General features: G+C 45.3%; 1 protein-coding gene across 1 annotated transcript; it reads right to left on the bottom strand.

Moving 5' to 3' along the window:
• Nucleotides 1-53,969: 53,969 nt before the first annotated feature.
• LOC147726106 (uncharacterized) lies at nt 53,970-218,182 on the bottom strand. The gene is made up of 4 exons (XM_086960211.1): nt 218,106-218,182; nt 134,074-134,160; nt 56,907-57,416; nt 53,970-55,702 (listed from the first exon to the last, which is right to left on the bottom strand). The coding sequence occupies exons 2-4, from the start codon at nt 134,117-134,119 to the stop codon at nt 55,182-55,184; spliced, it is 1,077 nt and encodes a 358-aa protein (XP_086816337.1). The 5' UTR covers nt 134,120-134,160; nt 218,106-218,182; the 3' UTR covers nt 53,970-55,181.
• Between the last annotated feature and the right edge of the window lie 70,176 nt (nt 218,183-288,358).

A 288,358-nucleotide genomic window follows, 5' to 3' on the forward strand; every position in this document is an offset into this window, starting at 1 on the left:
AAGTATCTAGAGTCCTGAAGAAGATGAAACTTCTTATCATTGACGAAGTAAGCATGGTTTCCAATGTCATGCTTGCCTTTGTGCATTTGAGAATGCAGAAAGTTCTTAAAACAGAGTATGATGTGTTATTTGGTGGCAAACACATCATTGTTTTCGGTGATCTTCTGCAGCTGACACCAGTGAAAGGACAACCAGTGTTTAAACTGCTTACGCATGAAGATACCAGGAAGTGCCTAGGGAGCATTGGCAACGTTAACATATGGTTAAACTTCAGTTATACTAAGCTTCGTAAAAATATGCGTCAGGCGAAGGATGAAGATTACAGGAATATTCTACAAGATGTTAGAATCGGGAAAGTGACTGAGCTTGGGAAAGAAGCTTTACATGCACGATTACTGTCAAATTTGTTTCCAGAAGAAGACGTTCTGCCAGAGAATATTTTTCATAAAATTACTGAGAAGAAATCTGGAATATGTTTGATGCCAACTCTTGCAGAATGTTCCATCTTCAACAACAAAATGTTGAATTTATAGAACCAAGAGATTGTGAAACTGGAAGCTATTGAGAGAATAGAGCATATGGGTGCAACAATTGTTTTGTCTGAGAATTTGAAATCTAAATTGGATTCATTAGAGAAGACTATATCTAAAACTGCTGGTTTTGAAAAGACTCTGAATGTGTGCTTAAATTGCTGTATCATTTTGAGAAGAAATTTACATGTTTAAAGAGGTCTGGTAAATGGATCAATGGGTAATGTTGTTGATTTTGAAAAATACAGAAATAGGGATGGAATTGAATTTTTAAAAATTAAATTTGATGGCATTGAGGAAGTACAGCTAATTGGTCGTTGCACAGCTAGGTTTCTGCTTGTAAAAGACTTATATGTTCGCCGTTAGCAATTTCCTGTTTGCTTGGCATATGCGGTGACAATCCATAAATCACAAGGTTTAAGTGTAGACAGTGCTTTGGTGAATATTGGCAGTTCTGTGTTCAAGGAGGGTATGGCTTATGTAGCATTGTCACGAGTCAGAACTTTATCGGGTTTGTACTTGATTGAGTGCGATGTCACAAACATTTGTGCGGATCTAGATTGTGTTATGGAATACAATTTGTTAAGAAGAGAGTATGCGCCACATTTGCCTCAATATCCTTTGTTTGAGAAACGTGTGGTAGGCCGGAAACGAAGAAATGTCACTAATAGTAGGGAGGTTGTAGCAAAAAGACCAAAAGTCGATGAACCCAAAATTGTAAGCAGAAAGAAAATGAATTCTGTTGAAGATGTTGTTGGTTTTCAATTTGAAAATAGTTCTGGTGTGAATTGCTATGCTAATGTAGTGGTTAATGTTGTCTTTTCTCTAGAAACATTAAAAGAACAGATTGTGATCAATTCGGATCAAAGTTTTTGCTGTTTGTTGAATTCTGTGTTAGAGAAATGTAGTGCTGATAGAACAAGAGTAGAAAGTGTGTCTGAAATTTGAAATCTGTTAGACGAATGTTCAGGTCAAACACAATTCTCTCAAAATATTCAGCAAGATTAATGTATATGCTTAATGTATTGCAAGATGAAGGTGTAGATGTAGATCATCTGTTTGGCCTTTCTTATCAATGGCAGCATGACTGCGAGAATTGTACGTTATCAAGTATTACTAGTGTAGACTCAGAAAGATTTATATATTTAACTTTGCCAGACACTAAATCAGTATCCTTTAATAAGCTAGTAAAAGCAGCCGATCAAAACATGGAGTGTAGCCAATGTAAGTCTGCAATGCTGTCCACATTATTTATACGAAGATATGGCCAGTATGTCATTTTAATGTTCCAACGATATAGGCCTGATGAAACAAAATTGACAACTTTAATTAAAAATTTTGTGGCTTCTCAGTTGTCAATATCAGGAAGGACTTTTCTAACTGCAGCAATTATATATCATGAGGGTCCTTCAACAACATCAGGACATTACACAACTTATTTGAAGTCTGGAAATGGCTGGTCATTCTGCAATGATTCTGTTTTAACTTTCAAAAAAAGATTGCCTTTTCACCTTCAGAATTCTTACCTGGTGTTCTTACAACCAAAATTTTAGGAAAGGAATCTCGGGATTTGTTCTGAGGAATTTCAAGAGGTTCTAATAGCTCCTACACTATATAGCCGTGTGGATAAGTGTAGCACAGAGCGAATTTTTTTTTTTTAATTAGCTAATTCAAGCAGCAGATCAAAAGAAGGAGTAGAGGTGATGTAAGTCTGTAATGCTGTCTACATTATTTATCGAAACTTATCGGTGAAATGTCATTTTACAATTCCAACTATATAAACCGGATGTAAATAAGTCTAATTAAAAATGTTTTGGCTGCACAGTCGTCGATTTCAGGAAGAACATTTGTAAGTGCAGCTATTATATGAAATGATGGTCCTTTAACAACTTCAAGATATTACACAGCTTATTCGAAATTTAAAAAAGGCTGGTCTTTCGGTAATGATTAGAATTTGACTATGAAGCAATGTCGCCTTTTGACTTGTTTTCAGAAGTGAGAATTTAGGGTAGGTAACTGGATTATAATGATTCTAGGTGTTGCTGTAATTTAGTGTGCTGTTTTAAATTGCTTTGTATGTCTCATTTTTCTTAAAACGATAGAGCTTATCTTTCAGAAAGTGGCGGGCAGAAAATAATAACAGCACAACAGAGTATAAGCTGTTCATAGGACATCCTTTGACGTCATGGAAAGTAAGTTACTTTTGAGGAGTTTTGATTTCTGATTGATTATATTATATGGGTTTTTTAAACACAATCATTTTGATTGTGTTTTTTTCCCCGCTGTTATATGATGAATACCTTCAACTCACTGTTTTCAGTGAAATTTGATATATTCTGGAAACAGCAAAAATAAACCCTTTAATATGAATAATTAATTCTGTACTTTGAATTGTGATTTTTAATATGTACTCATATTGTCTCATGCTCACTCATATTTTACTACTTTCTATCAATTTTAAAATTTTTGTTCTCTCATTCACAGATTGAAAGTATAATAATAACACGTGACTAAGTTAACGATAATTATAAGGTAAGTGTTTAGTACTCATTCTGTTACATCTCTTTTACATTTAACTTTTATTAGTTCCACTGCTTCATTTCTTTAACCCTCAGTTTCCTGCCTTTGCTACTTCCCTCATTCCTTTTTCTATTACTTTTTTTACTCTACTCTTTCAACTCCTGTTCTCAGTCCCTCTTTAAACAGTATCTCTGTGTTACTCCCTCTAACTGTCTTTCTTTTAACATTACTCTCAGTTTACTTACTCTTCTTTTTTTTAAAAAAATGTTTTTTTTAGTTCGCTGCCGGTTCGCGTACCGGCGCGCGAACCGGGAAGCGATCCAAAAGAAATAGAGGTTGTCAGAGTGCTAAACATTCTAGCAATTTCTTATAAAGGGGAGGTAGTTCTGAAAAGAACTTTTTTTTTCTTCATTTTGTTGTTTTATATTTTTTTATTATTTTTCTGAACATTTTTTTTTTTTGTATTTTTTGAACGGTTTTATATTTTTTTTGTTTTTTTGATGGGTGGGAGAAACGAAAATGATTCATTATGAAGGGCTCAACAGGAGCAAAAAAAAAAAAGATAATTTATTTTCTGGGGCGTTTTGAACATTTGTGATTGTCAATTGCTTTATTAATTAAATGTATGCTGCTCTCCTGGAAGCAAATCAGTTGGCCACAAAAAATGCATACGTGCTTCACATTGCCAAATTTCATTTGAATATTTGGGACCATCTACCTCGCCTCTGGTCCCGTCACTGCCTCTTCATTGGATGTACTGGCCACAGGTCGGGGGTTATCAACCAGATCACGTACTTGTGCAGCACTGTAATTTATAGGGTGCCACCTTTCCATATGCCGAAGCATGGTATAATTGCTATAACTGTATTTTTTTCTGTTCCTCTGGACAGTTCATATTTACAGATCAGACAGGTAACATACCGGGCATTTACCTTTTTTTGTCCGTGGGGAAATAAAAAAAATTGCCATATATAACTTTCTTTAACATGGGACCTCCTTGGCTGTTCAGGTAAAAACCTCCCTGTCCCTTGCTCCTCTTCCTCTTCTTCCTCTTCTTCCTCCTCTTGTTGTAGGATAACCTGAGGAGGTGGTCCTCTCTTCCTAGGAGGTTATGGTGGTGGTGGGGGTCCACCAGCTGCAGCTACAATTGAAGCCATCTTCCAATAATCAAAATAGGTCTTCCTCTCAGAAAGTTGAAAGTCAGAGTGAGAAAAATAGGAGGGGGCTTTCATCATTTGGGAAAAAAACATTTTCTAAACCAATGAAAAGTGTTATTTTTAGGTCACATGACCTAGCCTTACATCATTCAGAAACCAAAAGTGAAATCAACCAATAAAAAGTGTTATTTTCAAGTCACATGACCTGTTACCCTTTCGTTACGCGTCCCGCTACGCTCCCCGGATCGCTTCCGGGTAGCTGCGCTTCGCGCCTCGGTTCGCGTTCCAGAACGCTTATGGAAAGGGGCGACCACTCGGTCCCCCCGAACGTATGGCAGAGTACCACGATCCCCCCGGGAAGCCATCTTGGGCGGGAGGCGAGTCTCGGCTGGTATGCCCGAAGCGGCGTAGCCGGGGCGCGCCTTTTCCCGCCCTAGAGTGGGTTGGCCTAGACACTGACGCGGCTGGCCACGCCCTAGGGGCAGGCAGGGGCGGGTTTACGCCCGCCCTGAAGACGGATAAAAGGAGAAGCAAGATCCGAAGGCATCCTCTTGTTCCTGTGCTCTGAAGCTGCACCTCCTCGCTGCACGTGAGCTCGAGACGGAACGAAGAGCCAATTTTTGAACGTTGTAATCGTTCTTGTTTGTTTTGCAGATACTCTGTTGGAGAATGCCGAAGAAGGCGGGAAAGCGCATGACTACTGAACAGATGCTGCGCGTTCTCATGAAGGAGATGACCGAACTAAAGAGGCGAATGGATAAGAACGAGGAAGGGGGACCGAAACATCCTTTGGCGGGAGCAGCCCCGGGAGGGAAAAACAAGAGGCCCAGGAGGGGAGCAGCGGGAGAAGACATCCCGGGTCCCAGTGCCCCGCTCGAGGCACCAACTCCCGTGCCGAAGGAAGGGAATCCGATTCCCGTTGTGGTCACCCCCGTGTCCGAGGAAGATATGCCGCCCGAGCTGGCAGCACAATTGGCAGCGTGGTTGGGAAAAGGTAGCGAGGGCGCCACGGCTGTCGACGCGCAGGAGCTAATGAAGCAACTGCGTGAGTCACGGGAAGCAGCGAGGGTGTCCACGCCGGCTGCAGCAGTAGAGAAGCCACAGGGGACGGGTTCAGTAGCAGAGACAACGTCCGGTGCAGGTAAGCGGCCATTGCCGATTGCGAGGGATGAGTCGGCACCCTCTCGTAGAGAAAAATTGGGTCAGCATGTTCCTTTGGCTATTAAGGAAAGGATATGGGCAGGGGAGTACGTAAACATATTCTCGTTGCTTACTGATCACTATGAGATGGAGCATGTCAAGGGCCAGAAGGAGCTTATGCATCCGAGTGTTTGGCGCGCAAAAATGGCCGCCTTTAAGGTAAATGAAAACATTGGCAATTGGGGCCAAGCGTGGGGGGTTTTTACATCCATCTTGGGGGAGCGAAGGCCCGATCTGTTACCCGAATTGCCGATTTATCAGTCACGAATCATGGGGTACTCGGTATCACACGAGGGTAATCATTGGTTCTGCTATGATAACCTGTTTAGAAAAGCTAAAGAACATGATAAAAACTTAACATGGGATTGTTATGATTCTGTGTCATGGTCCAAAATGAAGGAGACTGGTATGTTAAAATTGCCATTAGTGGGGAGTATTGTTGGCGAATCTTCCCGCCAGTATGCGGGGGCGCCCTTTCGGTCAGGTGCGGGTACAGACAATTACTCGAAGCCTGCCGGTAACACAGGAAAAAGGGGGGTTTGTTGGAACTTCAACAGGGGTAAATGTACTAGGCCCCAGGGATCGTGCAAATTTAGACACGAATGTAGTGGGTGTGGGCAATCATCCCATCCTGAGTCCACGTGCAGAGCCAAAACGGGTGATAACGGGGGTAGAGGAGGCGCCAAACAGGTCTAACATAGTCCGAGGGGCGCCTTTACCTACCCCGATTGATATCTTGGCAATGATTCCTTGGCTCAGTGAATACCCGGATCGTGCTTCTGCTGGGGTGCTGCGGAACGGGTTTTCTTATGGTTTCCGCATCCCAGTGGGGGACTTTCAAGGTGCAACGAAATGTAAAAATCAGCTATCGGTCTTTCAGCATACAACTGTGGTACAGGATAAGATCAGGAAGGAGGTTACTCGAGGTCGAGTCGCCGGTCCGTTTAGTGTACCACCGGTTCCTAACTTTGTTTGTTCCCCTTTAGGTGTGGTCCCAAAGAAGGACCCGGGTGAGTTTCGGCTGATCCATAATTTATCAGCCCCACGTGGTCTTTCCGTAAACGAAGCGATAGACCCGGAAGTGTGTTCGGTGCGGTACGCATCCTTCGATGAGGCCGTAGCCATTTTGAATCGCCTGGGGCCCGGGGCGCTGATGGCAAAATCTGATATCGAGTCAGCGTTCCGGTTGCTCCCGGTACATCCAGACGATCAGCATCTCTTAGGTTTCATGTTTCAGGGTCATTATTACATGGATAGGTGTATGCCGATGGGGTGCTCTATATCTTGTGCCTATTTCGGAAAAGTCAGTAGTTTTCTACAATGGGTCTTCACAAGGAAGACGGGTTTCCGAAATGTGATGCATTACCTTGATGATTTTTTGTTCCTGGGGGCAGCCGGGGACCCTGAATGTGGGCAAGCTTTGGCACAGTTTTGTGTCTTGATGAATCAGTTTGGCGTGCCATTGGCACCAGGTAAGACTGTGGGGCCTTCCACTTGCCTCGAGTTTCTGGGGATCGAGTTAGACTCCGTAGAAGGTTGTTTTCGTTTACCAGCTGACAAAGTGTCAAAGTTCAGGACATCTCTGCAGATGTGTATAAGGGGACCTAAGGTTAAGCTGCATCAATTACAGCAGTTAGTTGGCCAGTTGAATTTTGCCCTGAGGGTTATACCAATGGCCCGCCCCTTTTCCCGTTCGATAGCTCAAGCCATGGTCGGCCTGAAGGAGTGCCATCATCACACAAGGCTCTCGGCAGAGGTCCGCCAGGACATGCGCATTTGGTTGGCATTTCTGGTGGATTTCAATGGTCGAGTCGTCTGGAACAAACCAGCCGTGTCTTCTGAGGAGCTGGGGCTGTGGACAGATTCGGCAGGGAGCATAGGTTTCGGTGCCATATTCGGCACAAGATGGTCTGCACAAAAATGGCCGGCATGGTGGCATGACAGTGGACTGACAAGTAACATTGCTTTCCTGGAACTTTTCCCCATTTTAGTGGCCCTGAGAACGTGGCCCGAGGGGTTCAAGGATCACTCGGTGGTATTTTGGTCTGACAATATGACCGTGGTCGAGTGTATCAATAGTCAGGCAGCACGATGCAAATGAATTTTGAGACTGCTCAAGGAAATTGTTTTACTTTGTATGCAATTGAACGTGCTATTCAGAGCAAGACATGTCCCAGGGGTAATGAACCAGGCGGCTGATGCACTGTCTCGTTTTCGTATGCAGGCTTTCTGGGGTTTCCTTCCCACAGCGGACCCGGAGCCGGCACCCTTTCCCGAACCTCTCTGGTCTCTCGGTGCCCCGAACTTCGTAACCTCGTGGGAGAGAGTTTAGCACCCAGGACGAGGAAGGCATATGAAGGGGCGTTCCGGTCCTATTTGGCCTTTTTGGGGACTGATAGGGAGGAGCTTTGGGGCCAGGAAGAGTGGGTGGTGGATTTTCTGATGTCCTTACATCGGGTCGGGAAATCGGTGGCCACGGCTCAGAGGCATCGGGCTGCCATTTCCTTTGTGGCTAGGGCTCACGGGATCCATGACCCGACAGCGTCTTTCGTTGTACAGAAAGCGCCGCGGGGGTGGCAACGCCTTGAGGGTCGCAGGGTAGATGAGAGGCGCCCGATAGGTTTGGATAGGCTGGCCCAGTTATTATCCAGACTCCCTGCTACGTGTTCATCTCAGTTTGAGTCAGTGTTATTCCGAGCCGCTTTTACGCTGGCATTCCATGGGGCTATGCGGGTAAGCGAATTAGTGGCGAGGAACAAGCAGGATGTGACAGGAGGATTGTGCCAGGAACACGTCCAGATCAGAGGGGAGACGATGACGGTCTCATTTGTCAGGTCCAAGACCGATCAAAGTGGGATGGGTGACTGCGTAATCATACGCAGGATTCCCGGGTCCTCCATGTGCCCGGTAAGGTGTCTAGAAGATTATTTAGCACGAAGGGTGGCATCATGGGGGGGGACCTTGTTGAGACACGCTGACGCCACCCCACTGACAAGGTTTCAGTTTCAGCGGGTGCTTGCGATGTCGATTGCCGCTGCGGGCTTGAACCCGGGCGAGTTTGGGACCCATTCCTTTCGGATAGGGGCTGCTACAGAAGCTACAGCCAGGGGTCTGGATGTTGAACAAGTTAAACGGGTGGGGCGTTGGTCCTCCAATTGTTATAAAAGGTATGTGCGGTTGCACATGTTGTGAAGCTGTAGCAATGTACTCACGCTTCTTGTTTTTGTTTGGTTTTCAGTTGCGCAAGCCTACGAGGCGGGGCGGACTTTGCAGTCGACCCTACACCGGGCCAGCGGTCAGACATCACCGGCTGTGAAAAAGGAGGTGTGGGTTGTGGGCCACTCATACGTGAGACGTGCCGCAGACGTATTCAAGGCAGGTGATATGATTCACGTAGCTGGGGAATACGGGTACAGTGTGTCCTTCTACGGAAGAGGCGGTCTCTGTATTGACCAGTTTCAATCATTTTTTGAGGGTTTGCTAGGGCGGACGAGGTCACCGCCGTCTGTAGTGATAGTACATCTTGGGGGTAATGATTTGGTCACCACTGGTAGACGACTTCTTCTTGAGGCGATGCTGTCCACTGTAAGTTGGTTAGCGAGGAGAGTTCCAGGGTGCACAATTGCGTGGTCCCATATGATCCCACGAAAAGTGTGGCGGGGGGCTATTTCGGTTCCTGCTTTAAATCATTCTGTTAGGAAGCTTAATAACAAAGTGAGTAGGTTGTTCCGTTCCAAGACACTGCATGCTATTTCACATGGGTGTATTAATGATGACAGTATGTATTTGGGGGATGGAGTGCATTTGTCTCGGGTGGGGAATGAGTTACTCATAGGAGACTTCTTAGCATGGCTAAAAACGTTACACCATGACCTTTAGGTAGGAGTGTTGTGGGGGGTCCGGATAGCCGGTCAACTATCCGGCCTGTGGCGGTAAGGTCATGATCGGTGAGCACTAATTGGAAGATCCCTATGAGTGGGCGTCACCCAGCACGGATGGGAGCGCTCGGGGGAGGTGGCCATTGGCCCCTCAACGGGGAGGCGGTCCCTTCTAAGGATGGGTCGCCGGAAGAAGAGGAAAGGCGGTCAAGGCCCCTTCCTGGGTAGGAGGGGTTACAGCCCCCTCCTGGGGAATTTCCCGGGGCCAGGACGTCTGCGACGGCAGATATGGTAAGTTGTGTGGGGTTTGGGGGGGGGTCTACGCTACCTTCTAGATACCTCACACGAGTCCTCGTACGACCTCTAAGTGGCGTCGAGTTTTATTGGGGCCCCCGTCAAGTCAAGGGAAATTGGTAATTGCACTTGAGGTACGCCTCTGGGCCGCCCCTCACAAGTGAGGGCGATATTTCTGGGTTAGGGATCTTGACACCGGTTACGACCTTGCCGTTGGCCCTTAAACGTTAGGATGTACAATTTCAAAAGTTCAAGTAAATGTTTTGCAGGATGTTAGTTCGGCTAGGAGAACCTTTGTATTAGAGAATCTGTTAAGGTTAGCCAAACATCGCAATGTGGTAATGAAATTGTACATAATATGAAACTGTTTATTTAATGTTTTAATTTTGTTTCATATTTTAATAAATACGGCCGGGGGGGTTACTCCCTCCCGTCTTCCAAAGACTTCAGAACTGTTTCCGGTTTCCCATCCTTGGGGATTGTGTTGAGAGGGGGTGGCGGGTATCTCAGCCATATGGAAAGGGGCGACCACTCGGTCCCTCCGAACGTATGGCAGAGTACCACGATCCCCCCGGGAAGCCATCTTGGGCGGGAGGCGAGTCTCGGCTGGTATGCCCGAAGCGGCGTAGCCGGGGCGCGCCTTTTCCCGCCCTAGAGTGGGTTGGCCTAGACACTGACGCGGCTGGCCACGCCCTAGGGGCAGGCAGGGGCGGGTTTACGCCCGCCCTGAAGACGGATAAAAGGAGAAGCAAGATCCGAAGGCATCCTCTTGTTCCTGTGCTCTGAAGCTGCACCTCCTCGCTGCACGTGAGCTCAAGACGGAACGAAGAGCCAATTTTTTAACCCACCCACCAGCCCCTGATGACAGCAAGTGGTTTTGAATAAAGTTGATGGATAACTCTGATTTTCGTTTACAGGTTGTGGTATTATCGTGATGATTTTGAGTATGTAATAAAGAATGTCGATTTGTGTTACGTTTGCAAATAAAGAAATTCTGCTTTAGTGTTCATTGGTAAGCATGCTTTTAATAAAAGTATAGTTGCTACTGTTTTTTTTTAGTTTAGTCATTTAGTTAGCATTGTCGTATTTATTTTGGTCGGGCGGTAAGGTCATGATCGGTGAGCACTAATTGGAAGATCCCTATGAGTGGGCGTCACCCAGCACGGATGGGAGCGCTCGGGGGAGGTGGCCATTGGCCCCTCAACGGGGAGGCGGTCCCTTCTAAGGATGGGTCGCCGGAAGAAGAGGAAAGGCGGTCAAGGCCCCTTCCTGGGTAGGAGGGGTTACAGCCCCCTCCTGGGGAATTTCCCGGGGCCAGGACGTCTGCGACGGCAGATATGGTAAGTTGTGTGGGGTTGGGGGGGGGTCTACGCTACCTTCTAGATACCTCACACGAGTCCTCGTACGACCTCTAAGTGGCGTCGAGTTTTATTGGGGCCCCCGTCAAGTCAAGGGAAATTGGTAATTGCACTTGAGGTACGCCTCTGGGCCGCCCCTCACAAGTGAGGGCGATATTTCTGGGTTAGGGATCTTGACACCGGTTACGACCTTGCCGTTGGCCCTTAAACGTTAGGATGTACAATTTCAAAAGTTCAAGTAAATGTTTTGCAGGATGTTAGTTCGGCTAGGAGAACCTTTGTATTAGAGAATCTGTTAAGGTTAGCCAAACATCGCAATGTGGTAATGAAATTGTACATAATATGAAACTGTTTATTTAATGTTTTAATTTTGTTTCATATTTTAATAAATACGGCCAGGGGGGTTACTCCCTCCCGTCTTCCAAAGACTTCAGAACTGTTTCCGGTTTCCCATCCTTGGGGATTGTGTTGAGAGGGGGTGGCGGGTATCTCAGCCATAATAAACGCGGCGCGTCATAAGACGCATTACGCGGCAACGCGATACGTCGCGCTTTCGCGACGCGTCACGATGTTGTTTTCTAACGCGGTAGTTGCGCTAACAGAACGTTTACCGGTTCGCGGACCAGGTCGCAGAACAAAATGAAGCTAACGGGAAGCTGCCCGGTTCGCGGACCGGCAGCGAAACAAAAAAAATAAATAAAAAAAATATAAATAAATAAAAAAATTATATTACAAAAATATAAAATATATTTTTGAATTAGAATAAGAATACATTTTACAGCTTTTGATATTTGCTATTAAAAAACCATTGAAATTCACTGAAAAAACCATAGATTATAGACCATATATAGTTAGAAATTAGCATTTACAAAACCTTAAAAATTCACTGAAAAAACCATAGGTTATAGACCATATATAGTTAGGGATTAGCATTTACAAAACCTTATTTTACTCGCACAAAACCATTGAAATTCGCATATATAGTTAATTGCAATAACTATATATCGCGCACCCGCAATCCACTGCTGATGATGTCACATATTACATCATTCATGACATGGTCAGTGACATCACTGATGACATCACTGATGACTAATAACTCATATACTAATAACTCATATACATACACATGTAGTTACTCACCAACCCATGCATCTACTTATACACAAGCTGAAACACTAATGGATATATTTACATATTTAAACAATACTCACTAATATTTATTTTTCAGAAAGACACACATTCACTGGATGGTGTCATCAGTGATGTCATGAGTGATGTCACTGACCATGTCATGAGTGATGTAATATGTGACGTCATCAGCAGTGCATTGCACGCGCAAGTTATAGTGAGTCCAACTAACTATAACGTGGGAATTTCAATGGTTTTATGTGAGTAAAATTTCCAGATAACTATAACTGGTGTGAAACCTATGGTTTTTTCAGTGAATATATATATATATATATATATATATATATTCACTGAAAAAAACATAGGTTTCACACCAGTTATAGTTAGGAATTAGCATTTAAAAAACCTATCAAATTCACTGAAAAAACCATAGGTTTCACACCAGTTATAGTTAGCTGGAAATTTTACTGACATAAAACCATTGAAATTCCCACGTTATAGTTAGTTGGACTCACTATAACTTGCACGTGTAATGCACTGATGACACCATCCAGTGAATGTGTGTCTTTCAGATAAATAAATATGTTTTATATATGTATGTTAAAGTCGATGGAAGAATATTTGTTTAAATTATTCTCTTAATGGATGTTGTTTTTTAAAAAAATGATTGGATATCTGCCTTATTAAGTGTATCTTAGTGAATACATATATTAGCGAGTGAAAGTAGGTCAGTCTCTCTGTCATCAGTGATGTCATGAGTGATGTCACTGACCATGTCATGAGTGATGTAATATGTGATGTCATCAGCAGTGCATTACACGTGCAAGTTATGGTGAGTCCAACTAACTATAACGTGGGAATTTCAATGGTTTTATGTCAGTAAAATTTCCAGCTAACTATAACTGGTGTGAAACCTATGGTTTTTTCAGTGAATTTGATAGGTTTTTTAAATGCTAATTCCTAACTATAACTGGTGTGAAACCTATGGTTTTTTCAGTGAATTTCATAGGTTTTTTAAATGCTAATTCCTTTCTATATCGAGTTTCTAACCTTTTTTTTTTTTTACAATTTGCTGTTTTTTTGTAAGTATTCATTTTTTTTTTTAATATTATTTTTTTCTTTTGCGCTCCGGGAAGCTTTCAGCTAAGCTCTCCGGTAAGCTTTCCGGTGAGCTCACCTGAAAGCGCACCCAAAGCGCTACTGTCGTTCGTGAAAAAAAATATGAATGAAAAGTTAATAATAATGCAAAACATTTCGTACCATACAAATAAAATCTGTTTTTTTTATAAGGAAAATGATTATGCATTTCTGTAAAAGTTTGATGACGTTACTTCGGCGCGCAACGTAAGTGCCCTCGGAAGCGCCTACGTTCTCGCTGCGTAAAAGCACCCAGAAGCGCCTACGATCGCGCCACGTTTGCGCCCCGGAAGCGCCTACGATCGCGCTGCGTAAACGCACCCGGAAGTGCTCCGGAGCGCGCAGCGTAAACGCGTCGGGTCATGTGACCCTAAAATAACACTTTTCATTGGTTGCTAACAGTTTTTTTTACAAAGAATGAAATCCCCACCCATTTCCTTCACTTCTTTCACTTTTGTGACTGAAAGACCTGTTTTTTGCTCCTGGATCTTTCTTGATTTACCATGGCTGCCAGAGAATCCAGCAGTGAGGATGAACCTGATTTCATCAATGAAGAGCCTCCTACCCCAAAGGTGAAGGAACATTTTATATGGAAATTTTTTAAGATTCCAGCTGACCAGAAGAAAGTGAATGCTCCAAAAGTGGAGTGCAGGATCTGCAAACAGGTCCTGTCACGGGGTGACCCCCCAAAAAAAATACTCATTTGGGAACTTTACGATGATCCGGCATGTGGAGAGGAGGCACCCCCAGAATTATGCCCGGGAAAGTGTCAGGGCTCTGGCACAAGAGGTTCCCAGTGATAGGGCCTCTACATCAACCGGAGGAGCAACTTCTTCTGGGAGAGGGCAATCGCAGGAGCAGGAGCAGGTGCCAAACATTCAACCTGCTTTTAACCATGGTGTCCTCAGATGCAGATACTGCAATCAACTGCTTACCTTTGGAGAACAAAGTGTCCAGCTCATGGTTCGAGCATTAGAAAACCATCGCTGCCCTTTCCACCCCTAATTTTTTTTGTTCTTTTTGCTCCTGTTGAGCAGTTTCCATTCCCTGTTTTTGTTCCTGTTCAGTTAAAAGAAGAAAACCAAAAGTTATTTTCAGAACTACCTCCAATTCTCATCAAAGAGCTATATTCTTAAAAAAATGAAGAGTAAGTGAAATATAGTGCATTGATAATTGAAAAGAGAATGAGTAAGAAAGAACAGAAAGGATTGAGAGGAAAAAAGAAGTGAAGTAGGAGGACTGAAAGAAGGTGAGTGTTAGAAAAGAAAGTTATGAGAAGAAGAGTGAATATGGGGAATGTTGATATTCAAAGAAAATGTTGAAAAGGAGGGGTGTGGAAGGGTAAGAAAAGATGCATTGCTGGAGTTGAAGGTAGAAGGCCTCATTTATGAAGCCATGCGTCACTTTAACGCCACCAAAGCATCACTTTTTGTGACACAACATTCCAATAAAAAATGCACCTTATGTATTCATATTTACAAAGTGGTGTTTCTTGGTAAATACATCACTTTGTAAACCCCTGTGCCACATTATTCCTACGTCAGGTGTAATGTATGCAAAAGGGACGTATTGACGCAAGAAAGGGTCGTAGAGGTGACACAGTGAATAAACTGGAGGCCTCATTTCTGAAAAGTGACGCATCGCTACGTGAAAACAGCGATGCGTCACTTTTCTGGACGCACTCCTTATGACATTCCAGATATGTCATATTTAATTTATGACTAATCAATTCGCAAGGAGTTACAGATATGTCAGTATTTCTGACGTATCTGTAAACACAAAAGTAAAGCATTGCTGGAGTGCGTCACAAAAGTGACACAACTCCAGTAATGTGTCCTTTCACATGGAAAAAGCACCATGTGAAAGGTCTGCTGTGAAGCAGGCGCAAGATTTTGACGCAACAGCATCCTAAAAGTGACGCAGTGAAATCTCAAAGATTTCACTGCGTCGCTATTACAAAGCTTTTTGCGGTAAATACGTCACTTTGTAAACCCCTGTGCCACATTATTCCTATGTCAGGTGTAATGTATGCAAAAGGGACGTATTGACGCATGAAAGGGTCGTAGAGGTGACACAGTGAATAAACTGGAGGCTTCATTTCTGAAAAGTGACGCATCGCCACATGAAAACAGCGATGCGTCACTTTTCTGGGCGCACTCCTTATGACATTCCAGATATGTCATATTTAATTTATGACTAATCAATTCGCAAGGAGTTACAGATACGTCAGTATTTCTGACGTATCTGTAAACACAAAATTGACACATTACTGGAGTGCGTCACAAAAGTGACGCAACTCCAGTAATGTGTCCTTTCACATGGAAAAAGCACCATGTGAAAGGTCTGCTGTGAAGCAGGCGCAAGATTTTGACGCAAAAGCATCCTAAAAGTGATGCAGTGAAATCTCAAAGATTTCACTGCGTCGCTATTACAAAGCTTTTTGCGGGGGAACACCCCCTCTGCATGCATTATACCTGACGCAGATATAATGTGGCGCAGGATTTTAAAAAGTGACCCATCTACCTAGATGCGTCACTTTTTAAATATAGCGCAACGAGGCGCATTTTTTTACACCACTGGTGCGATGCGTCACTTTTCTGGGCGCACTCCTTATGACATTCCAGATATGTCATATTTAATGTATGAGGAATCATGTTGCAAGGAGTTACAGATATGTCAGTATTTCTGACGTATCTGTAAACACAAAAGTAACGCATTGCTGGACTGCGTCACAAAAGTGACGCAACTCCAGTAATGTGTCCTTTCACATGGAAAAAGCACCATGTGAAAGGTCTGCTGTGAAGCAGGCGCAAGATTTTGACGCAACAGCATCCTAAAAGTGACGCAGTGAAATCTCAAAGATTTCACTGCGTCGCTATTACAAAGCTTTTTGCGGGGGAACACCCCCTCTGCATGCATTATACCTGACGCAGATATAATGTGGCGCAGGATTTTAAAAAGTGACCCATCTACCTAGATGCGTCACTTTTTAAATATAGCGCAACGAGGTGCATTTTTTTACACCACTGGTGCGATGCGTCACTTTTCTGTGCGCACTCCTTATGACATTACAGATATGTCATATTTAATGTATGAGGAATCATTTCGCAAGGAGTTACAGATATGTCAGTATTTCTGACGTATCTGTAAACACAAAAGTAACGCATTGCTGGAGTGCGTCATAAAAGTGACGCAACTCCAGTAATGTGTCCTTTCACATGGAAAAAGCACCATGTGAAAGGTCTGCTGTGAAGCAGGCGCAAGATTTTGACGCAACAGCATCCTAAAAGTGACGCAGTGAAATCTCAAAGATTTCACTGCGTCGCTATTACAAAGCTTTTTGCGGGGGAACACCCCCTCTGCATGCATTATACCTGACGCAGATATAATGTGGCGCAGGATTTTAAAAAGTGACCCATCTACCTAGATGCGTCACTTTTTAAATATAGCGCAACGAGGCGCATTTTTTTACACCACTGGTGCGATGCGTCACTTTTCTGTGCGCACTCCTTATGACATTCCAGATATGTCATATTTAATGTATGAGGAATCATGTCGCAAGGAGTTACAGATATGTCAGTATTTCTGACGTATCTGTAAACACAAAAGTAACGCATTGCTGGAGTGCGTCACAAAAGTGACACAACTCCAGTAATGTGTCCTTTCACATGGAAAAAGCACCATGTGAAAGGTCTTGCGTCAGTCTAACACCTGCTGTGAAGCAGGCGCAAGATTTCGACGCAACAGCATCCTAAAAGTGACGCAGTGAAATCTCATAGACGCAGATAATCTACCTAGATGCGTCACTTTTTAAATATAGCGCAGTGAGGCGCATTTTTTTCTCATCGCTGGTGCGATGGTGCTTTCCCCTTGTGAAAGGACGCATTACTGGAGTTGCGTCACTTTTGTGACGCACTCCAGCAATGCGTCACTTTTATGTTTACTTTTAGTTCAAAAATACTGACGTATCTGTAACTCCTTGCGACATGTTTCGTCTTACATTAAATATGTCACATCTAGAATGTCGTAAGGAGTGCGCACAGAAAAGTGACGCATCGCACCAGCGGTGTAAAAAAATGCACCTCGTTGCGCTATTTTTAAAAAGTGACGCATCTAGGTACATGGGTCACTTTTTAAAACTCTGCGCCACATTATATCTGCGTCAGGTATAATGTATGCAGAGGGGGCATTCCCCCGCAAAAAGCTTGGTAATAACGACGTACTGAAATCTATGAAATTTCACTGCGTCACTTTTAGGATGCTGTTGCGTCAAAATCTTGCGCCTGCCTCGCGTCACTTTTATGTTTACAGATATGTCAGAAATACTGACGTATCTGTAACTCCTTGCAACATGATTCGTCATACATTAAATATGACACATCTGGAATGTCATAAGGAGTGCGCACAGAAAAGTGACGCATCGCACCAGCAGTGTAAAAAAATGTGCCTCGTTGCGCTATATTTAAAAAGTGACGCATCTAGATAGATGCGTCACTTTTTAAATATAGCGTAACAAGGCGCATTTTTTTACACCGCTGGTGCGTCACAAAAAGTGACGCACAGGCGGCGCAAAACTGGCAGCACAAGGCCTTCATAAATATGGTCCTGGATTTTCCCTGTGCTTCGCTCCCCGGTGCGCGTACCATGCGCTTCCCCCGCGCAAATCGAAAAAAAAAAAAAATGTAATGCCCCGCAGGACCCTATTTTAGCCCCCACATCAAACCTAGGGGGTCAGAGGGGGTCTACTCTTCCCCCTTATGGTCATTTGCCCCTTTTTTTTCGAACCCCTTGTGTCTCGATTTTACCGAGACACAAGATGGCGGCCGCTCCAGACTGTTTAGAATGTTTACAGACACCCAAGAGCCAATCAGCTTTCTGCGCGCAAGTCGCGTGTCGCGCCTGGAGCGCTCTCCGGTGCGCGCACCGGAGAGCGCCTATAGATATATATTTTTTGGAACCTAAATTACTCAAAATCCACTGGAGCAAATATCTTGAGACATAGCAAAGGCACATCGGGCTACCAGTCCCTACAATTTTGCCAAGTTTGGTGTATATCCATTCAGCCGTTCGAGCTAAAAGTGAAATCGACCGCCCTATGGAAATTAACATGGGGAAAACGTGTTTTGGGACCCCCCTTTTATCTCGGCCCCCGCTTTACGTATCCCCCCCAAACTTTCAGGGAAGAACCGGAGCTCAACGAGGCCATTTTCAGGAAATTTTCAGGCAGATTCGTCAACCGGTGCCAAAGTTATTCCAAATAGAATTTTGAGATTTAACATTGAAAAAAATCCTAACTATAACTACCTACTGGCGACCGCCAGTGGGTAATATATATATATATATATATATATATATATATATATATATATATATATATATATATATATATATATATATATATATATATATATATATATATATATATATATATATATATATATATATACATATATATATATATATATATACATATATATATATATATATATATATATATATATATATATATATATATATATACATATATATATATATATATATATATATATATATATATATATATATATATATATATATATATATATATATATATATATATATATATATTATTCCAGAGACTTTCTTTGCAGAAAGAACCAGGTCCACACAGGTCCACAGGAAAAACTTCATTTATTCACAGCAGCTCAGGATCGGCAGACCGGTTTCGGCTAGTGTGCCTTTTTCAATGCCTTTCTCCCTCGCATTAACCTGCTGTCCACTTTTAAAAGCACAGTGCCCTGCTACGATTGGTGTAGGTACTGCGAAGGTAGGGAAAGTCTCCTGAACTCGGTGCTCCCAGCCTCGATGCTCCAAGTTCTCTCGCTGCAGGTACATGCACGTAAGTACTGCCCCCAGTGGGTCGTGCCTGCAGCTACACTTTTCCTTCCCTGATGTTTTCGTGTTGAAAATGTTAGCTTTTCTGTGTCCTTCATCCAGCCAACAAGTCCCACAACAATATATATAACATATATATATTTATTCTAAACACATCCTTTTAGTCTCTTTATGAGGGTAGAGGCAAAGTACACAATGAAAACTTAATAGCAAACTGAAAATTAGCACAATATATGTTGAGCCCTAGGGGCATAGCAAATCAGTTATTAATAAAGTGGTATAAGAACCACGACTTGCATAGATACAGGCCTAGGGTCTGTAGAACCACTGGGGCCACCAGGAACCACCCAAGGTAGTGACACAGAAAGAGAAAAAACAAGAAGAAATAAAGATATTTATCATCATTATGACTCACCTGGGGAGGTTTAAGATGCTGGCGCATTCCAAGGTATACAAGTCCTTGTAAATCCTGGAATGTGTTAAAAGCCATGGGAGTCACGTGGGAACACCCACTGCAATGGCCAAGGAATGCCTACCCAGGGCATAGTAAGGCAACGCAGTGATTTGGCCTTGTTGCCTTATTCCAAATTAAGAAGCCACTCAGATCCATGAAAAGTTGCTTTGCATGCCTTCATAAATCTGTTGTAGAGGTTTGCATCATGCATGTACCACTTTGAGTGGTGCAAGCATGATGCAAACCTCTCATAAAAATGCACTGAATCTTAATGGAACTGTCGCAATGCACCTTCGTAAAACAGGGTGTACCTAGAACACAGTCAGTTGTACGGATGCCTTTGGAACTGGGAAAAACTACAAAGCCCATGAGGCAATGGGAATCAGTGTCAAACATGGATATGTGAGGCAACACCAGAATAAAAGAACTTCCGGGGCACCTGTCGGGTGCCGTTTATTCCGTCCTGGAGCCGCATCGCCAGTGAGGAGGGTCCAGTAAGGGTGCCTAGTGCACCACTCTTTGATTTTTCTGGTCTTGGGTTGTTTAGGTAGTTAACGTTGAATCCGGCCCATGCAGCATACCACATCTTCCTTTTGTTTCCCCTGTTGGCCGAGTCGGGCTCCGAATCGTGCAAGGAGAACTCTCTGTGATAGCTTGTTCTACGTTTGAACTGAAATCCTTCTCGACAAACACTATGCAGGATAATTATTTGTCCCGCTCTCCCGTAGTCTCCTGTGTTGGCGAGTTGATGCCTCAACTCATGTAGGGAGATTGAGCGGGTGTTTACATAGCTAATATGCAATGTTATCATGTGTGTTTGAAGCATGGCAGTATTTTTCTAAAGAGCGACTGGGAAGCCATCACATGGTTATTGCTAAGGTCACAAAGTCCAGTGGGTATTCTAAGTGGCAAATTGTATTTTGACATACTCTTTGCTTCCTCTGCGCAATTATTAATTGTTTGTGACATCAGAAACCTACCCCTTAGTGTGTGTACAGAAAGGGATCCATGTTTTTCTATATTTTCATAACAGGGGAAGAATGAGCATTCCTGGAAGGCAGGCTCTCCCCCCTTTCCCTGTTTAGGCTCGTTGGAGTACATTCCTGGTATGTGTTTGTTTGGGATCTATATTGCCTAAACAGTAGATATTGTGTATGAATACAAAATTACATGATATTGAATGGTGTATTCCATTACATAGATGCTAAGGAGGATTACTACTACTAGGGCTCCTATTCAGTAATGCACTGTATTTTGTTTTACGGGTATTCATAAATGACGATATAACAAGTGGGGGGGGGGGTGCTACTATAGCTTATAGGGAAGACTATCTTCTCAACGATATATTATGTGTATTACAGGTCTTCCTCTCCACAGTTCCCATACTTTCCTTCCCCCACTTGATCACCCCATCAAGTCTATATGTTTCACTCAGACATTGGGGCTATCAGGAGGGTGACCATTTAGAGCAAAGCACGATCCTGAGAATACAAGATTCAGCTGACAGAATAAACGGCACAATGATTACTATATTCCCAGTTGTGCATTGAGTATGGCTACCTTAGACAACCGGACTACTTTTAGTGCAAACAGAACTAACCGCTTCTAGGGCAGGAACGGCGGCACTACAGGCCAGGGTAGAGAGGCTACAAAGAAACCCATTTGACACAGGGCTAGGACTTACACCTCAGGCTGCATCTCTGGTGGTAGAAATACCTACACCTATTCATTTGGCGATGCCAGAAAGGTTCCATGGGTAGAGTAGCAAAGTGCAGATTTTCCTTACACGATTAATGCTACATTTCATATGCAAAGGTGTGGGTGTCTTTCTTGATCTCATACTTGGCATGGAATGCAGCGCAATTGGCGGTACCCTTAGTAAGGAGGGACGACCTGTTGATAAACGATTGGGATTCCTTCATTCGAGAAAACCTTCAAACAAGATCAGCCAGGCTTTCAGCAGATAGATATCTCCTGGAATTATGGCAAGGGAACAAAGACTTGCTATCATATCTGAATGACTTTGGCAGGCTGATCACAGAAATGTAATGGCCCAAGGCCAAACAAGTGTCTATATTTCATCAGGGGTGAAAGAGGAGATGAAAGATGTGCTGGCCCAGATCGATCCTCAACCCTCTTCGTGTGAGGAATTAATAAGTCTGGTCTTACGGTTGGATCACCGCATTAACAAGAGGAAAGCCAAACATAAATGGACTGAAAGGTTCTATGCCAAATATGAGCACTATCGTGCTTCAGACAACAGCCACGCCTCCAAGAAGTAGCCTATGGAAATAGGTATGGTACATTCCTCACTCACAGCGGAAGAAAGAGACTACCAACAAAAGAAAGGGCTGTGTATTTACTGTGGGAAGAAGGGGCACTTCATTAAGGAGTGCACATTAGGACCGATGTATCCTAGAAAAGAGTAGAAGAAGTTCTCCCTCATCACTTCAGGACCCCAGAAGGGAAACGAATAAGCTTGGAGAAGGAGGAAGGGACCTCTTCAAGCCAGAAATATATCCCTTCGCTCGAAGGCGATAGAGCCAGTAGTAAGGATCATTTCTACTTGGAAATACGCCTTTTTATACATGGTGAAAGGCATATGGTGCAAACTATGTTGAATTAAAGTGCTACCGGGTGTTTCATGGACTGTTGCGGGGATTCTGCTCATACACAGAACTGTGCACAGAGACCCAGGACCTCAATGAATTGTGGTGTTCCCAAAAACTCACCTCAGTACCTAGAACCCCATACTGACTAGCATCAGTGTCTCATTAGCTCTTCATCCTACAGCAAAGGTACCAATGATTAGACAACCTAGAACATGTGACTTAGGATACTCTCAGGATTGGTGGGAATTAAGAACACTCTTTCATTATATTCTCATATCAGTCCACAACGTGAGTAAATAGAGACACAGAAAAGTTGAAAAGGTTTTTTTTAACAACTAGCTCTAAGATGCAGTATTTTTGATAACATAAGCAGGCAGATGATTAAAAATAATACGATCTCCAATGGTACAATTCCATAAAACACAAAGGGAGAAAGCATATTATAATGCTAGTGGAAACAGGACCTATAGTGCCTAATGTACACCCTCCCTAGCTAGGAGCTATGTACTATTATAATAAAAAAATCTCTTAGGCTTGAATGGGGAACCCCATACCTCCAAGATCAGCAGGAGTGAATCACATCAGGATCAGCAGCTCTCTCTATCAGGAAACAGATTTTCTCCAAGTCTTCTAATCATGCATGCTGTGCAATAATAAAGGCGCTAGAATTTCAATCAGCTGCAGCTGTGTGCATATTGTGTCTAGAGCGTGAACCTATCAGCCCGAATACCAGCTTACATTATTTTGTTAACCTTGGAGTGTTCTGCACACACTGTACAGACAGAGATCATGGTGTAAGTCTAGGAATGTCGAAAACAACGCTATCTCCTGTGAAGAAAAGTCAAGCAGACTAACTTACAATAACAGATACATACAGTGTTGTGTGCAAAAAGCGGCAAAGCTGCAAAATGGTGTTTAAACGACTAACAGACTAAGCTAACATAGCAATGTGTGCACGCAAGGCCCTGCCTATACTACAGAACCAACAACAAGCACAAGAATTGGGTATTGCATTACAAGAGAAAGAAACTCCCGAAGCTGTGTTTGCAGTGGATGGAAGATGCTTCAACTCTGGACCCATTTGCTTTCACACAAGTGCACTGGAGGCATGCAGGGAGAAGACCATTTGGAAAGTTTGGTTTTTAATATCATTCAAGCACCTCAAAATGGAGTGATATTAGGATTGCCATGGGTTAAGGCTGGACAACCCGATGGTGAATTTGATAGAGAAAAAAACTTCTGTTTACCTCCGAGTATTGTCTGAACCATTGCATTCACTCTCATACCAGCCCCGCCACCATATTGGCACTTTGTCACCACATCGCCAACGCAGCTGAACATACAGTGGAGTTACCAGAAGATTACTGGGATTACACTGGCGTATTCAATGAATCAAAGTCTGAAATCCTCCCACCACATAGGCAATATGAGACTGATGCGTTGACCGAAACATAAAACACTCATTTACAGGCCTATCTGGACAAATATTTGGCGTTGGGATTCATTTGTCATTCTAAATCCCATGCAGCTTCCCCTTTGTGTTTCACACCGAATGCAAATGGGGAGTTGCAGGCTTTCTTCAACTTCCGCGCATTGAATGCAGTCACGGTGAAAAACAGGTACCCGTTGCCTCTAATCAACGTCCTGTTGGAACAAGTAAAGAAGATGGTAATAAACACCTATTTGGACTTAAAGGGCGCATGCCATCTGGTGCACATGCTCGAGGGGGGCGAGTGGAAAACAGCTTTCAAGAGTACTTGGTTATGCAGTTCGACTTGTGCAAATGGTAGGAGAGTAGGATCTGCTTACAGAATTTCACATTATGGGCTATAAAACATTTTTCACCCCAGCTACCCCCAGCCAAAGTGGCAGACATAAGGGCGGTTTGTGCACTTACATTTCAACCACTATGGGACTCCCAAATGTCAAGTTCCCCACTGATGAATATTATCAAATCATAGTCACATCTTGGGGACATTTTAAATATATGGTGCTGGTGAACTTTTATAATAATATTCCTCCTGCATTAATAGAACACGCCATTAATAACCTATTGACTGATCTTACTAGAATCGAGGATCATATTCCAGGAGATATGGCTTTGTTATGGGTAGGGGATTTTAATTGCCCTCTAAGTCCCCGAGGAGCGTCGGGTGTGTGCAGGATGGGGGATGATAACGAAGAGGTCCTGAGTCATTTCTCCCACTAAAAACTAGGGGAGCTGTTCAACTCTATATCAGCTCATTTTTCTTTGTCATTCATCAATGAACTATGCAACCCCGCCAAATTATTCAGACCAACTTTTAACGGGAGGGGATGCAATTCGATCATTGATTTTACACTTTTATCATCCAGATACCCAGGGGTTGTGCTCAACTGGGATTCCATCGACATTGCCCTCAGCGATCATTATCCCATTTCTGTGACCTTGAAGACTATGGATTGTGATAATCCAATTCCAACATTAGCAAGTAGAAATGGGTTTCGCATTAAATGGGACAAGGTGGTGCCTACGAATTTTATTCAGACACTCGTAAGGAACACCTATGAGGATTTTATAATCTGCCTGCCCAATGAAGGCGATGCTCAAAATATTGTTGGTTCACTTGTAAAAATCTGCTCAGGAATAAAACACTCATTGACCAGAGTACCACGTAAACCCCCAAAGGATACTAAGGGATGGTATAAAGAAATCACTTTATTCTTCCCCAAGGTCTTGGGAAAATATTCAGACAGCCAGGCGTACCTATCGGGCTGCCATAATAAATAGGAAAAAAGAGCTAAAAAAGCTGTCATGGTCAGCCCTCCACGAAGCTTCTGAATTGAAGGACAATACTGCCTTCTGGACGGCAGTTAATGCTCCGTTCCTGCAAGGTCTCCAGGGTCCCCAAATAGTTCAGGCCATCTCAGTAGAATCATGGGTTATACATTTTAAAGGCCTGTACAACAAAATAGACCTCACAGGAATAACGCCCAAAGATCTGGAGGAACTGGTGTCCCAGAATCTGAGAAGTTCCTTCCCACTGGGCATCCAGTTCTATCTTGATGAAGTGAATAAGGCACTCATAGAAAGCCCGGCGGGGAAGGCGCCAGGGCCGGACTGCGTCCCAATAGACGTTTTAAAGAACATGCCTGACCTTTGGGCACCCCTGCTGACCAATGTGCTCAACTGTGCAAATAAAGTAGGGTTCATTACAACCTGGCCGGAGGCCATGGTAGTCCCAATTTTTAAAAAAGGGGATAGGAATGATCCCGCATGCTACCGACCAATCTCATTACTTGATGGTCTAATGAAGGTTGCAGGCAGGATCATTCTAAACCGAATGCAGGATTGACTGGAAGAGCAAGAGATAGTCTCCAATTTGCAATATGGGTTCAGGGCCGGCAAAGGAACCATTGAACATGACTCAACCTAGCAATAATAACAGCTAAGTATATCCATGCCAAAAAAAGGAATCTTTATGTAACCTATGTGGACCTAAGTTCTGGAAAGGGGCGACCACTCGGTCCCCCCGAACGTATGGCGGAGTGCCTCGATCCCCCCGGGAAGCCATTTTTGGGCGGGAGGCGCGTCTCGGCTGGTATGCCCGAAGCGGCGTAGCCGGGGCGCGTCTTTTCCCGCCCTAGAGTGGGCTGGCCTAGACACCGACGTAGCCAGCCCCGCCCCAGGGGCAGGCAGGGGCGGGTTTACGCCCGCCCTGAAGACGGATAAAAAGAGACGCAAGACCAGAAGACGTCCTCTTGTTCTTGTGCTCCGAAGTTGCACCTCCTCGCTACACGTGAGCTCGGGACAGAACGAAGAGCCAATTTTGAGCGTTTTGATCTTTTTCTTTGTCTTCTAGATACTTCGTCGGAGAGATGCCCAAGAAAGGCGCAAAGAGAATGACGACTGAGCAGATGGTTCGGGCCCTCTTTAAGGATATGTCCGACATAAAGAAGCGGCTGGCGGAGCGAGACGGGGAGGAGGGATCGGGCCAACCACCGGCTGGAGGGAGACCTAAGAGGCCGAGAAGGGTTCCAGCCGGGGGAAGTGTCCCGGCTCCCTCTGCCCCGCTCGAGGTGCCGACCCCGCTACCGATGGAGGGGAATCCAATCCCCGTTGTCATCACTCCGACATCCAACGAGGATATGCCCCCCGAGCTGGCAGCACAGCTAGCAGCGTGGTTGGGCGATAGTACTGAGGGCGCCACGGCTGCCGAGGCACAGGCGCTGATAAAAAAGCTGCGTAAAGAAAAGGAAGCAGCCAAGGTGGCCGCACCGGTGGCGGTGATAGAAAAGCCGCAAGTGGTAGACGCAGCATCCGGTTCAGGTAAGCGGCCATTGCCGATCGCAAGGGACGAGTCAGCACCCTCTCGTAGAGAAAGATTGGGGCAGCATGTTCCCTTAGCAATAAAAGAAAAGATTTGGGCGGGGGAATACGTGAATATATTCTCCTTGCTTGTCGATCATTATGAGTTAGAGCATGTCAAGAGTCAGAAGGACCTAATGCATCCAAGTGTTTGGCGCGCAAAAATGGCCGCATTTAAGGTAAATGAGAATGTTGGCAACTGGGGCAACGCGTGGGGTATTTTTACATCGATTTTGGGGGAACGTAGGCCCGAGTTGCTTCCTGAGTTTCCCATTTATCAATCACGAATTATGGGTTACTCGACAGCGTATCAAGGTAACCATTGGTTCTGTTATGACAATCTGTTCAGGAAAGAAAAGGAGCATAACAAGAGTTTGACTTGGGATTGTTACGATTCTGTGACATGGGATAAAATGAAAGAATCAGGAATGTTAAAAATGCCATTGGTTGGGAGCAATGTTGTTGATTACTCCCGCCAAAATGTGGGGACGCCCTTTCGACCAAGTACGAGCACCGACGATTATTCGAGACCCGCAGGCAATACAGGGAAAAAGGGTTTCTGCTTTAATTTCAACAAGGGGAAATGTACCAGGCCTCCGGGATCGTGTAAATTCAAACATGAATGTAGTACTTGTGGGTCGTCCCATCCTGAGTCATCGTGCAGAGCCAGAACGAGTGAGAATGGGGGTAAGGGAGGCGCCAAACAGGTCTAAGATAGTCCGAGGGGCGCCTTTACCAACCCCGATTGATACCTTGGCAATGATTCCCTGGCTCAGCGAATACCCGGATCGTACTTCTGCTGGGGTGCTGCGGAACGGTTTTACACATGGTTTCCGCATCCCGGTGGGGGACTTTCAGGGTGTAGGGACGTGCAAGAATCAACTTTCCGTTTTACAACATACATCTGTAGTGCAAGAGAAAATTCAGAAAGAGGTTAGCCGGGGACGGGTCGCCGGCCCGTTTAGTGTACCCCCGGTACCGCATTTTGTCTGTTCTCCGTTAGGGGTGGTCCCCAAGAAGGACCCAGGTGAGTTTCGTTTGATCCATAATCTGTCTGCTCCACATGGTCTTTCGGTGAACGATGCAATTGATCCAGAGCTTTGTTCGGTGCGATACGCATTGTTTGATGAGGCAGTAGCCATCTTGAATCGCCTGGGGCCCGGGACGTTGATGGCGAAATCAGATATCGAGTCAGCGTTCCGGTTGCTCCCGGTACACCCAGACGACCAGCGCCTTCTGGGATTCGGGTTTCAGGGGTCATTTTACATGGATAGGTGTATGCCAATGGGATGCTCTATATCATGTGCTTATTTTGAGAAATTCGGTACTTTCCTGCAATGGGTGTTCACTATGAAAACGGGTTTCCGAAATGTAATGCACTACCTTGACGACTTTCTGTTCCTTGGCCCCGCCGGAAATCCCGAATGTGCCCAGGCCTTAGCTGAATTCTGTGTGTTGATGGGTCATTTTGGCGTGCCATTGGCACCAGGTAAAACTATGGGTCCCACGACTTGCCTCGAGTTTTTGGGGATCGAGTTGGACTCTAGGGAGGGGTGTTTCCGTTTACCAGCTAGCAAAGTGTTGAAGTTCAGGGCAGCCCTCCAAGTATGTTTAACTGCATCTAAGGTTACACTGCATCAGTTGCAACAATTGGTGGGGAAGTTGAACTTTGCCCTGAGAGTGATCCCAATGGCCCGCCCCTTTTCCCGCTCAATCGCCCAAGCAATGGTTGGCCTAAAGGAGGGTCATCATCGCACGAGGTTATCGGCCGAGGTCCGCCAGGACATGCGTATTTGGTTAGCATTTTTGGCGGACTTCAATGGTCGAGTCGTCTGGAACAAGCCAGCCGTATCCTCCGAAGAGCTTGGGCTATGGACAGATTCAGCGGGAAGCATAGGCTTTGGCGCCATCTTCGGCACAAAATGGTCTGCACAAAGGTGGCCCCTATGGTGGCACGAGAAGGGGCTGACGAGTAATATTGCTTTCCTTGAACTGTTTCCCATTCTGGTGGCCCTGAGAACCTGGCCTGAAGGGTTCAGAGATCATTCTGTCGTGTTCTGGTCTGACAATATGACCGTTGTAGAATGCATCAATAGTCAGGCAGCCCGTTGTAAACTGATTTTGAGGCTGCTCAAAGAAATTGTCCTACTGTGTATGCAACTGAACGTGATATTCAGAGCAAAACATGTCCCGGGGGTGATGAATCAGGCGGCTGATGCACTGTCTCGTTTTCACATGCAGGCTTTCTCGGGTTTCCTTCCTTCAGCGGACCCAGAGCCGGCACCCTTCCCCGAAGCTCTCTGGTCTCTCGGTGCCCCGAACTTCGTCACCTCGTGGGAGAGAGTCTAGCACCCAGGACAAGGAAGGCATATCAAGGGGCGTTTCAGGCCTATTTAGCCTTTTTGGGGACTGAGAGAGGGGGACTTTGGGGTCAGGAAGAGTGGGTTGTACATTTTCTGATGTCCTTACGTAGGGCTGGGAAATCGGTGGCTACGGCCCAAAGGCATCGTGCCGCCATTTCCTTTGTTGCCAGGGCCCATAATATCCAGGACCCGACAGCGTCTTTTGCAGTACAAAAGGCGCTGCGTGGGTGGCAACGCCTTGAGGGTCGCAGAGTAGATGTGAGACGACCGATAGGTCTGGATAGGTTGTCCCAGTTGCTGGCCACACTCCCTACCACATGCTCGTCTCCTTTCGAGACGTGTTTGTTCCGGACTGCATTTACGCTGGCATTTCACGGGGCTATGAGGATAAGTGAGCTGGTTGCAAGAAACAAACAGGATGTGGTGGGGGGGTTGTGCCGGGAACACGTTCAGATCAGGGGCGATGCGATGATTGTCTCCTTTCTCAGGTCCAAGACCGACCAAGATGGGAGGGGGGACTGCACGATCATTCGCAGGACCCCCGGGTCCTCCATGTGTCCGGTACAGTGTTTAGAAGATTACCTAGCACGAAGGGTGGCATCATGGGGGGGGACTTTGTTGAGGCATGCAGACGCCACCCCGCTGACGAGGTTTCAATTTCAGCGGGTGCTTGCAATGGCCATTGCCGCAGCGGGATTGGACCCGGGCGAATTCGGGACCCATTCCTTTCGAATAGGGGCTGCCACTGAAGCTACAGCCAGGGGTCTTAATGTAGAGCAAGTGAAACGAGTGGGGCGTTGGTCCTCCAATTGTTATAAGAGATATGTGCGATTGCACATGTTGTGAAGCTGTAATCATATACTCACGCTTCTTGTCTTTTGTTTGTTTTCAGTTGCGCAAGCCTACGCGGCAGGGCGGACTTTGCAGTCGACCCAACACCAGGCCAGCGGTCAGACATCACCGGCTGTGAGAAAGGAGGTGTGGGTCGTGGGCCACTCATACGTGAGACGGGCCGCAGACGTATTCAAAGCAGGTGACATGATTCACGTACCTGGGGAATACGGGTACAGAGTGTCCTTCTACGGAAGAGGCGGTCTCTGTATTGACCAGTTTCAAGCATTCTTTGAGGGTCTGTTAGGGCGGATGAGGTCACCGCCGTCCATAGTCATAGTGCATTTAGGGGGCAATGATTTGGTCACCACCGGTAGACGACTTCTCCTGGAGGCTATGCTTTCCACGGTAAGTTGGTTAGCGAGGAGAGTTCCGGGGTGCATAATTGCGTGGTCTCATATGATCCCACGAAAAGTGTGGCGGGGGGCTATCTCGATCCCTGCTTTGAATCATTCTGTTAAAAAATTGAATAACAAAGTGAGTAGGTTGTTCCGTTCCAAGACATTGCATTCGATCTCGCATAGTTGTATTAATGATGACAGTATGTATTTGGGGGATGGTGTGCATTTGTCAAGGGTGGGGAATGAGTTACTCATAGGAGACTTCTTAGCTTGGTTAAAAACGTTAAAACATGACCTTTAGGTAGGAGTCTTGTGGGGGGTCCGGATAGCCGGTCAACTATCCGGACCTGTGGCGGTAAGGTCATGATCGGTGAGCACTAATTAGAAGATCCCTATGAGTGGGCGTCACCCAACACGGATGGGAGCGCTCGGGAGAGGTGGCCATTGGCCCCTCAGTGGGGAGGCGGTCCCGTCTAAGGGTGGGTCGCCGGAAGTAAAGGAAAGGCGGTCAAGGCCCCTTCCTTTGTAGGAGGGGTTACAGCCCCCTCCTGGGGAATTTCCCGGGGCCAGTGTCATCTGCGACGGCAGATGCGGTAAGTTGTGTGGGGTGGGGGGAGGTCCACGATACCTTCTAGATACCTCACACGAGTCTTCGAACGACCTTTAAATGGCGTCGAGTCTTAAGTGCCCCCGTCAAGTCAAGGGAAATTGTTAGTAGTTGCACTTGAGGTAAGCCTCTGTGCTGTCGCCCCTCCCAAGTGGGAGGGGTAAGTCTGGTTAGGGATCTTGACACCGGTTATGACCTTGCCGTTGGCCCTTAAACGTTAGGATGTACAATTTCAGTATGTCTAGAGAATGTTTTGTAGGATGCTAGTTCGGCTAGGAGAACCTCTGTATTAGAGAATATGTTAAGGTTAGCCAAACATCGCAATGTGTTAATGAAATTGTACATAACATGAAACGTTTAATGTTTTTAATTTGTTTTAATAAATACGGCCGGGAGGGTCACTCCCTCCCACTTCCAAAAACTTTAAGAACTGTTTCCGGTTTCCCTCCTTTTGGGGATTGTGTTGAGAGGGGGTGGCGGGTATCTCAGCCATATGGAAAGGGGCGACCACTCGGTCCCCCCGAACGTATGGCGGAGTGCCTCGATCCCCCCGGGAAGCCATTTTTGGGCGGGAGGCGCGTCTCGGCTGGTATGCCCGAAGCGGCGTAGCCGGGGCGCGTCTTTTCCCGCCCTAGAGTGGGCTGGCCTAGACACCGACGTAGCCAGCCCCGCCCCAGGGGCAGGCAGGGGCGGGTTTACGCCCGCCCTGAAGACGGATAAAAAGAGACGCAAGACCAGAAGACGTCCTCTTGTTCTTGTGCTCCGAAGTTGCACCTCCTCGCTACACGTGAGCTCGGGACAGAACGAAGAGCCAATTTTGACCCACCCACCAGCCCCTGAGGACAGCCAGTTGTTTTGTAATAAAGTGAATTTATAAATATGTTTTCCGTTTCGTTTACAGGCTGTGAAGGTATCAGTTTGATGTTGAGCCTAATAAAGAATGGTGAATGTCGTGTAGGTTTTTACGATTAAAATGATTTGATATAGTGTTGTATCTTTAAGCATGCTCTTTCGGTCGTAGCGACCAATGTTTACATAGGTTTGTGTAAGAATTGTCGTATTTATTTTTTGGTAGGCGGTAAGGTCATGATCGGTGAGCACTAATTAGAAGATCCCTATGAGTGGGCGTCACCCAACACGGATGGGAGCGCTCGGGAGAGGTGGCCATTGGCCCCTCAGTGGGGAGGCGGTCCCGTCTAAGGGTGGGTCGCCGGAAGTAAAGGAAAGGCGGTCAAGGCCCCTTCCTTTGTAGGAGGGGTTACAGCCCCCTCCTGGGGAATTTCCCGGGGCCAGTGTCATCTGCGACGGCAGATGCGGTAAGTTGTGTGGGGTGGGGGGAGGTCCACGATACCTTCTAGATACCTCACACGAGTCTTCGAACGACCTTTAAATGGCGTCGAGTCTTAAGTGCCCCCGTCAAGTCAAGGGAAATTGTTAGTAGTTGCACTTGAGGTAAGCCTCTGTGCTGTCGCCCCTCCCAAGTGGGAGGGGTAAGTCTGGTTAGGGATCTTGACACCGGTTATGACCTTGCCGTTGGCCCTTAAACGTTAGGATGTACAATTTCAGTATGTCTAGAGAATGTTTTGTAGGATGCTAGTTCGGCTAGGAGAACCTCTGTATTAGAGAATATGTTAAGGTTAGCCAAACATCGCAATGTGTTAATGAAATTGTACATAACATGAAACGTTTAATGTTTTTAATTTGTTTTAATAAATACGGCCGGGAGGGTCACTCCCTCCCACTTCCAAAAACTTTAAGAACTGTTTCCGGTTTCCCTCCTTTTGGGGATTGTGTTGAGAGGGGGTGGCGGGTATCTCAGCCATATGCATTTGATTGTGTTGACCATGAGATGCTTTTTGCAAACACTATCTGATATTGGTCTAGACAATCAAATACTTACGTTTATTAAAGAACTCTATAACGGGGCAGGCGCACGTGGCAGATTTGGCAGGATGGGTGAGTGTTCTGACATGTTTCCGCTCCACAGAGGAGTAATACAGGGGTGCATTCTAGCACCCCTGCTCTTTACTCTGTACATTAATAAGGTAGGATCCGTTCTGTCTGAACTTTACCACGACTACCCCACAGTAAATGGGACACCCATTCCAATACTCCTTTACGCGGATGACGCGGCAATAATGTCCCAGACTAGGGTTGGTCTACAAAAGGTGGTGTCAAAATTTCCAGAGTTTATCAAAATTAGAGGCCTTTGCGTGAATGTCTCTAAAACGTACACTATTCCATGCGGAACTAAGAACAGAAGGCCACCCTGCCCAATTTCTCTGGATGGCAAACAGGTAGAGCTCATGGATAGATTCTGCTATCTTGGCATAAACTTTGAAAGAAAGGGCTCCTGGAAACCTGCTGTAACCGCTAGGGGCACTGCGTTTACGAGAGCCACTGGCGCCTTGGTTATCTTTGCTAAAAAGCTAGGCGGATGACCAGTCAGAGAACTTCTCCAGATTTTTAAGGCCAAATGCATCTCTACAGGTACACATGGTGCTGGCCTCTGGTGCATTGCGTCGGTGGACACTATCCAACGTGTTGAAAATCGCATTTACGCTATCTACTGGCCATCCCAAAGAGCACCGCAACATATGTGGCTCACATGGAAGTAGCTTTGCCATACATCACATACATTATTAAATCCTCCCCAGTCTTGTTATGGCATAATGTGTGGGTAAATCCAGAAACCTCCCTGAATAGAGATGTAATAAAGGATTGTCTGGCATTAGATGGAGTTGACAACATTAAATGGTTTAACTACGTTAAAGACCTATTGAAGGAAATCGGGCACCCTGAATACTTTGCCAACCCTGACAGCATGGTGAATGTCACTAAAAGCGCCCGTAACCACTTCGATGCTGATGACGAGCTCAGCTCATCATCAAGCTTACCTGCCGTGTGCTGATGACGAGCTGAGCTCGTCATGTAAGGCGGTAATCTTAAAAATGCCGCACACAGCGGGAAAAGCTGCTGCAGCGATGCGGTTAAAAAACTCCTCTTACAGCATCTGGCTAGAAAAAGATGGTGGGTGGAAAATCGCAAGAGGACGGTCATGGATCATCACCTGATTACTGTTACTGAGGGGGTTCAGCTCTATCTCTTGATTGAACAGCCCCCTTTTAACCATATGCTCCTGACTCGCATCCGCTTAGATTCCTTTTACAGTTTAACAAGCTTCCCTCAGTGCAATGACTGGTCGAGAGAAAACAGATTCTGCCCTTGTGACGATATTTCCTACCAGTCTAACCTCCATTGTATATTTTTCTGCACTTTTTATAGTCATCGGAGGAAAAAAACTGTTAAAACCCTTACTTGCATCATGGGGCCTGCGCACTTGTAGAGGAGCATATGACAGATTAAAATCCTTAGAAAACGAACGCACCATCGGAATTGTATCTTCCTTTTTGAAGGCAATCGTAAGATTTAGGAATACGATGAAATCAAATATGGATTGGATTGTCCCTAGCTCGCGGAATGTGCAACAACCAAAATTAATTTTCCCACTGATTTGTTACCTTATATTATGATATCCCTTTGTTTTTAACGTTAAGTCTTAAACATTTTTAACAATGTTTTGTAATTGTAGTCAATCAACATGCATTGGTATTAATTATCTCTTTTAATTGTGTAATTTCTTGTATGCTTTTATGAATCTGTTTTTACAATTTGAATAAAGCTTATTGATCGATTGATCTGCTTACTATGGTTACCCCCACTTTTTGCTGGTGTTTCACTGTTTTTCTACTCCTAACAAGGAACCCAGCCTAGCAGCTTCCTCTCTAAATTTAATGCATGTACATTAGCTACACTCCAGATTGGTTACTGGGTTACCCTTGTGAGTCTCTAGTATATTGTACCTTAGGTACCAAGGGCATAGGTACCCCAGAGGCTTACCAGGGGCTGAAACATGTATTATGCCACCCCTGGGAAGCCTTCCAAAATGGCACCACAAGTCTGCTACTGCAGCCTGGGTAAGGTAGTGCATGCACCCCTTACTAAGATATAGGCTACCTATATCTACCTTATATCACTGACACAAATAAACCTATAAGTTACTCCTATGGCAGTCCTTATGAATCCTGAAGGCAGAGTGCTTGGTTTTGTGTGAGAGGGTGCCCAAGCATGAGCAGGACCCCTCTGCAGCTTTCAGAATCTATTCTCTGTAGCTGTTCTGTGATGCAGCCAGACCACATACTCTTAAGTGCATTACAACCTTGAGGTTAATGCTAACTTTGGAATGGCTACATGGAAACATGTTGTATTTGGTGTCAAACACTTTGGAATCCTACCCCCCACCAGTCCCGGTGGGGGGGGGAGGGTAAAATTCCACCCTTCTAGAGGAAGAGACATGTACACACTGGTCTAAACGGTAATAGTTTTAAAGAGCCCCATCATCACAAAATGGATGCCACAGACACGGGTCTGACCTTCTGCTGCTGGTCAAATCTCCAGCAGAGGAGGCTAGGACAATAGGTTTCCTGTCACAGGATGGTGTAACCACTTCCCAGACAGGCTTTAGTGTATTGGGGATGGGTGGGTACATTCAGAGAATGCTTTTCAGACAGTGCTGGGGGCACATTTGGTGTTCCTGTGCATATCCCAGTTCAAACCGGTTGCTGGAGCACTCAGCCCCTGCTCTGGTATGAAACTAGACAAAGGGGAAGGGGTGTAACCACCCCCTCCCCAGGTCCTCCCATTGGTGAGACCTTAGAGTTAGTCCAACCCCTAAACTTAGTATAAGTATAGGAACCGTGTCCTTAGGACTTTAGATTACCCTGGACGAAACTCTGCAACATATATTCTGTAACTTTGACATTCTATTCTGACTAGAAGATGGAAGAATCTCCCTTGGTGTCACGGAGTGACTCCCCTGTTCAAACAGGCACCAAAGAAGCATCTTGCCAGTCTGCAATTCCAAGGCTCCTGTTGGATTTGCCACACAGCACCCAGACTTCCTAACATTTCCGAGGCCGACACGAGATCCCAGCAAAGTTGAGACCCGCAGCCCTCACGAGTGACGTGGAACCGGAATCCCTTGACACTGTGAACATTTGCTAGTGCACCTATTTCCCAAGCTTTCCTGAAGTTGTGCATTGGGCTACTTGTAGTCCAAGCTCTGAGCACTATCTGTACCAATGATTGTGGGCCTTTACTCCACAAATGTTCTGTGGGCCCACTTTTAGCATTTCAGCTTGATGCTCCTTCGCGATCATTGGTCGGTTGATTGGTGGGTCCCCACGAAGGTAACTCTTCTACTTCTTGGGCTTTCTTGGTTGCTTCAGACGTGCCCTGACTCCCCTCCAAAGGGTGAGTCCCTGGGACCTTGTTGCTCTGCACTGAAGCCAATCTTTGCTTTCTGCGTGGGTTGCTGTTAGGGGTGGGTGGAATTTGCGTAAAGCGTTACGCAAATCTCTGCGAAACGGTAAAAAATCTCAGCGAAATTCTGAGAACACGCAGAATTGCTTGTTCGCAATGCTTTTTTACTGTTCGCAAACGCTGTTCTCGTGCTTGGGGGGAAATATCTTGCGAACACGCATTTTGAGAACGCAACAAGCAAGCATTCTCCGCAAACTGTGAAATTACCCAAATATTGTAAATTCCGCGAGCGGAACGGAATTTACCGCCCAGGCCTAGTTGCTGTTACCAGGGCTTGTTGGGTCCAAATCAGAAACCGACACTGCAGCACTCAACACCCTTTGTGGGACAGCTCAAATCCAGATCCTGTTTGTCGTTGACACCTCCTGGTCCTCATGGCTGAAGAGTCAAGCTTCACCTTCTTCACCTGAAATCACCCAACATCGGATGGCATCTTCTCCTTGCCTTCCTGGTCACTGGCTAGTAATTTTCCAACTGCGACATTCCCCATAGAAGTTAATGGTGATTTGCAACTGTGTTTAGACACTGCACGCATCCCCTGTGGGTCCCCTGTGTCACTGCCTTGGGTAGTTCCTGGTGGCAGCAGAGGTTCTACAGGTTCTAGGCCTTTCTATCTCTGTCAGTCGTGGTTCTTATATCACTTTCTTAGTATATGGTTTGTGAGGTCCCTAGGGCAAAACGTATACTATGCAAATTTACTGTGTCCTAAATAAGTTTACTTGATGTTCTTTTGCCTCTAGCCTCATAAAGAGACTAGAGGAGTGTGTTTAGAATAAATACATATATTTTATATATATAGCTGGTGGGGTTCTCCTTTCATTTGGTCATTCATGAGATTATGGACTGGTAAAACAAGCTGCTTTACAATCCTTCAAGACTTAGCCAGAAGGCTGCTCTCCACAGCTACCAATAGGACAGCTTTCTATATAGGTTGTCTTTAAACCTACCATCAATGAGGGTCATTTGGACTGGTGCAAGGTGCCCACTCTAATAGTGGACAGCATTTTCCATGCCAACTTCTCACACAATATGGGTTGCCGTTGCACTCAAGACAGTGTATATAGTGTTAAGTAACACACAAAGAAAAAACAACATGTATACAACAAAATGGCAGAATTATCCAAACAAAAGAACTCTCAAAAAGTAGATCTTGGAGTCTTTAATGTGATGAACAGCCAGCCGACACGTGTTTCATCGCACTCGCGATTCCTCAGGGCTAAGTGGCTGCAATCCAGTCAGAAGGTCGCTCAGCTGGTGATATTTCCAACCCAGCTGGGCCCTTGACCATGTATACTCCAATCGCGTATCCGAAAGAGAAAAGTCTTTATTATTCGAAGTGTATCAAAGAGTATCCGCTTGACTAATTTCAAAGTTATAAGATATTTCTATTCAATCTGCCCACGGCGAGTTGGATAGTACTCCAATGGTATAGGGTATGTTATCAAGCCGTGGCGTCTGTCAAAAGTATCTTGTGCTCCCAGCTCTATCAAGCGGAGAAACGGCTCGTGAAGCGTCTGGATCCGACGGTCGTGTTCCTGTTTGGGTCCAAAACAGGAACACGACCGTCGGATCCAGACGCTTCACGAGCCGTTTCTCCGCTTGATAGAGCTGGGAGCACAAGATACTTTTGACAGACACCACGGCTTGATAACATACCCTATACCATTGGAGTACTATCCAACTCGCCGTGGGCAGATTGAATAGAAATATCTTATAACTTTGAAATTAGTCAAGCGGATACTCTTTGATACACTTCGAATAATAAAGACTTTTCTCTTTCGGATACGCGATTGGAGTATACATGGTCAAGGGCCCAGCTGGGTTGGAAATATCACCAGCTGAGCGACCTTCTGACTGGATTGCAGCCACTTAGCCCTGAGGAATCGCGAGTGCGATGAAACACGTGTCGGCTGGCTGTTCATCACATTAAAGACTCCAAGATCTACTTTTTGAGAGTTCTTTTGTTTGGATAATTCTGCCATTTTGTTGTATATATGTTGTTTTTTCTTTGTGTGTTACTTAACACTATATACACTGTCTTGAGTGCAACGGCAACCCATTTTGTCCATTTAGGGGTAGTGTTTCTCTACTCTATTGAGTGGTTTAAGGTTTCTCCACTCGCCGTCCTGCACCTGAATAGTTAATTAGTTCTACACTGATGTGCGTATAAACGGGCTGTGCACCCGGTCTAACTGATCAAAAGCCTTTCCTTTCTGATAAACTTCTCACACAATGCTCCCCCGGCATTCCAGTTCTTTCTCAATAATGTTTTGAGGGAACATTTGGATCATTTTGTGGTGGTATACATAGATGACATATTGATCTATTTGTAGAATAATCAGATCCACAAACAACATGTGCGTCCAGTATTGCAATCCTTAAGAGACCAACATTTGTACTGTAAAATCAGTAAGTGCGAGTTTGGAGTAACCGTCATTGAATTCCTGGGAGTTATGCTGACCCCTTGGGGACAACAAATGTCAGAACGCAAGATAGCTGCTGCCAAGAATTGGCCTACTCCACAGAACCTCAGAGACATCCAGTGTTTCTTGGGGTGTGCTAATTTTTTCTTTTGGTTTATTGATCACTTTTCTAACCTGGCTGCCCCTCTCACATATTTGTTACAGAAGAAGATTATCTTTCATTGAACTGAGCTGGTGCAGAAGGGATTCAATGCTTTAAAACATGCTTTTGTATCCGCTCCTGTGTTGGTGCATGCCGATCCGGATTGCCCATACATTAGTAGAAGCAGATCCTTCTGATTCAGCCATAGGAGCGACTTTGTCCCAGCATCATGAGAAAACAGGTCAACTACATCCAGTAGCATGTATGTCGCATGAACTCAATTCAGCTGAACGCAATGACACAATTGCATAGAAGGAACTGCTGGCCATTAAAGATGCCTTCTTGGATTGGAGACATTTCCTGATGGGGGCCAAGCATGTCATCACTGACTTCACAGATCACCGCAATCTCCAATTCATGATTGCTGCTTGACATCTCATGCTTCGTTAGTTGTGGTGGATGATGTTCTTTGCGGAATTCAACTTCCTAGTGACTTATCGGTTTGGAAGCGAGAATAAAAAGGCTGATGCTCAAGCACGCCAAACCACACCAGTGTACCTGAAGAAGGGTCAGTACACGCTATAGTAAAATCACAACACATGGTATGTGCTACCTACACTGAAACCTTTCTTAGAAGTGTTGCTAACAATATCCAGTCTCTACATTGGAGGACGTGGTTGGGGGAAATAAGGATTGAAAGGTAAGGAAAGGACTTCCCATAAGAGAAAATCAGCTGTTGATATGAGAGAATCAGCAGTTGATACCAATCCGCTCACCATGAAAATGTGTGTTCACCTGCTATCATACCTTACCTAGTGCAGGACACAACCGCACAGAAAAAAACTCTTGATAGTTTTGGTGGCCCACCGTCAAAAACAACATACGTGCTTGGGTGAAAGAATGCGTGACTTGTAGCCAAATGAAAACAACTCACGCTCTGCAAGCTGGATTGCCACAACCACTCCTCACTCCTGAACAACCATGGGAGAACATATCATTGAATTTCGTGGTCGGAATGCCTGCTGATCGCGGACATACCGTTATTTTAGTGGTAGTGGATTCGCTAACCAACATGTCCCACTTCATTATCTGCAAGCGATTACCCACAGCGGGTCAGTTAGCACATTTACTTCTAGTACACATAGTAAGGTTACATGGGCTACCAAGGGTCATTGTTTCCGACTGTGATACTCAGGTCACCGCTAACTTTTGGAAAGAATATCCAGTAATTTCTTCTAATACATCCACCAGCTTTCACCCACAAACAGATGGTCAAACAGAAAGGGTAAACCAGACCCTTAAACAGTACCTTAGGTGTTATGTTGACATCACAACAGAGGAGTGGGTTGACAACTTATGGTTAGCAGAGATAGCATATAAAAACACCTCCCATAGGTCCAAAAAACCCTCTCTGTACTACAGCACATATGGCTTTCACCCTAGGTGTCTTCCATTTCAGTTCCCTTTACATTCAGGATACATTGAAAGGAAAAGTCTGAGAGAATCCAAGACCTGATATAAGGCATACGCTGACAAACATTGACGTTCAGGCCCTGTTTACAAAGTAGGAGATTACGTGTGGTTGTCTACAAAGAACATTGGATTTAAAAAGTATAATGTATTCAATCCCAAATACATCGGACCTTATAAGGTAATCAGACTTATAAACCCTGTGGTAGTGAAACTCGCCCTGCCCTCTAACTTAAGAATACACCCTGCATTTCATGTCTCGTTACTCAAACCCTCTCATGTTCAGGTCAAGAAAGGTCCAGTGCCGGTCTTGGTGAATGGTGACATAGCACATGAAGTGAGAGGGATCTATAGAAAAAGTTGTGGTATCTCATATCATGGAAAGGGTATGGGCATGAGGAGAACTCTTGGGAACAAGCTGTGGGGGTGCATGCTCCCAGAATCACTGCCAAGTTCCACAAACGATTCCATTTGAAACCATGCGTCTGTCAGTGTTCTTTGGGAGAGAGATGTACTGTTGCAGGGCACCTTTGTAGAACAGGATGCACCTAGTACAAAGTCAGTTGCACGGATGCCTATGAAATCCACAAAGACTACAAATCCCATGAGGCCATGGGAATCGGCATTGTACGTGGATATGTGAGGCAGTGCCAGAATAAAAGAACTTCCGGGGGACCAGTCGGGTGCCATTTATTCTGTCCTGGAACCACATCGCCAGGGTGGTCCGGTAAGGGTGCCTAGTGCAAACTGTTTGTTTTTTCTGGTCTCGGGTTGTTGTGTAGCTGGTTAACGTTGAGTCTGGCCCATGCAGCATTCTGCATCTTCCTTTCATTTCCCCTGTTGGCTGAGTCGGGGCTCTGCCTCCTGCAGGGAGAAGCTCTCTGTGATAGCTTGCTCTACTTTTAGTTTGAACTGAAATTATTCTCGACAAACACTAAAAAGGATAACTATTTGTTCCGCTCTCCCGTAGCCACCTGTGTTGGTGAGTTGATGTCTCAACTCATGTTTAAGTAGCCTATGTGCAATGTTATTATGTGTGTCTGAAGCATGACAGTATTTTCCGAAGGACCAATTGGGAAGCCATCACATGGTTATTTCTAAGATCACAAAGTCCACTGGTTATTTTAAGGGGCAAATTGTATTTTGTCATAGTGCTTCGCGTCCTCTGTGGTTGCTCAATTATTAATTGTTTGTGGCATCAGAAACCTACCCCCTAGTGTGTGTTCAGAAATGGATCCGTGTTTTTCTATATTTTAAGGCTTGTAAGAGTACACTCCTGGTATGTGTTCATTCGGGATCTTTATTGCCTAAACAGTAGACATTGTGAATGAGTACGAAATGACATTATACTGTGTATTCCATTCCATAGACACTGAGGAGGAACACAATGTATTTTTTTTACAGGTATTCATAACTGACGATAATACAAGTGGGGAGGGGGAATTCTACTATAGCTCATAGGGGAGACTGTTTTCTCAACAATATATTTTGTGTATTACAGGTCTCCCTCCTCGCAGTTCCCATCCTTTCTTTCCCCCGCTTGATCACCCCATCAAGTCTATATCTTTCGCTCATACATTGGGGCTATCAGGAGGTGGACCATATAGAGCAAAGCATGATCCTGAGGATGCAAGATTCAGCTGATAGGAAATTGGAATTTCTGACCTAAGTTTAGGCATGTCTAACATAGATTATGTACATCAAGGTGTGAATCCCAGATGTTTCCTTCAGAACATATAGGTTAAAAGGATGTCAATTCAGACTACATTATTTTGGGTATATGTCTGCATGTCTTCCTATTTAGCTTAAACATGGTGAAATTTAGACAATTAACCCAGACAAATATTGCATCAATTGTATCTATGTGATTAATAGAATAGCTTGATGCTTCCACAGCTCTTAAAAAGATGGACAACATCTGAATTTAATGGCAAACATTACACTGATTCTGCATAATTCCGGAACGAATGGTGACTTCCATTGTTTAAGAGTTAGAAGACGGCGACCTCCATTATCCAAAATGGAGTCGGGGACTACGTAAGAAGGAGTCGGACCTATGTGGCTTTACATCAGTTTTTGTGCAGGATGGTGTCATTTCCAGCACAAAAAACATCCTGCCACCAGTGGAGGAACCCTTGGGTTCCTGAATTAGCGCCAGGCAGCAGATTGTGCATGATCACAGGTAAAAAGGAGGAATGAGCCATATATTGATAGATATGGCACATTCCTGCCCTGTACTGTTCATGCGGCACAGTGCAGCACAGCAAGCTGTCTTGCTGCATTGTGTTGTGTAAAATAACGATAAATATGGCTGCTAATTATCTCATTACAGTTGAGTTGTGATGTCAAAATACCTGCAGCCTAGGTTAGGGCAGGTCACAGAACATCAGAGGAGGTGCAGTTTAAACACTTAAAATTAAAACTGAATTTTTGTTTTATTCTAAGCTCCAAGGGGGACCCGGGGAGAGTCGTGCGCGAGTCGGTCTCTCCCCGGGTATGTTTCTGCGGGTCAGTGGCCACGGCAGGTGGGGTGCTGATTGCTGAGGGCCAGGTGGGGGAATTAGGGCCAGCGCAGGGCAACGGAGCATTGCGCACTAGGGAGGTGGGCGGCGAGGTTCGTTTTTGTGCGTGCCCCTGTTTGTCTTTTCTTCCCTGATGGCAGACTCTGAGGAAGTGCGGAGGGCGGTCCGGGTCCTTTACCAGGCGGCGCGCGAAGAATTGTTGTGCCCTGGAGTGCATGGTGCGGCCTGGGGGGGGCTTGCCGGCCCCGTTCGTAAGGCGGCTGGGGGAGTTGCGAGGGCCGTGTCTGCCTGCCTTTCCACTCAGGCTGAGAGCAAGGATGACGGCGAGGCAGCAATGCCGGAGGCAGAGCCTTCTGGCGAGGCGGTTTTCACGGAGCAGGGGACAGCCCCCTCCGGAGTGTTGGGCCCCCTGCAGCAGGTATGTACTGCCCCTCATGGGGCTGCTGGCTTGCGTGGGGTGTCCAGTTGGAGGGGGGGGCGCTCCGGGGGGAGGTCACTGACAACGGGGGGAGGGAGTTTTTTCTCTGTCAAGGCCATTATGGCTGCCTCGCATGTTAGAGGTAGGCGGGGTCGGAGTTTGATGCCCAGAGGCTCGCCCTGTGAAGCCCGTGTGCGGTCTTCTTCTGTGCCTGCCCCCATTGCATTTTTGGAGTCCCCCAAGCCTGGTTTAGAGCCCTTCTTAGTGTTGAATGGGCAGCGCTATCTTCTTTCACCTGCACCATGTGCTGCCACTGGGGTTCCTGCGATTCCTGCTGTGTTCCTTGGTCCCGCTGAGGATGTGGTGGGGCAGGTGGCCTGTTTGCCCAAAGTTTCTTCGACCTTTGCCCAGGGTTGTCATGTTGACAGTGCGGAGCTCACCCCACGTGAGTGGGGTTGTGCAAGGGCCCCCAGGGGGGCTGTTGGTTCTCCTTTGCTTCCCGTGTTTTCCCCAGCCTTCCGGGGGTGTGCACCTCGTTGGGGATGCCTCGGCTGCCCCATGTGTCCTTCCCCGAGCCTAGGGGGGCGCCCCTTGATTTTTCTGACCGGAGGCATGGGGCTTTGGGCGGCGGCCGTTGGGTGTGGTTGGGCATTGGTGGGGATTCGGCAGTGGCTCCTCTGGGTGCGGATGGGGGGGTTAGGTGCTTCGGTGACGGCGTGGTCCAGTCTGAGCGGTCTTAGGCGTAAGGCTCCTGCTACAGCATGTCATTCTGTTTCAATACCAAGTGGTTGGCGGGCTGCCCCAACGGCGGTTTCTGGGGAGGGGAGAGCGGAAGGGGTTTCTGGAGCGGATTCCTCTTTTCAGCGGCAGGGTGGGGAGGTTGGTAATGTTGCACCGGTTTGGACACACCTTTTTTCCCCTGTAACACACAGTATGCTTGCTCTCACATTTTGTTTGCTTTTGATACTTGCACGGGTGCCCACATTGCCTACGTTGCGTTTGTGCTGATGCCTGGTTGTCTAGCTTATATTGCAGTATTATACCTCTACTTGTTCTTGGTTTTCCTTTGTACCCCGCACATTTGTCACTTTTTCCTCCTGGCGCTTATGCTACCCATGTATTTTGTTTTCTCACAATTTGTTGCTTTTGCCTCATGTTACTTAACGTCTGCTTTTGTAATCTGTTCACGTGTAGTGTTCTCCTCATGTATCAGTCTGTTCTTTTTGGGGAGTGCTCTGGCGCCTTCGGGTGGGGTTTGCGCTTTCTGGAAGTGTGTGTCTGGCTGACTAACTACATATATATATATAACTTTACATTTTACATGAGTTGCAGGGGGGATGCACAGAGGGAACTTGTGAGTGTGCAGGCTGTAGGGTCGCACAATGAGGAGGCTCGTTTATAGGTATCTCTGTATACATGGGATGGGATACGCATGGGTATACTCTACGTGTTACTTAGGAATTGTAGAGTACAGAGGGCTAATGCATATACTAGTGCTTAGAGTTATCTCTATATACATAGGGAGGGGATACAAATGGATCTACTCTAAGCGTCACTTCGGCATGGTTCTGGGTACAATGTCCCCTCCTCGTGCCCTGTTTCTCCGGTGTGGTTGGGCTGGCCATTTTTTCGTTACGTCTCTCCAATTAATTGGCAGGGCTTATGTGCTGTCCCCCTCTTCCAGCAGGTTCAGCCTGGGGCCCTTGGTTCACTTGTTTCCGCTGATGGCTTGTTTGTGGGGCATGGGGGTGTGTTGCCTCTGAGCTACGCTCCTTTTCTTTTGGGAAGCAAGGTGGTTGGGCCTGACTCTATGCATGCTGCGGTGTCCTTGTCCGGGAGCCTGCTCCAGGTGGCGATTCATGCGCGGTTGTTTCCACTGCTGCGGCGGGGGTTTGTGGGTATATCAGTACGGTGCAGTCTGGCTTGAGCGGCTACAACGGCAAGGCTACAGCTACAGTGAGTAGGTCCTCGGCTGACAGGACACAGTTACGGGCTGAGCAGGAGGCGTTTCAGTCTGGGGCGGAGGGCTCTGAAAGGGGATCTGGAGCGGATTTCTCTTCTGGATTGTGAGGCGCAGTGTGCAGCGAAGTTACCCAAGGGCTTTCAAACGTTGGTGGACTTGGTGCTGGCAAGTTGCCTAAGGGCTGTGGGGGTTTATGTGGACATGATGATGACCTTATTTTGCATGTCTCTAATGATAACATGGAGGGGGTGAATTACGAATTCAGGATGTTGCACATGTTTACGTCCCAAATGAGAGGGGTGGTTTGGGGCAATCTGTTTCTCACAGTATTTTGCAGGAGTCATGTGCGGACCATGCAAAGTTCAAGTCTCATTGTCAATCGAGTCGCATCAAGGGGACCCTGAGTTGTTTCAACAGAGACTGTTGTGGTGTCGAAAGGTAAGTAAGGCTGGTGGTCTGTTTGGCACAAAGGGGAGAGTCTCCCAGTTTCGTACTAGATCTATTGGTATTGGGGATGAGGTTGTTGGGGAGCAAGTTGCTCTTCAAACGCTGCTTGTGCGGCAAGCTGATGTGAATAATGAGTTTGGAGGGGACGATGCCGCCATTTCACGTGAGCGGACAGGGGACTCTGTTGCGGACTGCCCCAAAGGCGGTTTTTTGGGGAGGGGAGAGCGGAAGAGGTTTCTGGAGTGGATTCCTCTTTTATGAGGTTGTTGGGGAGCAAGTTGCTCTTCAAACGCTGCTTGTGCGGCAAGCTGATGTGAATAATGAGTTTGGAGGGGACGATGCCGCCATTTCACGTGAGCGGACAGGGGACTCTGTTGCGGGCTGCCCCAACGGCGGTTTTTGGGGAGGGGAGAGCGGAAGAGGTTTCTGGAGCGGATTCCTCTTTTACAGAACAGGGCGCAGTGCGCAGTGATGATATCCCATTGGAGTATTACAATGGAGGTGTGGGAGATGGGGAGATTCCTGGTGGAAGAGCACATTATGTTGAGGATAATGTCTTGCATTGGGATATTGACGATGAAGATTTGGAAAAAGGAGAAGTACGTGCTGAGAAGGTTAGAAATGTTGCCACAAGGGTTTGGCAAGGGGGTGTGGAGCAATCCCATGTTGTTAGTTTTTGCAGGAGTCTGGTGTGGCCCACGCACAAGTGAGAGTTCTGTCTTCAACAAAACTACGCCAAGGGGATTTCTGCGGTGTTTCGACAAAAGTTGGCGCAGTTGCCTAAAGGTCAGGAAGGGTGGTGGTCTGTGTGGCAACAAGGGGAGAGTCTCCCCGTCAACCGTACTCGTTCTCTTGGTGTTGGGGATGGGGATGTTGGTGAGCAAGTTGCTCTTCCCAAGCTGTCTGAGCAGCATGCTGCTGTGAATTAAGTCACACGGGGATGATACCGCCGTTCGAGCGCGGCGGACAGGGGATGCTGCTCGCACGATGACTTCAAGTGAAGGGGACCAGTCTGTTCACAAAAAGTTGCCTTACTCTGGAATTGTATGCCGTTTTGGTTCACACTTATCGGAGAAACCCAAGTCTAGGATTTCGAGTAACGAGTTTGTTGATGTTTTTAAGTTGCCATCTCTGGCTACTTGGCGGGGGTCTCTTTTTATGGGCTGCTGCGGTGGGGAAGGGATCCAGTGGGGGGGTGTTGGTCAAGGTTTTGAAGGGCCTGGGTAGGTTGCAGTCTGTTTCCAGGTGTTTGCGTCGGCCGGTCACTTTGGATTGCCCCAACAAATGTTGTTTCAATTAAGGGGTTGCTGTTATGATGAGTTTGAGTATTTCAAATTTAGGTTGTGTTTTGTGTGGTTGTTTTTCGGGGGGGGGGGGGGCTTTCGGGCCTCTGAGCTTTTGGGCTTGCGCACCAGGGTGGGCATGACCAGTGAGGAAGTGGTTTTTGAACCAGATAGGTTGCGCATCTGTTTGCGCGCTTCCACAACTGACCAGCTGGGTAGGGGTAAGTGGGGTTTTCTTGGTAGGAGTGGTGTTGTGGGTTGTCACCCGGTGTGTGAGTGGGAGTGTTTTTGAAATCTTGTGTTTTTCGTCTGCTACTATATTTTGTCACGCTGATGGCAGTCCCGTTACAGTTGTCCAGTTATTGGCTGTGTTACGGCAGGTATTGTTAGCTCTGGGATTGGAGCCTTCACCATTTGGTGCACCTTCCTTTAGGATTGGGGCGGCGACGGAGGCTGCCCGGCAGGGGTCGGACTGGTCTCAGATCCGGAGCATTGGGAGGTGGAGGTCGGGGTGTTGCGAGCAATATGTGAGACTGTGGCACATCTTTGCTTCGTTAGCATTTCTTTTTCTACTAGGTCCCTGGCTCAGGATGGCTGGCTTACACCGGAGGGTGTGGATTATTAGACACTTCTTCTTGTCGTGGGCCGCATTGGCTGCAGAAGGACAACTTTGTGGGCGATCTTTGGGTCTTAACGGTTTGACACATGAGGTTATTTGGCATGGTATTGGAGGAATGCGTGGGAGGGGGTTGTTTCTTTTGCTGGCTACTCTTGGTATTACGGGTGGGGGCCCGCCTGACCTGCTAGTCGTTCTTCTGGGCGACAACGACCTGGTCTCTTTATGTGGCTTACCTTTGAATAAAAAAACGCCAAATAGATCTGGAGGTACTCAGAGACACATGGGCGTGCACCATGGTGATCTGGACAGAATTCGTGCCTCGACTTCACTGGACTGGTGCACGGACTGCTTCTGCGATGGACAAAGCACGGAAGACGCTGAACCGTTCTATGAGACTGTTTTGTAATGCCTTCTGTATTTATGCTTTGGATCACCCTCATTTGCAGGTTTCGGAATGGCACCTATTTCGTGCGGATGGTGTCCACCTTTCTCGCATGGGTCCCTCATTTCATCTTTTAGCGTTACGCGATTTAATTGCACAAGTTCTTGATTTTCAATTGTGGTGCTCTCAGAGTTCGGTTTAACTGTTTGGGTGGGGCAGGTAAACTCTAAAGGTTTTCCTAGGTGGCGGTTTTTAGTGGGGGGTGGGCAGCCTGGAGCGGGTTGGTCCATCCTCAATAGGCAGTTGTAGGAAAGGAAGGGGTATACATAAGAGTTAGGGGCTTCTGGTTTGGTTAGGGTTAACTTGGTGGGGGGTTTTAGTGGGTAGAAATGATCTGTTAGGCTGAAAGCAGTTTGAATTAGTAAATAAATAAATAAATATCAAAGTGGTTTGATGTATTGTTTATAACTTGTCTTAATAAAGTGGCCTTTCTTGCTGACAAAGAAGTTGTGGACAGTGACTTTAGTGCGCGAGGGGGGACCCGGGGAGAGCCGTGCGCGAGCCGGTCTCTCCCCGGGTATGTTCACGCGGGTAAGTGGCCACGGCAGGTGGGGTGCTGATTGCTGAGGGCCAGGTGGGGGAATTAGGGCCAGCATAGGGCAATGGAGCATTGCGCACTAGGGAGGTGGGCGGCGAGGTTCGTTTTTGTCCCACCCACCCTCCCCCTTTTTTCTTTAGGCCTTTTTGTTTTCCAGTGCTTACGTGCTGGTTTAGTTGGGTTTTTTATTTTGCCACTTTAAGACCGGTTGTTTTTCTTTTTAGGCGGTTTTTAGTGGGGGGTGGGCAGCCTGGAGCGGGTTGGTCCATCCTCAATAGGCAGTTGTAGGAAAGGAAGGGGTATACATAAGAGTTAGGGGCTTCTGGTTTGGTTAGGGTTAACTTGGTGGGGGGTTTATTAGTGGGTAGAAATGATCTGTTAGGCTGAGAGCAGTTTGAATTAGTAAATAAATAAATAAATAACGAAGTGGTTTGATGTATTGTTTATAACCTGTCTTAATAAAGTGGCTTTTCTTGCTGACAAAGAAGTTGTGGACAGTGACTTTATTGCGCGACAGTTATGTAATCTGATTTATATTAACGTGATTCTAACACACTTTTGCAAAAAGATCACTAACTGCTATTTGTGGTTTTTAATTTCACAGTACAGATTCCGCTTCTACTTGTCAAGTCTGCGACCATACTTTCTCTTTCACACAAATGGCCATGAATTCGAGGAAATAAAATACCTTCTGCCATTGTTAAAGGATATTGTATGTCTGCCTTCTTCAAACCTTCCATTACCATCCAGTAATCAGGGTTGTTATATTGTTGCTGGGACAGGTCTGGAGTGAGGTGAAAATTATTTATTTAGAGCACATTTTTCAGTGAAAGAGATTAATGTGATGGTATTGAATTATTCTTTGCATCTCGCCTTTGACATATGTTGCAGCTGTCTGCCATCTCAGCCTTCAGAGTTACCAAAGAGGAATTGGCCAGTTTTTTATTTGGCAAAAGTAGAAGCATGTGCATTATGTTAAATGTCCGATTTTACCCCATGGCAGGCATTTAATATACAGTCTATTTCTTAATGAAATGTATAGATTGGACAGATAAAAAATGAATAACTGTGACATGAATGTGTCTCATTTGGACTTGAAAAATAATATATTGTATTTTGTATTTTGTTACTTGTCTTTTTCTCTTTTATTTCTTAAGGTTGTCTCGTCAGTTCTGTAACTGTCAGTGATTGGGTTTGGAGTTTGAAGCTTGTCTTGTTTCATTTTTGTAAAGCATTACTATTATTCATTGTCTGAATGCTGTGAGTCTGAATTGTTTTTGTTTTTATCTTTTTATTGACACAGTCTTTTAACCCTCCAAAGTTCCCATACTTTTTTGCATAATTCATAATTTTAGACAGTTTTCTAAAAGTATAATTCTTTGAATTGTATCAACCTGAGAAGAATAAAAGGCGGAGCAAGATCTGCATCAATTACGACCTATGTGAATTATGCCATATGAGTCAAGGCACACTGCGGGTTAATATGCAACTTTTATTCGCAAGCATAACAGTGAAAATCAGTTATGTAAGAAACATTAGTTAAGTATACATTCAATCATAATAAAGTAGTGCGCTAACCACATTGAGTGCGGATATTCTGTGAAGAAACTCAGTCACTTCATTACCAAAGGCATAAAATACATGGCAAGAGAAAACCATGTCACATCTTTAATTTGCATATATTAGGTCTAAAAATACGGTAAATGTCCATGAGTTTATTTTCAGGTAGTGTCCTTCTGCAATGCATCCTACTGCTAAGCTCAGATTTTATTAGACGGGAAAATTTCAAATTATGTGTGAAAACATTTGAAGTGCTTCAGAGTATAAATGATAGAATTTCAATGCTTACCCTGTTCTGAATCAAGGTTATTAGATGTCTTTAAGGTTGGACATATTGCAGTATTTTTTCTATGCTGCCCTGTTCCACTAAACTCTTAAATATGGAGCAATCACTCCTAAGAGAGCCTAACAAGGAGTATTGTATTCATTGAGTGTGTTCGAGTGGATAACAATACCAAATAATAATAATGATGGGGCAAGAGCTGCGAGGACTACAGCACAGGTAAGAACTGAACACCTCATGTGCTAGTCGCAATCTTGTCTGCAGTCTGCTCTTGGTTGTATTCGGTTGTATGATTGATTGATTGATTGAAAAAGCTTTATTCGAGTTATAGACTCATAAAAGCACAAACATACATTTTAAAATACATTGCAATTAAAATTCATATTTCATACATAAAAATACATTTTAAGCAGTTGTGCAAGCTTTAACAAGAAGAATATTTAAAATTACTGTAAAATTTCAATTCATATTAGGAGATAAAGCCCTACGCCTAATGGATCATGCCCACCCTAAGTACTTTGCTGTTCCCAGCACAATGGGCATGTCAGTGGAGGTACAAATAATTCTCAACCCCTCAACACCACTGGATACCCCAAGGTTTCTACAGACTGGAGTCAACCTTGGGTTTGCATAGGCCTCACACAGAAATAAGAAGTGAGCTATGGTTTCGTTGGGGGCACCACACACCGGGCAACATGAGGTGTTAGTACTCCGTCACCTACCCGTCAATGACCTCAGGGGGAGAGAACCTGACCTTAGCTGGAAAAATAACTTCCTGTCTATCGGGACAGTAATACTGTCCCAATACTGTTCTAATACAGGTCTCGTTTTAATTTCCAGAAATCTACCCCCCATTGTTTCTGATTGTGTACTCCTCCAGAGCCTTTCTTCTACATGATCCCAATAGATGGCCTTGATGGTATTTTTACTTGGGAATACTTCCCCGGAGGGATTTTCCCAAAGGTAAGGGAGACCAAGCTCACCAAGAACAACCCTGAGTGTCTTCAACCATGATATTTTGTGAAAAGTGTCTGATTTGATTAAGGCTAAAAACCCATCAGCATAGTGTCGGATCTCTGGGGTCGTTCAAAGCCGTCTCCAATAAAGGATAGGCCTTAATCGAGCACGGTCACTAACCGATCTCCTCCCTAGATCAAGGCCAAGCGGGATTAATGGCGCACTCTGGGGGAGACCCGTAGTTCCCCTCAGAAACCTATTCTCAGATATTTGTAGAGTAGGGAGCCTCTCAAAACCCCATACTTTTGCCCCATACAGGGCTGCCCCTAAAGCTTTGGCATCATAAACCATGAGAACCGGTTTTATAGGCCTAGTTTTTTATTTAGCTTGCTCTTCCCGAAGTGCCCCTGCAATCTACTGGTGCCTCAGTACCGCCTTTTCTATATGGCGTGACCAACCTGGCTTGCTCGATATCTCTACCCCAAGATAGGTAAAAACATTTACTACCTCGAGCTCAATGTTATTCAGAGATACCCTCGGTTGGGGTCAGCGACTGTGGGAGAAAACCATCAGCTTTGTTTTGCCAGCATTAACTTCAAGGCCATGCTCCCTACAAAAAGTGTCAAATATATTTAGGGCACGCTGCAGTCCAGCTGGGCTTTTGGACACAATTAGGGTGTCGTCAGCGAACATCAGGATCGGGACCCTGATGCCCGCTAGCGAAGGTGCATCCACGGTTGCGTCCAACATCCTATTCACAATACCATTAATGAATAAGGAGAAGAGCAGGGGTGCCATTGCACATCCCTGCCGTACACCCCGCTCGACAGGAAAGTTAACAGTAGATTCCCCGTTCCTCCCCCATTGGACTTTGGCAAAGTTACACTCATGGAGTCACTTTATTAGGGTGAGCAACTCGGGTGGGACCCCTATCCCTTTCAAAACTGCCCAAAGCTTGCTCCTTGGGACCAGTTCGAAGGCAGCCCTCAAGTCTACAAAGGCGACATATAGGCTGCCTTCGCCAAGGAGTACCGTCCCCCACCGCAACATGGTAAATCGAAATATTTGATCTACTGTGCTGGTCGCCCGTCTAAAGCCTGCCTGGTAGGGGGAAAGGGCATTGTTCTCTTCTACCCAGTCCATAAGTTTATTAACCACCATCTTCCCCACCACTTTTTGGACAGTAGCAATCAAACTTATCGGCCTGTAATTGTCCGGGAGTGACCGATCACCTTTCTTATAGATGGGTATGATTATTTCCCCCTTCCATATTTCTGGGATTACAGCCCCTTTAGCTAAGGCGTTTCCCAGTAAGGTCACATACCTAGCCCACCGTACCTTGTCATTCTTAAATATATCAGAGGGTATCCCATCTAAACCCGGTGCCTTTCCCCCTTGTAAAGATGAGATTACCAATTCTACTTCTTTGTTTGAAAACAAGTTTTCCTTGCAAAATACAACTGGAATTGGTTCTATGGCCGCAATCTCCCTGTTCTCTGCGTACTGGGGTTTAAAATACTCAACCCATGATGCCTCATTGACATTGTTATCTGGGTTGTTAGGGGTGCCACCTCGGCCCCACTTCACGATTTTCCAGAAAAGTCTGGAGTCCCTTGCCCCGGAGGCTTCCAGCAACTCATCCCAATATTCTTCATCCCACTTTTTCTTGGCCTGGCGAATACTAACATTGTAGTGTTTCCTGGCTGCACTAATCAAAACCTTGTCCCTAATTCTGATTGCCCTACCCAGTTCCAATCTAGCTAACCTATTCAGTTGTATTCGGTTACAGTTCTCATGGTTACGGAGGAATGAAGTCATTACAGCATTGTATTTTTAGGCAAGTGCTAAACTCACCTTCGGAATGGTATTTTGAATACTATGTAGATCAGGTACTGCATAGATCAGGTTGTCTTACTGTATGAAACACTGAGAAACTGGATACTGTTTTATTTACCTGAAAGCCAAATAAAAAATGTATTAAATGAAAGAACGTAGCTTTACCAAGTGAAATTAAGGCTTGGTGTATTTCCTTCGTCACATTCCAGTAAAGTTCCTTCTGACATTCCTGCAGTAGCCTCCACTCCTCTTGGGATAAACAAGCAGAAGGATCGAGGAATGCAACCGATAGTGGGTGTATCCTTCTCCAGTGATCTCTGTCTGTGAGTAGGTACAGCAGGTACAGTTCAGAGGTGATCCAATGCAGAGACCAGGGGCCTCATTTATGAGGCCCCTTGCGCCATCGGAACTTCACTTTTCATGAAGTTCCGTGGCGCAGAAGCCTGCGTGGTATTTATCAGGCAGCAGTACGCCAGTTTTTGTGGCGTACTGCTGCCTGATAAATATCAGTCCCTTTAACGCAGTGTTCTGCGTTAAAGGGGCGTGCAATGGGTGTTGCTGGGGGCGTTCCCAGCAACATCCATGGCCTTTTGACACTGCCCCAGATTTACGAGAAATCGTAACTCTGAAGCAGTGCCGAAAGCTTACGCCTCCCCAGGGGAGGCGTAAGGGAGGCGCAACAGGAATAAATGTCTTTATTTCTTCTCGTATTTCCTTTTTCTATGTGTGCTGCATTCTACAGCACACATAGAAAGAGGAAAAGCCTCTTGTGATTATTTTTGTACAGAAAGGTTTCCCTTCCTGTACAAAAATAATCTTCCCCGCAACGCAGGCTCCCCTGCACCATTGTGCAAGGGTGCCTGCGCTGGCGCAGGCAGCCCATTGTGCGCCGGCGCAGGGAAAAAGGACAGGAATGCGCCGTATCTTATAGATACGGCGCATTTCTGCCCTTTTCTTTTGCCGTAGGGAAGCGCAGCAGGAAGGCCTGCTGCGCTTCCCTACGGCAAAAAGTCATAAATGAGGCCCCAGGTACTCTGCAGGTATGATGTATGGTGGTGACCAGATACAGGCGAGGTGTGATCTCTGGCAGGGAGGCAATGCTGAGTACTCTCCTTTGAGAGAGCTTTGAGGAAGGGTGAGGCTAAGAAAGTATTGGGCATATTCATGCAGATGTTGTGTCGCCCTTGTGCATGCCAGGGGCCGCATGGGAAATGCAAAATCTATGTAGGATTTATCAACCCATGCAAGGTCAATTTGTGTGGCCGCGAGTGGCTTGATACCACAGGAGTAATGAAATGCAGAACAAGTTGCTGTGTTGCACTACTCTGCACCAGAGAGGCATTACATGGGTGGACTGTGGGTGTTCCGGCAAATCTACCCATAGATTTTGAGGAATTCCCAGATATACTATTAGTGCAGATCTGGGAATGTGTCCATAGGCTATGCCTCCCCAAGTGAAGCATAACAAGGAGAAATATATTTATTTCTATATATATATCTTTATTTCTTTATATCTTAATTCGCTTTATTACTTCCTCTTTCTTTGTGAGCTGCATTCTGCAGCACACATAGAAAGAGGAATATGCCTTAAGAGATTGTTTTTGTGCAGGAAGGTGACCCTTGCTGCACAAAAACAACCCTGCTTACAATGCAGGCACTCTTGCACAATGGTGCAAGAGTGCGTTTGTTGGCGCTAGGCAGCACATTGTGCGTCATCACTGGGAACTGACAGGAATGCACCAAATATCTTTAAGAATGGCGCATTCCTACACATTTACTTATCACGCAGCACAGGACTACAAGTTCACTTGCTGCGTGATATCTACATAAATATGCCCTTATATTCATAAGAAATGGCTTTGAGCAAGTTGAGTATGATGGAGATATCTGAGAGATAAGGCTTTGAAAGTTTGGGTGTTCGAGATGAGGCAGGGTTGGTGTTGTCAATGTGCTGTTCGATCTTCTGTATTCTTGGTCTGAGAAGAGGTTGGTAGAATGTACTTTTCTGTGTAGTGATAGTGGGTGGGTCTTGCGGGGGAGGCGATGAAGTCCTTGATTTTATGACATATCTAGGCTAAAGGGCCAGGTCGGCTAAGGGAACATTCACAATTAAGGAGGGATGAGAGCTCCACTCAAAGGTATAGCACAGTGAAATGTTAGAAAAAAAGCAGATTACATAGTGTGCCACACTGCAGAAAAAGTTATATGAAATCCAGAAACGCGCTGTTTTCGGAATCTACAGCTAACTTAATCCTACGGTTAGCCTCTTCCAGCTTGCCTATGATGGTCGGTAAACTAGCAGTGATAAGCAGCTGGTAATCCCTACTACTTTCAATCAGGGGACGGATAGCCACTACAATGTCATTCAAGACTGGCAGCAGGTTATCGAGCGTCTCAGCGAGCTCCATCAACATGTTGGCCGCACTGGCCTTCCCAGCCAAGCTGCTCAGGAAAGTAGTGCATCTTCTCAACGGGATGAGGAAATTCATGACCTTTTGTCGCAGATCTACTTCCTGACGTATGTCCCGCTGATAGTTTTGAATGCGTACAATGTTAGTCCAAATAACGTCTTCCGTGGAAGAGATTTCCTCTCTGGTGGACCGATGCTGCCGATCATACTGGTCCACAGCGTACTCCAGATTGTGAACACTTCGTCTAGCTTCATTAACTGCATGTTGAGCGTGTTGCGTAGCTTTTACTGCATCAACTATCATTTGAACACCTAACAAAAATAGAAAGAAGACTTTTATTGCGACACTGTAACACTGAAGTGTGTAAATACATGTAAAATTATGAGATTATTCAGAATATGCATTGCTAGTGGAAAAAGCATAAACAAGTATATGGTTTGGTAGAAGGATCACATGCTAACTTGTGTTATTTAGAAAAAAAAGTATCCATATCTTCAAAACAATTAAAACAACACAGCAGCTTTGGTTCAATCAAACCCAGTGCAATAGTTTAGGGGACTCAGAGGACATGAGTGAGGGTGTTTTTGTGTGTGCCGCATGCGAATGTCACATGCACTTTTGATTTTAGTCCATAGTTGACATGCCTCAGCTGATATTTCAATATATGTCGAACGTCCAGCTTGCATGGATTAACAGTAGACGAAACATAGCTTTTGGGAGAATTGGTGTCTTTCTGTAGTCATATCTGGAGATTTGGTATTCATGTTTTGTGTTCGTGTTTTCGTATTGGGTTTGTGAATGAGTGTGTGTTGCAGCCATGCCTTCTTTTGTATATGTATCTATGTATGTGAGCCTGGCGAGCTTCAGCGAATCCGACGTGCCTGCCTATGTGGTTGTGTGTTTGATAGAGACCAAGGGCAAGATTTACAATGATGTTATGTGTGGTCTGTGTTACTGTTTTAACGCAGACATGGCACAAAACTCTACTTGTCCTTAATAAAGTGACGCAAATGTCAATTTGTGCTGGTTTCTGATCAAAAGTAACGCAGTGCAACGCAATGCGCTGCCTTGAGTTCCTTTGCATCAAGGGACTGTTCCCTGGATGGTGCGCGTGCATTCCCGTGCATCCACCTGTGGATTTTAAAGCAACTCTATATCTGGTAAGACTTGAGCAGGAGGAAACTCCTCCTTGCACAAAAACGATGTTGACCATGATGCGCTTACTCTTGCACTATGTCACAAGGGTGTCTACGTTGGCTTATGGCTGCAGAAAGTGTACCAGCAGATGGGGAGAGAATTACCACACCAATTCTTTATCGAAACAATACACTTCTGTATTCCCAGCTGACACACCGCAGCACAGTGCAGCAACTTTACTTGCTGGCCTGTGTTGTGTAAAACTTTGTAAATCTGAGTCTACGTGATTATCTGGGTCTTGCATATGGATATGTGATATGAATGTGGGTGTGTTGTTTCTTTTGTCAAGATTCAAAAAGATGAAAGAACAATATATACCTATAAATGGCCCAGCAAAAGGTATAAACAGATGGCCCACTGCCTTGCCAATTGAGTCCTTTGCCTCTTGCTCTTTATGATATGCTCTGTTCAGATCATCGTTTGCATTGTCGAGAGCGCGCTCGGCCGCGTACAGCTGTTGTCTGGCGAGGGACGCCTGCTCGTTCAGTCCGGAGAGCTGCACGTTAAGACGTTGTTGCCGATCTTCTAGATCCCTCTGTGCATCATGCAGACGGTTTAACATGTCTAAGCGCTCTTCCGCATTTTCGCTCAGTGCTTTCACTTGTGCCAGGGATGACTCCTCTGCCTTCGACAGACTTTTCTCGGATGCCTTTAGGAGTTGGCGGACATTTTGAAAGCCCTGCTGAAGGTCGGTGCTGGCCAGCAAGGTATCAGCAATAGACGCCAAGGAATTTAAGCCATCCACAAAGGGCGGCAGAACTGCCTGTTTATAACTCTCTTCTGTGACAGGAATGACAGCAAGAGTGTGACCTGGAAATAGAACTGGACCTTAAAGGGGAAGGAGAGAAGAATGAAGGTTAGAGACCTCTTCAGGAGGAGGCAGGTGTGTTTTACAATACATGTAGATGTGAGGATACAAAATACAAGCACACATATTGTATACAACTTGACAATATTTTACGAGAAACAGTAAAGCCCATTTCAAATGGATATCAGTGCAACACTAAATCAGGCCCAAGACTTCTCTAGTTTCTAATCAGTATTGGAAATGCAGAGAATGCATCAGGATCACGGGTCTGGCAGCCATTACTAAGCTGGGTCGGTCAGCCCCGGTGAAATATAGGGACTTTATCCTGGTGACAACACCAGGACACATTCAGCGGAGCAGCACTTTATGTGCTTTGCATTCAGCGCATCAACATGTAGGGCGGGGGTGGGGGGGGGCAGGGGTGGACTCTTGATTTCAGTTCCACTCCAAAGGGACAAATCCTTTCTATGGCGGCTTCCTCCTGGCTGAAGGCTAGCTGGAGCCCTACCATCTTGATGCCAGCAAGCAAACACAACCCCCTATCAACTTTACAGGTGTGCAAGAGGAAAATTGTGAATTGGAAGAACGTTTTCTAAGCTTTTCTTGAGCTATGTATGCACTCTAAGACTGTCACATAAAACTATGAATTTGGGGGAAGTTTGGGATTTTCTAGGCTCGATGTGGAAGTCATGGATGCACTGCAAGAATGCCATTAAGCATTTATATGGCGATTAATAATATTTATTTATAACTCTCAAAATAAATAATTTTTTGCAACATTGCAATAACAAAACACCCATTATATTTTTTCCAGTTCAAAACCATTAAATAGCATAATCACTGCATGAATGCAAATGACATCACATGATCTTTACCCTAATGAAAACTTCACGGTAAATCACATGACAAGACACGCAACCCTAATCAGAGCAAAAACGCCTTATGGTTTCCAACTCCAAGGACATCTTGTGATCCACATACAGGACCTTTCAGCACTCAACCATCCTTTACTCACAAACACACATCTTCATCATCACCACACCTTAGTAATGTATTACATTCAGTGAGTAACTCCAGGAAAACTTATTATTATTATAAGACTTCCATTTCAGAAGACGGTGAAGCTTTTGTAGACGTTATGGTCATTTTGTTTTCCTACCCAGAGACTTATTTTATCCCCTTAATTATCTCACTATATGAATTCCTCAAAAGCAGTAGGATAAATGAATTATTTGGTAGGGTTTAGTATGTAGTAATGGCTGTAGCCTGTGTCCCAAATCAATAAATTGGGCAGGTACTTGGGAGTGAAAGTGGGAAACTAGCAGTGCAGCCTTATTCTCACATTCTAAGCCAAACCCTGTTTTAATTAACATAAAATACATTCAATATACTTGTGTAGCACTCTCCATATGGTGGATTGTAAGAAGATCTTTGTTCTAGGTCTTATTATGGCCTAACATCTAATTACTTCAACCCATGAAGCATTTGGGAAAGCATACTCTCCCTGGAACTAATATTTGTGATGTCTGACTACAAGTTGAGGTGTTATTTATCACCCCTGATAAATAATGACACGCTGGGGTATATTATTTTTTGGGTGGAATGAATACCTATTATTAGTTTATGGGAAATAACATGCAGATGTTGGTGTTTAACATATAAAATCTGCATGATATGGTAAATACCATATATTTGCCACTGTTGAATTTCAGCAGGTTTGACCAGTTGACATTTAACAAATGTTGGGTTATTTAACGCATTCAATAATGATCGCATCTGTTATATAAAACCAAACTTGTTCTTCTGACCCGTGCATAAACAGGGGTGTATTCACAGAACATAATTAGCTACTCAACTAGTAATCAGTCCAATAGTCTTGGAATGCTTACTGCTTCATTTTCTGTTTTGCAATTCCTGATTTCCAGTCTCACTCAGGCCTAACTCTAGTTTTGCAGTCATTTCTAGAGACTGGGGGGTGGGGGGTATCACACGAGGGGGCAATGGCAGTGCTAATTTAAGAGATGGTATCTGCAACACAGTTTGACACAGTCTCCCAACCCAACCCATCCTCAGCCAACATCTACATGACATATGAATCCAAAGACATGCACTCCCATGAACCTGCAACTTCCTGACTTGAAGAGCTCAGTCAGTGAGCATGGCACCGTGCACTTCAGTAGCCCGCAACCTTTCATGGGAGGTCTGCAAGGATCCTTCCTGAGCCTGCCCCCTCTTCAATGCATACATGATGCCTCGAGCCAGCATCATCATCTGCTCGCATGACATCAATGTCCTCTCCTAGGCCGTTAACATGCAACTCATTCTTCTCAAGGACAAGACCCTCCTGGTGGTCACCAGAGCTACAATGACACCCTCCAACCATGCCAAGAACCACGGGATCGTCATCAACAACAAACTCAACATGACTGCCCAAGTCAAGGATTGAGGTGGGGATTCAGAATACAAGAGATCTATACCAGTAGGGTCTCTAATCCCATATGACACACTAGTAGAAGAAGACGGGTTACACCCAAGTCAGTTCTTACTACATTGCTCGCTATTGGCTGCCTTTCCTTCCAAATGGTGAATTTAACCAACGGGCTCCAACCCATCTCACCATACAGTATTTGCAGATAATTGGTCAAGGAGGATACCTCACGTGATGGTTTGCTGCCTTGCTGAGACAACAAACTGCATTCAAATTGGCACTGCATCGGGTCCACTGGATCCCGAATGGGCCTCAGTGCTGAAGAACCCTGTGCACATCTTAGGAATGTACGCCTATGCCAAGTACAGTATTACAACACACAAAGAGCATATCTCACACCCGCTTGTCCCTGTTGCTGCCTCATTGATGCAGATCTACTGCACATGTTATGGGTATGCACCAACCTGCATAGGTACTGGATTGAGGTAGCAGAAACTCTTAGCCAATGCATAGACGATTCTCTTCCATTTAAATGGAAAATCTACATATTGCATATTTATCATAGAAGCCTGAAACATAAAGTGACTTCTAGGTTTTTCGATCTGGGATTCGCGGTAGCTAAGAGATTCATCACCAGGAGATGGAAGGCTCCTGATCCCCCTCATATACTAGCATGGAGCTGCTCCTTGCTGGCGTGTGCTAAGGCTGAGAGTTTTGCACCCTGGGTATCCTCGAGACCCCACTTCCTGCAAGTTGGGACACAGTTTTACCCGAGCTGCAAAACATACACAATACAAACACAGAGGCTTTACCCTCAGCTAATGCCACTGCGTAGGGGCACAACAGGTGAGTGAACCAAGGAACACTCCGGTTTTTTATAACACAATCAACTGTTATGTTTTAAGTTGTCCCTGTTATATTATTACCCACCTCCCCAGTTCACAGACCACTACACAGAGAGAGCTAACAGAACAGACATGTATCAGGCATTCAGGCACAGCAGAGCCTCCATGAGCACCAGCGATTAATGTTCAAGACTCAAATACACACTGCAGTCAGAAATCTGATTAAATCTGTGTTGATGTATATTCAATATCAATGTACCTACTAAATAGTCACTATCAAAAGGAATGTATACTGTGTATGTCTGTCCTGATTAAGAAAACCTAATAAAACAGATAAAAAAAAATGTCTGCCTAAGTCAATGCCATCACCACCTCACGCTTGCATATCCTGAAGGTGCTGAAGAAGGTTTTCAAATCCGCCATCTGCCCAGGATGAGGCATCGCCATCGCCCACAAAAGCACCCTCCGCATGATGACCACCAGCCCGGATAACACTATGACGCTCATGGAGCACCTCCACTTCCAGATCCAATTCAAACCTCAAACGACTCTCCGTGGAGCCCTCATCGACAGGCCGCCCAGTTCCCGTGCTCCTTTCACTGACACCACCACTGACATCATCACACCCCACCCTCTCACCTCCACAGATTGCATCCTACTCGGAGACCTACATTTCCACCTAGGCAATCACAATGACCCCAGCACCACCTCCCTCTTACAGAACCTCGCCAACATAGGACTAAAGCAGCTAGTCAATGCCCAAATGCACACAGTGGGACACAATCTCTACCCCGTTTTCACAGAAGGAAACAGTGCCTTCTACAGCCACACCACAGAACTCTACTGGACAGACCACCACTTCAGCGACTTCTCCTTCAAAAAACCCACAGTACACAAGCACGCCCACTGCCTCCCCCTTAGAAGCTGGAACAAAGCTCACCTCTGCGCTCATCAGCACCCCACCACTGACTATGCCAGACACTAATGCTGCAACATGCAACCTCGACCGCTGGATCACAAACTGCACCAACACACCTGCCCACTCAAGAAAGCACAGGGCAACACAGCAAGAAACCAAGCGGGTTCACCCCTGCCCTCCAAGAATCCAATTGCTCCTGCCAACGACTCAACAACAAAAAAACCTCAGAAACATGCGCCACCTACAGAGCAGCCTCCGCAGCATGCAACCAACTCATCAAATCCACAAAGAAGAAATACCTCCAAGACAGAATCCTCACCAAAGCTGAATAACACCAAATAGGTCTTCTCCATCATCAAGGAATAGGCCAAGCCCTGCAGCAAAACAACAGGCGTCCCACCCTGCCAAGACCTTTGCAACAGATTCAGCACCTTATTTCACCTCAAGATTAAGATGATTTATGACAACTTCGATAACCAAGACCTCTGCAACACTCCAGCTCCCCCTAGTAATGCCACCCAACAGGTCCTGCTCAATTGGACCCCACTCATGACAGAAGACACCTTAAAGATAAGGAAGGACATCCTCTCCAGAGCACCCTCAGACCACTGCCCTTCCCACTACTTCCACAGTGCCGCCATGGCCATCATGCCCGAACTACGCCGGACGATCAACTGCTCCCTCGAGACTGCCACATTCCCTGACAAATGGACACATGCCAAAGTCAACCCACTCCTGAAGAAACCCTCCGCAGATGAGACAGACCTTGAAAACTTCAGCCCGATCTCCCTGCTTTCATTTACAGCCAAGGTCATAGAAACAGCCATCAACACCCAACCAGCAAACTTCATCAAAGCTAACAATGTCCTGGTCATCTCCCAATCCAGATTTCATATCAACCACAGCACAGAGACTGCCCTACTTGCCGCCACCACGACATTCACTCCCTCCTCAACCAGAGCCAAACTGCAGCCCGATGCCCAATGCCCGCTAGGGCCAGTCCGGCTCTGGCCCTCATCCTCCTGAACCTCTCAGCTGCCTTCGAAACCGTATCCCACCGCACACTAGCCACCAGACTCCCCGATGCTTGCATCCGCAGAAAGGCCCTCAAATGAATATGCTAACTTTTCACCAGCAGAACTCAGCGAGTCAGACTCCCACCTACCTCCCAGAACCAACAGAGACCAACTGTGGAGTGCCCCAGGGATCCTCCCTCAGCCTCTCCTTCTTCAACATCTACATGGCCCCACTTGCAACCACTGTTAGAAATCATGGGCTCAATATTGTCTCCTACGTCAACGACACCCAGCTTATCCTCTCCCTCACCAACGAACCCAACATCACCAGACACAACTTCCAAGAACGGATGAAAGCTGTTGCCACCTGGATGAAGAATAACTTCCTGAAATTCATTTCAGAGAAAACAGAAGTCCTCATACTTGGCTCCACCCCCTCTGCATGGGACAACTCATGGTTGCCCCCTGACCTCGGAAACACCCCACCCCAATGGAGCACGCTTGAAACCTCTTCATAATACTAGATGCATCGCTCACAATGAACCGCCAGATTAATGCTGTATCCACGGCCTGCTTCAACATCCTCCGCATATTTCGAAAAACGTTCAGATGAACCCCATCCGAATCCCAAAAAACTGTCATGCACACTCTCATCAGTAGCGGACTGGTCTATGGCAACGCTCTCTTCACCAGAATCATCAAGAAACTACTTTGCAAACTCCAGAACGCCCAGAATACCACAGCCAGGCTGATCCTAGACATCCCCTGTCACAGCCACATCACCCAACACCTCTGTGATCTCCACTGGCTCCTTATCGAAAGAAGAATAACATTCAAACTCCTCTCTCAAGCATACAAGGCCATCCACAACACAGGAGCAACATACCTGAACAACCGCCTCTCCTTCCATGTACCCAAAAAACATCTCAGATCAGCTGACCTCTCTCTGGCCACCAGTCCACGCATCTACAAGACCAGAACAGCAGGAAAGTCCTTCTCCTACCTAGCGGCTAAGGCCTGGAATGACCTCCCCCTCCACCTCCGGCAAGCTCACACACTGATCTAGTTCAGGAAGGACCTCAAGACCTGGCTCTTCGGATGACCCCAGCACACAACGGAGCTGACTCCCCTACCCCTAGTGCCTTGAGACCCTTGATGGTGAGTAGTTGCACTTTACCAACCTCCGCTTGATTAATTGATTGTAATGGCTCCAAAGCGGCAGATAGAAAAACGTCACACATGCCCTGGTCATAAGTAAGTTGTATTAAGGGAACACCCTCTTTGCAAGGATCATCATAAAACTCACCAGAAAACTAGAGGTCAATTAGAACGTGGCAGCCAGAGAACTTGGAAGCCAGACTTACTCCCAACCTCACATGCCACACTCACATCACACCACACTTGAATATACAAACAAGAATAATTCAAACTCCTCACCCACAGTTTCAAGGTACTACATAATACTAGTCCACATACCTCAACAATTGTGACTGCTTGCACAAACCTTCATTCATTCGGGTTCCTACTTGCACACATCCCACGCTTATGGGAAACCAAACGTGCCTGTCGAATCTTCTCCTCCATCACTCCTAAGGCATGGAGCCATCTGCAGCTACACATATGTGCCTCCTCTTCTCTTCTTGACATTTTGCAAACCATCCAACTAGACCCTGGGATAAGGTAGACTCATACCTGCTCACCGCCAAGATACCCTTTTGGGTGATGGTAGCTTCAAAATTCGCATAACAAAGCATAATATAACCTATAGGTTTGGCCTGATTGATGTTTAAATATTTAAAGACCTGGAGCAGGGCTGCTTTACCACTAGTGGTGGTTGCTTGTCATGAGAACTTTAAAGGCAGGTGCACTAAGCTGGAAATGTCACATCATTTCTTTTCTTATCTAAAATGAGCAGCAAGACATAACACTAGACGGTAGACAAAACAACACAATTAAAGCATAACAGAGTGAAATGCAGTCAAAGCACAATCCAACTCAACAACAACAGTACAGCAACTGCACAAAATCGCCTTGTTATAATGCAGCATACAGCAGCATCACAAAAATAATAGAACACAATACAACAACTGATGTATACCGAAGCGTTCCTGTCACACATTACCATCAACAGAACCAGGTAAAATGTGTTTGTACCAAGCACTGGATTAACTTTCCAAGAATCGTTCAAAAGGCCTATGAGGTCATCACTGTCTTCTAGATCCCCAGGGGAGCCAGAAAAGGGTGACATGTGTGCACTCACAAAGTCCTTTCAAAAGATATGTGCATACATCCAATATTGGCAAAGAGAAGTGTGTCTGTGAGAATCATGAACCTCCAGCTTGATGTGATAGGGTGAGGACCAGACAGAGGGGGAAGCTTATATGAGGTTTCTGTTTTGGAGGGCAGTTTGAGTGGGCACAATGTCCCTGTAGGTTCTTTGCAAAGTCACATTATGAATGAGAAGTTGTTTAGGGTGTTGAAGCCGAAACCTTTAGCCCAATATATCTGATAAGCCCTTTTTAGGTAAAAAACAAGGAACTAAGGGGCATATTTATAAGTGGCTTGCTCTGGCCTTAAGTCACGTGGTTGGATGCAAGACGGGAGCAAGTACTTAAATCATATGTAAAAAAGGATGCATCTGCACAAATGTGTAGTTTTTACAGTTTGCATGCAGCATAAGTTGTGCTCAATCCATCCGCTTCACCCAGGAAATAATAGGTCACATACTGATGATGGAAAATTATCACAGCGTAATTAGCACAAACAAATCTTATGGTCAAGAAATGGTGTAAAAAGCAAGGTACGGATTCATCAACATTGAAATTACACATACATACATTTTCTGACTTGAATTTTACTGTACAGGTCTGTTGGACCAAGTTAGTCTTCCAAGCATAATTTTTGTCTCATACAGAAAAGGAGGACACATTTCTATTCCTGTGTTAATCTAAGTTCATCCAAATAACCTGCCATACTGAAAATAATACTGAAGGATGATCATTCCAAACTGAAATAATCATGACACGTGTCAAACAAGAGAACCTTTTAATAAGCAATTTCACATGAAATTTTATAACAAACAATGTAAATATAAGGCTCTGGCATACCATGTAGGCAACCAAGCACATCACTGTTGAAATGATGCCAGATTTATTTGTGAGTGCCAAACTTAGGGCCTCATTATGATGGAGGATTTTCCGCCTCCTCCGGGCCGGGGGAAGCCACCTCCGGCCCGGAGGAGGCAGAAAATCCTCTGCGGACTCACCAAAGACCCACCTCCGCATTACGATGGCTGGTGGTTCTTGGTTACTGTCCGCTGCTTTTCCGCCGCGGTCAAATTACATCCGCGGCGGAAAAGCTCTCATTTGGCTGGCAGTGTCTATCAGACACCGCCAACCAAATTAGGAAGCATTTGTAAACATGCTTTTCTGCGGCGGTTTTTCCGCCGTGGAAAAGCATGTGTACTTTTGGTTTTGGGGGCCCGTTGCGGGCCCCCAGGGTGTTGGCGGGTAGGGGTGCACATGGGGGGTACCTATGGTACCCCCCAGCATTTACTTGCACAAAGCGGCAGGCACCGCGCGGTGCCTGCCGCTTTGTGCATGTAAATGTTAAACATGCACTTTTAACATTGCGGCGGGTGCTGCTTGAAGCAGCACCCGCCGCAATGTTAAATATCCAGGATGTGACCACCAGGGTGGCGATCACATCCTAATCGCACATGAGGGAACGCCGCAGCCCATGTGGACGTTCCCTCATCCTCTGGGGTCGCGGATGGACGCAAGTCCGTCCGCGATCCTAATGAGGCCCTTACTGTCACTTGTCCAACCCAACGATCTCAATATGACTGCAAGAGACTCCCATCGACATTTGGACATATTTTACACACATAGGGGCATATTACCAACAAGTAGCGGTATTTATTGCTAAATAGGCTTAGCGACAATTTTGTTATCGCTGCCTATCGCTGGATATGTTAGCGGAGAAAACAGGCTATTAGCAGCATTTTTCTCAATTGTGCTAAAATATCCAGCGATAGCAGCAAAATGCATGAATATCGCTGAGAATACAGCAATATTCACGCATTAGTGACGAAATGCTCTTAGCCATGTTATCAACCTCCCGTTGGATAACATGGCTAAGAACTGGTCTGGGCAGGTGTTAGTATTTGGAGATATTCGCGCTTAGCGCAAATATTTCCAACGCTACGCCTGCCTTGCTAATAGGCGATAGCGACGTTAGAGACTGCTTTCAGTCGCTAACTGGTTGGGTACGCCCACTTTGCATGTCATTAGCGATAAACATCGCTGACATGCAAAGCGGGCCCCAAACCGCTCGCTATCGCCTTAAAGCTGTCGCTAACATCAATTAGCGACAGCTTGCTAATAGGGCAATAGAATTATTGCCGCTTATCGGCCGAAAACCACCGCTAAATCGGCGATAATTGCCTATTGCCCCCCTTGGTAATATGCCCCATATTCCCCAATTTACACTTAGCAGAAAAAATAGACAAATTTTCTTATATTGCCAAACGTCTGTCTAAACACATTAACTCTCATGTTGATGTGTTGTATCCCTTAAATGCTGTACAATATATAAAACAAATAAAAAAACATATCAGTGTCAATTAAATCAAAATGTGTTTCATACTGCCTGCATACAAATGATACATAGGTATTTATGTTGAAGATACAAAGAATACACTCATTGCCTTATGATGTTGTCTATTTCCAGGTGACCAGGGAAATGGTTTGCAGCCATGGCTGACGACCCCAGACACTAATCCACAGACAGAGGGGCAGAAGAAGTACAACACAGCTCTTTCCAAAACCTGCAATGTGGTGGAGTACATGTTTGGGGTACTCAAGTCCCTCTTTAGGTGCCTCAACATGTCAGGTGGCACACTGCTCTATACAACTGCCATGGTATGCAAAATAACATTAGTTTGTGCAGTTTTGCACAATATATGTGAAAGGACCCATGTCCCATGGGACTATGAGGGGGCAATTTCACATGAGCATGAAGAGGCAAGAGACTCTGAGGGGGAGATATCCATAATATGGAAGGTCACCAGAGACGGACCAAATTGTTGGTGATTTTTTTAACCAGTAAAATGGAAATGAGGTCAATAATGACAGAAACTATGTCAACTTCTCATCTAATAAAATATTTCTTTGGAACTCATCAATTGTTCTGTGTATGTGTGAATGTCAGGGTGTCTATATAGTCACTCAAATTTTGTCAACTAGTTGTAGGCGTCAACATGTACACTTTGTCTTACTTAGCTATTGATTAATATAGGGCATATCTCCAACTCGGAACAAATCAACGCAGCAAGTCAACTGCCTTGCTGTATTTTGCTGCATCAAAGTGTGTTAAATGTGGCACTCAGTGTATTATGGTTCACAAATCTCCCAATAAGTCATTCCCTGAGGTAATCCTCAAAATTAATGTCCGTTTCATATACGGACTAGCAGGCAGAGGGACAGCACTTTACTAGTACATATGTTGCAGCAGATACCATCACAGATCATGGGAGACATATGCCATGGCCAAAGGCATAGCCTCAGATGTAGATGTCAAAATGTCATTTGTAAAAAATCATTCATGCAGGTTTAGGGATCCACAAAACAGCACACATGTAACACTTTTCCAGGGCTAATTGATGTGGATACTACATTTGCCCCCACTTGATATAATACACATTTAACATGAATTGCACAGCAATGCAAGGAGGCTCAAAGGCACGTAGCAAAACATCTTAAACTGCTGAATTAGAAATGCATGGGATCTTTAGGAAACAAAAGACAAGGGAGATGTTTGCCAACCATCACATCACATTAGGAAGATAGAGATGGGTAATGTATGAAGCATGTATGTCAAAATGCAATCACAAATTGTTGTGGATGTACACAATTTAACTGATTATATAGTGCAATGGTGGTGTTAGGAAATGCCTTTCCCTTGCATGGTAGGATTTGTGTACCCGTCACATGTCCTGAATGCCTTTAGAGGACAATAAATATGCATGTGTGCCATGACATAGGCCTGTGTCATGGATTGCTGGAGGAACACGCAAAGACCTACCCTCTTGGTTTTTGTACTCTACTGCCTTTGCCAGGGTCAAAACAGAGCAAATATGGGGGTGGCAGCCTACTATGTAATGATCAGTAGTAGTGAACATGACCATTCAACCCTGAGTCACTGCAGTGAGGCCTACAGGCTCACTCAACCCCTTTTAAAGTTCTGCTACTGTGTGTTTAACTCACCCCTGGCCAACATCAGGTTGATCTGGAAGTGTGTGTGTGGGACAAAATCATGGGCAAAATTCATGAGCCTGTGCAAGACATACATAACATATAGTTTGAAGTTTGCAAAAGTATGCACATGGTGAATGTGTATGTCCCGGTAGCATGTGTTCAAAGTAGCATACACTAGTACAGTACGACTGCAGTACTAAATAGTGTGCACAGACTGAGTGTGTGTGCTGCATGTAAGTAAGCTGGTGGTAGCATAATAAAGGTGGATTGCAGTACTGGTCACTGAGGACCTCATTTATGAAAAGTGTTGCATCGCTGTGGTAAAACACATTGTACCCTCCTTGCGCCACCATGGATGCGCGGTATTTACTGTATGGCGCTCCATGTCGCAAGGATTGACAGATACGTCAGGAATTGTGAAATATATGCTGGCACAAAAAAGGTGCATTGCTGGAGTGTGTCTGGAAACAGATACTACTCCAGCAATGTGTCATTTCACATGGGGCAAGCCCCATGTGAAAAGACCTGAGGATTTCATGCAGTGAGGCCGTAGAAATGGCACGGTGAAATCTCATAGATTTCACTGCAACACTTCTACGAGGTTTTTCTGCGTTGGAATGCCCACCCTGCATACATTATACCTAATGCAGATATAATGTCGCCAAGGGTTTGCAAAGTGACACATCTGACTAAAAATCTGTAAATATGGTACAGTGTGGTACATTTTTTTACGTCACCGCTGCGTCACAAAAAGTGAGGCAAAGCTGATCTAAGGGCCTCATAAATAAGGCCCTGAATGTGCTGTGACTGTACCATAGGTACAGATGTGCCTACCCTGCTACATAACATGGAGGACCTTGCTTTCATTTGTGGGTAAGACATGACTGCTTGAGGGAAACATGAGGATTAGATGAATTCCATCAGATGGAGTTCGATAGCCCAGCAAAGCTGGAAGCTGGATGGACCCTACATTGGAGTCTGGGAGAGCCAGCCTGTCAATGTGCTTCCCTAAGTGAGTGACGAATCCTAGATACATCACAAGGAAGGGGCCTGGATACTTCACAGGAAAAGAGAGATTGGGCTGAACAGCGAATCTTAAAAAATGGGACAGAGGGCCCAGGATCAACCTTTTAATACACATATGACTGTGGCAGACATCCAGGTGCACCCTGTGAATTAGGGACTTCCTCTTTAGGAAAGTAGGATCTGCTTTTCATGGTTACCGCCACTTTTTGCTGGATGTTATACTGTTTTTGAATAGTCTGAATGGGATCTGCTAATCAGGACCACAGTCTATCTGCTTTCTCCCTAAACTGTTGTGGTAAGTACCTAGATACATCCCAGATTGGATACTAGGGTATCCTTGTCAGTCCCTTGAATATGGCGCACATGTACCCAGGGCCAGAGGTCCCCCATGGGCTGAAGCATGTATTATGCTGCCCATGGGAGACAAGCCAAATTAAATCTTCCGGCCTGCCATTGCAGCATATGTAATGTGGTGCTATCACCCCTTTTCTAAAGATATAGAGTTCCTGGGGCATATGTACAAGCCCCTATCGGCACAGGAACGTTACTTTTTGTGATGTTCCCATGGCGATAGGGGCCTTGCCTTATGTACATGGCAGTGTTAAGCCACTTTGCATGGCTCAACGCTGCCTTGTACATAAGGTACCCTTTCACGCTATGTTTAGAGTGAAAGGGGCATGCAGTGGGTGTTGCAGTGGGTGTTCCACCACAGCACCCATTGTATTTGACGCTGTCCCCATGTACAAGGGTGCCGTACATAGGAGGCAGCACCAAAATTAGGACCAGGAAAATCCTGGTCTTAAGTTGGCGAAACGAGGAGAAATGCATTATTTCTCATCGTTTTTGCTTTTTCCATGTGTACTGCCTTGTGCAGCACACATTGAAAAAACAAAATGTCATGATTTGTTTATGTACAGGAAGGTGTACCTTCCTGTACATAAAGAAACCTTTAAAAAATGCCGTTTTGTAACTTTCTCGTGTGCTGCATGAAGCAGCACACATGAAAGTTACAAAATGGCATTTCAGGATGATTTATGTGCAGGAATGGACACCTTCCTACACAAAAACAAACCTCCCCTGCACGCAGACATCCTTGCACTCTGGTGCAAGGGTGCCTGTGTTGGCACTAAGTTGGTAAACTTAGCGCCATCGCATAGGGAAACGTAAGGCTGCACCACAGTCTTGTAAATATGGTGCAGCACTGTGTTTCTGAAGTGGTGGAGCATGTCGTTAAGCCCAGGAGGCTAACAAAACACTCTGCCACTTCATTGCACATATCCCCCTCACATCGAAAAGATCACTGCACATAAAACCTATCAGACACCCCTACAGTAGGCCTTAGGCAGTCCCAAAGGCAGGGTGCATGGTTTTACATGAGAGTGTGCCCCTTCATGAGCAAGACACCCCTGAAGACTACAGAGCATATTCTCCTGAGTTGTCAGTGATACACCATAGAAGACAGTAGAGTGGTAGCCATGTCATAACGCAGTGACTATCTTAAAGGTGGCTAAAATGATTCCCATCATGTTTGTTATCATACCCCCACACTGTGGCTGGCATGGGAAGTATGATTCCAAGCACTGGAAATGGCCCAGTGTGGTTCTTAGTGCTCCCGGTACCAGCCTGCTCGACCCGGGCAGCACAACTCGGTTGTCCGCCACTAGAGACACGATTCTGCCCTCCTGCTGATGAGCGATTCTCACGCAGAGAAAGGCAAAACAATAGGTATCCTATCACAGGGAGGTGGGACCACCTCCCAGACAGGACATTGTGTATTGGGGCTGGGTTGGAACGCTTGCCAGCACCGGAAGGTCTGCATGCAGGGCACATTTGGTGTCCCTGTGCATAGTCCTGTTCAAACCTGTCCCGGGAGGCGCTGGCTCCTGCTCTTGCTTGAAACCAGACAAAGGACATAGGAGTAACCTCCCCTCTATCTGACCCCTCCCTTATTAGGAACCATGGAATCATCCCAACCCTGAGCCAGGGGACTTAAGGGCTAACCTGAATGTAGATCCCCAGATTCAACGTGGGATTCGATTCCGATACAAAGACAGCGTCTTCTTCAACCGCTTGGACGAAACAACCACATCGTCCTGATCACGTTGAACTTCGACTCCCCTAAGCTGTGGCGAGTCACCTGGACCTTGAGGGTCCTGAGTTTGCATTCTTGTTGACTTTGCATTCTTGTTACCTCTGCATGTCATGTTGTATCTACCATGGCTTGTTGGTGCTCCCAACAGACACCGACCCCTCCAGACTTGACATCCGGTGTGGGACACCTCTTGGACGACTCCTTAGCTTTGACATTGTCGCCTGGACTACTTAGCTGCATATACAAGACAATCATTTTCTTCCCGACGCGCTCTACGACCTTGGGCATTCTCTTGCCTGCCTCCTGGTCAGCCCTGCGTGACCCAGACTTTGTCCCCTCTGCTTTCAGGTACTCTTCTCCAGAACCCATGAGTTAGTTCCTACGAACAATTTACTCTTCCTCTAGCAGCGGCTCCTTTCTGAGGTCCTCCATTGGGTTTGACTACAGTTTCCCACAACTCTTCAGTCCAGTGCACCCGGCTTCCCTGGGGCAGGTAACGTGGGTATCAGGATATCCACAGGTGTGGTGACTTACAAACTTGCTGTCTTCCATGGGTTGGCTTCAGAATCCGTTGAGAAGGGCTCTTAACTTGTAATCTTCCTACTGCGACTTGCTTGTAGAACTGTACGGAGTCCACAGTAATGTTCTCACACTGCACGTGTCCTCTGTGGGGCATCTAGTTACTTACTTTGGATGGTTCTTGGGGGTCCCAGCGATTCTACGTCATCTTGACATAGTCCTGACTGCAGTTGTGGTTCTTATTCTACTTCCTTGATATATGGTTTGGTCCTCCCTGTTGCCCACTGTTTATTTGTGCTATTTACTGACATTTCTTGCTTAAGTGTTTATGTATATTGTGTTATCTCCTTGGGGGAGATACTAGTAAGGGGCTAGTTGGTGTACTATAGTAAATACATATTTTTATACATACTGGTTCTCTTTTCATTTAACCAATACTATAAGATACTGGTAAAACAAGCTGATTTACACTCCTTCAAGACTAAGCCTGAAGGCTGCTGTTCTCCACAGCTACCACTTGGACAGCTTTCTAAGGTTATCTTGGACCTCTTATATCACCATAAGGTTTGTTTGGACTGTTCCAAGGTGCCCACTTTAATTAGTGGACAGCATATACCAGGCCAAATTCTCACATCCTTGAATTGATAGTGTATCTGGAGTAGATAGAAAATAGGGTAAGTATGCAAATGATTCTATTAAGTTTGAATGTTGGGTCTGAAACATAGAGAAGGATGTCATCCGCATAAAGGCAGATTCTATCCTCCCAATCATCTTTCCACCAGTGTTCAAACCAGGGGATCCTGACTCATCCAGGCTGTCAGGGGCTCCAAGATGATCGCAAATATTAGGGGCAAAGTGGACATCCCTGTTGGGTGCCATGATAGAGCCAGAAGGGAGGAGACACACCACCATTAACTGTCATTTGGGCCTATGTGTCTGAGTAAAGAAACCTTAACCAAACCAAATACTGAGGGCCAAAGCCCATTCTATGTAGAACCCCAAACATATCTGGCACTCAACCGTGTCAAAGGCCATCCTCGCATCAAGTGACAGGACTAGAGCACATTCCCGCAGATCTACAATGTGGCCCAACATGCCATGAGGATGGCTGGAGATTACAAGCGGTATTTCGAACTGGCATGAAGCTGGATTGATCAGGGTGAAAAAGTGTTCTAATAACATTAACTAGGGGAGAGGCCAGGATTTTTCTTTGGCATTAAGTAGTGAAATCAGCCTGGAGAAAGAAAAGTCTTCAGGTGGTCTGTCATCTTTGTGGATGACAACTGTATTGGTCAGTCTCTGTTCATAGGGACGTATACCATTATCGCAACTTTCTTTGAATGTACAAAGCAGGTAGGGAGCTTGTAGGAAGGTGTAATCTGACTACATAGTTACCCCCAATTGTTTAGGGCTGTTTTGCTGGTTTTTGACTTTAGTCTGGCTGGGACCCAGCCATTCAGTGCCCCAGCCTACCTGCTTTTTCTCTAAGTTGATTGCCTGTAGTGTAGGTACACTCCAGATTGGATTCTGTGGTACCCTTGTGAGTCCCTAGTATATGGTACACTAGGTACCCAAGGCACGGGTACCCCAGAGGCCTGCCAGGGGCTGCAGCATTTATTATGGCACCCCTGGGAAGCATTCCAAAATGACCCCGCAGGTCTGCTACAGCAGCCTGTGTAAGGTGGTGTATGCACCCCTTACCCAGATATAGGTTTCCTATATTTGCCATACACTACACATAGAAACCTATCAGTCACCCCTATGGCAGGCCTTATCGATCCTGAATGCAGGGTGCATGGGTTTATGTGAGAGGGCCGCCATGCATGAGCAGAGTACCCCTACAACCTTTGGAATCATTCCTCTGGGGTTGTTAGTGGTGCAGCCTGACCATATACTTTTAAATGCATTATATCCTTGTGGTAAAATGCAAGTATGGAATGGCTGCACAGAAACATGTTGTATTTGGTGTCAAACACCTTGGAGTCATGCCTCCACCCCAGGACTCGGTGGGAGGCATGATTCCTCCCTTCCACTGAGACATGCATGGGCACCTGGGTCACCTGGGTCACCTGGTACCAGCTTTCTTTAGCCCTGGCATCAGAAAATACATGCTTCTGCCAAAGACACAAGTCTGGCCTCCTGCTGCTGACCAAAACTCTGGCAGGGTAGGCCTGGACAATAGGTTTCCTGTCAGAGGGAGGTGTTAACACATCCCATACAGGCTTTAGTGTATTGTTGCTGGGTGTGGGCACTGTCATAGCGCCTGAAAGTCTGCACTGGGGGCACACTTGGTGTCCCTGTGCATATTCCAGTTAAAACCGGTTGCAGGGGCTGCCTGCCCCTGCTCTGGCATGAAACTAAGTGGTACAAAAGGGGGTGGTGATGGACGAAGCATCTGAACCAGTCAAACACTCACACCCAGTCAAAAGATCTGTGCTTAATCCATCACTGTTCTATAGCCCACTCTACCACCCCAGTTCAGACATGGCAGTATGCAAATCAGTCTGACCCTGTGCCTCATGGCATGAAACTAGGCAAAGGGAAAGGGTGTACCACCCCTCTTCCCCAACTCTCCCGTAGGTGGGTCCCCAGAGTAAGTCCAACCCCTTCCTTGGCTATAAGTATGGAACCCCTTGCAACAGGAATTCAGATTACACCTGGATGAAACTCTGCTATGAAATCCTAGAACGTTGACTTTGAGGACAGAAGAATCTCCCTTTGGGTCAAGGAGTGACTCCCCTGCTTGGCAGGCACCACAGAAGCAATCGTGGGTCTGCATCTTCAAAGCTCCCGCTGGACTCCGAAGTACCTACAAACCAGGAGGTGGATTTTCAGATGACTCAGAGGCCGTCACAAATCCCCAGCAAAGCTGAGACCGACAGCCATCGTGAGTGATGTGGAACCAGAACTCCTGGAGACCATGGGTGTTTGCAGTAGCAACAGCTACACAGCTTTCTGCGAGGCTGTGCTTTGTGTTACTTATTGCCCTGACCCGAGCAGCTCTTACACCGAAGATTGTCCTCACCGAAGCCGCTTTTCTTCTAAATGCGTGAGTTGTGGTAGGCAAGGCTTGTTTTCTCCGATCCGTTAGGTTTTACCTCAGCACTCGACCTTTCTGCATGAGACTGCTCGCCTGCACATCTTGACCATCCCTGACGCTCGTGGCAGTGGAGTGAAGCACCACTTCTCTTTACCTGATGCACCCGACATCGGTGGGCATATGCCTATTGTGCCCCTGGTCACTGGCTAGTAGTGACCCAGACTCTGTCCCCTCTGCTTTCAGGTTCTTCACATCCTAGATCTAGGCTTGGATCTCTTCAGATACTTCTTCCTTCCACAGCATCAGAACTTTTCCACAGAATGCCATTGAAAACAACAACGCGACCCAACACCACTCGGCTTCCCTGGGTGAGGTAACTCGGGGGTATCCAGTCCTCCCATGGATGTGGGTACTAGAACCCCTTAAGTCTGAAAGGGTTTGCTCAAAGAACTCTGCTAAGTGTCCTTAATCTGTAATTTTCCAGCCACAACTTTCCCCATTGAAGTTAACAGTGATTCACAGCCGTGTTCCCACACTTCGCGCATCCCCCGTGGGTCCCCTGTGTCACTACCTGGGGTGGTTCCTTGTGGTCCAAGCACTTCTGCAGGCTCTAGGCCTTGTGTCTAGTTAAGTTGTGGTTCTTATACCACTAATTTGATATATGGTTTGGTACGCCCCTAGGGCTCAACATATATATGCTAATTTATTGTGATTTCTTTTGATTGTAATTGTGTACTTTTAACTTCTAATCTCATAAAGAGATTAGTACAGAGTGTTTAGCAATAAATACATATATTTTATATATATACCTTGTGTGGTCTCCTTTCATTTAGTCACTCAGAGCTTATAGACTGGTAAAACAAGCTGCTTTACATTCCTTCAAGACTTAGCCTTAAAGCTGCTCTCCATAGCTACCACTAGTATAGCTTTCAATAAAGGTTGTATTTAACCTATCATCAATAAGAGTTGAATTGTACTGGTGCAAGGTGCCCACTTTAACTAGTGGTCAGCATATACCAGGCCAATATACCAGGCCAATTTCTCACAGAGCTTTTTCATAGCCATTAGTTTATGGAGTTCTATGGGAATCTCATCCCGGATTGCTCGCACTATCTCCTCTGTCATTATTTTATCTTCTAGGAGGTTCCTATCAGTAGTTGACAGGCTAGGGAGAGGAATATTAGCCAGCATGTTGTGGTGAGCTTCTGCCGTGGCGGCAGCCACCGGGGACTATAAGTAGGCAGAGTACTCCAAGAAAGCCCTTGTTACCTCCTGTTTCCCACTTACTGCTCACCGCTGCTGGTCTATATTTTCAGGACCCACCTGTTAGCCTTCTCATGGCCTTCAAGCCACGCAATTAGCTTCCCTACTTTGTCTCCAATCTCGTAGAGACGGTGATCAGTCGCCCAGTGACCATTCCTGGCAGCATCGGATACCATTTTGCAGTATTCTCTATGTTTTACGTGTATCATGTGTTGTATGGCATCATGTAGCGGGGCGACCAGTTTGGGCCACAATTCAGTGATTTCACATTCTAGTGTCTCAATTCTGTGCCCTTTTTTCTTTCTTGTGCCCTGAGATGAGTGAGAGGGCTTGTCCCTTTATGAATGTTTAAAAGACCTCCCAGAGGGTTTGCACTGCGTCCACTGATTGCTCATTTTCAGCAAAATAATTGTCAGTAGTGACTTGGAAATTCTCCCAAATGCGGAGTACCACAATAAAACAGAGATTGAGTGTGATTTCACAGCAAGTTTGTTGGGGAGGCATGCCATACACTGCCCATATTGTCAAGTGGTCAGACATGTCTCTTGCTAAGTGTGGATTTCATGGATATGGGGATGGGGGGTATTGCACCAATATGCAGATGTAATCAATCCATTGATTGACTCCTGTGTGCCGCTGAGTAGAATGTGTATGGCTGTGCAGGTTGTGGGAGCGCCACACATCCATGAGGCCACACACTACAAGGAAGACAGCCAGTGGGTGATGAGTAGTGGGCTTCAGTCTGGGTAGCAAACAGTCCAGCTCCTCACTAAGGGCGAAGTTAAAGTTGCCTCCCATCAACAAAAGGCCATCTTGCAGACAGAGAATAAAATATATTGGAGGCCTGAAGGGGTGGAGGTGTATAGACTGATATTATGTTGACCTACTTGTTTTCCCACAACCCCAAGATCACTACGTTTCGGCCCTGAGTATCTTGCCGTGTGTGCTGAGTACTCAGTGGTAATGTTTTGCGCACTAGGATACCCACCCCTCTCAATCCAGTGGTGGAAAACAAGTGTGCGACCATCCTGTATCCCCAACAGTCCAAAGCCCAACAGGAGTTTCCCTTAATATGCGTCACTTGAAAAAGGACTATATCCGGGGAATGTGTCTTGATGTATTGCAAAATGACCCCATGTTTAATACTATCTCCCAGCCCGTTAACGTTCCAGGAGAGCAACCTAAGAAGTGAGTCTGACATTGGGCTAGACATGGTCAAGGGGCAGAAGTTTAGTACCACTTCCAACAGCTGTGGGGGTGGTGAATGCAGGAGGTCCTGAGGAAGGTGGCCTTGTGCCGCCGAAACGCGCGTCGACCAAGTGCGAAGTCTCAGACTGTGTCTTGAGATTTACTGATTGGCAGGGTGCCTCTGCCAATTGGATCCGGTCCCTTTTTTCAGATGTTGTAGTTATGAGTGTGCTGAGAGTATGATTGTGTGAGAATGTTTGTGATAGATTGTTGGTTACAGGGGTCTAATTATTTTGGTGTTTTGTACCTTTTGTATATAGATTTGTGTCTTATATTATGTACATAATGTTGTGTTTTCTCTTTTCTCTTTTTGAATGAAATACTAATGTGTTTGGATATTTAAGATTTATGCATCCATTATGAAATCAGTTATAAATCAAAAAACAAAAAACTCTTTTTAAAAAAAAGGAACTTTTTCTTGAATGAAAAAGGATTATCATTGAAAGAAATAATGAGTTGGAAATAATGAATAAAACGTTATACTTTTTTAAAGAAAGTAAATAAGTCTGCTTTGCATTTTGTCACCCATACCTAATTGATTGCTTAGCATTGAATAGAAAAGTATATACTTGTACTAAAACATTGTTGCCATTGAGGGAAAATTGTTCTTCTTATAACATAGGTTACTGTAGGAGCACTGCGAGCCTCCTGCAAGATGACATCATGGTCCCGATAGTTGAATTTTCATGCTATCAGAGGACAGGGAAGTGCACCGGGTTTGGGCAGTGTGCCCAGAATTCAACTGAGAAATATTTTGAAAGGCCCCTAGATTGCAGCAACTTCAGTATTAGAGCCTGCTGCTGGTCTCTACGGGATGCTAATACCATGAAGACTGCTGTGACTCAAACAGCCTTCAAAGTTGTGGTAAATATTTGATTTACCGTCCTAATTTCTATGCAGGTAAGTACTTAATCAATAATAACTCAATCGGAAAGAAAGAGGCAGAGTCCGTGGTGTTAGAGTTCTTAGGGGTTTTATTCCTTAAAAAGGAATGGTTCTAGAACTGGATATCATGTTCCTGCAACCACAGGGGTTCAGGAAGGGATAGAGCAATATTTTATTGACAATACATAGCTTATATACTTAAGTTACATTATAGAAACCAATACAGTAGGCGTAACAGCTGAGAGAAACAAGATAACAGCATCCACGTGGTAGTGATACGTAATTAGAAGGCGTGAACTAGGCGTGAACTAGGCGTGAACATAGAGGTGTGTGCTAGAAACGTCACAGATAGGTGTCACAAGTGGGTGGCAACAAAGCAGAATCTTGTAATGTCAGCAGAAATCTGAGGCCTGGATGCGCGCGCAGCTGCATGACGTGTGATTGACGTGAAAACTGGAGGGTGCAGGGGACTTGACATTTACACTTGACGGAAAGAGACAGAAGTCTGGCATGTCAGATCAACTCGTACTTCTATCATATCTGATATCTGATGTTTGGGAACCATATTATCTAAACGGAAAAGGTCTCTGGGGCAGAAGCTATTCTATACTGACTGTGAGTGCGTGTATAAGCGCCTAAGTGTCTACATGAGAATGCGAGGGGCATGGGCCTACCATGGTAACAGAGGCTATGAATTACTTGCATGGAGACAGTGAGGCCGGGCCCTTTGCTCTGCAGCTGGGGGGATGTTTACTTAAACTAGTAGGCAGGAATGTATTTTCGAGGAGCGGAACAGATAATTCGAAGGTTGAAGTCAGTCTTGGCAGGCAGCAGGCTGAGCTAAGCGCCATGAGCCGCACAGGGAGTAAGGCAGAGGTCACGGGTACAGAGACAGCCTGGGCTGAGGCTTTCAGAGTCGGACAGCAGAAAAAAGGCTCGATGGCAGAATTCAGGGCCTACTTCGCCAGAGCTGAAAAACGTGTAAAGTACACTACAAAAAGACGTTGGCATAGCATACTTAAGAACGGAGCATTCAACCCATTCAGGGTGGGTCTGAAAGAAGACATGTTAACGTTGGACGCAAATGTATTTGCGTCTTCATAGCTGGTACAGGAGGGATGTTACATGCACTTTAAGCTGGTACATGGAGACGGTGGGGTACACGGTAGGGAACATTACTTGACCATAAAATTTATATTTCCTCATTCCCTCCTTGTTCCCTACTGACCCTTCATGATATATCGATCCTCATGAATCGATCAGTCTGTTCTTGTAACATCATTTGTTCTTCTTTCTTCCTTTGACGTTTTGAGAAAAAACTGGAATGTTCAATGCACGATGTGGCACACAGTCCACAAATCGCTGACCCACACTGCAGGCACAGGCAGCAACTGAATACTATGACAAGGGCAATGCCCAGGAAGGATAGGATCTTCCATCCCCAAGCGGTTAACGTTGTCCAGAACCAACCGGACCAAGTCCAGGTGCCTGGATTCTGATGTATCTGATTTGCAATTTTATGAAGACGTGTAATAGCTTGATATACCGTTGGCACGTTTTCCGGGATGAAAACACAGCAACTTGACCCGATGACCTTACAAGCTCCGCCTCTATCTGCCAAGATGACGTCAATAACAAGACGATTCTGAAGAACAACAACCCGCATGGCGGACTGCTCCTCTGTTAAGTTACCTAGGGCGGAGGCAGTTTCATTCACTACTGCTTCAAGTGTTCTAGTTAATCTGCGTATTAGTTTACTATTTTGGACGGGGCCTGTGAAGAAAAAGAATCCTTTATTGAAATCTGTATATTGCTCCCATGCCGTTTCTGTGTAGTCGACAATCGGGAGATCTCTTCGGAGTCTATTCTTTACTAGATTTGTATTTCTGTGATAATCAGGAGGGGCTAGAAAAACAGGGGGCAGAAGGAATGCAATGTAACAGGTACCATCTAAGCATGAGCGAATTTTGCGGATCTCGCGTTCGCGAATTTTGCGGATTTGCGGATTCGCAATCCGCAAAATCCGCGAATTCCCGCGAATTTGCGGATTTTTTTTTTTTGTGTTCGCCCGTGTTTCTGCCAGTTCGCGAGGGTTTTGTACACTTTCGCAAATTGCGAACTTACCTGTCGGGTCGCAAGTTTCGCGAACTTGTTGTTTCTACGTGTCCAGCCTGTTTGGGACACTCTTCTTCATCACTGCCACTCTCTGTCACCACTGCCACTCTCTGACTACTCATGCCACCCTCTGGCCCACCCATGCCACCCTCTGTTTCATCACCACACCCTCTGGTTGTCCAGTGTACATTATTTTCGGCAAAGCAAAGCACACCTTCCCTGCCTCAAGTGACCTGAATTAATTTGGGGCTGATTAATGTGTCACAGAATATTTTTTTAGCTGGCACCTGCTTCCTTAGTGCGCCCTGATTAGTGATCTTTTGCACTTGCTAAGTGCTTTCATTGTTGCAAAATTAGTTACAACACCTGCCCTGCCCCAACTGACAATAATGAATTAGGGGCTGATTAATGGATTTTAACTTCCAGCCTGGCTCCTGCTTGTCTCCCTTAGCTGTAATTCAGGACCTTTGTGGCATATGTGTAACTATTCTGAGGTTCAGAGCAGGGTCACATAATAGTTTCAACTGGCAACTGAACTCTGGAGGGGCCCCTCAGGAAGCACTACAGGAAATGGCTACTAATGATGAGCCTGAACTTTTGAACCTGGTAAGTAGTTACTTTCAGTTTTGCTAAGATCGTATTTCTGCAATTTTGCACTTATTCGCGGGGCGCGAACTCACGCGAACTCACGCGAACTCACGCGAACAGTGCGAGCAAAATCCGCTGCTCGCGGATTTGCGGATTTTGCGGGAGATTCGCGAATCTCGCGGATTGCGGATTTCCCGAAAATCCGCAAAATCCGCGAGCGGAACGGATTTTTCGCCCATGCCTAGTACCATCCCAATCTGGAGGCAAGCGTATGTATGCGGTATGGCCACAAACAAAATAGGAATGACGGGTAGCTCTAAAGGAAGATTTGCCTTGGTCACTGAATTCGACCACAGTAGTACATTTACTATGACCTAAGTGTACTGAACCTTTCTTACTGACACATAAATCACCAGTGACTGGTAATACTGACATAGCAGGGAGAACTGGTGCGGCTTCCGATTCAACAGTAAGAATCATAAGGTTAATTGTATAATTACCTAATCCATATACTTCATTTTCTAGATCAGTTCCTATTCTAGTGGGGAGTCCCTTCTTGTCAGGGTAACAGACATTAAGCAGAACTAAGTTCAAGTTTCCCCAAACCCAGCTCCCTTTGAAAACAGCGACATCAGGATCTAAGGAATTAATTATTCTAAACCATGCACCACAGGAGCCATTGTGAGTGAACGGATACGGAAAGAGGGGCAGAACTCCCTTGTATTTCTGGTAGGGAGGGAGTCGGCCACATATCCAGCAGTTTGTAGCATTGTTAGTCTGATGGGAATGATGTAACATACTAATGAATGTGTTGTTGCGCAGCGTGAGTCTGTAAGAAAGTTCGTGGGGAGGTAATTCACTAAAAGAATGTTCAGCAGAAACATTATAGGCAGATTGTTCACGCTTGAAAATAGGGTAGTATATGGGAAGCAATATACTCGCAACAATAATCAGAAGACTTAGAAAAAACATAATCAATAATGTCACTATACAGTGACTGCGGAGTGATTTGCAATATGTACGTTTCTTGAGTTGTCTCTCTCTCTCTCTATCTCGATCTAGGGGATACATGTCAGAAACTATTTAACCGATTCACCTAGGGGGGGACTTAAACAATTAAACTGTCTGACTTGCTAGATCGGAGTTTCATGCGGTACTCTTCTTGGGGAGTTTTCTCTTGTTTCGGAACTTTAAAGTCACTAGGTTCGATACAGTCTTTGGAGGGGGTGGACAAGTCTTTTTCTGGCATCAGTTCGTTACACTTTTTTATATGGCTTGTATGGATCCACCCCTTTCTGCCTTCCACTTTGATGGCGGTCCTCGTTGTAAGAAGGACGGTCTTCGGCTCTTTCCAGCGGGGCTCCAGCGGACTTTTCCTGTCGAAGTTCCTAATTAGGACCAGATCTCCTGGACGGACATCATGCGGCTTTACATCAGTGTTGTCAGGGAAGGCTGCGGCAACCTGTGAACGACATGATTGGAGTGCAGACATCAAGGAGGCAAGGTAATCTGTCAGCATATTACAATCAACATCGGTAATTTTCTTAGGAATGGGCGTCCCCCACATATTCGGTGGTCTGCCAAAGACCACTTCATACGGGGATAGTCCTAATCTCGAGTGGGCAACCATTCTCATGTAGAACAATGCAACTGGCAGGGTGACTATCCAGTCGACCCCTTTCTCTTTACAAACTTTAGCAAGGCGGGTCTTTAGTGTCTGGTTATGCCTCTCTACAAGGCCAGCGGCTTCGGGATGTCGGACACAATGGAATCTCCACTGATATCCTAGCAACAAGGAAACTTGTTTCATAAGTTCGGATGAGAATGGCTGTCCGTTATCTGAGTACACGACACGAGGCAAGCCGTATCGTGGGAAAAATTCTCGAACCAGCTGCCTGGCAGTGGTCGGAGCAGTGTAATCTGGGACTGGATATGCTTCGGTCCAACGGGAAAGTGCACAAACAATTACGAGGACATATTTGAATCCTCGACAACGGTGCATCTGGATATAATCCATCTGGAGGACTTCAAAAGGGTGATCGGGAGGATGAAATCCACCTTGCTCTACAGGGACGCTTTTACCTGGATTGAACTGACAACAGATCATGCAAGTACGCACTTTCTGTTTTGCTGCTGCTCGTAAGTGTTTGTTATACCAGAGATTCTGTAAACTGTCTAACATCGCTTTCTCTCCTAGATGTGCTGGACTATGTGCTGTATTGATTATGACTTGAACCATAGAGTCGGGGAGAAACCATGTAGATTTTCCCTTCGTCATCCAACCTTGATCTGTCTGGATCCCTCCTAGTTCGGTCCATTTCTTTATTTCATCTGTAGTAGCATGTGTCTGAATATCGATTACATCTAGTGTGGGATCCCTGACTGCCATACAATGTGTCGGTACTATTGTCTTTGTCACGTCAGTTGTCTGAGTGTGAGTCAATGCTGTATGTTTTGCTGTCTGGTCTGCCAGGTTGTTACCCTGGGAAACAGAATCTGTAACTTTAGTATGTGCTTTACACACGCAGGGAGTGCTTGGGCTACTGAGTCCAATGTACTTGAAAAATAAGTGCAAGGCTTATGTGAACCTGCTTGATCTTGAGTGAGGACAGACAACGCTGTACCATCACGTTCTGTAACAAAAAGTGTAAAAGGTTTGCTGTAACATGGTGTCGCTAAAACTGGTGCTTGGCATAAGGCTTTCTTTAATTCTTCAAAAGCTTGTGTATGTTCCTGAGTCCAAGGAAGGGCAGTCGAAGTTGCTGCCTCCTGTGTTGTCAACTGAATGAGTGGTTTTGCTAGAAATGCATACTGAGGGATCCATTGTCTGCAGTACGAGGTGAGGCCTATAAAGGCCCGCACTTCCTTTTGTGTCTGGGGTTGTGACATATTTACAATTAACTGAATGCGATCAGGAGTGAGCTGTCTCCCCACTTTGGACAGCAAGTGACCCAAGTACACAACTTGCTGAACACAGAATTGTAGCTTCGAAGGAGACACCTTGTGTCCCTTGTCGGCCAGGAAATGTAAAACTGTCAGTGATGCTTGTTCACATTCGGGCTCACTTCGTGCGGTGATCAACAGATCATCGACGTATTGCAGTAAAGCGGTGTTAACTGGCATTTTAATACAATCGAGTTGTCTTTTCAGTGCTTGACTATAGATGCTGGGGCTTTCTGTGAATCCTTGAGGTGCGCGTGAAAATTTGAAGCTTCGTCCATTTAAACTGAATCCGAAGAGGTATTGGCTCTCTGGGTCAATAGGTACACTGAAGAAGGCGTTCTTGAGGTCAATTACAGTAAAGAACGTTGCTTCTGAATCAATAGCAGTCAATAGGGAAGAGATGTCGGGGACCACAGGGTACTGTGGTACAATGCATTTATACAGTTCTCGTAAATCAATCACCAGCCGATATACTGGCGGTGCATTGGGATCAGTAGGTTTAAGAATCGGAATGATAGGGGAATTACAGATATTGGAGTCGGTCTCCACGACCACTCCTTGGGCAATGAGCTCTTCAATGATTTCCAGTAAAGCCACTACAGCATCGGGTGGTAACTTGTATTGTCTGATTCGTGGTAAAACAACACCTGATTTCAGTGTAACACGGTATGGTGTAATGTGCATGCAGCCTGCATCGGTTGGGCCTTGTGCCCACAGGTGATCCGGTAAATTTTTCAATCTGACTTCAAACTCTCTTAATACATAGTGACCCTTGAAATCTCGCAGAAAGAGTCTAACTCCCTCCGGGGAACAACATATCACTGCTCCTAGAGCCTTCAATGTTTTGATACCTAACAGATTTTCTGGACATGATTTTGTAAGTAACAAGTCTGTAACACTTGATAACGGACCCACAGCCAGGGGGACGGGTTTCGATACCTCATTTACAATAGGTTGTCCTGAAAAACTAAGGGAAACATTCTGTGAGCCTGAGAGGGGTGCACCTGGGACTTCATCATGGCTGATTGTAGTGCGACTTGCCCCTGTGTCAATTAAAAACTTTCTGTCTTTTCCCAATACTTGACTGTGTACATAAGGACCCTCTTGATCTACAGGAATTTCAATAAGAGGCAAGCCAACCTCCCTCTCTAGGCTGTTTCATGTGTATCGTGGATAATCGGGGTAAGCAGATTGGGCATACTGGTACATCTGTTGGGAAACTTGCTGAACGTCTGTCTAAACACATTAACTCTCATGTTGATGTGTTGTATCCCTTACATGCTGTACAATATATAAAACAAATAAAAAAACATATCAGTGTCAATTAAATCAAAATGTGATTCATACTGCCTGCATACAAATGATACATAGGTATTTATGTTGAAGATACAAAGAATACACTCATTGCCTTATGATGTTGTCTATTTCCAGGTGACCAGGGAAATGGTTTGCAGCCATGGCTGACGACCCCAGACACTAATCCACAGACAGAGGGGCAGAAGAAGTACAACACAGCTCTTTCCAAAACCTGCAATGTGGTGGAGTACATGTTTGGGGTACTCAAGTCCCTCTTTAGGTGCCTCAACATGTCAGGTGGCACACTGCTCTATACAACTGCCATGGTATGCAAAATAACATTAGTTTGTGCAGTTTTGCACAATATATGTGAAAGGACCCATGTCCCATGGGACTATGAGGGGGCAATTTCACATGAGCATGAAGAGGCAAGAGACTCTGAGGGGGAGATATCCATAATATGGAAGGTCACCAGAGACGGACCAAATTGTTGGTGATTTTTTTAACCAGTAAAATGGAAATGAGGTCAATAATGACAGAAACTATGTCAACTTCTCATCTAATAAAATATTTCTTTGGAACTCATCAATTGTTCTGTGTATGTGTGAATGTCAGGGTGTCTATATAGTCACTCAAATTTTGTCAACTAGTTGTAGGCGTCAACATGTACACTTTGTCTTACTTAGCTATTGATTAATATAGGGCATATCTCCAACTCGGAACAAATCAACGCAGCAAGTCAACTGCCTTGCTGTATTTTGCTGCATCAAAGTGTGTTAAATGTGGCACTCAGTGTATTATGGTTCACAAATCTCCCAATAAGTCATTCCCTGAGGTAATCCTCAAAATTAATGTCCGTTTCATATACGGACTAGCAGGCAGAGGGACAGCACTTTACTAGTACATATGTTGCAGCAGATACCATCACAGATCATGGGAGACATATGCCATGGCCAAAGGCATAGCCTCAGATGTAGATGTCAAAATGTCATTTGTAAAAAATCATTCATGCAGGTTTAGGGATCCACAAAACAGCACACATGTAACACTTTTCCAGGGCTAATTGATGTGGATACTACATTTGCCCCCACTTGATATAATACACATTTAACATGAATTGCACAGCAATGCAAGGAGGCTCAAAGGCACGTAGCAAAACATCTTAAACTGCTGAATTAGAAATGCATGGGATCTTTAGGAAACAAAAGACAAGGGAGATGTTTGCCAACCATCACATCACATTAGGAAGACAGAGATGGGTAATGTATGAAGCATGTATGTCAAAATGCAATCACAAATTGTTGTGGATGTACACAATTTAACTGATTATATAGTGCAATGGTGGTGTTAGGAAATGCCTTTCCCTTGCATGGTAGGATTTGTGTACCCGTCACATGTCCTGAATGCCTTTAGAGGACAATAAATATGCATGTGTGCCATGACATAGGCCTGTGTCATGGATTGCTGGAGGAACACGCAAAGACCTACCCTCTTGGTTTTTGTACTCTACTGCCTTTGCCAGGGTCAAAACAGAGCAAATATGGGGGTGGCAGCCTACTATGTAATGATCAGTAGTAGTGAACATGACCATTCAACCCTGAGTCACTGCAGTGAGGCCTACAGGCTCACTCAACCCCTTTTAAAGTTCTGCTACTGTGTGTTTAACTCACCCCTGGCCAACATCAGGTTGATCTGGAAGTGTGTGTGTGGGACAAAATCATGGGCAAAATTCATGAGCCTGTGCAAGACATACATAACATATAGTTTGAAGTTTGCAAAAGTATGCACATGGTGAATGTGTATGTCCCGGTAGCATGTGTTCAAAGTAGCATACACTAGTACAGTACGACTGCAGTACTAAATAGTGTGCACAGACTGAGTGTGTGTGCTGCATGTAAGTAAGCTGGTGGTAGCATAATAAAGGTGGATTGCAGTACTGGTCACTGAGGACCTCATTTATGAAAAGTGTTGCATCGCTGTGGTAAAACACATTGTACCCTCCTTGCTCCACCATGGATGCGCGGTATTTACTGTATGGCGCTCCATGTCGCAAGGATTGACAGATACGTCAGGAATTGTGAAATATATGTTGGCACAAAAAAGGTGCATTGCTGGAGTGTGTCTGGAAACAGATACTACTCCAGCAATGTGTCATTTCACATGGGGCAAGCCCCATGTGAAAAGACCTGAGGATTTCATGCAGTGAGGCCGTAGAAATGGCACGGTGAAATCTCATAGATTTCACTGCAACACTTCTACGAGGTTTTTCTGCGTTGGAATGCCCACCCTGCATACATTATACCTAATGCAGATATAATGTCGCCAAGGGTTTGCAAAGTGACACATCTGACTAAAAATCTGTAAATATGGTACAGTGTGGTGCATTTTTTTACGTCACCGCTGCGTCACAAAAAGTGAGGCAAAGCTGATCTAAGGGCCTCATAAATAAGGCCCTGAATGTGCTGTGACTGCACCATAGGTACAGATGTGCCTACCCTGCTACATAACATGGAGGACCTTGCTTTCATTTGTGGGTAAGACATGACTGCTTGAGGGAAACATGAGGATTAGATGAATTCCATCAGATGGAGTTCGATAGCCCAGCAAAGCTGGAAGCTGGATGGACCCTACATTGGAGTCTGGGAGAGCCAGCCTGTCAATGTGCTTCCCTAAGTGAGTGACGAATCCTAGATACATCACAAGGAAGGGGCCTGGATACTTCACAGGAAAAGAGAGATTGGGCTGAACAGCGAATCTTAAAAAATGGGACAGAGGGCCCAGGATCAACCTTTTAATACACATATGACTGTGGCAGACATCCAGGTGCACCCTGTGAATTAGGGACTTCCTCTTTAGGAAAGTAGGATCTGCTTTTCATGGTTACCGCCACTTTTTGCTGGATGTTATACTGTTTTTGAATAGTCTGAATGGGATCTGCTAATCAGGACCACAGTCTATCTGCTTTCTCCCTAAACTGTTGTGGTAAGTACCTAGGTACATCCCAGATTGGATACTGGGGTATCCTTGTCAGTCCCTTGAATATGGCGCACATGTACCCAGGGCCAGAGGTCCCCCATGGGCTGAAGCATGTATTATGCTGCCCATGGGAGACAAGCCAAATTAAATCTTCCGGCCTGCCATTGCAGCATATGTAATGTGGTGCTATCACCCCTTTTCTAAAGATATAGAGTTCCTGGGGCATATGTACAAGCCCCTATCGGCACAGGAACGTTACTTTTTGTGATGTTCCCATGGCGATAGGGGCCTTGCCTTATGTACATGGCAGTGTTAAGCCACTTTGCATGGCTCAACGCTGCCTTGTACATAAGGTACCCTTTCACGCTATGTTTAGAGTGAAAGGGGCATGCAGTGGGTGTTGCAGTGGGTGTTCCACCACAGCACCCATTGTATTTGACGCTGTCCCCATGTACAAGGGTGGCGTACATAGGAGGCAGCACCAAAATTAGGACCAGGAAAATCCTGGTCTTAAGTTGGCGAAACGAGGAGAAATGCATTATTTCTCATCGTTTTTGCTTTTTCCATGTGTACTGCCTTGTGCAGCACACATTGAAAAAACAAAATGTCATGATTTGTTTATGTACAGGAAGGTGTACCTTCCTGTACATAAAGAAACCTTTAAAAAATGCCGTTTTGTAACTTTCTCGTGTGCTGCATGAAGCAGCACACATGAAAGTTACAAAATGGCATTTCAGGATGATTTATGTGCAGGAATGGACACCTTCCTACACAAAAACAAACCTCCCCTGCACGCAGACATCCTTGCACTCTGGTGCAAGGGTGCCTGTGTTGGCACTAAATTGGTAAACTTAGCGCCATCGCATAGGGAAACGTAAGGCTGCACCACAGTCTTGTAAATATGGTGCAGCACTGTGTTTCTGAAGTGGTGGAGCATGTCGTTAAGCCCAGGAGGCTAACAAAACACTCTGCCACTTCATTGCACATATCCCCCTCACATCGAAAAGATCACTGCACATAAAACCTATCAGACACCCCTACAGTAGGCCTTAGGCAGTCCCAAAGGCAGGGTGCATGGTTTTACATGAGAGTGTGCCCCTTCATGAGCAAGACACCCCTGAAGACTAAAGAGCATATTCTCCTGAGTTGTCAGTGATACACCATAGAAGACAGTAGAGTGGTAGCCATGTCATAACGCAGTGACTATCTTAAAGGTGGCTAAAATGATTCCCATCATGTTTGTTATCATACCCCCACACTGTAGCTGGCATGGGAAGTATGATTCCAAGCACTGGAAAGGGCCCAGTGTGGTTCTTAGTGCTCCCGGTACCAGCCTGCTCGACCCGGGCAGCACAACTCGGTTGTCCGCCACTAGAGACACGATTCTGCCCTCCTGCTGATGAGCGATTCTCACGCAGAGAAAGGCAAAACAATAGGTATCCTATCACAGGGAGGTGGGACCACCTCCCAGACAGGACATTGTGTATTGGGGCTGGGTTGGAACGCTTGCCAGCACCGGAAGGTCTGCATGCAGGGCACATTTGGTGTCCCTGTGCATAGTCCTGTTCAAACCTGTCCCGGGAGGCGCTGGCTCCGGCTCTTGCTTGAAACCAGACAAAGGACATAGGAGTAACCTCCCCTCTATCTGACCCCTCCCTTATTAGGAACCATGGAATCATCCCAACCCTGAGCCAGGGGACTTAAGGGCTAACCTGAATGTAGATCCCCAGATTCAACGTGGGATTCGATTCCGATACAAAGACAGCGTCTTCTTCAACCGCTTGGACGAAACAACCACATCGTCCTGATCACGTTGAACTTCGACTCCCCTAAGCTGTGGCGAGTCACCTGGACCTTGAGGGTCCTGAGTTTGCATTCTTGTTGACTTTGCATTCTTGTTACCTCTGCATGTCATGTTGTATCTACCATGGCTTGTTGGTGCTCCCAACAGACACCGACCCTTCCAGACTTGACATCCGGTGTGGGACACCTCTTGGACGACTCCTTAGCTTTGACATTGTCGCCTGGACTACTTAGCTGCATATACAAGGCAATCATTTTCTTCCCGACGCGCTCTACGACCTTGGGCATTCTCTTGCCTGCCTCCTGGTCAGCCCTGCGTGACCCAGACTTTGTCCCCTCTGCTTTCAGGTACTCTTCTCCAGAACCCATGAGTTAGTTCCTACGAACAATTTACTCTTCCTCTAGCAGCGGCTCCTTTCTGAGGTCCTCCATTGGGTTTGACTACAGTTTCCCACAACTCTTCAGTCCAGTGCACCCGGCTTCCCTGGGGCAGGTAACGTGGGTATCAGGATATCCACAGGTGTGGTGACTTACAAACTTGCTGTCTTCCATGGGTTGGCTTCAGAATCCGTTGAGAAGGGCTCTTAACTTGTAATCTTCCTACTGCGACTTGCTTGTAGAACTGTACGGAGTCCACAGTAATGTTCTCACACTGCACGTGTCCTCTGTGGGGCATCTAGTTACTTACTTTGGATGGTTCTTGGGGGTCCCAGCGATTCTACGTCATCTTGACATAGTCCTGACTGCAGTTGTGGTTCTTATTCTACTTCCTTGATATATGGTTTGGTCCTCCCTGTTGCCCACTGTTTATTTGTGCTATTTACTGACATTTCTTGCTTAAGTGTTTATGTATATTGTGTTATCTCCTTGGGGGAGATACTAGTAAGGGGCTAGTTGGTGTACTATAGTAAATACATATTTTTATACATACTGGTTCTCTTTTCATTTAACCAATACTATAAGATACTGGTAAAACAAGCTGATTTACACTCCTTCAAGACTAAGCCTGAAGGCTGCTGTTCTCCACAGCTACCACTTGGACAGCTTTCTAAGGTTATCTTGGACCTCTTATATCACCATAAGGTTTGTTTGGACTGTTCCAAGGTGCCCACTTTAATTAGTGGACAGCATATACCAGGCCAAATTCTCACATCCTTGAATTGATAGTGTATCTGGAGTAGATAGAAAATAGGGTAAGTATGCAAATGATTCTATTAAGTTTGAATGTTGGGTCTGAAACATAGAGAAGGATGTCATCCGCATAAAGGCAGATTCTATCCTCCCAATCATCTTTCCACCAGTGTTCAAACCAGGGGATCCTGACTCATCCAGGCTGTCAGGGGCTCCAAGATGATCGCAAATATTAGGGGCAAAGTGGACATCCCTGTTGGGTGCCATGATAGAGCCAGAAGGGAGGAGACACACCACCATTAACTGTCATTTGGGCCTATGTGTCTGAGTAAAGAAACCTTAACCAAACCAAATACTGAGGGCCAAAGCCCATTCTATGTAGAACCCCAAACATATCTGGCACTCAACCGTGTCAAAGGCCATCCTCGCATCAAGTGACAGGACTAGAGCACATTCCCGCAGATCTACAATGTGGCCCAACATGCCATGAGGATGGCTGGAGATTACAAGCGGTATTTCGAACTGGCATGAAGCTGGATTGATCAGGGTGAAAAAGTGTTCTAATAACATTAACTAGGGGAGAGGCCAGGATTTTTCTTTGGCATTCAGTAGTGAAATCAGCCTGGAGAAAGAACAGTCTTCAGGTGGTCTGTCATCTTTGTGGATGACAACTGTATTGGTCAGTCTCTGTTCATAGGGACGTATACCATTATCGCAACTTTCTTTGAATGTACAAAGCAGGTAGGGAGCTTGTAGGAAGGTGTAATCTGACTACATAGTTACCCCCAATTGTTTAGGGCTGTTTTGCTGGTTTTTGACTTTAGTCTGGCTGGGACCCAGCCATTCAGTGCCCCAGCCTACCTGCTTTCTCTCTAAGTTGATTGCCTGTAGTGTAGGTACACTCCAGATTGGATTCTGTGGTACCCTTGTGAGTCCCTAGTATATGGTACACTAGGTACCCAAGGCACGGGTACCCCAGAGGCCTGCCAGGGGCTGCAGCATTTATTATGGCACCCCTGGGAAGCATTCCAAAATGACCCCACAGGTCTGCTACAGCAGCCTGTGTAAGGTGGTGTATGCACCCTTTACCCAGATATAGGTTTCCTATATTTGCCATACACTACACATAGAAACCTATCAGTCACCCCTATGGCAGGCCTTATCGATCCTGAATGCAGGGTGCATGGGTTTATGTGAGAGGGCCGCCATGCATGAGCAGAGTACCCCTACAACCTTTGGAATCATTCCTCTGGGGTTGTTAGTGGTGCAGCCTGACCATATACTTTTAAATGCATTATATCCTTGTGGTAAAATGCAAGTATGGAATGGCTGCACAGAAACATGTTGTATTTGGTGTCAAACACCTTGGAGTCATGCCTCCACCCCAGGACTCGGTGGGAGGCATGATTCCTCCCTTCCACTGAGACATGCATGGGCACCTGGGTCACCTGGGTCACCTGGTACCAGCTTTCTTTAGCCCTGGCATCAGAAAATACATGCTTCTGCCAAAGACACAAGTCTGGCCTCCTGCTGCTGACCAAAACTCTGGCAGGGGAGGCCTGGACAATAGGTTTCCTGTCAGAGGGAGGTGTTAACACATCCCATACAGGCTTTAGTGTATTGTTGCTGGGTGTGGGCACTGTCATAGCGCCTGAAAAGTCTGCACTGGGGGCACACTTGGTGTCCCTGTGCATATTCCAGTTAAAACCGGTTGCAGGGGCTGCCTGCCCCTGCTCTGGCATGAAACTAAGTGGTACAAAAGGGGGTGGTGATGGACGAAGCATCTGAACCAGTCAAACACTCACACCCAGTCAAAAGATCTGTGCTTAATCCATCACTGTTCTATAGCCCACTCTGCCACCCCAGTTCAGACATGGCAGTATGCAAATCAGTCTGACCCTGTGCCTCATGGCATGAAACTAGGCAAAGGGAAAGGGTGTAGCCACCCCTCTTCCCCAACTCTCCCGTAGGTGGGTCCCCAGAGTAAGTCCAACCCCTTCCTTGGCTATAAGTATGGAACCCCTTGCAACAGGAATTCAGATTACACCTGGACGAAACTCTGCTATGAAATCCTAGAACGTTGACTTTGAGGACAGAAGAATCTCCCTTTGGGTCAAGGAGTGACTCCCCTGCTTGGCAGGCACCACAGAAGCAATCGTGGGTCTGCATCTTCAAAGCTCCCGCTGGACTCCGAAGTACCTACAAACCAGGAGGTGGATTTTCAGATGACTCAGAGGCCGTCACAAATCCCCAGCAAAGCTGAGACCGACAGCCATCGTGAGTGATGTGGAACCAGAACTCCTGGACACCATGGGTGTTTGCAGTAGCAACAGCTACACAGCTTTCTGCGAGGCTGTGCTTTGTGTTACTTATTGCCCTGACCCGAGCAGCTCTTACACCGAAGATTGTCCTCACCGAAGCCGCTTTTCTTCTAAATGCGTGAGTTGTGGTAGGCAAGGCTTGTTTTCTCCGATCCGTTAGGTTTTACCTCAGCACTCGACCTTTCTGCATGAGACTGCTCGCCTGCACATCTTGACCATCCCTGACGCTCGTGGCAGTGGAGTGAAGCACCACTTCTCTTTACCTGATGCACCCGACATCGGTGGGCATATGCCTATTGTGCCCCTGGTCACTGGCTAGTAGTGACCCAGACTCTGTCCCCTCTGCTTTCAGGTTCTTCACATCCTAGATCTAGGCTGGATCTCTTCAGATACTTCTTCCTTCCACAGCATCAGAACTTTTCCACAGAATGTCATTGAAAACAACAACGAGACCCAACACCACTCGGCTTCCCTGGGTGAGGTAACTCGGGGGTATCCAGTCCTCCCATGGATGTGGGTACTAGAACCCCTTAAGTCTGAAAGGGTTTGCTCAAAGAACTCTGCTAAGTGTCCTTAATCTGTAATTTTCCAGCCACAACTTTCCCCATTGAAGTTAACAGTGATTCACAGCCGTGTTCCCACACTTCGCGCATCCCCCGTGGGTCCCCTGTGTCACTACCTGGGGTGGTTCCTTTTGGTCCAAGCACTTCTGCAGGCTCTAGGCCTTGTGTCTAGTTAAGTTGTGGTTCTTATACCACTATTTTGATATATGGTTTGGTACGCCCCTAGGGCTCAACATATATATGCTAATTGATTGTGATTTCTTTTGATTGTAATTGTGTACTTTTAACTTCTAATCTCATAAAGAGATTAGTACAGAGTGTTTAGCAATAAATACATATATTTTATATATATACCTTGTGTGGTCTCCTTTCATTTAGTCACTCAGAGCTTATAGACTGGTAAAACAAGCTGCTTTACATTCCTTCAAGACTTAGCCTTAAAGCTGCTCTCCATAGCTACCACTAGTATAGCTTTCAATAAAGGTTGTATTTAACCTATCATCAATAAGAGTTGAATTGTACTGGTGCAAGGTGCCCACTTTAACTAGTGGTCAGCATATACCAGGCCAATATGCCAGGCCAATTTCTCACAGAGCTTTTTCATAGCCATTAGTTTATGGAGTTCTATGGGAATCTCATCCCGGATTGCTCGCACTATCTCCTCTGTCATTATTTTATCTTCTAGGAGGTTCCTATCAGTAGTTGACAGGCTAGGGAGAGGAATATTAGCCAGCATGTTGTGGTGAGCTTCTGCCGTGGCGGCAGCCACCGGGGACTATAAGTAGGCAGAGTACTCCAAGAAAGCCCTTGTTACCTCCTGTTTCCCACTTACTGCTCACCGCTGCTGGTCTATATTTTCAGGACCCACCTGTTAGCCTTCTCATGGCCTTCAAGCCACGCAATTAGCTTCCCTACTTTGTCTCCAATCTCGTAGAGACGGTGATCAGTCGCCCAGTGACCATTCCTGGCAGCATCGGATACCATTTTGCAGTATTCTCTATGTTTTACGTGTATCATGTGTTGTATGGCATCATGTAGCGGGGCGACCAGTTTGGGCCACAATTCAGTGATTTCACATTCTAGTGTCTCAATTCTGTGCCCTTTTTTCTTTCTTGTGCCCTGAGATGAGTGAGAGGGCTTGTCCCTTTATGAATGTTTAAAAGACCTCCCAGAGGGTTTGCACTGCGTCCACTGATTGCTCATTTTCAGCAAAATAATTGTCAGTAGTGACTTGGAAATTCTCCCAAATGCAGAGTACCACAATAAAACAGAGATTGAGTGTGATTTCACAGCAAGTTTGTTGGGGAGGCATGCCATACACTGCCCATATTGTCAAGTGGTCAGACATGTCTCTTGCTAAGTGTGGATTTCATGGATATGGGGATGGGGGGTATTGCACCAATATGCAGATGTAATCAATCCATTGATTGACTTCTGTGTGCCGCTGAGTAGAATGTGTATGGCTGTGCAGGTTGTCGGAGCGCCACACATCCATGAGTCCACACACTACAAGGAAGACAGCCAGTGGGTGATGAGTAGTGGGCTTCAGTCTGGGTAGCAAACAGTCCAGCTCCTCACTAAGGGCGAAGTTAAAGTTGCCTCCCATCAACAAAAGGCCATCTTGCAGACAGAGAATAAAATATATTGGAGGCCTGAAGGGGTGGAGGTGTATAGACTGATATTATGTTGACCTACTTGTTTTCCCACAACCCCAAGATCACTACGTATCGGCCCTGAGTATCTTGCCGTGTGTGCTGAGTACTCAGTGGTAATGTTTTGCGCACTAGGATACCCACCCCTCTCAATCCAGTGGTGGAAAACAAGTGTGCGACCATCCTGTATCCCCAACAGTCCAAAGCCCAACAGGAGTTTCCCTTAATATGCGTCACTTGAAAAAGGACTATATCCGGGGAATGTGTCTTGATGTATTGCAAAATGACCCCATGTTTAATACTATCTCCCAGCCCGTTAACGTTCCAGGAGAGCAACCTAAGAAGTGAGTCTGACATTGGGCTAGACATGGTCAAGGGGCAGAAGTATAGTACCACTTCCAACAGCTGTGGGGGTGGTGAATGCAGGAGGTCCTGAGGAAGGTGGCCTTGTGCCGCCGAAACGCGCGTCAACCAAGTGCGAAGTCTCAGACTGTGTCTTGAGATTTACTGATTGGTTGTAGTTATGAGTGTGGTGAGAGTATGATTGTGTGAGAATGTTTGTGATAGATTGTTGGTTACAGGGGTCTAATTATTTTGGTGTTTTGTACCTTTTGTATATAGATTTGTGTCTTATATTATGTACATAATGTTGTGTTTTCTCTTTTCTCTTTTTGAATGAAATACTAATGTGTTTGGATATTTAAGATTTATGCATCCATTATTAAATCAGTTATAAATCAAAAAACAAAAAACTCTTTTTAAAAAAAGGAACTTTTTCTTGAATGAAAAAGGATTATCATTGAAAGAAATAATGAGTTGGAAATAATGAATAAAACGTTATACTTTTTTAAAGAAAGTAAATAAGTCTGCTTTGCATTTTGTCACCCATACCTAATTGATTGCTTAGCATTGAATAGAAAAGTATATACTTGTACTAAAACATTGTTGCCATTGAGGGAAAATTGTTCTTCTTATAACATAGGTTACTGTAGGAGCACTGCGAGCCTCCTGCAAGATGACATCATGGTCCCGATAGTTGAATTTTCATGCTATCAGAGGACAGGGAAGTGCACCGGGTTTGGGCAGTGTGCCCAGAATTCAACTGAGAAATATTTTGAAAGGCCCCTAGATTGCAGCAACTTCAGTATTAGAGCCTGCTGCTGGTCTCTACGGGATGCTAATACCATGAAGACTGCTGTGACTCAAACAGCCTTCAAAGTTGTGGTAAATATTTGATTTACCGTCCTAATTTCTATGCAGGTAAGTACTTAATCAATAATAACTCAATCGGAAAGAAAGAGGCAGAGTCCGTGGTGTTAGAGTTCTTAGGGGTTTTATTCCTTAAAAAGGAATGGTTCTAGAACTGGATATCATGTTCCTGCAACCACAGGGGTTCAGGAAGGGATAGAGCAATATTTTATTGACAATACATAGCTTATATACTTAAGTTACATTATAGAAACCAATACAGTAGGCGTAACAGCTGAGAGAAACAAGATAACAGCATCCACGTGGTAGTGATACGTAATTAGAAGGCGTGAACTAGGCGTGAACTAGGCGTGAACATAGAGGTGTGTGCTAGAAACGTCACAGATAGGTGTCACAAGTGGGTGGCAACAAAGCAGAATCTTGTAATGTCAGCAGAAATCTGAGGCCTGGATGCGCGCGCAGCTGCATGACGTGTGATTGACGTGAAAACTGGAGGGTGCAGGGGACTTGACATTTACACTTGACGGAAAGAGACAGAAGTCTGGCATGTCAGATCAACTCGTACTTCTATCATATCTGATATCTGATGTTTGGGAACCATATTATCTAAACGGAAAAGGTCTCTGGGGCAGAAGCTATTCTATACTGACTGTGAGTGCGTGTATAAGCGCCTAAGTGTCTACATGAGAATGCGAGGGGCATGGGCCTACCATGGTAACAGAGGCTATGAATTACTTGCATGGAGACAGTGAGGCCGGGCCCTTTGCTCTGCAGCTGGGGGGATGTTTACTTAAACTAGTAGGCAGGAATGTATTTTCGAGGAGCGGAACAGATAATTCGAAGGTTGAAGTCAGTCTTGGCAGGCAGCAGGCTGAGCTAAGCGCCATGAGCCGCACAGGGAGTAAGGCAGAGGTCACGGGTACAGAGACAGCCTGGGCTGAGGCTTTCAGAGTCGGACAGCAGAAAAAAGGCTCGATGGCAGAATTCAGGGCCTACTTCGCCAGAGCTGAAAAACGTGTAAAGTACACTACAAAAAGACGTTGGCATAGCATACTTAAGAACGGAGCATTCAACCCATTCAGGGTGGGTCTGAAAGAGGACATGTTAACGTTGGACGCAAATGTATTTGCGTCTTCATAGCTGGTACAGGAGGGATGTTACATGCACTTTAAGCTGGTACATGGAGACGGTGGGGTACACGGTAGGGAACATTACTTGACCATAAAATTTATATTTCCTCATTCCCTCCTTGTTCCCTACTGACCCTTCATGATATATCGATCCTCATGAATCGATCAGTCTGTTCTTGTAACATCATTTGTTCTTCTTTCTTCCTTTGACGTTTTGAGAGAAAACTGGAATGTTCAATGCACGATGTGGCACACAGTCCACAAATCGCTGGCCCACACTGCAGGCACAGGCAGCAACTGAATACTATGACAAGGGCAATGCCCAGGAAGGATAGGATCTTCCATCCCCAAGCGGTTAACGTTGTCCAGAACCAACCGGACCAAGTCCAGGTGCCTGGATTCTGATGTATCTGATTTGCAATTTTATGAAGACGTGTAATAGCTTGATATACCGTTGGCACGTTTTCTGGGATGAAAACACAGCAACTTGACCCGATGACCTTACAAGCTCCGCCTCTATCTGCCAAGATGACGTCAATAACAAGACGATTCTGAAGAACAACAACCCGCATGGCGGACTGCTCCTCTGTTAAGTTACCTAGGGCGGAGGCAGTTTCATTCACTACTGCTTCAAGTGTTCTAGTTAATCTGCGTATTAGTTTACTATTTTGGACGGGGCCTGTGAAGAAAAAGAATCCTTTATTGAAATCTGTATATTGCTCCCATGCCGTTTCTGTGTAGTCGACAATCGGGAGATCTCTTCGGAGTCTATTCTTTACTAGATTTGTATTTCTGTGATAATCAGGAGGGGCTAGAAAAACAGGGGGCAGAAGGAATGCAATGTAACAGGTACCATCCCAATCTGGAGGCAAGCGTATGTATGCGGTATGGCCACAAACAAAATAGGAATGACGGGTAGCTCTAAAGGAAGATTTGCCTTGGTCACTGAATTCGACCACAGTAGTACATTTACTATGACCTAAGTGTACTGAACCTTTCTTACTGACACATAAATCACCAGTGACTGGTAATACTGACATAGCAGGGAGAACTGGTGCGGCTTCCGATTCAACAGTAAGAATCATAAGGTTAATTGTATAATTACCTAATCCATATACTTCATTTTCTAGATCAGTTCCTATTCTAGTGGGGAGTCCCTTCTTGTCAGGGTAACAGACATTAAGCAGAACTAAGTTCAAGTTTCCCCAAACCCAGCTCCCTTTGAAAACAGCGACATCAGGATCTAAGGAATTAATTATTCTAAACCATGCACCACAGAAGCCATTGTGAGTGAACGGATACGGAAAGAGGGGCAGAACTCCCTTGTATTTCTGGTAGGGAGGGAGTCGGCCACATATCCAGCAGTTTGTAGCATTGTTAGTCTGATGGGAATGATGTAACATACTAATGAATGTGTTGTTGCGCAGTGTGAGTCTGTAAGAAAGTTCGTGGGGAGGTAATTCACTAAAAGAATGTTCAGCAGAAACATTATAGGCAGATTGTTCACGCTTGAAAATAGGGTAGTATATGGGAAGCAATATACTCGCAACAATAATCAGAAGACTTAGAAAAAACATAATCAATATTGTCACTATACAGTGACTGCGGAGTGATTTGCAATATGTACGTTTCTTGAGTTGTCTCTCTCTCTCTCTATCTCAATCTAGGGGATACATGTCAGAAACTATTTAACCGATTCACCTAGGGGGGGACTTAAACAATTAAACTGTCTGACTTGCTAGATCGGAGTTTCATGCGGTACTCTTCTTGGGGAGTTTTCTCTTGTTTCAGAACTTTAAAGTCACTAGGTTCGATACAGTCTTTGGAGGGGGTGGACGAGTCTTTTTCTGGCATCAGTTTGTTACACTTTTTTATATGGCTTGTATGGATCCACCCCTTTCTGCCTTCCACTTTGATGGCGGTCCTCGTTGTAAGAAGGACGGTCTTCGGCTCTTTCCAGCGGGGCTCCAGCGGACTTTTCCTGTCGAAGTTCCTAATTAGGACCAGATCTCCTGGACGGACATCATGCGGCTTTACATCAGTGTTGTCAGGGAAGGCTGCGGCAACCTGTGAACGACATGATTGGAGTGCAGACATCAAGGAGGCAAGGTAATCTGTCAGCATATTACAATCAACATCGGTAATTTTCTGAGGAATGGGCGTCCCCCACATATTCGGTGGTCTGCCAAAGACCACTTCATACGGGGATAGTCCTAATCTCGAGTGGGCAACCATTCTCATGTAGAACAATGCAACTGGCAGGGTGACTATCCAGTCGACCCCTTTCTCTTTACAAACTTTAGCAAGGCGGGTCTTTAGTGTCTGGTTATGCCTCTCTACAAGGCCAGCGGCTTCGGGATGTCGGACACAATGGAATCTCCACTGATATCCTAGCAACAAGGAAACTTGTTTCATAAGTTCGGATGAGAATGGCTGTCCATTATCTGAGTACACGACACGAGGCAAGCCGTATCGTGGGAAAAATTCTCGAACCAGCTGCCTGGCAGTGGTCGGAGCAGTGTAATCTGGGACCTGATATGCTTCGGTCCAACGGGAAAGTGCACAAACAATTACGAGGACATATTTGAATCCTCGACAACGGTGCATCTGGATATAATCCATCTGGAGGACTTCAAAAGGGTGATCGGGAGGATGAAATCCACCTTGCTCTACAGGGACGCTTTTACCTGGATTGAACTGACAACAGATCATGCAAGTACGCACTTTCTGTTTTGCTGCTGCTCGTAAGTGTTTGTTATACCAGAGATTCTGTAAACTGTCTAACATCGCTTTCTCTCCTAAATGTGCTGGACTATGTGCTGTATTGATTATGACTTGAACCATAGAGTCGGGGAGAAACCATGTAGATTTTCTCTTCGTCATCCAACCTTGATCTGTCTGGATCCCTCCTAGTTCGGTCCATTTCTTTATTTCATCTGTAGTAGCATGTGTCTGAATATCGATTACATCTAGTGTGGGATCCCTGACTGCCATACAATGTGTCGGTACTATTGTCTTTGTCACGTCAGTTGTCTGAGTGTGAGTCAATGCTGTATGTTTTGCTGTCTGGTCTGCCAGGTCGTTACCCTGGGAAACAGAATCTGTAACTTTAGTATGTGCTTTACACACGCAGGGAGTGCTTGGGCTACTGAGTCCAATGTACTTGAAAAATAAGCGCAAGGCTTATGTGAACCTGCTTGATCTTGAGTGAGGACAGACAACGCTGTACCATCACGTTCTGTAACAAAAAGTGTAAAAGGTTTGCTGTAACATGGTGTCGCTAAAACTGGTGCTTGGCATAAGGCTTTCTTTAATTCTTCAAAAGCTTGTGTATGTTCCTGAGTCCAAGGAAGGGCAGTCGAAGTTGCTGCCTCCTGTGTTGTCAACTGAATGAGTGGTTTTGCTAGAAATGCATACTGAGGGATCCATTGTCTGCAGTACGAGGTGAGGCCTATAAAGGCCCGCACTTCCTTTTGTGTCTGGGGTTGTGACATATTTACAATTAACTGAATGCGATCAGGAGTGAGCTGTCTCCCCACTTTGGACAGCAAGTGACCCAAGTACACAACTTGCTGAACACAGAATTGTAGCTTCGAAGGAGACACCTTGTGTCCCTTGTCGGCCAGGAAATGTAAAACTGTCAGTGATGCTTGTTCACATTCGGGCTCACTTCGTGCGGTGATCAACAGATCATCGACCTATTGCAGTAAAGCGGTGTTAACTGGCATTTTAATACAATCGAGTTGTCTTTTCAGTGCTTGACTATAGATGCTGGGGCTTTCTGTGAATCCTTGAGGTGCGCGTGAAAATTTGAAGCTTCGTCCATTTAAACTGAATCCGAAGAGGTATTGGCTCTCTGGGTCAATAGGTACACTGAAGAAGGCGTTCTTGAGGTCAATTACAGTAAAGAACGTTGCTTCTGAATCAATAGCAGTCAATAGGGAAGAGATGTCGGGGACCACAGGGTACTGTGGTACAATGCATTTATACAGTTCTCGTAAATCAATCACCAGCCGATATACTGGCGGTGCATTGGGATCAGTACGTTTAAGAATCGGAATGATAGGGGAATTACAGATATTGGAGTCGGTCTCCACGACCACTCCTTGGGCAATGAGCTCTTCAATGATTTCCAGTAAAGCCACTACAGCATCGGGTGGTAACTTGTATTGTCTGATTCGTGGTAAAACAACACCTGATTTCAGTGTAACACGGTATGGTGTAATGTGCATGCAGCCTGCATCGGTTGGGCCTTGTGCCCACAGGTGATCCGGTACATTTTTCAATCTGACATCAAACTCTCGTAATACATAGTGACCCTTGAAATCTCGCAGAAAGAGTCTAACTCCCTCCGGGGAACAACATATCACTGCTCCTAGAGCCTTCAATGTTTTGATACCTAACAGATTTTCTGGACATGATTTTGTAAGTAACAAGTCTGTAACACGTGATAACGGACCCACAGCCAGAGGGACGGGTTTCGATACCTCATTTACAATAGGTTGTCCTGAAAAACTAAGGGAAACATTCTGTGAGCCTGAGAGGGGTGCACCTGGGACTTCATCATGGCTGATTGTAGTGCGACTTGCCCCTGTGTCAATTAAAAATGTTCTGTCTTTTCCCAATACTTGACTGTGTACATAAGGACCCTCTTGATCTACAGGAATTTCAATAAGAGGCAAGCCAACCTCCCTCTCTAGGCTGTTTCATGTGTATCGTGGATAATCGGGGTAAGCAGATTGGGCATACTGGTACATCTGTTGGGAAACTTGCTGAGTCGCGGCAATGGGCTGTGGCTGTGGTACCGCTACCGTCTGTGCTGTATGAGATGAAGCATGCATAGGCTGTGTATTCTGCATGGGCTGTACATTCTGTGAAGTCTGTTGCTGGGCCTGGTCTTGTCTTGGTGGATGCGGTCTTTCTTTAGTTTTACCTGTTGCTATGTTATGTTTCAGAACTGGACATTCATGTACGTAGTGACCTGGCTGCTTGCAATAGTTGCATGTCCCTTTAACGGGAGCTGCTGAATTCTGGGTCTGGGTCGTACCCTTTCTCTGGCCGTCGGCTGGAACCGACTGGGCCACTAACATTTTCATTTTCGTGTCTTTCATGCGTTTCTGTTCATGATCCTGTTCTTCTCTAATTCTTTTCTGATGGTATTGTAACATCTGTAACATCTGTGATGGCGTATTTGCTTGCCATGTACTCTCAACCTTGTATACACGGTTTTTAACTGCTAACAGGGAATTCTCCACTAACTTCGATACAAAAAGATGCGGGTATGACTCGCTACTTGGTTTAAGACCACTATTAATAATGAAACATTTCTCGAATCTTGAATAGAAGTCACTAGTATCTTCATCTTGCTTTTGTTTACAGGCCGAAATTGCGTCCCAATCTTCCTTTCTAGTTGTCAGTAATCTTGGCAGAACCTGTACTATCAAACCTGGTAATACTTTAGTTTTCTCCCCAAGGCCTAGCCCTGGGGTACGTTTTTCCTCCTCGTCTTCTATTTCTGCCCATACAATCTTTTTGTCTCCCACCTCCCATTCTTTTTCCTTGAGTTTCTCGTAGATGCCCGTGGGCAGCAGTACCTTTAACATTTTCATGATATCTTCATATGTGTAATCCCCCATCAGTAACATGTCTTTAAGTTCTCTGTGAAAACCTGCAGGGTCCTTATCATTACAGGGTACTAGTTTCTTCATTTCCAATAGTTCTAACTTGGTCAGGGGTGCGTGTACATACACACGTTTCAAGTTATTATCGGTACCCATAACTGGATGTACTTCTCGTAAGGGGTTCTGACTTTCAATGCCATGCAGACGCTCCATATGATACATTTTTCTTTCTGGGGGCGGAGCGGGAACATATTCGGCACTTAAGAAAGTGTTGTATCTATGTCGTTGTTCTAGAATTATTTGTATTAACTTGGTACTTAGGCCTTTCCATCTATCCATGAGTAGTGCTTCTAATGTATCGTGTAAGGGACCTGGATCAGAACGTTGGTTTCTGTATAACGTGAGGAGGTGCTGAATCATGTATACACCTGCTAATTTCTGCTCGTCTGGGGAAAGGTTCAGAAATGTCTGCGCTACTGTGTCATCATTGTATATGTTCGGATTGTCAGCCCATAATACTGCTGACCGGGCTAGTTCTTGTTCATCCATAGAATTGAGTACATGGTACCCCATTCGTTCTCGGAGCCTTTTATCAGTCTCTTAGAACTGATGTTCAGGAGAATTCGGTTTTGTTATGCCAGAGAGAAAAACTCTCTTGCTTTCCGGACGAATGCCTTTCCTAAGGTAAGTTCCCTTACCTACATACGCTATCGTGTCTGTAGTCTTTTCTTGTTCTTCAGGTTCTTCCTCCTCGGAGGAGGAAGCTTTTTCTTTCTCTTTTTCGTGTATTTCTATTACTGCTTTTCGTATTTTCTTGTACATACTGGCTATGCAACCCCCTTTATCATGTTTTCCTTCGGATATATTTTGACCCCACTTGTTGAGTCCATCTAATTCCTCCTGTTCTGTCTCAGGCCTGTCTCGTTCTCTTATTAGGCAATTTATAAAAAAGCGTAGTATATATGCTTGAGTGTCAACTTTCTGATATCCCATGGCCTCCTTAATACTGTCAGGGTCTTCCCCAGTCTGGACAAAAGGATATATTCTATCTAGGTGCTCTTTCATTCCTGAGAAAAACAGTAGATAATCTGTAGCATGTCGTAAGCGTAGTGATGCTATCATCATTCTATCGTCTTTGCCTGGTACTGGATCATATCTGCAAACTGAAAGCGGTTCTTTGAGTATGTCGAGGCGGGGTGATTGGAGTGTAAAAGGGTTCTGCATATCCCTAAGGTGTAATCTGTGTGTTGGTGGCGGGGTCCGGTAACCCCCGGTCGCACCTCCTGAGGCGGAAGCTTGGACATTATCTCTCTGTGGAGTCTGTATCTGTACTTGAACTTGTCTTTTAGTAGGATCAGGTAGAAGCGGTTTTGGTATATCAATTTTAGGTGCGGGAAGTGGTGGAGGTGGAGGAACGATGGGCTGTCGAACGGGGAAACCTGGTTGCGGTAATGGCGGGATATGGTCTGGAGGCGGGTTGCCACCCCCGTCACCGTCAGTAGGCGGGACGCTGACAGGCAGATTGGTGTAAGCGGGTGCTACATCCTCTAGATAGGAATTCAGAAATATGTCTTTAGTAGTTCTGTGATTTACTTTAGTTGGAACCAATGGTGGCGGCAGATTTTTCGGTATTTCTGAAGTGGCCTCAGGCGAACCCTCGGCCACAAGATACATACCATTTACGAGATTGTTTCGTGCGCGGTCTACTTGTTCCGATTTTACTCGGATCCCTTCAGTAACTAATTCGTTTTCTCGAACTTTATCCGGTGCTTCTCTAAGTCTGTCTTCTCTACGGAGTGCTTTTTCAGCACGCTTATGTTATTCCTTACGCCAAAATTCTATGGCGTCCTTCTGAGATTGTCTGGCTTTCTTTTTCCATAGTGCTTCCTCTACCTTCATGATGCACTCAGCATCCCATGTTCCGGTAACAGGCCATCTATGTCTTTCGTCTAGATGCTTAGTATAATCGGCCCATAAATCTAGATACAATATGGCATCTAAGCCATGCTTGTGGTACATAAAATTTCCAGGAGTGTCCCTAGGGGGGATAGGAATTTCTTCCTCTAGTATCCCTTTCCTAGTTCCTATCTGCTTTAACTTGTTGAAAAACGGCATCTTGTTTACTTAGTACTGAATGCTCAATCCTTGCTACTTAATTCTGAACACAAACTAGTTATACAAGAACACGATAATGCACATTAAAAACAGTCACTCATACCACGACATTAATCACATGAAAGACATTTGAGACATATATGACTACCCCCCTATACTGGATGTACTGCTAAACAGCACAGATACACTGCTAAGAACAGTGCAAGAACTTGAAATAACTGATATACTGCTAAACAGTACAGATACACTGTTGGAGACAATGCAAGAACTTGAATAACTGATGTACTGCTAAACAGTACAGATACACTGTCTAAAACAGTGCAGACCGAATTTGTGTACCCAAACCCGTCTTGATACGTCCCAGCAATGGTACTCACCGGGAAGCACGGAAACAGAAGGCCTCGGAAAAACTCGACTGGACCGGACTGGACTGGACTCGACTCGACACGTGGATACTTCGGAAACTGGTGGGCCTCTTGACACCTCGGACCTTGCTTCTTTCGGCTAGGCTCTGGTCGGGATCCTCCGCACTCCTCACCGCCTCGTCTGGGTGCTGATCGCAGTCTTCGTCACCTCCGTGGGCCAGAGGGAGATACAGGAAATCCTGCCAGTACGCGTAGTTTCCGTCTAACTGATGGCAGGGGACAGAGCTTGCAACGCACCAACCGGCGCGTGGGGTGGGGCAGGGGTCCCTATTCGGGCGCCAAAATAATGTGGTAAATATTTGATTTACCGTCCTAATTTCTATGCAGGTAAGTACTTAATCAATAATAACTCAATCGGAAAGAAAGAGGCAGAGTCCGTGGTGTTAGAGTTCTTAGGGGTTTTATTCCTTAAAAAGGAATGGTTCTAGAACTGGATATCATGTTCCTGCAACCACAGGGGTTCAGGAAGGGATAGAGCAATATTTTATTGACAATACAATAGCTTATATACTTAAGTTACACTATAGAAACCAATACAGTAGGCGTAACAGCTGAGAGAAACAAGATAACAGCATCCACGTGGTAGTGATACGTAATTAGAAGGCGTGAACTAGGCGTGAACTAGGCGTGAACATAGAGGTGTGTGCTAGAAACGTCACAGATAGGTGTCACAAGTGGGTGGCAACAAAGCAGAATCTTGTAATGTCAGCAGAAATCTGAGGCCTGGATGCGCGCGCAGCTGCATGACGTGTGATTGACGTGAAAACTGGAGGGTGCAGGGGACTTGACATTTACACTTGACGGAAAGAGACAGAAGTCTGGCATGTCAGATCAACTCGTACTTCTATCATATCTGATATCTGATGTTTGGGAACCATATTATCTAAACGGAAAAGGTCTCTGGGGCAGAAGCTATTCTATACTGACTGTGAGTGCGTGTATAAGCGCCTAAGTGTCTACATGAGAATGCGAGGGGCATGGGCCTACCATGGTAACAGAGGCTATGAATTACTTGCATGGAGACAGTGAGGCCGGGCCCTTTGCTCTGCAGCTGGGGGGATGTTTACTTAAACTAGTAGGCAGGAATGTATTTTCGAGGAGCGGAACAGATAATTCGAAGGTTGAAGTCAGTCTTGGCAGGCAGCAGGCTGAGCTAAGCGCCATGAGCCGCACAGGGAGTAAGGCAGAGGTCACGGGTACAGAGACAGCCTGGGCTGAGGCTTTCGGAGTTGGACAGCAGAAAAAAGGCTCGATGGCAGAATTCAGGGCCTACTTCGCCAGAGCTGAAAAACGTGTAAAGTACACTACAAAAAGACGTTGGCATAGCATACTTAGGAACGGAGCATTCAACCCATTCAGGGTGGGTCTGAAAGAAGACATGTTAACGTTGGACGCAAATGTATTTGCGTCTTCATAGCTGGTACAGGAGGGATGTTACATGCACTTTAAGCTGGTACATGGAGACGGTGGGGTACACGGTAGGGAACATTACTTGACCATAAAATTTATATTTCCTCAAAGTCCTCCCCTCGATCCTCCAAGGTCTGTGTCCTCATGTGTACATTTTTGACTTGGGATTTCAGGGTTGAGTTTTCTGTCTGCAGCGCAGCAAGCAAGTCCTCCACTTCTGACATCCTGGCCAACATTTTTTAGAGATCTGGTCTAACCTGCATAATCTCTGTACCCACTATATCAATTTGATACTCAAAAGAGATGCAGACCTCCTGTATTGCTTTCATAATGTCATGTAGTGTCAGCGATTCTCTCTCTGGGGATGTTGGATCAGTCTGAGGTTGAGTCTTTTGGGGCTCTGTTGAGAAGGCAATTTTTTTAGGCACAGCATATTTGTAAAGTTTGATTGGGTGTGTAAAGTGGTTACCTTTACCAACAGTCTTGGTTGTGTGAGGTAAGGTAGCTGTGGATAGATACAGTGCAGTCTGGTGGTTACAGCAAGGGTAAGGGGGCATTTGTTATGGTACACACCATCGCCTACCAGGGGGTAGCTAGTGGTGCCCTGCTGAATGTCAGATTTCCATACTTGACCCCTTTCGGTCCACAAGACTGGCAATCGCAGCAGGTTAGGGGGTCTACCACACTGTGAGTGGCAGCAAAATAGGTAGTTACAGTTGAAGGTCACTTCTAAGGCTCCCCAGCTTTGGAGGGTAGATGGTTGTCCAGTGTCAAACAAGTTGCTTGGTGAGTCAGGGGCAGTGGATGATGGTGATGGGGTGGCCAGCCGGGGTCTAGGCAGTCATTGGGACTCAGGCACTGTATCTGGCTGGCAACAATGACTTTCTAGTTCAATATGTCCACCACAAGGCCCTCAACTTTACTGGTACTTCTCTCTGTTTGGTCTAAATGTTTATGCAGCACTATGACGCTGCATATTGAAGTTTGGGGAAGTGTTCAATAGTCCAGAGGAGCACCTCTCTTCACAGTGCATAAGTATCTGTCAGTTAATCCCACACCTGGAAATGCCGTTAATGGCTGTTAGGAGAAGCCAGATCTCACTGAACTGGGCCTGGAATTTACCACTGGACACAGCGTAGGTGGCTAGCTCGCAGTTGTCAGGGAGAAGTGGGCAGCCTCTGGATAATGCATGCAATGGCCAACCCAGGATCTGAGAGAGGCCTGCTCACCCAGCGTCTCTGTGAGTATCACAGCTAGAGATCCAAGCACCATAGTCACAGCTCTTGCCAAGCTGATGGCCGGAGGAAAGACGAAGGTAGCATCACTTGTAGCGGGAGCGTTGGCCAGCCACTAGAGAATAGGATCGGTGAACACCTCAGGGATTGAATAAAGGTTTGACCACTCTGCGCATCTGCAGGCATTGTGGCCTTGATCACAAACAGTGCAGCGGCATCTGTGGCTGAGCTGGGGGTGGAGGGAAATGGACAAATTATCACTTGCAGCAGGTGTGTGCAGCTGGCTTTAATGCGATCGGACACACGGTGTTGGAACACTGCAGTCGCCCGGGCACGACAACTGGCCAAGCTGGGTTTGCCGGCCTTCACTCATCTCCCTCCATCACTATTAATCAACAATCACAACTCCTCACCAGTACTCTGCAGAGCAGGTATATCACTGCATGCTATTGCCAGTTACTCCGGTAGTAGGAAAGACGGGAATTCACTCTGATGTTGCCCCGACTCTCACTCAATCGACACTGCCAGTCACACACTAGAGGCCATGGCTGCATCTCACCTCATAGACCTCATGTTGATGTGCTGTACAGAAGAGTCACAGGACAGTTAAAACAGCTCTCCAGGTTTGTTTTGCGGCATGGTCTCTGATTATGCGTGTATGCATTCCTGGGTATGGATAAATCATACACACACTTGCTCACATTTAAAATGGTGGGATTTTACATTTTAATATATATATATACACCAGTAGTGGTATTTGTGAGTAATCCATGGAATGGATTTGTACCAACGTAGGTGAGCACAAGCAAATTCAATTTGGTTGGTATTAACAGACATGTGACAAGGACATTTCCACCCTCAATATACCTGACATACATCTTTACCCTGAATGAATTAAGTGTGCACATTTCCACACTGGATGTGGTTAGAATTTTACTCCTGATAAAGGCAGGAACACATTGAACTATGGTTAGGAATGTATGGTGAATATTTTCAACATTGGTAGGGTCTCAGGGGAAACAGATCCTCTATTGAAAATAATGGATGCAAATGCACATATAGGTCATATGTGAAGTACATTTTGTTATTGTTGTTTCCCAGGGTAGGCTCAGAAAATGTCTTAAGCATGTTGCTTAATTTTATTTTTTAATCTGTTTATAAATTATGCAAAATGTTTGCAGATGAAAGCAACACAGAGCATTACACTGTTTTGCACGGATATGAATATAACTGCAAAAACATGAAAAGACAAGAGGTGTTTGGCAAAACAGGATCAAGTTGGTTTAATTAAACGCAGCAGCCAGGAGAGCATCAACAGAGTTGTGTCTTAAGACAGCCTCAATGAATAGCAGTTTTGGCCGGTAATATATACAGTTGATGAGGTAAAATTAATCATTACACATTCTTGTAAATACGGGCCTAGTCAATCAATCAATCAGAACATTTGTAAAGCGCAATACTCACCCATGAGGGTCTCATGGTGCTGGGGAGGGGGAGGGGGAGGGGGAAGGGAGCTGCTACTCCTCGAATAGCCAGGTCTTGAGTAGTCTCCTGAAGCTTAGCAGGTCATGGATCTGCCGTTGGAGGATGGGGAGGGTGTTCCAGGGTTTGGCGGCGAGGTGGGAGAACAATCTACCGCCGGTGGTTGCTCTTCGAATGCGGGGGATGGTGGTGAAGGCGAGGTCACAGGAGCCGAGCTGGTGGTTCGGGGTGTAGAAGGTGAGTTGTCTGTTGAGGTATGCTGGTCCAGTGTTGTGGAGTGCCTTTTGAGCGTGGTTGAGGAACTTGAAGGTGATCCTCTTGTTGACGGGAAGACAATGCAGGCCTCCCAGGTGGGGTGTGATGTGGCTGTGGCGAGGGATGTCGGGGATAAATCGTGCGAAGGCGTTCTGTATGCGTTGGAGTCGTTTCAGGAGTTTGGCCGAAACTCCTGCGTAGTGCGTGTTTCTGTAGTCCAGCCTGCTGCTGATGAGGGCCTGGGTGACCGTTCTTCTTGTTTTGGAGGGGATACACCTGTAGATTTTGCAGAGCATGCAGAGGGTGTTGAAGCAGGAGAACGAGACTGTGTTGACTTGTTTGATCATGGAGAGTGATGAGTTGAGGATGAACCCCAGGTTGCGTGCGTGATCGGTGGGTGTTGGTGCTGCTCCCAATGTGGTCGGCCACCATGAGTCATACCAGGCCGAGGGGGCGGAGCCGAGGATGAGGACCTCCGTCTTGTCCAAGTTTAGCTTCAGATGGCTGTTCTTCATCCACTCAGCAATTGCTTTCATTCCTTTGCGAAGGTTGGTTTTGGCAGTGAGGGGGTCCTTGGTGAGGGAGAGCATCAGCTGGGTGTCGTCGGCGTAGAAGAGGATATTGAGGTTGTGCAGGCGGGTGACGTTGGAGAGCGGGGCCATGTAGATTTTGAACAATGTCGGGCTGAGGGATGATCCTTGGGGTATGCCGCAGATGATCTTGGTGGCTTCGGATCAGAAAGGGGGAGGCAGACGCTCTGGGTTCTGCCGGAGAGGAAGGAGGTGGTCCATTCCAGAGCCTTGTCTTGGATCCCTGCATTGTGGAGGCATGTGCATAGGGTGCAGTGGCAGACAGTGTAGAAGGTGGCTGATAGGTCCTGGAGGATGAGGGCTGCGGTTTTGCTGTTGTCCAGCAGGGCCCTGATGTCATCTTGGCGGCGATGAGGGCAGTTTTGGTACTGTGGTTGCTGCAGAACCTGGACTGGGAGGGTCTAGGATGCTGTTCTCCTTGAGGTAGCGCGTCAGTTGTCCATTGACGTTCTTCTCGATGACCTTCGACGGGAACAGGAGTAGGGAGATGGGTCGGAAGTTCCTGAGGTACTTCAGATCGGGCTTGGGATTTCTGAGTAAGGCATTGATCTTGGTCTGCTTCCAACTATCCGGGAAGGTTGCAGTCTTAAAGGAGATGTTGATGGCCTTGCGGAGATGGGGTGTCATGGTGTCGCTGGGTTTGTTAAAGATGTGGTGTGGGCATGGGTCTGACGGAGAGCCGGAGTGGATGGAGTTCATGATTTTGATGGTGTCGTCATAGTTTATGTTGGACCAGGTGAGCAGGGGACCGATGTGGGTGGTGGTCTTGCGGTCAGAGGTCTCAGTGGCTGTCAGGTCGGTCCGGTTGTTCAAGCTATCGTGGATGTCTGCGATCTTGCAGTGGATGAAAGGTAGCAAGGGAGTCACACAAGTCTTGCTATGGTGGGATGTCGTTGGTGATGGAGCTGGGGTTGGAGAGTTCCTTCACGATGTTGAAGAGCTCTTTACTGTTGTGCGCGTTGTTGACTAGGCAGTCCTTGAAGGAGGCCCTTTTTGCAGATCTGATGAGATAATGGTGTCTGCAGGTGAGGTTCTTGTGTGCTGCGTATCTGCCCGGTGTCTGTTTGTGGTGCCATCTCTTCTCTAATTTTCGGCAGGTTTGCTTGGAGGCCTGGAGGTCTGCGGTAAACCAGCTGGTTTTCTTGCTGGTGTGTCTGTTGGAGGGTTTCTTGATTGAGGTGAGAGTGTTGGTGCAGTAGTCGATCCACTGTCTGAGGTTGTAGGCGGCGGTGTCGGCGTTGGTGGCATTGGTGGGGTCGAAGGTTGGGATTTGGGTGAGGGTGATGTTTGCTCCAGCTGCGGCGGGGGGGATCTGCTGAGTGCGGTGATCTGTGGTGGGTTTCCAGGAGGTGAAGTGGGTTTTATCGATGGTCGGTCCAGTTGAGTTCGTGGTGTGGCAGAAGGTGACGTGGGACCTTGTAGAGAAGATGGGGTCAATCATGTTGCCGGCAGAGTGGGTGGGTGTTGTGATGAGCTGTCTGAGTCTGAGGTTGGCAAGGTTGTCAATCAGAGCGGTGGAGTTGGTGTAGTTGGTGTTCTCGAGGTAGAAGTTCAGGGTCCCGAGGAGGATGTAGTCTGTGGAGGCAAGGGCGTGCGTACTGATTAAGTCGGCGATGGCGTCGTTGAACTGTGGCCAGCGGCTGGGGGGTCTGTAGATGAGGATTCCTCTAAAGGTGGTGTTGGGATTGGTGGGTATCTGGAAGTGCAGGTTTTTGGCAGTGCTGAGGGTGTCATCGATGATGGACGAGACTCTGATGGTGTTCCTGTGGACGAAGGCGATTCCTCATCATGTTCCGTTGGTGTTGTCAGGAATGGCTATGGCGATGTCGAGTGCAGAGGAGGGGTTCATCCAGGTCTCCATCAGGAAGGCGACGTCTGGGGAGGTTGAGTTGAGTAGATCGCAGAGTTCGATGGAGTGTTTGCGGGTGGAGCGGGTGTTGAGTAGAATGCATCTGAGGTGGTTGTGTCCTTTCTCGGTGGGCAGTTTGGGGGGCTCGAAGGCCAGTGAAGCTGCAGCTCTGCAGGAGAAGTGTTCTTGGGTGTGCTTCGGGCGGCCGGGAAGCAGATGTGTGTGATTGTCCGGTGTTGAGTGCGTGAAGGGTGCTGGCATCGCAGCAGAGTCTGGCATTATGGTGTTCGTGGGGGACAGGGAGTTTATGGGTGCCAGGGGGTTTGGCGCTGGGCACGGTCCAGGAGCAGACGGGCACAGACGGGCTTGCCTTAGGCGCGCCTGCTGCGCGTGGCCACACAGAGGCCGCTATATAAGGGGAGGTGGGAGGGAGGAGCAGCTGGGAGGGGGGAGCGGGGAGGCCGATGGGCGAGCATGGGGCAGGGCCGCAGGGGACGCAGCAGTGGAAGAAAAAGGAGAATCAGAGAGGGCGGAGGGTACAGAAGGCAAAAGGGCACCAAACAATACAACAGTGGAAAACAGAAATAAAAGGAAGGGTACAGAAACAAAAAGGGGACAATACAATACAACAGTGGAAAACAGAAATAAAAGGGAAAAATACAACTAGACACAATGCAGGAGCAGAAGCAAAATACAAAAGAGCTTACGGCCTACCACTGGCCACCAGGTGGTAGCCTGTGGGTGGAGGTGGAACTTGAACTTCCAGCAGCGGCATTGGCGGGTTAGGGTGCACGGACACACAGGTGGTGCTGTGAGGTGTGAGGAGCGACCTGCCTGAAGCAAGGTCAAGGGTCATAAACCATAAATGCAACCATCCAATCAGGGGGGCACTGGTGGCACTCGACCTCGGGTAGAGCAAGTGTGTGCCACTGTGTAAGTGTCCAGATGTCAGGCATGGTGAGCGTGTGATCACTGTGTGTGGTATGCATGCTAACTCCTGATTGGCAGAGTGTTTCCAACTACATGTGGCATCTAACTTTGTGGTATCTTGAGAATGCGTGCCTTTGGCCGAATGTGTTTGGGGCCAAATTTCCTTGGACCTGTTTGTGGTGCAACTGCCTATCTGTGGGATCGATCAGGGTGTTCCCTGTTCACATGTTTGTCTTTGGAATAAGTGTAACCCACCAGTGATCTATCAATCGGTAGACTTGGGTTTGGGTTGCAGGTCCTGTCTGGCCACGAATCTCTGGCTCATGATTGATGGGGAGTTCATCTCGGATGAATGTGACAGCAATGACACAATCTCGTTATTGCATGTACATATAACATGGAGGCCATCGATTTAATATTTTCTGAAATTCTCATTATTATGTGTACATTTGTCATACCATACCACAACATAATTTTTACTGGTATTGACATTTCTATGTGTGCATAGATTATGGTGTACATTGGCATTGTATTTACTGGTATTGACACTGTTATGCATGTATATATCATGGCGTACATTGAAATCGTATTCTATATTAACAGCTTCCGTGCAGTACCTTGCATCAATTAGGCGTTACATGGGTACGGCATGTACTTTGAAGTAAACTCATATGTACATAGATATGTAAACATAGTTTGTACCAAAATGGTGCGCCTATCTGAGGCTGGCTTAATGAGGAGCAATAATATTTTTGTCCTTGGTTTTTTCTCTTTACATTCTGCAGCACATAAAAAGTGGAAATATCCTAAAGGTTAGTATTTTGCTGGAAAGTACCCCTTTCTGCCCAAGATCTATCCTGACCACTAGGTGTCACCTGGTGCGAGAAGCAGTTTTGGCATACCCCAAGTGACCTCCTTCTCGATTCCTTCACTACCACCCTCACTATTACCCTCCAACAGGTGCCCTCATCTCCCCATAACACCTCTCTCACATACATTTAGTATTATAATGCTACCCATGCCAGTGTAGGGTGTCAGAGTGCTTTACATAGCACACACATTATACAGAGACAATGAATCATACATGTGTAAATCAGTCTATAGAAAATATTACATACAACAAGGAGGATTACAAGGTGTAATAATCACATGTCATCCACTAGTAGGCAGTATATTTTGTGTTTGATCTGGAGAAGCTCAAACTCAGATTTAAAATGTACCCTAGTGGTTGTGGTTGGCTTTGCTAATAAGTATATATTTACCATTCTTATCTCCATCAGTATAATGAAAGACATAGTGTTCTAATGCATACCATACAGTTTGCACGCAGCTGTTTAATGACATCTCATATGTCACTGTGCTGTATTAGGATCGTAATTTATGAACTGCAAGTAACAAAAGTATCACTGGGACAAAAGCAGTAACCCACACAAAATATAGTTCTTTGCAGCAGGCATATGAATCCTATGTGGAACTTTATGATGAGTCAAATCTGCTACTAGACAAAACTCCTGTCTCTTATATCTTGACATTTTCATTGTAGTCTGGCAACTGCTGGACACACTATAACTCTGCAGCAGGTGATTCTAAACTTATAATTTATTTCTGAACACACTGCCATTGCCCCAAACTCAGGACCAGGTGCAGCTTTACCAGTTGTATGGCCTTAAAGTCGGTCCAGCTGACTGCAATGCAGGCCCCATTGTACCATGGCTTAAGAGTGCTTGAAAAGGTGTTAGCCAGCTCACTGAGAAAGAAGAACTATGACTTACCTACAAAGACTGTCTGCTCTCTCGAGTTGCCCCAATGCAGTGCAGCAACATTCCTTGCTGAGTTGCTTTGTGTCAATTCTTTGTAACAACATCCAGGACCTCTGCCAATCGGGATTCAGAAGGAACCACAGCCCCAAGACCGCTGTTCTCGCTGCTACAGATGACATCCGCACCCTCCTGGACTAAGGCAAGACTGCTGCCCTCATCCTCCTGGACCTCTCAGCCACCTTCAACACCGTCTCCCACCACCCCCTCTGCACAGGACTCCACAGGACTCCACAACGCCAGCAAACGATTCAAAGTACTAAAATGGATCCTCTCCTTCCTCACCAGCCGAACGCAAGTCAGACTTCCACCATTCAAATCGGAACTCACAGAGATAGGCTGCGGTGTGCCTCAGGGATACACTGGAGCCCCACCCTTTTCAACATCGACATGGCCCGCATGCAGCCATCATCAGAAGCCACAGACTCAACATCGTCTCCTAGGGTACTGGGGTCAGACAGTAAACCAAATAAGCCTATCATGGAATCCAATCAATATACACATTTTATACAGGGAGCACTTGCACTGTGGCACTGATTGGCAGTGGCACAGTGCTCAGAGCAGCTAACACCAACAAAACAATAACAATAAGTGGAAGGGAGACCCACGCCAAGATGCCATGTCTAACATCAAGTATCACCACATTTTTTTCTGTTGAAGTGTTGAGGTTGTTTTTTCTCTTCAGACCTTGTTGAGGTTGTTTTTTCTCTTCAGACCTTTAGCTTGACTCACCTGATTGTTCGTTTTTTGTTCAGTGGCCTGTAAGAGATCCTCTTTCATTGAGAGGGTAATTGATCTCAACCAGGAATTTCCCAGTTCGTCCTGAAGTACCTGTGCTGTACATTTTATCCCCTGGGTTATTTCCTGTTTTGAGGTAACTCTAGGTGTGGAATGTGAAAGTTTTACCTCATCCATATGTGTGTTCATTTTTGCTAAGTTTGATTTTGTCAGGTGATTATCCATTTGAAGATCTTACCAAGGAGGCAGAGCGTGTGGAAGCAGGAGGATAAAACTGCTTTGATTTGGCAGTTCATTGAGAGTGAGGAGTACAGGATGATGCCGAGGTTTTGTCCACGGTCCATGGCCATGGGTGGGATTCCAAGCGGTGCGGGCCATCAAGAGTTGGCTCAGGTGGAGGGGAGGAGCCCAGGAGTAGGATTTCGGTCTTGTCTGACTTAAGTTTGTGGCAGCTGCCCTTCATCCAGGTGGCGACTGCCTTCATCCCATTGTGGAAGTTGCTCTTTCAGGGAGAGTGTTGTTTGCCTTTGAGACGGTGTTGAGTCTGTGGCTTCTGATGATGGCTGCATGCAGTGGCATGTAGATGTTGAAGAGGGTGGGGCTCCAGTGGATCCCTGCTGCACACCACAGCTGATCTCTGTGGGTTCTGATTTGAATGGTGGAAGTTTGACTTGCGTTCGGACGGTGAGGAAGGAGAGGATCCATTCTAGGACTTTGAAGTGGATGCTGGAGTTGTGGAGTCCTGTGCAGAGGGTGTGGTGGGAGACGGTGTTGAAGGTGGCTGAGAGGTCCAGGAAGATGAGGGCAGCAGTCTTTCCTCAGTCGAGGAGGGTGCGAATGTCATCTGTAGCAGTGAGAACAGCAGTCTTGGGGCTGTGGTTGCTTCTGAATCCCAATTGGCAGAGGTCCTGGATGTTGTTACAAAGAATTGACACAAAGCAACTCAGCAAGGAATGTTGCTGCACTGCATTGGGGCAACTTGAGAGATCAGACAGTCTTTGTAGGTAAGTCGTAGTTCTGCTTTCTCAGTGTGCTGGTGGGCTTTGAGCTAGCTAGCACCTTTTCAAGCACTCTTAAGCCATGGTGCAATGGTGCCTGCATTGCAGAGTACCAGAGAATGAGAGTGATAAATGGCAGAACGACGAAAGACATTCCCCAAGGTTCACCTATCATGGAGCAAATGCAGAATCCTTATTAGACTTCACATTTGTCTCACTTTCATTAATGCCGTTCTTATCACAGTTCTCAATTGAATTTACCACCCTGAGTGATCACTCATATCAACATGCATATAATAGTCTAAACTCTCCAAAGCACGGTTTCACCCCAAAAATGGTCAGGAGCATACATTCAATCAGCGTAAATCGATTACAGTGGACAAACAACACCCTCCAGGACCTGCACAGAACAATAAAGGAACCAGCAATGACCAGTTGAAACGAGAAAAACAACCTAATTGACACCTGAACCGAATTCACGCCAAAACCGACTTCATTAATGCTGGGTGACCACAGGCATAAGCCAAGAAAGGCCCATAACACATCACGTAAAATGCAAGAAATGGAAAGAGAATTAGGGAAAGCAGTCAGGAAAATAAGAACAACTGACATTGATCAAACTGTATGGGAGTAAGTACGTGACCTGAGGAAGGAATGCAAAAAAAATCATGGGAAGAAAAAAGTAATGGAAAATAGATATTCTGGACAATACTGCTGTTCAATGCAAAGCAAACCAACTCAAGTACCTTGTGGGAAACAGTAAACAACCTGAACAAGCTAGCAAATGTAATGAACTTGAATGTCCAGGAGTAAGATTGGGCAGAATTCCAAACCAGGAGGTTCAATGGGGACACAACACTGGAATCATTCAATATCGCCACAACCAGGGAGTACTAACCAGTGACAACATGGGGTGGGGAACGAAATAATAGTATATCCCAGCACAATCAATGAAAGATACCAATGCTTTGCATGCAAATAAAACAAACTTGTTGAACTACTCAGCAGAAGAAGTAACCAACATAATACACAAAGGCAGAAGGAACGGTGCACCGGGACCAAACGGTATTCCCCAGGCCATTTTAGAATGAGACCTGTTTTTTTGGAAGGAACCATTTATCCATCGTATTCAAAGAAGTAGAACTATTAAGTTGCATGACACACAGTTGGCAGGGCTCAAATATCATGCCTGATCAGGCACATCCAACCCCCAAACTATAGACTCATAGCATTACTGGATGTAGAAGCAAAGTGCTACGCATCACTGATTCTAGCAGACCTCATTTACTGGTCCGACAAGCCCAACCTGATTCTGGCCAATCAGACAAGTTTCAGACAATGGACAGGAATTATCGCACATTCTTTTACACTTGCACTAATGTGGACAATTGTAAGCAAAAACTACACCTCTGCTTCATTGACTTAAAAGTAGACTTTGATAGTGTTGGTCTTCACATCCTGTGGGCAAACTAAGAAATTGGAACATTACTAATAGAATGCTGTGAGGAGTAATGTTATTTTATACCAATACTTGGATAAGAGTGAAGTTGGGTGGGGGGAGGAGCCAAGATGGCGGCGGGAACGGACGTGTAGTCGCCCGGCTCCCCGATCCTTTGTTCCCTGCAGCACCATCCTGCCCCGGATCCTGACACAGAATGTACGCGGGAGGTAGCTGACGTCGCGCTGGTACCGGAGGTGTTCCCCCGGTGTCTCTAGCCGTCTGCAATCCGGAGATGGGGCACGCTTCTCTGCGAATCAGGACTGCGCCCTGGACCTAGCACCCCGGGTCCCTGAGCAACGCTGGAGGGGGACGCGACTCGAAGGGCTGACGGAGCGGTGCACTGTCGAACGCTCCCAGGCGGACTGTGGGCAGTGAGAGTGCTAATCTCTGCCCTTGCTGGGGAGCGCGTGTCGCCTGCTGATGGTTCTACTCTGCCTCACAGCTCCCATGCGACACAGAGGTGAGAAGCGCTGCTCCTTTCTGCCATCCATGCATCGGGCGGCCATGGCTAGCCGCTTCACTTGCTCCTGCCAGTAAATACGTGAAGGGGTTTCTTCTTAACTCTGGCACAGGCGGAGACGGACCCAGCTGTCCGGTGGTACCGTCTAGTCTGCGTATTGCTTGATTGCCTCCTCGATCGGAGAAACCCCTAGCAGCACGATATGGCGGACTTTTCCTCTGTGCTCGTAATGGGCTCCACCTCGGCTTTGGCATCGGCTGCATTGCCGGCATGTTGGCGGAGTGGTGAACGTGGTGCTACACTCCATACTGTGGACGCGCATGGCTCCCCGCCTGAATACACCTACGCCTCTATTATGAGCGCTCTCACTGCCCTGACGGTGGATATGTCTGAGTGCTCCCGAGTACTGGGACAGAAACTGGATGGAGCTGCACTCGTACTTCAGGACATCATGTCTGCCTGCTTGCATCTTCCATCCGGCCTACCCCTGCATGATGGTGTGCTGGCTACGTTGTCGCAGCGCGCCTGTGACCTTGTGCACACCTCTTACTCTACTGTCTCAGAAATCATGCCGCCTGCCGGTCCCGGCGTCGCTACAAAGTTACCTATCCTGCCCAAGAACTCCATTCGGGCTACTGTATCATCATCCTCCCGTGTGACCCGGCAGGCACGGCTCTTAGCTCTATGTAATACCTGCACGCCTCGCTACGCTGCTTTAAACCCCAGCGCTCCACCACTACAGATGGTCATTGGACTGGTGCCCTTCTGGTCTGCTAAAACTATGTCTGCTTGGAAGTGGCCATTTTGTTTTGGGGGATCGTCTCTTCACCGACTGCGGCCATCTTCTCTCTTTGTTCCACCTGAGGCGGGGCTTTCATCGGAGCTCCGTTTGCGACAGCGTCTGCGATCTGGCCAGGGTTAGACGTGCCCTTGTCGAGCGAACTGTGTTTATGGATGGTTGAGACCCGGACTGGAGTGCTTCCTCAGCGAGAAGATGTGTTATTTGATATTCTTCCCTTTTCAATTGTTGTTTGATTCTTCTTGCTTGCTTAAGTTGATTGCGAGGAAGTGAGGGTTGCGATCGGGGTTCTCAGGGTGACTTGTGAATTGCTCCTCCTCTTATAATTTTGTGGGAGTTCAAGGATATATTCTGTTCTTACTCCCTATATCACTGGATTACATTTCTTTAACCTTTTTTCTTCTCCTTCCTCAATTTTTCTTTCCTTCCTCTTTCTTTTCCTTTCTTTACTTCTCCTTCTTCTAAATTTCGGGTTTATTGGGGCGACAGACACTCTGCTAGGGGAGGGGGGGGGCAGGCCGTAGCCTCTGCATGTGTGTAGGGTGGGGGGTTATATTTAGTTTTAGTTAGTTTCTATGGTGCCTATGTATGATCTTCTCCTATGATTTTTCTTTTTTCTGGTTTGGGTCTGTGTTAAGGATTAGTGGGGGGTGAGTAGCGATGTGGGTGGTATATACATGCGAACTGACTCTCCTGCTGCTCTACACTGTACCGCCGATTTGATGGGGGGTTCCTCCTTATTGATGCTACTTCTTGATGCTGCCTGCCCATATGCTGTAGTTAATATACGGACTCGAATCTCCTTGGTTTATTCTTCATTGTTTTATCTTTCGACTAAACTTTAAAAAATCTAAACCTTCAATGCTCCTCCTCCCTAGCGCCACTATTCCGTTCAGTGTAACTGCTGTTAATTATTGCTATATTGCCTGATGTCGCTGGGGGAACGTAACGCTTACTTATGTGCTAAACAGTATTGTGGCCGGCCCGAGGGTTGTAGGCCCGTATTTGTACCACTCTTCATGCACAATAAAGGTTTTCAAAAATTAAAAAAAAAAAAAAGAGTGAAGTTGGGTGACCGCTCCAGGATTTCAAGAACATTCACCACAACCGAGGGCCTGAAGCAGGGGTTAGTGCTGGCCCCACACCTGTTCAACCTGTTCATGTCCGATCTAACATCGCAGCTTGATCAGACCAACTCCCATCCACCACGCTTGGGTAAGCTAATCTTATCCCACCTTTCACATGCAGATGACGTAGTACTAATGAGTCTAACCTAAGTTGGCCTCCAGAGGTTACTGGCGGAAATGAATGAGTAGGTCACTACTAACAAGTTGGAATTTAACATATCAAAAACAAAAATCAAGCTGATTAGCAACCGCCAAAGCCCTTCCCGGAAAATCTGGTTAGAAAGAAAGCTAATTGAAGAAGCAACTAGTTACAAGTATTTGGGAGCCTACATTGACAGCAGAGTCAATCATAATGAACAGAAGGACTATATGTCAAAAAGAGCCAATGCACTTGCTTTCACTTTCAGCACACTGGCCCAAAAATTGGAGGGTCCATCTTACAAACCACTGCTATCTGTAATTGCAGCAAAAATGCTCCTAACGTTATGCTATGCTAGCACCGTCTTTCACGGAAAATACTCTGCATTCGTGAACAAGCGGCAGACCACAATATAGAAACACGTCTTTCGACTGTCCCAGAATGTGGCAAAAGCTCAGGTGCGCTTGGAATTTTGGTTGAAAATGAAACAATCGAGAGAATGTACACCACAATAAAATGGTGGTACAAAATAAAACAAAATTCAGAACATTTCCCACTTACCAAAGCTCTATGGTCAAAAGTTGAAAATGCCAAAAAATCTATATAATAAATTTCTTGAAGGCCTTAGGTTTAAGCAGCACATTTGAGTTGTGGAATAAGAACTTTTCTTTTACAACTTTTAAACACATTTTAAATAAAGCAGCAAAATGTCACTCCCTGCTGTTAGATAAAAAAACATTGGACAAAGATCACGTGCCTGGATGGTGATCAAAAATGATAAGAACTTAAAACTGACAACTTAAAAAAGTCTTACATTCCCAGCACTCCTAAAGAAACAATTAATGGCACTTTGTTTCGGCCAGCTACTGTCAACAGTGGAGCAACCGAGGCGGAAGTAAAAAGGATCAACAGAAAGCAGACTCTGCAGCAGCAAAAAAATTGATTTTATTCACCTGATTGGCATATGCCTCTATTTACACATTGCACGCATCACTTTTATAAAAAAAAAGAATTCATAACCAGAGGCAACAGGACTTGCAGGGCAGCCATTATACAAGGTCTTGACCCGTCAGACCCCCAAATGAACCGTAAACTCCTAAAATACCTCCTGGGGCCATGATTACTAACATTTGGCTCAACATAACTATAGGAAGGTGGAGTATTATGTGGTGATTCTGGTTAGGCTCACCATGCAATCATCTCACAAACCGCAAAGTTGGTCTTTGGGTTCACACTATTAAATCCTTAGCTCAGTCCTAGTAGAGTGGCAAAGAGCAGTCAGGCTTTACTAAATGAACATGTGTTAAGCATTTCAGAGTACCACCATGAACGATAAGTAATTTACACAACTCAGTAGAAATCCAACACCAATTTATCAAAATAATGTGTATTTTTCAACTTTATTTAGGCACCAGAACCAAACAAGATAACATTCATACAACCAGAGTTATGGATTTTAGAAGCAATATATATTCAGTGCACAATAATACATTTAAATGTTACAATTGCGGTCAATGCAAAAAACCACTAGTGACAATCAGTCACTTGCAGGTTGAGTTGCATGGAATCCTTACAGGGTAAAGATGATGTGGGCCCCAGGGCCAGGCTACCACAGTCGGTTCAAATTTACCAGGACTGTAGAGACAGGGTGAGGAGATGTCCTGGCTGGCCCAATTGCTGAATGGGAGTCATAGGAGAGCTGCTTATACTGCTTACATGGTGTTGCTGAAAACAAGATGCAAAAACAGTACAGCGGGGCTGCTGCAGAAGTTAGACGAACATTGGATATATTTCCCTCTGGTTGCAGTGTCGAGTGAAGGAGTCAGTTACCAGACTAGCGACCAAAAATCCTTAGCAGAGTTAAAGAGAGCAGAAGGCTACTTCGACGTCTGGTGGTTCCCGGGGAACACAATACCTGCCTGAAATTTCGTGGAAGGCAGAACTACAGTTGCCACAATGCATTAGACCACCTGATCCCTCAGAGGGCCTGATGGGTATTTATTCTTCAGATCCAAATCGTTGTTTAACCTGCAGTTTTCATTTATTTAATGCATTTTTATAAAGTGCAGACTTTACCTGAAGGTGTCAGAGTGCTGTAAAATAGAACCAGTTACGTTACATAAGAGGTCTGTTGCAGGAATGGAACAAAGAAAAGTTGCATGCCATAGAATCACAGCGACGCAGGCAAAAGGCACACCATCTCAAGCACAGACTGTACAAGCAAAAATAGGAATAAATGTGACAAATTTTACAATGACTGAAGAACTTCCTGGCGAAAAATAGCAGGCCATAGAATCAAAACGATGCAGGCAAAAGGACCACAATTCAAACGCAGCAAGCACAGGATGTACAAACAAAATATATAAATATATGTGACAAATTAACAATGACTAAAGAACTTCCTGGCGGGGTCTGAGAAGGAGGGAATTAGTTCTTAAAGTGACTTTGGAATAAAAGAGATTTGAGGTCCACTCTGCATAGTGTTGGCACGGTTCGAAGGAGGTAGCGAGATCCAGATTCTCACTGCAATACCTGAGACCAATTTTGCCTACAATTTTTCCCTTTTGAAGGAGGGGGGTTCAAGAAGGAACTTTTCCGCATTCCGAGAAGGTCTTGAGCCTCCAGATAATTTCAGTTTCTTCGCCAGATAGCGAGGGGAGGAAGAGTGCAAAGCTTTGTGGGTGATGCACACTGTTTTTTAGATAGCTCTAGCCTCGATGGGAAGCCATCGGAGAGAAGACAGGATAGGAGTGATGTGGTCATTTCGTTTGGATCCTGAAATGAAGCAATCTGCTGAATGGAGGGTGTATTTGAGGGGGGAGAGGTGAGATTTGGAAGGCCAGTCAGAAGAAAATTACAATAATCCAGTCTAGAGAGAACTAACGATTGGACCAAGGTTTTTAGGTCATTCTCCGGGAAGGACAGACGAATCCCCCATAAAAGGCGCAGCTGATAGCATGAGCTCTTGGCCATGGAATTGATGTGTGAGATTAGGTTGAGTCTTTTGTCAAGTTGGATACCTAAGGATTTAGCGCAGTCCACAATGATGGGTTTACTGTTGAGTAGATTCGATTGATCCATCCAGGATTGAACAAGAAGTGGAGAGAGAGAGCTAGATAAGAGGAGGAATTCCGTTTTGGAGGGATTGAGAATGAGTTGGTGAGCTAACATCCAGTTGTGAATAGCGTTGAGAGTAGAGCTGAGTAATGAGAGATCATGAGGGGAAGTCACCTTGAGGTAGATTTGGGTGTCATCCGCATGGAGATGGTAGAGCATTCCAGATTTGCTTAAAAGGTTCCCTAATAGTTCCAGATAGAGATTGAACAGAGTGGGAGCAAGGATAGAACCTTGAGGGACTCCTTGACCAACCACCAGTGGAGACGAGAGACTGTTCGTAATCTTGATCATTTGGTATCTGTCTGAAAGGAAAGAGGCAAACCATTTGTGTACTGTGCCTTCCACGCCCATTCTCTGTTGGAGAATGTTAAGGAGGGTGTTGTGATTAACAGTGTCAAAAGCTGCAGAGAGGTCAAGAAGAATCAGAAGGCACAATTCCCCCAAATCGAGAATATGCAGCACATCATCGATCACTTGCAGCAGGGTTGTTTCAGTGCTGCAGTTTTTAATAAAGCCTGACTGGAACATGTTGAGGAGATTATTGTCCATAATGTGTTGGGAGAGTTGTTTTGCAACACATTTTTCTGTGATCTTTGAAAGGTAAGGGAGATTGGTGATGGGGCAGAAGTTATTGAGGTCGTTTGCATCTGTAGAGGTTTTTTTTAGAAGGGGGGGTAACCTGTCCTGTTTTGAGGACAATTGGGAGGGATCCTTGACTGAGGAAGAGATTGACTAGCCTGGTCCAGTAGGAGAGAGTGTTAATATAGAAATCAATGGCGATGCCACTGGGCATGGGGTCGGAAGAATGGTTGGAGGGTTTGGTTTCGCGGATGCATTTGAGGAGATCAACCTCTGAGATGGCGGCAAAGTTCTGCCAAGTGACTAAGGATTTTCGCTCCTTGATGGGGGTGGTGTGGGTGACCTGTTTCACCAGACATTTGACCTTTTGATTGAAGAATATAGAGAACTCAGTTGCTTTCTTTGATGCATCCTCAGGCTTGATGGTTTGGGGAGAACAATTTGGGTTTTTGATGAGGTCGAAAAGTTTTTAGCAGAATCGAGGAGGGATCTGAAATGTGATGTTTTTTCATGGAAGATGTGCCTGTGGTATATGGATCGTGCTGAACGTAAAAAAGAGAGGTTGAGGGTAGATGGAGATTGTCTCCAGGGCTTCTCTAAGATTCTAAGGTTTTTCCTTTCATCATAGAGAGCTTTGTTGAACCAAGGAGCTGATGGGGTGGTTATTTTCCTTTTGCTTTGGAGTGGAGCAACCTTGTTGATTTCAGCTGAAAGGATTGAGAGGCAAAGGAGAGTGAGATCGTTGACATCCGTATTGGGGTCTAGACTAGGAAGTGACTGCATAGCAGAATCACATAGAGTCTCAAGATCAATGTTTTTTGTGTTATGGAACCAAGTAGAGGCTCTTTTAGGTTGGCCGAGAGATAAAATGTGAGGGAGGTGAAAACAGAAGGGAATGAGGAAATGGTCAGACCAGTCAACACAGATGGGTGAAGCAGTGGTAATCTGGTCTGATTTGGATATCAAAAGTTCCAGAATTGAGCCCTTGGCATGTGTAATTTCTGAGCAGTGTTGGGCAAGATCGTTAGCTGAGAGAAAGGTTGCAAGCTTGTTGGCAGACGAGTCTTCCACAGAGCCCCAGGAGAGATTGAAATCACCTAGGAAGATCTGCTTTTCCCTCTGTGAATATTGGTCACTAATGAAGTCAATTAATTCCTCCATGAAGGAAGAGCAATTACCAGGCTGGTGGTAGATGGTATAGAACCTGAAGGGTGAGCCATGATGAACTTGGAATTCTAGAGAAAGGCATTCAAAGGTGAGCGCCAAGAAACCGTCTCGGTGTACGTGCGCGGTACAAATTGTTTTACATAACATAACACATAACATAACAAAGGTGCCAAAGAGGGTGGTGGGAAAGGCTTTGATTTGGAGGGTGTTTCTGAAGATAGTCGCAACTCCTCCCCCAATCTTGCCTGGTCTGTCATTTCTGAGGGTAGAGTAGTCAGTGGGTAACAAAAGATCAAATGAGGTGTGAGAGGAGTCATTAAACCAGGTCTCAGTGAGAAAGAGCATGTCAAAATTGTGGTGAGTGATGGTGTCGGAGATTTCCAGTTTGTGTTTGGTTGCGTGTCTGCAATTATGGAGCATACAGTGTAGCTCTGACGTAACTGTTTTGGTGATGTGAGTGTCTGGACTGATGAGGGGGATAGGGATTAGATTCTTCAATGAGGGTGCCCCTTGAAGGGAGGCTGGTAAGTTCTAATGGAAGAGATGGTCTGAATGGCATATTGAGTAGAGTTGTTAGGAGAGGCAAGTGTAGGGGAATTGACATTGATGGTCTTGTAGGTAGCCAATAAGTTGGTAATGTCTGTGGAGGACAGATTGTGATTCGCTCAATTGGGGCACTGGAGCAAAGAACTCCTCCGGAGGATATTCGGGGAAGGGGATATCTTAGCACAAAGGAGTTAAATGGACGCTTCAAGCTGGGAAATGGACAAGATGAGAGAATCAAGTGGGGGACTGGGGGGAGATATGTGATGTAAGGGTCTGAGGGGGGTAAAGAAGGTGGTAGAAAGGAGTAAATGGAGTTACTAAGATATTTTTACTGGTGTTGAGCAGAGGTGAATAAAAGAGATCTTACCTAGGAGGAGAAAGTTGAGAAGTAGAAATTGATGGCTGGAGGAGGAGGGGGGAAGGAGGGGGGTTATGGGAAGGCCATGGATACAGTGAGATGAGAGGAGAAGAACTGAACAGGTAGAGGAGGGAGGGAGGTCAAAGGGAGGCCTCACAAGTGGGGAGAAGAGAGAGGGTGCAGGACAGGTACCATGGGTAATGAAAGGTGAATGTAGGGGTAAAGGCACCAGGCAGAGTGGGGGGTCGGGCAAAATGAAAGTTGTGGGAGGAGTGAGGGATTAAGCAGTCAAAGGGAGGGAAGAGGGAGGAATTACCAAGAGGTGAAACAGGGTTGTGAAGCATAGGGGGGAATGTAAGATGCGGAGAGATGGGGGTGTGAGATCAGTGAGAGAGAAGATGATGGGATTACCAATAGGAGAGGCAGGGATGTGAGGCATGGGAGGGGGGAGAGAAGGTTGTAGAGAGATGGGGATGTAAGAACAGAAATTGAGGGTACGAGGAAAGGAGTAGAGCGGCGAGGGGTGGGGAGAAGAGGGGAGGGAGGGGAGAGGGTAAGGCGAGTTGATCGGTAGTTCAGATTGTAATAAAGGTTCATTAAAAAGGGGGAAATGGGAAGGAATCGGTGAGTTAGGGAGTTAGGGAAGGCAGTGGAATAATGGGGAGATGCAGGATGTAGAGGTGAAGTGGGGTGTAAAGCAGATGAGGTATGGGGGAGGTCCAGTTGGGAAGGTGGCAGAAATGGAGGGGAGGGAACGAGGAAAGGGGGAAAAAGGGCCGACCTGTGACTCCCGGGAAAGCGAACTGAAGGAATGTGTGGGGGTCAAGGGGGGAGAAAGGGAGAAAGAAGACAATCTAGAGGAAGAAGAAGAGGAAGGATCTAGAGAGATAGTAGTTGCAGGGGTGAGAAGAAGGGAGTGGAAGATGTGGTCGAACAGAGAGAGACATGAGTCAGAAGCTTTCATTATGACAGTGCCATTGTTATAAAGTGTAATGGTGAAAAAGCCATTAAAGCGAGCAGAGGGAGACATGTGTAACCGCTTCCCATGTGGGAAAGAAGAGGAGGAGGATACGTTGAGGGAATTGGAGAAGCTGGAGGACCAGGAACGGATGCCATTAGTGAAGAAAAGGAAGTCATTTTTAATCTTCCCCAGGAGACCATTATGGAATTGGTTAACAAAGAGGGAATCTGGAAATTGTTCAATGATGTTATGTTTGAACCGTTTAGCTACTGCTTTGGACATATGAGGGGGACAGGTTACTTTGAAGCAGATGATTCCATACTTAATTCCACTGGAAGCCATGATAAGGAGATGAGGTGAAGACGTGGTGTGGTGGACAGAAAAAGGGGGGTCACTAGGGTAGTAATGGCGCAAAGAGGTAAAATAAGAGGGGGTGCGCAAATTCCGGAAGTCAGTGAGAATAAAATCAATAGGAGTGAGGTCAAAACAAGACCTAAGGTTGATACAGGTACAAAGGTACAGGGGAGAAGCAGCATTGAATCATGGGTGCATACCTCTTCAGTTTCTAAAAGAGGAAGAGGAAGCACCAATCCAAGATGGCCATCAAAAATTTGAAAGAGCATTCTTTCTGTTCTATGCACTGACTGGTGGCAAAGGCCGCCATCTTAGGGACAGGCATCCAGGTTCTGGGCATGGGTGGCCTGGGTGGTGGGGAAATTACATGGATGACTGGGGTGTGGAAGCAACACAGCCTGGATCAGACCGCTTTCGCTTGCTGAGAATGGGGCAAGTGAGCTTTTAGTGCAGTAAGGGAGTTGGAAAGGCGGTTGCGCAAATGCCCATGCCAAGATGGCCACTGTGGAGGTCCTCGTTCTATTACTGTAGGTAGTTCAGGCTCAGTCCGTTTTCTATTTTTGTGGAATCACGGACCAGTCCTATGTCACTTGCTATGAAGGGGCAAGTGAGGAAAAGTCGACTTTCGCTTGCTATGACTAGGGCAAATGAGGACAACTTCTATTGTGCATACAAGCAGCCTCAAAATAGCTGCACCAATACAAAAAAGACAAGGAGGTCATCACAAACGGCCTCAGTCCAAGTATGGACATACAGCACGAGTCCCATAAGTGTCTGACTCGGCACATGCAACCACTCTCCCCATAAGGGCATAGTCACACCACAAAGTTCACTGGGTGATAGGACTCAAATGGCAGTGAAATAAAAATGAAAATGTCATGCAGGGCACTCCCTGGTCGGATTGAGTGAAGCAGAGAGTGCTCCTCGGCCCCTTACATATATGAAGAAGGGCTCTCCCTGTGAGTAGATCAGGCTGCAGCATACACAGCAGTGGATGGAGAATGATGTTCTCTGCCGATATTGTACCTGATTGGAGCTGTAATGAGGCCGTTTGTGTCCCCAGTCGGTCCCAGCAGCTCCGGTGTTCTGATATGCAGATTCTGCCCTCAATGCAGAAACTGGATCGTGCAGCGGTATGTCTCCGGCCACATTCAGTTTGTGTGCTGCGCATGAAGGGGGTCGGAGCTACTAACACATCCGCGCTGCTCTTCTTCACGCACTAGTCCAGGGGAGTCGGAGGGTGCTTCAAGCTCTCTACAGAATCCCTCTGTCTGGGGGAGCCAAGAGATTGTTGAGTCTGAGTCTTAGTCAAGAAGTTCCAGGAGCATTGCAACAGGGACAGAGTATCCCTCTTTTGCTTTTGCGCAAAGTCTTGTTGCTCTTAATACTGGTCTCTTCTGGTGTCCTCTTCAATGCAGTTGAGTCAGATCCGAGATGCTGGTATCGGGGGTCCCTTAAATCCTAGATTTAGGGGAGTTTATGGGTATAGGAGCCGGTGGCCAATGGGCTGCTGGTCCCTGCAGCCAATCTGCACTTGAGATGACTTGGGCGGTAGAAGTATTCCTCAGGTCAACAGACCAGGTGGCTTAATCTAGAGGTGCGGCTAATCTACTGGGGGTGTTCACCTCCTGGAAACGTAATTTTGCCTCCTGCCTGGGTAAAAATGTGCCTGGGTCATAGGGAGGGCTGTTTACTCCTCTCAAAGACAGCCTGGATGCATTTCAGAGGCGGTGCAGCTTTTAAAGTTCACCATTTTGATGCCTGGCAGGAGGTCAGAACCTGTCTTGGTGGCACAGAGCAGGTGGGGCAACCAGGTGGGCAACCTCTAAGGTGTCCATCTGGGTGCATGCCACATCGCCTTGGTGCGAGAATCATTTCATGGGGGAGAAGGCACTTTGTTTTCTACCAAACTGAACATATTTAGGCAGTACCATAAGACGATACCAACCCCGGGTCTACCGGATGCAAGTCCATGTTATCCTATGGACCGCCAATCACTTATAGTGTAATTTAAAGGTAAAGGCCACAATGGGGCACTTGCATGTCCACACCTTGAATATAAGTCACCCTGCCTCCTGGGCTCAGGATGCCTTTCTTATGGGTGACTAACATACATTAAAAGCAGTTCATTGACTTTGCCAATATAGTGAGGGCAAAGTAAAAAAGGAGCAGTTTACACTGTCCCTGCTGCCTGAAATGGCAGGCCTGCTGTTATTAGTTTACTTGGGTCACTCAGGGGGCACAAACAGTGTTGCAACCCCTTGAGACCCTTTTGCCAACCATGTCCTCGGTATCACTAGTACCATATACCAGGGACTTATAAGGGGGGGTAAAGTCCTTATAATTTGGAAATGCTAATTCACACATAACAATTTGGGGAGAGAGCACTGGCACTGGGGCCTGGGCAGAAGGCTCCAATGTACTTCCAGAGTCATAACTATCAGTATTGGAGCAAAAGGTGGGGGTGGGCATCCAAAAAGGGCGCTTTGCTTCAAGACAACTTGCTATGCAGTACTAAATCAAACAGAGACAGCAGGATTGCACCATATTTGCTAAAATATGGTACATTCCTGCACTGTTTGTGCACACTGCATCACAATGTGTGCTGCCTAGAGCCAACATAGGCATGCTTGCACCATGGGGCAAGGATGGGCACCTACATTACAGGCAGGATTGTTTTTGTACAGGAAAGGAGACATTCCTGCACAAAAATACCTGTGGACATATTTTCCTCTTTCTATGTGTGCTGCTAAATGCAGCACTTGTAGAAAGAGGAAAAAAATAAGGAGAAATTAACATATTTCTTCTAGTTATGCCTCTGTTCGTCTGATGCACCATTTTGACGCATTCCTAAGTTTACTATTCTTAGTGAATATAGGAATTAACTAAAATCCACCCATGGAATTCCTTCCCAATCCAGAAAAATGCAAGGCAGCATCTTGCACTGCCTTGTGTAACTCTATATTTACTTAGCCATGCTGAGCCACGCAAGGTGGCCTTGCGTGGCTTAGGAAATCTGACTTAAGGGTTTGGAGTCATGGGGGATGATGTTCATGCTTCTCTGCAAAGGGCTGCACTTACTCCTGTTCCAGAGTAGGAAAGAGAAGAGATGACTTTCAAACTTGGAGAAGATGGCATTTTGTTGTAGACGAATCTAGGGCTCTAGTGTACTTTTCCCGATTCATGCCCTTATATAGGTATAGCTCATCATATCCTTATATAGGCATCAGAATCATAACCATATTTAGACACAGCCAATGTAGTGGCATGGCTATTTCCACAGATTCCTAGAAATCACAACGAGTTCTTGGAGAGACCAAACCTCCAGCAGTCCGGGACTTTCCCCTGCTTCTGTATTGATTTGTCCTAGAACTCCTGGAGTACTAAAAGAACTGCAAGTTCTTAGTGACGTATTATGTCTAATCTTACGTCAAACTCTGCACCTTCCAGGTATAAATATACCAGCATCTGCCCCAGCAAAACACACAGTGGTTTAGAGCAGATCGACAAACTACTAGCCCGACGCCCTGCTGTAGCGAGTGCCAAAGGAAGCCGACCCTCCAGCTGACGCACTGAGAGAGACGCTGTCTTTTCTCTTGCCGAGAAATCCAGCTCCGGTGTTTCCAGGCTACCCTTGTGGGTTATTGGGAGATCGAGTCCTTAGAGAGAGATACAAGACCTCCTACATTCTATAAACAACGTACGGAGCTGATTAGACCCTTAGAGAATTCTTGGATAGATTCTTGGCAGAAACTATTTAACTCAAACTAAATCTCACTTACTCCTTCCCATGTACTAGGCTTAGGTTAGGTATACCGGGGTAGGCGTATCTTAGAAGCACCAGTTGAGTACGTTTTAGTCATCTTTTATCATTGTACGTATTTTATCCATTTTAAGTATCTTATGGCTTAGAAACGATATAAATGCTTTCACAGTATTATTTCATAATACTCTTTTTACTGTACGCACTTTACTTTATGACAAGTATTGCAATTGTAGCAAATTCACTTCTCTTGCATGAGAAAGAAGACTGCTCAATAAATAACCTTTTTATTGAAAACACCCGTCTCTCTATTTCTCTGCACTTCTGGTGAAACTAAGCATGCATGATTGACTGAGTGAAATAGCCATCTATTGTTTCTGCGACTCTGGAGATATGTTCCTTATTCTTGGGGAACAAAGTTGTCATGTTATATGGTTGTCAGAAAATAATCCCTTCTTGTGTATTCGAGAAAGTTTCTAGTGACCTCTGAGCTAGCTGGCATTCACATATAAAGTCTAACATATTCAATAGAGACCTAGTCGACTTCAGTATTACGTCTAAACTATCGTTTATGTTATTCCAATGCGCAGAGCCTATTGGGAAAATAGGAACTACACTACAGTTTTAGAATGGAGAAAACAAACAAATGGGAAAATATGCATTTGCGTATCAGGTTGGATTTCTCCAGTGTATAAATCAACACTGTGCACACATGCTTGGAAAATGCCAGCCTAGGGAGTATGTCATATGAAGTACACAATAAGAAACGCGGACATGCCTGTCTGATGCAGCATTCCAGTTGTGCTGCTAGACATAATGGTGCAATGGAAAATAAGTCTGAAAGTCTGTACAAGTGGAGCAATGCATTTCTAAATATACTTTTTTTTTATTTACCCAGTTTATTCACCACTGATCATTCAAACTCTCTATAATCAACGAAATTCTTTTAAATCATTAAAACTTCTTTTTATAAGGTTGTTTAAATGATAAAGTACCTGCTGTTTAATTCCCCTTGGTGAGTCCTCATTGTGTACCTATGCACATTTGTGTAACACCTGACATGGGAAGTCACTGACCTGTGATCGCCGTTAGAAGAAAAGAGCAGAGCCATGTGGAATCCATGCCTTTGCTTTGTTTCACTCAGCTCCAGGGAATCCTGACTCCTGAAAAACATTAAAAAATGATTGCAGTCGACGATGTCTCAAGCAATGGAATCTAGGAGGAAGTTTGAACTGCTTGGAAACTATAGTACAGCACTATGAATATTTTTATTTTAGTGCAGTGTGCCAAAATTCAGTGACTAGATCAGCTGATTTTGAATGTGATAAAAACTAGAGGAGAGTTTCTACTTCCTTTCTGCTAAAATGCAAATGTTTCGTGCTCATATACTGCTATAATGCATCAACGCATGCACACATATTCAATCTGGAATATTTCATAATGATAGTATATTTATAATATATTATTATTTATATATATTTCTGTAAGCCTCTATATTTACAAATGTGTTCACTAAAAAAACAAATGTAAAAGAGATGTTATAGTTAAGTGAAAATATTAGTTTAAACGTAACATTTTACACTAAACAACACTGAAATACATCAGGTATAGGTTACTGAAGTAAATATAACTTGCACCCTCCCCATGCACACTGTCTTCATCATTTCAAATGTTATCAGAGATGTGATCTATGATGTCATAGAACATATCATGAGTGATAAATATTCCAGATCATAAGTAGAGCCCAGTGAAGGCATGGTAAAGCCCTGCGTCCAAACCCCATGCAGGCAGCCAACCCCTCCCCATCTGCCATGCATGGCTGTGTCTGTTAATGGGGGCCACAACATTTCCCTTAATTTCTCTGCAGGTCAATCAGGGATCAAGAGCCTGTGGGACTTACAGAAGCTTCTTGCTACTGTGAGAGTGAGGAAACTAACTGGAAAATAAGCCCTCTCAGCCAATCAGATAGTTCTTTTGTTTGAAATTGCGTACCCCCACATGAGTTGTGCGAACATACTTGTTTAGAAAATTATCTATGCATTTTTAGCCTTAATTTTGCAAAAACTATGGAATGGATTTGCAACAAATCATGCTTTCTGGGTAAAATGATCTAGCTTTCTGCCAATTGTGATGTAATCCTGTACAGACATTTTAGTTGTAGCAGAATCAAAAATTCTCAATGGAAATTGTATTAGGAAAGTGTGTTTTGGGACCCCAATTGGCTGGATTTCTGCTTGAAAGATCACTCCGGAACTTTCAAGGAAGGAGCTGAGGTGGATTAATCTCTTTAGGAAAGTTTCATCAAGATTTGCCAAATGGTGTCAAAATCATTAGCAAAACTAAAAACTAATTTCCGATAGTATCCCAGTCATTAATATAATTACACAGTCATCACTGTGGAAAATACATAAATATAAATATACCAGTTGAATGGATGTGAAGCATGGCAAGGGAATGCACAGGGACACTGTTTCCTTTGCGACGGGATTTGGAAAGAATACAGGCGCTGCAGGAGATTAATCAGTGCATGGAAAGCATGGAAAATGAAATGGAAAGTCTGCAGTGTCTACACAAAAAATACATTAACATGGAAAACAGAATTGTACACTTTAACGAAATAAAATAAAATACAACTGTACTACTTTCCTAATGCATTCTGGACATTGAAGTATATCAAGACTACGTAGTGACGCTGTGGTCTTGAAATCAAAAGACAAACAATTGATGGATGGAATGCAGAACAAATCAAAACATTCACCCCCAGTCAAGAGATCTGGGTTAAATCCATCATTCTTTTGCTCACCATGGCACCACAGTTTAGTCCTGGCCATATGCAAATCAGTCTTGACACTATGCCTCATGGGAACAGCCCAGCCTGAACTGCCAAACCAGGTCCTCCCTGGAATGTTAACAAGAATCCAAGGACGAGTTTCGGGGTTTCACCCCTCTTCAGCCAGGATAACTTGATTCCAGTGGCACAGTGAGCAAGGACCCACGTCTGGGCATACCTGGCGCACTTAGGGCGAGAAAGCAAAAGACACAAAATTGATGGACGGGGGTGAATGTATGACATTGTTCTGCATTCTGTCCATCAATTGTTCTTTTTGCATTTGTCACCCAAGTGCTACAGGTATGCTCAGACGCGCGTTTTGTGATCTCCATGCCACTGGAGTCAACCTATCCTGGCTGATGAGGGCTGAAAGCACGAAACCGGTCCTAGGATGCTTGTTTCCAGTCCAGAGAGGACCTGGCCTGGCAGTTTGGGCTGGACTGTTCCCATTGGGCGCAGGGTCAAGACTTATCCCCGTATGGCTGGGTCCAAACCGGAATGGCATGGTGAGCAAAAAAACAATGGATTTAGGCCCAGATCTCTGTACTGGAGTGAATGTATGACATTGTTCTGAATTCTGTCCATCCATTGTTCTTTTTGCATTTGTCACCCCGAGTGGGACTGATAGGCTCAGAAGTGAGTCCCGTGCTCTCCATGCCACTGGAGTCAAGCTATCCTGGCTGATGAGGGCTAAAAGCCCAATACCGGTACAATGATACTTGTTTCCAGTCCAGGTAGGACCTGGACTGGCAGTTCGGGCTGGACTGTTCTATTGGGGGCAGGGTCAAGACTGATTTGCATATGGCTGGGTCCAAACTGGAATGGCATGGTGAGCAAAAAAACGAAGGATTTAGGCCCTGATATCTGCACAGGGGTGAATGTATGACATTGTTCTGCATTCTGTCCATCAATTGTTCTTTTTGCATGTGTCACCCCGAGTGGGACGGGTATGCTCAGATGTGAGTCCAGTGCTCTCCATGCCACTGGAGTCAAGCTATCCTGGCTGATGAGGGCTGCTTGTTTACAATCCAGGGAGGACCTGACCTGGCAGTTCAAGCTGGACTGTTCCCATTGGGCGCAGGGTCAAGCCTGATTTTCATATGGCCGGGTCCAAACTGGAATGGCATGGTGAGCAAAAAAACCATGGATTTAGGCCCAGATCTCTGTACTGGGGTAAATGTATGACATTGTTCTGTATTCTGTCCATCAATGGTTACTTTTGCATTTGTTATTCCGAGTGGGACGGGTATGCTCAGGCACGAGTCCAGTGGTCGCCATGCCACTGGAGTCAATCTATCCTGGCAGATGAGGGCTGAAAGCCCGAAACAAGTCCTAGGATGCTTGTTTCCAGTCCATGGAGGACCTGGCCTGGCAGTTCGGGCTGGATTGTTGACATTGGGTGCATGGTCAATACTGATTTGCATATGGCTGGGTCCAAACTGGAATGGCATGGTGAGCAAAAAAAGATGGATTTAAGCCCAGATCTCTGTACTGGGTTGAATGTATGACATTGTTCTGCATTCTGTCCATCAATTTTTCTTTTCAGTTTCCAGTTGTTTTGAAAGGGCAGGGCAGATAACAATCCTTTGGTTAGGTCCTAATGGTCAAGATGGCTCACCTGTGAACAAGGCTCAACTAGAGCCGAAGAGTGCCAGGACGGAACAGCTCAAAAGAAAGCTGCCATTCTGGTACTACATCATAAATCTATAAGGCGTTTACCTATAGTATAAGGTAGTACCTCCAAAGCACTTGAATGTAACATAAGCATATAAATATGTAACAAGTCTATGCTTCAATTTGCACTGCTGGTTAAACTGCCTGGGTGAATTTGTATGTGTTAGGGGTGAATTTACAACCCCCTTGTGCCTCTTTTACACATCTGTTGCGTCACTTTTGTGATGCAGCGGTGGTGCAAAAGATGTGCCATGTTGTGTGGTATTTACAATGTGATGCATATGGAAGGTGCATCACATTGTAAAGCCCTGCACCAGAAGGAGGCTTTCCTGGGCAGGGAGGGGAGTGGGAGTGTTCTGGCACAGGAAAGCCTCCTAAAAGTGACTGAGTGAAAGCTTTAAGATTTCATTCAATCACTTTTAGGATTATGCTGCATCAAAACCCTGCATCTGCTTGAAACAGGTGTAAGGATTGATACAGCATTGTAAGCATAGGGCCCCAAGAGCATTGCTGGAGCTGCTTTGTGCTTGCAACGCAAATCAAGCAATGCGCCACCTTCACAACACAAATACATCACATATCTGTGCCGTTTTTGCCCCATAATACACCACATTGTAAATACGGTGCATCCATTGCGGTGATGTCACAGTGCACAATAACTGGCAAATCTCTGGGGATGTACCACTTATTGTACATCTGCTGATTACTGTTTGAATGTAGTGAATGTATTACTACACACTGATCAATGAGTCACAAGAAAACGATACCAGGAAAGATAGAGTGTTTAGTGGAACTTTAAGGATAATGACTGGGAATTGAACATATAAAAGGTACATTTGCAGGTGCATAGAATAGTGCATGCATAGTCTATAAGAGTTTGAAGCAGTTCATGCCCTAAGGCCCACTTTGGCCCACTTTGGATAATGGGTACTAGCTGAATGATTACAATTCTGCAAGGAGAGTGTGTGGCTGAATGTATAGCAGCTTTACTTTTACAACAGTGTATAGATAAGCACATAGTGCTGTATGGTTCACTACAATACTGAAACAGTAGTGTAACAGTGTTTGGTGAAAGTGTAGTGATACAGACTGGGCAATTGAAGGTATGCAAGGCAAGTTTTCCAGTGTATAGAACAGTGAATGCATAGTCTATAGGGATTTGAAGCAGTCCATGCCGCAAGGCCTACTTTGGTGCATGACTCCTTGGAAACCGACTGAAAGCTTACACTTCTACAAAGAGATTGTCTACCTGAATATATAGCTCCCTCACTTTTAAAACAGTTCATACATAAGAACATACTGATGTATAACTCACTACAATACTAAAATAGCAGTAGCAAAATGTTTGGAGGAAGTGTCAGGATACAGACTGGGCATGTCAAACTTTAAAAGCCAGGGACCTCATTTATGAGGATGTGCGTCACTTTTACGCCACTGGTGCGTCACTTTTTGTGACGCATCAGTGGCGTAAAAAATGCAACTTGTTGAGCCATATTTACAAAGTGACACATCTAGGTAGATGCGTCACTTTGTAAACCCCTGCGCCACATTATACTTGCGCCAGGTATAATGTATGCAAGGGGGGCGTATTGACGCAAGGAAGGGTCGTAGAAGTGACGCAGTGAAATCTATGAGATTTCACTGCGTCACTTTTAGGACGCCGTTGCGTCAAAATCTTGCGCCTGCCTCACAGCAGGTGTAAGACTGACGCAGGCTCTTTCACATGGGGCTTGCCCCATGTGAAAGTACGCATTGTTGGAGTTGCTTCACTTTTGTGACACACTCCAGCAATGCGTCACTTTTGCACCCATGGCCTAAGGCCTATCTTGCTCCATAATTACTTGGGTACTGACTGCATGATTACAGTTCTGCAAAGAGACTGCATGACTGAATTTATAAGAGCTTCATTTTTAGCACAGTGCATAGATAAGGACATTCTGCTGAATACCTCAGTACAATACTGAATCAGCAATCACAGAGTGTTTGTTGGAATTGTAAGGATACAGACTGGGGAATTGAAGGTATAAAAGACAAGTCTACCGGTGCATAAAAGACTGCATGCAAAGTGTATAGCAGTTTGAAGCAGTCTATGACCTAAACCCTATTTTAATGCATGAGTACTTAGATACTGAGTGGATGATTACAGTTCTGCAAAGAAAGTGCCTGACTGAATTTATAACAGCTTCAGTTTTACCACAGTACATATATAAGGAAATACTGCTGAATGGCTCACTACAATATTGAAACAGTAGAGTGAGAGTGATTGGTGAAAGTCTAAGGATACAGACTGGGGAATTGAAGGTATAAAAAACAAGTTTGCAGGTACATACAAGACTGCATGCATAGTCTATATCGCACCCCATCTCCGAGACGTCATCAACTGCTCCCTCAACTCCGCCACATTCCCAGAAAGATGGAAACACGCCAAACTCAGCGCCCTTCTGAAGAAACCCACAGCTGACCCAACCAAACTCAAAAACTACCGCCCCATCTCGCTCCTCCCATTCCCTGCCAAAGTCATTGAGAAAGCCATCAACAATCAGCTCGCCGCCTTCCTCGAAACCAACAAATCACTCCTCACAGTCTGGCTTCTGAGCCAAACACAGCACCGAGACCGCCCTCATTGCAGCAACAGACGACATTCGAACACTACTGGACAACGGAGACACAGTCGCCCTCATCCTCCTTGAACTCTCTGCAGCCTTCGACACAGTCTGCCATAGCACCCTGATACAACGACTCAGAAACATCGGAATTCAAGGAAAAGCATTGGACTGGATCATCTCGTTCCTCGCTGGAAGGACTCAGAGAGTCCACCTCCCCCCTTTTAAGTCAGAGGCCACCTAAGTCATCTGCGGCATCCCGCAAGGATCATCACTCAGCCCCACCCTCTTCAACGTCTACATGAGCCCCCTCGCAACCATCGCACGTCAACACAACCTCAACATCATCTCCTACGCTGAAGACACTCAGCTGATCCTCTCACTCACCAAAGACCCAATCACCACCAAAACCAACCTACATGAAGGGATGAAAGAAGTAGCCGAGTGGATGAAGCGCAGCCGTCTGAAACTGAACTCGGACAAAACGGAAGTCCTCATCTTAGGTGCATCCCCTTCCGCCTGGGAGGAATCTTGGTGGCCAACGGCCCTAGGAAAAGCCTCCATACCGACGGACCACGCACGGAACCTGGGCATCATCCTGGACTCCTCACTCTCGATGACCAGACAAGTCAACGCAGTCTCATCATCATGCTTCAACATCCTACGCATGCTCAAAAAAAATTTCGCTGGATCCCCACCGAAACAAGAAAAACGGTCTTCCACGCACTGGTTACAAGCCGTCTGGACTACGGAAACACCCTTTACGCAGGTACCACCGCAAAACTGCAGAAAAAAACTCCAACGCATCCAAAATGCTTCAGCCAGACTCATACTGGACATCCCCCGCACAGACCACATTTTCGTTCACCTGAAAGACCTTCACTGGCTCCCCGTCAACAAGAGGATAACGTTCCGTCTCCTCACCCACTCACACAAAGCTCTATACGAACTTGGACCTGATTGTCTCAACACGCGCCTTTCCTTTTACACCCCCGCCCGCCAGCTGCGTTCGTCCAACGAAGCCCTCGCCGCTGTTCCGTGCATCCACAAAGCCACCATGGGGGGATGATCCTTCTCCTACTTAGCGGCCAAAACCTGGAATTCCCTTCCCATCCACCTCCGCCTTACTCAAAACCACCTAGCCTTCAGAAAACAGCTGAAAACCTGGGTATTCGATAAGTAAACCCCCCCCTTCTTCAAGCGCCTTGAGACCCTCTGGGTATGTAGTGCGCTATATAAATTCTGACTTGACTTGACTTGACATGGCCTAAGGCCTACTTTGCTTCATGATTACTTGGGTACTGACTGGATAATTACAGTTCTGCGAGGAGCGTGTCTGACTGAATTTAAAAGAGTTTCACTTTATGCATAGTGCATAGATAAGGATATTCTGCTTAAAAGCTCAATACAATACTGAATCAGCAATCACAGAGAGTTTGCTCGAAGTGTAAGGATATAGACTGGGAAATAGAAGCTATAACAGACAAGTTTGCCGGTGCATTGAAGAGTGCAGGCATAGTCTATAAGGGTATGAAGCAGTCCATTCTCTAAGTCCCACTTTGCACCATGAGTACTTGAGTACTAGCTGAATGATTACAATTCTGCAAGGAGAGTTTCTGTTTCCCTATTGTATTATTGATTTTCCATACTGAATTTCTTTTGTTGTAGATCCTTGTACAAAAACATAAACACTTAATTTTATCATTTTTCCTAATACAGAACAGAAAACTAGCTTCATCAACTTTTTTGCCCTTTAAAAAATATTATACAAATACCATTCTCAACTACTTTATAAGATTATATAAATATAATTATTTATATGAATGTTCAGTTTTTAAAGTTTATTACATTTTCGAACCAGTCACTCCTTATCACTATAGGAAAAAACCCAGGCTGTTGCAATAAAATGCAGTACTATAAAAAGTAAAATATGTCTATTCAATCAATCAATGAATCAGTCAGATTTATATAGCGCGCTACTCACCCGCTAGGGTCTCAAGGCGCTGGGGGGAGGGGTCCGTTACTGCTCGAAAAGCCAGGTCTTGGGTTGCTTCCTGAAGGAAAGATGGTCCTGGGTCAGCCATAGGTGGATGGGGGGGGAGTTTCATGTCTTGGCCGCCAGGTAGGAGAAGGATCTTCCTCCGGCGGTGGCTCTGCGAATGCTTGGTACGGTGGCGAGGGCGAGGCTGGTCGATCGCAGCTGGTGAGTGGTCGTGTAGAAAGTGAGGCGGTTGTTGAGGTATTTGGGGCCCATGTCGTGGAGAGCCTTGTGTGCGTGGGTGAGGAGCCTGAACGTGATCCTCTTGCTGATGGGGAGCCAGTGCAGGTCTCTCAGATGGGCGGAGATGTGGTTGTGGCGGGGGATGTCCAGGACGAGTCTTGCGGAGGCGTTCTGTATGCGCTGGAGTTTTTTCTGTAGGTTGGCTGTGGTTCCAGCGTAGAGGGTGATCACCTTACCTGTTCCAAACTAGTAGATGTGTTGTAGTAAAATGCAAAGAATACTGGTACACTCAGTATATCTATATTACCTTTTTCAAATGTATATAAAAGATACAAACCATCATTGCACACTTATGTACTCCATCCATGTTTTGTTATTTCAGCTCTGTAGAAGCACATTCCATCGACCATTTTTAACCGTTATTTATACTTACCTTACACATACTAAATAAAAAAAAATATATATATATATATATTATAAAATTAGCATCTGTGGAAGACAAAAAAAATACAGTTACAATATATCTTTTACAGCACAAACTAATTTGTAAAGCATTTCATTTGCCTTTTTTGTTATTCTCAGAAAATATTGAATTTCACTATAAGCAGTGCGTTCAATAATACTCATCACATAACAGCGGGCAAAAAAAAGACAATCAATAAGATTATCTTAAAAAAAACATTCAATATTCTCAATAAAAATCTAAAAAATAGAAATAAAACATATGTTAAATGTTTTTTTCCAACAGCAATTTCTTACGTAACTATGAGATATGTCAAACAATCTTAAATTAACAAAACACTATCATTAATTTTCATACACTGCAAATATATGCTGACAAAATATACCACAAATAGTCCTTAATGGTTTTACATACTTTTCCTCATGGCCAAATATTATATCTAAATTTCATAGCTTGGAAGTTCTTCAATACTTATCCTCAGCATCCGTCTCCCACCTTTCTGATCCAAAACCAGCGACATCATTTTCAACGTCCCCCACGGCTCATCCCTCAACTTGACGCTATTCAACATCTACATAGCACCCTCACACAAGTGGCCCACCATCACAACCTAAACATTATCTGCTAAGACAACAACACCCAACTCATCTTCTCCCTCAGCAAGGAGCCACATAACACTGAAAGACGTCACCAACTGTATAAGGATCAACTCTCCAAAACTCAACTCGGACAAACACCTACAACGACTACAACGCGTCCAAAACACTTCTGCCCGACTGATCATCAATGTCCCCTGCTGCAGCCACATCACCCACCACCTGCGAGATCTAGACTGGCTTCACGTAAACAAGAGAATCACCATCAAGCTCCTCGCCCTCACTTACAAATTAGGCTACAACATCAGACCAACCTACCTTAATAGCAGTATTCCTGAAAGGCGAAATTTTGTTCCTAAAATTTTGGCTTTAAAAATATTAGGTAAGACTTTGGTAACTCTTTAGGCAAACATTGCTTAAAAACCAATTGACTATCATTACAATGTATCCAACCTTTCAGACATTTTAAATGAACAGTGTAATGTCCAGATGTTGTAGAAGGTCCATCATAAAAAATAATTTCAACAGCTACAGAAGTTCTTCCTGATATTGATACTTGAGTAGCTACAACATTTGTAATTAAAGTTTCCAATTTCCTTCCATCAGCTCTACAACGTTGCAGCATTAAAATGACATACTGTCCATATCTTTGTATAAATAATGTTGATGACATTTCTTATTTACATTGGCTACACTCAATGTTTTGACTTGCTCCCCTAACTAGATTGTTAAAAGACACTGATTCACAGTCAGTTAAAGTCAAATATATGAATCTTTCAGTGTCTATCTTAGTGGTACATGTAAACAAACAATTTTTACAGTCATGTTGCCATTTATAAGAAAGGCCAAAAAGGTGTTCAATATCTATACCTTCATCTTCCAATACAACAAGCATAAACAATAAAAATTCCTGACAATCTTGCTGAATATTCTGCATAAATTGAGTAGAACCAGAACACATGTCCAAAACATTTCGAATATAAGAAACACTTTGTATTTTACTTTTATCACTACTACATTTCTCATGAACAGAATACAACAACAAACAGAATCTTTCTTCACGATTTTCAACAATTTGCTGTTGCAAACTTTCAGGAAAAAAACAACATTAACAACTACATTAGCATAGCAGTTGACACGGGAACTATTTTCAAACTGATAACCAAAATTCTCTTCAACACTGTCCTTTTTCTTTTTGCTTGCAATTACAACTTCATCTTGTTTTTTTTCTTTCTCTACAGCTTCACTACAGATATTCTCAAATATTATTTTTCTACCTACCACATGCTTTTCAGATATTTGATATTGACCTAAATTGGGTGCATATTCTCTTCTTAACCTATTATACTCTTTCACACAATTTGCATCCGCACTAACCTTTGTCTCATCAAAATCAATCAAGTACAATCCAGATAAAGTTCTCACTCGAGAAAAAGCAACATATGCCACACCCTCTTTAAACACTTCCAATATTCACGAAACACTATCTACACTTAAACTTTGAGATTTATGAATGGTCACCGCATACGCCAAAGAAATAGGAAACTGTTTTCTGCATACATACAAATCTTCTACAAGCAAAAACCGAGCTGAACAACAACTAAATTGTTGTACTTCTGCAATTTCATCAAATTTGATTTTCAAAAATTCAATACCATCTCTATTTACATAATTAACAAAACAACAATTTTGCCCATTTCTCCATTACTAAACCTTTTATGTCATAAAATTACCCAACAGTGTACACATGCTTATAAATTCTTTTCTAAAGCAGCAGTTTTACTTATCGATTTCTCTAAAGAATCCAATTTCCTCTTCAACTTTTCAAACAAAATAATAGTGATTCCTTCATGTTATATTTTTATCAATAGCTTCCAATTTCACAATTTCCTCCTTTTCCAACTTTAAAATGTCTTCATTAAATATAGAACATTCATGCAGTGTTGGCATTAAGCAGATTACAGATTTGTTTTCTGCAAATCTCATATATATTTTCTCAGGAACAATATTTTCATTTGGAAACAAATTGGAAAGTAATCGTCTCTGTAAAGCTTCTTTGCCATGTTTAGTCACTTTTCCAAATCTTATATCTTGAAGAATAGTTCCATAATCAGCATCATTTGCCTGTCGCATATTTGTAATAAGTTCCTTATACTCAAAATATGACCAAATGTTACCATTTCCAATGCTCCCCAAAGACTTTCTGGTATCTTCATGCACCAATGTTTTAAACACTGGTTGTCCTTTTACAGGAGAAAGTTGTAGTAGATCGACAAAAAGAATGACGTGTTTTCCTCCAAACAACACGTCACACTCTGTTTTATGAATTTGCTGCATTCTTAAATGCACAAAGGCAAGTATTAAGTTTTATAACATGCTTACCTCATCAATAATGAGAAGTTTCATTTTCTTCAAGACTCTTGAAACTTGACAACAAGCTTCTCCAGATAGCGTGTGGTATTCCAATTTGTTGTCATGCTCTACTGGTAGCATTAATAAATGATGTATAGTAATTCCTTTAATATTGTGTGCTGCCAATCCAGTTGGAGCAGTGACAACTTTTGCCTGTTCCAGCTTGTCCACTCACGTACATTCGGATAGGTTGAAATGATGAGCAAGAGCACTCTTTCTTCTCATGAAGTAATCCATGGTCAATCTGTTCTCTCACTTGCTCATATATTTGTTTCTGCTCAACATTTAGTTGTTTTTCCAAGTTTCCTAAGTTTGGTACATCTTCTTGAGCTTGATATATTACTGTTTCCTCCTCTGCCATAGCAGTTGCTGCTTCATTTTGAACAATTGGTTGTCCTAGTGGATCCTGACTCAATGGAGCAGAAGTTTGACTGTCTTGAGAACTGTCTCTAGCAATCTCAGCTGCAATTGTAGCTTCTTGCTCAATTTCGTCGTTCAACATTTTCACATAATTAGCAGAAACAGGACACTCTATAGTATCTTTACTTGTGTTGAACGAATCTTCATAGCTCTCAAAATCTCCAAGTAATTCCAATTCTGAACGGGACGGCTTGAAAAGTTGCAAAGTTGAAAAGTTGCAAAAGAGCTCAAAAGTAAAATTGCCTTTCGTCAGGAGTTTCGCAACTCAGTTTACGGTGTTTAATCAAATGTCCTTTTCTTTGTTTCACCAAACATCCTTCAGAACCAATCACGGCATATAAACCATTATTGATGCTTTCGGTAATATTCCGTTTAAAAATATAGTTTTGCCGCACTTCATAGAGACACATGTTCTCAAGATGATGACTTCTATTTGGATAATATGTATCCAACATATTTGTTTTCACAATATCTGTACTTTCTGGCTCTTTTTCAGCTAAATATTCAATTTCTTGTACAGATTTAAGTACTCGATTTCGGGTTGCAGCAAGACCCAAATGATTCTTCTAGATTTTGGAATATAGACTTGCAGATGATAAGCGATTGGAACATTCATACGCTTCAATTTCTCGATGAGAAACTGTAACTATATAATTTCTTACTTAGATTCTTCTCGTGGAAAATCTCTTCCCACATTTCCTTCAATTCCGTCTTTTCTGATTTGGTTATGTAGGATGTTACATATCGAGCAACAGCAATGGAATTGTCCGCAACATATTGAATACCCATGTTAGCATTCCACATGGACAAAACAACTGGGTTGTAGTCATTTATGTATTTTGACTCTTCATTTCTTCTTAAGTTGTAGGTTCTTTTTGGAGACTTTCTTGTTATAGTATGTTGCAAAGATGACATAAAACTGTTCACTCTTCCTTTCGATATTACAGGACATGGAAATCCAAAACGACATTTGGTGTAGAATTTGTCCTTAGATTTGTACTTTCGACAACAGTATTTCCCACAATGATGGCTTTGGAATCGTTAGACTTGTTGTCTTAAGTCCTTATCTAATGTAGGTTTGGGTATATCACATGTAGCATATTCTTCAATAAAAGACAACACAGTATCATCTGAGTCGGTTCAAAATTTGGGAGCATCTTTTATCCATATTAGCATATGTATGTGAGGAGCACCTCTTGCTTGATACTCCTTTCTCCAAAAGAAATCCAGAAACTCTCCAATAGGAGGATTTTTTTTATTGGTGATAAAAGACATAGCTTCAAATCTATAATTGAAAAACCTGCATACATTAACTGGATCCAAAGAGAGCAATTCTCCAGGTGTCTTGTATTCAATATTTAGTATATTTGGATCTGCCTCTCAAAGATTCCTTAGCATGCATTTAAGTTCTCCATTACGACAGTACCAGTACTCATTAGTACCACGCTGACATGCCATGAGATTAATCAGCTGAGATTCCAAAACATTATCTTTCTGCTGTACTTCATCCATAAATTCCTTTGCCAAAACATTTTGCAGATGTACACCTGTTTTGAATATATGGTGTACTGCATAAGAAAGTCCAGACAAATCACTCTCAAACAAAAGATGAAACAAATACGGAATACATTGTCGAAATCTTGGATCTTCTGCATACAATCTTGATGTCCAGTATTCAGGTGCAGGAATCTGCACAAGTCGGTCATCATATCGTCCTCCTTTTCCTGTGGGAAACAACTGAGGGAAAGAATGAGCTTCCACAATTTTTTCCCATACACTAATGGAACTTCCCTTTGCGTCTTTCATTTGAAACAACTCTATAGTATTCCCCATCACTTCTTTAGAATGAAGTGGATGAACACTGTAATGTTCATAGATTTCTTCAGTTCTGGACACATCCACTTTTTCAATTTGTCAAGATGCCAGTCACTATCTTCTTATACAGTTATTTCTTCTTCTCTCACATACACATTTTCATAATGTTGATTATTTTTCACCAGATACAACGTTGCCTTTTTCACTTTCCTAACATCCAATAATTCTTGCCAGATTTTTCTACTCTTAGTAGGAACGCCATTAAAAAGAATACCTAAAGGTTCATCTTCTACATTTTCTACACCAATTAATTCAATATTTTTCTTTAAATCTAGAGGCAAATATACAACTCTTCCTTTGTAAATCTGAAGGAGGCATTTTCCATGTCTTAGGCTCCATATGAACAATAACCTGAAATGGATGCACACATTGAATAAGAATAGACTCATACGTATTTAAATCCATCAGTTCAGAAGGAATATTTACCAACTCAAGATTATTATGCACAGCTCTAGCAGGCATTTTGTTCTCATTTAATTTGTTATAACAATATTTACAAATTCGCTGATCAAAACTCAAATCAAAACAATTCTCTACCAACAAATAAGTTGCAAATTCCATCCACTCATTATTATTTTCCTATTCACGTTTTAAATACAGATCAACAGTCCTGGTCTGATTTTTATAATGAGTTCGTCGACAACAAATACAAGAATAATTTGGCCTTTCACCTGAAATCACCTTAAACTTTGTCATTTCTTGCTCAAAAATTTCTGTACTACAATGTTGTACATTTTCGTCTACATTTCCTTCTATTAATATATCAATTTCTGCACTGTCTTCCTCAGGACCAAAGTAACTAACCTGAACTTCATCACAAAGGTTCATTACATCTGATACAGATCCATGCAAAAGAGCACTGTTCAACTTTTTTATCAATAATGCTGGACTTTTTACATAATACAATTTTTTGACTAATTTCCTCATTTCAGTGTGATGTACTACTAACATCTTGAAATGATGAAAAACACTTCGACATAGTTTTTTAGAAAGACAAGACTGGGAATGACCTTGCAAACCAGTATTTTCTCTCACTCTGCACGGGTCTAGTCCTTGCAACATCTTAATCTTTTGGTTAACACTTTTCTTAGTATAGTTACGTAAGAAATTGTGTAAAAAATCAATAGATTCCTGCCGTACACTACAAATACTACTACAATTCCAAGTGTACACTGGAGCTTTAGGACGTCTCCCTAAAACTTCATCAGCTAACACCTCTTCTGCATTTCTAAGAACAATTTTCTCTTCCTCAATAGGACAACCATTTGTAACCTCATAAGCACGTCCAATGGTGTCAACTGCATGAAACAAAGCATTACTCTGAAGAAAACTCTCTTCATTAAAAAAGGCTCAGAACTTGAACTATGTCTCCATTCACCCCAAAAAACATCGGAAAAATTACTTCTATTAATTCCTCTTCTACATTTACTTTTGGCCTTTATTAAATGGTTTGACCTATCTATTGATCGAATTCTATTGATTACTAAAACAAATCATTTCTTTTTCAATTCCAAAGCTTTCTCAACTACATTTTCTATACGTTTCTCATTCTTATAAAATCCATTTTTTTTTACATTTCTTAACTTCCTTAATCAATTGTGACAAAACTTTATTATAAAACATTCTCTTTCTAATTTCCTCAAATTAATACTAGCAAAACAAAATTGATGACACTATCCCCATCTAAACGCTTCAGGGACGGCATTACACTCAATGGCACTCCCTTAGACACTGTATAGTCCTTTGATTATTTGGGTATTCGGGTCAATAACTTGATGAAGTGGAACACCCATTTGGCCAAAATGCTCCTTAACCATAAGCGGGTGTCAGGGGCAATCCTAAGAGAGCAGCATCTTTCCATCAGTAGATCAGTAGCTCCGGCCCTCATGGTCTATGATGGTAAAGCACTACCTCAGCCCTCCATGGGTCGAAACTATGGTGTTTTGAGAACATCAGTGACAAAGAGAAATCAGAAAATAAGTTCTACAGAGGTCTGGTTTCTCTTCCACCTTCTACCCCACTGATACCACTTTGCAAGGACTTTGGGAAGCATTCTATCAAAGACATTGCAAGACTATGCCCATTACTTTTCCTGGTGCATCTAAGAAGTACCCATGAGCTGGCCATCTATGCCGCTGCACTGAGTTAGATCATCAATTTAGATACAGGTAACAAGATCAAATGGATCTGTAAATTAAAACAGTTGTTAATAGAAGTTGGTTTTGGAGAAGCATGGGCCAGCAAGACTCCACCAGCCAAGAAAATTATTAAGAAAGCATATTGGGAAAGGGTGAAAGGGGAAGAGGTCCGCAAACCCAACCAGGGGATCCTTACTGAACAGTTCTTAGATCACAAGTTTGATGGTAAATTAGAACAGTATCTCGACTTTATACAATCTCCACGAGATAGAATGCTCTACCTGAAGTTCAGGTTAGGAACCCTCCTGTTCCACGACCTGGTAGCAGGCTGTAAAAAACACAGCTTAACATTTTTTTGTTGCCCTGGTTACCAGGCCCCCACTGAATCCATTTCCCATTTCCTCTTTGCTTGTCCAACTTATAGGTTTGCAAGGAGGAAATGGCTTAAACCTATTTGTAAAAATGTGGGTTTTAAGGATTACAGGGTGGCGTTATGTACCTTTAAAACCAATGCCTCCTCCCTGACCATGGTTTGTGGGGTAGCCAAATATTTGGGATGTGCCTAGTTGAAGCGTACCAAACTGATAAGGCATAATACGTGTTAGGTTGTCAAGGATCGAATGCTGTATCTTTACTGCCTTTTAAGGAGATGTGTTTTATACTGTTCATATTGTAAATACTTTTTAAATGCATATTTTTAGATAAGTGTACATTGTCACTAGCTGTATGTAATGATGTTTTTTTTTTAATGATTAATTAGGTTTGTACATCTTTTATGATATTTTCATATCGAATAAAGTACATACAATTTCCTTAAATTGATTCTTCCTCCTTTTACTATACACAGTTTTTTCACCAGACGAATTCCCACGGTTGTTCTCTTTTCTCTTAGTTGCAGATACACTAATAATATTTTACTGTGTGCACACTACTCTTACGGCCACATGCATCAAGGTATTTAGGAGTCGCAGACGGTGCGATTCGGTAAAATCGGCCGTTTGCGATTCCTAAATATCTTTTTAGTATGCATCAATCATTTTTGGCAAAATCGCTATTTTTAGCGATTTCCAAAAATGCGATTGCTTTTAAGGAATCGCAAATTTGCGATTCCTTAAAAGCAATGCATGATTGTTTTTAAAATTGCGAATTCGCAATTAGGGGGTGCAAATTACCACGAGGGTGAACCTCCTGGTAATTTGCGAAAAATAATTAAAATGCTCAAATTAGCATTTTAAACACTGTCATGTTACATACACACATGTCCTAAGGACATGTGTGTGTGAAACATCCACTTTAAAATACATTTCATGGGTGCAGGGGGGGTCCTTTGGACCCCCCCTGCACCCATGGAATGCATTAACATTTTGCGAATTCTAATTTGCGAATTCGCAATTCCCATTGATTCCAATGGGCCTTTTGGCCCATAGGAATCAATGGGAAATGCAAAATCGCAAATTAGAATTCGCATAATATTTGCGATTCGGTAAAAATTGCGATTTTTACCGAATCGCAAATATTATGCGAAAATATACATGTATCCCATTTTGCAAATTCCAAATTGCGATTCCCTATTTTTCGTAATTTGGAATTCGCAAACGGCCGTGATGATGCATGTGGCCGCTAGTGTTTAATAATTTCCTCAGAAAAGTCTTTGTTCTCTTACCAGGACTTTTTTTGTTTTTGTTAACAAATTGTTCTTCAGGTAAATCTTGTGGATGACTTCTCTTTAAATAAACAGCTTTCTTTTGTTTTTTCCTCTTTTCAGTTTTTGTAGGCATGATGAATTTTTTTCACTGTTGATAAATAGAATCTATTAAAAAAAATATATATAACATTACAAAAAAAATATATGAAATATACTATTATATTACTTATAAGAAGAGAGGAGGGATTATGAGGACAAACATGGGAGTATGAAAATAGAAGGAGTTACAACAAGAGAAGAAGGAGTATAAGACAAGGGAAAATATGAGGAGAAAGGGGAGTATAAGCAGACACTGCAGTATAAGGAAATAAAGGGAATATGAAAAGACTGGAAAGTATGAACAGATAAGGGGGAGAATGAGGAGAAAGGTGGGAGTATAAGGAGAGAAGGGAGAGTATAAGAAGAAAGAGAGAGTGTGAGGAGCGAGGGGGCAGTATGAGAAGGGAGAGAAGGACTATAAGAGAAAAAAAGGAATATGTGTAAAGAGGCACTAGTATAAGGACAATAAAGGAATATAAGGGAAGAGGGGTGTGTATAATGAGAGAGAGGAGAGTACCAGAAGAGAGCAGGGATAATGTGAGGAAAAGTGGAGGATATAGTATGAGGAGAAAGGAAGGAGTATAAACGGATGGGGGATTATGAAGAGTGAAAGAAGTATGAGGAAAGAGGGAGGAGTATGACAAGAGAAAAAAATATAAAGAGAGAGGTCAATATGAAAAAACAGGTAGTATGAGGAAAGTGCTGCACAGTGTACGCGGGGAGTCAAGGAGGAGTAAGAAAAGAGAACAGGCAGTATGAACAGAAAGGGGAAGTATAAAAAGAGAGAAGAGTAAATGAAAAGAGAAAAGGAATATGAAAAGAGACAGGAGAAGATGAACACAGAGAGAAAGGAATATAAGAAAAAGGGAGTAGTATGAGGAGACAGGGAGAAGTAAGAGGAAAGGGAGGAGAATATGAAAACAGGGGGAGTATAAGGACAGGGGGTAGAATGGTGAGAGGAAGGTGACAATAAGAAAAGAGGGGAATATCAGGACAGAGTGGGGACTATAAGAAAAGAGAGGAGAAGTGTGAGCAGAGAGAGGGGAGTATGAAAAGAGAAAGAAAAGTATGAGAAAAGGATAGAGAGTATGTGCAAAAGGTAGAGTGAGAATATGACAAAAGGGAGAATATAAGGAGAGAAGAGTATGTATGAGGAAAGAGGAAGGAATATAAAGAGAGAGAGAGAAAAAAATGTGGAGAAAAGACAAATATAAGAGAAGACTGACTGTATAAGGACAGAGGGAGTACTATGAGGAGACAGTAAGAACTATGGGGACAGAATGAATATGAAGACAGGAGAGAATATGAAGAGTAGGCAAAGTATGCAAAAAGAGGGGCAAGTATAAAGAGAAAAGAGAAGTATAAGGAGAATATAAGAAAAAGGAGGTAGTAATACATTATTTCTGCCAACATTACATCAAAAAAAGTGACACAATAAAACAACAAAGACGCACAAGGGGCTTGTAAATCTGCCCAGAGTGTATGCAGAGAGAGAGAAAGGAGAAAGAGAAGAGAACAGGGAGTATGAAGAGAAAGATGAAGTATAAAGAGAAAGGGAAGAAAATGAGGAGACAGCAGGACCATGAGGAGAGACAGGGAAATATAAACACAAAGAAGGGCAGTATGAGGACAGAGGAGAATATAAGAAAAAGATGGTAGTATTAGGAGAGAGGAAGAAGTAAGAGGAGACAGGAGAAAGTATGACAAGAGAGGATGGAAAATATGGAAAAAAGGGCGAATATAATTCCTTAATGTACAAAGACACACAGTGTGATATTAGACACAAAAAATGACACAATGCATTATACCAAAACACTTTTACTACTGTAAAACATTTAAGTAACTGTACACATTACATGTACATAACTACTACATTTCAGTGAACATCCCTGACTCTTTATGCAAATACATTTGCAATTTACTACAATATTTCTGCCAACATTACAACAAAAAAGTGTCACAATAAAACAGCAAAGACACACAAGGGGCTTGTAAATCTGCCCTGGGTCTACACAGAGAGAGAGAAAGGAGAAAGAGAAGAGAACAGGGAGTATGAAGAGAAAGATGAAGTATGAAGAGAGAGGGAAGAAAATGAGGAGACAGCAGGAATATGAGTAGAGACAGGGAAATATAAACACAAAGAAGGGCAGTATGAGGACAGAGGACAATATAAGAAAAAGAGGATAGTATCAGGAGAGAGGAAGGAGTAAGAAGAGAGAGGAGGGAGTATGACAAGAGAGGGTGGAACATATGGAAAAAGGGGCGAACATAATTCCTTAACGTGCACATTTAGCAACACTATTAACTACTCTACAACTGAAAAAGTGACTGCACACATTATACTTTTTTTGGTACTGCACTTTATTGCACACTTTATTGCACGAAGGTGACTCACTAAACAAATTAACTTACCAAATAATTTTATCACAATAGTTATCCAAATTCAGATGCAGTCAGAATATAATTCTACACTCTTCAGAAGAATGAACACATTACTCTTACTAAAAACAAAATGTACCACATAAATTCCCTTACAATTTATCAACTCACCTTTGAAATTGATTTCTAGATTAAGAAGAATGCCACTCACACAGCAGATATTCTTATACAGAATCGCTCTACTTCAGTGTTTGCAGCAGAACCAAGAAATGGCACATTTTCCCTCTCAATTTACACATATATACATGTAAATAACAAATCAAAATCCTTCACCCATTAATTCAAAACCAAATACAAATTTCTATTAGTTCAACATTTCAAACCGTTCCAACTGACATAACTTTCCACCCTACGCCCAACAGATCATGCAAAAGTCAACTGTCAACAAAGGTCGAAACACTGCTCCTCAACAAGTTTAGACTATGCATAAGTACTTACTTATAAGTACCAATAAAAAAAGGTCTCATTAGAACCAACCAACATATAAACATATAAACTTGATAGATATCTGTAAAATATATTTTTTAATTGATTTTTTCTTGCTTTGGTACGTTTGCGGGCGAACTTACAAACTTTGCACCGTACGTCGTACGTATGTGCATGGAACGCGTACCGTAAATCTACAGTTAAAGACAAATAGACTCTATCACAAATTTGTTATAATCCCCGGGGACCCCGTGCCCAGCTTGATATTCTTTGCGGTGTGTAGTATAACTGCATGATGGTTCTATACGATTGTAGTCTTAAATTAGATGAATGGACTATTGTGTTTATATGAGATAAAGAAGCTGCAATTGTGTGGGAGTGATATTCATACCCAATCTGCAAGTCCATTTAGCCGCAATTTTAATGCTGTCATCTGTTTTACCCCTGATTAAGAGTCCATAGCCCAAACTAATAAGTGATTTTACTTTGTCGGAGTATAGACATATTAATAGATCTGATTGGGCCACTTTGAATATTTTCATCTTTCGGTGCAGATATTCTCTTAATTGAATACATTTGAAATGCATTTCATCATTTAGATTAAATATTAGTTTTAATTTGTCAAAGTCCATAAGACCATTTTGGTCATATAGATCCCCCAATGTATTACCGCCATGTCTAGCCCAAATATTTCCTGCCCCGTCTGAGAAAATATCCGGTAAGCCTGGGTTGCCCCATAGTCTAAGTTCCGCATTAAAAAAAGAGATGTTATCTAAGATCATGATTTGGTCCCAAATTTTTTTGATATGTTTAGCTGTCTTAAATTTAACTCATTTAAAGTAATTAGGATCGTGTAAACGAAATAGGAACTGGTTGCTATCTGGTCCCAGCATGTATTGGTGATAAAATAATGAACTATCATCTTTCAATAAACTTCTTATGACGAAGAAATGTCGCAAGGAAATATAACTTAAAGTTGGGGAAAGATAGTCCCCCTTTTTCTATTGGTAATTCTAAAAATTTTATAGCCCTACATGCTTTTTTGTATCCCCCTAGGAAACTGCTGCAGATGACTTCTAGTTTTTTAAAAAGGAGTCTATTAGGTAGTAGGGGTATAGCCCTAAACAAGTATAGTAATTTGGGTAGAATTTTCATTTTTATGAGATTGATGCTCCCCACTAAATTAAATGGAATCTTGTGTCATTTTTTAAAAATTGGGGCAATTTCTTTTAATAAGGGGTCATAATTTATAGTTATTATCTTGTCTATATTTGCTGTTAGTTTAATTCCTAAGTAAGTCGCACTTTGACATATGCCATGTATAGTCTCTGCTGGTTTATAGTTAGCAATGATTTGTGTCTTGCTTACGTTTAATTTGTATCCTGACACGCTACCAAACTGTGCAGCTTCTTTGACTATTTCAGGTATGGCTCTAACTAAATCTGAAGTATGTACTGCAATGTCATCTGCAAAAGCAGTTATTTTCAAACTCTTCCCGCCATGATAGGATGGAGCAATATTAGCTTGTGCTAACAGTGCATTTAGAAACGGTTCTAAAGATAGAGCGAATAGCAGAGGGGACAGAGGGCAACCTTGCCTTGTTCCCCTCCCTATTTGAAAGTTATCTGACTCCATTCCCCCATAACTAATCTTGGCCAGTGGATTATCGTAAAGTGAGGATACCCAAACAAGGTATTGGCCCTGAATGCCCATCTTCTTTAATACTTCCCACAAGTATTCCCACCCCACTCGGTCAAATTCCTTTTCCGCATCTAACATTACCATTCCGAGTGGGGTGAGAGTAGTTGAAGCTACATCAAAAGCTGTTATTGCAGTGTTTGCATGAGCAGTGGTGTCTCTTCCCATCATGAACTCATGTTGCTGTAAGTTGACCAGAGCTGGCATGATGGGGGCTAAGCGGTTTGCCAAAATTTTAGTAAATATTTTTACATCTGAGTTAATTAGTGAAATCGGCCGATAAGAGCCACATTCCTCCGGAGGTTTGTTTTTTTTGAGAAAAAAAATATTATTTTGGCTATTTTCCAAGATGTAGGAGCTTTTCCAGATGTAGCTATCTGATTGATTACATATTCTAGGAGAGGCAGTAGTTCTTGCGCGTAATTCTTATACAGTTTCAAGGGTAAACAATCTTCTCCAGTAGCTTTTCCCAGGGGAAGGGCAGAGATAGCTAGGTTTATTTCAGCTAGTGTTACTTTTAAGCTAAGTTGTTGAAAAGTTTCTATATCAATATCTCTTTGTGTTGATAAATGTTCATTGAGATATTGCTGTATTATAGCTATGGTGGGGGTATTGTCTGGGGTGTATAATTGTTGATAGTAGCTAACAAACTGATCTAAGATCTGATCCGGTTGTTCATACTCAAGTCGATCAGGGCCTTTGATATTTTTAATTCTAGTTTTTGCTTTTTTGTCTGCTACCTTGTATGCAAGCACTTTACCGATTCTATCTCCCCCTTCATATTGAGCCATTTTATACTTATGAATCTTTGTACAGTATCTCTCTCTAAGAGTCGTTTTAATAGATGATTGTAATTTGCACAGCTCTATTCTTAGTTCATCAATCTTGGATGTTGTTTGTGTAGTAGCTTCGGCAAGTTGCAATTCTGTTTGTAATATGTTAGAAGTAATTATCCTAGTGGCTCGACGTTTCGCAGCATTTGACCGCAGAATATATTGCTGAGCGAATCCCCTAATACTGCATTTACAAGTGTCCCACACTATGCTTATATTAGCTGAATTAATATTCAGCTCAATAAATTCATTAATATGTTCTTTTAATAATATAACAAAGCGAGGTTCTACAAGTAGGTATCTTGGAAAAGTAAAGTGTTGTGTCTCCCATATCTGATCTCTTATTTCAATTTCAAATAATATCGGATTATGATCAGATCTAATCCTTGGGCATAATTCAATGTTGCAATGTCCAATTATTTGGTCCATTGCCCAGACCATATCTATTCGGGAACAAGATCTATGGGGCGCCGAGTAATACGTATGTCCCGCTATTAGGGGGTATTTAGAGCGCCATGTATACTTCAGGTTATGCAATCTACCCAGTTCCAAAATCGCAGATCTAACTTTGCGCATTCTGCCTAGGGAGCCCTGCCCAGTGGAATCTATTTTGTAGTTAATAACACAATTAAAATCACCCATGACCAGGAGCTCCCCCTCCCATTCTAATAGCTCTATACTTAGCTGTTCGTACAAAATTGGGTCATCTATATTAGGCCCATATATCAAACATAGAACAAATTGTTTACATTCAAATTTTACTTGAGCAATCGCCCACCTTCCCCGTGCATCTGAAGCAGTCTTAAGAATTTCAGCAGCCATTCGTTTTTGTTTAAGAATGGCCACCCCCCCCCCCCGGATTGAGGCTCCCAACGTTGAGCATACCACTAATTCGTAACCCAGTTGAGATAATAATTTTCTATCCTGGTAGCTAATATGTGTTTCTGATAAAAGCGCGTAATGGGGTTTATACATATCAATATCCTCTTGTACTAGTCCTCGTTTTTGCTTGCTATTGAGGCCTGCCACATTCCAAATTAATAATCTTAACTTAGACATTTCTTATATTAATAACTTTAGTTCTCCTCTGTACATCATCTTTATTGAGCAAACATAACTTGATTTTATCTAATGCATTTTTCTTTCTTGCAATATAAATTTTTCCCCCTTTTTTGCACCCACCCTTGCCCCCAACCTAATCTCACCCCTTGACCCTCCCGTCTCTGAGGGGGGAGCACCCTCTAGCCCTCGCTACCGTTAACACTTCACTATGCTGCCCCTGCAATGGCAGCAAGGGCTAGAGGTAAAATGTAAATGTCAAGGTATTTGTAGAGCGCACTGCCACCAAGCGGGTTCCTGGCGCTATTACTCATACCGCTGTGGAACCCTTCCTGGCTTTCCCTGTGAAGTGTCCACTCCTGGGCACCCCCAGGGTGAGGCCTGGCATCCTAGCCATGTTGGGGCCGGTGTGGAGGTTAAGCAAGCTATTTTTTGCAGCGTGGGGCCCACGATTAGAATAGGCACCGATGCGAGAATTGACAGGTTCGAGGAAATTGAACCCAAGACCCGCCGAGGTGGGAATTGAACCTTGGTCCCGGGCCAGAACTCTGCATCAGGGTCTGCCGCTCTAACGATTGAGCCACACTCCTCCTCCTAAACAGCCCTAGGGTGTCAGGAAATAGCAAATAGCAAACTTTTCCTGTCAATCTACACACATATACAAATAAATACCAAATCACATTTGTTCCCACATTAAATCAAAACGAAACACACTTTTCTATTGGTTGAACTTTTGAACCCTTTCTAACTGACAAAACTTTCAACCCTTACCCCATTCCACATTCTGTCAGTTACCATAGAAACACTTCAGGGAACACCTAACTTAGCAAACAGCTGACAAGTTCATCATACATTGTTGCAAATCAAAATAGCAATTGTGCTTGACTTGACAATATACCAGCTTATCTTATGTAACGTTCTTTTCAATCAGTTTTTCTTAACCAATACAAATCTGGCTTTTAAAAAACAGAAACATGCACCCTAGTTTTCTGTGGAGAATGTTGTAAAAAAAACAATCATTTCTTTTCTTTTTTCAAAACTGCATCTTATCCACCATTTTAGAAAAATCTTACTTTTCAAACTGCCATTTCATTTACAGAGACCATCTGAGTGCATCCAGACCTCTCTTCAATATGCTTAGAGTGTGGATTGTGGGACACAGCTATATTTTCTGGAGTCAAAGGTACGCAGAACAGAAAGGAATTCACAAAGACTTAGGTTTACTAAATGTAGAAATTAAATGGATTGGACAGAGAGGGTTAAAGTGGCAAAAATTGATGCCATTGGTGAAAACCTTTTTGCATCTCCAACACCCTAACCTCATAATTGTGCACTGCGGTGGCAATGACCTAGGCACTTTGACTGGGGTAGGTCTGGAAATGTTTATCATGGATACCTTTACAGAACTAATGTCACTTTTCCCCGACACTGCCTTTGTCTACTCTTTTGTATGCCAAAGGCAGAAATGGAACTGGTCCAACCACTATTGTCCACAGATTGAGAAAGCTAGGAAATATGTGAATAAATCTGTTCCTGCCTTTCTCCGAGACTATAGAATGAGGTCCATCTACCACAACAATCTGCGTTTCAATATGCATGACATCTATAGGAGAGACGGTGTACATTTTACAGATGATGGGAACAGAGTCTTCCTCTTGAACTTTAGACTCTGCATTGGTACTTACTTGTAGGTATTAAAATCTCCCAATAAACACAAGGGCAACCACGCACGCAACCTGGGCTTCATCCTGGACTCCTCCCTCTCCATGGCCAGACAAGTCAACGCCGTCTCCTCGTCCTGTTTCAACATCCTGCGCATGCTACGTAAGATCTTCCGGTGGATCCCCACCGAGACCAGGAAGACGGTCACCCAGGCCCTCGTCACCAGCCGTCTGGACTACGGCAACGCCCTCTACGCCGGAACCACCGCCAAGCTCCAGAAGAGACTCCAGCGTATCCAGAACGCCTCGGCGAGACTCATCCTCGACGTCCCCAGACGAAGCCACATCTCCAGACACCTGAGAGACCTGCACTGGCTCCCGATCAACAAAAGAATCACCTTCCGGCTCCTCACCCATGCACACAAAGCCCTACACAACCAAGGCCCGACTTACCTCAACAGCCGCCTCAACTTCTATGCTCCCAAATGCCATCTCCGCTCGACCAGTCACGCCCTCGCCGCCGTCCCCCGCATCCGCAGAGCGACAACAGGAGGAAGGTCCTTCTCCCACCTGGCCGCCAAGACTTGGAACTCCCTCCCGACCGACCTACGCCTGACCCAAGACCACCTCTCCTTCAGGAAGAAGCTCAAGACCTGGCTGTTCGAGCAGTGCGGACCCCCCCCCCCAAGCGCCTTGAGACCCTCCGGGTGAGTAGTGCGCGGTATAAATGCCTATGATTGATTGATTGGGCTCTTTTTAGAGCCACCCAACATCTAAACACATACACTTCATAAACCTCTGAACATATTTTTCTTTTTCTTGCTTACGTACGCTTATGGACCGACTTACAAACTTTGCACCGTACGTCATATGTACGTGCATGGTACGCATACGGTAAATCTACCTTAAATAAAACTAGCCTTTATCACTAATTTTTTATAATCCCCGGGGACCCTATCCCCCGGAGCTCAAATATAATGTTGGGGACTGTGGGGGGAGCTCCAATGCCCCCACGGTCCAAGCCGGCTCCCCGCGTCCTTCGGGAGCCGGCATTGCTTTTCATCAGAGAGAGCAGCTTACATGCTGCTCTCTCTGACGAAAAGCAATCTGCTTTCCTACTTGAAAGAGAGAGCAGGTTTCCTGCTCTCTCTTTCAAATAGGAAAGCAGTTTGCTATGGTAGGGCGGGAGCCACGAGTCTCCCGCCCTACCATAGCAAGCTACAGTGTCCCATGGGTAGGCACTCCGGGACACTGCAGAAGCCAGCCCTGGGGGGTGGCTGTCCCCAGGGGCACCACAAGACTCCAGGAGGGGGGGCGCATGGCCCCCCTCCCAACATTGAAAAGCCCCAGGGAGTGGTGGTCCCCAGGGCTGGGGGGTCTGTCACGGACCCCCCTATTTTAAATATTAGAGTCCCGGGGAAGTTGCAGTCCCCAGGGCATGTGGGGGGCTTGACCCCCCACACAGGTTTTTTTAATAAAAAGTAGCCCCGGTGTAGCGGTCCCCGGGGCTGCGGGGGGGCCATGAGCCCCACCGCATACATATAGTTAAACCCCCGGGGGGTGGTTGTCCACGGGGCTGGGGAGGCCCTCAGGCCCCTCATTATGGATATAAAAATGCCCCTTGGTGGTCCCCGGGGCTGGGAGGCCCCTCTGGGCCCCCATTATGGAAAAGAAATTGCCCCTGGCATTTGGCCCTCCCGGGGTCCAATTAAGAATAAAGTGGATTTTTTTTCTTTTTCACAGTGTACGCGTACCATACGTGTACCCCTTGAGCCTTAGGGGTCCTTGTAGGACCCCCTGAGCAGGCCTAGGGGTCAGGGTGTGTCTACCCTGCCCCTTAGGGTGTTTTTCACGTTTCTTTTGCTGCCTTTTTGTGCCTCGGTTCACAGAGGCACAAGATGGCTGCCAACACTTCCTGGTTTAGAGTGTTGACAGACAGTTGACAGCCAATCAGCATGTAGCTCGTGCTCGTAATTGTACAGTTTTCGGTATGCTTACATTACGCGCACGGTACTTCGTCTATAGCTATATCCATGATTTTACTTTTAATTTTCTCAAGAACTACTGAACGGATTTACACCATTTGACAAAAAAGCGTGATCTGCGAACCGAACTCTACCTTTTTGCCAAACTTGGTGTAATACCGTTCAGCCGTTCGGGCTGTAGCTCTGGCTAAACATCCTATGGAAAAATGCATGGGGAAAACATGTTTTTGGACCCCCCTTTTTTTATCAGCCCCCGCTTCACGAATCGTCCACAAACTTTCAGGGAATGAGCGGAGCGGAGCAGGCAATTTTTTGGGAGTATTCCGTGAAGATTCGTCCAATGGCGCCAAAGTTATTCCAAATAGAATGTTGCAGATTTCCTATGGAAACTAGGTCCTAACTGTAACTACCTACTGGCGACAGCCAGTAGGTAATATATATATATATATATATATATATATATATATATATATATATATATATATATATATATATATATATGCCACGCTCCTGGGTCCAGACAAGGCTGGCACGCCTCACGGCACACTTGTCCTTTCTTCACGGAATTTGTCCGGTACCCGCCCCCACACAAGAAGGACGTGATCAGTTGAGGTATTCTACCTCTATTGCGGCAATTTGCAACTCGCAATTAGCCCCTGAACATTGGACTTTTCACTGTGGGGGTTGTGGCAGTTATGAGGGGACCCGAGGAGAGGCTTTGGAACCAGGGGAGAGCGGGTGAACTCATCGTGTTCTGCACAACTCTGGGCTCCGCAACTATGGATTGCAACATCAACACTCCCCATACTTTCAGCTACCTGGGCTGTTGAACATTGCGGCATTCTGGGAGTTGCAGATCTACAAGATACTAACGAACTGCAACAGGTGGTCACCATCGCAAAAGGGGAGGAGCGGACTCGGGCCAATCATTCAAAAGGCAGCAGACATTAGCACACTGTGTTTTCCACTTCAGGTGTTGGGCGCTGAGGAAGGAGTGAATCCGAAATGCATTTGCCGCTGCCTGAGCTGTTGAATGGTGAATAAAGTTCTTTCCAACCAGTCTCCTCTGGGCTCATGCTTCTTCTGTTGGGGAAGTATCTTGCATCATATATATATATATATATATATATATATACATGTATATATATATATGTATATACATATTTTTTTTTACTGAAAAAACCTTAGAAATTCACTGAAAAAACATAGGTTTCAGGGATGTTATAGTTAGTTTAGCATTTGACTCATTTAAAACCAGAGAAATTCGCCTGTTATAGTTAGTTGAGCTAACTATAACTTGCGCGCCCGCAATGCACTGCTGATGATGTCACATATTACATCACTGATGAGATGGTTAGTGACATCACTGATGACATCACTGATGCCATCTCAAATGACATCACTGATGACATTGGTCACTGAATCTGTGTTTCTGTAAAGTTTAAATATTTTTCATATATATCAATGCCAAGGTGTACTGAAGAATGAATGGATATACAAGTGACTGAATGGATTATTTAGTAGGTGCGTGACTGATTGTATAAGCAAGTGATTAAACCTGTCTTATAGCATGCATGGGTTAGTAACTAAACTGTGTGAAAGTCTGTATTAGTCTCCCAGTTGGTGTGTATGCGGCTGCATGATTTAGTGAGTAACTACATGAGTATCAATATAGGGTATTGATTTGTTGTCTGAGTATCTGTATGGGTGCCGGAGTGTCTGTGTGGGTTGGTGGGGTCTGTGTGATTCTTTGCATAGATGTCTGAGTGGGTGATTCACTAGTTGTATGGATTTAAAAGAGCATCCGTAAAGTGTGTGTATGGGTGTGTTGGTGAATGAATGAATGAATGTCTCAGTGGAATATGTGTAAGGTGGAGGAGTGTGGCTCAATGGTTAGAGCGATTAAAAAAGGGGGTGGTGATGAACAGAGTGTCTGAATTAAGCAGACCACTCTTACCCAGTCCAAAGATCAGGGCTTGATCCATCACCGTTATTTATCTCACTGCACCATCCCAGCTCGGAACCTGGCTATATGCAAATCAGTCTGTCCCTGGCCCAGTTCATCATGGGAACAGGGCAGACTAAACTACCAAGCCAATTCTTCACCAGAAAGGAGACAAGCTACCGGGGACCGATTTCTGGCATTTCAGCGGCCTTCGGCCCGGCTTGCTTGAATCCTGATGGTGCAGTGAGAAAGGGACTCATGTCTGAGTATACCCTGCCACACCTATAGTGGCCAAAAACGATTAAAAAAATGGGGGTGGTGATGAACGGTTAGAGCGGCAGACCCTGATGCAGAGTTCTGGCCAGGGACTAGGGTTCGATTCCCGCCTCGGCGCGGTGTCGGGCTCAATTTCCTCGGACCTGTTAATTCTCGCCTCAGTGCCTATTCTAATCACGGGCCTCACGCTGCAACTCTGGGGAATAGCTTGCTTAGCCTCCACACCGGCCCCAACAGCGCTAAGGATGCCTGGCTTCACCCTGCGGGTGCCCAGGAGTGGACACTTCACAGGGAAAGCCAGGAGGGGTTCCACAGCGGTATGAGTATCAGCGCTAGGAAGCCGAGTAGGCGACACCGCAAGGTGACCGTCTGGTGACAGTGCGTTCTATAAGTACCATGACATTTACATTTACAAATAACTACATATGCTTTAAGGCAGTAAATGTCAGTATAGGAGTATATAAATGATTATACAAGAGAGTAAGCTAATTGAAGATTAGGTTTATAAATTACTGTCTGCTTGTATCAGTGATTGTATAAGACGCTAAGTATGTCTTAGTATCTGTATAAATAAGTGATGTGGTGTGTGTATAAATAGCTCAGTTGGTACATATAACTGTAAACATGAGTAAATGAGTATGTAATTCATTCTTTACATGACTGACTAGGTGTGTGACTAACTCTATGGATGAGTGGTGGCATGTGACTGTATGTATAGGTGTATCAGTACATATTATATTAGTGTGTTGATGAGTAACTGTATGTATGAGACACTGGCTGTATGTAGAGACCTAGGAAATAGCCAGTGGTATGTAGTATCTGTCATTCTTGTGTGTATGGTTTCAAAAATAGTAGCCTGTAATTTGGAGTGTGTGTATCATAGTTTATATTAGGGCATCAGTATGTGCATCAGATTATCACGTGGATGATGTCATCAGTGATGTCATTTTAGATGTCATCAGTGATGTCAATGACGATGTCATGAATGATGTAATATGTGATGTCATCAGCAGTGCATTGCATGCGCGCAAGTTATAGTTAGCTCAACTAACTATAACTGCCAAATTTTTCTGGTTTTATATCAGTAAAATGTCCAACTAACTATAACGTCCCTGAAACCTGTGAGTTTTTTCAATGAATTTTTAAGGTTTTTTTAAATGCTAATTCCTGACTATAACGTCTGTAGAACCTATGGTTTTTTCAGTGAATTTCAAAGGGTTTTAAAATCTTAATTTCATATTTTAATATTTATAAAACCTATATTTTTTCTAATAGTTTTTTAAATATTTTGCAACTCTATTACCCTTTTAATAACTTTAAAAATTATGTAATGTTTTTTACCCTCCCAAAAAATATGCATATCAAATGTTCTTTTGGGGGGGAGAAAACTACAGTCATGTACCGGTAGTCTACCAGGCTCGATCAGCACGCGAATCCTATCCACCAAATTTGAATGATGCGCATTTCATATCCAACGGGTTTGTGACACGTCCTGCGTAACAACATGTACGTATGAGGTCGCACCAGCTGCTACTGTGTTATGCGACCGGTATGCACTACCAACTGGCGCGTTATGTCTTGTACGTATGGGGTACGTGTTCCAAATGCGATGAATGCACGCTGCCACGCCCTCTGGTATGTCATAGATGTATAATATCGCACTGCATATGCCATTCCCTCATTTTGTTTGTCTCAAAACTATATCTAAATAACTTTAAAGTATATATAACAGCAAGCGATAATTTAAAATAGTTTAAACAGTTGAATATTTCTAACTGTAATAAATTTATATTATAGTAAATATATTTTCTCAAAATCACATCGGGTGTGATCTCATTGCGCACTGGCTGTGCGATTGCCACTTGACCATAAAAAAAGACCTTTCATTAGTTCATAACATTTCCCTACAGGTCGAAAATGCCACCCATTGTAGTCCATATCTGTACTGCAGTTCATGAAACACACCTCTTCTGCTTAGAGAGCTGTGTTCTAAACGTTTTGCAATATACACATATCTTACACTACACACAACATACAACCATCATTTTCATCAATATTCATGCTCTGTAAAGTAGCCTTCTACCTGTGATAGCCATACACCTAAAGGTTACATTACCAACATGTTTTTCAATACCAGCGGTAACATGGTTGCATACGCTGCCCACAGCACAACGTAATATAGTACGGCCCAGAGGCAGTATTATGCATAGATAATGAACACACGGACACAGATAGATAGTGGAAGTGGGTACGGGCATGTGCGCTTAACTCCTTTTTATTACCAGGGTGACATATTCAGTGAAGTCTGTGCTTGATGCGTGTAGGCTGAGTGTAAACCAGCCTTCAGGGAATGGTTGCTGCTAGCATCAACTACAACAGTAATCATTGGATCACACACAGAGATTAAATATGAAAAGAATCTATAATTTGTGCTGCAGTAAGGTAGGGACAGTAGATGTAAAATAATACAGAAATAATTCTATTGTAAAAGAACCACAACTTGTGGTATACTGACCCACAATCAATCGATATAAAATATTACACAAAAAGATTATATCATAAATGCTCCATCAATTCTAGTGCACTCACATAGCCACATCAAAAGCATTCAGAATGTGCACAGCCAGCAATAATGCGTACTGTAGACAGGCGTTGCTAGGAGCAATATCTGTTGCCACAAACACTGCATCATCTGCAATAGCGACTCAATCTGAATTGTGAACACTGCTGTCTGCAGTGTTGGCCTCAGAGAGTTTCAAGTTTCAAGTTTAAAATTTGTATAGCGCACTACTCACCCAGAGGGTCTCAAGGCGCTTGAAGGAGGGAGGGGTACTTACTTATCGAATATCCACGTTTTTAGTTATTTTCTGAATGAGAGGTGGTTCTGTGTGAGGCGGAGGTGGGTGGGGAGAGAGTTCCAAGTCTTGGCTGCTAAGTAGGAGAAGGATCTTCCCCCCATGGTGGATCTTTGGATGCGTGGAATCGCGGCGAGGGCTTGATTGGACGATCGTAGTTGGCGGGTGGGGGTGTAAAAGGACAGGGGCGTGTTGAGGTATTCGGGTCCTAGGTCATAGAGGGCTTTGTGTGCGTGGGTGAGGAGACGGAACGTTATTCTCTTGTTGACGGGGAGCCAGTGGAGGTCTTTTAGGTGACCGGAAATGTGAGCTTGGCGGGGGAGTGGTCAGCAATGACCCACACCTATATAAGGTGACTTAAGCTGCCCAGTGTGTCGTAAGCGAAGCAACAAAAAAGCTTGTGCGGAGCCTGCAATGATACGTATGCATGGTACAGACAGTTCATCTTAGAGCAATGTTTTTTCCTACAGGACTACCTCATCTACATTAGCATTTCGATCTCAATTGTGAACACTGCTGTCTGCATTGTAGGCCAGAGTGAGAGGTCAGCAAGGGCCCACAGTCATGTGGCATTGACTTGAGCTCTACAGTTTGCAATCCGCAAAGCAAAAAAACATGTGCAGAGCCTGCAATGATGCGTATGAGTGGTGCAGACCGAGCGCACTGGAGCAACGTCTTTTCCTACTGGACAGCATCCTCTACAATACCGACTCAATGTCAACATTGAAGTCTGCAGCATAGGCCAGAGAGACCGTTCAGCAAGGGCCCACAGCCACGTGGCATTGACGTGAGCTCTACAGTTTGCAATACGCAAAGCAAAACAAAACAAAATGTGTGCAGAGCCTGCAATCATGCATATGAGTGGTGTAGCCAGTACGCACTGAAGCAATGTCTTTTCCTACAAGACTACCTCATCTACAACATCAACTAGATCTCAATTGTGAACACTGCTATCTGCAGTGTAGGCCAGAGAGAGCAGTCAGCAAGGGCCCATAGCCACGTGGCATTGACTTGAGCTCTACAGTTTGCAATCCGCAAAGCAAAAAAACATGTGCAGAGCCTGCAATGATGCGTATAAGTGTTGGAGACAGAGCACACTACAGCAATTTCTTCTCTTACATGACTGCATCATCGACAATAGCGACTCAATCTGAATTGTGAACACTACTGTCTGCATTGTTAATTGAAGGCAGTACTCACTCACACAACCATCAATAAATAAATTACATAAAACTCTACAATAAATAAATCAAAACAATCCAAATTAGGATTTCATCTGTCCACAGTCTACACTATTCACTGTTCCTTTCGACTTGCACAATGAATTTGGTCATTTTACTAAACCTATAACTCATCTAAAAAATCTTCTCCATGCAAGTATACTATAGACTTATAGCCCGCCGTAGCAGGCTATACCGGCTACTAAAGGCCCTCTTCAGCATTAAAGGCCCAAGCCGAAGGCGAGGGCATTTAACAAGAAAGAGGGACTTTAATAGCCACTATAACCAAGCTACAAAGGGCTATAAGGTTATTTGAACATTCTGCCACTAGAGGGTAGAATGTTCTAACGAATAAAGCAAAGCCTTAAGAGAGCGCAAGGGGATTGTAATCCCTTCAGGCTTCCTGAAGCATTTGTACACAGCCAGAGCTGTGAACAAAAAAACTTTGCAATGTTGGAGCTCTAGGCTTATACAAGCCATTATAAGAACGGATCTACTCCATTGTTTTCAATGGAGCTCCCAACATTCCAGTGTTTTAATAAAACAATATTGTGTATGTTTCAATAGACGTTCTAATTACTTAACTACTAGATTCTGTAATTAAACAATTACCACTCAATCTAAATTGTGAACCCTGCAAACTGCAGTCTAGAACAGATGCAGTGGTCATTAAACCTCACAGCCACTTACTGTTCGATTCGAAAGCATGGAGTTGATTGCACCTGATCACAGAAGGTACACAGAAATCATCACAGACTTGTTTGCCAGTGGCCCGGTAGCAGTGGGCTGACCGGTGAACGCTAGGAGAGCTTTGCCACCACTTCCCGGCATTTCGCCCTGCTGAATGCGAGCGGAGGCGCTACTACATCGCACACTGTATTTTTAAACTGTCACTAACCTTTTTAAAGTTATGCAGGTTCTGACTTGATTTCTGTTCCCAGAGGTGAGCTGCCGGCTGGGGCTGATCGTGCTTGCGGGCTCCCAGCGGCAGCGGGCGCCATCTTCGGTTGGGCTGACTTTCTATCCCAGCCCTGCCACTCCCCCACCGCTCCGCCCCTATTTAGGAGCGCAATCCTCTCTCCCTTCATGTTTGCCAGTGGCCCGGTGGCAGTGGGCTGACCGGTGAACGCTAGGAGAGCTTTGCCACCACTTCCCTGCATTTCGCCCCGCTGAATGCGAGCGGAGGCGCTACTACGTCGCACACTGTATTTTTAAACTGTCACTAACCTTTTTAAAGTTATGCAGGTTCTGACTTGATTTCTGTTCCCAGAGGTGAGCTGCCGGCTGGGGCTGATCGTGCTTGCGGGCTCCCAGCGGCAGCGGGCACCATCTTCGGTTGGGCTGACTTTCTATCCCAGCCCTGCCACTCCCCCACCGCTCCGCCCCTATTTAAACGGGCAGTATGTGTCAGCGCAGCGGACGAGCGCAGCGGGCGCGATGAAGGCGCGCCGGAGTTGAGCCTGAGTTAAGCCCGTCTGCGCCCGTCCGTGGCTGGCCGGGGCTAGGGGCACGAGATGCTGCCCGTCTAATTACGTACTCGCCATCTCAGTTTTGCTCGTATTGGGCCCCAGGTATCATTGACCCCTCAGCAACTACTCACTTGATGCATCTTGGTCTGTTCACCCCCCCACCTTACCTCCCCCCCAGGATCATATCACATCTAGCCTCATTGCCTATTACGCCTCTCCTCACTCCCCTATCACCATTTTCCCCCTTGTTCCGGTATTTAACACTTCGGCCACACTCCAAAACACTAGGTCTGCGGTCAACCATCAGTACGAGCTATTCGACTACATTGACACCCATGAACCAGATCTCTTATTCCTAACAGAGACCTGGTTCAAGGCTGACTCCCTGCCCAATGTGCTAGCCGCATTACCCCCTTCATATTCCGCCATTCGGGCGGACCGCTCAGAGGGCAAGCGGGGCGGTGGAGTGGCCCTAATAGCCCGTACTGATTTCAGTTTTCAGATTCTCCCCTCCCCTCCTATCCCTGACGTAGACTACCTTGTAGCCCGTTCGACTTCCCACCAGGTACCCCTCACTTTTGTTCTAATTTACCGTCCCCCCCAACCAACTCCCTCTTTTCTCTCAAGCATTCAGGCCCTCCTGGCTACTCTGGTGATCAAAAACTCTTCAGTACTAGTCCTAGGGGACCTCAACTTTTGGCCTAATGACCCTGCTGAGAGTCCTCAATCCAAAGAGTTCACTGACCTCATGATCAGTTTGAACTTCTCATCGCTCATCCACAGTTCCACCCACATACACGGCCACACGCTAGACCAAATCTGGGCATTGAATGTCCCGCCCACATCCCCTACAATATCCCCGTGCTCCTGGTCACATCATTCCATTATCACTTTTTCCCTTGCTTTAGCCCCGATGGCCAGACCACAGCTCTCCAAGAACACCTGGGTCAGGAAATGGGGCAAAACTGACATGCCTTCGCTCTGCTCGACCTTGGCCAAAACTAGCCCTGACCTTTCAGGCCTTGCAGCTACTTCCCAGCTGGCCGCTATTAACAACTGGCTGACCCTGGCCGGTGACGAATTCGCTCCCCTGAGGCGGCTCACAGTCAAGCGGGCCCATGCAGCCAATCGGTGGTTTACCCCAGACCTAAAAGAAAAGAAATTATCTGCAAGGAGAGCCGAGCGAGCTTGGAGAAGAACCTATAGCCCGCGCAAAAGACAATCTACTTGTCTGTTCTACAAATCTATAAAAAGGGCATTCTTGAGGCCAAAACAGAGTTCTATACGAGCAGGATAATGGCAGCAGAGTCCCACTCGAAGGAAATCTTCTCTACTGTCCACGAACTGGCATCATCCAGCAGAGCTACGGCCACTATCCCCCTTCCCATTCCCTCTGTAACTCGCTTAACGAGTTCTTCATTGACAAAGTTGCCAAAATCAAACTCAATATTCCCCTGCCCTCCCCTACATTTGTCAAACCCACCCCCTACGGCCCTTAAATTGAACCCTATTCCGCTGTTAACCAATGACACACTTCCCCCGCTGCTTCATCTGGTTAAATCGGGTTCCCCCCTGGATTTTGCCCCAGCCCATATCCTTAGGGAAATCTATCTAGCTTGCCCCACCCCGCCCCTAACTCTTCTTAACGACTCGCTTAGAAACGGCATTGTCCCCAGTCCACACAAATCAGCGGTTGTCATTCCTATTATAAAAAAGCCTGACGCCGACTCATCCTCCCCCTCCAACTACCGCCCTATCTCCCTCCTGCCCTACTTAGCAAAAGTTCTTGAAACCCATGTCACGACCACCCTGAGTACCCACGTAGAGGCAAATCATTGCTTCTCCCCCCGCCAAGCCGGCTTCCGCCCCCTGCACTCTACGGAGAAGGTGGTGATTTCAGTAATGGACGAGCTGCGAGAAGGTATTGACATCAACCTTCCTCAAGCCCTGATCCTCCTCGACCTGTCCGCCGCATTTGACACGGTGGACCACTCCATCCTCCTCCACCGTGTCAGGGCGGCGGGCATAGAGGGCTTGGCCTTCTCATGGCTCGAGTCCTTCCTAGCTGGGAGAGCTCAAGCGGTCCATCTGGCTGGCTTCACCGCGGCCTCCCGTAAGGTGGAGTGCGGGGTCCCTCAGGGCTCATCACTCTCCCCTCTTTTGTTTAATTTATACATTTACCCCCTTATTTTTATGTTACAGCAGCTGGAGGTCACGGTGTTTAATTACGCTGATGACCTCCAGGTAATCTTCAACCTCTCCCACTCATCTTCATCCGCCCAGAATGCCCAGACAGTCATGACGTTCATTCAGGACTGGATGAACTGCAACCACCTCAACCTCAACCCGGACAAGACCGAGCTGGTCTTGACCGGAGGTGGTTGCAGTCCGTGGTCCCCCTCCTTTTGGCCCCGTCACTTGGTGTCCCTCCACTCCCTGTACCTAAAGTAAAAACTCTTGGGATCCTCCTGAACTCACAACTTTTTGTTCATTCACAAGTCGGTTCAGTGGTCTCTTTTTTTCCCTCAGAATAATTAGGAAAGTCCCCCGTTTCTTTTCCCCCTCTGCTTTAAAAATCATTGTGCTGGCCATGGTACTATCACGCATTGATTATGGCAAAATAATCTATAATGGGGCTCCTGCCTATGCGATCCACCGCCTGCAGTTGGTACAGAACCAGGCTGCCCGCCTGATTCATGGCCTACCTAAATACCATCGGGCCACTCCACTGCTCAAAGCACTACATTGGCTTCCGGTGAGAGAGCGCGCCCTTTTCAAACTTGGCTGCCTCACTTTTCAGGCTAGGTTGGGTACTGCCCCCGAGTTCATATGCTCAGCTATCAAGCCCTACCTTCCGGGCAGAGAACTTCGCTCCACTCATATGGCTCTTTTAGCTACCCCCCGTTTTAAAAAACAGAAGGCTGGTGGAGCGAAATTCGCTGTTCTTGCTCCAGTCTTCTGGAACTCCCTTCCTGCTGCCCTTCGCACATCGCCTTCTTATCTACAGTTCCGGAAGGATCTCAAAACCTTCCTATTTGTGCGAGCTTACACTGCCTAGCCTCTTCCAGCTGCTGCCGCCCACTGCATCACACACAGCGCCATGAAACCGCCTGGTAAAAGAGCGCTGAATAAATGTTTTTAAATTCAAATTCAAATTTAACTTATGAAATCCTCAATCATACTATCAACACTTCATTTCACTGTTCGCACCTGCTGTACCACAGTATAGTCCACCGACTACTGTCAACCAAGCCCAATAATCATGTGCAGCTGTTAGCTATGAAAGCACAGAGGGTGATGCACCTCAACACACAAACCTCTGAGAAAAGCAAGCAGCAGGTAATATCGGACATCGTCCATTGTGGGATCAAGACACCGTTCCAATGTTGGGACCGAGAGTTGGTTGCAGCTGGTCGAAGGGAGTACCTTCATCTCCACTCTCAGATGCAGTTCTAACATCATCCTTTGTGGGATCAAGACACCGTTCCACTGTTGGGACCTACAGCTGGTTGCACCTAGTCGAAGGGAGTACCTCCATCTCCACTTCCAGAAACAGTTCTAACATCATCCATTGTGGGATCAAGACACCGTTCCACTGTTAGGACCTAGAGTTGCTTGCACCTCATCGAAGAGGGTACACAGAAATCATCGCAAACTTTAACTTCAGACATCCTCAGTCATAGAATTAAGACCCGATTTCACTGTTTGGACCTGCTGTACCGCGGTGTATTCCAGCGATAGCAGTCAACTAAGCCCAAAAACCATGTGCAGCAGTTAACTACTGAAGCACAGAGACTGATGCACCTCAACAGAGGGAGTTCTGTGAAACACCAGCAACAGGTAATATCAGACATCGTCCATTGTGTGATCAACACACCGTTCCTCTATTGGGACCTAGAGTTTCTTACACCTAGTCGGAGGGAGTACCTTTATCTCCACTCTCAGATACAGTTCTAGCTTTGCCCACTATGGTATCAGAAACACCGTTCCACTGTTGAGAAGGTCTCTTTGGGTTTTTGCAGGGCGGGCCTATACCTCAGATCCTAGTGGTAAGGGATCACATCATCTTCCACCAGCTCTCTGCATGCGAAGCACCATCAAGTGTGGGTGTATGCTCTGTGCAAAGCCATATAAAACACGCCTAAAGCCAGAATTTGGCTGCAGCTGCATGTATTTTATGTCTAGGAACGTGCGAAGGTCAGAACTCACAACAACCACTGTGTTGAGATATCCTTGAAGGTTTCAGCACTCACTGTACAGACACAGCTCACCAAGCAAGGCTGATATCAGAGTAACAACATATTATTCTCGTGTGAATCAACACATTCTACTAGGCTCAAAGCTAAAGCAACAGATATGTGTCGTGTGCAGAAGCAGCAGAAAGGTAAAATGGCGTATAAACTCCTATTAAGCTCATGCTAACTTAACACAGCATATAGGTAAAGTAGATCTATATGACACCCTCCCAAGATCCGAGCACGGATAAGATAAGATAAGGGAGTCAATCTTGAAATGCAGAGTTCAACAAAATAGTCAGTTGAAATTTGAATAGGTGAGGTAAAATATTTGTGTCAGCCAAAAAACCAAAATCTCACCAGTATGACAATTTAGTGTTCACTTTAGGCAAAGTCAATAGGTCCGGGAAGTAAAGGGTTCATCATAATTCCCCCCAGAAAATAACGAAAAGTTCCATGATATCAAGGGCCTCGATAGGTCGCAGCCTAATACAGAGTATGCAAAATAAGCAGCAACAGCTTCCAATAGGAAGTTACTGTTATCATCCGAAAATAACTCAGCCATCCAATGTAATAGCGGGAAAGAACATACAAGCTCTTCAATTACCGGAGCCTCTAGTACCATCAGAGGACAACTCAGCGGGTTCTCAATGAAGCTGTGTGCCAAGAAATCTTGCACCGCTGTGAATACATTCCAAAATTCCAGTATTCCATGCATCGCTTCAAAGGCCATAATCCCTCCATCAGAACAAAGCAATTCATGAGCAACTAGGGGGCTCATGAGCTGATTAAAATCCACTTCAGGAGACACCATATTGCAGAGACACAAATCCAGGGCTCAGTCGAAATCGCAGCTCAGGCAATGAAAGACAGGCTGGACACATGTGAAATAGGAAAATCAAAATGATAATCCATATGTGCACTTAAGGTGGCGAGCAGCAGCGTTCCATAGTGTTCAAACATTCTGATGCGAAACAGTGCCAACCGTGACAGTTCGTCGTGGAACACAGGACGTGCATCCATTATTAATAAAACAAAATAGCACTAGAAACCTTGCAGCCAGCGCCAGCAAAACGGGAAATCCACCAAATAGGGTAGAAAAGATTGAATGGAAGAAAGCAGGAATGACTCCAAATATCTTTTGGAAAGAAGTCACAAGACCACTGCTTACTAGTTTAACAAAGTGCGCCAGCCCTGATGTGGAGGACGCGTTAAAGTTTGTATGAATCAGCTCACCGAAATGTAATGGTAGGTCATTATTTAATAAAGCATGCACCTCTGTGCCGATGTTAGCTATGTGAAGGACAAATGTTTCACAAGCAGATGTCAGGGCAACTTCTTTTTGGGATAATAGGGCTCTTATTCTGCTCATCCTATTGAACTCTGCCTTCAAGGTCGGAATCCTCGGCCAGATAAAAACATCCAAGTTCCCATGTGTGGGTGGATACAACACATTTTTACAGCAAACCACACGTTCACTGACTGTAACCACATAAGCAATGCCTTTTAATATCCCCCAGTAATCTTCATTATTTAAAAGTAAATAACTGCTGTTTGCCAGTAAAGTGAAAGTGGGGACGATAGCGGGCACGGGGGTACCTTTTAAAACACAGGCTAAATAAGGCTGTTCCTGATTGCAAGAGCCGTGTAATTGGATATGTCTACACATTAATGAGTGATCTGGTGTTTCCTTGCACTCTTCACTGTTAAGATAAACTTCCTTTCCTTCCCTAAGGCATCTGTACGTAAAGGGAAGCGACCAAGCTTCATGGAGATAGGAACTACCAAGAGGCTCGTATCTACCAATGGCAAAATATTTCATACAATTTGTAAATTTGAACAGAGCGAAAGGTTAAGTTACTAACCCGTGGATAAGCCACGTAGCAGTAGTGGCCTCTGCCACCGAGAAAGGCAAAGACTCCAATCATCGTTCAATGTGTAACATGAAAAAAGATGCATCTCTCATTGAAAGCAAATGTTTCTTATCAGTCAAATTAAATGGTGCAAAAAGAGACAAGACATTCATGTAATGCCTAGGCACCTTTCCCGCCTTCAGTGTCTGCAGTGTCCACGCAAACTGCATCTCAGAACGTAATTGATTTTGACCGTGGTATAATACAGACATATTATCTTGCACAATATCAACAATAAGCATGAGCGGAAAATCCGTTTCGCTCGCGGATTTTTCTGATTTTCGGTAAATTCGCAATCCGCGAGATTCGCGAATCTCCCGCAAAATCCGCAAATCCGCGAGCAGCGGATTTTGCTCGCACTTCTCGCACTGTTCGCGTGAGTTCGCGGCTTCCCAGTACAACTTCGCGCCCCGCGAATAAGTGCAAAATTGCAGAAATACGATCTTAGCAAAACTGAAACTACTTACCAGGTTCAAAAGTTCAGGCTCATCATTAGTAGCCATTTCCTGTAGTGCTTCCTGAGGGGCCCCTCCAGAGTTCAGTTTCCAGTTGCAACTATTATGTGACCCTGCTCTGAACCTCAGAATAGTTACACATATGCCACAAAGGTCCTGAATTACAGCTCAGGGAGACAAGCAGGAGCCAGGCTGGAGGTTCAAATCCATTAATCAGCCCCTAATTCATTATTGTCAGTTGGGGCAGGGCAGGTGTTGTAACTAATTTTGCAACAATGAAAGCACTTAGCAAGTGCAAAAGATCACTAATCAGGAAGCACTAAGGAAGCAGGTGCCAGCTAAAAAAATATTCTGTGACACATTAATCAGCCCCAAATTAATTCAGGTCACTTGAGGCAGGGAAGGTGTGCTTGCGTTGCCACAATAATGTACACTGACTGGACAACCAGAGGGTGCTGTGATGAAACAGAGGGTGGCATGGGTGGGCCAGAGGGTGGCATGAGTAGTCAGAGAGTGGCAGTGGTGACAGAGAGTGGCAGTGATGAAGAAGAGTGTCCCAAACAGGCTGGACACGTAGAAACAACAAGTTCGCGAAACTAGCGACCCGACAGGTAAGTTCGCAATTTGCGACATTGTACAAAACCCTCGCAAACTGGCAGAAACCCGCGTAAACACAAAAAAAAAAAATCCGCAAATTTGCGAGAATTCGCGGATTTTGCGGATTGCGAGTTCGCAAATCCGCAAAATTCGCGAACGCGAGATTCGCAAAATTCGCCCATGCTTAATCAACAACAGATGACACAATATTATCCAGCGTGTAAATGCGGGAAGAAAGCGTGTTAATGCTATTATCCATAACTGCAAGCACTTTTTCTAAATTAGCTTGGTCAATAGCCCTAAGGCGGGTAGCTGCCTCAATCTGTGATGTTTTCCAGATTTCATTGTAAACTGCATATATCCATCTTCTAGATCTACCTCTAGCCGGGCCCTTTATGAAATCATTCAAATCAATATTGTCAGTCAGTTTAGACAAATGCAGTTTAACTGATGCCAAGGTAGAATGTTTGAGCCAATTCTGACATATTTTGCCCACTGAATGGGTAGTGACAGAATAGTCACTCTCAAAACGGGGATCTAACCTGACCTATGTAAATCCATCAGTAATACCCAGAAAACGATGTTGGCACGAGTCAGCACTTCTGTGCCACAGCAACCAGCCCTTGGGATCCAAATGGGATATGTTAAAGGACGAATTTTGCAATAAAGTTTGCAACTCTCTAATTGAAAATTTTGTAGTATTACCCCAACCAGAATATTCTTTCAAATCAGGGAAGGAAGGAGTATTTCATTTCTTAGAAGTAGCCAATCCAAAGCATGTTGTCTGTGAAATGGTAGAATTCAAAAACAACATATGATTTGGGATGAGACATGCACGGTGCAAAGCCTCAGTGCCTTGTACCTGCCAACTTTTAGAACCCCAAACAGATTTAAGGTCAACTGTTTCCTTCCACAACTCGTAGCCTCCAACAGCTAGTTGGTCTAGAAAGGATTTCGAGTACAATAACTTAGTATCGGTAAGTCTAACTTTGGACATGGATTTTTATGTCATTCTAAAATAAAATGATGCACGATTTGGACAGATTAAAATCAGTAAAATAAGTGTACTTTTTTAAAAAGGTACTCGATCTGCCTCTCAAAGGAGCTGGGCAATGCTCCCACTGTGTATAATTTACAGTACTCCTCCCGGAATTAGTTTTACGTAGGTAGTGATTGCCAAAATGTTGGAAACAAAATAAATTACCATAATTAGCAGATTCTAAATATAAATCCTCAGCATCAAAGGCAGCATAATATTTCAAATCAGCAAACAAAGACTCTACTGCCTGAACATCCCAATCATCAGAATGTATGTTTTGTTTAACCACATCCCCCATGTTAACTCTAAGCACATTGGGGACATTAATAACCTCAGTGGGGCCATGGATTTGAAATTTGACAGCATCCCATACAATCCCATCCAGAACAGGCCAGGCAGTGATGTTAACAAAAGCCAAGTCTCTCTTTAATCTTTGTGCATTATGCAATCAGGAATGGGGTGCCAATGTTCCATTTAGATGGCGAATGCATTTTCTCGCCACGACATAGTGTCCATTGACGATTCGGAAGAAATAAAACACAAAACCAATTGACATAAAAAAGTAAACAGAAAAAAGTACCAGCCAAATATATGTCCGAGGGGGAATCAAAAAATGTTTTTTTAACTAAAGCTGCATAGACTGCATAGAATCCAATTCCAAGGCTTCCCTGATGTGTGTGAAACAGTGTCAAATGAAAATCTTGATTCTGTGACCAAACGAGTTTGCAAATCTGGCATTGATAAGTCAGTCGGGTAAGTATAGTCAGTTTCATTAGGTTGAGTACCAGGCAATGTACACAGTAAAGGACTAGAAATTGCAGGCAACTCGAGGGCCACCTCAGGCACAGTATACAAAGCAGTGGCCTGTACAGAATTTCTTACAATCGAAGGACATGAGACTGCTGGCGTCATACTAAGAAGAATCGGCTACTCTGTGTGTCTTGACATTGTCAATGGAGATATACCTGTTTTCTCTTCGACCAGGAAGTGGTGGTAAAATGACTGTTCTTTTGCCCTTCACGCCAAGTACAGGAACTGGTACAAAAGGGGGTGGTGATGGACGGAGCATCTGAATCAATCAAACACTCACACCCAGTCAAAAGATCTGGGTTTAATCCATCACCGTTCTTTAGCCCACTCTGCCACCTCAGTTCAAACATGGCACAGGATACAAAGCAGTGGCCTGTAGAGAATTTCTCACAAACGAAGGACATGAGACTGCTGGCGTCATACTAAGAAGAATCGGCCACTCTGTGTATCTTGACATTGTCAATGGAGATATACCTGTTTTCTTTACGACCAGGAAGTGGTGGTAAAATGACTGTTCTTGTGCCCTTCACGTCAAGTACAGGAACTGGAGCGCGGTATGAGGGAACAAATTCTTGTTTGTTATCGATCTTCTCCCGAACCAATTCTCCAACTTGGGGTAGCCAGCCAACTACCGGGATCTGCAACGCATCATCCGAAGTGGAGGGCAAATGTTCCTTTGCAAGACTGTCTCTTGTCTTTTGTAGAGTCTGTAAAACATTGCAATGTTCATCTACGTCAAAGGAGGCAGCAACAGCCACCGAGTCTAGACCGTCAAGGCCCGGTACGTACATCTTGATACCAAAGAGCATTTCATATTGGGTCCGCCCACCCAGAGACCTTCTAGGGAGATTATTAACCCCTTCGCTGCTCATGACGAGCTCAGCTCATCATGCAGTACACTGGTCGTGTGCTCATGACGAGCTGAGCTCGTCATGATCCATGGACTATTTCAATTTCCAGCACAGGAGGGGAATTGCCTTAGCAGCCATGTGGTTAAGAGCACGCTGCACGCCATTGAGATGGACCAGCGAGTTCCAGCTAGTGCCTATAACTCGAGCTGTCAATGATTGCTTTATGTCACGGTTCATTCGTTCCACTACACTATTACCCTCAGGTCTGTATGGAGACGGAAACTTGACTTGGACCCCCATCGAAGCCATGGCATCCTTATACGACTTAGAGGCGAAAGCAGGACCCTGATCTGAATGGAAAGTACCACAGGCAAAAATCCCTACAAAGACACGCAAATTTCTTATGACAGTCCGCGAATCAGCGCTGTGGTGCGGCCACACCCATACAAAGCGTGTGCATGAATCAACTGCTACTAAGATGTACTAATACGCAGTATCAGAAGAAAAAGGACCGCAGTGATTTAAATAAACACAACTTAGTGGTTTATTAGAAATTAACAACTGTGTTTGGGGCGGAGGCGCAGCAGTTGAAGGCTTAATCTGCTGGCATATGTCACATTGAAGGACATAATCACGCGTCCGTTTGTACAGTCTCCGCCACCAAAAACGCTGTTGCAATTGAGACAGAGTGGCAGAAACGCCCGCATGCGCAGACGCAACTCCTTCATGGGCCGCTGTGGTCTATTTATTTCTGCGATCCGCGTTTGGAATCAATCCCTCCCCAACTTCAGGTATTTTCATATAAGGAACCTTATCGGGACTTAAGTGGTATGAGTACTTCGAAGGGAATCCTTTAGGATATTTACCTCCCTTCTCAGTGGCAGCAGCAGCCGCCAAGATGTCATCATTAATCTCACTTTTAGACCGTGTGACTGCTGCAACTAAATATGTTGATACTGCTGATTTTGCTGCTTCATCAGCAAGCGAGTTGCCAACAGCGTGGACTCCCACGCGCTGATGACCGAGAGTATGAATCACAAACACGAGGGGCAACTGCTCTTTAAGCTCAGCCACTCGGACCCAGATCATTTTATGTTTTAATGTGCTACTCTTGGAATCATGAAAATCATTCTGAATCTAAAAGAACAAGTTCTCATTGTAAGACTGGACACAGTAGTAAGAAACACTTACAATTAGAGTCGTCACACTAGGATCAGCGTACTCCAATTCAAGCATCAGAGCACGAAGCTCTGCCAATTGTGCAGTGCAGTCCCCTAGAGTCTGCATGTGCACTACTCTGGACTTGAACTCATCGTTCACAATGGCACCTACCACAATGGCGCATGCGGAAACGTAGACGTGTTTAGAACCATGCGCAACCTGCGCCGAACGATCAGTGTATATGATGCAATGGAAATCCTCCAAAGGCCGCATAGCCAAAGGTGCAGGATGAACAAATTCATACTGCAAAAACTCCTGCGACCGTAAGGAGGCATCAAAAATAAACTTGACATCCGGAGACATCAAAGAAGCAGCCCATTGTATCCACCGAGGGTGCAAAGCTTTAGAATTTGGTACACTGGCTTTTGTAACTGCCTCCAAAGCAGGACACGGGGTAACAACCAACATGCGTTTTCCCTGTGACAGAGAACATTCCTTAAGAATCGCCATCTGCACAGCCGTTAAAACTTTCTCCACAGTGGAAAATCACATTTCAGCCGAAGTGTACAAGTGTGACTTGTAGGCAATAGGTACTGTGTCTCCTTCGTTAAAAGTAAGGTATGTGAGGTGCAGAAACAGACATGAGGGGTCCAGAAAGAGGCAAGAGAAGTACAGAAAGAAGCTGCATGGGTGCACCAAGAGACAAAAGAGTTGAACAAAGACAAGAGAGGGGCAGAAAGAGGGAAGATGAGTGCAGAAAGAGTCAACTGGGTGCAGAAAGAAGCAGGAGAGGTGTAGAAAGAAGCAGGACATGTGCAGAAAGAAGCCCCAAATGTGCATAAAGAGGCAAGAGAAGTGCAGAAAGAGGCAATAGAAGCATAGAAAAAAGGCAAGAGAGTTGGAGAAAGAGGGAAGAGGGAAGAGGGGTACAGACAGAGGCAAGATACGTACATAAAGAGGCAAGAGGGGTGCAGAAAGAGGCAAGAGAGAAGCAGAAACAGACAGGAGAAGTGCTGAAAGAAGCAACAAAGGTGCAGACAGAAGCCAGAGAAGTGACGAGAGAGACAACAGTTGCAGAAAGAAACAGGAGAGTTGCAGAAAAAAGCATGAGAAGTACAGCAAGACCCAAGTGAGATGCAAAAACAAACGAGAGGAGGGTCCAGAAAGAGGCAAGAGAAGTGCAGATAATAGCAACAGAGGTGCAGAAGGAGGCAAGAGAACTGCAGAAAGAGGTTAGAGAGTTACAGAAACAGGCAAGAGAGGTGCAGATAAAGGGAACAGGGATCTAGAAATAGGGAAGGGAGGTACATGAAGAGGGAAGAGGGATGTAGAAAGAGGCAACAGAGGTACAGAAAGAAGCAGCAGAGGTGCAGGAAGAGGCAACAGAAGTGCAGAAAGAGGCACGAGAGGTGCACAAAGCGACATAAAATTTGCACAAATAGAAAATAGAGGTGCACAAAGAGGGAAGATGAGTGCAGAAAGAGACAACAGGGTGCAGAACGAAACTAGAGAAGTACAGAAAGAAGCAGGAGAAGTGCAGAAAGAAACAACATAGGTGTATAAAGAGACACGCGGAAAGAGGCAAGAGAAGTACAAAGGGTAAGAGAGGTACAGAAAGAGGCAAGAAAGTTGCAGAAATAGGCAAGAGAGGTGCATAAAGAAGCAAGAGAGGTACAGAAACAGGCAAGAGAGGTGCAGAAATAGGGAACAGGGGTACAGAAAGAGGCAAGAGAGGTGCAGAAAGAGGGAAGAGGGGTACAGAAAGAAGCAAGAGGGATGCAGAAAGAAGCAAGAGAGGAACAGAAAGAAGCAAAAGAAATTCAGAAAGCGGCAACAGACGTGTAGAAAGAAGCAGCAGCGGTGCAGACAGAGGCAACAGAAGTGCAGAAAGAGGCAAGAGAAGTATAGAATAAGGCAAGAGGGGTGCAGAAAGAGGCAAGAGAGATGCAGAAACAGTCAAGAAAATTGCAGAAAGAGGCAAGAGAAGTGCTAAAAGAAGCAACAAAGGTACAGAAAGAAGAGAAGTGATGAAAGAGACAAGAGTTGCAGAAAGAAAGAAGAGAGGTTCAGAAAAAAGCAAGAGAAGTGCAGAAAGAGACATGAGGGATGAAGAAAGAGGCAATAGAAGTACATAAAGATACGAGTGAGGTGCAGAAATAGACAAGAGGGGTCCCGAAAGCGGCAGGAGAAGTACAGAAAGACGCAAGAGAGTTGAAGAAGAAGGCAAGAGAACTGCAGAAAGAGGCAAGAGAGATGCAGAAACAGACGAAAGAGCGGCAGATAAAGGGAGCAGGGATGCAGAAAAAGGGAAGAGAGGTGTATAAGAAGGGAAGAGGGGTGCAGAAAGAAGCAAGAGGGGTGCAGAGAGAAGCAAGAGAGGTGCAGAAATAAGCAAAAGAAATTCAGAAAGAGGAAACAGCGGTGCAAAAAGAGGCAACAGAAGTGCAGAAAGAGGCAAGATAATTGCAGAAAGAGGCAAGAGAAAAACAGAAATTGGCAAGAAGCGTGCAGAGAGGCAAAAAGTGCAGAAAGAAGCAGCAAAGGTGCAGAAAGACGCAGGAGATGAACAGAAAGTAGAAAGAGAGTTACAGAAACAAGCAAGAGAGGTGCAGAAAGAGGGAAGAGGGAGTAGACAGGGGCAAGGTAGGCGCAGAAAAAGGCAATAGGGGTGCAGAAAGAGGCAAGAGAGGTGCAGAAAGAGGCAAGAGAAGTGCAGTAAGAAGAAATAGAGGTGCAGAAATTTAAAAGAGAGGTGCAGAAAAAGCAAGAGAATTGCAGAGAGATGTAACAGAAGTACAGAAACAGGCAAGAGGGGTCCAGAGAGAGGTAAGAAGTACAGAAATAAGCAAGAGAGGTACAGAAAGAGGGAGGAGAGTTGCATGAAGAAGCAAGAGATATACAGAATCAGGCAAAAGGGGTGCAGAAAAAGGAAACAGGGATGCAGAAAGAGGCAAGAGATATGCAGAAAGAGCGAAGAAGCACGCAGAAAGAGGCAACAGTGGTGCAGAAGGAAGAGGCAGAGGTGCAGAAAGAGATAAAAGAGTAGCACAAAGAGACAAGAGAGGTGCAGAAAGAGGGAAGACGAGTGCAGAGAGTCAACGGGTGCAGAAGGAAGCAGGAGAGGTATACAAAGAAACAGGAGAATTATGGAAAGAAGCAAAATAGTAACTATGGGCGCATTTTGCGGATCTGCGGTCCGCAAATTCGTGTGAAATCGCAAAAAAATCAGTGAATTCGTGGATTTTCCGCAAACTCACAGATTTTTTTGCAATTTTCACTGGAGTACTTTCTACTGGCTAATCCAGTAAGTGCTACCTTGTTGGGTAAATGTGTACTGCTTTTCCTACATCGCAGCTGCGTAAAGGGCCAGATGATTTGTCTCCACTGACCATGTGTGCCTGTAACTTTGCGACCGCGCCAAAAGGCGCCGAGGTTGAGAAAGGGCGGGAAGACGTTTGATACCGCTAGTGTGTGGAGCGGGGCTTTTATGCGTGTCAACATGCCTCTTATGTATATAGGGTCAGAGAGCAAGCAGGGCAGAAGGTGAGGAGAAAGCAGCCTCCTGGACACAGGAACTACAGGGGGATTGTGCTTGCAATACTCATGGATGCAAAGACCTCCCTCGAGTATTACAGCTAATTTTCGACGGCAGATATATGGTTAAAGCACACTTGGCCAGCCTCGACCGTGCTCACTAATGTATAGTGCTTTTCCTACACTGCAGCTGCATAAAGGGCCAGAAGATTTGTCTCCACTGACCGTGTATGCCTGTGACTTTGCCACCGCGCCAAAAGGCGCCGAGGTCGCTTGAAGTGAGCTGTACATCATAGTTGGGAAAGGGCGGGAAGACGTTTGGTACCACTGGTGTGTGGTGCGGGGCCAAACGAGCAGGGCTTCTATGCGTATCAACATGCCTCTTGTGTATAAAGGGTCAGAGAGCGAGCAGGGCAGCAGGTGAGGAGAAAGCAGCCTCCTGGTCACAGGAACTACATGGGGATTGCACTCGAGAAACTCATGGATGCGAAGACCTCCCCAGAGTATTACAGCTAATTTTTGACGGCAGATTTGGGGTTAAAGCGCACTTGGCCAACCTCGACCGTGCTCACTAATGTTTTGGGCTGATTAAAACGTTACTGAATTTGAGCTTCATCTCGGGCCACTGCTTTATTTATATCTGTAAGTGCTTCCTGTTGAGGTTTCATTTTTGTGACAGGAGCCTTGTGCCAGAAGGAATCCTGCCCTGCATAGTTATCCACAAAGATGCCATTGTTTTGTGCAATACCTCTACTCAATTGGAGTACTTTCTACTGGCTAATCCAGTAAGTGCTACCTCGTTGGGTAATGTATAGGGCTTTTCCTACACTGCAGCTGCGTAAAGGGCCAGAAGATTTGTCTCCACTGACCGTGTGTGCCTGTGACTTTACCACTGCGCCAAAAGGCGCTGAGGTCCCTTGAGTGAGCTGTCCATCATAGTTGGGAAAGGGCAGGAAGACGTTTGATACCGCTAGTGTGTGGTTCGGGGCCAAACGAGCGGGGCTTCTATGCGTGTCGACATGCCTCTTGTGTATAAAGGGTTAGAGAACAAGCAGGGCAGCAGGTGAGGAGAAAGCAGCCTCCTGGTCACATGAACTACAGGGGGATTGTGCTTGAGAAACTCATGGATGCAAAGACCTCCCTCGAGTATTACAGCAAATTTTCGATGGCAGATATGTGGTTAAAGCACAATTGGCCAGCCTCGACCGTGCTCACTAATGTATAGTGCTTTTCCTACACTGCAGCTGCATAAAGGGCCAGAAGATTTGTCTCCACTGACCATGTGTGCCTGTAACATTGCCACCGCGCTAAAAGGCACCAAGGTCCATTGAGTGAGCTGTCCATCATAGTTGGGAAAGGGAGGGAAGACGTTTGATACCGCTAGTGTGTGGTACGGGGCCAAACGAGCGGGGCTTCTATGCGTGTCGACATGCCTCTTGTGTATAAAGGGTCAGAGAGCGAGCAGGGCAGCAAGTGAGGAGAAAGCAGCCTCCTGGTCACAGGAACTACACAGGGATTGCGCTTGAGAAACTCATGGATGCAAAGACCTCCCTCGAGTATTACAGCTAATTTTCGACGGCAGATATGTGGTTAAAGCACACTTGGCCAGCCTCGACCGTGCTCACTAATGTTTTGGGCTGATTAAAACTTTACTGAATTTGAGCTTCAACTCGGGCACCTGCTTAATTTATATCTGTGAGTGCTTCATTTTAATGTTTAATTTTTGTGACAGGAGCCTCGTGCCAAAATGAATCCTTCCCTGCATAGTTATCCATGAAGATGCCACCGTTTGTGCAATACCTCTACTCAACTGGAGTACTTTCTACTGGCTAATCCAGTAAATTCGACCTCGTTGGGTAATTTATAGTACTTTTCCTACACTGCAGCTGCGTAAAGGGCCAGCAGATTTAACTCCAGTGACCGTGTGTGCCTGTAACTTTGGTCCCTTGAGTGAGCTGGCCATCAAAAAAAAAAAAAACAGCCCGCAAGCGAATTTGCAAATTTTGCAGCAATTTCGCGAGATTCGCTGATCGCAAAATTGCCGAAAATCCACAAATTTCGCGAGCGGAACGGATTTTTGGCACATTCTTACAAAATAGGTGCAGAAAGAGGCAAGAGAAGTGCAGAAAGAGGCAAAAGAAGTACAGAAAGAGGCAAGAGAGGTATAGAAAGAGGCAAGAGAGGTAGAGAAAGAGGCAAGAGGGGTGCAGAGAGAGGCAAGATAAGTACAGAAAGATGAGTGGAGAAAGAAGCAAGAGAGGTGCAGAAAGAAGATAAAGAAATCCAGAAAGAGACATTAGAGATACAGAAAGAAGCAGCAGAGGTGCAGAAAGAGGCAACAGAAGTGCAGAAAGAGGCAAGAGAGGCGCACCAAGAGACAAAAGAGTTGAACAAAGACAAGAGAGGTGCAGAAAGAAAAAAGACGAGTGTAGAAAGAGTCTACGGGGTACAGAAAGAAGCAGGAGAGGTATAGAAAGAGCAGGAGATGTGCAGAAAGAAGCAACAAAGGTGCAGAAAGAGGCAATAGAAGTGCAGAAAGAGGCAAGAGAAGTATAGAAAAAAGGCAAGCGATGTACAGAAAGAGGCAAGAGAGGTGCAGAAAGAGGGAATAGGGGTGCAGACAGAGGCAAGATAGGTACAGAAAGAGGCAAGAGGGGTGCAGAAAGAGGCAAGAGAGATGCAGAAACAGGCAGAGAAGTACTGAAGATGCAACAAATGTGCAGAAAGAAGCATAGAAGTGATGAAAGAGACAAGAGATGCAGAAAGAAACAAGAGAGTTGCCGAAAAAAGCAAGAGAAGTACAGAAATGACAATAGGGGTGCAGAAAGAGGTAAGATAAGTACAGCAAGACGCAAGTGAGGTACAGAAACAAACAAGAAGGGGGTCCAGAAAGAAGCAGGAGAAGTACAAAAAGGAGCAAAAGAGGTGTAGAAGGAGGCAAGAGATGTGGAGAAAGAAGCAAGAGAGGTGCAGAAACAAGCAAAAGAAATTCAGAAAGAGGCAACAGAGGGGCAGAAAGAAGCAGAATATCTGCAGGAAGAAGCATTAGAAGTGTAGAAAGAGGCAAGGGAAGTGCAGAAAGAGGCAAGAGAAGTATAGAAAAAAGGCAAGAGAAGAACATAAAGAGGCAAGAGAGGTGCAGAAAGAAGGAAGATGGGTGCAGACAGAGGAAAGATAGGTACAGAATGCGGCAAGAGGGGTGAAGAAAGAGGAAATAGAGGTGCAGATACAGGCAGAGAAGTGCTGAAAGAAGCAACAAGGTGCAGAAAGAAGCGAGAGAAGTGATGAAAGAGACAAGAGTTGCAGAAAGAAACAAGAGAGTTGCAGGGAAAAAGCAAGAGAAGTACAGAAATGACAATAGGGGTGCATAAAGAGGTAAGATAAGTACAGCAAGACGCAAGTGAGGTGCAGAAACAAACAAGATGGGGGTCCAGAAAGAGGCAGGAGAAGTACAGAAAGAAGCAACAGAGGTGCAAATGGAGCAAAATGAACGGCAGAAAGAGGTAAGAGATTTACAGAAACAGGCAAGAGAGGTGCAGATAAAGGGAACAGGGATCTAAAACTAGGGAAGAGAGGTGCAGAAATAGGGAAGAGGGGTGCAGAAAGTGGCAAGAGGGGTGCAGAAACAAGCAAAATAAATTCAGAAAGAGGCACAGAGGTGAAGAAAGAAGCAGCAGATTGCAGGAGGAAGCAACAGAAGTGCAGAAAGAGGCATGAGAGTTGCACAAAGCGACAATAAATGTGCACAAAGAGACAAGAGAGGTGCAAAAAGAGGGAAGACGAGTGCAGAAAGAGTCAATAGGGTGCAGAAAAAAAGGAAGTGTCCGTGGAAGGGAACAGAGGTGCAGAAAGAAGCAGCAGAGGTGCGGCCAGAGGCAACAGTAGTGCTGAAAGAGGCAAGAGAGGTGCAGAAAGAGGCAAGAGAGGTGCACCAAGAGACAAAAGAGTTGAACAAAGACAAGAGAGATGCAGAAAGAGGGAAGGCGAGTGCAGAAAGAGTGTACAGGGCGCAGAAAGAAGCAGGAGAGGTATAGAAAGAGCAGGAGATGTGCAGAAAGAAGCAACAAAGGTGCATAAAGAGGCAAGAGAAGTGCAGAAAGAGGCAAGAGAAGTGCTGAAAGAAGCAACAAAGGTGCAGAAAGAAGCAACAGAAGTGATGAAAGAGACAAGAGTTGCAGAAAGAAACAAGAGAGTTGCAGGGAAAAAGCAAGATAAGTACAGAAATGACAATATGGGTGCAGAAAGAGGTAACATAAGTACAGCAAGACGCAAGTGAGGTGCATAAACAAACAAGATGGGGGTCCAGAAAGAGGCAAGAGAAGTACAGAAAGAAGCAGCAGAGGTGCAGAAGGAGCAAGAGAACAGCAGAAAGAGGTAAGAGATTTACAGAAACAGGCAAGAGAGGTACAGATAAAGGGAACAGGGATCTAAAACTAGGGAAGAGAGTTGCAGAAAGAGGGAAGAGGGGTGCAGAAAGAGGCAAGAGGGGTGCAGAAACAAGCTAAATAAATTCAGAAAGAGGCAACAGAGGTGAAGAAAGAAGCAGTAGATTGCAGGAAGAAGCAACAGAAGTGCAGAAAGAGGCAAGAGAGTTGCACAAAGCGAAAATAAATGTGCACAAAGAGACAAGAGAGATGCAAAAAGAGGGAAGACGAGTGCAGAAAGAGTAAATAGGGTGCAGAAAAAAAGCAAGTGTCTGTGGAAGGGAACAGAGGTTCAGAAAGAAGCAGTAGAGTTGCGGCCATAGGCAACAGTAGTGCTGAAAGAGGCAAGAGAGGTACAGAAAGAGGCAAGAGAGGCACACCAAGAGACAAAAGAGTTGAACAAAGACAAGAGAGGTATAAAAAGAGGGAAGACGAGTGCGGAAAGAGTCTACGGGTGCAGAAAGAAGCAGGAGAGGTATAGAAAGAGCAGGAGATGTGCAGAAAGAAGCAACAAAGGTGCATAAAGAGGCAAGAGAAGTGCAGAAAGAGGCAAGAGAAGTGCTGAAAGAAGCAACAAAGGTGCAGAAAGAAGCAACAGAAGTGATGAAAGAGACAAGAGTTGCAGAAAGAAACAAGAGAGTTGCAGGGAAAAAGCAAGATAAGTACAGAAATGACAATATGGGTGCAGAAAGAGGTAACATAAGTACAGCAAGACGCAAGTGAGGTGCATAAACAAACAAGATGGGGGTCCAGAAAGAGGCAAGAGAAGTACAGAAAGAAGCAGCAGAGGTGCAGAAGGAGCAAGAGAACAGCAGAAAGAGGTAAGAGATTTACAGAAACAGGCAAGAGAGGTACAGATAAAGGGAACAGGGATCTAAAACTAGGGAAGAGAGTTGCAGAAAGAGGGAAGAGGGGTGCAGAAAGAGGCAAGAGAGGTGCAGAAACAAGCTAAATAAATTCAGAAAGAGGCAACAGAGGTGAAGAAAGAAGCAGTAGATTGCAGGAAGAAGCAACAGAAGTGCAGAAAGAGGCAAGAGAGTTGCACAAAGCGAAAATAAATGTGCACAAAGAGACAAGAGAGATGCAAAAAGAGGGAAGACGAGTGCAGAAAGAGTCAATAGGGTGCAGAAAAAAAGCAAGTGTCTGTGGAAGGGAACAGAGGTTCAGAAAGAAGCAGTAGAGTTGCGGCCATAGGCAACAGTAGTGCTGAAAGAGGCAAGAGAGGTACAGAAAGAGGCAAGAGAGGCACACCAAGAGACAAAAGAGTTGAACAAAGACAAGAGAGGTATAAAAAGAGGGAAGACGAGTGCGGAAAGAGTCTACGGGTGCAGAAAGAAGCAGGAGAGGTATAGAAAGAGCAGGAGATGTGCAGAAAGAAGCAACAAAGGTGCATAAAGAGTCAAGAGTAGTGCAGAAAGAGGCAAGAGAAGTATAGAAAAAAGGCAAGCGATGTACAGAAAGAGGCAAGACAGGTGCAGAAAGAGGGAATAGGGGTGCAAAGGCAAGATAGGTACAGAAAGAGGCAAGAGGGGTGAAGAAAGAGGCAAGAGAGATGCAGAAACAGGCAGAGACGTGCTGAAAGAAGCAATAAATGTGCAGAACACAAGCAAAAGAAATTCAGAAAGAGGCAACAGAGGTGCAGAAAGAAGCAGAATATGTGCAGGAACAAGCCATAAAGTGTAGAAAGAGGCAAGGGAAGTGCAGAAAGAGGCAAGAGAAGTATCGAAAAAAGGCAAGAGAAGAACACAAAGAGGCAAGAGAGGTGCAGAAAGAATGAAGATGGGTGCAGACAGAGGCAAGATAGGTACAGAAAGAAGCAAGAGGGGTGCATAAAGAGGCAAGAGAGGTGCAGAAACAGGCAGGACAAGTGCTGAAAGAAGCAACAAAGGTGCAGAAAGAAGCAAGAGAAGTGATGAAAGAGACAAGAGTTGCAGAAAGAAAGAAGAGAGTTGCAGGGAAAAAGCAAGATAAGTACAGAAATGACAATAGGGGTCAGAAAGAGGTAAGATAAGTACAGAAAGATGCAAGTGAGGTGCAGAAACAAACAAGATGGGGGTTCAGAAAGAGGCAAGAGAAGTACAGAAAGAAGCAGCAGAGGTGCAGAAGGAGCAAGAGAACTGCAGAAAGAGGTAAGAGATTTACAGAAACAGGCAAGAGAGGTTTAGATAAAGGGAACAGGGATCTAAAACTAGAGAGGTGCAGAAAGAGGGAAGAGGGGTGCAGAAAGAGGCAAAAGGGGTGCAGAAACAAGCTAAATAAATTCAGAAAGAGGCAACAGAGGTGAAGAAAGAAGCAGCAGATTGCAGGAAGAAGCAACAGAAGTGCAGAAAGAGTCAAGAGAGTTGCACAAAGCGAAAATAAATGTGCACAAAGAGACAAGAGAGATGCAAAAAGATGGAAGACGAGTGCAGAAAGAGTCAATAGGGTGCAGAAAAAAAGCAAGTGTCCGTGGAAGGGAACAGAGGTGCAGAAAGAAGCAGTAGAGTTGCGGCCATAGGCAACAGTAGTGCTGAAAGAGGCAAGAGAGGTGCAGAAAGAGGCAAGAGAGGCACACCAAGAGACAAAAGAGTTGAACAAAGACAAGAGAGGTGTAGAAAAAGGGAAGACGAGTGCGGAAAGAGTCTACAGGTGCAGAAAGAAGCAGGAGAGGTATAGAAAGAGCAGGAGATGTGCAGAAATAAGCAACAAAGGTGCATAAAGAGGCAAGAGTAGTGCAGAAAGAGGCAAGAGAAGTATAGAAAAAAGGCAAGCGGTGTACAGAAAGAGGCAAGAGAGGTGCAGAAAGAGGGAATAGGGGTGCAGAGGCAAGATAGATACAGAATGATGCAAGAGGGGTGCAGAAAGAGGCAAGAGAGATGCAGAAACAGGCAGAGAAGTGCTGAAAGAAGCAACAAATGTGCAGAACACAAGCAAAAGAATTCAGAAAGAGGCAACAAAGGTGCAGAAAGAAGCAGAATATGTGCAGGAAGAAGCAATAGAAGTGTAGAAAGAAGAAAGGGAAGTGCAGAACGAGGCAAGAGAAGTATAGAAAAAAGGCAAGAGAAGAACATAAAGAGGCAAGAGAGGTGCATAAAGAAGGAAGATGGGTGCAGACAGAGGCAAGATAGGTACAGAAAGAAGCAAGAGGGGTGCAGAAAGAGGCAAGAGAGATGCAGAAACACTCAGAGAAGTGTTGAAAGAAGCAACAAATGTGCAGAAAGAAGCAAGAGAAGTGATGAAAGAGACAAGAGTTGCAGAAAGAAAGAAGAGAGTTGCCGAAAAAAGCAAGAGAAGTACAGAAATGACAATAGGGGTGCAGAAAGAGGTAAGATAAGTAAGGCAAGACGCAAGTGAGGTACACAAACAAACAAGAAGGGGGTCCAGAAAGAGGCAAGAGAAGTACAGAAAGGATCAAAAGAGGTGTAGAAGGAGGCAAGAGAGGTGGAGAAAGAAGCAAGAGAGGTGCAGAAACAAGCAAACGAAATTCAGAAAGAGGCAACAGAGGTGCAGAAAGAAGTAGCAGATGTGCAGGAGAAGCAACAGAAGTGCAGAAAGAGGCAAGAGAAGTGCAGAAAGAGGCAAGAGAAGTATGGAAAAAAGGTAACAGAGGTGCAGAAAGAAGCAGAAGATGTGCAAGAGAAGAAACAGAAGTGGCGGGCACATCCTAATGCTGGCGTCGGGACTCCCGCCCTTAAGGCGGGCGGTCCCGTTTACCGATAGGGTGGCGGGCGGGCTAATGAACCTCTTAGTCTTGAAGGAATGTAAAGCAGCTTGTTTCACCAGTCTATACTCTCATGAATTACCATATGAAAGGAGAAGCACACCAGGTGTGTATAAATTATGTGTATTTATTTCTAAATACTCTCTATAAATCTCTTTATGAGATTAGAAGTCAAAGTACATAAAACACAATCAAGCAAATGCAGTAAATTAGCACAATATACGTTGAGCCTTAAGGGCGTACCAAACCATATATCAATAAAGTGGTATAAGAACCACGACTTGACTAGACACGAAGCCTAGGGCCTGTAGAAGTGCTTGGACCACAAGGAACCACCCAAGGGTGTGACACAGGTTATCCACGGGGATTTGTGCAGTGTGGGAACACAGCCACGAATCGTTGTTAACTTCAATGGAGAAAGTCGTGGTTGGAATTTTGAAGATTAAGGACACTTAGGAGAGTTTTTTTTAGCTAACCCCTTTAGACTTAAGGGGTTCTAGGGCCCACACCCAGGGGAGCACTGGAGTACTCGAGTTACCTCACCCTGGGAGCTGGGTGCATAGGTGTCTTTTGGTGTCGGATTCCGTCGTCGTTTTCAATGGCAATCTGCTACAAAGTTCTGCTGCCATGGAAAAGAGAAGTGTCGGAAGAGATCCAAGCCTGTATTTGTGACATGAAGAACCTGAAAGCAGAAGGTACAGACAAGCTAATGCCCACCGATGTTGGGTGCTTCAGGTGAGAAGAGGTGAAGCTTGACTCCGCCGCCACAACGACCAGGAGGGTCGAGCACAATAAGGATCTGCAGGCAAACTGTTGCAAGCAGGAAGGTCGAGTGCTGAGGTAAAAACTCACAATCAGAACAAACAAGCCTTGGCAACTGCAGCCCACACAGTAAGGAAATAAGCAGCTTCGGTGTGGACCAGCAAGGCCCAGGGGACTCCTTCAGCAAGGGGGAGTCAGGGCAGGCCTGGAGCAACTGGGGAAGCCCACTGAAATTAAAGTTGCCCTTCGCAGGGACCCGCAAGTCAAGAGACAAACGATTGTGAAGGGACCTCAAGAGCAGTTACAAAAAGCAGGCTCAATGAACACTCGTGGCGTGTAATCTTCAGAGCAAAATTTGCTCAGGGTCAGAACTACTAATAGCCCAAAGCATAACTTCGAGGAATGTCAAGAAGCTGAAGCATTTGCAAATGTGCACGGTGTCCAGGAGTTCTGGTTCCTCATCACTCACGAGGGCTTTTGCTGGGGACTCAAGTCGGCCGCTGAGAAGTCTGGAAATCTACCTCCTGGGTTGCAGGTACTTTGGAGTCCATCAGGAGCTTCGGACTTGCAGACCATTAAATGCTTTGTTGGTGCCTGCCAAGCAGGAGAGTCACCCCTTGACACCAAGGGAGATTCTTCCATCCTCTATTCTTGTAGTAGAGCGTCAAAGGTCCGCGATTCAGACACAGAGTTTTGTCCAGGGTAATCTAAAGTCCTGTTGCCAGGGGTTCCTCACTATACCCAAGGAAGGGGTTGAACAAACTCTGGGGACCCACCTATGGAAGGGTTTGGAAAGAGGGGTGGCTACACCCATTTTCTTTGTCCAGTTTCAAGCCAGAGCAGGGGCTGGGAGCCCCTGCAACCGATTTGAACTGGACTATGCACAGGGACACCAAATGTGCCCCCAGTGCAGACTTTCACGCACTAAAACAGTGCCCCACCCAGCCCAATACACTAAAACCTGTCTGGGAGGTGGTAACACCTCCCTGTGACAGGAAACCTATTGTCCAGGACTCCCCTGCCTGAGTTTCGGTCACTAGCAGGAGGCCAGACTATTGTTTGTGGCTGCAGCATCCATTTTGCGATGCCAGGGTTAAAGAAAGCTGTTACTGGGCAACCAGGTGGCTCATGCAAGTCTCTGTGGAAGAGAGTTATCATGCCTCCCAAACCTTTCCTGGGGTGGAGGCATGATTTCAAGGTGTTTGACACCAAACACAACATGTTTCTGTGCAGCCATTCCATACTTGTATTTTACTGCTAGGAGATAATGCATTTAAAAGTATATAGTCAGGCTGCACCACTAACAACCCGGAGGATTGATTCCAAAGGCGGTAGGGGTGCTTTGCGCATGCATGGGCACCCTCCTGCATAAAACCATGCACCCTGCTTTCAGGATTGATAAGGCCTGCCATAGTGGTGTCTGATAGGTTTATATGTGTAGTGTATGGTAGATTGAGAAAACCTATATCTGGGTAAGGGGTGCACACACCACCTTACACAGGCTGCAGTAGCAGACCTGTGGTTTCATTTTGGAATGCTTCCCAGGGGTGGCACAATACATGCTGCAGCCACTGGTAGACCTCTGGGGTAACTATGGCCTGGGTACCTAGTGTATCATATACTAGGGACTCACAAGAGTACCCAGAATCTGATCCGGAGTGTACCTAAAGAGGCCAGACAAAACCCAGAGGAAATTTTCGCTTCAATCAGCAGCCATGGGAGATGTCCACCAGGAGACAGAATTACAAGAATTAAAACAATCTTCAATTGTCAATCTGTCAGAAATTTGTTAACACAAGATGAAACTAGGATCCTGGAGAAATGTCTATCTTTTGTTCCTTCCCAGTTCACAGACTTTGTCAAACTCATAATGGAAACTCTCGAATTCTGCAGAAAAGTTCGGCTTAAGGCTTTCTTTTTTGAAAATTCTTTTGATACAACTTTAGAGAATACAGGCTTAAAAAATAAATCAACATTTGTACCCTCAAATAACAAAATTCCAAAGGAAATCATCACTTTTGAGAGGACATTACTTTCATCGATTTTGGATATGGAACAAAAAAGGAAATGGACTAGATTTAACATATCAAAAAATTAATCCTTGGTACTTATAGACTTAAAGAAAGACACGTCAGTTATTTACAAACAAGCTGACAAAAGGCGGCACAATAGTCCTCTGGCACAGGACATTGTATGTCACTGAAGTCAAACGCCAATTGGATGATAACCGCTGTTATAGAAAAATTAACCATGATCCTACCAGTGAACTAAAAAATGTTCTGCAAGCAATTGTGGATGAAGGCCATGCCCAAGGCTTCCTTGGCAAAAAAGAGACAGAGTATTTGAAAATAAAAAATCCAAGAATTCCACTTTTTTATGTACTGCCTAAAGTGCACAAAAATGAAACACAACCACCTGGGAGACCGATTGTCTCAGGATGCGAATCCCTCTTGGAACCAGCTTAAAAATTTGTGGAATACTTCCTTAAACCCTTTATGGTTGACGTCAAATCTTTCCTTAAGGACACCACGGATTTTATGAATAAAATCTGTCAGATTGATTTTGAGGCAAATAGTCATTTTCTAGTGACAATGGACGTGGTGTCATTATACACCCAAATACTCCAAGAGGAAGCCCTTCATGTTCTGAAATATTTCTTAGACTCAAGAATAAGACCACATAAAGTTCCAACTGATTTCATTCTCAAACTAGCAAGCTTTGCACTTAAGAAAAACTATTTTAAGTTTGATGACAAATTCTACTATCAAATAAGCGGAGTGGCGATGGGATGTCCATTTGCCCCGGTGCTGGCAGTACTGTTTATGGCAGACTATGAGGAAACTTTCATCTATAAAAATAACCCATTCTTCCAATATATTGGTTATTGTAATAGATATATAGATGATGTCTTTTTTGTGTGGACAGGACAGGAGGAAGAACTCAAAGAATTTCATCTATGGCTCAATAATCGGACAGAGGAGATCCAATTCAGTCTGAATTATTCAAAAGAAAAAAACCCTTTCTGGATGTGGAAGTATACCCGGCTAATGGAGGACTTGTGACCACTTTATACAAAAAAGAGACCCACCGTAACAAATCACTCCATTACAAAAGTAATCATCCGAAGAGTATGAAGGACAACCTACCCTACGGACAATACTTACGAATCCAGCGTAATTGCCACTCAAAAGATGAGCGGCCAAGTTAACAGATAACCTCCTGGAAAGGGGGTATCCAAAAAAACTCCTCAAGAGATCACTTAAACGCGCATGGTGGACACCATGCAAGAGCCTATTAGAGAGGAAAACAAAAAAAGAAACAGACAGAATAGTCTTCGTCTCCACCTTCTGCCCCAATTCAAATTTACTCAAAAAAGTGGTCGCAAAAAATTGGCATCTAATTAAAAACCTACATACTGCATTTAATGCCAGACCGTTATTCACCTTCAAGAAAAATCGATCCATTGGTAATCATCTAGTCAGAGCAGCCCTACCACAAAAAGAGACCGTCTCAGTCAGAAGCTACATAGGACTCCGTCCAGTAATTGGACACAAAAAGTGCGGAACATGCGTTTGTTGCTCGTCAACAGAAGAAGGCTCAGTTTTCCAATACAAAAACATCTCCTGGAAACATACTGCCTTCACAAATTGCAAGTCGCGTAATGTGATATACGGGATCAAGTGTCCATGTGACTTGTTATATATTGGTAAAAACAACCAGGAAGTAAGGTCGCATAACGCATCATAAGTCACGAATAAGAATGAAGGCATTGACAGCGCCATTGGTCAACCATTGGTTAACAATGGACCACAAAGAAGCCGATTTGAAATGGACCGTGATCCTAAAGGTTGACAAAGACCAAAGAGGGGGTGACTTGGACAAAAAACTGCTGCAGAGAGAAGCAATGCTAATCTTAAAATTTAACACAGTTGCCAAAGGGCTCAATGAAATGTCTGAATTACATAAACTAAACTGAATCCCACACGTAGTCCACACTGGACATAAAATGCCGACCTCAAACAAGACATTGCCAAATATTATATCCTTGGACGCGGCATAATTGCGACCATATTGACGCAAGCCATTAAGACCATTCCACAACACAACCCTGCCCACATCACAAATCCTCAAAACCTGGATCTTCAAGCTTCCCGACGACTGGTCCAAAGCTGCCATCTAGCCTCCCTCATTTCACTCTGTGACTTGGAAACAGGACTCATAGCGCCATGATGCTCCTTCCGGAGCGACCGTCTGCGCTTTAGAAATACCATTCCAAATTCCAAATTCCAAAGAATGCTTGTACATACCACACTTTCAAGTGGAAAACGAAATCTGTGAAAATAGGACTATAAGTGACATCAATAGGAATTTCAGTGTTCGGCCTAATATGATTACCAGTCCTTGCCATAATGGACGCGCGATAACTGTGACCAAACACACGCGAGCCAGTAACATTAACACAAATATCAGTTATAAACGCCTTTACACATTGCACTTAGAAATGAAGAACCCTTATAAACAAGACATTCTCCCACAAAATTGGCAGTATCACGTTGTACATGTGCCCATAGATGTTCAGCATCTCTAAATTGGTAGAGAAATAAATACATCCGAAAGATGGAGGCAGACTAGTGCCGTAAATCGCTCGCAAACATCCACATACAAGCGTTTCAGCGTTTCCACTACCAGTGGAACTACAGTTCCCAGAAGCCTGGATATCGCGGAAGTAGATGTGAAATATCTGAACCGCTCAGCGCGAGAACACACGGAGTGTGTTTTGCTGACTTCAATACAGAGGACCGGACGCGGCTTCAATTCAAGGTATGTGCAAGCCTGCACCAAGCGTGTAATGTAAGCTCAAACGCAAAACTCTTGCCGCTTACATCGAGGCCCACACGTGACTAACGCGTGCTCTTTCTTTCACCCACAGGCCCGTGATTGATTCAATTTGAGCATCGCTGCATTCGAAAACTTCCCCATTGTGAAATAAACGAGCACATCTTACAAGTAAGCGAGGCGGCACATGCCTTATGTCAAAAAATTGCGCCTTCTTCAAAACCCTTCCCAGTGCTCATTAAGTCATTTTTGTACCCACAGATAATTCGTTCATCCCCCACCGTTGTGTATGTGAGTACAACCTTGGTTTTATATTTAACACTGGCACAGTAGTTTTGAATACTTGATGGTAGGCTGACCTATTGTCCCAATTAATTTGTCTTTCAGTCGGCCAACGTCCGGGTGTCTATTCACAGTATGAGTTCTCACACAAGGTAGGAAGCGAAGGCCAGTCCAGACAGCTAGAAATTAAACCACCCTACATAATCCTCTCCATTCTGATTTAGCCCTTATTTTCTTCTTTTTTCCAGCCATGAGGTCCTGATGAGAACCTCATGAAATTATTAAGGGTTCGAAACACGTAGACCATTCTACAACACAATAAGACAGTCAAATTTAAACAATAATGTTTTAGAAATTATAAAAATAAGCGGATTTGCTTTTCTATATCTGCTGTCTATGGTGCCTCTTCCTTCATTTATTTGCATTCAAATAATTAGTTTGTGACATTACAATTGTATATATAGTCCTGAGTGGGTGTTGTGTATGAGAAAATGAGTTATGATTGCAAACGTTGATCAACTTGGTATGATAGTATGTTTTTTCACTAATTGTTGTGCTATCAATGTTTGTTTTAAGAAAATGTAATTTCACTAATTGTTGTGCTATCAATGTTTGTTTTAAGAAAATGTCATTTTTATGAATATTGTTCCCTGTCTTGTTTGTGTTCTAAATTGTGTTGAATCTTTGGTAAACTTTGAACCAACTAATTCTTTTCAAAAAATGTATTTCATAAATAAAAGAGATTTAATCTGTGAACTGTGTCACTGTCCCGCACTTAGTTTAATTATTTGCTCGTAGGAAACTTTAGTGAAATAGAGGTCTCAGTATTGGTTTTCCGGTTGTTTAGTTGTGTTGATGAGGCTTGGCCTTACTGTGGGAAGCCCACATCCAGCGTTGTTTTTTCACTGCTTTCGCAGGCGCACGCCTGTGTGGTTGCCCTAGTTGGTGACTTGGTTGTTTCTGAATCAATTGTATTTGTGCTTACAGGAGAAAAGGTCCTGCAACGGGTTTTGTTGGGACCCGTAAAGTTGATTGTTGTCTCAGTTGTGTTTTTGTGTTGTACTTTTGTATAGTAGCCCTGGTATGTCTGATACAGAAACTTTCGCATACAGCGAAGAACATATAAAAAACCTTCTAGCTGCCCCGGCTCTCTTCGCCTCCGCCACTCTAAGTGTATCTGCCCAAAATCAGTACGACATCGACAATCTATTAAGACTGAAGAAAAAACAGATACGGACCGATTTACACAGACATTTTTTGTTACAACATCTTCGGGCCGGCACAATTCCAGCAGGACTTCAAATAAAAAATGTTCCAGTAATTTTTACGGAGGATCCTATCTATAAAAAAGGATACAGCTACATTGAAACAAAGTGCAGCAGGGATCTAATGGTCTTAACAGTGGAGACTGCACAGAGACTTTCCAAACTTCAATTAGAAGAAATATCCAAATTAGAAAAGGCCATCTCTACAATTCAATTCATTACGGACGCAAAAACTCTCTTAGAAAAAGTTGAAAAAGAAATAGGAGAATTCAAAGATTACACCATCAATCAAAAGAGTTCTCAGTTCGAGAAGGACAAACGTAATTTCAATATAGATAAAGTCTACCCTTATTTACAAACGGACTTCTACTCAAGACCTGAGGCTCATAGACACCTACAAGAATATCAAGGGAGATCATCCAATAATTATATCACATTTTTGGAAACATCTTACTCATGGAGTAGTAGTGAAAGCGAAACCCCGGAACCCCGGAGGTTTAATAACAGAAGAGGATCTCACCAGAACCATCAAATGCCTTTTTTAGGAAGAGGCCAGATAAAACCCAGAGGAAAGGTTCACTGCAATCAGCAGCCATGGGAGATGTCCACCGGGAGACAGAATCCAAGAATTAATACAATCTTCAATTGTTAATCTGTCAAACTAAATTTTAACACAAGATGAAACTAGGATCCTGGAAAAAGGTCTATCTTTTGTTCCTTCCCAGTTCACAGACTTTGTCAAACTCAAAATGGAAACTCTCGAATTATGTAGAAAAGTTCGGATTAAGGCTTTCTTTTTTGAAAATTCTTTTGATACAACTTTAGAGAAAACAGGCCTAAAAAATAAATCAACATTTGTACCCTCAAATAACAAAATTCCAAAGGAAATCATCACTTTTGAGAGGACATTACTTTCATTGATTTTGGATATGGAACAAAAAAGGAAATTGACTAGATTTAACATATCAAAAAATGAATCCTTGGCACTTATGGACTTAAAGAAAGACACGTCAGTTATTTACAAACAAGCTGACAAAGGCGGCGCACTAGTCCTCTGGGACAGGACATTGTATGTCACTGAAGTCAAACGCCAATTGGATGATAACCGCTGTTATAGAAAAATTAACCATGATCCTACCAGTGAACTAAAAAATGTTCTGCACGCAATTGTGGATGAAGGCCATGCCCAAGGCTTCCTTGGCAAAAAAGAGACAGAGTATTTGAAAATAAAAACTCCAAGAATTCCACTTTTTTATGTACTGCCTAAAGTGCACAAAAATGAAACACAACCACCTGGGAGACCGATTGTCTCGGGATGCGAATCCCTCATGGAACCAGCTTCAAAATTTGTGGACTACTTCCTTAAACCCTCTATGGTTGATGTCAAATCTTTCCTTAAGGACACCACAGATTTCATAAATAAAATCAGTCAGATCAATTTTGAGGCAAATAGTCCTTTTCTAGTGACAGTGGACGTGGTGTTATTATACACCCAAATACTCCAAGAGGAAGGCCTTCATGTTCTGAAATATTTCTTAGATTGAAGAATAAGACCACATAAAGTTCCAACTGATTTCATTCTCAAACTAGCAAGCTTTGCACTTAAGAAAAACTATTTTAAGTTTGATGACGAATTCTACTATCAAATAAGCGGAGTGGCGATGGGATGTCCATTGTCAAAAACTGTCTTTGGGAAGAAAAAACGCCACACTATCCCATTGTAAGGCAAATATATAAATATATGCTTCTACGTAGATGGTATTTCTATACCAAAAGCCTGGACAAACAGGAATTGTTGTGGTGTTCAGGATCAATGGAAAGCATACAGACGAGTGATGGAAGAGGTCACTGGTTTCTAGATTGTTACTCTATTGTGATTGTAACTGTCATTGTATTTATATAGATCTGGACGCGGGGTTAAAGCGCTTTTCAGCAAGTGTCACACAATTCCAGGACCCAAAAAGGATTAGTGGTGGATTCGTATAGCGAAATAGGAGTTAATTTGAGCAGTGGACATGTGGTTTGTTAGTTGGAATTAAAAGGATAATGGAGGAATGGAAGAGGAAAGAGTCTAGAAAGTGTTTATTGGGAGATCATAGAAGAGGAGGTTTGGGGTCCCTAAAAGAGAGATGGAGGAGAGAAGAATCTCTACAAATGGATTAGGGTGATCATAGTAGTAAAATGAGCTTTGGGATGAGTCAAAGGAGGAATATATATGGAAAGAATTTAGAGAGATTTTTGGGAGTTCATTGTATTAAAATGAGGTTTGGGTTGATCCAAAGAGGGATAGAGGAGGGAAGTCTAGAAAGGGTTATTTGGAGATCATAGTAGCAGAATGAGGTTTGGGTGAGTCAGAGAGTGGAGGTAGAGGATATATTGGGAGAGGTATAGGGTGAGACATACAGTAGTGCATTGGAGAGAGTCCAATTTTTTTTTCTTTAGATCATATTGCAGTACGCATGTTTTTTTGTTTTCTGCTGCAGTCAAAAAACATCCTCCAATCCATCAGTTGGGGGTATTAACCATATCTAAGAAAAATTGCCTCCTTATTCAATGCTGAAAGATGTCAACTTCTGCAAAGTGTGAAAGACAGAGTCCCTGCGGTTTTAATACATTTTGCTCTACTTAAGTGAGGGGAATTTTTTTATTAAAATATTTTAAAATTATACAGCAGGCTGGCTATATGGCAGCATAGCAAATTTGTGCTTAAGAGGGACTATGTTTTCAGTGGCTACGCCAAGACCATGCCTCCAAGACAGCAGTAGAGCTTGCCCTGAATCAATGGGTGTGTTTGGCGGAAGTAGGGTGGACAGGTTTGCACCCATCCTTTCTCTCATTCCTCTTTAAGGAAGAGGAATTAGGGATTACATTGGATCAATTTTCTCCAGAGTACAGCTTTAATCAGAATTCCTAGTTGCACATCACAGTACAACTGTACCAGAAGTATAGAAAAAAGGCAAGAGAAGAACATAAAGAGGCAAGAGAGGTGCATAAAGAAGGAAGATGGGTGCAGACAGAGGCAAGATAGGTACAGAAAGAAGCAAGAGGGGTGCAGAAAGAGGCAAGAGAGATGCAGAAACACTCAGAGAAGTGTTGAAAGAAGCAACAAATGTGCAGAAAGAAGCAAGAGAAGTGATGAAAGAGACAAGAGTTGCAGAAAGAAAGAAGAGAGTTGCCGAAAAAAAGCAAGAGAAGTACAGAAATGACAATAGGGGTGCAGAAAGAGGTAAGATAAGTAAGGCAAGACGCAAGTGAGGTACACAAACAAACAAGAAGGGGGTCCAGAAAGAGGCAAGAGAAGTACAGAAAGGATCAAAAGAGGTGTAGAAGGAGGCAAGAGAGGTGGAGAAAGAAGCAAGAGAGGTGCAGAAACAAGCAAACGAAATTGAGAAAGAGGCAACAGAGGTGCAGAAAGAAGCAGCAGATGTGCAGGAGAAGCAACAGAAGTGCAGAAAGAGGCAAGAGAAGTGCAGAAAGAGGCAAGAGAAGTATGGAAAAAAGGTAACAGAGGTGCAGAAAGAAGCAGAAGATGTGCAAGAGAAGAAACAGAAGTGGCGGGCACATCCTAATGCTGGCGTCGGGACTCCCGCCCTTAAGGCGGGCGGTCCCGTTTACCGATAGGGTGGCGGGCGGGCTAATGAACCTCTTAGTCTTGAAGGAATGTAAAGCAGCTTGTTTCACCAGTCTATACTCTCATGAATTACCATATGAAAGGAGAAGCACACCAGGTGTGTATAAATTATGTGTATTTATTTCTAAATACTCTCTATAAATCTCTTTATGAGATTAGAAGTCAAAGTACATAAAACACAATCAAGCAAATGCAGTAAATTAGCACAATATACGTTGAGCCTTAGGGGCGTACCAAACCATATATCAATAAAGTGGTATAAGAACCATGACTTGACTAGACACGAAGCCTAGGGCCTGTAGAAGTGCTTGGACCACAAGGAACCACCCAAGGGTGTGACACAGGTTATCCACGGGGATTTGTGCAGTGTGGGAACACAGCCACGAATCGTTGTTAACTTCAATGGAGAAAGTCGTGGTTGGAATTTTGAAGATTAAGGACACTTAGGAGAGTTTTTTTTAGCTAACCCCTTTAGACTTAAGGGGTTCTAGGGCCCACACCCAGGGGAGCACTGGAGTACTCGAGTTACCTCACCCTGGGAGCTGGGTGCATAGGTGTCTTTTGGTGTCGGATTCCGTCGTCGTTTTCAATGGCAATCTGCTACAAAGTTCTGCTGCCATGGAAAAGAGAAGTGTCGGAAGAGATCCAAGCCTGTATTTGTGACATGAAGAACCTGAAAGCAGAAGGTACAGACAAGCTAATGCCCACCGATGTTGGGTGCTTCAGGTGAGAAGAGGTGAAGCTTGACTCCGCCGCCACAACGACCAGGAGGGTCGAGCACAATAAGGATCTGCAGGCAAACTGTTGCAAGCAGGAAGGTCGAGTGCTGAGGTAAAAACTCACAATCAGAACAAACAAGCCTTGGCAACTGCAGCCCACACAGTAAGGAAATAAGCAGCTTCGGTGTGGACCAGCAAGGCCCAGGGGACTCCTTCAGCAAGGGGGAGTCAGGGCAGGCCTGGAGCAACTGGGGAAGCCCACTGAAATTAAAGTTGCCCTTCGCAGGGACCCGCAAGTCAAGAGACAAACGATTGTGAAGGGACCTCAAGAGCAGTTACAAAAAGCAGGCTCAATGAACACTCGTGGCGTGTAATCTTCAGAGCAAAATTTGCTCAGGGTCAGAACTACTAATAGCCCAAAGCATAACTTCGAGGAATGTCAAGAAGCTGAAGCATTTGCAAATGTGCACGGTGTCCAGGAGTTCTGGTTCCTCATCACTCACGAGGGCTTTTGCTGGGGACTCAAGTCGGCCGCTGAGAAGTCTGGAAATCTACCTCCTGGGTTGCAGGTACTTTGGAGTCCATCAGGAGCTTCGGACTTGCAGACCATTAAATGCTTTGTTGGTGCCTGCCAAGCAGGAGAGTCACCCCTTGACACCAAGGGAGATTCTTCCATCCTCTATTCTTGTAGTAGAGCGTCAAAGGTCCGCGATTCAGACACAGAGTTTTGTCCAGGGTAATCTAAAGTCCTGTTGCCAGGGGTTCCTCATTTATACCCAAGGAAGGGGTTGAACAAACTCTGGGGACCCACCTATGGAAGGGTTTGGAAAGAGGGGTGGCTACACCCATTTTCTTTGTCCAGTTTCAAGCCAGAGCAGGGGCTGGGAGCCCCTGCAACCGATTTGAACTGGACTATGCACAGGGACACCAAATGTGCCCCCAGTGCAGACTTTCACGCACTAAAACAGTGCCCCACCCAGCCCAATACACTAAAACCTGTCTGGGAGGTGGTAACACCTCCCTGTGACAGGAAACCTATTGTCCAGGACTCCCCTGCCTGAGTTTCGGTCACTAGCAGGAGGCCAGACTATTGTTTGTGGCTGCAGCATCCATTTTGCGATGCCAGGGTTAAAGAAAGCTGTTACTGGGCAACCAGGTGGCTCATGCAAGTCTCTGTGGAAGAGAGTTATCATGCCTCCCAAACCTTTCCTGGGGTGGAGGCATGATTTCAAGGTGTTTGACACCAAACACAACATGTTTTTGTGCAGCCATTCCATACTTGTATTTTACTGCTAGGAGATAATGCATTTAAAAGTATATAGTCAGGCTGCACCACTAACAACCCGGAGGATTGATTCCAAAGGCGGTAGGGGTGCTTTGCGCATGCATGGGCACCCTCCTGCATAAAACCATGCACCCTGCTTTCAGGATTGATAAGGCCTGCCATAGTGGTGTCTGATAGGTTTATATGTGTAGTGTATGGTAGATTGAGAAAACCTATATCTGGGTAAGGGGTGCACACACCACCTTACACAGGCTGCAGTAGCAGACCTGTGGTTTCATTTTGGAATGCTTCCCAGGGGTGGCACAATATATGCTGCAGCCACTGGTAGACCTCTGGGGTAACTATGGCCTGGGTTCCTAGTGTATCATATACTAGGGACTCACAAGAGTACCCAGAATCTGATCCGGAGTGTACCTAAAGAGGCCAGACAAAACCCAGAGGAAATTTTCGCTTCAATCAGCAGCCATGGGAGATGTCCACCAGGAGACAGAATTACAAGAATTAAAACAATCTTCAATTGTCAATCTGTCAAAAATTTGTTAACACAAGATGAAACTAGGATCCTGGAGAAATGTCTATCTTTTGTTCCTTCCCAGTTCACAGACTTTGTCAAACTCATAATGGAAACTCTCGAATTCTGCAGAAAAGTTCGGCTTAAGGCTTTCTTTTTTGAAAATTCTTTTGATACAACTTTAGAGAATACAGGCTTAAAAAATAAATCAACATTTGTACCCTCAAATAACAAAATTCCAAAGGAAATCATCACTTTTGAGAGGACATTACTTTCATCGATTTTGGATATGGAACAAAAAAGGAAATGGACTAGATTTAACATATCAAAAAATTAATCCTTGGTACTTATAGACTTAAAGAAAGACACGTCAGTTATTTACAAACAAGCTGACAAAAGGCGGCACAATAGTCCTCTGGCACAGGACATTGTATGTCACTGAAGTCAAACGCCAATTGGATGATAACCGCTGTTATAGAAAAATTAACCATGATCCTACCAGTGAACTAAAAAATGTTCTGCAAGCAATTGTGGATGAAGGCCATGCCCAAGGCTTCCTTGGCAAAAAAGAGACAGAGTATTTGAAAATAAAAAATCCAAGAATTCCACTTTTTTATGTACTGCCTAAAGTGCACAAAAATGAAACACAACCACCTGGGAGACCGATTGTCTCAGGATGCGAATCCCTCTTGGAACCAGCTTAAAAATTTGTGGAATACTTCCTTAAACCCTTTATGGTTGACGTCAAATCTTTCCTTAAGGACACCACGGATTTTATGAATAAAATCTGTCAGATTGATTTTGAGGCAAATAGTCATTTTCTAGTGACAATGGACGTGGTGTCATTATACACCCAAATACTCCAAGAGGAAGCCCTTCATGTTCTGAAATATTTCTTAGACTCAAGAATAAGACCACATAAAGTTCCAACTGATTTCATTCTCAAACTAGCAAGCTTTGCACTTAAGAAAAACTATTTTAAGTTTGATGACAAATTCTACTATCAAATAAGCGGAGTGGCGATGGGATGTCCATTTGCCCCGGAGCTGGCAGTACTGTTTATGGCAGACTATGAGGAAACTTTCATCTATAAAAATAACCCATTCTTCCAATATATTGGTTATTGTAATAGATATATAGATGATGTCTTTTTTGTGTGGACAGGACAGGAGGAAGAACTCAAAGAATTTCATCTATGGCTCAATAATCGGACAGAGGAGATCCAATTCAGTCTGAATTATTCAAAAGAAAAAAACCCTTTCTGGATGTGGAAGTATACCCGGCTAATGGAGGACTTGTGACCACTTTATACAAAAAAGAGACCCACCGTAACAAATCACTCCATTACAAAAGTAATCATCCGAAGAGTATGAAGGACAACCTACCCTACGGACAATACTTACGAATCCAGCGTAATTGCCACTCAAAATATGAGTTCATGGACAATGCGGCCAAGTTAACAGATAACCTCCTGGAAAGGGGGTATCCAAAAAAACTCCTCAAGAGATCACTTAAACGCGCATGGTGGACACCATGCAAGAGCCTATTAGAGAGGAAAACAAAAAAAGAAACAGACAGAATAGTCTTCGTCTCCACCTTCTGCCCCAATTCAAATTTACTCAAAAAAGTGGTCGCAAAAAATTGGCATCTAATTAAAAACCTACATACTGCATTTAATGCCAGACCGTTATTCACCTTCAAGAAAAATCGATCCATTGGTAATCATCTAGTCAGAGCAGCCCTACCACAAAAAGAGACCGTCTCAGTCAGAAGCTACATAGGACTCCGTCCAGTAATTGGACACAAAAAGTGCGGAACATGCGTTTGTGGCTCGTCAACAGAAGAAGGCTCAGTTTTCCAATACAAAAACATCTCCTGGAAACATACTGCCTTCACAAATTGCAAGTCGCGTAATGTGATATACGGGATCAAGTGTCCATGTGACTTGTTATATATTGGTAAAAACAACCAGGAAGTAAGGTCGCATAACGCATCATAAGTCACGAATAAGAATGAAGGCATTGACAGCGCCATTGGTCAACCATTGGTTAACAATGGACCACAAAGAAGCCGATTTGAAATGGACCGTGATCCTAAAGGTTGACAAAGACCAAAGAGGGGGTGACTTGGACAAAAAACTGCTGCAGAGAGAAGCAATGCTAATCTTAAAATTTAACACAGTTGCCAAAGGGCTCAATGAAATGTCTGAATTACATAAACTAAACTGAATCCCACACGTAGTCCACACTGGACATAAAATGCCGACCTCAAACAAGACATTGCCAAATATTATATCCTTGGACGCGGCATAATTGCGACCATATTGACGCAAGCCATTAAGACCATTCCACAACACAACCCTGCCCACATCACAAATCCTCAAAACCTGGATCTTCAAGCTTCCCGACGACTGGTCCAAAGCTGCCATCTAGCCTCCCTCATTTCACTCTGTGACTTGGAAACAGGACTCATAGCGCCATGATGCTCCTTCCGGAGCGACCGTCTGCGCTTTAGAAATACCATTCCAAATTCCAAATTCCAAAGAATGCTTGTACATACCACACTTTCAAGTGGAAAACGAAATCTGTGAAAATAGGACTATAAGTGACATCAATAGGAATTTCAGTGTTCGGCCTAATATGATTACCAGTCCTTGCCATAATGGACGCGCGATAACTGTGACCAAACACACGCGAGCCAGTAACATTAACACAAATATCAGTTATAAACGCCTTTACACATTGCACTTAGAAATGAAGAACCCTTATAAACAAGACATTCTCCCACAAAATTGGCAGTATCACGTTGTACATGTGCCCATAGATGTTCAGCATCTCTAAATTGGTAGAGAAATAAATACATCCGAAAGATGGAGGCAGACTAGTGCCGTAAATCGCTCGCAAACATCCACATACAAGCGTTTCAGCGTTTCCACTACCAGTGGAACTACAGTTCCCAGAAGCCTGGATATCGCGGAAGTAGATGTGAAATATCTGAACCGCTCAGCGCGAGAACACACGGAGTGTGTTTCGCTGACTTCAATACAGAGGACCGGACGCGGCTTCAATTCAAGGTATGTGCAAGCCTGCACCAAGCGTGTAATGTAAGCTCAAACGCAAAACTCTTGCCGCTTACATCGAGGCCCACACGTGACTAACGCGTGCTCTTTCTTTCACCCACAGGCCCGTGATTGATTCAATTTGAGCATCGCTGCATTCGAAAACTTCCCCATTGTGAAATAAACGAGCACATCTTACAAGTAAGCGAGGCGGCACATGCCGTATGTCAAAAAATTGCGCCTTCTTCAAAACCCTTCCCAGTGCTCATTAAGTCATTTTTGTACCCACAGATAATTCGTTCATCCCCCACCGTTGTGTATGTGAGTACAACCTTGGTTTTATATTTAACACTGGCACAGTAGTTTTGAATACTTGATGGTAGGCTGACCTATTGTCCCAATTAATTTGTCTTTCAGTCGGCCAACGTCCGGGTGTCTATTCACAGTATGAGTTCTCACACAAGGTAGGAAGCGAAGGCCAGTCCAGACAGCTAGAAATTAAACCACCCTACATAATCCTCTCCATTCTGATTTAGCCCTTATTTTCTTCTTTTTTCCAGCCATGAGGTCCTGATGAGAACCTCATGAAATTATTAAGGGTTCGAAACACGTAGACCATTCTACAACACAATAAGACAGTCAAATTTAAACAATAATGTTTTAGAAATTATAAAAATAAGCGGATTTGCTTTTCTATATCTGCTGTCTATGGTGCCTCTTCCTTCATTTATTTGCATTCAAATAATTAGTTTGTGACATTACAATTGTATATATAGTCCTGAGTGGGTGTTGTGTATGAGAAAATGAGTTATGATTGCAAACGTTGATCAACTTGGTATGATAGTATGTTTTTTCACTAATTGTTGTGCTATCAATGTTTGTTTTAAGAAAATGTAATTTCACTAATTGTTGTGCTATCAATGTTTGTTTTAAGAAAATGTCATTTTTATGAATATTGTTCCCTGTCTTGTTTGTGTTCTAAATTGTGTTGAATCTTTGGTAAACTTTGAACCAACTAATTCTTTTCAAAAAATGTATTTCATAAATAAAAGAGATTTAATCTGTGAACTGTGTCACTGTCCCGCACTTAGTTTAATTATTTGCTCGTAGGAAACTTTAGTGAAATAGAGGTCTCAGTATTGGTTTTCCGGTTGTTTAGTTGTGTTGATGAGGCTTGGCCTTACTATGGGAAGCCCACATCCAGCGTTGTTTTTTCACTGCTTTCGCAGGCGCACGCCTGTGTGGTTGCCCTAGTTGGTGACTTGGTTGTTTCTGAATCAATTGTATTTGTGCTTACAGGAGAAAAGGTCCTGCAACGGGTTTTGTTGGGACCCGTAAAGTTGATTGTTGTCTCAGTTGTGTTTTTGTGTTGTACTTTTGTATAGTAGCCCTGGTATGTCTGATACAGAAACTTTCGCTTACAGCGAAGAACATATAAAAAACCTTCTAGCTGCCCCGGCTCTCTTCGCCTCCGCCACTCTAAGTGTATCTGCCCAAAATCAGTACGACATTGACAATCTATTAAGACTGAAGAAAAAACAGATACGGACCGATTTACACAGACATTTTTTGTTACAACATCTTCGGGCCGGCACAATTCCAGCAGGACTTCAAATAAAAAATGTTCCAGTAATTTTTACGGAGGATCCTATCTATAAAAAAGGATACAGCTACATTGAAACAAAGTGCAGCAGGGATCTAATGGTCTTAACAGTGGAGACTGCACAGAGACTTTCCAAACTTCAATTAGAAGAAATATCCAAATTAGAAAAGGCCATCTCTACAATTCAATTCATTACGGACGCAAAAACTCTCTTAGAAAAAGTTGAAAAAGAAATAGGAGAATTCAAAGATTACACCATCAATCAAAAGAGTTCTCAGTTCGAGAAGGACAAACGTAATTTCAATATAGATAAAGTCTACCCTTATTTACAAACGGACTTCTACTCAAGACCTGAGGCTCATAGACACCTACAAGAATATCAAGGGAGATCATCCAATAATTATATCACATTTTTGGAAACATCTTACTCATGGAGTAGTAGTGAAAGCGAAACCCCGGAACCCCGGAGGTTTAATAACAGAAGAGGATCTCACCAGAACCATCAAATGCCTTTTTTAGGAAGAGGCCAGATAAAACCCAGAGGAAAGGTTCACTGCAATCAGCAGCCATGGGAGATGTCCACCGGGAGACAGAATCCAAGAATTAATACAATCTTCAATTGTTAATCTGTCAAACAAAATTTTAACACAAGATGAAACTAGGATCCTTGAAAAAGGTCTATCTTTTGTTCCTTCCCAGTTCACAGACTTTGTCAAACTCAAAATGGAAACTCTCGAATTATGTAGAAAAGTTCGGATTAAGGCTTTCTTTTTTGAAAATTCTTTTGATACAACTTTAGAGAAAACAGGCCTAAAAAATAAATCAACATTTGTACCCTCAAATAACAAAATTCCAAAGGAAATCATCACTTTTGAGAGGACATTACTTTCATTGATTTTGGATATGGAACAAAAAAGGAAATTGACTAGATTTAACATATCAAAAAATGAATCCTTGGCACTTATGGACTTAAAGAAAGACACGTCAGTTATTTACAAACAAGCTGACAAAGGCGGCGCAATAGTCCTCTGGGACAGGACATTGTATGTCACTGAAGTCAAAGGCCAATTGGATGATAACCGCTGTTATAGAAAAATTAACCATGATCCTACCAGTGAACTAAAAAATGTTCTGCACGCAATTGTGGATGAAGGCCATGCCCAAGGCTTCCTTGGCAAAAAAGAGACAGAGTATTTGAAAATAAAAACTCCAAGAATTCCACTTTTTTATGTACTGCCTAAAGTGCACAAAAATGAAACACAACCACCTGGGAGACCGATTGTCTCGGGATGCGAATCCCTCATGGAACCAGCTTCAAAATTTGTGGAGTACTTCCTTAAACCCTCTATGGTTGATGTCAAATCTTTCCTTAAGGACACCACAGATTTCATAAATAAAATCAGTCAGATCAATTTTGAGGCAAATAGTCCTTTTCTAGTGACAGTGGACGTGGTGTTATTATACACCCAAATACTCCAAGAGGAAGGCCTTCATGTTCTGAAATATTTCTTAGATTGAAGAATAAGACCACATAAAGTTCCAACTGATTTCATTCTCAAACTAGCAAGCTTTGCACTTAAGAAAAACTATTTTAAGTTTGATGACGAATTCTACTATCAAATAAGCGGAGTGGCGATGGGATGTCCATTGTCAAAAACTGTCTTTGGGAAGAAAAAACGCCACACTATCCCATTGTAAGGCAAATATATAAATATATGCTTCTACGTAGATGGTATTTCTATACCAAAAGCCTGGACAAACAGGAATTGTTGTGGTGTTCAGGATCAATGGAAAGCATACAGACGAGTGATGGAAGAGGTCACTGGTTTCTAGATTGTTACTCTATTGTGATTGTAACTGTCATTGTATTTATATAGATCTGGACGCGGGGTTAAAGCGCTTTTCAGCAAGTGTCACACAATTCCAGGACCCAAAAAGGATTAGTGGTGGATTCGTATAGCGAAATAGGAGTTAATTTGAGCAGTGGACATGTGGTTTGTTAGTTGGAATTAAAAGGATAATGGAGGAATGGAAGAGGAAAGAGTCTAGAAAGTGTTTATTGGGAGATCATAGAAGAGGAGGTTTGGGGTCCCTAAAAGAGAGATGGAGGAGAGAAGAATCTCTACAAATGGATTAGGGTGATCATAGTAGTAAAATGAGCTTTGGGATGAGTCAAAGGAGGAATATATATGGAAAGAATTTAGAGAGATTTTTGGGAGTTCATTGTATTAAAATGAGGTTTGGGTTGATCCAAAGAGGGATAGAGGAGGGAAGTCTAGAAAGGGTTATTTGGAGATCAGAGTAGCAGAATGAGGTTTGGGTGAGTCAGAGAGTGGAGGTAGAGGATATATTGGGAGAGGTATAGGGTGAGACATACAGTAGTGCATTGGAGAGAGTCCAATTTTTTTTTCTTTAGATCATATTGCAGTACGCATGTTTTTTTGTTTTCTGCTGCAGTCAAAAAACATCCTCCAATCCATCAGTTGGGGCTATTAACCATATCTAAGAAAAATTGCCTCCTTATTCAATGCTGAAAGATGTCAACTTCTGCAAAGTGTGAAAGACAGAGTCCCTGCGGTTTTAATACATTTTGCTCTACTTAAGTGAGGGGAATTTTTTTATTAAAATATTTTAAAATTATACAGCAGGCTGGCTATATGGCAGCATAGCAAATTTGTGCTTAAGAGGGACTATGTTTTCAGTGGCTACGCCAAGACCATGCCTCCAAGACAGCAGTAGAGCTTGCCCTGAATCAATGGGTGTGTTTGGCGGAAGTAGGGTGGACAGGTTTGCACCCATCCTTTCTCTCATTCCTCTTTAAGGAAGAGGAATTAGGGATTACATTGGATCAATTTTCTCCAGAGTACAGCTTTAATCAGAATTCCTAGTTGCACATCACAGTACAACTGTACCAAACCCCACGTCCACTTCAGCTTTCCAAATGTGTGAACAGTCCAGCCTCTGATGTAAACCAACACATTCCCGTAGTGCCTTGCACATGCAAACCTAGAGCTTTGGGCCAGATGTACAACCACCAAATTTGCGACTCGCAAATTGCGTTGCAATTGTGATTTGCTATTTGTGACTCGCAAATTGGGATGTACAACAGTGTCAGAGACACTGTTTGCGATTCTCGATGAGGTTGCAAATTGCATGCCTCATCAATATTCAAGAGGCACTCGTAATTTGCGACCCCTTTGGGAATGGTTGGCTCTCCCAGGTGTACTGGCCTGCCTTGCTCAGCAGACCTCCATGTCTGTTTCTGCTTTTGAATAAAGCAGTTTTTTTTAATGCAGTCCGAAAACGGGCCGCACTTATGAAAAGAAAAATGAAACGTTTTTGTTTCATTTTTAAGGGCAGGGAGTGGTCCTTGGAACAATTGCCTGCCCCATAGAAATATTTTCCCCTGCATTTGCAAAGGATCCCTTCCCTTTTGCGAGTGCATTACCACCCTCTTGAAGAGGGCGGTAAATTGCAAGATTTTTGTGATCGCAATTGCGGTTGCAAAACACATTGGCCACCCCAATTAAGACTGCTAGCCGTCCAATCACAGCAGAAGGGGACAAGAGGGTCAAAAGGGGACCTGGGTCCCCGTTTTGGACATATGAAGACCCATCACATCTGAGGCAACCCAGAGAAAGATTCAAAGGGGAAGGTACCATAGGCTGAAGTGCTGCTCACACAGTGTCTATGGGATGCCACACGACAGGGGCACTGAGGAGCAGGCGAGTGGCCAGCAAGGGTCCAGGGAAGGCGGAACGACACTTGCACCCCGGGCCAGACCTAACGGACGCCAACAATGTCAGTAGCACGGGAAGCCTAGATCCGAAAACACTGAGACATTAGCAGAAAAGGGCCCCTCGAACGGGGTAGTACTGTCATACTACCCCGTTCTAGACTATGTCATGCTTCAAAAAACCTACCATCGTAAGATCTGCAGAATAAGGGCGGAATATTATGCCAATGAAATCAACAACAGTTCTAACACCTCGAAAGCTGTATTCAAAATTTTGAAAGATCTTACCGTAAAGAAAATGGTCAACACCACTATCACCTCCCCTGACCTCTGTAATAACATGGCCAACTTCTTCACCAACAAGATCAGGAAAATCTACGACACTTTTCCTAAAGGCCCGCAGCCATTGGCCATTTTTGATCCTACTAGGCCCTCTCTCTCCTCCCTACCCACGCTTGAGCGAGAGAGTTTCCAAAAAATCTGCAAAAAGATTAAATCAGGCTCCCCGGCAGATCCCCTTAAACCGGTCACCTTCTGCAAAGCCCATGAATCTATCACTGAGCACATCCGAAATATCATCAACCGGTCCCTTTCGACCGCTAAAGTTCCCTCCAAGTGGAAGCAGGCCTGGGTTTCTCCCATTCTAAAAAAACCCACTCTAGAGCCCTCGCTCCCTGAGAACTTCAGACCTATCTCCCTGCTTCCCTGGCCTGCCAAAATCATCGAGGCACACGTCAATAACATTCTGACAGATTTCCTCCTCACCAATAACATCTTGGACGACTCTCAACACGGGTTTAGAGCTGGTCATAGCACCGAGACCGCCCTGCTCAGTGTTTCAGAGGACCTCCGTACCATCCTTGACACCGGAGGCACGGCAGCACTGGTCCTGTTGGACCTTAGTGCTGCCTTCGATACGGTGTCACACGAGGTCCTCTTGATGAGATTGGAGGAAATTGGTATCACAGGGTCAGCTCTGGGATGGTTTAGAGACTTCCTTTTCAATAGGTCTTTTAGAGTCTCTACCCCTCCACACATCTCTGAGGAACATAACATTGGACAGGGAGTGCCGCAAGGCTCTTCCCTGAGCCCTACCCTGTTCAATGTATATGTCCGCCCCCTGGCAGAAGTGGCTAGAAGAAATGGACTTGCCCTGGTATCTTATGCAGACGACACCCAGTTGGTGGTGTCACTTATGGACAACAGTGGTCTGGAGGCACAACACTTTAAGCAGACACTCACTGACATCACCAACTGGATGACGGCGAATTTTCTTCAATTAAACGCCGGGAAAACGGAGATTCTCCTCCTGGGCAAAAACACTTCGTCCTGGGGCGACAACTGGTGGCCGAATGCGCTAGGCCCATCCCCTACGCCTAAGGAATGTGTCAAAAACATGGGAGTTTGGGTGGATTCTGCTCTAAAGTTCACGCACCACACAAAAAAGGTTGCCGCCACATGCTTTGGCGTCTTGCGTAACATCAGGCCCATTCTGAAGTTCTTTGACAGCCGCACTCGCCAACTAATCGTCCAGGCAACCATTCTTTCCAGACTGGACTATGCCAGCTCCCTCCTATTGGGGGCTAATCTAGCGGAAATCACTAGATTGCAAAGAGTTCAGAATGCGGCTGCCAGGGCTCTGGTGGGTCTCCCGCGCCATTCCTCGGTATCTGGAACCCTGAAGAAACTACACTGGCTCCCGGTGGGCAAAAGGGTCCAGTTCAAAGCATTGTGCCTTGCTTTCAAAATCCTTAAAACTTCCTCCCCCCCAATGCTTCGCCCACTCCTGTCAGAGTACATCCCTAGGAGATCGCTCCGGTCAGAGGGGCAGCATCTTGCGATCATTCCCCGCATCAGATTGGCCAGAATGGGCGGACGCTCTTTTCGCTTCCTAGCGGCCAAGTTATGGAACAGTCTTCCCGAAGCTATCCGTGGGATACAAGATCTCCTAGCCTTCAGAAAGGCTGTCAAAACACACCTCTTTCAACAATAGCTTCATCCTTAGCGTCTCCACCTCATTGTAAACTGTATTCTGTCCTTCCGCAGCGCCGGGACGCCCCTTCGCTGGGGCAGCCGCGCGCTATACAAATCACCATAGCATAGCATAGCATACAGGGACAACGCCAAGCATGGGGTGGACTATGTGTGATGTAAAGTAACGTGGATGATGGTGACGGTTCAACCAGTCAGTTGCAAGATGTATAATCCATGTTCAAAGCAAACTGCGGCCTTTCTATGCACCATAACAGGTTGTACCTGGAATGATTTATGGGGGAAAGGGAGGCAGGAGGACAGGGCACCAAAAAGAAGGAGCGAGCTCGCCGCCTGGGAGGGGTTCCAAAAAGGTTGGTAATTAATCAAATGCATGTATGCACACTCCAGGGAATCAAACCTGAGTCCATTCATGACTGGAAAGTGAGTTTTGTGGATTAGTGGCAGCAAAAGATGGCTAGCAGTACGAAAATAATGAGCGTGGAACTGGCTTTTTGGTACTAAACGCAATCTCTTGTTACCCAAGACGGTGGGGTTCCCCTCAAGTTATTATCAAGACCTTGTTTTAAGACACAGAAGCCACTGCCCAGCACACACTCCCCACTATCCAACGCCCCGCATGCTTATAAGTATTCCTGCATTGCTGTAAGGTATGTAGTGCTAAACCAATTCATTACATGTAACATGGCGTCAATGTGCATTGTGCGTCACCTGCAGAGAAGTAATCACAGCGTTTTAAATTAAATAAACATATGGATACGCATTCCTCTCGGATCTAGTAACCCTAACCGGTACCAGGGCGCAGGTGAACATGAACTCCACAGCATTCTCAACACGTGTGGCGCCCAATTCACTCATCACAGAATGCGGAGAAAGCATGGACAAACAAACACCTTTGTCGGTGCAGCGTAGGAGAGATTGGAAGAGATTTGCACAGCTATCAATCTACAGAGAAACGAGGTAAAGGAGATTGAGGGGCTCGGGTCCCTGCAGTTCCGGAGACTGGCACGGGGTCAGGGGTGCAATGCCAATTCACTGTGGAGTGAACGTTCAGAGTGTTAGTGTCAAGAACACATCTGCAGGTGCAAGAGACCCAGAAATGCTGAGAGTTCAGTACTCAGTCAAAGTTGATTCTAACAGGACAAAGTGTGTGTTCATTCTGCGCAAAAACACGATTCCCCCAGTCCTCGTCTCGCAAGCTCGTGCATGCACGCCGAAAGAGCTTCACTCAGTGGAATGACATCACAGTATCCACCAGGACTGACTTCCTTCCAAGTTTAGGAAAGCGCAGAATCCGCCCCTCGTGAAAGAGCACCGCTTATTTATGCAGTAACAGGCTGACTAAATTCGCCACATTACGTCAAGAGCAGGTGGAGTGGTCGAAAACGTCACTTTTTGTAGAGTCGAATCAACATGGAAAAAATATTGCTCTTGATTAAGAAACAATAAAAAAAAGTGCCTCTATCTCACTGGACATGGGAGAAGAGATTACGGGCGAAATGTGTTATTTTCATTGTCACGTCTAAATGTAGTTTGTAGTTAGAGAGGACTAAATCGACGGTGAGCATAGGCGCGCGACTCATCAAAGTACAAAGATTTAGAGCATTGGCACCTGGCTCGCCCAGCAACTGCACAGCTAAAACGCTTTCTCTATGTTGAAATAAAACTGGTTATAATGCACAATCGGAAGCGTGCAACGTCAGCGCTGTTTCCAAGTGTTAACCAGAAATCACGAAGTATGCGTCGTCTGTCCCTGCTTTCCCTTCTTACCTCCCTCAGGACCAGTCCAGTGCCTCAGGGACCGGTCTGGGTTAGTACCTGCAGCAGGGGCGCTGGTTCGGATTCCCGCACGTTGCTTGTCTCTTACCTGGTGCGTAGGCAGGTCACTGCAGGTACGGGTGCTTCAGTCTGTGCTCGAAGGATCCCGCTGCACAGTGCATGCCTTTGCATGCAAACACTCTTCTTTTAAAGAGCCTGGAATGCAACCGTGGGAGGAGGCAGAAGGAGGGATGTCCCCCTGCACATCGACCCCTCCCCTGCAACTCTCTCCCATCAAATGCAAAATGTCTTCTCTGTGAAAACAGAAAATGAACACTGAAGCCCTGGGAAATAAATCAACAAGGGCATAAGAGAGATGCAAATGAAGAGGTAAACAAGAGAACTACAATGCATTGCTTGTGAGGCCAAAGCATGGCAGCACAGCAGAGAGACAGTTCCCGTCAGCAGAGTGGCAGTCCTTGTACCAGTACAGCAGTCTTTCCTCGTGGAAGAGATCTTCATAGGTCCAGTAGTGTACTGAGGTGGTAGGGTGAGATACCCAGTACACAGTTGTGCCTTTGAAATGGGGAAGACTTCAAAGACCGCAAAGGTCCCTCCTTCCTAGTCCTGGATGCTGACCCATTACAGCTGTGCACACAACCCTTTGTGTGGGGACAGGACACAGACTATTGAGGTGTAAGTGTCAGTTCCTGTTAGACCTGACATTGTTTGCTGGTGGTAGATGCTCTGGGCGCTGTGCCACTGCCATTCAGTGCCACAGTGCGAATGCTCCATACTGTAAATTGACTGTACGAATTGGTATAATCTTAATTGACCCAAGGAACATGATAGGTAAGTCAAATTTAGTATGACTGAGCTCCAAAAATTAAAGTGCATCTTTTAGTGTCCATTATTTCTTTACTTCATGTTTAAAACTACCACTTTTGGGAAGCGGGTATTTTCTGGCCTAAGCCTTTCCGTGTGCTCTGCTGTTATGTGTATTAGTTGTCTGGATTTGGAGGGTCAGGGCAGGCTGAGACCGACCTGGAATAAATGGAGAGATATGAAGTTGGAGTATGGGGAGGGGTGACACTTTGATATGAGCAGGGCTGTGCCTGGAAAGGTGAATGATGGCTCCACCTCCCACTGTGTGTCTGAGGGCTGGCCCCCTCTCCCTGAAAGGCAGGATGCAGCATCGTGAAGAAAGTGCTCCAGTACGACACAAAACAGGTTCCGGCTGGGTTCAGTGATTTGTGACTTTTCTGAGAACAAACACTTTTGGGGTATAGAGATCTGTGCTGAAACCCCTTCACGGGGTGTTACTTCTGGATGTCAAGACAAACCTCTGCCCACGTAACTAGATTGAAAGGACACTGAAACTTTCATCCTTCTTGCTGAAGCAACTACCCAAGGGCCTGATTTGAGCTTGCCTACTGCCGAAGTCTTACGGACATTAGACTTCACCCATCAGCCATCCAAAATCCTATTTGAGGGGGATTCTACTCGCATGTGAGGCCTCTGTTAAGAATTCTAGAGCCTCTGGTTCTACTGCAGGGAACGCGGGCTGAAAGTCATCGCATCGCCATTGTGGGCCGTCGCAGCTGAGGAGCTGTTGCCGCTGAGAGCCCGCATTTGCCTTTGTTGCCAAAGTCATCGTGATTGCTATTGTGGGCCACCGCAGCTGAGGAGCTGTTGCCGATCAGAGCCCGCATTTGCCTGTGTTACCAAAGTCATCGTGATCGCTATTGTGGGCCACCGCAGCTGAGGAGCTGTTGCCGCTGAGAGCCCGCATTTGTCTGTGTTACCAAAGTCATTGTGATCGCTATTCTGGGCCACCACTGCTTAGGAGATATTGCCGCTGAGAGCCCGAAGTAGCTTGTGTTACCAAAGTCATCGTGATCGCTATTGGGGGCCGCTGCAGCTGAGGAGCTGTGCCGTTGAGTGCCCACATATGCCGTCCTTCGAGAATCATTGCAATCGCTATTGTGGGCCGCTGCCACTGAGGAGCTGTGCTGCTGAGTGATCGCATTTGCCGTCCTATGAGAATCACTGCTATCGATATTGTGGGCTGACTCAGCTGAGTAGCAGTGCCGCTGAATGCCCGCATTTGGCTGTCCTACGAGAATCATAGCAATCGCTATTGGGGGCAGCTGCAGCTGAGGAGCTGTGCCACTGATTGCCTGCACTAGTCACCACTTTGAGGATCTTGTGCCGCTGGATGCCCGCCTTTAAGACCCGTCCCATGATTATCAGGAGTGCCTGCCGTGGACCGCTACAGCTGGGAGCCTTGGCTGTTGCAAGTCTGCCTGTCATCACCTCAGCTTCCTTGTGAGGCTGCGTGCAGTGACCCTTTAAATCTCAGGCACATTGTGCATCACCGGGTCGTGAGGATCCCGGCCTCGAACTAAGTTCGTCCAACACACTTTTCTTTTAAGTACTCTATTGCTTTCGAAGTGAATCTTATGTGCATTGTGTTTTCTTCATCGATTTTGAGCCTTATGTCAAGCCTATATAAAGATACTTATTATGTCTCGCCTACCCATGTGCTGCATAGGAAAAAGACCTTTTGGAGTAAATTCACTTTTCACCCTAAAAACGTGCACGCGTTGCATTGCTCACAATGGCTACACGTGCACGTTTGGCGACTCTCTCCCATCAAATGCAAAATGTCTTCTCTGTGAAAACAGAAAATGAACACTGAAGCCCTGAGAAATAAATCAACAAGGGCATAAGAGAGATGCAAATGAAGAGGTTAACACGAGAAACACAACGCATTGCTTGTGAGGCCAAAGCATGGCAGCACAGCAGAGAGACAGTTCCCGTCAGCAGAGTGGCAGTCCTTGTACCAGTACAACAGTCTTTCCTCCTGGAAGAGATCTTCATAGGTCCAGTAGTGTACTGAGGTGCTAGGGTGAGATACCCAGTGCACAGTTGTGCCTTTGAAATGGGGAAGACTTCAAAGAGGATCTTAAAGACCACAGAGGTCTCGCCTTCCTAGTCCTGGCTGCAGACCCATTACAGCTGTGCACACAACCCTTTGTGTGGGACAGGACACAGACTATTGAGGTGTAAGTGTCAGCTCCTGTTAGACCTGGCATTGTTTGCTGGTGGTAGATGCACTGGGCGCTGTGCCACTGCCATTCAGTGCCACAGTGCGAATGCTCCATACTGTAAATTGACTGTACGAATTGGTATAATCTTAATTGACCCAAGGAACATGATAGGTAAGTCAAATTTAGTATGACTGAGCTCCAAAAATTAAAGTGCATCTTTTAGTGTCGATTATTTCTGTACTTCATGTTTAAAACTACCTCTTTTGGGAAGTAGGTATTTTCTGGCCTAAGCCTTCCCGTGTGCTCTGCTGTTATGTGTATTAGTTGTCTGGATTTGGTGGGTCAGGGCAGGCTGAGACCGACCTGGAATAAATGGAGAGATCTGAAGTTGGAGTATGGGGAGGGGTGACACTTTGATATGAGCAGGGCTGTGCCTGGAAAGGTGAATGATGGCTCCACCTCCCACTGTGTGTCTGAGGGCTGACCCCACTCTCCCTGAAAGGCAGGATGGAGCATCGTGAAGAAAGTGCTCCAGTACGACACAAAACAGGTTCCGGCTGGGTTCAGTGATTTGTGACTTTTTGAGAACAAACACTTTTGGGGTATAGAGATCTGTGCTGAAACCCCTTCACGGGGTGTTACTTCTGGATGTCAAGACGAACCTCTGCCCATGTAACAAGATTGAAAGGACACTGAAACTTTCATCCTTCTTGCTGAAGCAACTACCCAAGGGCCTGATTTGAGCTTGCCTACTGCCGAAGTCTTAGGGACATTAGACTTCACCCATCAGCCATCCAAAATCCTATTTGAGGGGGATTCTACTCGCATGTGAGGCCTCTGTTGGGAATTCTAGAGCTTCTGGTTCTACTGCAGGGAACGCGGGCTGAAAGTCATCGCATCACCATTGTGGGCCGCCACAGCTGAGGAGCTGTTGCTGCTGAGAGCCCGCATATGCCTTTGTTGCCAAAGTCATCGTGATTACTATTGTGGGCGACCCCAGCTGAGGAGCTGTTGCCGATGAGAGCCCGCATTTGCCTGTGTTACCAAAGTCATCGTTATCGCTATTGTGGGCTGCCGCAGCTGCGGAGCTGTTGCCGCTGAGAGCAAGCATTTGCCTGTGTTACCAAAGTCATCGTGATCGCTATTGTGGGCCACCGCAGCTGAGGAGCTGTTGACGCTGAGAGCCCGCATTTGTCTGTGTTACCAAAGTCATTGTGATCGCTATTCTGGACAACCACTGCTTAGGAGCTATTGCCGCTGAGAGCCCGCAGTAGCGTGTGTTACCAAAGTCATCGTGATCGCTATTGGGGGCCGCTGCAGCTGAGGAGCTGTGCCATTGAGTGCCCACATATGCCGTCCTTCGAGAATCATTGCAATCGCTATTGTGGGCCGCTGCCGCTGAGGAGCTGTGCTGCTGAGTGCTCGCATTTGCCGTCCTATGAGAATCACTGCTATCGATATTGTGGGCTGACTCAGCTGAGGAGCAGTGCCGCTTAATGCACGCATTTGGCTGTCCTACGAGAATCATAGCAATCGCTATTGGGGGCAGCTGCAGCTGAGGAGCTGTGCCACTGATTGCCTGCACTAGTCACCACTTTGAGGATCTTGTGCCGCCGGATGCCCGCCTTTAAGACCCGTCCCACGATTATCAGGAGTGCCTGCCGAGGACCGCTACAGCTGGGAGCTGTGGCAGTTGCAAGTCTGCCTGTCATCACCTCGGCTTCCTTGTGAGGCTGCGTGCTGTGCCCCTTTAAATCTCAGGCACATTGTGCATCACCGGGTCGTGAGGATCCCGGTCTTGAGCTAAGTTCGTCCAACACACTTTTCTTTTAAGTACTCTATTGCTTTCGAAGTGAATCTTATGTGCATTGTGTTTTCTTCATCGATTTTGAGCCTTTTGTTAAGCCTATATAAAGATACTTATTAGGTCTCGCCTACGCATGTGCTGCATAGGAAAAAGACCTTTTGGAGTCAATTCACTTTTCACCCTAAAAACGTGCACGCGTTGCATTGCTCACAATGGCTACGCGTGCACGTTTGGCGATTCCCTTGTGGGAGTGAGGTTGAGCGCCAGGTGTTAGCAATTATCGCTCCTGGTGCTGCTCGCTCCTGCACGGAAAACCCTTTCATTTTTGCCGAAACTTTTAAAAAAACGTTTAGTGTGAGGCGCGCGCACTTGTCTTTTTTTTATGTTCACAGTTCAGCTGTCATTTTCAGATGTGACATTCTTGCTGAGGATGTAATTAGGACAACTGAGGTAAGCAAATTAAGCGATCTGGCCCGTATTCGCTGGTACCTTCCTTTAAAATTACCAATTACTGTCGTAGAGTGCCGGGAACCTGGAATTTATGTTAATGGGGACTGTAGACGTTAAAACAGTATGTATTCCCTTCTAATTAGTTCATAGCACAAACGGGTAAGCTGAAATTAGCAGCTGTATTTGTCTTTCAGAGCACATGCTGGCGGGGCTTGTAAAAATGCATCTGAGGTGACTGCGTGGTTTGCGCCGAGGCGGTATTATTCGCCTTCCCTTTTCTCTGCCTTTGCAGGGGCAGGATTAGAGAGCACGTCCGCTCACTATATTACTGATGCACTTAAGTGGAGTGTTGCAAAGCATGTAATTACCACGTAGGCTTATGGCCCTGAAGTAGGCGTGGAGAGAGTGGCCGCATATCCATGATTGGCCCCTCTCTGAGCTGAGCTCGTCATGAACAATGGGAATAAATCAGGACATGGACAGGAGGGGGAAAACCATCAGCAGTGATGTTGATAATGGACTTTTGCCTTGCTACAATTGTAGTAACTGTCATAACGTCATATCCGGGAATTACACCAACTATCCCATAAAAATCCATAAAATCAAACTGAAAGTTAACGCCACATGTAATTCATCTAACGTCATTTACATGTTAAAATGCCCATGTGGTTCATGTTACATAGGACACACTGAGAGGAAAATACGAGTGCGTATACTCGAACACTAGAGTAACATTCTGACTAAAAACATGAAGTCCACAGTCGCAGCACATTTTCTTAAGAACAAGCACACAGTGGCACAGTTGAAATATCTTGTTTTGGAACAGATTAAACCCACCAGGAACAATAAAAACACCCTCCTGAAATGTGAGAACTATTGGATCCGATACATGGCCACGATGCAACCGAACGGGTTGAAGGATAGGATGGAATTCCTATGTTATCTTTAATATGCTTCATTCCTATGCAGCAATGTTGTTGAATCAGTCCTTGTTTTACGTGCTTCTATGTTGTTTTTCATAATCTAAGTATAGTTGCTATGTGACCATTTTTGTTATTCTGTTAATACATGATACAGCATATACTGGCAACGGTTTTCTTCGGTATTTACTAGCGCACATTTACCCACTTGTTGACTAACTCACTATTCACATTTCACCATTCCAATATGGTGACCGTCTTTTCAGCTAGAAACACAGTCCTTCTTCAATGTCTTGTACAGTCCACACGCCTGCTTTAACATCACGCTTTACTTTTTGACATTTACCCCCACCCCACGAGTTAGATGGAAGCGCTGATATACTGCGCAGTCACTTTGCATCTTAGTAAGTACCTCACACGAGGACCCGTATAGCGTTCACACCGTTAATATTATTGATTTGTAATGATGTGCATATATATTGGTATCTCTCCAGGTCTACCGGACACATCGTAATTCACGTGAGTGAACCTCACTGTTAGATTCCACAGACAGTAATCGATTAATGTGGCGCTCATACTCACCATCACCCGCTAGCTTAAAATCGAGTACCGGATAAGACGCACATTCTAACAACACCCACAGAGTAACATAGCCACGGAGCATTTGCACAAATTGTAGTCGTATAGCTTTTTGTTTGTCACCGTAGCACATGAACTTGATCACAGGTTCTGATGAGGAGCATGTTTTATACACCTACACTTACAATGTAGGACATTGCATGGCATGGATGCACACTTTAACCCGTATCACCAATCTTAACAGCGCATAGCGCATTAGTCATACCTGAGTGTACAATTATTGATGGGCGCATTCTTTCTTTATTTGTAGAGTAATCCCCTGACGAAGGGCTGACACGAAGCCTGAAATGCATTGGGAATAGCGAACAGGGAGGATTATAAGCAATATTGATACTGTGATGAAACGGATAAGGATGATATGTCAGAATTGAATACAACCATGAAGATAATGAGTTGAACAAATAATAAAAAAAGACTTCGAATCCAAACTATTTTGAGTACAGAGAACTTTACTAAACTCACAAAAGTGAATAAGACTACCTCGTCTCCAAGAGCAGTGCACAGAGGAGCCTTCCCCCCAACCACAATACGCAAGAAAACACAGGCTGATGATTAAAACTGAGGAGCCCAAACAGGTGAGCTCGAGCTTGGCTGGATGTGACAGAGCCTCATAGATGAGACGCGTCACGCAACACTTCACCTCTGCCCCCCACTGCAAGCAGTAACACATGTGATGTATACTTTTCTGCCCTGCCCAGAGATGCTTCTACTTGTCACCTGGCGAACAGACAACACCCCACCAGGCAGAGGTCTGGGCTGAGGACTGCTCCCCCCCCCCCCATGGGGCCAAGCGTATTGAACCCTGCAGGTTGCAGCCTCCTCAATTCCACTCTGGGGTTTGCTTAAGATATCCTGTGATTCTCTAGTACGCTGCATGCAACTGGTCATGCGACTCACCATTTAGCTGCCTAGCGGGTGCAATGGCTGTTTGGCTGCCCCCACAACAGAATATCCCTCTACCCTGAACTGTGAATGGTGACCCCCGCTTACCGGCAAAGGAACGCCGCATACTGTTGTAGCCCTGCCCAGAGAGGTACAGTCCCAGAAGAGAATTCACCCTGAGGCTCCCCCCGCATGCCTATTGCTCAGCAGCTGGCCATGGGTCGCATCCGCTCCATTGCGCCCATCCCCGGCCCTGACACTGCAACCTGAGGCACTCTCCAGAGTGGTGCCATCCCACCTGGCACTAAATGACAAGCTGGCCACGGTATTGCAAGCGATGGAAAAACTGGAACAGCTCTCATCCAAACACATTCTTCCTCCGGAATTCCATCCTGGAATTAAGTTCCTTCTGATTTTGATGCACCTCAACATTGATTGATTGGAGGGCCTACGTTTGGGAATCCAACATTCTTTTGGTTGGTGGAGCTCATCATTTTTGGTGAGTCCTACATGCTCTTTTCGACTGAGGATACGTATCAAACGTACTTCAGTGCCTTTATTCATTTTGGCACTTAGCGCTTGCTTTTGCGTTCTGTCTACTCTTTAGGTAGCTCATCCACATGAGACGCTGCCTTCCCCAATTTAGGTAATGTACCCTACCCATTAATTGGGTTTTTTAAGTTCTATATATTATAGAGTAGTAGTTTGATGATTTATTTGTTCTTTATCCCAGGTTCCCTTGTCCCTCTGTCCTGATGAAGACCAGCAGCTGAGGTTTTTACCATTGTGCCAGGATCGAAACGTCGACTACTATCCCCCGTTTCTTTGTGAAGCCTGAATCCATTTCCCCTGTCCCATTGTGCCCCCTTATTTTTGAGTAATAATTTGTTGTGATCAAAATATTTTGGATCAGGTTTCAACTGTAAGGAATTGTACCTTATCTTTGTTTATTGAACCTTTATGAATTTCTTTTATTACTATACCTTTACACGAGCACTATATTCTGCACTCTGCACTGCACCTGGCAGTATCTCTATTTCCTTTGTATAAAGCTTTTTAAGATGTTTGTAAATATTATAATAAATGAATATGTTCATAAGTGAACATTGTTTTCCATAAACAATGTTTGGGTACATGTTATTCTTTTTGTGTAGACAGACGCATTGGGCTTGTCCTGCTGTACTTTTGCCAAAGGATTGATTCCTGGTACCCAATATCCATTTGATTGACGTATTGGTTTTGAATTTAAAGGATAGGTCTAGGACCATTTCTCTTCTTCACCGTTTCCAGATTACACAGCATTGGTACAAAAACAACAGAGCTCCTTTCAAGCAGTCCCCTGTTGGCGGATGCACCCAATCTGGAACAAATGATCACGGAACAGCATGAGACTCTTCACTTGGCGATGGCTATCCATGATCAGGCTATGAGCCCGGACCAAAACGTTAGAGCTACCTAATCCTTGAGCGATGACGGCATCATGAATACCTGGTCGACGGAGCCAGGGTCTCCGGCTCCACCGGAGATAATGCCACAGACAGCAGATGCCATTTTATGAGGTAGCTTGGTAGGTGGACTAGCCTAACTGGTGCCTTACGAGTTATGATGAACTGTATGCAACAACTCCTGGGCGTGTCTCACCTCCATAGCGATTCTACAGAAGTTATTCACCTGAACAAATTGCTGGCCAGATAATGGGGGTCCAGGATGCAACATTTATTGATTTATTATTTATTTATCTATTTTAGGAGATTTATATAGCGCTAGCTGGACCCAAGGGTATCAGAGCGCTTCACATCATGTACAATTATGAGCATTATAAGCATATATACAATACACAGATTATGGCAGAACATGAGGGTTCGAGCTGGGTAATGATCAGATGAAGGAGCGCATGTGCTAGGAGCGAGTAGTGAGTCAATCAATCAAGACGAGCATCCAGGAGGTTTCTTTGTTCAAACAGGGCGGGTGACCAAGAAGTTTTCTAAATCCGAGTCAGTGTCGACACTCCAAAAATTGCAGTAAGGTGTTGAACCGTCTCAGGTGCATCCTTTGCTCTTATCGTTTTGCTTGAGATCGATCTAGGAAAAGGACTTTGAGCAGGTTCTTGAATTTAGGGAATGAAGGGATCTTTCTGATGTCGGGGGATGGAGTTCCAGATTTTTGAGGCGTTTCCAGCGAAAGATTTAGCTGCGGTTTTTGGCTTAAGAGTTTTCAGTGGGATGAGTAGTAGAGTGTTGGAACTCCTAAGGTTCCTGGACTAGCCAGTCCTTTTGAGTTTGGCGGCCAGGTATTCTGATTTGCCTGTGTGCAGGGCCTTATGCATATGGCAGGCTGTTCTAGAGCTGGCTCACAATTCAATTGGGAGCCATTTAAGTTCCCTGAGTGCAGGAGAGATGCGCTCGAATTTCTTAGTTCTTGTGACCATTCTTGTTGCAGCATTGAAGGTTGTGTTCAGGGAGGCTAGGTGCGATTTTGCTGTCCCGGTCAGGGCTGCGATTCCATAGTCAATTCTGGAGAGCACCAGTGCTTGAATGGCTTGTTGAACGTCCTTTGGGGGAAGGAAGGCTTTTATTTTGTACATTAGTTTCAAGTTGAGAAAAGCTCTTTTGGCGGATCGTGTAATCTGTTTCTTCATGTCCAGTTGAGGGTCTAGGGTAATACCAAGAGATTTTATCGAGTCCGCCGGAGTGAGGGTACCATTGAGAGTGTCAATGGCTTTGAGCCTTTCTTCAATTTTGGGGTTTACGTCTCTGATGGAGATGAGGGGTACTTCTGTTTTCTCTTGATTGAGTTTTAGGTGGTTGATTGCGAGCCAGTATTGAACCTCTTTGAGCGTGACATTTAGTCTATGGATGTCGTCAATGGTGGTGGTTTCTAGATATAGCTGCATATCATCCCCATATAAGTGGAAGGGGATGTAAGAGTTCCTGAGTAGTATGGTAAGGGGTTCCATGTAAATATTGAAAAGTTGAGGGGAGAGTACGGACCCTTGTGGGACACCTCTATTGACCGGGTGGGGGGTCGGACTCAAACTTTTTAATTTTCATTCTTTGTGAGCGGTTGTGGAGAAAGGAAGAGAACCAGTGGAGGACCGTCTTTTCAAGACCAGCTCTTTCTTGCAGGACCTTGAGGGTCAGCTGAGGGAGTACACATCTTTCCAGGATTTTAGACAGAAGATTTAAGTTTGATACAGGTCTAAAGTTGTTCAAATCCTCAGTGTCTAGCCCTGTTTTTTTCAGTAGTGGTGTGACTCGACCTACTTTGAGGCAGTCTGGTACGGTTTAAGAGCTCAGTGAACTGTTGATGATCTTGCACCCTAGTGGGGCTAAGATGAGCTTCAGGTCCTTGGCCAGGCTCTGGGCAAGCTGATCTAGGGTGTGGGATGAGGGTTTAACATTGGAGATTAGATTGACTATCTCTGCTTCCTGAATGGGGATGAAGGAGGACCAGTGTTTTGGGGGGGTTCACGTAGGCGCTATCCTTAGTTTCAGATGCCTTGATCTCTGTGAGGGGGAGAGATTTGGGCCAAGAGAGAGATCGATCTTGGCGATTTTGTCATTGAAAAAGATGGCGAAGTTGTCACATTGTTCTTTGAATGCCAATATTGAGGATTTCGTAGGTTTGGATGTTTGGTTCCTGATGATATTAAAGAGTTCTTTGGGTCATTTTTTTGCGGTGTCTAGAGCAGAGCAGAAGAAAGCTGTCTTTTTGTTCTTAATGTGCTTTTTGTGATTCCTGCGGCTGCATTGAGTTGATCGCGATGAAGGGTGGAGGGGTTGTTTCTCCAGATTTTTTCTGAGTATCTAAGATGTCTTCCGACTTCATTAATGTCAGTGGTGAACCATGACCTGGAGGGGGTGATCCTGGATTATTTTAGTGACAAGCACTGATGGATAGAGCTAGTACATCACATGTCACATAGTAGGGATTCCTCAATGTCTAACCTCTGCTGCAAACATCCCCTATTACACATCGATGCTTCCGGTAGTTGCCACGGTTGGCTGGCTGAATGGTTTGAGTGGATCCCTGTTGCAAATCTGCCCGACTAAAGTTACTAAAGTTAAGGTTACACCCCGTGACATCTCTTTCCAGGACTGTTGAATGAGTTGAGACTGCCAGACCCCTCACTATGCATTCACATACTGCAGTCAAACTGTGCAGTAAGCTCTCTTAACTATGCTTGTCCTTACTGTGGCAGAAAACATTACATCCCCTTATACTGGCCCGTACCAATATCATTACTCGGAACGTGGGAGGCATACACACACCCTCGTGCTGATACTCTATCTACTCTGACCTGCAATGTAGACTCACCCAGATAGCATTCCTACTGGAAACACACCTGATACATGTTAAGGTAGATCATCTGCATTGTACTCCTTCCAAACTAAAGGGGTGATGATCTGGCTGAAAGCAGGTACCCTGTTTAATTCGGAGGAGGTGGTATCGAAAATGGAGGGCAGATATGTGTTTGCGAGGGGCCGTCTCAATGGTCAGCAACTCCTACTAGCAACAATTTACGGTCCAACACAGATCAGGCCTCCTTCCCACGCAGGCTGACCAATGTCTTGGCTCACTGGAGTGGGATTCCATTCCTGCTGGGTGGCAACTTTAATTCTATCCTAAACACAACTGTAGACTGCTCATTCCTACTCTTGTCATGCACAGCAGGATCATCCAGTGCCTAAGCGCTAACTGACTAATAGATATATGGTGCGCACACAACCCTGACACACATAAATACTCTTTTTAATCCCCAACACATGGCTTACATGTCAGAAGAGATCACATGGTAGGGTCAACCGCACTCCTCCCCATTGTCTGACAAACCAATTACCTGGGACGTAGGCACTCTGAAAACAACCCCCAGTTGCTGCAGCTAGCATGGGAAGCTCGCCAGCCATACCCATGTGGTGTCTCTAACTGACAGCTCTGGAGGACCCACAATTTACGGGAATCACCTCGGTAGTGCCGCAAGGAAGTATTTTTACTTTAACAAGGGTTCCACACAGAACGCATTGTTTGAGTGGGACGCCTTAAGGCATGGGTCTTTCAAACTGTGAGGCGCGACTAAGGATAGGCGAATTTGGCAAATTCGCGATCCGCGGATTTGCGAATTCGCGATCCGCAAAATTCAGGAATTTGTGCGAATTTGCGGATTTTTGTTTTTTGCGTGTTCGTGGGGTTTTTTGCGTGTTGGCGGTTTTTTGCGTGTTCGCGGGGATTTTTGCGTCTTCGCGAGCCGCTTGCATAGCGAAGTTACCTATGCAGTCGTTTATGGGAGAGGGAGAGAGAGATAGATAGATAGATAGATAGATAGATAGATAGATAGATAGATAGATAGATAGATAGATAGAGAGAGAAAGAGAGGGAAAGAGAGAGGGAGAGAGAGAACGAGAGAAAGAAAGAGAGGCCAGATCTCTGAAGGACCAGATTCCTGAGTTGCCCCTACAGAACATACAGCTTTTTTATTTTTAGCAAAATGCATATGAAAATTGTGCTGTAAAGGTCTCTTTTAGTTTAACCCCTCCTGACAACTCAAAATGGGTGTATTTGCCTCTCCCTTCTTTCTGTTTTTTATATCTGTAAGTGCTTCCTGATGAGGTTTAATTCCTTGGACAGGTGCCTAGTTGCCTACTTGTAACTATTCTCTGACCCTGCTTCAAGGGTTAGAGCAGGGTCAGAGAATAGTTGCAAGTAGGCAACGAGGCGCCAGGAAGCAATTAGCAGCAGGTGTCCAAGTTGAAGTTAATTTGTTTGTAACCCTTTTGTAAAAGGTTACAAAGAAATTAGGTTCAACATTTGCACCTGCTGCTGTAACCCTTGCTTGGCTGAAAATTCGTCCCCGCTGATTCGCGGATTTTACCGCGATTTCGGAAAATCCGCAAATTCGCTCGCGAAATGGATTTTACGCCCACCCTTAGGCGTGACCTCCAGGGGGGCCGTGGAGTGATGCCAAGGGGGTCGCGCTCTCACAGTCACACTTCTGCTGAGGCCCAAGGGCTTCAACCCCCCCCTTCTACCTCATTGTGTGTCTCAGCCCGGCTACTGCTGCAGTGAAACTCGAGCTGCTGGGGGCTCGGCTGGGCAGTGTCTGAAGTCATCTACTGCACGCTGAGTTTTTCACAGGTCTTTCAAGACCATTTGCATATTTACATGTCTTTGTAAACTTGTTACAGAGGCTTAGTGTTTTTTCCTGCTTCCAGTACCCCCTGGACCCCCACTCTGCCTGTTCCTTACATTTGTATTTAACAATTACTGTTGTACTGTGAGAATGCATTTAATGAAAAGGAATATAAAGTAGGGTTGCCAAAAGAAAAATGCCTGTTTGTCTAAAAAGCCTGGAAAGACCTCCTCTTGACACTAAATAGACTTTTAAATACAAAAGTATGTATGCATTCCTTATGTGACTTTTCTGTCTTTTTTTTCTTTATCAGTCATGGATTATTGAGGCAGCCCTAGAATACAATTAAAAAAGCTTTCTATTTATATTTACTGTTCAAAGTATGCACAAATAAATGCTGAAAATACAGCTTTAGGTGACTGCTTATTTTTGTACCGACTGGGCCATCAAAATAATCTGCTGGCAACACTAATCATAGGACTGTAAGCTCGTTGCAGGATAAGCACATTATTTATTTCCTCCACCCTCGATCTCCGATTAATGCTGCAATAGTTTAACTTAGATCTTAAACCCACTACGCTGGACACACACTCAACCCCGTCTTCTCCTCCAGCAAGGACATCTCCTTCAGCCACGCCACCGGACTCCACTGGACGGACCACAGCTGCGTCCACTTCAGCTACAGAAAGAACACGATACACCACCACCAGCAACAGGTTGCGCGTAGAAGATGGAACAAGATCACAGCCGACCAGCTCGCCGCTTCCTTGAGCCAGGACCCCCCTGCCAGCTCAGCGAACCCCAGCCAGGCCGCCAACAACCTCACAAAGTGGATCAGCAACTGCGCAGACAACCTCGCCCCACTAAGGACCCCGCCCAGCAGACCCGGCAGCAAGAAAGCACCATGGTTTACCGACGAACTCAAGAGCTCCAAGAGGAATTGCCGAGCCCTCGAGAGACCCAACACCAGACAACATGACCACCCTCAAGCTCGCCACTTGAAAACACCACCAACTGATCCACACCACCAAGAAAACCGCATTCAAGGAACGACTGGACAACAATGCCCACAACAGCAAGGAACTCTTCAAGATCGTCAAAGAGCTCTCCAACCCCAGCGCTGGAAACAACGACATCACCCCATCACAAGACCTCTGCAACTCCCTCGCCTCCTACTTCCACAACAAACTCGCGGACATACACAACAGCTTCAGGACAGAGCCGACGCACCCCACGACAGCACCTGCAGCCCCCACCACCACCCTCCGCGCATGGACCCCGATCAACACCGAGGAAACCCTACGTACAATGAACTCCATCCACTCCGGATCTCCAACCGACCCCTGTCCGCACCACGTCTTCAACAAGGCCGACTCCGTCATCGCACCCCACCTGCGGGACATCAACAACACCTCCTTCGACACAGCGACCTTCCCGGAGAGCTGGAAGCATGCCGAACTCAGCGCTCTAATGAAGAAACCTTCAGCGGACCCCACCGAACTCAAAAACTCCCGCCCCATTTCGCTCCTCCCGTTTCCGGCCAAAGTCATCGAGAAGACTGTCAACAAGCAGCTGGCCGCCTTCCTCGAGACAAATGGATCCCTCAACCACTCGCAGTCCGGCTTCCGGGCCAACCACAGCACCGAGACCGCCCTCATCGCTGCCACTGATGACATCCGAGCCCTGCTCGACAACGGGGAAACAGCGGCCCTCATTCTCCTGGACCTTTCCGCGGCTTTCGACACTGTCTGCCACCGTACCCTAGAGCAGTGCCTCAGCAACCTCGGAATCCAAGAGAAGGCACTAGAATGGATCATCTCCTTCCTCGCCGGAAGGACTCAGAGAGTCCGCCTCCCCCGTTCAGATCAGAAGCCACCGAAGTCATCTGCGGCATTCCCCAAGGCTCCTCGCTCAGCCCCACCCTCTTCAATGTCTACATGAGCCCCCTTGCAGCCATCGCACGCCACACAACCTCAACATCATCTCTTACGCAGACGACACCCAGCTGATCCTCTCCCTCACCAACGACCCCGCCACCGCCAGAGCCAGCCTACACGAGGGGATGAAAGACGTAGCCGTGTGGATGAAGAACAGCCACCTGAAACTGAACTCAGACAAGACGGAAGTCCTCATCCTGGGATCTGCTCCCTCTGCCTGGGACGACTCCTGGTGGCCCCCTGCCCTGGGCAGCGCACCCAAACCAACAGACCACGCACGCAACCTGGGCTTCATCCTGGACTCTTCCCTCTCCATGGGCAGACAAGTCAACGCCGTCTCCTCGTCATGCTTCAACATCCTGCGCATGCTACGTAAGATCTTCCGGTGGATCCCCACCGAGACCAGGAAGACGGTCACCCAGACCCTCGTCACCAGCCTACTGGACTACGGCAACTCCCTCTACTCCGGAACCACTGCCAGACTCCAGAAGAGACTCCAGAGAATCCAGAACGCCTCAGCAAGATTCATCCTGGACATCCCCCGACACAGCCACATCTCCGGACACTTGAGAGACCTGCACTGGCTCCCGGTCAACAAAAGAATCACGTTCCGACTCCTCACCCATGCACACAAAGCCCTACACCACCAAGGCCCAAGATACCTCAACAGCTGCATCAACTTCTACACTCCCACACGCCAGCTTCGGTCAACCAACCAAGCCCTCGCCGCCGTCCCCCGCATCTGAAGAGCCACCACAGGAGGAAGATCCTTCTCCTACCTCGCCGCCAAGACGTGGAACTCCCTCCCGACCCACCTCCGCCTGACCCAAGACCACCTCGCCTTCAGGAAGCAGCTCAAGACCTGGCTGTTCGAGCAGTAGCGGACCACCCCTCCCCAAGCGCCTTGAGACCCTCCGGGTGAGTAGCGTGCTATATAAATGCTATGATTGATTGATTGATTGAAACCCTACGCCGCGGTCAATAACATGATGAGTTACTTCAAGTGTCTGAATGCGCCCTGCATTCAGACAACTTGCTCCTCATTCTCGCCCTTCACTTTCATGCTCACCCTGCACTCACACTGATCACCATGCACTCACACCATTCACCCACTCACCCTGCACTCACAGTGATCACTCTGCACTCACAATGCACTTGCGCTGTTCACCCTATACCTCACCCTGCAGTCACATGAGTACACTACTCATCCTGCACTCATGTGACACTTCACTCACCTGTCTCCCTCACTGCTCAATATGCAACTTACTCAAACAAGCCCATCAGTAATCATACATTCATTCATACTATTCTCAACTTGCATTCGCACACAAATTCATAAATTCATACGCCACCTCACTCACCCTGACACTCCTCTTACCCTACTCGTGCACTGTTGCATCGCTCACCCTGCACTCACATGGGCACTCTTGTCACCCACACAGTGTGCAGAAGGTTAATCTGCCTGCTACAAAGAACGTGTACTATGCAGATCACAGAACTGAGTGCGAGTAAACTATGAGTAGCTCTATAAAAAAATGAAATGTTTGTCAGAAAGGTGCTATAGAGAGATGAGGTGCATTGTTGATGAGTGGCAGTGAAGGAATTCATGGAGAAGGAGGAAACGGGGGTTGGGCACCAAAAGAGACTGTTGCACCATGTGCAACCAGTGTTAGGACCAGCCCTGGCTGGGAGTATTAGTCCTCTCTGAATTTCTGGTCTAGTGACTTCCCTGCTTCTGGCTACATTATTATTTACATTTGTAGTGCCCTAATGTTACCAAAAGATTTCCTGGAGCTAATAACCATCTGCTGCCTGTAGGCAAATGAGAAACACACAGAAGGAGAAGGAGAAGTAGAACCAGCCAAATGTGGTAACCTATAGAGCATAGAGAAAGGTTTTTATATCTTACTAAAGGATAATAGATTCTTAGTGGATCGAAGCAAAGGAGGGTGTAAGTTCCATAACTGCACGGCCTGCACCAAAACAGCGAGAAAGACAACTCATGCCTTCTTGAATTAGGGAACAATAAGCACAGGCCGAGAGGAGCATACGGGTATGACCCATGTGCTTGGTGAGGAGAGATGAGAGGATGAGAAAGGACAGCAAGGGAGTGAGAGAATTCGATTAAAGAGGTCTGGGATGAGGAGAAATGTGAATTGTCGAAGAGAAGTGTGGACACGAAAGAAGTGAGTGTGAGCCAAAGGTGAGGGCTTCTGTTAGAACAAAGGGGAGATGGGAAAGTTGAATGGGGGGACTGGAGAGGTGTAAGATACAAATAGACAAAAATTTGAATGGAAAGACGAGGTGAATGAGAAGTGCTGAGGGGCACTAGAGGTGATGGGACCAGAGAGGCCATGAGATAAATAAGAGAGATTGTTAGAGATGAGGGCAGTGAAAAGAGAGAATGGCAAGAGGTGATTAAATGTGAAGTGAGAGGTTGAATGGGGAGAGTTCGGAAGTTGTAAAAAGGGGTGAAAGAGAATGGCCTGCAAAGTGAGAGAGGGGTCCGGGGTTAGGAGAGGAGAGAGGGATGGAAGGGAGGGGGTGAGAGGAAAGCTGCATTGGTAAACTGCTTAACTCTGCACAAAACCGCCAGGTTTTTAAGGGACCCCGGTTTCTCCTGGCCAGGTCCAGGGCCAGGTGAGCTTCTAATGTGGCAGCACATATTCCTGCAGAGTGGAAGGCCCTTCTCAAAGGTTGACTAGAAATATTTCTGATATTAATTGCTGTATTTTGGTTATAAACGGGTACTGATGGGGTGAAATCTTTCCTCAGTGTTACTGTGTGTAAAAAATGTCAAAATAATGAAGCATTGCTATCCCAAAATACACAGCATCACATAACATCACTTACATTTTCTTCCCACACTAATTAGTCAAGCCTTTCGTGTAATTTTGGTCCTCACCTGCCTCATAATTCTAGTAGCCCTGCCTACAGGTTTAGAAATTTTTTGTCAGGAGGGGGTGCTTATGCCTCAAAATGTTGACAGAGGGTCTCGGCATCCAAATGTTTGAAGACCTCTGCCTTAAGGTGACCATAAAGGGACACAGTTTTGGGCTCACCTGGAACACCCGCAAACAACTAGGGGACAAAATCAGCAAAATTGAATGTGCACAGTTGCGGCTCGAGACGTGGGCAGTGACATACCCTTGAAACACACAACCGCTGGATGAGGCGCGCAGGGAACACATCGCTCTACTAGAACACGTCCAGTGCCTGAACTATGCAGGACATTATACTCGAATGCACCCAGCTTTGGAAAAATCACGTTGACTAATGGTATGGCAGATATGTCAGGATCGACCCCGACACCACATTAACTCTTTACAATCATGCACGGTCATCTCCTCCACAACACAAAATACACACAGAAATTACCTGACACTACGCATCTCCATAGGAAACCACTGCCCAGTTTAGCCAAACTCACTTGGACACCTTCCTTGCACATACACAACTACCTAAGATTAACTATGCACAGCATGCTGAACTAAACAAACCCATTACACTCTCAGAGATCCGGGAGGCCATCAGGGCCATGGCAACAAGTAAAACCCCCAACCGGATGGCCTACCCATTGAGTTTTAGAAAGCCTATGTTCCAATCTTGGCCCCGCAGCTACACTCAATATACACAGCTGCCCTTGTAGCTTCCACTCTTCCTCGTTCACTGCACAAAGCGCTCATGATCTCTCTGCCAAAGCCTGGCAGAGACTGGCAGAGACCCTACCACTTAGGGCTCCAATTGCCATCTGGCCTTGCTAAATACTTATTACATAATGTTAGCTAAGACACTAGCTGACCGATTGGTGCTGGTAGTCACGTCCCTGATTCATCCTAATCAAAATGGATTTGTGCCGGCCCGCAACACCTCACTGAACCGGAAGGGTTTTTTGAGTTGCTACTTACTACCCAGCTCTATGTCCATTCTTGAGGTGTCTTGTGCTTGACGTCGAGAGGGCCTTTGATTCTCTGAAATGGGAATTCCTTTTTGCCATTCTACCCAAATACGGAATCAGGGAAGACTTCCTTCACATTATTTGGTTATTATACAAAGAATCGACTGTTAGGGTGAAGGCAGGCCCATACATTTCTGACTCAGTCCGGGTGGGTTGGGGCACCTGACAGGGATGCCTGCTGTCCCCACTGCTCTTTTCTCCAGCCATACAGCCCCTTGCGGTGTCCATTCAACCACAGGGCATGGATGGGCCATCCCCTTAGGAGTTGGCATGCACGTAATTTCATAATGTGCAGACAACCTTTGCTATACATTAAAGACATAAGGTCGATCCCACCACTACTGGCCCAGATCCTAGAAGACTTCACTGCGCTATCAGGCCTGAGGGTCAATTGAACTAAATCATGCTATTACCCCTTTGACCACGCCTGTACTGACCCAGCTATCCTACTTAAATGGGTTCCCAAAACATGGTGGCTAGATACCTTTGGATACGTGGGGATAAGGGTGTACTGTCAGCGTGCAGACTTGTTAGATGATAACCTTGGAAGAGCGATGACAGCTCTTCCCTCCTAGATGTCCTTTTGGGGTACGCTTCTACTATCTGTCATAGGTAGGGTGGCCTTGCTTAAGATGGTGGTCCTGCCAAGGTTCCTATATGTTTTTACTAGGCTGCCTCTCTACATCACAATCCCCTTCTTTCGCACCTTGGAAAGCACCATGAGAGACTTTAATTGCTAAAGTTCCAGGGAGGATTAGCGGTAGCAAGCAAGGAGCAATACTACCTTGCTGCTTAAATCCAATGGGATGTCAGATGGATGGCAGGTCTCCGGCTAGACAACACAGCTGAGGTCTAACCACCTTGCCCACGCTCGTCCCTACTTTCAGTGTTCCAACCCTGCACCAGGGGGAGGCCACCAGAACCTCTGTTGCTTTAGGTCGCATACTGCTGCAGGAGTCTGTACACAACACGGACAATGACACCATACGCACCGGCCCTACCTATACAAGGCACACTCATGGTCCAAATGGTCATTACACATATAAAATTATCTCTATGGCACAGAGTAGGGATACACACCTAGGTGACCAATACTGAGACAACACCCTGATATCATATGACACACTGGTCGAGGAGGATGGATTACACCCAGGCTAATTCTTGTTATACTATGAACTCCCTGAAGCCCTGCATGCCACATGGGGCATATCACAAATTAACATCAACCATACCTGACAGTTCAAAATCTGCATGTCATGGGGCGGGTAAACAGCTCACCAAATGGTTTGCTGCATGACTCTGACATCACACCGCAATCTCACGTTCATCCCTGAGACAGCTCTGGGAGGCAGATTTGCACCATCCCTACACAGAGAAGAAATGCGGCATGATACTAGAGGGCCCCACAAATGTCTACAGGAACACTCGCTTCTGCAACATACAATGAAATGTTACACAATGAGCATATATCACTCCAGCTAAAATCTATAAATATTTTAACTGCACTGATGACGGCTGCCTGTAAAGTAACCTTGAAAATGCAGACCTTCTGCACATGTTGTGGTCCTGCCCACTTCTCACCGCATATTGCTGATCTGTCATGACTATGATGTCCCATTGCTCGAACTCCGCGTACTGCACACATGGGAGACATGCATACTACACCTCTTCCACAGACTTAAGCGACACAAGGTCACCTCCCGCTTCCTTGATCTAGGTATGCTAGTGGCCAAGCAGCTGATCACCAAACATTGGAAATCCCCTGAACTACCCCCTGTACTAGCCTGGAGGTGCTCTTTACTGATCTAGGCTAAGGCAAAGAGTGTTGCATTACATAAAGAATTCACTTAGATCTCTACAAAATTTCCATAGCAACCACCTGGGATGCCATTCTGCATGATCTGCAGACCGAATGGCGCTCAAACATAGATTCACCAAACTCTGCACACACCGCAGAGCAGCAACAGGTACAGACACACTAACCCTGGCACTAGTGAGGTGGCATTGCAGCAATCGGGGATGGATGTGCACGTCTCAACTTGGAATTAGTACCTATTACCAGCTGAACTTGAGCTATAATCTCCACTCACACTGATTATGACAGGGGTCCAAGGAGGCATCAGGATTGTCCAAGTCTCCCTAGGGTTTATTCATTTTTATGCTTTGTACGTTCCACGTTCCCGACTACCTATGCTAAAAAATGGACCTGGGACTAATGATGAACTTGCAGCATGTGGGGTCGGCCCTAAATTTGGCTACTACCACTGTTCACAACATTTCACTCAATTGGATGTAGCAACATCCAGCCCACAGACCACAGCTGATGTAATTAATTCTGACATTGTAATGGAAATGAACAAGCAGATTAGTTGTTACTTACCCTACAAGCATGTATAACATACTCAGAATTGTAACTGCTAATGTATACATGAAGCTTACAATGTAGCTGTTTAACCCTGTTAGTGAAATTAAAAACAGATTAAATAAAAAAACAAAAATTAAAAATGGGCACCTGAATGCTAGCATGTAGCTAACCACATCCTGGAGAGGTGTCTTTGAAGCTTACTCCCACCCATCCATAAACAGACTGAGAGGTCCTCTTACAGGATGATCATACAGAAGATCAAAGGGGCTAAAGCCAACCCTATTCTCAGGTACCTCTCTGTAAGCAAGCAGGCATGGTAAGAGGATGTTCCACTTATACTGCATGGCCCGAGGCCAGCCCTTGTTCATGCCCTTTAGGGTCTTGTTTAACCTTTCAAGAAGTACATTGTTTTATAGATAGTAGGGTATGGAAAACATATAAGTAACTCCAAACTCCTTCCACATTTACTGCATATTAGCAGACAAGAAGTTGATGCCCCTTTCAGACACCACTTCCTTATGGAAACCAACTCTGGTAAAAATCCCCATTAGGGCCTTAGCCAATGTAAAAGCAGTTGCAGTCTTCCACTGTATGCCCTCTGGGTATCTTGTGGCCTGGTCTAACAGTACGAGGAGATCCTTTTGCAAGAGGCTGTCTAGGTATCCATAGGCCCTACAGTGATGATGCCCACCCTTTCTAACGGGGTGCCAATAACAGGCTAGGGATTCAGAGGAACCTTCTGCTTTTACCCTGTCTTCCTGCTGGCCTGGCAGGTCAATCAAGTCCTACAAAAAGCAACTGATGAAATATTCATTAGTAGACAGGAAAAGTGGGGGACATGCCTGGCAAAGATATCACCCTTTCCCCAGATGTCCTGCTAAGTGTATCGCATGAGCTCTCTCCAGTAAGAAGGCCCTGTAGCATTGGGAAACAATGAGTACCCCTGTTACCCCATGCACAAGTGTCTTAGGCTCACAATACAGTAGGATTCCCTCCCAATAATTGTGGTGATTACCAGAGGCATCACCTGCTGCCTGGGCTTCAGCCTGTTGCCCTATGCCCTCCACAGTTGGGCACTCCTTCTGTGCATGCAGAACCCCTCTCTTGCAGATAATGTTAAACCTGACAACCTTAGGGTGGCCTTCCCTAGAATTATTGACTTTCTACCTCCATTTTTTGACCTTGTCTTTGCTGGCTTTAAGATCCTGTGCTTGTTACCAATGCTGACCAGTGCTAAAGTGCTTGTGCTCTCTCCCCTGAACATGATAATATTGGCTTAATCCCAATTGATATATGTAATTTTACTTAGCAGTTCCTAGTAAAAATGCACTACATGTGTCCAGGACCTTTAAATTAAATGCAACTAGTGAGCCTGCAGCACTCATTGTGGACTTGCTTTAGTACCCCCTAACCATGGCTCAGGCCTGCCATTGCAGAGCCTGTATGTGCAGTTTTACACAGCGACTTCAACCTGGCAAGATAAACCTCTTGCCATGCCTACACCTTCTTTTTTTATACATATAATCCACCCCTAATCTAGGCTCTGTCTAACATGCAGGGCAGGATGTCATGAGTTTAAATGGCAGGACACATACGTTTAAATATTTCATGTCTTGGTAGTGAAATCTCCCAAAATAATTTATTCACTACTGCAAGGCCCAGCTCTACAATGGGATAACATAGGGATTACTGTATTACATCTTTTAAGTGTAATTCCCAATAATGAAGAGATAGACTTTTCAAGTTTGGTGTCTGGACTGACAATTTGAAATCACAACTTATGGTGAAGTTGGCTTTTGAGTTACAGTTTGGAAAATGCCACATTTAGAAAGTTGGCTTTTATATACTTTAGCAATGTTGGCCTGCTGTCTGTCTTTATTCAGTATAGGCTGGGTGCCAGCTTGGCTTTTGTCTATTTCCTCAAGACAGCCACACACAAAGGAAGCTTAGGTGTGTCTTGGTGGTCATCATAGGAGATGGGAGGGAAGAGTTGGGCACAGTCTCACACTTACACATGAATAGGCTGTGTCCTGTCCACAATCAAAGGACTGCATATCCCCTGTAGTGAGTCTGGAGCTAGGACAGGAAGGCAGGGTCTCTGTGTACTTCGAAGCTTTCTTTGAAGTCTCCCCCACTTCAGAGTCACAACTGGGTATGAGTACTGGTCCTTCCTTCAGTACACTTCTAGATCTGTGACCACTCTGCCAGAGAGAAGCTGTACTGCTGAAAGGACTGCCACTATGCCTGGCTGTTTCTTTGCTGGACTGTTGCTTTGTTTAGCTGCCCCGCTGTTCTCCTCCCTGAGGGAGAAGGACTGGACCTGCATCACTTGAGCTCAGAGTGACTCCAAGGGCTTGCCTCCTGTTTTATGGGAGAGGTGTGGCGCCGCGGCCAGGTCATCTGATGCTGGAATCTGGGGATCCCGGTTCGATCTCCGGCACCAGTGGCAGATTAGCCCAGCACCCTGTGACTTTGGGTAATAGCTTGCTTAATCTTCCTGACGGCCCCCAGCGCCTAGAGACCCTTACGGGTGAGTGTTCGCGCTTTACAAATGTGGATTATTATTATTGTAAGTCACAGGGACATCAAAGCCTTCAACTCATCAACACCTGGACTTTGTTTGCTATCATGCTTTCAATCTTGTACTGCCAAGTGTTGCCAACCCAGTCCTAAGCCATTGGAAGTGGGTATAAAGTGTAGTTTCAACCAGTACCCATGCATTCTCATCGGAACCGGCACATCTTCACTTTTGCGTGATTCAGAACTAGTGCATCCTTTACGTGGGGTGGACCCAACACATCACCTTTGGAACCAGTGCAACACCCTCGGAATTGTCCCATGACCTACTGTGGGAGCAGTATCTGCGCATCAACTTCAGAACAAGCACATCACTGCAGATGCATGGAGAAAATCAATGCTAGTCGTCCACTGCATGGCTCAACACCAACGCATCTCTTCGGCTGCAGTTCGCATCTTTGTCGCCGATGTTGCGTTGCAGATCATGACACTTTGCTAAAGCGGACCCAAGTGGGTCCCTCTATCCGGCCCACACTCCATTGCGGCCAGCCTTAATTTTTTACTTTGTTCTGGTCCAGAGCGACCATATTTTTCATTTAAGTACTTACTGTTTTTAAGCTCTATTTTACATGTATTCTTTAAAAATTCATATCTTGACTACTACTTATTGGATTTTTTTTCATTTTGGTCTTGTTTTATTTCTAAAATAATTATTGTGGTGTTTTCACTGTGTTACTGTTTGAAGTGATGCACAAGTAAGATGCACAAGTACTTTACACATTGCGTTGTAAGTTAAGCATGACTGCTCTGTGCCAAGCTACAAGAGGGTAAGCACAGGTTAAGTTAGGGTGTGTTGTGACTTACCCTAACTAGGGTTGTGGCTCCTGCCTGAACAGGGTGAATAGTTCTGCCAACCAGAAGCCCACATTGGTGATCAGCTGTGAGATAAGGAATTGTGTTTGTATAGTGCCATATAGTAAGTAGGTGCACATTACCCATCCACATCCAAAACAATGTAAATTTTTCTCTCTCTGATTAGCATCTTTTAATTTTTCCTCTATATTATGTCACTTCCTGTTGGTTCTACAGCTGAAGCCATAGAATTTGAACTGGCTAACTTGGAAACATTCACAGTGTCCCACCTTAAAGACTTTTGTATGGAGATTGGAGTTCCTGTCAAAAGGCGCTGAGGTTTTGGGCATAAGCCCACTCCAAGGAGAGTGATGGTATAAAGGAGCCTGAGAATGGCGCTTCTGAGCAACTATCTGCAGCAGTTTAGGGGGACATCCTAGGATTTAAGCCCACTGTGAGAGAAGTAAAAAGGGTCTCCTCCCATGGCCCATTCCCAGAGGGGCTGAGGGAGAGGAAGGAGGACAGAGAATTCAAGCTACAGATGGCCAAATTAAAGTTATAGGCCAAAGAGAAAAAGGCTGAAAGTGAAACCAAACATGCTAAGTTGACAAACCTTTTGCAGAGGTTAAACTAGTTTTGGCTCATGAACTGAGTCTAAAAGAGCTGGACATCAAGGCCAGGCAGTCTGATTCCAGCAGTGATGGTGGCAACATACATACAGTACCTGATGGAGAAAACAAGGGTTTGTATACCCAAGTATTTGGTGCCCAGTTATGTGGTGGGGGATTACATTGATAAGTTGTTTTCTTTCTATGAGGTTGCATTAACCGTTCACATGGTTCCTCAGGAGCACTAGGGGTGGTCTGTGAAAACACATGCCAACACTTGCGAGAGACACACTTCTAACATTAAAGATTGGGGGGCAAACAAAGTATACCCCCATAAAGGCCATTTTGATTGCCAAATTTGGGCTGACTCCTGAAAAGTATCTCCAATGATTCAGTGACAGGCAGAAGCTTCTCAACCAAGCCTGGGTAGATTTTGTTGATTATTCCAGTTAGGCACTAAATGGCTGGGTGAGGGAAGCACATTTAGTGATTGTAATGTGTACCATTTGGTCATGAAAGTTAACATGCTCTGGATCTGTTTTTCAGAGTTGTGCCAGCACGTGGATGACAGTAAGCAGACTGACCTCAGGAAGCTTGCTGAGGAGGCAGACCTTTGAGCTAACTCCAGAATTCCCGAAAATGTATCTGGGGGACACACTCACAAATGTGGTCAGTGTTCCCAACAGAAGAAAGAGGGGGGAGAAAAACATAAAAGCAAGGAGGTCTCAAAAGACCCCATAATAATTTCCAAATGGGTAGTGGTAACCAGTCCCAGAAGAAGATGGATGTCTTGATCATAAGACAGGGAAGGTTGTACCCCAATGTACATAGTGCTACAAATGTGGGAACAACGTGGGCGACTCCAAATGTCCCAGGAGGACATAGTCCCCCACCAGTGGGAAGACACCAGGGTTGGAGAGTGTAGCTTTCAGGCAGTATGTTGTCCCAGTTAGTTTTTGGTGACAGGCAGAGGTGACCTCGGTTTCCCTGGGGAGGAAGAAATGGGGCCTAAGCCCAAATGTCTGTATTGTCTTGTGAGTGAGAGCTAACAGGACCTCTCTGGTACCTGACACACTTCATAGGATAGTGCCTTACGTGATTGGGTGTGGTTAATAAAATTAATGATGTAGTATGTTCAGTTAGCGGTTACACTCTGAGAAATAAAGACAAGTAATACCATGCTCTGTGTGCCACATAATCATTTACATGCTTCAGGGTTGGGGAGGATGCTACAACTGGTGAGGAGATAGGGGATTAGTAACTCGAAAAAATGAGAGTGCTCTCCCAGAGAGTTTGCAGAGATCCAGTAAACTGCTTGTGCTTGCCATATGTGTATCAGTTGCAATGATGATCGATAGTTGAAAAAGATGAGGACCCTACAGAAAAATGTGTTTATCATCGGCCAGAAACCTACTGGCAAAGCCAGGAAAGAGGTACTGCACCACATTACAACACATATCCATCATCCATACAGAACTGTGATAATCAGAACAACACAAGTGTGATGAAGCCAACTTAACTTTATTGAAGAGTAGATAAACCGGTAAGGAGATCTCTGTCAGAAGTCCTAAGTATCCATTAACAGTCCAAGCAGGAGCAGCCTGCTAGCTGCTCAGCCCCATCCATCCAACTATCATTCAGCTCCAGTCATCCAAGCATTCCACACTCAGCCCTCACACCAACATTCCACACTCAGCCCTCACACCAACATTCCACACTCAGCCCTAACACCAACATTCCACTCAAAACATTCACACAGGCTGAGCAGCTAGGGACAAGTTAACATAAGAGATAGATAGCAATGGAGATTACTACAAGAACAAAAGACAGCAACAGCAAGGTACAAAGAAGCGCTAGAAGAGAAAATAGTCATATACGGAGAAACTCTAAAAGCAGTGGAAACCAGGTACAGAGAGTACAATTTTGCTTACCAGAAGTAGAGCAAAGAGTGCCATCCAACCTCAGCAGCAGGTGATTTAACCCCAGTGAACTACAGGAGTTGTCCTTACCGAGCCGTTGGTACTTAATGTGACAACCACATGAGGCACTGGTGCGCTCAGCACAGGCCAAAAGGTCTCCAGGAATATGAAACGCTCCAATGACCGTGGAAAAGAGTGCCAAATACGGCCTTTCCAAAAGCAACATATTCCCGTTTGATACTGCAACGAAGCAGAATATTGGTACCACTTAGGCTGCCTGGATTGAAACCTTAGAAGATTTCATCAATGCACTAGAAGAAGCAGATGACAAAAATATCATCAAATATATCAAGAATCTTGCTGGTGAAGGATTAAAGGAAGTGATAAAGATAATGCCAAAAGTCTTGTACCATCAAATCAAAGAGGTGTTAAATATCAAGTTCAACCCAAAACCAAATGTTGACTACGAAAAATAAATTTTCAACCTAGGAAAGCGGCAAAAGCTGGTTAAACAATCAATGAATTTGTCAAAAGATTTTATATGATCGTCAAGCATTGTAAGTTTAACAAATTCAATGATGAAAAAGCCATATGTCTCAATGTTATAGATGGTTGCCTTTCTCATTCATTCAGATGACGAATGCTGAGAGAGATGCTCAGTCTGGAGCAAGTACTCACGGCTGCACGAGCAGAGGAACCTGTACACTGACAAGCTGCTGACAGGGAGGCCAGAGTAGCACAGAGTAAATCAGATCTGAACAAGAAAAGAAAAAGAGGCATAAGGTTGAAGGCCATAAGGTGATATCTCTGAATAAAATGAAACTGTGCTTAAGATGTGGATATTCCTTTCCACACAAAGGCAAATGTCCCACCACTATACATGTATGCAAAGGATGCAGGAAAGAGAACCATTTTAATAGTCATCTAAATTTGTGTCCAAAAGGACATCAATGTTGTCATAGAGCAACAGTGAAAAAGATAGATATGCAATATCGACCACAGAGAGACATGCGTATTTCGATTGGCCTAATGTAAGGAAGAATGCAAGTAGAAGAAATTTCGACAAGTGAAATCCCGAAATTCATTTAGACACTGTCCTAAAATAACACTAAAGGTTAATGGGTGCTCCATACCTTTTATCATCTTCATCAAGTGCCTGTATACTCAGTTTCAGTATTGCTGCTGACATGGGACTAATATCTGTAAATCATAACATAAATGTGTATCACAAGATAGTAAATCGGTGTCCATTCCTATTTCAAGGGCTAGGAAAATTTGAGATAATGAAAGTGCAACTTCATTTTAATGAGGACATTTGTCCTGTTGCTCAGCAACATTGTTGAATTGCATTTCAGCTACAGGAAGCTGTCGAAGAAGAACTTGAGATGCTACTAAAGCATAAAATCATTGAGTGTTCTACTGGTAGTACACCGTGGGATTCATCCATAGTAGTAGTGCCTAAAAAGGACAGTGGAGGGGCAGTGCACATTTTTGTTGATATGGGCCAAGCTAACATGGCAATCAAAAGAGAATGACATCCAGGTCCACATATTGCCGATATGATCACACAGCTGAATGGTGCCAAAATCTGTTCCCACCTTGATCTGAACAGAGTATCATCAACTAGGCCAGGAAGAAAATTTGCAGGCACACTACTACATTTTCAACCCATGTTAGTTTGTTCAGATATAAAAGATTAGGTTTCAGAGTGTGATCAGCTGCAGGACATCTCTAAGATATAATTTGCTGCATAATACAGCCTGTCACGCATGCTTTCAATTACAGTGATGATATACTTTTCTTTGGGGCCATGCAAACGAAACATGATAAAGCTCTTACACAAGTGTGCTGTTTGCTTGCTGATACAGGAATCAATTTGAATGCACTAAAGTGTGACTTCCCCAAAACAGAACTCAAATTGTATGACCATATTTTCTATGATGGGGAAATTACTCCAGCCCTGGCTAATCAATCAATCAGTGACACTTATAAAGCGCGCTACATACCCGTAGGGTCTCAAGGCGCTGGGGGGGCGGGGGGGGAGGAGGGGTGCCGCTACTGCTCGAACAGCCAGGTCTTCAGCTTCTTCCTGATGGAGAGGTGGTCTTGGGTGAGGCGTAGGTCGGTCGGGAGGGAGTTCCAGGTCTTGGCGGCCAGGTAGGAGAAGGATCTTCCTCCTGTAGTCGCTCTTCAGATGCGGGGGACGGCGGCGAGAGCGTGGTTGGCTGATCGGAGGTGGCGTTTGGGAGCGTAGAAGTTGACTCGGCTGTTGAGGTAGCTCGGGCCTTGGTCGTGTAGGGCTTTGTGTGCGTGGGTGAGGAGGCGGAAGGTGATTCTTTTGTTGACGGGAAGCCAGTGAAGGTCTCTCAGATGTCCGGAGATGTGGCTGGTTCGTGGGATGTCGAGGATGAGTCTGGCTGAGGCGTTCTGGATCCGCTGGAGTCTCTTCTGGAGCTTGGCGGTGGTACCGGCGTAGAGGGCGTTGCCGTAGTCCAGTCGGCTGGTGACGAGGGCCTGGGTGACGGTCTTCCTGGTCTCGGTGGGGATCCACCAAAAGATCTTCCGTAGCATGCGTAGGATGTTGAAGCACGCCGAGGAGACGTTGTTGACTTGCCTGGTCATGGAGAGGGAGGAGTCCAGGATGAAGCCTAGGTTGCGTGCATGGTCTGTCGGTTTGGGTGCGGTGCCCAGGGCGGGAGGCCACCAGGAGTCGTCCCAGGCGGAGGGTGAGGAGCCCAGGATGAGGACCTCCGTCTTGTCCGAGTTCAGTTTCAGGCGGCTGGTCGTCATCCACTCGGCTACCTCTTTCATCCCTTCGTGCAGGTTGGCTCTGGCGGCGGCGGGGTCGTTGGTCAGGGAGAGGATCAGTTGGGTGTCGTCGGCGTAGGAGATTATGCTGAGGTTGTGTTTGCGTACGATGGCCGCGAGGGGGCTCATGTAGACGTTGAAGAGGGTGGGGCTCAGGGATGATCCTTGGGGGACGCCGCAGATGACTTCGGAGGTCTCTGACTTGTACGGTGGTAGGCGGACTCTCTGTGTTCTTCCGTCGAGGAAGGAGATGATCCATTCCAGCGCCTTGTCCTGGATTCCGATGTTGCTGAGGCGCCGTACTAGGGTGCGGTGGCAGACCGTGTCGAATGCCGCCGAGAGGTCTAGGAGGATGAGGGCCGCTGTTTCTCCATTGTCCATCAGGGCTCGGATGTCATCGGTGGCGGCGATGAGGGCGGTCTCGGTGCTGTGATTGGCTCGGAAGCCGGACTGAGAGGGGTCGAGCGATCCGTTTGTCTCGAGGAAGGCGGCCATCTGCTTGTTGACGGTCTTCTCGATGACTTTGGCTGGAAACGGGAGGAGCGAGATGGGGCGGTAATTCTTGAGGTCGGTGGGGTCCGCTGTTGGTTTCTTGAGTAGAGCGCTGAGTTCGGCGTGTTTCCAGCTCTCAGGGAAGATGGTGGTGTCGAAGGATGTGTTGATGATGTCTCGCAGGTGGGGTGCGATGACAGCGTCGGCCTTGTTGAAGACGTGGTGAGGGCAGGGGTCGGTCGGTGATCCGGAGTGGATGGAGTTCATCGTGCGGATGGTGTCTTCGGTGCTGATCGGGATCCAGGCGTGGAGGGTGGTGGTGGGGGGAGGTTGTTCGGTCATGGTGTGCGTTGGTTGGTTGTTGAAGCTGTTGTGTATGTCCGCGATCTTGTTGTGGAAGTATGAAGCAAGGGAGTTGCAGAGGTCTTGCGATGGGGTGATGTCGTTGTTTCCTGCGCTGGGGTTGGAAAGCTCTTTCACGATGTTGAAGAGTTCCTTGCAGTTGTGTGCGTTGTTGTCCAACCGGTCCTTGAATGCTGTTTTCTTGGCGGCGCGGATCAGCTGGTGGTGTTTCCGGGTGGCAAGTTTGAAGGAGGTCCTGTTGTCCGGTGTTGGTTCCCTTCTCCAGACTTTCTCGAGGGCTCGGCAGTTCTTCTTGGAGCTCTTGAGTTCGTTCGTGAACCATGGGGCCTTCTTGCTGCCGGGTCTGCTGGGCGGGGTCCTCAGTGGGGCGAGTTCGTCCGCGCAGTTGCTGATCCACTTCGTGAGGTTGTCGGCGGCCTGGCTGGGGTTCGCTGAGCTGGCAGGAGGGTGCTGGCTCAGGGAGGCGGCGAGCTGGTCTGCTGTTATCTTGCTCCAGCTTCTGCGGGCGGCCTGTTGCTGGTGTTGGTGGGTCGTCGTTCTCTTGAAGGTGAAGTGGACGCAGCTGTGGTCCGTCCATTGAAGCTCTGTGGCGTGGCTGAAGTCGATGTCTGTGCTGGAAGAGAAGACTGCGTCGAGTGTGTGTCCGGCGAGGTGGGTGGGGGTGGACACCAGTTGCTTGAGTCCAAGGTTGGCGAGGTTGTCGAGCAGGGTGCTGGTGTTGCGGTCGTTGTTGTTCTCCAGATGGAAGTTGAGGTCTCCCAGGAGGATGTAGTCGGCGGAGGGGAGGGCATGCGGGCTGACGAAGTCGGCGATGTCCTCGCTGAATTGTGTGCGTGGTCCAGGGGGTCGGTAGATCAGGGTGCCTCTGAGGGTGGTGTTCGGGTTGGTGTGGATCTGGAAATGCAGGTGTTCGGCGCTGGTCAGGGTGTTGTCGGTGCTGGTCGTGAGACGGATGGTGTTCCTGTGGATGATGGCGATGCCTCCTCCCATCTGGTTGGCGTTTCGGTCCCTCCGGACGATCTTGTAGCCCTCTGGGATCGCGATGGCGATGTCGGGAGCTGAAGAGGCGTTCATCCAGGTCTCCGTGAGGAAGGCAACGTCAGGGGCTGTGGCGTCTAGAAGGTTCCAGAGTTCGATGGCGTGTCTGTGGACGGAGCGGGTGTTGAGCAGGATGCACTTGAGGTGGGTGCTGCTGGTGTTCGACTTGGCGGGTGCTGGTGCGAGGCTGGTCCGGATGCAGGAGAACTTGCAGGCGTGGCAGCTGAAAGGTCCGTGGGTACCTCGTGGCGTGGCTTGATGGCATTCTGGGAGTCGGCCGGTGTTGAGAGCGGTGAGGGTGGCGGCGGAGTACGTCAGGCGGGTAGGACGGGGTCTCCGTGGGCCAGGGGTCCTGGCACTGGGGGCGGTCCAGGCGCGGACGGGCGTAGACGGGCTTACCTTTGGCGCGCCTTTGGCGCACAATCGGCGCGCCCGCTGCGCGTGACCGCTGCGCGTTCGCACGGTCGCCATATAAAGGCGAAGTGCGCGGGTGGGCGGAGCAGCTGGGAGGCGGGGGCGGGGTCTGCGGTGATGGCGGGAAGCGGGGAGCGGGGAGGGAAGACGGAGGGCGGCGAGGTAGGCGGGCACACAGGAAGGACACAAACTGGAGAAATAAACAGGCACTAATGGAGAACACAGGGGCTAACACGGGCAAGAACTACAATAATAACAAGCACAAATGACGTTCAAAATAAGCAAAACAAACGACAGCAGAGTCTAATGGAAAGCACAGGCGCTAACACGGGCAAGAAGTACAATAAAAACAAGCACAAATGACGTTCAAAATAAAACAAAACAAACGAAAACGGAGTCAGCCGGCGGCGAGGCAGGCAGCGCGGCAGGGACCAGGCTAAGGGGCACACGCAGCAGCTGGTGGCCGTGCGGCGCGGGGGTGTCCCACAAGTGGGTCACACTAAGGTACAGCTTTGTCAACCACCTGTCCCTCATAAGATGCAACCATGCTGCGCTCTTTTCTTAACATTGCCAGTTTCTGCTCTAGGTACATCCATGATTTTGCCACAGTAAGTTCCCTATTGGGAGGCTTAAGAAAACAAATTACTTTGATTCAATTGTCACGTGAATGTGAACAAAGCTTCAAGAAAATCAAATATGCAATTGAGAACCCTTCTGTAATGGTCTACTTTGATCCAAAGCTGCATACATAAATTATTGTTGATGCAAGTCCGGTTGGGTTGACTGTGATCCTTGCCCAACAGAATGGACCTCCAAATGCTCAAAGATATATTTTGGCTTATGCTAGCAGGGGATTGTCATAGACTAAATGTGCCTATTCACAACCTGAAAAAGAAAGCCTAGCTGTAGTGTGGTCTTGTGAACACTTCCATATATTTCTGTATCAAAAGCATTTTACTCTGGTCATTAACCCCCAAGCGTTGCCCACCATGTACTGCAATCTTTATACCAAGATGCCCCCTCATATTGAGAATGAGGGTTGCAACTGAAGGAATATGACTACACTATTGTGCACCAGCTGGGGAAAGATTGAAAGCCTTCTGACTACTATTCATGACTGCTATTACAATGTCATCATACCACTTCCAAAGCGACCAAAGCCTATATTAAGTTCATTGTAAAGTCAAGTACACCTGCCGCTATTTCAGTTGCTGCCATGAGTAGAGATGGGTGGCAGTCTCGGAGTTTCACTCCATGGAATTCCACAGAGCTATCAAAAAACTCAGTGGAATTCGGCAGAGTTCTGTATGCATGTGGAGAGTCTGAGACAGCAAGTCATTGAAGTGGCACATGAAGGACTTCAGGGAAATGTCATCACCAAGCGAACCCTCCAGGACCAAGTGTGATTCTGTCTCCTTGATGGAAGAGTTGAAAGGGAATAAAAGGCCTATCATTTGTGTAACTGCTTATCTCCCAAAACAACTCAGCATCCATTGAACATATCAGATCTTCCAAACCGGGGGCCTCATTTATGAAAAGTGACGCATCGCTGTGTGAAAACAGCGATGCGTCACTTTTCACTGCGCACTCCTTGCGACATTCCTGATGCGTCATATTTAATGTATGACGCATCATGTCGCAAGGAGTTACAGATACGTCAGTATTTCTGACGTATCTGTAAGCGCAAAAGTGATGCATTGCTGGAGTGTGTCACAAAAGTGACGCAACTCCAGCAATGCGTCCTTTCACATGGGGAAAGCCCCATGTGAAAGGGCTTGCGTCAGTCTTACGCCTGCTGTGAGGCAGGCGCGAGATTTTGACGCAACAGCGTCCTAAAAGTGACGCAGTGAAATCTCATAGATTTCACTGTGTCACTATTACGAGGCTTTTTGCGGGGGAACGCCCCCTCTGCATACATTATACCTGACGCAGGTATAATGTGGCGCAGGAGTTTAAAAAGTGACGCATCTACCTAGATGCGTCACTTTTTAAATATGGCGCAACAAGGCGCATGTTTTACGCCGCCGATGCGTCACAAAAAGTGACGCATCAGCAGCGCAAAACTGACGCAAGGCCTCATAAATGAGCCCCCAGGTGTTGTAGAAGATTGCCGTTGACATCTTGGGACCCCTTGACAATGGACATCATCTCATGGTAGTCATTGATGAGTTTTCCCATTTCCCCGGGTGGAAGACTTCATGTTGATCACTCCGGACAAAGTCATAGAGAAGCAAGATAACATTTTGCAAAATGGGTGATCCTATGATTCTAAAGTCTGACAATGGCCCAGCTTTCATTAGTCGAGACTCTAAATGCAAGTATCAGAAAAGCACACCTCTCTCACCACAGGCAAATGGCATTGTTGAACGATTTATAAGCACCTTCAAAAAGAAAGTTCAGCGCCCTGGGCTGGAAAAGCTGGAGCTCAAATCAGCTCTTCATTCTGATCTTTGTGCATACCAGTCGACTCAGCATTCCACTACAGGTGAAAGTCTTGCCACCATTGTTTTGGAGAGCCATGAGAATCAAGTTGCCACAATATACCATGAAAAGATCGATTTGCAATGAAAAACTTCAATTCAGTTCACAAATACAGAACAAAGACCTATACAAACAAAGGCCAATGTGCTCGGGACACTGTTTTTAAAAGGGAGACTGAGTCCTTGTCAGGCAGAAGCAGAAACACAAATTTGGTAGTCCTTTTGATGCTGACCCATTGAGGGTTGTGACTAGTAAAGGACACATGGTGACAGCTAAGCATCCTGGAAAGTCCATTATGAGAGATTCTTCAGATTTCAAGCTCATTGTCCACCTGAAAGTCCTAAGAGCCCAAGTGTCCATTTTACCAGTCCCAGCCATGACCACCTCTCCTTATATCTACAGCCTCACATGCCAAGATCTGGAAGGATGGTTCAAGTACCTTGACAACTAATTGAGGAGTTTCCATGTATTCATGTATTATTTGTACTTTTTTCAAACAAATGTAGAGATGTAGTGTGCTTTGTGTTAATGCTAGTGGGACCCCTCTGGTCCCTGACTCACTCCACAGCATAGTGATATAAGAGATTGGATGTGGTAAATAAAATGTGTAATGCAATACATTCAGTTAATATCTAAACTCTGAGGAATAAAGATGAGTAATACCAAGCGCAGTGTGTTATATAATCATTTAAATGCTTCAGGGCAGTGGAGGACACTACAATGCCTTTCAATACTTCAGGGTAAAGGCAGTGGATCACCATTAAGGGGCATCAGGTGGAGGCTCTGAGAGACAACGTAGCAGGTAACATGACAACTGGCAAGTGTCAGCTGGTGTCTGCAGAGCAAGTCCCACCGAATACATTCCACCAAGTCATAGTCATCGATAATCGTGAGAGCCACCTATTGTGGCTCTGGTTCACTTTGAATGTGGGAGGTTCTGGTTATCTGAAAGATGCTGTGAGCCCTGCCATGCCTGTTATTTGTTTTCTAGGCAATAGCCAGGTGCACACTTCCTGAAGGGAGGTAGACCACAAGTCTCACTTGAGGATAAAAGAATTGCTTTAGTGGTTGAGTATGACCTCATGGTCCATTTTTACCCAGAAAGGGGGTAAAGGGAAGGCCTTGGCGGAGTGTGCGGAGTTCCGAATAGTGAGCAAAAAACTCATCTGTGCTATGTGAAGTTTCACAAGTGGCTGAGTGCGTTATGTCGTGCCGTTTCTCCTGATTGTTAGTGCAGGGTGTTTGTCCAAGTGGGCACTGCTTCTCTCTGCCACTTGACTAGATTTTCTACTCAAGCGGGAGCTTCTGCAATGCGAACAGATGGTTTCACAATGTGAGCAGTCGCGACCATCCCTGACTACCTGCATTTCAAAATCTTGCAGGGCTATGGCCAAGCGTTTAATTTTCCTCCCTCTCACTCACAAAACATTTTACGGAACTCTGTGTGCTCAACGGAGCTTGAAGCGCAGAAAACTCTGCAAGCTCAGCGAACGGGTCAGAGTTCACCACCCAGGCCTATTAAAGGATGTTACGTTATGTTATGTTATGTTAATTAAACTTCTATAGCGCGCACTGCCCCAGCAAAGGGGCGTCCCGGCGCTTTGACCAGCAGAGAAGCCAGCTACCAGCGGAAGTAAAGGGCAGTAGAAACAGTAGCAGGGGCAGTTAGATCCTGGATGGAAAAAGGTGCGTCTTGAGCACCCTCTTAAACAAAAGAAGGTCATTAAGAGCACCAATATGGACTGGTAATGAGTTCCAGAGTTTTGCCGCTAAATAGCGGAAGGAGCGCCCCCCAGCTCTACAACGTTTAAAACAAGTTACCGTGACCAGGCCTTGTCCTTTAGACCTTAGAGAGCGTGAAGGGACATAGGGGGTCAATAGGTTCTCAGGATTTTGAGAGTGTCCTGTTAAAGAATTTTAAAGGACAGGCACAGTGTCTTGAATTGTATCCTTTGGGCAATTGGGAGCCAGTGCAGCTTCCGGATGGTTTCCTTTGCTGAACAAAACCTAGGTAGGCCAACCAAGGCCCTGGCTGCAGCGTTCTGTATGCGCTGCATCCAGATGATTTCCGCCTGGTTTGCCCCCAGCAGGAGAGAGCTGGCATAGTCCAGCCGGGACAGTATTGTGGCCTGAATTATAAGTTGCCTGATGGGAGCATGAAAAATTTCAGGATGTCTGGAGTCTGGAACAATGGTTCAGACAGCTGCCAAGGAGAGGGGCAAGGGGCATGGGCAACTCACTCCTGAAGTTCCTGCGGTGAAGTTTGAAGGGGTGAGGAGGAGGTCCCCGAGCCAACAGGGGAAACATTTCCTAAGTAACCTAACTGAGGTTGCCAGCTTGCAGGTTGAGTGTGATCCCACCAGGAAGGAATTCTGCCAAGCGCTGAAAGAATGTCCTGCTCTTGAGGGATTGAGGCACCAGGCCTCACCCCATTCAGTAGGTGAAGCCTCTACTGGGAGACCAATTTCCTTTATAGCGAGCAAAGGGCTCCTGATGCTGGGGCAACCTATGTGCTGATGGTCCCCCAGTGTTACAGGATCTTACTACTGGGTTTGGCTCACAACATACTGCTGCCAGGACATTTAGGGTAAGATAAGGCATTTGCCAGGCTTGTCTCTCACTTATATTGGCCCAGAGTGAAGACAGCCTCATATGCATTCTGCAGGTCCTGTCCCGACTGCCGGACCAGTGGGAAAGTGGAGAAAAACGACAAAGCTCCTCTGAACCAATTACCAGTCATTAGCACCCCATTTAAAACCGTAGGCATCAACATTGTTTGACCTTTGGGCCGCAAAACAGACTTAGGCAACAGGTTTGTCATGGTCTTGGTGGACCATGCCACCTGCTCTCCAGGGGATATTGACTGCACTTTGGAGAGATTCAACAAGACCTTGAAGGGCATGATTATGGGCATGTCTAAGCCCTTGAGGCATAAGTGGAATGTCCTTCTAATATGTCTTTTCCTTGCCTACAGGGAGGTGCCACAGAAAGGATTAGGGATCATATGTCCACCATGTTAAAGGGCCTCTGAGCCATGTTAAGGAGGAGAGGGAGAAAGCTCCCAAGAACACCACCCCACCCCCCCATGATGTGGTCAGCTACATGCTGGCCCTCCACAACCAGATGTACAACCTCTGAAAGAAATCCAAAAGTAATCTAGAGGTCAGCTAAAAAGACACGAAACTGGTATGACCAGAAAGCCACCCTGGTGGAGTTTCAGTCTGGCAAGAGAGTATGAGTCATGAAGTCATGGAGTCATGTCTCTTTAGGACCACTAAACTGGCCCATACAAGATCAAGGAGTGGAAGGGTGAGGCCACCTACCTGGTGGACCTCCAGAACCCTTAGCGTGCTCCATGTGAACTGAATCAAGCCTCACTTTGAGTGGTCTGAAGTGAGTGTGCTCCTCGTGACAGGTGAAGGAGTAGAAGGGGAGAATGAACATCTCCCTGATCTTGTCTCTGCACAGGAACATGATGGGTCAGTAGAGGGTATCAACTTCTCTCTATATTGACCCTAGAATAGCAAGGTGAATGTTACCAGTTGCATGGACAGGTTGCCCACTGTTCTTGCTCACCCTTGGACTCACACATCTTTGCGTCAATGATGTTAACAAAGTAGAAAGTCTTCCTGTGAAGAACACAATTTACAGGTTGTCAGACAGAGTGAGAGCCAGCATCAAGGAGGAAGCCTAGAAGATGTTAGCCTTAGGGGCGATTAAGCCCTCTAATAGTCCCAGGTCCAGCCCCGTGGTGTTGGTACTAAAGGCTGCCCCTCTGGGCACCACACCACAACTCTGATTCTTCTTGGACTACAGAGGACACAATTCCATCACCAGGATTAACACACAGCCCATCCCCAGAGCTGTTGATCTCATTGACAGGCTGCGGTTTGCCATATTCCTTAGTAACTTTCATTTTGAATCCAGGTATGGGCATATCGCTTTGACTGGGGTGCCAAAGAGAGGTCAGCATTTTCAACCCCAGGGGGTCAATGGCAATTATGGGTGATTCCATTTGGCCTGAAAAATGCCCCTGCCACCTTCCAATGGTTGGTTAACAGGGTTCTGGCTGGTAATTTGTAATTTGTACTTGTAAAGCGCACTAATACCCCAACTGGGGTGTCCTGGCACTGTAACGCATACCGCTGTCGACCCCTAGGCACCCCCAAGGTGAAGCAAGGCATCCCAGCGCTGTTGGCGGTGTTGTGGAGCTATTGCCCAGAGTTGCAGAGTGGGACCCATGATTAGAATAGGCACCGAGGCGAGAATTATCAGGACCGAGGAAATTCAGCCCAAGACCCGCAGAGGCGGGAATTGAACCCTGGTTCCGGGCCAGACCTCTGCATCAGGTCTGCCGCTCTAACCATTGAGGAGGCTTTCTGTGCCAACTATTCAAACAACATTGTTGTCTACAATTCCAGTTAGGAAGAACACCTGCATCTCCACAAGGTGCATCAGAACCTGCAACAGGCAGGCCTGACCATCAAGGCCAGTAGGTGCTAGATTGGGCCAGGTTCTGTGGTGTATTTGGGATACCAGGTAGGTGGAGGCAAGGTGCAGTCCCTCCAGGCCAATATTGAAACCATCATGGCCTGACAACCACCTAATACCAAACAGGAGTGAGATCCTTCCTATGCCTCACAGGCTATTACCAAAGTTGTATGAAGGGCTATGGCACTGCTGTTGCCCCTTAACTGAGTTGACTTCCAAAAACGCAGCCCTGGTTGGTGATGTGGACAGTGGGTTGTCAGAAAGCCTTTGACCCTCGCAAAGAAGGCACATGCACTGCACCTGTGCTCAGGGACCCTGATTTCTCCATGGAATTCATTGTGCAAAAGGATGCTTCAGAGCATGGCATAGAGGCATTCTTAGCACAGCAGAATGGTGAGGGCCGGGCACTTTCTGCACACTCAACAAGACATTCATGTGGAACTGACTACATATTACACCTCACTCTCCAAATCAGTCATGGTCATTGGTCTGGGTCATCTTGAGGCTTCTCTACCCTCTACCTGCCCACATCACAACTGAGAAGCGTGCAGAATTAGAACAACCCATCACACTCTATTAGGGCCCTAACCACAGGCAACTCCCGGAGGATGTATGGTTTATCAGCTGAAACTACAGAGCCTACACTCCTGTTTTGGGCCCTCAACTACTTGCCCTCTAGGAAGCGTCCCCCTCTGCTTCCTCCCTTCCCATGTCCTTGTGCATGGCCCTGCTAATCTCCCTACCTAAACTAGACAGAAACCTCATTGTTTTGGCCCCTCAACCACTTGCCCTCTATGAAGCGTCCCCCTCTGCTTCCTCCCTTCCCCACTGCTCTGGGTTACTATTGACCTCTTGCATCAGTCAATACTGAGTATAAAACCTTGCCCAGAGCTCTAGCACCCCGTTTGGTACCCTTAGTCCAGTCCCTGGTCCTCATTGATCAGAACAGGTTTGTACTAGCTTGCAGCACATCGTTCAACCTGTGGTTCTTCTTTCGGGTCTCTAAATACTCTGCTAAATGGTGATCTCACTCTGGGTGCCTGAAACTTGACCTCGAGAAGGCCTTTGATTCACTTGAATGGGGTTTTCTGTTAAACACTTTAGAGAAGAAACCCTTCCCCGGGAAAGGTTGAAATCTGGAGCACTCCTTTGGCAATGCAAAGGGGGGGACTTCTTTGCGAGTTCACATGCCTCTTGTGTGTATAAAAGGTCAGGCACAGATCAAAGCAGCAGATGAAGAGAAAGAAGCTACTGATTACAGGAACTGCTCGGGGATTGCACTCGTGAAAGTCAGGGATGCAAAGGCCTCCATCAAGCATCATAGCTAATTTTTGACTATAGATATGGGGAGAAAGCACACCTTCCCAGCCTCAACAAAGCGCACGATTTTTGGGGGCTGATTAAGGAGTTACTGAACTTGACATTCAACTCGGGCACCTGCTTTATCTATATCTGTAAGTGCTTCCTGTTCACGGAGCCTTGTTGTCTACTTGTAACTATGCTCTGACCCTGCTTCGAGGGTCAGAGCAGGGTCAGAGAATAGTTGCAAGTAGGCAACGAGGCGCCGCTCAGGAAGCACTTACAGGGTTACAGCAGGTGCCCAAGTTGAAGTTAATTTCTTTGTAACCATTTTGTAAATGGTTACAAAGAAATTAGCTCAACTTGGGCCCCTGCTATAACCCTGTTTGTGCTTCCTGAGCAAAATTTGTCCGCTCGTGAATTTGGAGATTTTGCCGCCATTTCGCAAAAAATCCAGAAATTCCGCGAGCGGAACAAATTTTCCGCGCATTCTTACTTACAAGGGCTGGCTGACTGACAACTGGCCAGGAGAAATAGTACACAAACTAATATGTTGGATATATATTTTGGGGTCTTATCGTATATCTTTTTATATAAGTTTAAACTCGTTTTTTATAAAACTCGTGTGGAGTCTATTTGTGGTATCATCATTGGGTTGTTGCGAGCATAGTTGCAAATACTTTACACATTTGCCTTGACGTTAAGCCTGGCTGCTCGTGCCAAGCTACCAAGTGGGTGAGCAGGGCTATCTCAGGAGGTGACCTTCCTTTCCCTGACGTTGCAACGCGGGTCCCTACTTGGCATAATGTACATATAAGGGGGGTCACCGTCAGGAAGTGTATTGTAATTGACATACACCAGATTAAAATTACCAACAGAACAATTTAACAAACATGAGAAACAAATAGGAATTGGTATTTGTGATTTATTTACCAAAACACTGCGTGATTGCAGGTAGCAATTAATGAATCAACTTATGTGAATAACAAGCCCCAGGGGAAAAGGAAAAGGGGGTAGTGCTCAAGGAAGTGATAAAAGATAAGGAAAGTTAACACAGTATAACAAGGGTAACAATTGTAATCCAAAGTTAGTGACAATAAACAACCAATTATGATGCAAATGCCAAAATAAAGGCAAAACTCAAAACATAGTCAATAGATCACATTCGACGGTCACATCTGATTACTCGATGGATCAGGGGTGTGCCGGAATATCAACAAGGAAAAGAAAAGTCGACGTTTCGACCCCTATCAGCAGGCTAGTTAAAGTCCTTTCAACGGGGTCTTCATCAGGACGTCACAAGGAAGGGGAGGGGCAAATCTGTGTAAAGAATAATTAAACTTTAGCACATGGTAAGGGCGACGAATAAATTAATCATCCTATCTAGTATAGACTAGGGAGTGAGTTAAAACAATTAATTACCATGGGGTACGGCCCAGCCGGGCTCTGTACATGGAGGGGACGCCACACAAGAAAGTCGTGGTCAATCAAACGAGGTGAGAACCTTAACTACAGAGGAGACAAACATATCAGTAAGATGATAAAATGGCTATTCTAACCAAAATAGACTTCTATGGTAGAGCTTGGGATATCATTCGAAATGATAATAAAACCTGTTCATGAACATTAGTGGATCTCATATGGGGACTACAAAATGGAAAACTGGCCATGTAGAGAAGTACCTTCAATTACTGAAAAGTGGTTCTGCCTGTAATCCACGCGTTTTCACGATAACAGACACGGCTACAATGTGTTTGGACACATTGTAGCCGTGTCTGTTATACCGTAGCATCTAAGCGATACAATTGTATCTTTTACTCCAGAATTGTTCAACACATGAGCGTGTAAGTTCCAATCTCGTCCTGAGTCACACCCGTGTGATTTCCACTTCGCTCCCCTTGCGTGACGAAGATTGTCTGAATGTTCTATTGAGACTGCGCTTTTCTCTTGTGAGTATTTGTCAACTATAGTGAACATTGGAGACCACGAGACTTGCTAGTTTATTTAGTACATTATTTCTCTCCTTTTAGCTGATCATAGGAGATTAAAGCAGCTTTATTTATTCAATTTCCTGCATCGTGAAAACGCGTGGATTACAGGCAGAACCACTTTTCAGTAATTGAAGGTACTTCTCTACATGGCCAGTTTTCCATTTTGTAGTCCCCATATGAGATCCACTAATGTTCATGAACAGGTTTTATTATCATTTCGAATGATATCCCAAGCTCTACCATAGAAGTCTATTTTGGTTAGAATAGCCATTTTATCATCTTACTGATATGTTTGTCTCCTCTGTAGTTAAGGTTCTCACCTCGTTTGATTGACCACGACTTTCTTGTGTGGCGTCCCCTCCATGTACAGAGCCCGGCTGGGCCGTACCCCATGGTAATTAATTGTTTTAACTCACTCCCTAGTCTATACTAGATAGGATGATTAATTTATTCGTCGCCCTTACCATGTGCTAAAGTTTAATTATTCTTTACACAGATTTGCCCCTCCCCTTCCTTGTGACGTCCTGATGAAGACCCCGTTGAAAGGACTTTAACTAGCCTGCTGATAGGGGTCGAAACGTCGACTTTTCTTTTCCTTGTTGATATTCCGGCACACCCCTGATCCATCGAGTAATCAGATGTGACCGTCGAATGTGATCTATGGACTATGTTTTGAGTTTTGCCTTTATTTTGGCATTTGCATCATAATTGGTTGTTTATTGTCACTAACTTTGGATTACAATTGTTACCCTTGTTATACTGTGTTAACTTTCCTTATCTTTTATCACTTCCCTGAGCACTACCCCCTTTTCCTTTTCCCCTGGGGCTTGTTATTCACATAAGTTGATTCATTAATTGCTACCTGCAATCACGCAGTGTTTTGGTAAATAAATCACAAATACCAATTCCTATTTGTTTCTCATGTTTGTTAAATTGTTCTGTTGGTAATTTTAATCTGGTGTATGTCAATTACAATACACTTCCTGACGGGGACCCCCCTTATATGTACAACATAGCACCCAGGTCCCCGTGACTGCATGGGTTCAACCCCCTTTTGTGTAACACCTACTTGGCATAAGGCACTTACCTCAGCCAACCAGAGATCCCATGTCTAAAATTTTGGTGGCAGCGAATGGGGATTTGAATCCCCCGGTTCTACCATTTGGTGGGCAGAGGTGTGGGATTTGAATGTGTATTCGCCTCAAAGATAAGCCTGGCTGCTCGTGCCAAGCTTCCAAGGGGGTGAGCGGGGTTATCTCAGAAGGTGACATTCCTTTCCCTGAAATTGGATCGCGCGTCTCTTCTTGGCCTAAGGTACCTACCTCCTCAGCCAACTAGGGATCCTTGGTCTAACATTTGGTGGCAGCGCTGGTATTTGAGTGTGTATTTGCCATGAAGATGAGCCTGGCTGCTCATGCCAAGCTACGAGGGGGTTAGCGGGGCTATCTCGGGAGGTGACCTTTTTTTCCCTCACGTTGGAACGTGGGTCCCTCCTTGGCCGAAGATACCTACCTCAGCCAACCAGGAATCTGAGGTCTAACAGTGAGTATAGGTTTAGAACTGGCCCAGTAGACGTAAAGCACTTACGTGTGCACTACTGTGGTGCCGAATGTCATTTTAAAGGCAGCACTGCCTTTAAGGATGCCTTGACCATAGATTTATATGGATTGGACTTTGGATTTAAAGGTACTTTCAAAGTCTCAAACTACCTTATTTTTACATATACAATCACACCTAACATCCCCCCTAGGTGCCCCAAGGGTTGAGTGTCTTGTAACTATAAGCAGGGACATTATCAAAAATGTTTTATAAACTCTGGTGAGTGAAAAAGTGCCCATTTTGTTTTACCCATCGTAGAGAAAGGCTCCATAGGCTAACAATGAGATATTTTATTTGAGTATAAATATTGACTAGAGCCACCTAAAAATATACTTCAAGTTATATGATAGTTAAGATAAATCCAACAACCTACCACTGTTGGGTGTATAATAAATATTACTCCTTTCCTTTCTGTGAGCCAAAGTCCAGCTTTCCAGCTGCCCTCTTCTGATTGGCCAGTCGTTCCCAGGCCAAGCTAGAGTTTCTTGATGAGATGTGAAGTGTCATGTCAGAGTAGACAAAAGCAGGAAGAGGGTGGGGTGTCCAAAATGGCCTTCAAAGAGAGAATGACAGTTTGGGAGTAGCACAGTCTGAGCTCCAAATCCTGCACACCCAGCCACAAGTAATTTGATTAGTCATGGGGTTGAAAGGGGTGTTTTAGTGAAACTTAGACCCACGAGTGGGCTCCCTCAGCCAGATCTAAGCCTAAAGAGGAAGAATTTTCCATGTTGGGTTTTGACAGAATGATGCTTTCTGGGACAATATTATGCAACACTTGAGAGGAAATGGTCATATCATTTGGGGATTCACTGGACTCTCTGGACAGTGTATATCTTTGTAGGACACTTACATTAGATTGTTGTTGTTTTGGTGTCTATCTCTTTATAAAAAGAAATTCTATTTTTATAAATTGTATTTTGATTTTTATTGTGTATTTTGTCCTACTCATTTTATATATTGATGTTTTTACACACCTGCCTCGCAAGTAGATAAGATAATATTCAATTGTTCAGTCCTTTAAAAGCATTACACCAAAACGACATACTTTATAGGAAAAGAACATCCTGATAAAGATCATTAGTAGAAAGTTAAGACCATTGATCCTATTCTGCGTTTAGTGTATTCAAGTAAAATATCAGTTGACCATGAAGTGATTCTACCATAAAAATCAACTTCATAAAAAAAACAATGTATAAAACTATGGGTCTGTAACAGCTCCCAAGTTATGCCGGCCTCCTCATTGTCAGCTACCAAGGTTTGAGCAAGGGAATACACTAGACTGACCCTTTTATTGTGTTTGTGGCTTTATTTTTTTTTTTTAGTTAAATAATTTTTATTAACACCTTAGCTGCTTTGGAACGTCCAGCTCCGGTGCTGAATGTTCCATTGCGCAGGTGCAGTTGGAACGTCCAACGGCCGACGGCAGCACTCCCGAGGTAGTGGTGCCGTCGGCCGCTGGTATAGGTGCAGCGCTTAAGAGGCTAGGAAGATAATCACAGAAAAATCCAGACAACAGTCAATATTTCCAAACATTACAATAAAAACAGGATATGAGCTAAGAAACATATTAGAAGATAAAGAACAAGAATGAACGAAATGCATGAAATTATACAAGATAATTGCAGAACAAAGCAAGTTATAAGTGGACAATAATGAATAGGAATAAGAGCAATTTCTGTGGTGCAATCGGGTAAAACAGAACTATCAGGAAGAACATTTTTATATAAGAAGAAGGGAAAGAGAAAAGAAAAAGAATAGGAAAGAAAGAAAAGGTGAGGAAAGAAGGGGAAGAAGAGAGGGACAGGAAAAATGAAGGAGATAGGCAATTATGTAGAAGGTAAGTTGGAGGACAAATAAGTAGTACAAGGTAACCATAATAAATCAGATTTGATCTTTAAATATGTTGAAGAAGAAGAACATGAGGCAATTTTGTGTTCACTACAGATAAGATTCCAACAATGTAAAACAGAAAGTTTAGAGTTATCTTTCCAATATGTTAATATAACTTTAAAAGCGACAGCAAGGAAAAAAATCAAATAAAAAAGATTTAGGTGAGACTTGGTCAAAATCTGGAGATAAGGTACCTCGAAATATATTATAGATATTAAAGGGAATAGTATAAGGGCGTGGCCAAGTACGCGATGTAGGAAGACGTGCCCGGGCTGAGCTCCGAGCGAAGCTCCCCTTCCACGGGCTATTTCTCCTTCATTTCCTGAGCAATCGGGCCCAAACTCGAACCGAGTGCACCCGGGGACCTGCTCAGCCATCACTGGAAATTTCAGGAAGATCGGAGTACCGGACCCTCCGCCCGAAGGCTGCCGCGGCACCTGCCCGCCCAGGGCCCACTTCCGGTCGGCGGCCCCATCTACTCAAGTCCGGGGATCCAGCCCAACGAGGTAAGCCGCAACACGTGTGCACTCCCCGGTGCGTTTCGTTGGGGGAAGGAGACCGCGCCGCAACGCCGGCTGCCCACCAGCGCTCCAACTGTGCAGGGGCCCCAGACTCAACTGCAAGGCATACCACCCTGGCCCACAATAGGCAGTGAAATCGGCCCGCCCTGCCGACCGCCTCTGGAGGCATCCTGCCAGGCCCTGTGAGCACCGGAGAGGGGTCACACTCGGATATCTGGGGGCCCATTTGGTCAGCGCTGCCCCTGGCTCCCGACAGGCTACAGCGAGAACTGGCCCGCTCTGCCCCCTGGACCCTCACACTCACCCGCCGCCTCGACGCTGGCCCAGCAAGGGGGACGAGACTGCACCACAACGCCCGGTACCCCCGGTGAACCCACGACGCGGGGATCCCAGAGGCTGCAAGCAGGCACGCCACACTGACCCGCGGCACCCTGCACCGCTGACACGCCTTGCCTGCCGATGCTGGGGACTTCCCGCCAAAACTAGCGGACGCAGGAGGACGGCCGCGCTCCACTGCTTGGAGACCCACACTGGCGACATCGTCTCTTGGCCTGAATGATCGGCGACGGAAGCTGGGTGGCCCCATCTCCTGGACACCAGTACCCACCTGCTGTTCAGATCTAGCCACTGGCCAACGCCGGACCCATCCAATACTGAAGAGCCCAGCCCGCGCGACACGCGGCCTGCGGCCACGTCGAGGCGGCCCATCTAACAATCGGCCCTCTGCCAGGGGACCTGCCGAGGCCCACGCGGGTGAGAACCCAGGACAGCTCCGCATTCCCCACCTCAGCCAACCCGGCACTGAACTCCACGGTGCCCCAGGCAACGTCCGGTGGCGCCTAGGAACCCGCACACCGCCTGGCACGGGCAGAGCTGACGGCCTGACCAGGAGAGGCTAGTGCACGCAGGCCCCAACAGTGTTCATCGTGAAAGCCTGCTTAACCAGCTGCCTACCCGTGACGACCACCCACATGTCAGGGGGGACCAGAGCAAAGACCGGCACCGGTGGGACACTGAGCAAAGGAAAGATGGTGAAGAACACAGAGACTGACCAAACCACCTCCAAACTAGACACTATATTGGCGGCCATGGAATGCCTGGAGGAATCCATGCAGCTCACCCGTACGTCTCTGGAGAACAGGATCGATAAGGTGGCTGTGGACCTGACGCTCCTTCGAGCGGACCACAAGAAACTGTCCGACCGCACCACGGCCTTGGAGCACACGATGGCGGAGACCACACCCAAGCTGACTCAGACAGATAAGCACGTCCGTGACCTACTCAACCGGGTGGAGTTCCTCGAGGATAGAGCGGAGGATGCTGAAGGACGGGCCAGAAGAAACAACGTACGCATAGTGGGCCTGCCGGAACGGTGGGAATGGAGGGAGACGGCGGAACATATGGAGACCTGGCTCAGAGAGCTCCTACCAGAAGGCACACTGTCACCACATTTTGTGGTGGAAAGAGCGCACAGAGTACCATCCCGCCCACCCCCTGGAGGGCTCCAGCCCGAGGCCAATGCTCATGCGGGTGCTGAACTACCGTGACCGGGATGCCATTCTCCGCGAAACGCGGAAACTGTCGGACATACAGGTGGACAACGCCAAGGTGATGTTCTTCCCTGATTACACCATTCAAGTCCAGCGCCGACGTCAATCGTTCCTCGAGGTGAAACAACGGCTCAGACGCCTGGCTCTCAAGTACTCCTTGCTGTTCCCAGCACGTCTCAGAGTGGTAGCGCAGGAAAAAACCCACTTCTTCGATACTCCAGAGGCGGCAGCGGCCTGGCAGGATTCAGGAGTGGATGTGAACTACGTACCTGCGCCGAAGGAGCAGCGCCGAAATCGAGGTACCCGCAGGCGGAGACAACGGCACGCTTCGAGGCCCGGGTCGCCAACCACAGACGCAGAAATCGGACCCACTCCAGAGCAAATACAGATTGAACATCAAGAGGCCATCCGGAGAACGGCTGAGATCAGTGGATCACAATCGCCCATCCTGATCTCCAACGCAAGCCCAAGATCACACGGGAGCGAAGACGATGATTTCATATACGGACTGCCAGATGACTCTAACACTGAGGGCTTGCCTACACCCCAAACATCGGATCAGATAGTATAAGCAGCCCTCCTCAGCCTAGCCCAGGCCTGGACATTGCATTTGGCATCCTGGAACAGTTTGGTCACTTCCAAGGCTGACCTAACCGGAAGTCCACAACAACACTTCCGGGAACCACGGCAACTACGTCTAGCCCCATCTCCGTGACCTGAGCTCCACTCCTGATCCCCCCCCCATCTACCGGCTCGTCACGGCCCCGCCGTGACACCGAGAGAAGGGCCGAAACGGTCCCATTGGCACGTCACCGGGAACGAGCATCTGGTGGGGTGGACGGACCCCTAGAGGTGAGTGCCCCCCCTGAGGGAATAGCAGATGGGATCCCCCCCCTGGGGTGGACTATCCGAGACCAGCGACATTGGGAACACTGACCTGTCTGGGACACTGCCACTGACATTTGGTGCCCCTTGACACACTGCCCGTGGTGGGGAGCCGCCACAGCTCTCTTGGCGTCTTGAACTAACTTGCTTCACTCACGTGCTGAACTTCGTCATCCCCCCATTGAACTCACGGATTGATTAAGCTCGATAGAGCGTTTGGGCGGCGACTTGTTCTGTTGTTGCCCTTTTGGTATTATGTTTCTGTTACAGTTCTTCCTTTTGAGACTAGTGTGGACATTGAAATGCTACAATGTGCATCCCTGGGACTGTGAGGGTGGGCGAGGGGTAACAAAAGCCACTGTTCGCGGCCGCTGTGCGTGTGTGGGTGGGGTGGGCTGGGGGTTAGGGAGGGGACGGGTGCTTGGGCGCGATGCATACTGTGATGGCTACGGTTAAATTTTGTACCTGGAATGTCAGGGGCATGCACACACCCTCACGTAGATATCAGGTGTACTCATACCTTAGGCGACATCAGGTCCAGATTGCACTACTACAGGAGACGCACCTGGTCGCCGCTGAGGTGGTCGCACTTCGCCGTAGGTGGAGGGGGCAGATATTCGCCACGACCTTTTCAGCGTTCGCACGGGGGACCCTGATCTGGGTTAGACCTGGGGTTCCATTCGCACTAACACACAGCAATATCGACACCGAGGGACGCTACGTCTTCATACAGGGCAGACTAGACGGGCAGCAGATTGTCATAGCCTCCATATACGCACCCTATGTGGATCAGGGGAAATTCTTCATGCGCTTGTCGGCAGTAATTGCGTCCTGGCCAGACGTACCCTTGATGGTGGGTGGGGATTACAACTGCGTGCTAGATGTTTCCCTTGACCGTTCGTCCCCCCCAGCAGCAATCGCCCCAGCGCAAGCGACTTCCAGGGCCCTAATCGATTGGGCGACACGATGGAACCTACACGATGCCTGGCGAGTCAGAAATCCCACCGCCCGGGTGTATTCCTATTACTCGGGGGCCCATTCTCTGCATGTTAGGTTGGATCGATACATGCTGTCCCGCGACCTGATCTCATCCGTGACTGACGCAGACTACCTGGGACGGACACACTCGGACCATAACCCGCACACACTGGTCTATGGATGGCGGCGCCCACGTCCGCCCATACCCACATGGCGCTTGCAGCCGGACCTCCTACTCGACCCGCCATTCCGGGAGGAGATGTCCAGGAGAATCATACAATATTTTGAAGACAACAATGACTCGACCTCCTCCCCGAGAACTGAGTGGGACGCCTTCAAGGCAGTTACCCGGGGAGGCTGCCTTAGTGTGCAGGCAGGCCTACGAGGCCAGGTGGAGAGGGATCTGATAAGGGCGGAGGAGGCGCTACTTGATAAAGAACGGGAGGCGACGGGAGGCGATGATTCCCAGCTGATCTCGGCCAGGGCAGATCACGCTGCGTTGATGGAGCGCCTAAAGAACATTAACTTCGCAGCCCACTCCGCGCACACTCACAACGCACTCACAACGGCAAGACACGCAATCTGCGCCGGTCCTGTCGATCCGCACGGCCCAAGGCGTCGAGGTCTACACCCAGACACAGATCCATGAGGCGTTCACGTCACATTACAAGTCCCTGTATAGCACACGGCTACGGGCCACCGTGGTGGAGATTGTGGATTATCTAACAACTCTACAGCTCCCTGCAGCTACTGCTGCCCACCAGACGGAGTTGGGCGCTGCGATTACCAGTGAGGAATTACGGGACGTGATTTTCTCCCTTTCCAATAGCAAAGCACCGGGCCCTGACGGGCTCCCGGCGGAGTTCTATAAAGCCTACTCACTGGTGTTAATACCGGAACTGCTGAGAATGTATAAGGCGGCATTGGAAGATGCTGAGCTCCCGGCGTCCCTTAACGAAGCTAACGTGGTCTCTCTGCTGAATCCAGGTAGAGAGGCGACCGAACTTGGCTCATACAGACCATTGGCACTCCTCAACACCGATTACAAAATATTGGCCGCAACGCTAGCTTGGAGACTTGCACCACTGGTCCCCACGCTGGTGCACGCTGATCAAAACGGCTTTGTGCCCACCCGTAGTACGTCCTACAACCTACGCCGTTTTTTTAAGATCCAGCGGTATGCAACCCCCACCTGGCCACGTTCAGGGTGCATCGTGCTCGATCTGGAAAAAGCGTTCGACTCGGTGGAATGGCCGTATCTCCTCCGAGTCCTTGAGAAATACGAACTAGGCGAAGCCTATATCCAGATGGTGGGGCTCCTCTATCAGGCGCCCGAAGTACGTGTCCGGACTGGGCGGTTGTTCTCTGACAGGATCCGCATTGGGCGGGGTACCAGACAGGGCTGCCCCCTCTCCCCTATGATATTCGCCCTGGCGATGGAGCCATTGGCGGAGCTGCTTCGCACCTCCGGCGCCACATGGGGCATCCCACTAGCGGACGGCATACACTCGGTGTCTCTGTATGCCGACGATTTACTACTGTATGTCAGAGACCTCACGCGTATACCCGAGGCAATCGCGGACATCTTCCGTACATTCGGAGATATGTCGGGGATCCATGTTAACCGGGCCAAATCGGGAACCTACGCATTCAGCAGCGAGATGCCGCAATGTGAGGTGCGCATGATGGGGGAGACGCTCCGGTGGCACCCAACAGTATTCAGGTACCTAGGGATCTTGATATATCGAGACCCCGTGGATCTCCTGGAGGGTAACCTAGTGAGAGCTATATCCTCACTCACGGCTCAGGTCACGTTCTGGAACTCCCTCCCGCTGAATGTGCCGGCCAGAGTGGCGCTGACCAAAATGATAATGCTCCCCCGGCTCCTTTATTATTATGCTAACCTGCCAGTGTATGTGCCAGCGCGCATATTCAGAGAACTGGAAACTCTCACCAGGCGCCTTATTTGGAACAAAGGGAGACCCCGGGTGGCGTTAAAGACCCTATATGCGGCCACGGATGCTGGAGGCTTAGCCGTCCCCAATCAGGAGCTATATTACTTAGCAGCCCAGCTACAATGGGTCGGTTACTGGCTGAGCGGCAAGAACCTGATGGACACGGCCACAGCCGACACCACTCTGTCCCCCGTGCAGGTGCTAACACTCTTCCACCCCCTCACGCAGGGGCGACACCCCACGCAAGTCCATGTGTCGCTCGCGAAGCGGTGCTTTGCGCGGGCCCTCAGACTCACCAAAGGTACAATGCCCTACGCTCTGAACCTACCTCTACAAGGGACCCCCTTGGGCACTGGCATACTGTCCTCGACTGCGCTACGCAGCTGGACGGCGGCAGACCTAGACGACCTGAGCGGCCTATATAGCGACGGAGTGCTGCTGCCCTTCGAGACCCTGGCCACAGACACCGAGCTACCAGTGGGTCAATTCCTGGCACACGCCGGACTCCTCCACGAGCTGACGAAGGCATGGGGTGACATGAGCCAAGAACTACCCACTCATCTACTCATCCAGTACCTGCACGTGACGGGCAATGGGTCTCATATAGTGCACTGGCTGGCACAGGCACTACACACCCATACCCAATTCTCCTCCCAAGGACTGAGGGGGAAGTGGGCGACCGACCGAGGCTCCGACTGGACGGACAAACAATGGGCCGCGATATTAGCGGGCGCTAGGAATGTTCCCTGCAACGCGCGATTTAAAACCATCCAATATTATGTCATTCACCGAGCGTATTTGTCTCCCGACAAACTGAATCGCTATTTTGGACTCACTTCGTCGGCATGTCCCAGATGCGGCCTCCTAGACTCAGACTTCCTGCACGCACTCTGGAACTGCGCCCACCTCGCCTCGTACTGGTCAGCGGTCGCAGACACACTGACGGCGGCCACAGGCGAAACTCTCCCCAGGACGTGGGAAGTATGCCTACTGGGACTCTACAGGAGGACCAAGCAGACCAAGCTGCGGGCACGCTTTTGGGATTTAGGCCTCATTACGGCCAAGCGCCTCATTACGAAACGGTGGAAAAACGCCAACCCACCGCGCCCAGCGGACTGGCGTCGCTCTTTTGGCAACTGGGCCTGTGCGGAGAGTGTGTCACTACACAGAGAGGAGACCACTGGCCTACGGAAATACCCGATCGCCCAAGACTGGGACGCTACCCTGATCGCGTACAATAGGGCATGCGCCCGGGCCGGTATAGAATGCCAACCCGACGCGGAATAGAAGGGGCCCAGTTACTTGCTGTCCATATAGAACACAGAATTTGCCCCCCCCCCCGCTGCCGCGCCCCCACCTCCCCCCCCTCCTTCCCCCCCGCCGCCTGCCCCGACAGCCGAGAACTTGCGCAACGAGCGATGTCCCCTGCCGCTCCCCGCCACTGCCCTTCCCCCTCCCCGCCCCCCCCCCCTGCCTCCGCCCTGCGGCCGCGGCGACACCACGTCCTCGATCACCCCCGCCCCTGCGCAGCCCATACAGGGTGCACCGCACATAGCTAGGGTTCTAGTTACACTACCACATGCACATACACTAGTCCAGCAGTTGTTGGAATGTTTCTCCCTCCCCCTCTTCTTTTATTTTCCCAGTTATGCCTTTTGGTTGACGCAGAGATTGTTGATGTTGTACACGCGCTAATGCTTGATCCCCCCCCTCCCTGTTTCCGTATCACACAATGGCAACCGGGTGCCTCCATATACAGGTAGCGGGAACCCAGCGACCCTTGTGACACCGGGGATATGATCCTGCTCCAGCTCGCTACTATACTGAACAGGGAACATAACTTAATGCAATGACTGTCGGATTTCTTAAAACACCCTGGTCCTTGCGCAGTGCTATGAGCCGCGAACACTGCGGCACGAGACATTTCCTAGCACCGCTACTTGTGAACTAATGCATTTCCACTGGCTACTGTTTTTTTCACTCGTATATAATTGACATGTCATTATGTACTGATAGCCGAGTACCGCTTGTAGTAGTGGTTTATTGTTATGACACTGTGTAACTGCTGATTAACTCATCTGTGAAACTAAATAAAGTTTGGTCTCTAAAAAAAATTTAAAAAAGATTAAAGGGAATAGTATAAGAAAAAAATCAATAAATCATTTTGACCAAATATGTTCCCAGAAAGAGTGCACATTCGGGCAAAGAAAAAGCAAATGTATCAGAGAACCTTCCTCCACATGACATTACCATCAAGAGGATGAGATGGAGGTATTAAATGTGTCTATTGTAAATAAAATATAATGACTGTGTTATGTTTGCAGCTTTGGAGGTTTTGAATAGTTTTTGCCATAGTTTGTCCCAGTGAAGAACAGACAGAGTTTTTAATAAGTCGCGATCCCATTCAAGTTCAACCTTAGATTTAATACGAGGGGAGGGTATAGTAGATAAGAATTTATATAAGAAGGAGGTACTAGGTACAATATCAGAAGAGATAGTAGAAAAAGGAGTATTAGGAGAGAGGGACAGCGGAAAAGGTTGAGAGTTGAATTTTTGTAGAGAAGGAAGGAGAGAGGCAATTAGAGTAGTGTATTGCTGTAGGCATAAGTCTGATAGGTGATAAATCTCTTGCAATTTGTGCAAAGATAAAATTACATCATCTGAAAACAGTTGATAAACATAAAGGATACCCTTTTCTTTCCAATGTTTGTAGTAAAAGGATTTGTGTCAAAATTTGATGTGACTATTAAACCATAATGAGGAGGCAAGAAAGGATTGGTAAGCATCAAAAGGTTTAAAGAAATGTGTAAGTAATATGTGATGAGAGTATTTCAAATTGGATATTTAGAAATAAAAGTACAATTAGACATAAAGATTACACCCTGAAAAGAGAAATCATTCAACAATGAATTTCCAACAGTTACCCAAGAAGGTTTAGATACATCTCGATAGTCTGTAGATAAAGCATAAAATTGGCAAATTAAAAATGCATTATGATGCAATTTAAAATAAGGAAAATGAACACCACCTTCAGATTTAGGACGTATCAGTTTGGAAAGGGCAATACGAGCATGCTTATTGTTCCAAAGAAACTTAGTACATATTGAATTAATTTGAGAAAAATAATAAAGAGGGATTTTAAAAGGCAGCATTGACAAAATAAATATTATCTGAGGAAGAATCATCATTTTAATTGTATCAAGTCTACCCCACCAAGATAAAAATAGAGGGGACCAAAAGGATAGTGAATTGGAAATTTTTAGTTTCAGTGAAGTAAAATTATGAGATAGTGTATCACGGATATTGGAAGAAAACCAAATTCCCAGATATTTATTTTTTTGGGGACACCATGTAAAATTAGTAGACTGAAACATAAACTGAGAACAAGTCATTCAATGGTAGAATCTCAGTTTTGGAAACATTTGATTTGGATCCGGAAACAAGGGAAAATGAGGAAATTTCTTTTAAAAAAGGTGGGAGAGAATTTACAGGGTCAGACATATATATAAGAATATCGTCCGCATATGCAGGTAGTTTAATGTGGCGAGATTTTAACTTAAAACCAGAAATGAGCGAATTATTTGTAAGACGTTGAAGAAAAGGTTCCAAACATAATAGAAAAAGTAAAGGGGAAAGAGGACATCCTTGGCGAGTGCCCCGTTGTAAGCAAAAGTATGGGGAGTAAAGACCATTAACAAATACACAAGCTTTCGGATTTGTATATAACAATTTAACATAAGAAATAAACTTGGAACCAAAACCAAACCAATGTAAAGTATGTAACATAAATTCCCAATTGATCCGGTCAAAAGCTTTTTCAGCATCTAATGATAGAGCTGCTAAAGGGGAAGGGTATTTTTTGCTGAGGGTTAGAATATTAGAGAACATTAATTGGAGAGAAAAGAGTTAAAGAGTTCCAACAATATAGGGGCAAAAATAGGGGAGAAAGAGGAAAATAATTCCACTGAGAAACGATCAGGGGTTTGGACCGTTTCAAAGACTTAATGGCATCAGAGATTTCTTGAAGGGAGATATCTTCCTCCAGAGCGGAAAAGATATTAGGAGTGGTAGTTGATTTAGGAATGTTTTGGAAAAAAGCAGGGAAGTCTTCTCTGGTTGGGTTTGTTGTTTTTGTATATAAAGTATTATAGTATGATTGAAAAGTGCTAACAATGTCAGAGTCAGAGGATAGAAGTCGATTGTCTAAGTCTCAATGAATGGGGCCAATATTTTTCCGTTCAGACTTGATTTTTAAATAGTTTGCTAACATCTTCCAAGCTTTATTTAGACCCTCATGGTTTTTGATTTAATTTTGAGAAGGACATTACATGCATCAACAGTAGCAATTTTACTTAACTTAGATTTAGCTTTAATTAGGTCCTGTAGTGCAGAGGGAGATTTAGACAAAAAGTAAGTAAGTTCCAAAGATCTTTAAATTCAGCAATCAATAATCGTTTCTTCTTAGCCAAATATGCAATAGTAAAGGCTCTAAAAGATGCTTTAAAAGCATCCCAATTATTGTGAACGGAGGTATCAAGGGAGTTGTTGAGTTCAAAAAATTCTTTAATAAAAGAGGTCGCTTCTGAAATAAAAGAGCGGTCAGACAAAAGATAATTGTTAAAACGCCAGCGACCTTGTTTGTGGGGAGTAAGTGACGTTTCAATACAGGTAGAAACAAGAGCATGGTCAGAGATAAAAATAGAACCAATGACATATATAGTCAATACGGGAGCATGTATGATGAACAGGGGAGAAAAAGGTGAATTCAGAGGTATCAGGGTTACAAGTCTTCCAAGCGTCAATTAGGGAGTGGGAAGAGATGGCAGACTGGAATGATTTCTGAGTTGTGTCAGGTTTGAATGTATAATTTGACAACCTATGAGAAAAAGGATCGAGCCAATTATTGAAATCACCGCCAATAACAACATTGGGATTAGGAATAGACATCAATTTCAATTTGATAGAATGCCAAAATTGGGGATCAGTTTTTACGGGACCAAAGACATTAAAAAAAATAATATGAGTATTATTAATGGTGGCGTCAACAATCACCTAGCGACCATTAGTATCACTTTCGGAAGAAATAATCTGAGCTTGGATAGATTTAACACAGCAACCCCACCATGACGATCAACAGCAGGTGAAAAAACAATTTGATTAACCCAATTGCGCTTAAGTTTTACAGTCTCAATATCATTACAATGGGTTTCCTATAGAAAAGTGACATGTGTATTAGGTTTAGCTAGATGAGAAAATACCTTTGACGCTTGATAGGGTGACCTAGGCCACTGACATTCCACGAGACGACATTAACCATGAAGTCAGATTAGGGAACATGGAAGGAAACAGGAACACAAGACAGCATATTCAACAGAAAGAAAACCGTGGAACAAATAGGAGAAACAAGAGAAATACCAATTATGCAATGATAATAAAAGAGTAGCGTAAAAAGAGAACATGTAGGGAACATCAAAATGGCCAATAAAAAGGAATAGAAAAGAAAGAAAAAGAGAAAAAAAGAGAAGGAAAAGGGAATGGATAGAAGAGAGGGGTAGACAGATCAAGGAGGAAAATCCAGATCTGAAGAGAGCAAAAGAATCTTGTTAAAGTTAGTATGGTGACAACGAAGGACACGAACACCCAGAAGAGAGAAAGTAGAGAAGAAACAAGGACCTCAATAGGAGCAGAGAAGAACTGACACCCAGAAAGATACTATACAACATAGTAAAAAAGGGAGAGAAGAGAATAACTCTGAAAAAGGAACATTGGAATGTACAAAGAATGGAACAACAACAGGATCCTGAAAAGGAAGAGACATTAATCATTAAAGTTCATGCCCTGTGAAGGAAATGAGTCGATGAAGATCTTTAACTTGGTAGGATCATCAAAGGAACTTGATCTGCCATCATGGGTGATTTTCCAGATGCAGGGATGAAGAATGCCTTACTTGATGATGAGTCGCCTCATTTGTGGTCGAAGGGCAAGAAATTCTATACGGCGAGCATTAGTGGCAGTGGAAATGTCTTGAGAGATAAAAATAGTATGGCCTGACCAAGATAGATGACGTTTAAGTCTTGCAGCTCTCAAGACATGCATAGTATCACGTTGGTATGAAGGGTTCACAGTAAATGGTGACTGAAAATCGTATGAGGATGACGCTGAGAGTCTCTTCACGAGGAATTCAGTAGGCACACAGGAAAAATAATAGTCAAAAATTAGAGAGACAGTGCAAGATGCTTTAAATAAAATTGGGGTATCTGCGTATAATGGACTGTATATGTACTAATCCATAAAATCACTGAAATAGAGTCAAAGGGTGAGAAATTCCACCTCAAAAGAAATGACACAGTGAAAAATATTCAGTGACAGTTCTTCATGAAAATATAGATAACATCGGGATAGCAAAGATACCAAGTAATTGCCTCAGAATGTAGTAAGTGATGAGCTTACATCCCCAGTTGTGAAGAAAAGGGAGAAAAATATACAATAAGTATCACAAAGCAGTAATCAGGCTGGAAGGAGTGGAAAAAGTACTTGAGGACATTGTCATTGGCGCAAAAGCACTTGCATCAGGAACATGAAAGAAAACCCACACGAGCGCGAGCGCCGCGTTATAAAATGGCGGCCGCTCGCGTCTTCTTGAGAGAAAAATGCCGCGATGGAATAGACGCTCAATAAGCGGCAGTAGCGTCGAGAAAAGCAGCCCTGGTGACTCACCCCGTTTTCACATTGCAGCAGGTATCAGGAGTAGACAGAGAGCAGTCGTCAGAGGTCTGGAAAGCAGCTCCGAGCTCCGTGACTCGACGCTGCTCACTCAGGGTCCCCCATGTCGCTTCAGCGGCCAAGCCACGCCCCATGTTTGTGGCTTTATAACTAGTGGTAAGTCACTACTTATCACTACTAATAATCCACTTTCCAACAAATGGGTAATGACCCTAAGGGCTGCAATAACGCGAGTAAATGTTGTTACTGAGGTAGGCAACAAAGACAGCATGACATGGGTTGTAAGGTTTATGTCAGATGCCACCTTTTCAGCATGCCTGGATAGTATTGGTGGTGGCTGTTGCCATCCTGGATTAGAAAGGATCAGGTAAGCTTGACTTTGATGCTATTATGGCACTCCTACTATGCATCCATGATGGAAGAAAGGACAGTCAGTGGGCAGGTCTATGGGGTTGGCTGTACTTGTTTGGTCCATGGCATCTTAGATGACACACATTTATGAGTGCAATTATGATAATATCTCTTGGTGGTGATATCCAATTGCTTCCAGGGGTTGTTGATATGTTGAAGCAATTCCTTCTCTATAGCATTGTTACCAGTTGGCCTATGTTCCATGTGTTCAGAGATGCTTGATCTGTGCACTCTGAATAGGTTGTACTTAGTGCAGATGGAAAGTACACTACATTGAGGATCTTCTCTGCTACACTATACGTATTGTGTATGGGTTGAGGTATGATGACATGCGATCCTAATATAGATCACAATCCAAAATTCAATACTTAAGTTACAATTCTATCCATATGAATGCACCAATACACCACAAAGGAGCCTTTGTCACTAGCAATCCATCTATATGAACTGAAATATCTGTTTGCACTTGTAAGTGGAGATGCTTTGGAATTCTGTACCCTGTTTCCAATTTGTGCTGAGAACTTTCTGAAGTTAGTAAAAAATCTGAAAACACATCTTCTGCACTAATCATCAACACTCAATTCTAATTCATTGCCAGGAAAAGCCTGATCTCGACTTATTGAACTAAAACCAGGGCGTTAACATCCAGAAAGTTCACAATAATTCCCCTACCCCACACAGCTATCTGCGAAGTAATCCTTGGGCTGCAGGCATTGAACTATTATATGAACTCTATTCAACAAACTATACATGGAGCAGCTAGCATGGCTTTTATTTTTGATACCTGTCGTTGGCACTTTGAGGTGGCATTGTATAGCATAAAGTGTCTCACAAAAAAGTAGAACAAATAAAGGAATAAATAAATAAATAAGCCTAATGGCAAACTCCAGCATTGGCTATAGACACAGGAAGGTATTGTGGCATTAAGGATGTGTGAGTCTAGCCACACCTTTATCCAAAATGCCAGGTTTTCAGCTTCTTGCGGAGCTCAAGAAATAGGGAGAAGGCTCTAATGTTTAATGGCAAGTTGTTCCATACATCAGGAGGACAATACTCGACTGCTGGAGCTGGTTTTCTGTATGCCTGGGGTTTGTGCAAGTAGCTGTATGGATGAGCTGAGGTGTAAAAGGAGTTGGTAGGCTGGGTACGTGTTGAGTAGTGCTTTGGAGGTCTTAGGAATAAGAATTGTGCACGCTTGAGTTTTGGGAGCCAGGGGAGTTCATGTAGGTGCAGTGTGGTGTAGGTTCTGCATGGGGGGTTGAGAGTAATTCTGGCTGCCACGTTCTGAAAGGTTTTTACTCATCTAGTGCGTTAAATGCTGAGCTCGGCAAAAGAGGGGGTTTCTGTAGTCCAGCCTGCTAGTGATCAGGGCATGTGTGCCCACTTGCAGGTGCCTCCCATTGGATAACATGGCTAAGAACTTCTCAGGGCAGGTGTTAGCTTTTGGAGATATTCGCGCTTAGCGCAAATATCTCCAAAAGTTGGTAATAGGAGATAGCGATGTTAGCGACTGTTTCCAGTCGCTAACATCTTGGCACGCCCACTTTGCATGTCATTAGTGATAAATATCACTGACATGCAAAGCGGGGCTCAAGATGGTCGCTATGTTCTACTAGCTGTCGCTAACTGGTGTTAGCGACAGCTAGGTAATAGGGAGATAATTTTATCTCTGCTTTCTTGGCTTTTGAATCCAAAAAAGCGGCTATAAACCCCCTTGATAATATGCCCCCTTGTTATTTACATTGATCTGTGACATCGGGACTGAATTGGCGTTAGTTATAAATGGCTGGGAGTTCAATATTTTTGTGCTACTTGAATGCTCAACCAGAAATACTTATTTTTTTAGGTATGGTTTTTGATTTTCATTGCCTTGCCTTTTTTCTTTTGTGGTTACATATTTGCGGTGGACCGCTCTTCATTCGCACTGTGAATGTGCTCTGTGTTGATGGCATGGGAGTGTACACACCTCTTCACTCATATTAATTTTAAGACACAAAAAGTTAGGTAAGGCTTCAGTTCCAAACATATATGTTGAGTACCTCTCCTGCAGCATGCATGTGATGCTACCTGTGGGGGGAAAACTGCTACAGGAGTGTTCCACATCCACTTGTAGATAAGCCCTCTGCTTCAGAGCTCCATGGGACCGGCACTTTGGACCCACCCAACAAGCTCCTAGCTCCTTACAGGCATGGAGGCTCAGCTGTTCCTATAACTTTGTGCTTTGATGCTTTTAGCAAAGATTACATCCATTTTAAGGGAAGACAAAAACCGCTACTATTTCAGTGTTCTTCAATTGAACAGTCCACAATTCACAGAACATATTCAGTTTTCCCTTGTTAGTTGCACATAAGTGTATGCAAGGTTAACACTTTGATAAATTGTGTTTTGATGGCATCTCTTGAAAACTGAGGCCTATAATAATCATTTTCGTACCTTTCTCCCCAGAGTTTTGAAATTAAACGAGCTGGTTCTGTTGCTCCTTGAAGGCATAGCAGAATTACTGACAAGGCCTCTGGGATGCACATCTACTTATTAGGGTAAAAGAGGTGTATGATTATAATGCAACGTCTCATCATACAGATTCAACATTCTCTATAAGAAGAGGGATCTGAGAGCGACTTGTACAGTCATTGTCCATTCCCCTAAGACACACAGCCTCTCGGCGGTTTTTTTCGGCGGAATAACAAAGGAGGAAGTGGTTTCTTTCAAGGTGAGTTTAATAAAATAAATGTAGAGACCCCCTCCCCCCCTCCACAGTCTCATAGTCTCCTCAGCCTCTTGAGGTTCACTTTCTCCTCCCTGGGCCTCTTTGCTTCCATTGGTGCAGCAGGTGCAGTGGCACCGGGGTCCAGAGGGCTGGGAGATCCACTGATTATTTTTTATATTTTCTATAGCCTTTTTACTTCTGCTGTATGGTTTGGTCTCCCTTGAACTGCCCCAGTGCCCCCTCTGTCTCCAGTTCCTGCACTGTGTGAACAAACACCACACTCTTCTCAGTCTTCTCTTCACCCCTGAGGCACCCCCTGGCCCACAAGGCCACCCATCCGGGGTATGACCCTTGCCGCACTGTAAGCCCCTCAACTGCCCCTCATTATTACTAACACACCTGAGAAATGACTATTCAGAAAGTGCACGGGGCTGGTATTACTTGCTACTAGTAGCGGTTGCTTCACTCCACAGTTTCTTTGCACAGACAATAATGACAAACAACGCGTCATGCATTCTTTGACCCTTCACAGATATTGAATCCTCTGGTGTTACTGTCCCTCTTCCATCGTCTGCTTCCTCTCTAAGGTACATCACTCTCTCTGTCTGCTACACATATGGATTGTGGTCTTAGATTTACTTTTAATTGAATTCATCTGATCATCAAATCCACAACCGTCCTCCCAAATTGCGCTATTTCAAAGTCTGGTGGACAGCGCCTCCCTCTGTCCTGACACTAACCCTGCACTGCTCGACTCCCTGGCCTCAGTCACTTCTGATCAGTGCAGCGTCTCAGTCAGTGCTCTCTTAAAAGCATCCTTTGAAGAAGCCGCCAATCAAAATGCTTCGCTGGCCCTCAGGTGAGCTGAGACTGCTCCTCTTTCTGACGTGCATTATTGTAAGTCTGGGGTGACTTCTGTAGCTTGCCTCCCCCCTTTCCGCCAAGACGCTTGGGCTACATTGAACCAGAAGAGAGAAAATAAACCGTGAAGAGCCTAAAGAATAGTGAAAGAGCTAAGAGGCTAACAAAAAGGGAAACACGGCGAGAGGAGCACGGAGAGGCTCCCACACTAACAACACATGAAAAGGACAAACCTACATGAGATGTTGATGAAAATATGTTTTGTGCATCAATGCTTTTGAGATCTAGTGGATCGCTCTTAATATCAGAAATGTTACAGCTTGTGAACCGATGTATTTTATTTGGACATGATTTTTGTACAATTAACAAAAGACTCAAAGATTCTGCAAGCATATTATCAAGAACGGCATTAAAATGATTGCGCTTAAGCAGCAGGAAACTGCCACTAAAACGGGGATAACGGGCTTGATAATATGCCCTTGTGAATTCCCATTGCAGCCCAGGTTAACACCAGAAGCTGGGCTTCTATGGGAATTCACAAGGACAGTTTCCTGCCGCTAAAGAGGCGATAATTGTATCGCCTTTCTTGATAATATGCCCCATAGTCTGGATAAAGTGCAGACACAAAGTAACACAAATATGCGAAGCTGCCCAAAGTCTTGTAAAGATATTAATTTTCCAGTTTTTTCAGGGACATAAAGAGCTAGATTTAGTAAAATGTCACGTAGCGTAGTAACACAACTTTCTGCACTCGCTGTGTCACTGGGAGAAAGCAGGAATGTGTCATATGCACCGACACTGGCACCCTAGTACCATGGTGCAAGGGTGCCTGCTTCAGAGGAGAGATTGTGTGGGGAGCTGTAATGTCACTTTGCTGTGTGTCGCTTAAAATTGCTCCTTGCACAGAAGTTGATAAGTTCCAGCCTGAGCTCAACTCCCAGTCTGATTCCGGTCAAATCACTTAATCTCCCTGCACCGTACCTCTCAAAAGTGAACGAGTGTTGTGTAATGTACCTGAGGCTCATGTACGGTGCTCCAATACCAACGGCTGCAGGAAAAAGAAAGGTGAATCCATTTAAATGGGATTGAGGCTTGCAGCTGGCATGCGCACTGTGGGGCATATTACCAACAAGTAGCGATATTTATCGCTTAATAGGCTTAGTGATGATTTTTTTATCGCTGAGCATCGCCGGAATTTATCTCTGAGATAACGTGCTATTAGCAAAGTTTATCTCCAAAGCGATACATTTTGCGGCGACAGCGGCGAAATGCGTGAATATCGCTGAGAATACAGCGATATTGACGCTTTAGCGACGAAATTCTCTTAGCCATGTTATCCAACTCCCATTGGATAACATGGCTAAGAACCGGTCTGGGCAGGTGTTAGTATTTGGAGATATTCGCGCTTAGACTGCCTTGCTAATAGGCGATAGCGATGTTAGCAACTGTTTTCAGTCGCTAACTGTTTGGGTATGCCCACTTTGCATATCATTAGCGATAAATATCGCTAACATGCAAAGCGGGCCCCAAACCGCTCGCTATCACCTAAAAGCTGTCGCTAACTGCTGTTACTGACAGCTTGCTAATAGGGCGATAGAATTATCGCCGCGTAGCGGCTGAAAACGGCCGCAAAAGCGGCAAAAATTCCCTATCGCCACCCTTGATAATATGCCCCTGTGTGTTCTATCTTCCTAATTCACCTGATCAAAATGACGCTCTCTACCTACAGACAACCACAGGGGACCTCTTCACTGTGAATGCATATTACTATCCAAGCCCGGCTGCAGCAGTGCTAAGTAATCATGTGATTACAGCGCCGGAGTGCCGCTTGCAGCATCTTTCCAAAGCGCTGCAGGAGTGCGCTCAATTACAGAAGGCTTTTCACAAAGCTTTAAACGCTTGAGAGCATAATTGCCAGGGCATTTTTAAAGAGCTGCTGATGCGCGCGACTCCGATGTTGATAATGTAAAAAGAACGCTTTCGTCAATGCAAAGATTCCCCATACGCTGCCGGCTTTGTGCCTCAGCTGGGCATTCATTCAAATCCAGGCTGCTCCATGCACATCACTACTTTTACAAAGGAAAGGGCAGGTTCTGTTCAAAGAGCCCTGCCAGCCTACAAATGTCAAATTGCACAACAGACTCGGCTGTGACTTTCATGCCTGCATATCAACGTACGGTCTTCCTTTCTCAGCAGAGTTTGCTGCCACCCTGAGCCCTGTGTGGGCTTAAAACCTACATAAACTGGTTTAATAAAAGCAGGGTCTTCCAAAGGCAAGCAATTCAATTCAAGCCATTTTTCAGATCATTAACAAAAACGCAAGACCTGGCAATAAGAGGTTAGATGGGATGCCACCATTGCCTATGGCTGAAAGGAAATCCAATTCTTGTTGATGCGCTGTGCCCGTGTGAACAGGCCAGTAAGTTAGCAGAGCGCACAGTGACACAACACATGGCTGTCTGTATAATCCATGTTAGGTCGATATAAGATTCTTATACTGATATAACTTAAAAGTTGCATACGATGCCGGAGACAAGTAGTGCCTTGCTACTTGCAAGACATTATATAATACAACATGTCAAATACGTTTGTAGCACAGGAATGACCCACAGTGGTTGCGTTTTGCGTGTTCAACTATTAAATAACAGTTGCTACTCTCAACTGCGCTGCATTCTATGCTGGTTTCAACAGTTAACATTCTGTGATCAGCTTCCAATCTGTGCCTGAAGCGAGGTGGCTTAAAGTGCCACTTACAATCGCCCATTTCCAGATTGTGGAAGTGCGTGCGCAGCCATTGGATGAAGTCTATGACGTGGTCTGCCATGATTGGAGGCTGCAGTGGTGGTGGAACAATTTTCAGAGCGGAGATGCTGAGATGCAGGTGCCAGTGATGTGTGACTGAATGTGATCACATGGCTTGCTGAAAATACAAGGTTATCTCCAAGTCTGCTTTGAAGTTCGGTGGTGATACTGAATAAAGAGTGTCCTACATCATTATCATATGAAATTTCTTTAGTCATGTCATAACTACAATTTCACAATTGTTTTATTAACCTTCTTGATTTTCAAAATATGCTTGAAAATGCACCATTTCTCCACACTTTTTCAACATTTTCTAGGGGAGAAAACCCCGAACCCTCCCTCAAGAATGTTGGGCTTCATTCAGTAGCGGCTCCTCGAGGGAGTGCTGTGGGGTGGGGTGTGGCGGGGGAGGGGCGGGTGGGAGGTGGGGGAGGGGAGGGTGGGGGATAGTAAACTTCGGAATGCCGCCGGAGTTAAGTAAATAAATAAATAAATAAAATCGAATTACAATGCGCGCTGCATCGTCGATTTTGAGTTGCAGGTGTGCAATCTAATTAGATGTATTTATTTATTTATTTACTCAACTCCGTTCGGCAGCATTACGGATTTTACTTCCTCCCACCATGCCCCACCCCGTCCCGAACCACAGCACCCCCTCGAGGAGCCGCCACTGTGGGGCTTCCATGCCATGCACGCTCGCCACAGGCCATCGCCCTGCATCATCAGATATTACCAGCCACCACTGACGACTGGGTGAACATGACAGATGAATATTAAAAAAGTCCTGAAACTTGGTCTCCAGGAGGTCTTCAGCTGGATGTCAGCTAACCAGCTGAAGCTTAATGGGGAGAAGACAGAGATTCTTCTCCTGGGGAAAAATCGTGAGTTATGGCAAGATAGACATTGGCCGCCATCTATGGGTGTTTTCCCTAGTCCGGCTACCCAGGTTAGAAATCTCGGGGTGTGTATCGATGATTCTCTGTCCATGAAGCAGCAGGCCAACAAAGTGGCTGGCACTTGTTTTACCATCATTAAATGGCTGCGGAAGATCATCTGGATGCTTCCTGTGGATACCCAGAAGACCGTAGTCAACGCGCTAATAACATCTAGGCTTGACTACGGTAACATTCTCTATCTGGGCTCCAATTTAGCTGTAGTCAGACGACTACAATTGGTCCAGAACTCCGCAGCCAGGCTGTTATGTAAGATCCCTAGGACAGCAAGGATTTCGAAGCACCTTAGAGACCTACACTGGTTGAAAGTTGAAAATCGGGTCCGGTTTAAGGCCTTGACCATTATGTTCAAGATCAGGGCAGGAACCGCACCACGGTACCTGCAGAATTTGGTCAGGCCCCATGTTCCTGTACGGAATCTTCGTTCCTTAAATGGAGCAACTTTCGTGGTTCCCAGATTCAAACTGGCCCGAATGGGAGGTAAATCTTTCTCCCACCTGGGACCAGCTCTTTGGAACTCTCTCCCTTTAGCTTTGCGCAAAGAGGGAAACTTTGTCAGTTTCAAGAAAAAAGTCAAAACCTGGCTGTTTAATAAATAATTGTGTTTACTAGTGGTTTGCTGATCTGTGATAGTATTTTGCCTTTCAGTATCTTTTTCTCGTAGCCATGGCGCCGGGAAACCCTTTGTGGGTATCTGCGCGCACTATAAGTGTAAAAAAATAAAAATAATAAAATAAAATATATGTCACATCACTGTGTCAGTGTTGGAGACTAGAATCAGGTTCATAAATGAAGGCTGAATTACATGTATTCTGTTTCTTTGCTCATTTTGTATATGGGAGCTTCTGCATCTGGAGAAGAAGTAGTGGCTATCTCTATTTTTACATTGGCAGATTGGAGGACACTCCCCAGACTTGACTTCCTGCTAAGGGCAACGCCCCGGTCAGCGGCTGCCAGGCTAAACCCCAAGAATTCACGCCGCCGGATCCGCCTTTCGTGGCACCCTTGATGTTGTGGCTGGGCTTTGTTTTCCTGGTGACGGCTTCTCAATGTGCTTCTTGGGAAGCTTCAAAGGAAGGCGCTAGCTGTCTTCTGAATATCACCAATCAGCATGTTGCTTACAAGGAGGGAGATATCATGATTGCCGGAATCCTGCCTTTGCATGTACGCGCTGCACCCAGTTTTCAGGACTTCACACAGATGTACGAAACGGCGGAATGTTTGTAGTAAGTAGCTCTGCACTGAAACGTGTTTACTGGAAACGATTCCCCTGAACTTCTTATGGAGAATATGGGTGAGAATATTGAAGACTACGGAAGAAGAAAGTGCACACACGGAGACATGGAGTTACTATTCTTTGCTCTATATATTGATACATCTATATTTATATATATATATATATATATACATAATTAAGAAGAAACCAAGTTGCAACAAGCACCCTCTATGGAGTCTGGAATTAGTTATGTTTCTGCATTACACATTGGTTATTTCACCACCTTTTCATCAGTTTTAGACACAAGTTCATGAGAAGTAAATGGGCTTCAAAGTATGGATCCAAAACTGTACGTAGTGTCTTCAAAAATCTTTATTTTAAACACATTAAAAAGTTCTCCAGCTCTGCACTGCCAGTGCAGAGCTGGAGAACTTTTTACAGTACAGTTTTGGATCCATACTTTGAAGCCCATTTACTTCTCATGAACTTGTGTCTAAAACTGATGAAAAGGTGGTGAAATAACCAATGTGTAATGCAGAAACATAACTAATTCCAGACTCCATAGAGGGTGCTTGTTGCAACTTGGTTTCTTCTTAATTATTGACACAGGCATTAAGTTGCTTTGTATCACACCCCTGGTGGTGGGTGTTCCACCAGGTTCGCAGTGCACCTCTACCCCTGAAATTTTTACACGTAAACTTGATCATTGAAAATAGTCGGTAACAGAAGGTGCGGACGCTTTCTCTTTCTGAGAAACGCTACCACCAACATTGTTGTATTAATATATATATATACATACCTTGATGATATACTCAGACACAGACACATACACATACACACACATTTGCACACACACACAGACATAAATGGCAAGGTTACTTATAAGTGGCGTTAGATGTAGCTATCTATAGAAAAGTACCTTTCGATATTTGGCCCCTCAATATAGTGACACAACAACATTCCAGCTACAATATTCCTGCCCAACATGCTGTTCCACTATTGCCTTTATTTCTGAGCTCATTTTTTACTCTATTCTGCTGCTGTTCTGATATTTCTCTTTGTTTCTTCTGTTTTTGTGCAGGAAGGTGCCCCTTTCCACACATAAACAATCCTGCATTCAATGTAGGGACCTATGAACCAAGGTGCCAGGGTGCCTATGAACCAAGGTGCCAGGGTGCCTATGAACCAAGGTGCAAGGGTGCCTATGAACCAAGGTGCCAGGGTGCCTATGAACGAAGGTGCCAGGGTGCCTATGAACCAAGGTGCAAAGGTGCCTATGAACCAAGGTGTCAGGGTGCCTATGAACGAAGGTGCCAGGGTGCCTATGAACCAAGGTGCAAGGGTGCCTATGAACCAAGGTGCAAAGGTGCCTATGAACCAAGGTGCCAGGGTGCCTATGAACCAAGGTGCCAGGGTGCCTATGAACCAAGGTGCCAGGGTGCCTATGAACCAAGGTGCCAGGGTGCCTATGAACCAAGGTGCCAGGGTGCCTATGAACCAAGGTGCCAGGGTGCCTATGAACCAAGGTGCAAGGGTGCCTCTGAACCAAGGTGCAGGGGTGCCTATGAACCAAGGTGCAGGGGTGCCTATGAACCAAGGTGCAAGGGTGACTATGAACCAAGGTGCAGGGGTGCCTATGAACCAAGGTGCAGGGGTGCCTATGAACCAAGGTGCAAGGGTGCCTCTGAACCAAGGTGCAAGGGTGCCTATGAACCAAGGTGCCAGGGTGCCTCTGAACCAAGGTGCAAGGGTGCCTCTGAACCAAGGTGCAAGGGTGCCTCTGAACCAAGGTGCAAGGGTGCCTATGAACCAAGGTGCCAGGGTGCCTATGAACCAAGGTGCCAGGGTGCCTATGAACCAAGGTGCCAGGGTGCCTATGAACCAAGGTGCAAGGGTGCCT

Source organism: Lissotriton vulgaris, chromosome 3_1 (assembly GCF_964263255.1).
Source record: "Lissotriton vulgaris chromosome 3_1, aLisVul1.2, whole genome shotgun sequence".
Classification (NCBI taxonomy): domain Eukaryota; kingdom Metazoa; phylum Chordata; class Amphibia; order Caudata; family Salamandridae; genus Lissotriton; species Lissotriton vulgaris.

Excerpts from the sequence above, each read along its gene's own strand:
- LOC147726106 (XM_086960211.1), bottom strand. The coding sequence starts at position 134,119 with ATGGATTCCACATGGCTCTGCTCTTTTCTTCTAACGGCGATCACAG. Across the intron at positions 57,417-134,073 it reads TCTTCTAACGGCGATCACAG|GTCCAGTTCTATTTCCAGGT; the intron begins GTCAGTGACTTC and ends TTCCCCTTTAAG. Across the intron at positions 55,703-56,906 it reads TTTTGCTGGGCCATTTATAG|GTGTTCAAATGATAGTTGAT; the intron begins GTATATATTGTT and ends TATTTTTGTTAG.